Source organism: Bactrocera oleae, chromosome 6, assembly GCF_042242935.1.
Source record: "Bactrocera oleae isolate idBacOlea1 chromosome 6, idBacOlea1, whole genome shotgun sequence".
Lineage (NCBI taxonomy): Eukaryota > Metazoa > Arthropoda > Insecta > Diptera > Tephritidae > Bactrocera > Bactrocera oleae.
This window is the reverse complement of record NC_091540.1, coordinates 22,085,909-22,374,266: the sequence shown is the minus strand read 5'-3', so window position 1 is coordinate 22,374,266 and position 288,358 is coordinate 22,085,909. Positions and strand designations below refer to the sequence as shown.

General features: G+C 35.6%; 9 protein-coding genes, 7 long non-coding RNA genes and 3 pseudogenes across 28 annotated transcripts; 9 read left to right on the top strand and 10 right to left on the bottom strand.

Moving 5' to 3' along the window:
- The first annotated feature begins 5,468 nt into the window (after positions 1-5,468).
- LOC138857748 (uncharacterized) lies at positions 5,469-7,174 on the top strand (annotated as a pseudogene).
- A 15,756-nt stretch (positions 7,175-22,930) lies between these two features.
- LOC118680493 (uncharacterized) lies at positions 22,931-23,637 on the top strand. Its single transcript, XR_004976025.2, has 2 exons — positions 22,931-23,039; positions 23,138-23,637. It is a non-coding gene; the product is annotated as an uncharacterized lncRNA (long non-coding RNA).
- A 6,400-nt stretch (positions 23,638-30,037) lies between these two features.
- Positions 30,038-30,190, bottom strand: LOC138857966 (5.8S ribosomal RNA; annotated as a pseudogene).
- A 3,069-nt stretch (positions 30,191-33,259) lies between these two features.
- On the bottom strand, positions 33,260-33,412 carry LOC118680594 (5.8S ribosomal RNA; annotated as a pseudogene).
- A 7,767-nt stretch (positions 33,413-41,179) lies between these two features.
- Positions 41,180-52,708, top strand: eIF2A (eukaryotic translation initiation factor 2A). Its single transcript, XM_014240079.3, has 6 exons — positions 41,180-41,303; positions 41,382-42,182; positions 44,049-44,219; positions 44,963-45,137; positions 49,409-49,680; positions 51,567-52,708. Exons 1-6 carry the CDS (start codon positions 41,258-41,260, stop codon positions 51,995-51,997), a joined length of 1,896 nt encoding a protein of 631 aa, XP_014095554.2. The 5' UTR covers positions 41,180-41,257; the 3' UTR covers positions 51,998-52,708.
- Positions 52,709-54,413: 1,705 nt separating this feature from the next.
- Positions 54,414-55,769, top strand: LOC138857747 (uncharacterized). The gene has a single exon (XM_070111453.1). The coding sequence runs from the start codon at positions 54,414-54,416 to the stop codon at positions 55,767-55,769; it is 1,356 nt and encodes a 451-aa protein (XP_069967554.1).
- Positions 55,770-55,906: 137 nt separating this feature from the next.
- On the top strand, positions 55,907-56,878 carry LOC138857746 (uncharacterized). Its single transcript, XM_070111450.1, has one exon. The coding sequence runs from the start codon at positions 55,907-55,909 to the stop codon at positions 56,876-56,878; it is 972 nt and encodes a 323-aa protein (XP_069967551.1).
- A 1,843-nt stretch (positions 56,879-58,721) lies between these two features.
- Positions 58,722-59,561, top strand: LOC138857745 (uncharacterized). The gene has a single exon (XM_070111449.1). The coding sequence runs from the start codon at positions 58,722-58,724 to the stop codon at positions 59,559-59,561; it is 840 nt and encodes a 279-aa protein (XP_069967550.1).
- Positions 59,562-61,868: 2,307 nt separating this feature from the next.
- On the bottom strand, positions 61,869-62,627 carry RpS17 (ribosomal protein S17). The gene is made up of 3 exons (XM_014243785.3): positions 62,489-62,627; positions 62,207-62,358; positions 61,869-62,155 (listed from the first exon to the last, which is right to left on the bottom strand). Exons 1-3 carry the CDS (start codon positions 62,489-62,491, stop codon positions 61,915-61,917), a joined length of 396 nt encoding a protein of 131 aa, XP_014099260.1. The 5' UTR covers positions 62,492-62,627; the 3' UTR covers positions 61,869-61,914.
- Positions 62,628-75,560: 12,933 nt separating this feature from the next.
- On the bottom strand, positions 75,561-84,288 carry LOC118680489 (uncharacterized). The gene is made up of 3 exons (XR_004976021.2): positions 83,223-84,288; positions 83,075-83,143; positions 75,561-78,841 (listed from the first exon to the last, which is right to left on the bottom strand). It is a non-coding gene; the product is annotated as an uncharacterized lncRNA (long non-coding RNA).
- A 96-nt stretch (positions 84,289-84,384) lies between these two features.
- Atat (alpha-tubulin acetylase) lies at positions 84,385-175,442 on the top strand. Of its 13 annotated transcripts, none has more exons than XM_070111711.1 (9): positions 84,407-84,501; positions 107,735-107,846; positions 108,124-108,164; positions 108,235-108,289; positions 108,473-108,628; positions 110,260-110,415; positions 165,422-165,748; positions 168,898-168,942; positions 169,007-169,153. In XM_070111711.1, the coding sequence occupies exons 5-8, from the start codon at positions 108,522-108,524 to the stop codon at positions 168,902-168,904; spliced, it is 597 nt and encodes a 198-aa protein (XP_069967812.1). In that variant the 5' UTR covers positions 84,407-84,501; positions 107,735-107,846; positions 108,124-108,164; positions 108,235-108,289; positions 108,473-108,521; the 3' UTR covers positions 168,905-168,942; positions 169,007-169,153. The 13 variants fall into 13 exon arrangements, with proteins under 13 accessions (XP_069967813.1, XP_069967812.1, XP_069967814.1 ...); XM_070111708.1 differs by lacking the exon at positions 84,407-84,501 and adding an exon at positions 84,620-84,759; XM_070111713.1 differs by lacking the exons at positions 108,124-108,164; positions 108,235-108,289.
- LOC138857688 (zinc finger MYM-type protein 5-like) lies at positions 97,053-99,904 on the bottom strand. The gene is given in 4 exon segments (XM_070111296.1): positions 97,053-97,095; positions 98,719-99,692; positions 99,694-99,779; positions 99,901-99,904. Coding segments are annotated over 4 exon segments (1,107 nt in total).
- On the bottom strand, positions 175,401-198,233 carry Cpsf5 (cleavage and polyadenylation specificity factor subunit 5). Its single transcript, XM_014240884.3, has 5 exons — positions 197,972-198,233; positions 184,309-184,573; positions 180,018-180,183; positions 175,558-175,672; positions 175,401-175,488 (listed from the first exon to the last, which is right to left on the bottom strand). The coding sequence occupies exons 1-5, from the start codon at positions 198,106-198,108 to the stop codon at positions 175,467-175,469; spliced, it is 705 nt and encodes a 234-aa protein (XP_014096359.1). The 5' UTR covers positions 198,109-198,233; the 3' UTR covers positions 175,401-175,466.
- A 9,037-nt stretch (positions 198,234-207,270) lies between these two features.
- Positions 207,271-207,440, bottom strand: LOC138857868 (uncharacterized). The gene is made up of 2 exons (XR_011397083.1): positions 207,389-207,440; positions 207,271-207,312 (listed from the first exon to the last, which is right to left on the bottom strand). It is a non-coding gene; the product is annotated as an uncharacterized lncRNA (long non-coding RNA).
- Positions 207,441-214,628: 7,188 nt separating this feature from the next.
- Positions 214,629-215,080, bottom strand: LOC118680492 (uncharacterized). The gene is made up of 2 exons (XR_004976024.2): positions 214,880-215,080; positions 214,629-214,818 (listed from the first exon to the last, which is right to left on the bottom strand). It is a non-coding gene; the product is annotated as an uncharacterized lncRNA (long non-coding RNA).
- A 35-nt stretch (positions 215,081-215,115) lies between these two features.
- LOC106621867 (SANT and BTB domain regulator of class switch recombination) lies at positions 215,116-256,010 on the top strand. Its single transcript, XM_014240883.3, has 8 exons — positions 215,116-215,959; positions 216,031-216,340; positions 250,686-250,957; positions 251,011-251,254; positions 251,311-251,448; positions 254,787-254,997; positions 255,055-255,268; positions 255,325-256,010. Exons 1-8 carry the CDS (start codon positions 215,157-215,159, stop codon positions 255,599-255,601), a joined length of 2,469 nt encoding a protein of 822 aa, XP_014096358.2. The 5' UTR covers positions 215,116-215,156; the 3' UTR covers positions 255,602-256,010.
- Positions 216,735-219,757, bottom strand: LOC118680484 (uncharacterized). Its single transcript, XR_004976015.2, has 2 exons — positions 218,722-219,757; positions 216,735-218,653 (listed from the first exon to the last, which is right to left on the bottom strand). It is a non-coding gene; the product is annotated as an uncharacterized lncRNA (long non-coding RNA).
- Positions 256,011-267,152: 11,142 nt separating the features above from the next.
- Positions 267,153-267,764, bottom strand: LOC118681013 (uncharacterized). The gene is made up of 2 exons (XR_004976649.2): positions 267,474-267,764; positions 267,153-267,418 (listed from the first exon to the last, which is right to left on the bottom strand). It is a non-coding gene; the product is annotated as an uncharacterized lncRNA (long non-coding RNA).
- Positions 267,765-270,856: 3,092 nt separating this feature from the next.
- On the top strand, positions 270,857-271,468 carry LOC118681015 (uncharacterized). Its single transcript, XR_004976650.2, has 2 exons — positions 270,857-271,147; positions 271,203-271,468. It is a non-coding gene; the product is annotated as an uncharacterized lncRNA (long non-coding RNA).
- Positions 271,469-288,358: the final 16,890 nt, after the last annotated feature.

Below are 288,358 nucleotides of genomic sequence, written 5' to 3'. Positions count from 1 at the left end.
TATGAATTCACTAGATTACCTTTCGGACTTAAAAACGCTCCGTAGAATTTTCAGCGAGCTCCCGATGACATCCACCGTGAGCATATCAGAAAGAGATGTTACGTTTATATAGATGATATAATTATCTTCAGTAAAACGGAAGACGAGCACATAAATGATGTTAAAACTTTGGAACATGCCAATTTAAAAGTAAAACTGGATTAATGCAAATTCCTTCATGAACAAGTCGAATTCTTGGGATTCATTATTTCTGCAGAAGGAATTAGAACAAATCAGACCAAAGTGAAAGCAATAGCTAAATTACCGGAACCCAAAACACTAAAGGAACTTCGGTCATTTTAAGGATTGTCTGGGTATTACCGAAAATTTGTTAGGGACTATGCAAAATTGGTTAAGCCCTTGACATCACTCTTAAGAGGGGAAGAAGGTAGAATCTCAAAGAAAAAATCTTCCCTTGTTTCAGTAAATCTAAACCTAGAAGCTAAAGAAGCATTTAGTAAAATAAAAAACTCTTTGATATTTGAGGACATAATATTAGCATACCCTGACCTTACTAAAGATATGGAACTTACCACAGTCGCGTCCAACTTCGCGCTAGGTGCAGTTCTATTACAGAACAACAAAACTATTTCCTTTATTTCGAGAACTCTTAATAGGGCGGAAGAGCACTACGCCACCAATGAGAAAGAATTTCTTGCCATAATATGGGCACTAAATTAATTTCGAAACTAGCCGTACACCAACGTTTCATTTATTCTCTAAGCAACAAGAATAATAACAGTAAGATGAAACGGTAGAAGACCATTCTCGAAGAATACAATTATGAACTCTAATATAAGACAGGAAGAGCAAATCACGTTGCTGACGCCCTCTCCAGAATATCACGAAAAACGGATATATAAACACTATCCATAACAACAAATAGCGCTGAAAGTTCTGCTCATAATCTGAAATGTCACGTTGACGCTCCATAAACACGTTTAAGAACCAAATCTTTCTCAATATAGCCCCCACCCCAGATTATAAGTTCGAAATGGTTTTTCCTACCTTCCACAGGCATAAGATATCCAACCTCAATACAATTTTGATAATTTGATGCAAATTGTAAAGAATTTCCTTCCATCGATCATAAATTGTATAAAAGCCTACGAATAATACAGGAGATATAATATTTCTAGAACATTTCCGAAGCTATAAGATTAGATTTTCCAATAAACTAGTAAGAGATATTAAAAGTGAACAAGAACAAGAATAAATCATCTTAAAAGTACACAAGCGCGCTCACAGAAGCGCAACGGAAAGTAAATTATAATTTCTAGAAAATAACAACTTTCCAGCTATGACAAGGAAAATTAAAAATATTATAAAAAAATACGTTGCGTGCAAAGAGAATAATTATGATCGGCACCCAATGAAACCATAAATCCAAGCCACACCTATTCCTCAGTTTCCAGGACAGATAGTCCACATGGACATATTCTATTTAAACTTGAAAATTTATACCTAAAACTATTACAGCATGAGAAAAACATAAAAATATTAGTCGATAATAATAGAAATACACATGTAATTAGTCTAGGCACATATGTTATAATTCTTTCCATTTGTTCTAATTCTAAAAATAATCGGAAATGGTACATAGAATCAAAGCCACAAATAACTTCAAATAATGTCCCAAGTGAGAAAAACGGACCATTTCTATAAATTCCAACACCTCAATTAAATTAACTATAAAATCGATTGAGGACAAATCAATTCAGCAATTGTCAAGCTATGCAAACGTTTATGAAAAGACTTTGAAAACAATTTAGCTTTTGACAGTGCAACAACTTCAAAAATGCTACCACTTTTAGAACTAAGTAATGAAATTTAAAATAGAAAAAGAGACTAAGAAAAATTGTAAGTGACGGCAGTTTTATTTGGATAACAATAAAATGCGGTCACACTGACCAAGAAAGAAAAACCTGTGTGGTTTTTTGCTTACTTTCTTTTAATTACATTAATTTATATAACTCATAAAACCTTAATTAACTGCGTATTTAGGTAATAATATAAACTTAACTTTATTATACTAAAGATTTTATGGAATTCATCATGAAATAGGCTAATTTGTACATACACATAGCCAATAAAGTATGCGTTTACCCGACACATTTTTTTAAGAGAAGTAAAAACCCAACGTAAATAGGTAATTCAGCTAAATTTTTACATGTATTTCCCAAGTCCAAGGATTTAAGTCCAAAATGCAAAAACAAAAATGTTTATTCCTATTTTCATTTTTGTGATAACGGGATTATAGTGTAATAACAAGTAAATATAGGCACCAGAAAGTCTACGTTCAGCTTTAAAACTACATAGTTCAGCTTTAAAACTACAAAGTATTAAAAATGATAAAGAAAAATTATGATTAGTGCTTTGATACTAAATATATGCAGAATATCTATAAATAATATGCAAAGTCGTTTGCACATTATAAATAAGCGAATTTATAAGCGTACAGTTCCTAACACTGAAAGTAGCATAATTTTTCTCATTCAACAGTGAAAATGTTCCATCCTGCTATTTTCGAGTTCGCTGAGGTAAAACTCAGCCGTCACCTCCGAAAAGCGGAACATTTTATAAATCCGGCACACCAGGAACCTTCTCTACAAATTTAGGTTCTCTCCGTGTTCAAGGTATTGTTTCCCTCCATTGTATAATCCTACAAGTAACAAAAGAATCAGCTGTTTTTGTAGCACAGCTGAGATCACCTGATCAAAATCTGCCTTGTTTGACACAGAGATGTAAATGAAAAAATGAAGTTTAATAACTTTCTTGTGAACAGGTATTTGTAATGGAAAACATTAATGAAAACTTTCAAAGATATTTTCAAGCAAAAGTTTATTGCATATTTATTTTTTTTCCTCACCACCTCTGAAGATGCGATGTAGACGCGTTACCGATCTTTTTTGGGTGTTCGGTTCCGCAGGAGGACTATATGCCCCCATATAATATATGCAATTCTAAATCGATCTACTTTCCATAACAAATATAACTACAAATATATATATTAAATCAGGTACACTTCATGGATAGTAATTTTATTAGTAATTGTGTTTAATAACAAAAACATGACAGAACGATCTTCTTAATTTAATTAATACAAAAACTAAAATATATATAAAAACATTTCAATGATATCCAATTCATGAACGTCTTGATAATAATCCGAACATTGTACTAATTAGTAAATCCTATTTACAAAATATTCTAAATCGCTCTCAGCGTTATACTTATTAAATGTAAATTTAATCTTTAGGAATTTTAACAACATTCTAAAAGTTAAAAATTTAAAAACATAACACGGCAACACACTGTAGCAGATTTGAAGCATTTGGAAGTTTTAGTAGTAAAATATTAGTAGGCAACCCGTACCAAGTATGACTTTAGTAGTAGAATATTTATTAGTAGGGGCATTTTTGCGTGTGTATTAGTGAAAATCTTAGGATTGGTAACTTGTAGATTTATACCAGAGATAAAGAGATGCTTAACTCATCTCTCACTAGAAATGAGGGCGCGATTGCTAACCTCAAAACCTCCTGAACTCAGGCAACTGTCAAAGTTCAGGATTTCTGACGTTTAGCAATTGGAAAAAGAGGGACGGCCAGATTGAAATCCTACAGTAAGATATGTGAACAGAGAGATTTGTTGCTGCTGATGAAAATCACTAACGAAAATTGGAAAACAATAAAAATTAAAGAAAACGCAAAATTGAAATGTATGTGATGAAATCTTTTGTGATGCCATGCTTCGTAGTATTAATTTTCAATTGAAAATGATAGAAAAAAAACCCTTACTAATTGAGAGTTAATACATTTTTTCACTCTTCAGGTATTAAAAGTTCAAAAATCAATTGATTTAATATATCACAAAATCACAAAAATGGATTTAAATAGTTTTTCCATATGTTTAACGGATACATATATAATAATATTTAATCTTAATAAATGTTGGGTATTATAATTTAAATGCCCAAAAATTATTATTTTGTCCGATCTGGCTACAGTGGAAGATGTTATAAAAAACTAATTTTAACGCGCTCTCACACTGGAAAGGAATTGGGCATCCCATTATTCCTGATTTATACAATGCTTACGGAGGACACAGCATCACACTCAGGAATTCGTTGAAAGATGCCTAAGCCGTTGAGTGTGACGTCCAAATGTCAGGATGGACGACTGTATTTTAGAAACAAACCCGTCATCATAAGTGGGATCTTTACCAACTCCTACACTTTCAGAATAGCAGTGGTGTGTAATCCACGAGATGTAATATCGAAATTTGATTAAGTTAACAAAAACTATGCAGCCTTCGACACGTGCACAGCAACAAAACACTGCTGTTACGTTACCTAAATTTAATCCCGACGTTACGGGTGTTGACGCATCGCAGTGGTGTATAACCGCTGATATAATTTCAAGGATGATATGATGCGAGACTCTCTCATTTTCGCTGACTTTTCTGTTATTCTCTTTCCCTGATTATTAAAATCAGGGAAATTCGAAAAGCTGATGTCAAAAAAGGCGGGTTGCAAGAAATAATACCGCTATAAATAACCGACAGAATTCAGTGAGAAACAGAATTTCAGTGAACAAGTTGGTACGTATTGTTATAATGATAAAAGTAAATTCAAATAAATTATTTGCGTACAATAAATAGTGATATAGTGATATTTGTGATATATTCTAATTCAGTGTTGTGGGGTGCGAGGGGGGGCAGCATACGTTCAACTTTCCTTGTATGGAGAAGGATAAAGACAGGTTAGTCCAAAAGTTAAAACGTTAATGGTAAATTTAGATTTTGAAATTATTAATATTGTAAGGGTATGGTATCCACTAATCTAGAAAACATTGCATTAATGCATGATATTATTACATTTTTAAACGTATGTAAATTTTATTAAAATAATGATTGTATTACTTAGTGTAGAAATAATTTAAAAAATTTATAATATTTTTATTGTAAAAGTTTTACTATTGTACAATAGTAGAAATAAATTGCTGCAATAGATTTTTATTTTATCCGTTAATTAGAAAAGTGTAGAACTAGTAGTAGAAATTTGCTGAATTTTCATGAAATTTATTTTGGTTGTAAGACTTAGGACTTTTTTATTTATATTTTAATTAGATATTTGATTTGGCTGCAACGCTTGGGTGTAGGACATATTAAAAATAAATATTTGTTTGTGTGCGATCGACACTTCTCCATTCATATGAAGTTAGAAAAGAAATTTAAAAAAAATGCGGTTCCGGACATACATTTGCCAAATGTGTCCGAACCCAGTTTTGAGGAGGTTTTTAGTCCCAATTCAATAATCGAATTGGGTAATGAAGATATTTTGCCAGTTGTTGCGGAATCGCCCGATATCTCCAACAATTTAATGTTATTAGCTTCTGGAAGCCCAGGAAGAAATAGGGTTATTTGATAGAATGCATTGTAGAGATATAGGAATCCAAACAAATTTGAATTTAATATCAGGGGCGTTTAGGGGACAGAAATTGGTGGAGGAAAATTTTGAGTTAAAAAATAAACTAGAAGAAAAGGAAAGGCAAATTAGTTACTTCAAATTTCATTTACAAGATTTAGCTAGGAAATATAAAAGATTACAAAATGGTCACTTTTGTACTAATTTTCCTTCACAGAAAAGCGCTATTGTGCAAAATAATGTTAAAAATTTAAACCGAAACCCTAACGGTCGTAGATACGACAATTATTTTTAAACACTGGCTTTAGGTGTGTACTTCCTTTCACCTTTAGCTTATAGACACCTTAAGCCAATCCTTAGGTTTCCGGATGAGAGAACTCTGGACGAGTTTGTTTCGGAATGACCCCGTGATCCAGGATGTAATAGTAGCAGCATTAGGTGTTTAGAGTTAAGAAGCCGGGGCTTTAGTCAGGAACAAAAATTCGTGTCAATTTTGTGTGACGAAATGGCACTTAAGAGTCACATGCAATATTTACCTAAATTTGACAAAATTGTAGGAGTTGAGGATTATGGCGATGAAACTCGCACAAGTAGAATAGGTAATAGTGCAATGACTCTGATGGTCCAAGGTAATGGTGGAGCGCCGTGGTCTCACCCTCTATCATATTTTATCGTCCATGGTTCCTGTAAAGGGCATGTAGCCCTTATAATATGTTTTTGAGGCCATTACTCAGTTGCAAAACATAGGTCTTAATCCATGCCATTTTGTTTGTGATCAGGGATCTAATTTTCTCAATTTAGCTAGAGTCTTGGGTGTTTCAGAAGAACACCCATACTTTGAAGTAAATGGCAAGGATATATTTTTTTTCAATGACTGTCCCCACCTTTTAAAAAATACAAGAAAGTATCGTCCGATAAGTTGGTCCGATATAGTGCACTTTTATAAAAAAGATTCACAAAATCCTATTCGTTGTGCACCGAAACTTTCAGATGCACATATTTTTCCCAATAATTTTCAAAAAATGAGTGTCAAACTTACAGGACAAGTCTTCAGTGACACAGTCGCTTCCGGAATGTTATCCATTTATAGTTCCGGTCGTTTACCTTGTCCTTCGCCTAGTTTTTGCAATACGGCGGAATATGTTTTATTTATTAATAAATTGTTTGACATTTTTAATAGTAGCAATTTTGAAGCTATTTTGCCTAGCAAAAAAGCTTTTTCGGCAACGACCGAACAAATTCAGTTATTAGATGAAGCTATAAAACTTTTGAAGACCTTAAGCGTTGGATCCTTAATATAAATAGTTTAAAACGATTGTGGCGATTCTTGTCACGCTCAGGCTTCCAACATATACAGACGAGACGGTTATGTCAAGACAGTCTTGAAAATTATTTTGGACAAATTAGGAGAGGCGGTGGTAGAAGTGTAAGGATAACACCTTACATATTCTGCAATTTATAATATTTAGGAAATCGTGGGGATTGCGTTACGCTAATTTAGTAACGAACGGAAACTGCGAACCTATTAACAATAACGAAAGTTTTTCCCCTAATACTTCGTATCAATTAATAGAAAGTGTGTGCAATGACCGTGTAACGCAGGACTTATCGTGGCAAGAGTTTCAAGGACTTCCACGACCTGAACATTTGTTCAATAGGCTAGGGTTAGAAAGTAGTAATGAGGTAGATGATGCTGAGGTAGATTTTTAAAAGAAAATGCTTTTGCATATTTTAGCGGCTACTTATATTTGAAAATATATTAAACACAACTTGCTCCCAACCCTTACCCTACTTAGGAGACGAAATTTCTTTAGAATATCTTTTTACGCAGGAAAGGCAAGTGGACAGGTGCAATTTGATTAAGCCGCCACATGGAATCTAAGAATTTACCAAATTTATTCGGAATCAAATTAATTTGGTTCAGACCCAACTCGGACATTTTTTCGAAAAACTCATTAAAACATGACCGATTGCAAATCGGCACGATATAGTCATCGAAAGGTTTCCACGAAGCACACGGTAAATTGAAATCACCTAATACAATTATTGAATCTGCATTATTTGCCATCGAGGTAGCACTATTTATTAAAGAAGCATGCTGCATGTATACAGATAAGTCCGAATGGCGTGGTATAGAAGATAGGGTTAAATAAATAAAGCAACTATTAACGTATACTCTAATATATTTAAATTCAAATGAGTCGGTCCCTGGAACAAGAATATTTTCAGATGGGATAGAGGAATGCACGGCAAATAGAACACCTCCACCGATTCTGTTCAGTTTGATCACATCTAAAAATTTGAAATTCGCTGTTTAAAATCTCATTGTCAAAAATGTGAGGTTTTAACCAAGTTTCTGTAAATCCAATTACATGGAAATTAAAATTGGAACTGTTCAAATACAAGTCAGTTAATTTTGTATTAAGACCTCTAACATTTTGATAATAAATGCTTAGCGAATTTCTACCAATCAGTTTTTTATATCGGTGGTTGCTTTTGGTAATTTAACACTGTTTTCCTCAGTTTGACTTCTAAGCTTAGGTTTAAATTCGCGTACAAAAATCCCAGGTGGCCAGAATGAACTAGAGATACGTCTATTTAAAACGATGATATACTTCTATCATAATTGAAGTTAAATTTACGTATATTGATGTCATCGATTTTTAAACGTGACGAAATGTAAGATTTAATGTCCTCCACCAAGGTATCTTTGGCAAGTCTCGAAATAAATATAGACTTTTTAGGTGGAATAACTATCAAGTTATTAACTGATGCTACTAAGTTAATAGGGGGAGCCTCTGGAATTGTGAGACACTTATTACTATTAGATAGAGCTTTTGGGGAATTGAGCTCTTTGGAAGTTGACGGCTTATCACCTTGAGGGCAAGGAGAAGAGAGATTTATTAGGTCATTGGGAGGAGACGTTCTTTTCTGAACAGAAGAACTAAGTGTTACTTCATCGGAAAGACGTTTACGCTTAGGAGCAGGTTTAGAGGATTCGTGAGAATCATTCAGGCACTTAAAAGATTTTAACAATTTTTCATAGTGCCTAAATTTTTCAGTGAGGGTTACAAGATCACGACCGATTTCGTTAAAGCCATTGCGTGTCTCCCTATAAACTTTAAATAGATCGATTTCAATAGATCTACAATTTAAACAGGACCAACGCAATCCCTTACAGTCGATATGGGCAAGCCCATCACAAAGCCAGCATGAAACGTAGCGATCTGACTCGCCTTTAATGTTACAATTGGGGAAGTTACAAGACATAATAAACCACAAGAATGAAGATCAAATAAAAGAGTAGGTAGAACAAAATTTAATAGATAAATAATGAATTAGTGTGTTAATAAAATATTAATAATAATAAATTCAATTAAGAACAATTTTTTTTATCAAAGTTTAAAACCAAGACAATTTGAAGAATATAGCGAGCAATATAGCGAGCAAGTTCTGTAACAAATAAAAAGCTAAACGCAACACAGCTGTGAATAAAGAAGTAAATAAGATAAACAAAGTGAGAAAATAGAATAAAATAAAACAAAATGAAAGAAAGGCTGACTCGGCACCAAAAATTGGAAAGTTTAAACTTTTTAATACCGCACAAAACAGAACATTTAATACTTATCATGAAACTGAGAGTTTAATCACTAAAAATTTTTATTAACACGGTAATAAAAATCAGTTAAACTTCAAGAATTTTTAAAATAAAAACACAAATGTACACAGCTAAAAAATTACAGCTTAAGAGCTTGAAGTGTTGCCACCTAATAGCAACAGTAATGCTATTCTAGCGTTATATATTAGGATACGAATATTTTTTTTCACTTAAATTTTTAATATGGACCTAAGTACTCCTCACTTTAGGGCAAAAATATTATGTGTTTCGCATATGTAGGTTTTTGGGACAAAATAGCTTAGAAATTAATATATAGATATATAATTTTCGAGACCATTTCTTGTGTTCTATTTCTTCTTTGCCTTCTTTCTTTTTTTTTTACGAGTATATTCAAAACTGGGTTCTGACAAATTTTGCCATTTTATATATTACTATTGTCTATATATGTAAATATTATACTAAGCAATAGCTTTTAAGTATTTTAGTAATATTTAATTTTGTTTATTTATTTTTTTATATAAATTGGAAATGTTTGTATTTTATACGTTTCCCATACAAATGTGATATTGCTTGTGTTTTGTTTTGTTTTTTGTATATATATTTTACTTTTATTATTAATTTATGTATTTTTATTATTTATATATATATTTTTGTATTGTGTTATTTTTATACAAATGCGATATTGTTTATGAAATGTTTTCTTTCTTTGTGTATATATTTCATATAAGTTTATAATTTTTTGGTTTGTTGGTTTGTTAAACTTTATACAGATGTGATATTTTTTTTGAATTGTTTTGTTTTTGTTATAGTTTTTTATGTTTGCATAGAGTCCTACGACTTATTTTTCATAAGTAAATATATATATAGTATATGGGTGATATAGGCCTACTGGGGAACCGAGCACCCAAAAATAATATCGGTAACGCGCTAATTGCATACCTCAATGGTAGTGTGGAAATTGCAAAATATCCAAAACGTATTTTTAAACTACCCAATCGATTTTTTACGGTACTGGCAACATTGGCAAATGTTATAAAAAATTTGGGTTTTGACAGCTTCATTTGCCTTTGGTAGTTTCGTTGGTAGGCATAAGGTTTTGGTGAGCAATACTTTTTTCAGATGTATTTAGAATGAACGTCAATTTTAAGATTTATTCGTTTAAAATTGCATACTTTCTTGTTTGCGTTCATACATATTAACTAAAAAATAGTTATGAATGGGAACCGTCTGCTGTGTGTGGAAAATGAGAGATCTAACTATAAAAGAAACTGTAAAATAAAGATTAAGAGTGTCAAGAATTTGACACATTCGCGTATTTCTTTAATTTCATGCGTTGAATTAAAGAAAAAGGGTATCATGGGCAAATTTTGCTTTAAATAATTGTTAATATTATACTTTCAACTGGTTTTTTAGTTATAACAATAAAGTAACTAAAACCTACGCAGTAAGCGAACAAAATGTTATCGACGAAAAAAAAGCAGAAAGCTTAAACTTTTACGACATATCAATTAACAACTTGACCATGTTTTTGTTGTTTTATCGGTCATGTAATCCCCGCTTAGTTGGAGTTATCGTTAGAGCGCGTTCGAGATGGCCATTTGGTAAAGTATCACGTTCTGCGTGAGTTTTTGGCAACATTTGCAACAGCATCACGTTCTACTGTCTCTTTTTCACGCAATTTATGCAAATAATCGGCAACACTAAATTTTTGTCTGCAATTCAGCATAGTAGCAGCAAATATGCAACACAGAAGCTGTACTGTTGCAATTATTACGTAGCACCCTTACCTAACGGTGGGCCCAGGAAACGTGCGGTTTCGACGGGGTCGAACTTTAGGGAGAGGGAGATTCATTGGACGCAAGATATATTATATATTTGGTATGTTGAGTTATCCAGAATGGACGATAAGTAAAAGTTTATACTGTTACAGTATCCAAAACAAAGTTGCGCAAAGGTCACTCTAGATTGTCGGGGCAACTCGAGCTCTTCGCCTAGGAAATAGTCGCTGAAGCTGTTGAAGGGCCCACTGTGAATGGCGGTCAGTGTGTGTCTGAAGTTAGCTGCGTCTGTAGTCTAGTCGGCGTATTGTTCTGCGAAAATATCCCAGCAGAAACTGCTTGGAGTGGAGTTCATTGTGCTCCTTGACCGGAAGCATGCAGGCCGCACTATGTAGGTGTTCTTCAGTAGAAATTAAGAGGTATCCTTTAATAGCATGGAGAGCAGTATTCTGACATATCTGAATCGCAATCGCGCTAGTATGGGGAGTGAAGGACCAGAGATTATCAAATGTAATGGCTAAATTATTTGAGTTCTTGCCAGTCGGAATTTTAACGCCACCGACTTTGATATTAAGATCCAGTGTATACTGCATCTTACAGTCAGAGAATGTGGCACTGTGGATTTAGTAGGGGGAGTGTCAGACTCCTTGTAGAGAAGAAGCGAGAAATATCTGTAAGATAGTTGTTTAATTTCCTGACGTCAATATCGCACAACCATCTGCATATGAGATGATAGAAATTCCCGCTGGTGATTGAGGGGCTTTCGAAATATAGAAGTTAAGCAGTAGCGGGGAGAGGACACAACACTTCGGAACCCCCTGTTTAATTCTTCTTAACTTAGAAATTTTACCTCAGAACAGGACAGATGATTCCCGAAAGCTCAGATAGTTCTTTAAAACATGACTCAAAGCGAAAATTTGATTGACCTGTTTATTTGTGTGTACATATTTTCCAAACGTGTCTGAAAACCCAATATTTTGATAATAAGAAAGTTATATACCATGTTTTTAAATTTATTGCACAGCTGCTCTGAACTAGCAGGTATCGATATCGAATTGAATGGTGAATAATTGGGTGCCACTTTAATGGGAAGCACATATTTAAGGTTTTGTGAATCCCTTACACTCGCGGTTAATGTTACAAGGGAAAATGCATAATATTTATAATAAATATAAAATATGCGAACATTTATTTTTTACACAAGTTTATGTTACACGTAATGCAGTGTCGAATCGAAAGTTGAGTTGCGCGCAGGATCGCTATTACTGGTAACTTCTGTGGTGACATCGTGTGCAGTGTGGTCGTGTATGTTGTGAATGTGAGTTGTGTTTCAAGGTGTGGTGTGTTATATTAGGATGTGTCATTATTTACCCCGATGAAGCGGTGTAGTTGGAGGGGGAGTTTATAGTCATTTAAACATCCTGGGCTCCCTAGGCGAATATTTTGCCTAGTAGTACAGATATGCTGTAAATGTCCCAGGTATCACGGCGTACTGCAGTTGGAGTAGCCGAGGGCGCGGTATGCATGATAAGGCAGTAGTTGTATATCCATATTTATCTGTAGGTATAACATAGGCGAATTTGGTTTTATATCAAATATTGTATTTTTATGTTGGTACTAGTGCTCAGATAAGATAAGCAGCTTTATTGTGCGTAAGGGGGTCATATTGATATACCCTTAATATGAATTTTCTGGCTTGACGACTTATTATTATGTGATACTTGTAGACACATTATATTTATTGGCGGTTATTTATTATTTCTGTATTATCAACTTATAGGATAGCGACTCCACGCCTGGCTCAGATATGGCCAGAATGGGTGCTCCTTTCAAACTTTTGAAGAGGGATCTTGCGAGAGTACAGTGATTAGCCGTGAATGGATTATGGCTTTTTTCGAGTTAGTAATGTGGTAAATTCGATTATTTGCAGTATAGATCTACTTTTTTGAAGTAGGAGGATAGCTTTTTATAGCTGATTCCTATTAACCACCCATATGAGAAGCGCTTACATCGATGCGATAACTGCGACCTTTGCTTTTTGTAAGTCTAAGTGCGTCAATGTATCACATTGGGAGTATGGTGATCCCTTACCTTTATTTTATAATTGTTTCATAATTATGAAAATTTAGGCAACTATAAGCCACTATAGTAAGATAGGTGTCGATTTTTCGACTTTCTAGGACAACTATGCTGCCAACGATATTATGTATGGACGTGGACGATTGTGGTCAAGAATCGGGAGATTCGAATATCGTTTAGATTGTTTGAGAATTGTGACCAGCATTTTCGCTTTTATCATAATTGGCGAGAGCCATCCTGCGGGGTCAAACATGTTATTGCTGATATTGACTCACTAAGATATGAAAGCTGATCAGATATCGCATTCCATTTTATCCCTTGTATTTTTATGTTGTACTGCCCTTTTTAAATTTAAGGAAATTAGTGTACAACAAATTTTCTTTTCAAATATTCAGTTATATATCTCGATGATTTCGTTGAATTATATATATTTGTGTTTTTAACACTGGGGTTGTCAGAAGAAACTCTGACATGGTTTTTTGTGCCAATTTGTAGAGTGTTGGAAGATTGTGGCTTTGGTGGTCGTCGTACGACGTACCGGCCATTATTTGATCGAGTAGTTGTGGCTTTGTAGAAGTCTTCACAATACTGGTCTTCTGGGGTTGTTATGAGGGGGCGTTTTTCTAACTCCCGAAATTTCCTTAATTGTGAATTAAGGTATTCTTTGGAATTTTCGTCAACTTGAGTTGTTGTGGTGGTAACTGGTTCCATAACTAGTCCACTTAGTATCCAACCAAAAATAGTATTTTGTGTCAGAAGTTTATTTTAAATTTTCTCAATACCTTCGAGTATTATCTGTGGTATGAGATCGCTGCCTAATAGAAGATCTATTTGAGCGGGAGTGTTGCAGTTGGGATCTGCTAGCTTTACGTGTGAAACCTTTTGCCAATGCTTGTTATTTATGTTATAGCTTGGAAGCATATTTGTAAGTTGCGGTAAGACTATAGCTTCTGCTTTAATTCTCTTATCCGCTTGGGGGGAAATTAAGGTAATGGGGCAGATTTTATTAGAGTTTTGCACATATTTAAGGTTCTCTTCCGCCCATTCCTTTAATTTCAAAGTTGGCTTGTTTTGTTGGCAGTTGTAGCCTATTTTGTGCCTTGACGCTATAAATGATCGCTGTGATCCTTGATCTATTAAGGCCCTAAGTTTAAACAGTTCTCCTCGGTGTTCGATGGAGATGACTGCTGTGGGTAATAATACCCTATTTTGTATTTCGCTGCCTTTGAGTATTTTGTGACTTTGAGCAACATGGAGTCTTTCGGCAATTTTCGGGATTTTGGTTTTATAGGAGTTGTTGTTACAACTAAACCTGTGGTTCTTTTTGTATAAGCGCTTCTTTGGGGTGATATGGGAAATTTGCTGTAATGAAGCATTAAGTGGTGTCTTTTGTGACGATATAAGCAATTGAATTTGCTTTTGCGATTTTTATACTTATGCGCATGTAACAAGCAATTTGTACACAGTCTTTTTGATCTGACCTAATTATTTCGTTCGTTAACTTTTAAGTTTTTAAACTTCTTGCAAGATTGTAATTTATGCCCTCTTGTGCATAGTTCGCATGACGTATGTTTATTCTGTTTGGATGTGAACGATTGCGTTTTGTAAAAGCTTCTGCTTAAACTGTTGCTGCTACTGGCTTGGGTCTATTGAAGCTTCTATTGAGGTCGTTTTGAACGTTTTTAGTTCTAACTTGTTTTTTGTCTACCCTTTTGCTATTTCATATTAGGTAGTTAGAAATTCTTTCATTTGCTGCCATGTTGGGCATTTTTTCCAAGATGAGAGCGATTGCTCCCACAAAAGTAACGATTTTTCTGGTAATGCTGCGGTGCATATATTTACCAGAATAGGGTCCCAGCTGTCTGAGGGAAGGTTTTGTGTCGATAGAACCGACAAACAATTAGAAACAGTGGATTGTAGTCTAACAAATTCCTCACTTGTTTCTTTTTGAATTTTAGGCATGTTTATAAGTGTCGTTACTTGTTTATCGACCAATATTCTTTCATTTTTATATCTAGATGTTAGAGCTTCTCAAGCCAAATTAAAATTGTCATCATTTAGTGCGAACTGTTTTACTATTGCGCCTGCTTGACCTTTAATTTTGTATCGGAGGTGATACAATTTTTGCGCTTTTGATAATTTTGGATGGTTGATGTATACGGCAGTGGACATGTCACGGAAGGACGGCCATTCTTCATAACCTTCATAAAATATTTCTGTGTCACATGCGGGCACCTCGAGATGGATGCCTGAACTTGCCTCTTGATTTTGTACTTGTGGCAGCTCTACTCGCTGGTGTGGAGTAGGTGCAATTGCTTTTATTAGCTTTAGTTGATCGGAGATCATAGCTTTTGTAGCTTCGTACTGGTCTAAGCAGTTTTAGTAATTGGCGAAGGCCGAGGTTTTAAAATTTTGTGGTAGATCTGATAACTCAGTTTCTACTATGGCGTCGTAAGCCGCTTGAAGACGAGTAAAAAAATTGTTAAGATTTTGCTTTTTTATTTCTAATAACGATTCTGAGTTGTCTTGAATCGGTGAAGATGAAAACCTAGTGCAGTATCTAATTAACCTGTCACTTTCTGAAATAAACATACAACCTGTTTTGAGCGTAAAGCTCCGGGTGTATGTTGCTTATTATCAACATTTATCATTTTATTTATAAGTTTAAATAAGTGTCAAAAGGAATTAAAATTTTCTCAGTGTATACTGATTTGAATAAAGCAATAAAGTTTATTACTCTTTTCGGTAAATAAGTATTTGTTATTTATATTATATTGGTAAAACGTTTATTAATACAGTTTCGTATTTACTTGCAATATTAGTATTGTTATTATTAGATATACCTATATATATATTTTATGTATCCTTATGTTGAAGAATGTAGGTACACCCTAATATGGACTTGTTTGTACGCAGTTAGGTTCTTTTGCAATTGTATGCAATCCTGCTTGTTTTTGTTTGCCAAAGAACAAGGGGTATTGCCGGATAATTACCTATGAGGACTTTGAATATATGTAAAATTGTATGTATATATGTAACCAATTTTTTTTTTGTATTTTGTTTTTAATAATATTATTTTTTAATAAATTCGTTTATCATATATTTGTTTAATCGTTTGATAGTATTCGAAATTTATGATAATTGTTTCTTTTTTTGAAATGGATATTAAATAACTTTATTAGGTCCCAAAGTAGGGTATAAAGTTACAGATATATTAATTGCCGTTTGTGTATATAAATGTGTATATATACGTATGTATGTAGGTTCGTACAGCGAAGAGAGCGCGAAAGCAAAGTAAATAATGTGCAGGTATTTTACCGTATGCACTTTGTAAATATATTTTTGTATGTATATATGTTTATTAAAAATATATATATAACGATATATAGATATGTAATATATAAACGTTATTTCGATATGCATATATGTATGTTTGTTTGTTGTGTTTTTATTTGTTTCTCTGTCTTGTTTTAGGTTTGCTATTTTGCCTTTGCTTACTTATTATATGCTTATTGCTTTATTAAACACAAGGGGTATTGCTGGAGAAATCTGCAAGTATATACTTGAATTTGTTTTTGCTTTTTGTTTATTGATGGTGTATTTGAATACACGAAGCTAAGCATAAATAGGCATTGAATTATTGTTGTTGTTAATAATATATACATATATATATATTTTACCGAACTCTTGTAGTTTGGTGAACGTATTTGTTATTACAGGTTCTATATATATAAAACTGTAATTTTTACATACATATATGCATGATAAAATAAAAGAATAGGAAACGATACGACTCACTATGGGGTCCGCCAAGGGGTTTTGGAGCCAATATTGTATACCATATGTGTGTATGGTATACTTGTGTGTTGCTTTTTCCGCTTGTGGCTCTCTCCCAGTTTCTGCTTTGCTGTGCTGATTTAGGCTGGTGTGGTTGTTGTTGTGTCTTTTTAAGGTGATTATGTTTTTTTTTGTTAGTTTTGACTCGCGCCCGAGCTTTTTTAATTATGTATGTATTTTTGTTGTGGTTTTGTTGCTATTCGCGCTCGTATGAAATTTTGTGTTATTTCGCGCCCGTTTTTTTTGATAATTGTTGTTTTTTACCGCTTGTACATCTGTTTGTGTCACTCCACACTTTCTTCTTCTTTTTTTTTTAATTAACTTTTTACCAATTTGTTTTCCTTCTTCTATGTGTATATGTATGTCAGTTCACTCCACAGCACTTTTTAGTCATTTGTTATATATATATATATATTTTTTTTTTTCGTTTGCATGTATATATTAACGTTTGGCCACTTCACTTTTTTTTTCTTCTTTCGTTTTTATAGGTTTTTTTTTTTTGTTACTCCTTAGTACCGCTCATTATGGCTCGAAGGACCATGAATAATTGTGTGCCCACTTTAATGGGAAGCACATATTTAAGGTTTTGTGAGTCACTTACACTCGCGGTTAATGTTACAAGTGAAAATACATAATATTTATAATAAATATAATATAAAATATGCGAACATTTATTTTTTACACAAGTTTATGTTACACGTAATGCAGTGTCGAATCGAAAGTTGAGTTGCGCGCAGGATCGCTATTACTGGTAACTTCTGTGGTGACATCGTGTGCAGTGTGGTCGTGTATGTTGTGAATGTGAGTTGTGTTTCAAGGTGTGGTGTGTTGTATTAGGGTGTGTCATTATTTACCCCGATGAAGCGGTGTAGTTGGAGGCGGAGTTTAAAGTCATTTAAACAAATGGCAAAGACGTATTAATTAAATTCATTGAACAATACGCTACAGCGTTTATTAATGACATCCCTAGTTCTTCTCCCTTTGCTAGTCCTATACTACTTGTTAAGAAAAAAATTGATCAGATCGACTTTGTGTTGATTATAGGGAACTTAACTCAAACACAGTTTCTGACAAATACCCGTTGCCTCTTATCAGTGGTCAGATTTCTAGACTTTGTGGTGCTATTTATTTTACTTGTTTAGACATTGCTACCGGTTACCATCAGATCCGAATGCATCCGGACTCTGTTGAATATACAGCGTTTGTAACACATGTAGGGCAATAATGCGTTGAAAGATGAGTAAGGACGACATTATGGGGGAAGGTTATTGGACGTTCTTACTAAAGCTGAATTCTTTTCAATATTACCAAATGTAGTTTTCCGAAAACTGTTGTTCAGTATTTCGGATATGAGATACGAGCGGGTGAACTAAGGCTAAATCCGCGTAAAATAGTTGAACCAAGCTATTTGCCTCCGCCGCAATCCATTACTGCTGTGAGGCAATTCATTGTTTTGGCTTCGTATTTCCGCAAATTTGTACCTGGATTTTCTCAGATAATGAAACCTCTATATTCTCTTACTTCACTGAAGAACAATTTTATGTGGAATGCAGAGCTAAAAAAATTTTGAAAGAAAATTATTGTCGTTCTCACAAACGAGCCAGTTCTCGTAATTTTTGACTCCCAATACCCAAAAGATCGACAATAGCCCTTATGTAATAGAAAACTTTTGCAATACAACTTCCTCTGTTGAATTTACGTACCATTCTTATGAGTTGAAGACGTTGGCAGTTGTCAAGTCTGTTAAGCACTTTCGCCATTATTTGCTTGGTCATAGGTTCGTAGTATATACTGATTGCAATTCTCTAACGGCATCGCGTAATAAAATGGATCTGATAATACATCGCTGGTGGACGTATTTACAATCATTCTACTTTTTGTTAAGAAAGCCATTTCAAACAAATTATCATTCGTCAGTATGCAAAATTCCTGAAAAGCGAGTTAATCTAGCGGAAATCTAAGGCAAATGCGCTGAGCAGCGATTAGATTTGAACCGAGTTGCGAAAGGTTCAAATACATAATAGAATTCATTGTTTACCCGTTGTATCACGTGCATTCAAATGATCAGTAATAAACCAAGTTAGACAAAGCCTAACAGTATTTCTGGTTTGATAAAATGAATAAATATGTCCGTAAATTTGCCGACAATTATATGACGTGGAAAACTTTCAAAGGTTCCTCGAGAAAAGTTGAGGCCGAGCTCCATCCTATTCTTATGTACATATAATGTACCTAGACATACTATGCAAAATTGTACGATTAGTTGTGCCACTGACGCAAGTCGTCTAGAGCTGTTGATCGACAAAAAGACTCGTCGTCTAAAGTTGATACCACCATGCGAAACTGAGATCGAAATTAATATAGCAGACGTTAGAAATAGGGTGCAAAATCGGTGATTATGGGTTGTTGAAAAATAAAGAGAGAGATCAAACAAAGTTAGATGCGAAATTGAGAGGTCTGTGGTTGAGGTTTTGGACGGGTTATGTCCGTAAATGAATTTTCCGAGATGAGAGCGATTGCTCCCACAAAAGTAACGATTTTTCTGTGTGTCGATAGAACCGACAAACAATTAGAAACAGTGGATTGTAGTTTAACAAATTCTTCACTTGTTTCTTTTTGAATTTTAGGCAAGTTTATTAGTGTCGTTACTTGTTTATCAACCAATATTCTTTCATTTTCATATCCAGATGTTCCAGCTTCCCAAGTCAAATTAAAATTGTAGTCATTTAGTGCGAACTGTTTTACTATTGCGCCTGCTTGACTTTTAGTTTTGTATCGGAGGTGATACAATTTTTGCGCTTTTAATAATTTTGGATGGTTGATGTATACGGCAGTGTACATGTCCCGGAAGGACGGCCATTCTTCATAACCTTCATAAAATATTTCTGTGTCACATGCGGGCACCTCGAGATGGGTGCCTGAACTTGCCTCTTGATTTTGTACTTGTGGCAGCTCTACTCGCTGATGTGAAGTAGGTGCAATTGCTTTTATTAGCTTTAGTTGATCGGAGATCATAGCTTTTGTAGCTTCGTACTGGTCTAAGCAGTTTTCGTAATTGGCGAAGGCCATTTTAAAATTTTGTGGTAGATCTGATAACTCAGTTTCTACTATGGCGTGGTGAGCCGCTTGGAGACGAGTAAAAAAATTGTTACGATTTTGCTTTTTTATTTCTTTAATATTTATATAATATAATTTAATTTCAGACAGGAGAAAAGAACTGCAAGCTGTTCCATTCAAGATTTTCACTATAAATACTACATATGCCAACCATTTCCTTACGACTACCAAGTGTAGGTAGATTTATAAATTTCAAACGACTAGTGTATGGAGGTAGACTTACCCTAGAATCCCATCGGAAATGCCCTAAGGCGAAAAATAAAAATTGTTTTTAACAAATTCTAGCTTGTTAGAATGGATTTGGCAGCTAGGGTTCCATACAACATAGCCATATTCCAATATAAGTGTAACCAAAGTTGTAGAAAGTGTTTTATTAAAATCCGGATCTCTAAATTCTTTAGACCAACGTTTAAAAAAACTGAAAACACCTTTTGCTTTCAAAACCATGGTATCAATACGAAGACTAAAATTAAGCTTAGGGTCCATATTAACTCCTAAATCAACATTGTTAAAAACTTGCTCTAGACTATGGTTTTTTATTACATAAGGAGGGGCACAGACCTACGGGAAAAGCACATCGTCTTACATTTATTGAGCCTCAATAGTAGTTCATTTTTATCACACCAAGCAACCAGATTGTTTAAGTCTTGAGTTTAAAACAGACCCTTTTTCTCAGTTGAAGTGCATGATTTAAAAAGCTTTACGGCGTATAACAAAATTTTTGAGAATTTGTTAATAAACAACAATTACAGAATCGGGCCAAGATGACTACCTTGCGGATTATCTGAAGAGACACTAATTGTATCAAATATCACTCGTTTTGTTCTATTATAAAGAGAAGAAGCTACCCATTGAAGAAATCTTGGCTAAAAGATATGAGAATCGAGAAATTTTGTTTAACGAAAGCTTTGCTTAAGACCGTGTACATAACATCCGTATGCTTATGATCCCTAAAACCCAATGATACATGGTTTACAAATTCAAGCAAGTTCGTTAGAATCGATTTCCCTTTACGAAATCTATGCTGAGATGAGGAAATTAACGGAGGAATCAAAAAAGTTATATGGAATGCAAAAGGGGTTATAAATGATTGTCATATGACATATTGAATGAAATATACTGTGTCTAGGAGAGGGTATCATGTCTGGGCCATAATTAAAAAAAAGTTTTTACTTATTTTAACGTAGGACGTCTTCTTCAGAATTTTTTGGAGTGTTAATTAAAGTATTCGGACACAGAACATGCTGGTTAGAAAAAGTTTTTGGAGAATTATTACAGTAGTTTGACTTGAAAAGTTCTGCAAACATATTGGATATAATGTCATTGTCACTTGAACTGATGGATTTGTATTTCATTGCGGACAGAAATTTGGAAGTCCTGCGTGTGGAGTTAATGAAATCATAAAACTTTTTTTGGATTACGTACTATATTCTTTTTTACCTTACTTAAGTAATCGTTATAACATTTGCGGTATATTTTTAAGCGTTCTAATCAACTGGTTCATGGACAAACTTAAAATTCTATTTTACTATGAGTGGACCGGAAAAATTTACCACTGTAAAAAAATTTGGTATTACAAGTCATAATAGTTCTTTTGAAAAATAAAACAAAATTATTTGTTGAATTTGTAATATCTTTATGGTATAAAACACGGTATTTATATTGTTCTGTAGTTTAAAGTTAGCTTAAGCAACACTGTTATGTTATGCTCAATAGCAATAGAAACGGACGGACGGATTTTTACAAAGGTGAGTTGTTTTTGATTATTGTTTTTAATCTAATTATTATTTTTATATAAATTTTTGGTGGTGGTGAATATTTATTAATTTATCACAGTTAAAAAGAGACATATATATTAATCTTAATTGTTCTGGAATTTCTTTAAGAATATACCAAATATTAGTTTTACATATGACCAACATTTTTTGGACAACTTTTTCAAAAAATCTGCAACCATTTTCCGGTCAAAAGTCGGTACATTTTACAAGTATTTACTCGTAGGAGAGCTATTGAAGCTCGGATATATAATATCCGCAAAAAATAAGCATAGCAACTCCAAATTAATTACATTTGCTCCTCTTCTCTTATGTACGTATGGCAACATAATTTCTCTTCTCTTCCCTCATTTGTTTTTTCCAGCTAATGGTTCTATAAATATGTATTTTACAATCGAATCAGCCGATGCTGTAGGTGCAACAAAAAAGCTTAAGCGAGATTTTGTTTACCTCGAATGGACCCGAAATGTCTTTACGCAGTGAAATGTAGGTATCTAAACATATAATAGTTATACTAAAATCTTTAAAGTTTGCAACCCGGAAAACTTCTGCCGAAAAGTATGCTACGTTGTCAAAAATCATTCCAACTATTAATTGTGAATCAAGCCCGTACATTGTACAAGATCCACTGGCATATGCTAAAATTATTCAAAGGAAAGTAGAATCGACTACTTTCCATAGCATCGTACTATCTCGAATACTTTTACATGAGTACAAAACCAGTTTAAAAAAAATACTATCGATATTTATTTTTCGCTGGTTTAAATTAAGAGACCACGGAAAAACAAAAAATTAATAAATTTACATATACAATTTTTCATGGTACTATATAAACTGTTCTGAGAACTGACGAGTTATAAAAAGGTAAATTTTCTTACTACTTACTCAATGTAAAATGAGAGCAAGAATTTTATATATATAAAACTTTCAGCAAAGTACTTTATTATTAAGTTATTAATTCTTATTAAAATACAGGAAAACGGTGACGTCAAAAATTCAGAACATTAGAAATACCTTACCTAATTCTAAATATTTCCGTAACATTCCTTCTTATGCATCTAACACTTAACAAAAGAGTAAAAAATTATAATATTTAATAAAATGGTTTTAAATGCTACAACTCTTTTTTGGTATTACCAGACTATATTAGTGTGTAGTGTAGTTTAGGGTTAAACATTCGATAGTCAAAATAAACTAAAGAAAGTGGGACGAACACGGATGATAGAACAAAATCGAACCGACTATAAATTGCCAGAATCAACTAGACAGCAAATTCGTAGTTGACAGAATATTCTAGTGGCGTTGTATTGTTAAAGATCAGACACAGCTCTAGTTAGAATAATGCCGTGTGTAGAGCAATTGAGATATAAGTAAGAAGTTGTAAAGTCTTACAATGAGTAAATTATTGGAATTACAAATTAAGATAAGTGTATAGCCATTAAATTGAGACTTTTATTTAAAAATCCAGTGATCGAACTCCAGAGTAAGTTACAAAATAGACGATTTATTGAGAAATCCGTTACAATTTAATCAAGAAGATCCAGATTTGCAAGGTGTAATGCATGAAGTAGATGTGAACAAATATACAACGAGTGGAGAAATAGCTGCAGAAAGCCCAGTCGCGAAATCATATTGGGCAGAGCAGAGCAGTTTAAAGTTGGTGTGCGGCTGCCAGCATCGAGTTTGGAAAAGCCAAGACGGGCAAAGCTCCCGAGCACTTATGATTGTTCCGAAGCTTGGAAGTCCTGAAGTGCTCAACGAGCTACACAACGGTCCAAGTGGAGGGCACTTGAGAATCACGACAGCCTTGGAGAAGTTAAATCAAAGATTTTATTAGCTTGTTGTCGTCAATCAGTCAGAATTGCTAAATATGCTGAGTGTATTACAGCTAAAGGCTTGATGTGAATGTGTGATTTAGTGGAGATGATTTGTTAAACAGCTACTCTATAGGGGCTGCCAGATTGTGCAGCAGGCACAGTTCTAGTTAGAGTATTGCGGTGTAAAGCGTAATTGAGATATAAGTAAGAAGTTGTAAACTTGTATAATAAATAAGTTGAAATTAGAAATAAAGATAAGTTTAAACTCTACTAAACAATAATTATTATTAAAAATAATAATAAATTATTTTTATATAAGTTATATAATCAATTATAAAAATAGTTATTATTATAAATAATCAAATATTATTGAATTAATAATTAATTTAAAAAAATAACTAAATTATAACTTTATTCAATTTATTCATTCATTATTTTTTAAACCTGCTTGCAGATTTACTTAAAATATATAATATCATACTCATTTTGGTAATATACGTATATATAATATTAAATAAATTTAAAATACAAATAATCGTATTAAGAAATCTATTGAAGATTGATGACTAAAAGCTCAAAATTTAAATTTGTGCAAAAATCAAATTAGTTGCCAATACAAAATATGGTAAAATTATTACTGAACGTCTGTTATGCATTTGTACATACTATGTAGAATTAAATAACGGCTTTTATAATAAATCCACTTCTCCTTTTCGAGTTTGTCCACCTGTTGTAACCAGTTTAGATATTATTTATGTTTTAAATACATTCGCACTGCGAGTACTAGTTTGCCATTCTTGGTCATTTTTTCCATGCTGCTTCAACGTATAGCAGTAAATTCGTATGCTTCAGGCATGAATGAAAACATAATAGGATACAATTTATTGACATACTAATTGACCTGTATGGTAACGCAAATTTTTCAAATTGCAACGAAACTAAAAGACCAACAACAACAAATACCCATCAAATTTTGCGGCATATTCTCGAATGTACTTTTGTAAGCGGTTTTTTTATTGAGTTCGCATGTATCTAGTCAAATATGCACAAAACAGTTAAGTTATTTTAAAGTACTATTTTTTTTAAATTTATGTCGCTCCTAAATTTAGTATAATGCAAAAGTGAAATTAATTCATTGAAATGCATTGACCTCGAAAGGGTAACGAAAAATAAAACGGCTCATCGATAGCTACCATGTATAACTAAATACTAAATATATTTAATGTTATTTTTTACAGAGTAGATAAGTGCACTTTCATAATTTTGAATCTAAATATGGCAATTTTTGTTAAAGTTTGAATTGACTGATTTATGGGCTACTACTATGTTCGCACCGAATTGAAATTCTCTTGAAAACACAATTTGTGGATTGTGAAACCAAAGTCGTTCGACATTGTGTGTTTTCGATGAGTTTTCATTGACAGTTCACACATCTATTTGTTTACATTTGCTATGTACCCTACAAGAACAGTGACGGTCATCTGATGGGTAATATGACAGTCATAGCTGAAAAAATTTTGTCAGCGCGCAGAACAAAGTTTCTATCATTTTCTTAAGAGCCTTGTGCAAACACTGATGTAAACAAACGTATGTGTGTGAGTTTGCATCTCTCTTTAACACATGGATATTCGGAATTGTCTTTTTCTGAGTCATTGCTGACCATTCTTTTGCGCAGTAGATAATATAATTTTTATTTTTTTAATAAATTTCAAACTTTTAATCAAAATTAGTTATAATAATATACTTAAATATAAAAAGGAATGCAACAAAAAATATAACAAAATATGAAAATATAAAAATAAATTTTCACTTGATGCCATCTCCTCCTCTCAATAGCTCTGCGTACGTCTTTCTCCAATTAGTGGATAGTTCGGAATTTGAAAATGCAAATGTAAATTAACTGACATATCAAATGTGATTAAACTAGAGCAGGCACCGATTATAATGAGTGGAATGTAAGTTTTCAAGGGGTTTTCAGCGAAAACTGTTTGACAGATTTTGTATGGATGAAAACACAAGTTTTCGAGTGAAAACCTCTTTTGTCTATGAAAACACGAAAATACATATCTCGTAAAAATTTTTTTATATATTATATTTATATATTGTAGAATACATGTCAATTACTGAAACGAACGAAGTAAGAATATTTGAAATGAAAGAATCAGATGAATTTGCCCATTTTCATAGCGTATGATAGGAGTGTTTGGGGAACCATATCTTTTTTTGAGTATAATTGATTAAGTAGCTCCTGACAAATAGGATTTAATCTAAAGGTTGGCGGCACGCCCATTGTCCAATTTGTACATCTGCTCCTATAAGGAGCTTCCTTACGCAGTTTATTCAGAGAGTTATCGCACTTTAAGTAGTTTTGCACATAGCCGTTCTATAGGAAGTGCGCGTGGTTATTATCTGAATTTACTCATTTAACAGTGTATAAAAATAACCTTCAAAACAAGTTTGATTGAGCTAGGTTCAGCGGTTTTGAAAATATTCACATATAATCATTTAGGGGCCGAGGGCACGCTCACTTGGAAAAAATGTTTAACTCAATGGTGTCTCTTGCTACTGCGTTTCTTAATTTATTGCTGAGTTGTGGCACTTTAAAGGTTTTCGTTTAATAGCATTTTGTTGGCGAGGCAGTGGTCTACGCCCATCTGCAATACCAACCTCTCTTAGGTAGCAGATGCAGCAAGTTTCATCAAGATATTTAAATTTTTAATCAAGTTATCGCTTGCACGGGCAGACGAACGGACAGTTACCCGGATTTCAATTCATCACTTTTAAAGTTACGGGTTTCCTATAAGGTCACCATGAGGTACTTTACAATTGTATTTAGGAACTTACACATGTAGTTCAAGGGTCAATGTTTATAGACATATGTATATATAATATATTGTGAAATAACGAAAAATTATACACAAACTGGCGATTTATGGTCAACCGACATTGTATTTGACATTGAAAGTTTAAAATGGGAGTTGTAATGGCTCACGCATTAAATATCCAGAATTATATAAATAATACCCGTTAAACTTTAGGGCGAATTAAATCCGATTTCTCTTATTTTGTTTTCGGGTTTTAATATTTTTTCGATTAAAAGATTTTCTTTGGAATCAGTGAATGTAGTATTGGATGTCATATAGATAGTTTAATTAACACTTTGCAAAAGAGACAACTCTTGTAGAATTAGCCTTTGATGTAAAAATGTTTAATTTTATTTCTTAAATAGGTTGTCTCTGTTTCCATTTTCAATAAACTGCATAATGTTTGAGTTCAACTTGTGAAAACTAAGGCGTTCGAAATATTGCTAGGTCTCTGCATATTTTTATAATAAATAAAATACAAATTCTTAAAAACTCTCTAATAGTGATTGCTACAAAAATAAAAATACAGTTTTGGTAGCAATATGATTACGCTAAGGAAAATATACTCCCAAATTTTCTGTTAGTAATCTCTCATATAGACCAAGTATAAAATTAGGAAGAGAGGCGAAAATTCCTTAATTCGGTACATGTGATCTAAGGGAAAGCCTGATATATAGAAATTTCGCACAAATTAGCAAGTGAAAAAAATTGATCGGCTTCAATAAGATTTTCTGACGACTGACCAATTTATACGGTGTAGATACAGGTGCAACAATGGAAGTATTTATATTCAGCTATAAACTAATTCAAGTTTTGTAGCGTTAACTTTTTTAACTCCTAAGTTCTCAAATGCAAAGTTAAATAACTAATATTGTGATCCGATCTCAACAATTTTTGACCGGCACTAAAAGTACATCAGTCGAACAATCTGGGAGATATGAAATTTCCCTAAGGGAAAGAAAATTCAAAAGATTTAAATATTTAAAAAGTCTGCTTAGAATATTTGAATTTACACATAGATTTCTAATTAAAACTATTTTTGGAAAAAAGTTCTACGGAGCTCTGAAGCTATCGTTTCCCTTGTTTAGAATTTCTATGCTCTCGCAACCTGTTGCTACAGAGTATAATAGTTTTGTTCACCTAACGATTGTTTGTATCACCTAAAACTAATCGAGTTAGATATAGCGTTATATATACATATATAAATGATCAGGATGAAGGGACGAGTTGAAATCCGGGTGAATGTCTGTCCGTCCGTCCGTGCAAGCTGTAAATTGAGTAAAAATTGAGATATCTTTATGAAACTTGGTACACATGTTACTTGATACCGTAAGTCGGTTTGTATTGCTGATGGGCGTAATCGGACCACTTCCACGCCCACAAAACGCCATTAATCAAAAACAAATAAATTGTCATAACTAAGCTCCGCAATAAGATGTAAGACTGTTATTTGGAATACAGGATCAAATTAGGGAGGGGCATCTGCAGCTTAAAATTTTTTTTGGGCGTAGTCCCGCCCCTAATAGGTTTAATGTGCATATCTCCTAAACAGCTAAACCTGTAATAACAAAATTCACTGAGAACAAATGCTTTTAGCACCTCTATTGACAGTGTGAAAATGGGTGAAATCGGGTGACAACCCCGCCCACTTCCCATATAACGGTACTGTTAAGAACTACCAAAAGCGCGATAAATTAAGCACTAAACACGCAATCCCGTTCAAAATTAGACAGTGGGCGTGGCACCGCCTACTTTTAGGTGAAAACCCATATCTTGGGATCTGCTTAACCGATTTCAACCAAATTCGATACATAACATTCTTTTCATATTTCTATGTACGAAAATCGGCGAAATCGGATTACAACCGCGCCTATTTCCCATATAAAACCATTTTAAATACCATCTGATTCTTTCACTTTCAACTATGCAAATCAAGCAACAATGATTGTATCGGGGTAAAACTTTGCGTGAATAATGCGATTAAAATGTGCCACCTTGTGACCAAAAATTGTCTAAATCAAACTAAAACTGTTCAAGCCCCTAGGTATTGAATATGTGGACCCCAGTTGACTTTTTAACGAAAATATCGATTAATGTGCAAGATATATAATTGAAATTCATATAATAAAATAAATAAATGAAACTCTCGATAATAGTATGTTTTTGTGTCAAAAATTGGTTGAATCGGATCCTTTAATATAAAATTGTGCAAACATCTGAAAAAAATTCCCGGGCTTTGATCCTTGCAAGTTAAGAGAGTATAAAATGTTCGGTTACATCCGAACTTAGAACTTTCTTACTTGTTTATATTAACCTCTTACGGGTGGTCCCCACTACAATTTCCAAAAAAATAATACAAGATATAGAGAATGCGTGATTTCCAAAGTTTTTGAAGCGGAAACGATCAATCTTTTAGCTAGGATTTTGAAGAGCACTGCAAAAAATATTTGGCGTTAGTTAACAAATATTTAAACTTATAATTGGTTCAATAATGTGTTCTTAAAACTAGGATATCTCTTTCAATAGTATATTAATTAAAAAACTTTATTAAAAATCTATGAGATTGCTTTACTCGCAACTTAAGGGATTAGAGATAGTCAAAATTTTCTAAAAATAGATTTTTTTCAAATATAATATTTTAAAGTATATTCTAAAAATGTGAAGTAAATCCGACAAATACTGTTCGAGTTATTCGATAATTAGCGAAGTGTTCTCCGAGCTCTGGGACTTTCATGTAAAACTTCAAATTGTTTTCCTTCAAAACTATTTTTTTTTTTTTGAACGGTCACCAGATTGCAATTAACCGTCGTTTTTTTCCCAAAAATCTGAAAATAATGCTAGGTTTTTACTTCTATAAAACAAAATAATATACTGTCAAAAACAAACTATTTAAAATTGCAAATTTTTCATGTCTCAACCTTTTATAAGTTAGGATCAGATAATATTACATCCAGTTAATAAATTTAAACAAAAAGATTAGCAAGCTTTGCTTTCTCCTAGATATATATACTAAAGTTGAAACAATTAAGCTAACAACAAATCATAAAACAAAATTACATGATATGTTTTAATTTTCTTTCTCGAACTTCAAAAATTTGCAAAAATAAAAGCCTATACTAAAACACTATTTATTATATACATACATATGGTAGGGCCGAGCTCAGGCTACTACCGGGGTCACAGGTGGCGGATAGTGGACGGCCTACACTAAGTAAGTTAGCTGCGAATAGTAATGCTCAGCCCCCGACCAAGAGCTGCAGGAGAGGAGGGCTCAAAATGTCTCACGGGCCCAATGAACCCCCGACGAAGATACGAACAAATGCCGCCTTTAAATAAGCGTCCACAACCCCCCGGGGCTGCACCGAGGGAGAACCTACCCACGAGAGGGAGGCAACAAAGCGACAATACAATAGAGGGAATTAATTCTAGAATAAAAATTTATTTTATGCTAGACATTCCTCTTATGTATTATTTAATATAATTTAAATAATGTTGAAAATTTTTTCTTTTATGGGAATACTAAGATTCTCATTTATCATAAATTTTCGTTCAAATATGAGGTATTCAAGAATATATTTTCTATATTTCTTTTTATGCTATTAATATTATGTATTGAAAAATACAATCAAATAATATGCCATATGCTTAAATTACAGTCTTACAACCCTCAACCATATCTAGTCCAAGCAGCACTTTAAAATTAATTAAAGTAAATAACAGCATGGACCGCAATATGCGTTCAAAATGTCGATGTTCATGTGTCCTGCAGTTCACACAATGACGCACAGTTTGCTGCGTTCTTCATCGACCCATGAGTCGAGTGATCCACCGCTTAGAGTGATAATTTTTTTGTATTTTTTTAATTCAAAGTCAAAGAATTTTAATTTATTAAAATAATTAATAATTAATCAATAATAAATTTTTAATGCAAAAGTTTAATACATCTTTCAATAAATTGTAATTTTCAATCCAAACATTTGCAGCTGCGCATGTCTTAGGGCAACAAAAACCGTAACACCTTTTATATATTTCTCTATTTGTGCGTTTTTTTTTTAATTTTTCCAAAAAATCATATGTTTTTAATCACAAATAGAAAAACCCTGGCAAACGCCCATCAGAATCGAAGCCAGTAAGATTCTGATTATGGTATACTGGAAACCCGTAACGGATTAATCTGACAAAGGGCTGGTGAGAGCAGGATACTACCACCTCAGTAGGTAAGAGTGAAATCTCACCGAAATGGCTAATTAAAACTATTTTTGGAAAAAAGTTCTACGGAGCTCTGAAGCTATCGTTTCCCTTGTTTAGAATTTCTATGCTCTCGCAACCTGTTGCTACAGAGTATAATAGTTTTGTTCACCTAACGATTGTTTGTATCACCTAAAACTAATCGAGTTAGATATAGCGTTATATATACATATATAAATGATCAGGATGAAGGGACGAGTTGAAATCCGGGTGAATGTCTGTCCGTCCGTCCGTCCGTGCAAGCTGTAAATTGAGTAAAAATTGAGATATCTTTATGAAACTTGGTACACATGTTACTTGATACCGTAAGTCGGTTTGTATTGCTGATGGGCGTAATCGGACCACTTCCACGCCCACAAAACGCCATTAATCAAAAACAAATAAATTGTCAAAACTAAGCTCCGCAATAAGATGTAAGACTGTTATTTGGTATACAGGATCAAATTAGGGAGGGGCATCTGCAGCTTAAAATTTTTTTTGGGCGTAGTCCCGCCCCTAATAGGTTTAATGTGCATATCTCCTAAACAGCTAAACCTGTAATAACAAAATTCACTGAGAACAAATGTTTTTAGCACCTCTATTGACAGTGTGAAAATGGGTGAAATCGGGTGACAACCCCGCCCACTTCCCATATAACGGTACTGTTAAGAACTACCAAAAGCGCGATAAATTAAGCACTAAACACGCAATCCCGTTCAAAATTAGACAGTGGGCGTGGCACCGCCTACTTTTAGGTGAAAACCCATATCTTGGGATCTGCTTAACCGATTTCAACCAAATTCGATACATAACATTCTTTTCATATTTCTATGTACGAAAATCGGCGAAATCGGATTACAACCGCGCCTATTTCCCATATAAAACCATTTTAAATACCATCTGATTCTTTCACTTTCAACTATGCAAATCAAGCAACAATGATTGTATCGGGGTAAAACTTTGCGTGAATAATGCGATTAAAATGTGCCACCTTGTGACCAAAAATTGTCTAAATCAAACTAAAACTGTTCAAGCCCCTAGGTATTGAATATGTGGACCCCAGTTGACTTTTTAACGAAAATATCGATTAATGTGCAAGATATATAATTGAAATTCATATAATAAAATAAATAAATGAAACTCTCGATAATAGTATGTTTTTGTGTCAAAAATTGGTTGAATCGGATCCTTTAATATAAAATTGTGCAAACATCTGAAAAAAATTCCCGGGCTTTGATCCTTGCAAGTTAAGAGAGTATAAAATGTTCGGTTACATCCGAACTTAGAACTTTCTTACTTGTTTATATTAACCTCTTACGGGTGGTCCCCACTACAATTTTCCAAAAAATAATACAAGATATAGAGAATGCGTGATTTCCAAAGTTTTTGAAGCGGAAACGATCAATCTTTTAGCTAGGATTTTGAAGAGCACTGCAAAAAATATTTGGCGTTAGTTAACAAATATTTAAACTTATAATTGGTTCAATAATGTGTTCTTAAAACTAGGATATCTCTTTCAATAGTATATTAATTAAAAAACTTTATTAAAAATCTATGAGATTGCTTTACTCGCAACTTAAGGGATTAGAGATAGTCAAAATTTTCTAAAAATAGATTTTTTTCAAATATAATATTTTAAAGTATATTCTAAAAATGTGAAGTAAATCCGACAAATACTGTTTGAGTTATTCGATAATTAGCGAAGTGTTCTCGGAGCTCTGGGACTTTCATGTAAAACTTCAAATTGTTTTCCTTCAAAACTATTTTTTTTTTTGAACGGTCACCAGATTGCAATTAACCGTCGTTTTTTTTCCAAAAATCTGAAAATAATGCTAGGTTTTTACTTCTATAAAACAAAATAATATACTGTCAAAAACAAACTATTTAAAATTGCAAATTTTTCATGTCTCAACCTTTTATAAGTTAGGATCAGATAATATTACATCCAGTTAATAAATTTAAACAAAAAGATTAGCAAGCTTTGCTTTCTCCTAGATATATATACTAAAGTTGAAACAATTAAGCTAACAACAAATCATAAAACAAAATTACATGATATGTTTTAATTTTCTTTCTCGAACTTCAAAAATTTGCAAAAATAAAAGCCTATACTAAAACACTATTTATTATATACATACATATGGTAGGGCCGAGCTCAGGCTACTACCGGGGTCACAGGTGGCGGATAGTGGACGGCCTACACTAAGTAAGTTAGCTGCGAATAGTAATGCTCAGCCCCCGACCAAGAGCTGCAGGAGAGGAGGGCTCAAAATGTCTCACGGGCCCAATGAACCTCCGACGAAGATACGAACAAATGCCGCCTTTAAATAAGCGTCCACAACCCCCCGGGGCTGCACCGAGGGAGAACCTACCCACGAGAGGGAGGCAACAAAGCGACAATACAATAGAGGGAATTAATTCTAGAATAAAAATTTATTTTATGCTAGACATTCCTCTTATGTATTATTTAATATAATTTAAATAATGTTGAAAATTTTTTCTTTTATGGGAATACTAAGATTCTCATTTATCATAAATTTTCGTTCAAATATGAGGTATTCAAGAATATATTTTCTATATTTCTTTTTATGCTATTAATATTATGTATTGAAAAATACAATCAAATAATATGCCATATGCTTAAATTACAGTCTTACAACCCTCAACCATATCTAGTCCAAGCAGCACTTTAAAATTAATTAAAGTAAATAACAGCATGGACCGCAATATGCGTTCAAAATGTCGATGTTCATGTGTCCTGCAGTTCACACAATGACGCACAGTTTGCTGCGTTCTTCATCGACCCATGAGTCGAGTGATCCACCGCTTAGAGTGATAATTTTTTTGTATTTTTTTAATTCAAAGTCAAAGAATTTTAATTTATTAAAATAATTAATAATTAATCAATAATAAATTTTTAATGCAAAAGTTTAATACATCTTTCAATAAATTGTAATTTTCAATCCAAACATTTGCAGCTGCGCATGTCTTAGGGCAACAAAAACCGTAACACCTTTTATATATTTCTCTATTTGTGCGTTTTTTTTTTAATTTTTCCAAAAAATCATATGTTTTTAATCACAAATAGAAAAACCCTGGCAAACGCCCATCAGAATCGAAGCCAGTAAGATTCTGATTATGGTATACTGGAAACCCGTAACGGATTAATCTGACAAAGGGCTGGTGAGAGCAGGATACTACCACCTCAGTAGGTAAGAGTGAAATCTCACCGAAATGGCTGGTAGGCTAATGCTGTTCTCATTTCCGTCTCGTTAAAACCCCAGCAGTTCTTCAAGTACGTTCACTGCACGTTGTCATATTATCATGGCCGTACAGGTTCAGTTGAGACGAGCTCCTGATCCGTACTCGAACCTGGCTCTGAACATAAGCTCCCATAAGGACTTGTGTCAACCCTCGCGTGGCCTCCCTGCTTGCATAGATAACCACGGGATTCATATGAATTGAAGCGGGGACCCATTAAAACAAAATGAATTCACCACATCAACAATAAAAGTCCACACAACAAAATAAAGATGGCCAAAACGAGGAATACGGGACCTTATTCCGTAGGAGTAGTTGGATTCTTAGATCCCCTATACTTTCCACCACTCCAAAGCAAGCCGTCAAAACCGAAACAAGAGTATATGACCTAAATGAGACAGGCAGAAGAGGAATCCTTAGAGAAGTGCAAGAGCATCGTGCAAATAATGAAAACGGCGATGGCCAAACAGAAAAACGTGGACGTTAAGAACGGAACGGTACAACTAGACGAACTCTTTGAGGTAATCAAGAGTTATCGCAGAAACTGGCTTATCATTGAAACCGAGAAAAGACGGGGACATTTAAGCAGGCGCATCACGACCCCCGAGTCAATAACCTCGAAGCGGCGAGCGACAAGCCCTGTGGAGCCTCGAAAAATTGTGCGACCACGTAACGAAAAGGAGGGCCAGTGGCAAAAAGTTTTGTCTAAAAAGACGAAGAAGACCCATGCAGAAGGAGGCAAGGTAGTGGAAGCGCTCAAAACCACAGAGGAGAGGCAGCAAGAAAAAAAAATATAGCTTCAAGTCAGAGAACATATAATAGGCCCAAGCGACAATCAGAGGCTGTGATCATTAAGACAGCAGAAGGCAATAGTTACCCGCGTAGCGAGATCCTTAACAACATCCGTAGCAAGGTAAACCTAAAAGAAGCAGACGTTAAGATTAAAGGGATTCGCAAAACAAGAGCCGGGGCACTACTATTAGAGCTGGAGAAGGGACAGACTGCAAAAGCCAACTTCTGTGAGGCACTCAAGCACACCATACAAAAATCCGCAACTGTGGCCGACCTTAAACCAAAGGCTAATATAGAGATTAGAGACCTCGTTTCACTTACAACAAAAAATGAAGTCGCAGAGGCCGTAAAAGGAAGGAGAGCGGAACCTGGATAGAAGATAGCGGCTCAGCCGCAGCTATATGGCTACCACCAGGCAGTGATGTCGGCACTATAGGTAAAGGTAACGGCAACGGTTTCGTATGGGCCAAATACGACCTTTACACTGTAGTTAGCTGTACTTGATGCCAAGCGACAGCATACAAGAATTTCAAGGAAAGCTCGAAATATTGAGGATATACCAGGTCTATAGAATGTCAATTAATTATTGCCGGAGACCTAAATTCAAAAGCCATAGAGTGTGGTATGCCAAACACGGATTCTACAGGAAAATGCATTCTATAAATGGCTGCTCGGCTTCGTCTAATAGTGCTTAATACGGGAAATGCAACCACGTTTAGAAGACCGGGATGCAAGGAAACCACACCAGATATCACTCTATCATCAGAACGCATGGCTTAGTAAATAAATGGAGAGTCCTAGAAGATTACACTGGCAGCGATCATCAGTACATCTCTTTTACGGTGGACACCGGAACAAATGCCAACCAGTACAAGAAAAATACTGGAACCCGAAAATGGAACGTCTCGAAACTAAACACTTCGAAATTAATCTCCGCAATAGACAACCATAACCCATCTAGCAGCTCCCCCAAAATTGCAAGAAAAGTTGTCGAGCACACAATGCTTAATATAACAAGAGCATGTCACAAATCGATGCCCAAGGCTTCCTGCAGCAAACTTAAAGCAGCAGTTTACTGGTGGACAGAAAATATCGCCCAATTCAGACGCACATACCTTCGCCTTCGTAGATCGTAGACGAGATCCAGGCGAGGAGGAGCCGCATCCAGAGAAGCTGAGCAATATCAAACGGCGAAAAAGGAGCTGAAACATGTAATCGACGATAGCAAAAAGAGAAAATGGAAGAAACTACGCGAGGACGTCAACGAAAACCCCTGGGGACTCGGAGTTCGACCAAAGCCACCTGACTTAACCGCTGCCAAAATGGATCACATCGTAAGCGCACTCTTCCCAACACATCCCCCAGTTCACCCTCGAAGAGCTGCAACTGGCCACTGGCAAGCTCAAAACTAATAAATCACCCGCCCCGGACGAGTCCTTAAAAAATCGCTGCAGAGCGACCGGCAGTACTTTTGAACATGTACAACGCCTGCCTCGAAGCCGGAATATTCCCTGAACCTTGGAAAAAACAACGACAGTAAGGGGAAAGGTGATCCCAACCTACCATCGGCATACCGTCCACTATATATGCTCGACATAGCGGGAAAGCTTTATGAAAGGCTACTTAAACCCAGACTCGAATCGGCCATCAAGCCGGAGGACCCTTCCCTAAACAACACGGCTTTAGAACCAGCAGGTCAACTTTAGGAGCTATGAGATGTATAACTGAAAGCGTAGAAGCCGCACAGCGTAGATGTCATAAGTACAAAAGAGTAGTTTTGCTGGCGACTCTAGACGTCCGAAACGCCTTCAACAGCGCTAGATGGACGGACATAATCGACGCTCTCGAAAAAAGTTTTAGAATCCCCAACTACCTCAGCAATAGAAAACTGCTGTACCAAACCAGAGAGGGATCACGACAGATAGCGTTACGTCAGGAGCTGCAGAAGTATCTATTTTAAGCCCAGACTTGTGGAATATCAGCTACGACGCCATAGTAAAACTTGAAATGCCAGACGAATCGTACCTAATTGGCTACGCGGACGACATCGCAGCAGTAATTACAGCCCGAGACACAGAAGATACGCGAAGGAAGCTTAACCAGGTCATGATATGGACGCAAACATGGCTCGACTCACACAACCTCTAGCTCGCTACGTAAAAAACAGAGCTACTACTGCTAACAAATAAGCACATACCTCTCGAAATAAGTATGCAAACAACGGATACCCCAAGGACATAAAAAGCGGTGAACTACCTAGGCGTAAGACTGGACCCCAGATTAACTTTCTGGGCACGAATCCATCACGCCGCAAGAAAGGTAGCGAAAGAAGTTCTACAAGAAAAAAGTAATATTGTCATAGAGGGTATAACATAATACTTCAATTACAAAAGATGTCGATAAGGTAACACTGGTTATTTGAAATTTTGCAACCCTTTTGCTATTGTCAGAAATAATAGTATTTAACAATAATTTAATTATTGAATTAAACTATTTTTGCACTATATAATGTAAAATAAATGTGTACAAACGAATTAGTGAAGTGTTAGTGGATATAAAAGTGGAAAATATAAGTGTATAACTCATTCGAAATGGGAAAAATGCGTACTTTAAATAGTCGAAATTTTGAACTTTAAACCCAAATATCTCGAAAACTATAAGTTTCCCGCGGCTATATCTATATATATTCTTGATCTGGATCTCCTCTATCCGCCCATACCCATTTTATCCCCGAAAGCGTGGGACGTTATACTAAAGTTTTCCCTGAAATCCTCTTGAAAACACAATTTGTGGATTGTGGAACCAAAGTCGTTCTGACCGACATTGTGTGTTTTCGATGAGTTTTCATTGACAGCTCACACATCTATTTGTTTACATTTGTTATGTACTCTACAAGAACAGTGAGGGCAATATGACAGTCATAGCTGAAAAAATGTTGTCAGCGCGCAGAACAAAGTTTCTATCATTTTCTTAAGAGCCTTGTGCAAAAACTGATGCAAACAAACGTATGTGTGTGAGTTTGCATCTCTCTTTAACACATAGGTATTCGGAATTGATTCACTATATATCTATACTGCTCACTCTCATGTCTTTTTCTGAGTCATTGCTGACCATAAATCCGTCATAGCTGAAAATTGTCAGTTATGACAGAAACGCTATCAGAAGTGAAAAATTCTTTTGCGCAGTAGATAATATAATATTTATTTCTTTAATAAGTTTCAAACTTTTAATCAAAATTAGTTATAATAATATACCTAAATATAAAAAGGAATGCCACAAAAAATATAATAATATATGAAAATATATAAAAATAAATTTTCACTTGATGCCATCTCCTCCTCTCAATAGCTCTGGGTACGTCTTTCTCCAATTAGTGGATAGTTCTGAATTTAAAAATGCAAATGTAAATTAACAGTACTGGCATATTAAATGTGAGTGTATTGGTGAACCCATCAGCAGTTTCTTGTAGTGTACGTTTAGGCCAATTATGGAATGTAAGCAAATTGTCAACTGACATTTAGGGCTGGCAAAATATGTCTTCTAATAATATCGATTAAACTAGAGGAGGCACCGATTATAATGAGTGGAATGTAAGTTTTCAAGGGGTTTTCAGCGAAAACTGTGTTTTCGTTTGACAGATTTTGTATGGATGAAAACACAAGTTTTCGCGTGAAAACCTCTTTTGTCTATGAAAACACGAATTTTGTGTCGGTGCGAACATAGTATTACAGGTAGACGATTTATCTAGAAATCCGTTACAATTGGTGTCAGAAGTGGGATTGTCAAATAAATTCCCAAGGAGATAATTATTTGAAAGTGGCCAAGTTTAACGATAACGATTCCACAACTGAAAAAGGAGCTGGAGCAACGAGGTTTGGCGACAAATGGATTAAAAAATGAATTACAATCATGGTTGAGAGAGGCCATGGAGGCGGAAAACATTAATGTTGAGGATTATGTCTTTAACATAGAGGAGGAGAGGAATTAGAGGAAGAGACAACAAAGATAGGAGAAAAGGAAGAGGCTTAATGCTCGTCAAAGATGATGGACATAAACATGATTTTTGCTGCAATATCGCAGATGGGGAAAGAGCAGAATACACGTATGTCTCAAATATCAACAGAAATATCGACACAATTTAAAGAGCAGGATGCACGTATAACCCAACAAATAGCAGAGGTGTCATCACAAATGTTGACACAACAATCCCAATTGTCCTCGTTACCTCACAAATAGCAGAAGCGTCCTCACAGATTTCGGAAGAGCGGGATAAAATTAAAACTGAAATGGATGAATTAAAAGGTCGTATCCGCGAGCTACAATTAAATCGGTCAATTGTGTCAACAGCTTCTGCCAAGGTAAAACCTCCATCCATTGATGGCACTGTTCCGTTCCACGTTTTTAAGTTTAAATTCGAAAAGACGGCATCTTCAAATAATTGGAACGCTGAAGATAAAGTAGCTGCATTGTTGGTTGCATTAAAAGGATCTTCAGCGGAGATATTACAGACCACTCCAAACTGAGAGGCGAATAGTCATGAAACGTTGATGGGTGCATTAGAAAGACGGTATGGTAATGAGCACAGGAAGCAGATCTTTAAAATGGAGTTTCGAAATCGCCGCCAGAAAGCCAATGAGTCTCTGCAGGAGTTTTCTACAGAGATTGACAGGTTAACTCACTTAGCTTATGCACATAAATCCATGGAATACATCAAGGACACGAAAATTCAGACTTTCGTCAATGGAATACGAGATAACACTACACGCTTCGCTGCATTAGCATGTCCAAAATCGAAACGGTAACGTGCGAGATCGTAATTGGAAAGGCAATTTTATAGTGGCTGATATCGTTGACGAAGCCATAATTGGGTACAATTCAGGTGCGCCGTTTGAGCGAGTAACCATGGATGTAGGTGGTCCATTTCCAATCAGTAAATTAGGAAACAGATATGTTTTGGTAGTCATTGACTATTTCAGCAGATGGCCAGAGGTATACGCAATTCCTAACCAAGAGGCAGGAACAGTAGCGGATGTATTCATCAACAATTGGGTATCGAGATATGGTGTTCCAATTCTGACCAAGGGAGAAATTTTGAATCAGCTCTAATACAGGAGATATGCCAGAAGCTACCCGTACAACTGCACTACATCCGCAGTCCGATGGCATGGTAGAACGATTCAATCTTTGGAAGAACATTTGAGGAAAGTTGTGGACAAGTATCAAAAAGATTGGGATACCCATATATCCTTGTTCCTGATAGCTTATCGATCTGCTGTACATGAAACAACGGGGCAGACTCCAGCAAGGGACGCCAACGAAGGAAGAAATACTAAGGAATTCAATAGCATCCTAGAAGACGAGATGAGGGATAAAAATGCTATGGTGAGACAGCGCAAAAAAATTATGAGCGATAAGATGAAAGCAAAATACGACATGGCTATAAACTCTGAGGGTTTTATTGAAGGCGATTGGGTATTGTTATATAACCCACAACGCAAGAAAGTATTATCTCCCAAATTACAGTGCAATTGGGAAGGGCCATACCAGGTTATTAAACGACTCAATGATGTAGTGTATCGCATACAGACCATTGGAAGACCAAGGAATAAAATGAAGGTGGTTCATCTGGAACGGCTTGCAGCGTTTGGTACCGCAAATATGTCTAATCGGGACGACCAGACTTAGGTAGAGGGCAGTGTGGCGAACACGAATACCAGCGAATTCGTAGTTGTCAGAATGTTCTAGTACCGTACTTTTGTTAAAAATTTACTATATAAGGGCTGCCGGATTGTGCAGCAGGGACAGTTCATATTAGAGTGTTGAAGTGTAAAAAGCAATTAAGCTATAAACAATAAGTTGTAAACTCGAATATCGAGCAATAAGTGTTAAGTTGTTGGAAACAAAAGTAATGATAAGTGTATAGCCATTAAGTTGGGACTTTAATTTAACAATCTAGTGATCGAACTCAAGAGTGAGTTACAGGTAGACGATTTATCGAGAAATCCGTTACAATATAAACAAAAATATGTTGTTATGCGTTTTTCGGTATTAAATGAGGACGTGTAAATTTCAAAATAGCTGTATCGTGATATAAAATTGTTTTCAGTATAAGTTTTTGAAGGCTATAACTTTCCATCCCATATCTTCTAATTATATTGCGTAGCAATTTATGTAGCAAGAGCGTGTTCTACTATATATACTCACTAATGAATTAGCGAGAAGAAAATGATCTTTGGCTGAAACAAGTCTTCAGTGTTGCTGAGGTTGAGCAAGCACTGTTAGCCCTTGAAAATGTGTGTGAGCAAGGCACAGTGAGCAAGAAAAAGTCAGTATTTGTTAAATTACGGAGCTCATAGTACCACACTCAGGAATTCTTTGAAAGACACCTAAATGTCAGGATGGACCACTGTATACTAGAAGTGAACCCGTTATATATTCGCATAAGTATTGTTTAACATAAGCAATAAACAATCTCCGTTGTTGATATTGGGAGCAATAAAGATTTCTGGACATAATTTATTGCCTGCCGAGATGCATCGTTAAGGACATATGTGTCTAAATTTTCTTTATTTGATCAGAGTTGCTTGGCAACACTGTGTAAACATTTATTCAGGTTAGAATTTGGCAATGGCTTTGGATAGTGGTGCTTCTATTGTTTGCCCTACACTTGCAGGTGAGAAATTTTCGGATTTCAAAGAATTTCTTCAATATATATGATATCCACATATGAAACATAATATTTAAATTTTAGTTCGTTCCAATTCTGGTGTGGAAGTATGGTCGTGTGAAAATTTGAGTTTACAATATGCGTATAAACCAAATCTTCCAAAAGAAGACAGCAAAAATTGCCGATCTATTTCTTTTAGTGCAGATGGCAGATATTTTGCTTATTCAAATGGAACCGAAATTAAAGTTCTTAAAACCAACCATTGGGCGATTGAATGCACACTGCCACGTCCAAAAGCCTTCTACCTCAAATTTTCGCCGCTTGGAAATTACTTAGCAACATGGGAATTATATACTGTTACCAAAGACAAGCCGGAAGGTTCATCCAATATGTTCATATATGAACTTAGTTCTGGGTTGGAAGTGTTTGCTACTGTGCAGAAAAATCCTACTGACTGGGAGCCGTCATGGTCGTCTGACGAGTCACTTTTTGCCATAGTTGTAGGTGGTGAAGCACTGTTTTATGAGATATCAGGAGATATTACGAGTTTTCACCGCCATACACGGAAAATTGGTGGTAACAGAGGTGCGGTGGTATCATTGTCGCCAGGAGCTTGCCCTCCGTATGTTGCAGTATATACACCCGGTAGTAAGGGAGGTCCATCAATGTGCAAGCTTTATAAATATCCTTCACTTTTACCTAACCAAGCAATTGCATGTAAAAGTTTTTTCCAAGCTGATCGTGTTGATTTACTTTGGAACAAACGTGGTTCCGGGATTCTTCTATTGACATCTACAGAAGTTGATAAAAGTGGAGCATCATATTATGGAAATCAATCATTACATTTTATGGCGACGAAGGGAGATTCTTGCTCGGTACCTTTATGTGAGTACAATGGCGTTACCTGAAAATAATATATTTATGTATATTTTTCCCATATCGGATGTCACCACAGAAAAGCTGAAATGCACTTTGTAGAAGAGATTTTGCTTACATAAATATATAATATATAGGTTTATATGTAATATCGTTAACGCCGAAAATCATTTTTTACAGGAACACAATTTTTTTTATATTTTATCTCTATGTTTATCAAATCCTTTTTTTATTTTTTATTAACTTTTTACATATATAACGAGAATATATATTCTGTTTTGCCACAAAGGCCTTTAAATCATTAAATTTATTAAATAATATTTTAGGTAAATGTATAGTTTAGGTTCCCAACTAAGGAGGTCTCAAAAATGAAATTTTTTTAAATCGTCTTATTTTGACGCGAATATTACAAATCCGTGAATTTTTTCAATAATTTAGGTATATATTTACAAATATGTTTGACGCACCTTGCACATATTTTTCAAGTCACTTAGTTGTTCTTGTTGTAGCGGCGAAATTCTTCAGAATTCAGATCACTTAGCTGTAATTACTAGTTCAGCGAGTTAAACATTTTCTTGTGAAAAAAAAGAACCGACAGTTTACACAAGAGGCCAAGCTGTTGCTGCCAAGCCCCCGACATACTAAACACATGTCCTGCATGCAATGAGTCTCCGCATGACACTAACCACCTCTTTGCATGCCCTACAAACCCCACTCATCTAACACCCCTTTCCCTATGGTCCGACCCCGTCGAAACAGCTCGTTTCCTGGGCCTTCCGTTAGATGACCTCGACGACAACGAATCTAGAATTTATCACCCAAACGGGGATTAGATAATCGTTATAACAACAACAACAACAACAAGAGGCCAAGCCCATGTTGTGTAAGTGCTTCTTGAGTTTGCAATAGCCGCTGTAGAACGCGACAAGTAGCCGCAATTTATTTCTGGGGATATTGATTACGATTTTAAACCTGCTGAGGTTGTAACCATCCATTAGCAACCTGGCAATGCGCATGCCTACGCTTTCCTCATTACGGAACAGCTCCTTTATGGTATGGGTATCAACCGCGATGTACGGTTCTGATTCTACCATTCGTGTGGAAGCTGCAGAGCGGGCAAGCTGTTGACGAGCTTCATTCCTGGCTATACCCTTGTGACCAGACTCCCAAATAAGGAGTCCAGCCTTACTATACTTTCCTGCACCAGTATTGATTTAACTTCATAATCAGAGATCGCCACTTGACTATCGCTGAGTATGGCAATACTTTCGTTGCGATAGTGGCATTAGAGGTTTATCTTTACACACCGACTTATAGCATAGACTTCCCCTTGGAATATTCTTGAAAAACTTCCCTTGGGAATGGAAAGCTTGGTTTCGGTTTTGTCACTGCATTCTAGGTAATTAAGTCTCCAAATGTTTTCGGATGTAATTTTTTGATATTAAAATAGTTCGCCCATATATCTTTTTGAATTTTTTTTCACATTGGGACATCACCTTCATGATTTTTCTATTGTTTTTTGTTTTGTATTATCTGTATACTCAAGAACTTCAGTTTGTAGATTGTCTTTTTGCCAGTCAGTTAACGGACACATCGGGAACTGACGATCTTAGGCTTTACGAAAAGAAACCAATGCTTTCAAAATGGAATATATATTGGTATAGAAGCTACAGTAAAATTAAATTAAAAATTTAAGTAATTATGAGAAGTTGCCGACAGATTTTTGCACACGATGTTGTAAGGTGCGATTTAGTTACAAAATTTCTGCTATATGTTGGAAATTATTTCTCCACATTATTAATAACTTATAACATTTTGATAAAATTAATTAAAATAGGTATAACATATTATTTTTGTTTTGACTTTATATTACAGCAAAAGAAGGACCTGTTCATTGCGTTAAATGGAGCCCAAAGGCAACTGAGTTTGTTGTGGTTTATGGATTTATGCCTTCTAAGGCAGCACTTTACAACTTGAAATGTGATGTTATTTTTGATTTTGGAGAGGGTCCTCGGAATTGTGCTTTTTTTAATTCATTCGGAAATCATATCCTTTTCAAAAATTCTTTATTTATTTAACATGTGTTTGAATTATTAAAGGGGTCTTCTAGTCTAGAGGCATGAATTTCAGGTTATTTTTGAAGTGTCGTAAAAAAAGGCAATCTATATTTTTACTATCCATTTTTTTTTATTAGTTATTAATATTAATAAACAAGAATACAGGAAAAAATAAAAAATGTTAAAAATTGAAAAAAACTAGCAGCTGATGTGTAGTGAGGCTCTCAAAAAATTGCACGTGACCAACCATACTCACGATTTCACACCCTCTCTTATATATTTGAGACCACAAATCTAAATCTATAATAATGTCGCAATGTCTGAAACTACGGAAAAACTGAAAAAAAAACAATTTTTTGCCACTGTTTTTTGCTGTTTCGTATTTTTTTAAAAATAGTACAAATTGAAATATGGGGATATGGTTACGTCCGGACATAGACAAGTCTATAAGAAAATTTCAGGTGAATCGGTTCAATAGAAGCTGAGAAATCGTGGGTATAGTTTTGAAAAAGATAGTTTCGAGAAAAACGCGCTTAAAGTTTTAAGTTAAAACTAAACTGGTCAAATTGCAACGACACAAAAACGGCTGAAAATAATTTGAATTTTGTAAAATCCTTTTAGAGATATATTTTTGAATATCTAAACTGTTGAAATATGTAAGTAATAGTAGACTAGAATGCCTCCTTATACTTTAAATATATTATTCATAAGGTATTCTTAACTACTTTGCACTTCTAGCTTTAGCAGGTTTTGGTAATTTACCGGGAAACGTGGAAATATGGGACATTAAGAAAAAAGAAAACATGACAAATATAAAATGCCCTGATACAACATACTTTGAATGGAACCCTAACGGAATGTATTTTATTACAGCCACAACAGCTCCAAGACTTCGGATAGGAAACGGGTACGTAAACTAGATCACTTTAGTGCTTTTCTCAGTTTATATACATTTAATTATTTAGCAAATGTTTTAATAAGTCTATCCTTAACCCGCATAATATTTCAGATGTATATATTCACTCGATGTCTCAACAATAAATCTGGTTTTTAAGACATTAATTAAAACTAAAATAATTTTTTTTTTTTAGTTAACACTTACACTGATTTTGACAGTAAAAAATGTTATATAATATTGCGATTATTAAACGTTTAATATTAATTTCTTAACGCAAACGCGAAAAAATGTTAATTCTGGAATACAACTTTTCGACTCTTGCAACATGTTTAAACAGAGAGCATAATAGTTTTGTTCACCTAACGGTTGTTTGTAACATCTGAAACTAATCGATATAGTAGATATCAAATAATGTTGTTTTTGTTGTAACGGTTATCTAGTCCCCGCTTGGATGATAAGTGATAGTTTGGTTGTCGTCGAGGTCATCTAACGGGAGGCCCAAGAAACAGGCTGTTTTGCTGTTTTGACAGGGTCGGACCATACGGAAAAAGATGTTAGATGAGTTGGGTTTGATGGGCACGCAAAGAGGTGGTTCGTATCATGCGGAGCCTCATTGCAAGCAGGACATATGTTGGAATGTCGGAGTCTATTATAGATAAGGCGTTTAAGGCGTGGTTTGACTCTTAGTACGCCATTTACTGAGAGGGAGTCGATGAATGCTAATGGCTCCACTGTGAATGGCGGTCAGTGCTTATCTGTAGTTCGTTGCGTCCGATGTCAGGTCGGTCGTACTATCGTCGACGTAATCAAGGAATAACCTCTTGATGTTCCTAGGAGGCGGTTCCGCTTCAAGCAGACGACTGCAGAGGCGATTTTTACGAAAACACCCCAGTAAAAACCGCTTGGAGAGGAGCTCATTATGTTCCTTAATCGGAAACATAAGGGCCTCACTGTGCAGGTGTTTTATTGGAGTGCAGTGTTCTGATAAATCTGAAGCTTCCTCGTCTGCGTTGCACTACATCCAGGCGACCATATTGGTGATGCATAGTTTAGGACCGGTCGGCCGATTGCCTTGTATGTTGCCAATAACGTTTCTTTGGCTTTTCCCCAAGGCAAGCTATTTGAGGATTTTGTTGCGGCTCTGTACTTTGGCAGCTATCGCGGTCGTGTGAGGAATGAAGGAGCACAGACTGTCCAATGTTACGCCTAAAATTCGGCCTCAAGTGTCTTCACTACTGGGGAAAGGAGAGTTATCGGGCGATAGGACTTCCCTTTGTTGGCGGCTTTCTCAGGTTTCAGTAGTGGGACCACTCTACCGACTTTCCACACATCGGGTATTTGAAGAGTGGACATCGACAAGTTGAGGACCTTGGTGAGGTAGCTTACTCCCGTCGAGCCTCGATGTTTTAGCATCAGCATGCTAATTCCGTCAGGGCCAATGGATTTGGACGATTTGGTCTTTTTGATGCCACTCTGAACCTCCCCATCGCTGAAAGTAAGTGATGCGCAGTCTTTTGGCATTTTGCGCAGCCGTCGAGTAACACATCGTTTGGCCTTGTCGGTCGAAGGGTGCAGTGTAAACTGCCGGCTAAAATAGCTTACGCACTTTTTCGGGTCCGAGGAGGCATGGCCATCGAATTGAATTTCAACCCGGTCGTCATGTCCCTTCGGATTAAACAAGGCCTTGACAGTAGTACAAAACTTACTTACACCGGTGGAGAGATTGCAGGACTTCAGGTGATCTATCCATTGGTCAGACTGGGAGTCATGCTGCCTAGAGCTCCTTAGGGCCGTAGAGGTCCTTCCTTGGCCACTCGACTGGAGTGGCGGCGCAGTGCGCGAACATGGTGCAGATTGCACAGCCGTTGAGGCAGGTGTCGCAATAGTGCGTTGGCAGCAGGAAGCCACGTAACTTGTGGTCCACTCCCTATGTGCCTTAAGGACTGAACAGGTCTTAAGATGGCTCCATCCATTGCATGTATTGAACCTAACCGAGGTGTAGTTTGGATGGAGTCTTTTAGCGCATATGCAGCAAAAGAATTCCTCGGGGCTCGGGTTGGACTCGATGCCAGCACGGGTCAAGAGGGGACGGCAGAAAACATCCCTGCAGTAATTTCGAGGAATGGTGCCGATTTGACAGTCCTTGGCCGTTCCGATTACTTCAACCCGACTGCCATGGGAACGGGTGAATTTACATGTTGTTGTAATTTTAACGGTTACCTAGTCCCCGCTTGTATGGTAAGTTTCAATTTGGTTGTCGTCGAGGTCCCTTAACAAAACGAGCTGTTTCGACGGGGTCGGACCATAGGGAAATGCGTGTTAGATGAGTGGAGTTCGTTGGACATGCAAAGAGGTGGTTAGAGTCATGTGAAGACTCATTGTATGCGGAACATATATTTGGTATGTCGGTGCTATTTTGGATAAGTAGGAGTTTAACCTGCTACAGTATCCAGAACGAAGTTGCACAAGGTTCACTCTAGATTTGCACTCGAGCTCTACGTTTGCGATGGGTAGTGGTTTTACTCCTAGTACGCCATTCACTGAGAGGGAGTCGATGAAAGCCATCAGGCTGCACTGTGAATGGCGGTCAGTGCATGTCTAAAGTTCGTTGCGTCCTGCTCTGCGTACTGTCCAATGTCGTCGACGTAATTAAGGAAGGACCTCTTGATGGCGATTCCGCTTCAAGCAGACTACTACAGGGATGGTTTTTAAGAAAATATCCCAGCAGAAACTGCTTGGAGAGGAGCTCGTTATATTCCTTAACCGGGGGCATACGGGCCTCACTATGTAGGTGTTCTATTGGGGACATCAAGAGTCATCCCGTGATAGTCCGGAGTGTAGTGTTCTGACATGTCTGGAGCTTCTTCGACTGCGTTGCACTACATCCAGGCGACCATATCGGTGCAGCGTAATTTAAGACCGACCGGCCGACTGCTTTGAAAGTTGCCAGCTGCCGGCAAGCGATTTCAGGATTTTCTTGTGGCTCTGTATTTTGGCAGTTATCGCGGTCGTGTGAGGAGTCAAGGAACACAGGCTGTCAAATGTAACACCTAAAATTTTAGGGTTAATGGCCATCGGAAATTTACCGCCATTGACTTTAAAGTTTATATCCAGTATGTAGTCCTTCGTCCAGTTTGTGAAAATGTTCGCTGTGGATTTAGTGGAGGAGAGTGTTAGGATCCTTGCAGAGAAGAAGCGAGAAAGGTCAAAGATCGCTCAGGTAGTTAATAGTCTACCGCTTCAGTCCTGGATGTCCTCAAGTAGCGTTCGAATAATATTTTCGGAATTACAAAATAAATAAAAAATAATTCAAAAATGAATTCTATTATATTTTTCAATGCATTATTTGTAACCCCTATTGTATAATGAAAAGCACATATAAGAAGTCTGTAACCTCGATCACATTTTTTAAAATCTGTTTTTTTTTAATTGATGTCGTAATCATAACTTAAATCCATTTGCCATCTCAGCAATTTGTTTGAAAACGCCAATTGTAACCAATCAAAAATTATAATTAATATAAGCTATATATCTTAAATACTTCCTAATCCTAACCAGATTTAATATGCCAATAATAGCAACATCATGATTGATTAAAAATTGTATTTTAAAAATATGTGAGTTATCTTAATGATATTCAGAGAGCGTGTATTCCTAAGAACAATGTACCTGGACCCTAAAAGGTGTTTTTTTTATCGTTTTTATCAGTCACACCTTCAGTTTCAACACCTATTATTGAGCATAACATAATTGATCGATTTATTATAATTAGTAGAAAAACTGAATTCAAAAAAATTACTATCAAAAGCTAAAAATGGGCAACTCTCACCCTTAAGTTTTCAGACGGGCAGAAAATGTTGCAATTTTTTCAGATTAGAAGGCACCATTTTTAGAAGAGAACACGCAGCATTGACAGCCCAATACGATTGTAATACATTCATAGTTTCGTAAAATAGCGAATATTGAATTCTTTCGTAACGATTATTATTCCCTAAACAAGGTATATTAAGTTTGCCACAAAGTTTGTGATGGAATTTGAAATTGTTGCTTCGATGCAAGCATAATTCTACTCCGATTTTTTTCATTTTCACGCTTTTACATAAGAAAGTCAAGTGACTGTTATTATGTAATAAATATTATTCAAATCGATCGATTAATTGTTGACATGACAATTCACCTAACTGGAAATTTATTGTTTTATAAATTTTTGTACCAACTAATTATTTTAGAAAAACTGATTGATCATATCAAGATAAGATATATATTATTTTTACTTTCAGGTTTAAGGTCTATCACTATTCAGGATCATTAGTGCATGAAACTATATGGCCACATGGACAAGAGCTTTTGGGAATTGAATGGCAAAAATTTTCTGAAAATCAATTTGTGGAACCCGTGATAACTAAGGTAAAACCCGAAGGAATTAAATCAAGTTTACCAGAAGCAAGTAAAAAAGCATACACTCCCCCTCATCTTCGAATGATTAAAGAGGGAAAAGACCCAGAACAATTTATGCCACGTTCACAAGTTAAAGTTAATTCAACACAAACAGGTAATTTTCATAAAACTACGTACAGTATTTGACATATCATGTAAACATTTTTTCTAAATAAGCACTATATATTTTAGGGTAATAGTAAACTTTTTTGTGGGTAAGGTACCCACAGGTAAGGTGGGCGGTAAATATCTATTTTTTAGTAGTATCTACACAGTGATAAGAAAGGAAAACATATTAGTTAAACTTTATTTGTATTTGGGAGATTCTACAGGTCTTGCAAAACTGCACGAAAGCAAAAAATGCAAAACTGTCTTACCAAAATTTACAAGAGTATGAGAACACCCCATTGAGGATTGTAGTAACTTTAAATAATTCATTACAGATGAATCCGGACAAGAGTTTGGGAAGGCCTAGAAAAGCTCCCTGTTATCTTTAATAAATACAATATAAGATATCAAACTCCTCTATATATTAGAAATAATAGTAATATAAAAACATATAAGAAAGTTCTAAGTTCGGGTGTAACCGAACATTTTATACTCTCGCAACTTGCTAGGATCAAAGCCCGGGAAATAACTTCAGGTGTTGGCAAAATTTTATATTAAAGGAAGTATTGAACCGATTCAACCCATTTTTGACTGAAAAACATACTATTATCGAGAGTTTCATTTATTAATTTTATTATATGAATTTCAATTATATATCTTACACATTGACCGATATTTTCTGTAAAAAGTGAACTATAGGTACTGGGGCCCACATATTCAGTACCTAGGTGCTTGAACAGTTTTGGTTCGATAGATAACTTTTGGTCACAAAGTGGCATACTTTAAACGCATTATTCAGGCAAAGTTTTACCGCAATAAAATCATTGTTGCTTGATTTGCATAGTGGAAGAATGAGATGGAAAATAAAAAGGTGTTATGTGAAAAATAGGCTTGGTTTTAATCCGATTTCGCCCCTTAAACCAAGTACTAAACTCGCCAGAGACATTAAATTTTATCTCTGGGATGGTGTGAGATGACTTTATAGGAGACGCGATCAAAATTAGACAGTGGGCGTGGCCCCGCCCACTTTTAGGTGAAAATCCATATCTTGGGATCTGCTTAACAAATTTCAACCAAATTCGATACATAACATTCTTTTCACATTTCTATGTTATAGTACGAAAATGGGCGAAATCGCATTATAACCACGCCTATTTCCCATATAACATCATTTTAAATTTTATCTGATTTTTTTTCTTTCCACTATGCAATTCAAGCAACAATGATTGTATCGCGGTAAAACTTTGCGTGAATAATACGTTTAAAGTATGCCACCTTGTGACCAAAAATTGTCTAAATCGAACCAAAACTGTTCAAGCCCCTAGGTACTGAATATGTGGACCCCAGTGCCTATAGTTGACCTTCTACCGAAAATATCGGTCAATCCACAAAGAAATCTCAAACGAGTATACGAGAGTATAAAATTAACCGAACATCCGAACTTAGCCCTTCCTTACTTGTTAAATTCAATTTAATGGAATAAGGTCAAAAATTTTATGTTAAAAATTCACTAATTTTTTAGAGCCGAATATTTTTAAAATTCTTACCTTATTGTATTGACAGATTTTAAATTAGTAATGTATACAAGTTTGTTCTATCACACGAACACTTCTTTATAATCTTCTTTTATATCTATATAATAATATTCAATCAATAAATCATTGAAGATTAAAGCTTTTCTGCTGTAGTTAGCTGAAAACTAGCACCGATTGTATGGTATAATCACAATCGAAAGTTTATAAGAACAATTTACATTAAGCACCAGTAAATTTATCAAGTTTATAGGCTAAATCTTTGTTGAAAAAAATTATGAAAAATTTTAAGGGTTTATACAGATTTGTTATATTTTTATAAATAATGATAATGCGTTCTTCATATAATTTATGTTTAAAGGTTTCCCAGTTGGCAGAAAAGGCGGTTTGAAAGCAAACAGGGTAAAAAATAAAAAAGACATGGTTGATGGAAATTATGCGACGTCTACAACAAGTGCCGAAAAAGATTTCAAAAGCGAATCTAATTTAAATGATGAGCAGCTGAATAATCAAAATCGGAGAATCAAAACAAAACAAACATTAAACAAGGAAACAAATGCAAACAGTCCAGAAGGTCAAACACAAGCATCAAAAAAACCAAACTCGGAGAAAGAGAAAAAAATTCGTCACGTCGCAAAAAAATTGTCCGACATTAAAAAACTGAAGTTGCGTCAAGAGCAAGGTGAAACCCTTGAGTTAAATCAACTAAATAAAATTTCAATGGAGGCTAAGTTCTTGGAAGAATTAAAGGACTTAAAGCTAACCACATCTGAAACCGACCACATTTTTTAACTGCCACACAATATCCATGCCGTTTAAATTATTTCAAAATTAGTTAAGGTTTGCAAATATGTAAATGGAAAATTGGGATTAAGCATTAATCTTTATTTTGTATTAACTTTTTGTATGATACTGTACAAAACATATTGTATTTTTTCCAAAAACAATAGAAACTTCTATATTCATTGTAAACAGTTATTATTGACAATAAATTTATGTTCGGTATGCGACTTTATTCTTCAAAATAAGCTTTTGTACGTACAGTTGCACCGTGCAATTCATGCGCAACTACTTGTTTGACCGACTTCGAAAATGTACTATTGCAAACCACCACAATTCAGTTTGATTACAATATTTGTACAGTATCTATATGCAACGTTAAACATTGTAAACCGATAAGATAAAAATGGATAAAATTAAGCCAAAATTTCAACATATGGAGCATATCGTCACCTAAAATGCAAGACCACCTATCATCTCAAAATTCCAAATTGAGGTTTTTCATTGATTACGATTAACTACGTCATAATTTTTATATGTATAAAATATAAGTAGTTTCTATTTTATACCGTTTTTCCTACTCCTGTAAAAAGTGATCTTACGTTATTTTACATTTTAGACGACGATATGTAAATGATTAATGCGTTTCAAATTGCAATATCATAAAGATAATTCTATTTACTTGAAAAATTTTAAGAAAAAATAAATTAATACAATAAATAATTATGTTTTTAAATTGGCCAGTCTTTGAGTTTCAGGTTGAAATACAAAATGAAATTAACTGAAACAATAAAAAATAATAATTGACAAAAACAAAAGAGTAAATCGTTCGAATTACTTGTTAATAGAGTGCACAAAGAAACTTCTTTAATTTTTAATATTTAATAAAAAATCAATAGTATAAAGTAGCATATTGTTTTACTTTCATAGCAGTAGCTCACGACTTAACCGTTGCATATTCAGAATGCAACTGAAACCTACGTGTAGCGCCCTTTCTGAAGGTGAGTAGCAGCCATCATACTTTTAAAGGTACTAGGTGTAGTCAGAGATATGAGAAATGACAATTTTACAATTCTAGTTAATTTTTTTATTTTTATTGTAGGTATTTTCTCCTGCGAGCGCCTTAGAGCTTTCTTGTCCTAAGGGATTTACATTTTGTCTTAATAACCTCATTTGGTTTATTATTTTGCCATAAAAATGTTGGCCTAAATAGTATATGCTAACCATTGAAGCTACAACTACTTATCAGCAGTTGAAATTTTTGATTAGTCAACCCCACTGGCACAGAAGTTTGACAACATTTCAACCGAATTTTTTTGACGGTTTTGAGTTGAAAACCATAATACCGATATTCAAAACTTCAACCAATATACAGTTGAGTTGAAAACCGTAAAGGGGCATCTCGACAGGCAATTAAAGATTGCTAAAAATCTGAATTGCCTAGCAATATTGCCAATGGAGACTGCATATTGCCAAAGTTTTGGCAATTATTGTGTAATTACATTGCATGCCATACATTGCTAGCGATGTACTGTCATTTTGGAAGTTCGTCAGAGCTGTTTTCATTTGCGCACAAATCTTGAATAGGTAACATAGCTTCGGTCGATCATGATGCCAACTGCATTTTATCAAAGTTATATTCAAAACAAAAAATTTAAGAAGATATGGTAAATATAAATTATATACATGCATATGTATGGTTAATATTTTAATGATAATTGTAAGCATATGTAAATATCATTGCTCATATTTAATTATTGAATTGTCAAATAAACTTTATTTATGCAACATTTATTTAAATGTTAACATATAATTTAATTTTTCTAAAACAAATACATTTGTATAAAATAGTAGATTTCTACTCTTTTCATTCTCCACAAAAATTTTTGTTATCAGAAAATTTGCAAACGGTTCAAAAGCTCCAACGTACCTACCCGATGCTACTTCGAGAATGAATATTTCATGATAGCAAATACTCACATAAGAAAATTGCCAACCTCAATGGCAATTAATTTTACAGATGGTGTTTAGGATTATTTACATTAGTTTAAGATTATTTTCTGATAATGTCAACTCTAATCTGGCAATACTGTCTTATTTAAGCTTTATATTCGTCATCTCTTTTTTATCATTCATTTGTCTTTATAATTATCTTTGTTTACGCATACTTAAAGTTACGGTATTTTAAATTCCGTTGAACTCCTATAAATGTCAGAGGACTTGTGTGTACGACGCTCTTCTCTGATTGTAACTTGGTGCTGATTGTATTCGTCTCTGGTTTGATGTCAAGCCAACCGGTCACAATCGTTAAAATCCCAATAAAGCATTGAGAACTCTATCCGCTGGTAATTTAATTATTTAACATTTTGGTGCCTCCTGTGAGGACAAATATTTTAATTTCATTTTGTAATTGCGGTGGTCTGGTTTCATGGCGGAGCTCAATTGGCGTTCATCGGCGGTGAAAGCAATAAAGCGCATACATGCACGTGTCTCGGAAGGTGTCATGGAAGGTCGTGATGTGTTTCATTTTCAACAAGAGCTCAAGTCGATTGAATCACACTTTGAGCGCTTCATGGGGAGCCATAATCGTCTGGTAGGAGGAGCTACGTCCTCCGAGATTGGGTCACATGATGCACTTTTGGAATCAGTAGAGGAGCTGTATACTGCGGCATGCAGTAGACTGAATCGTCTCATCGCATCGTCAAGGGTTGAATCTAATGTCGCTGACGGAGCGCACAATTGTCCCACAACATCTCTGGATGGCCATTTGGTGGATCTCAAATTGGACCCGTTAGCTATCCCGTTATTTGATGGAGACATGTGTAAATGGTTAGCGTTCAGAGATGCCTTTGTAACACTGGTACATAATTCGGCATACCCAGAAGCGTTCAAATTGGGAAAACTTCGTCAGGCAGCCAATGCGGCTACGTTTCCGTTAAATGGTGGAATATACTCAGGTGGCTATCAAGAGGTGTGGAAAGCTCTCAAGGACCGCTATGACAATAAAAAGCAGCTAGCGGAAACACACGTATCCCGTTTTCTGAACCGTAAAACAACTACCCATGAGTCATCACTAGCCTTATTGGCTATTGTGGACACGGTTCATGAGCCGCTCCGTGCATTGCGAGTGATGGATATCCCCATATCTCAGTGGGATGCATTAGCTGTACCAATAGTGGTGGCAAAGCTTCCATCGGTAACTAAGAGAGATTGGTGTATGAGGTGCTCCACTACAGAAATTCCACAGTTAGAAGACCTATTGAAATTTCTGGAGAGACGTGCTCATAGCCTTGTTCCTGAACCACCGGTCTCATTAATGGTTTTCTGTCAGCAACGACCAGTGAGGGCGCATGTGGCTACCACGGAGGCAGCTCTGTGTGCTCATTGCGGGTTAGCGCATCGAATCGCCAGGTGTCCTGCATTATTGGCTCTTAGTATCGAGCAGCGATTTGAAGCCCTTAAAAAAATGCAGATGTGTTACAACTGTTTACGTACGGGTCATTCTAATCGACAGTGTCCATCTAGTAGCTGTCGAAATTGTGGACGTAAGCATAACACGATCCTATGCCGAAACAAGTCAACGTTTGCTTTTACGACTACGGCAGCCGCAGGCAATGAGGTACCTGCGGAGGTGCCGACAACCACAACACCTGTGAGGCCCCTCGCTGCCAATCCAAAGCCGATAACCCTTTTGCAACTGCGCGTGTATATGCCGTTGGAGAAGCATCGGTGCAGCAAGTGGCACAAGTTCTATGCGATCCCGGATCACAGGTTAGCTTTGTGACGGATCGTCTAGCGAATTGTTTGAAGCTATATCGACGGAAATGTGATGTGAGGGTAGAAGGCGTAGGTGCTACCATCAATACTGAAGTGAAAGGCAGCGTTACGTTCACTCTGAGATCAAAAACAACTAACTTTGAAATGCGAATTGATGTTTTGGTTTTATCGTCCATTACTTCTCCGACTCCAGCAGTGAAGATTGACATAAACCAATGGCCATATTTGAGAGACATAGATTTGGCGGACAACCGTTTCGGTACGCCTGGAACTATCGACGTTCTGATCGGCGCGGACGTGTGGGGGCGACTCATTGAAGGTGAAGTCATCGGTGGAGGACCAGACGAACCTTTTACCCAGCGTACCCGCTTTGGATGGGTGGTGTTTGGCCCAACAGCAGTGACCCTTCCTGCAAAGGAATCATTGCTCACTCTAACCACTTCGCTAGACAGGGAGGACCACCGGTTGGAGGAACTGGTGTCCAAATTTTGGCAAATGGAGGAAATAGCAGTGGTTGATAATCTGCCAGAGAATGAATGTGCGCAGATCTTCGAGACCACTCATAGCCGTACCTTAGACGGCCGCTATATCGTACACTTACCTTTGCGACGAAAGGCAACGGAACTAGGTGACTCTTACGCACTGGCATTACGGCAATTTCATAGACTGGAGCGTCGCATGGTTGCGGATCCAGTCCTTAGGGAAAACTACATTTCATTTATGAGGGAGTATGCAGCACTCGGACACATGGAACTAGTACAACCACCTTATGATCATACCAATTGCTACTACATACCTCATCATGCGGTCACAACGAAGTTCCGCGTGGTGTTCAACGCTTCGGCACCTACCAGCACTGGAATCTCCGTGAACGATGTTCAATTGGTAAGTCCGACCCTACAGGATTCGCTGAGTAGTATACTTTTACGTTTTCGGCGCTATCGAGTGGCGATAACTGCGGACATAGAGAAGATGTTCAGGCAAGTATTGGTTGCATCTGAACATCGCGACAATCAACGAACTATATGGCGAGAGACTCCTACAGACGAGATCCAGGTGTATCGCCTGAAGACCATCACATATGGCATGGCATGCAGTCCTTACAATGCAGTATGAACCCTACAACAATGTGCTTATGATAATTCAGCTGTGGTTCCCGAAAGACAACAAGGGACACGGGTTCGAGCTGCGATATTAACCTCGTTTTATGTTGACGACTAACGAGTTGTGAAAGCGTTACCGGAGCAGTGGAGCTGGCTAAGAACGTGGACGCCATCTTATCTGCGGGACAGTTCACTCTAAGAAAATGGAACTCGAACGATAGTCAGGTAATGATACGTTTATCTAATGAGCCGTCACTTTCTAATTATGTCTTCCATGCTGGTGAGGCTTCCGTTTTGGGCTTAAGATGGGACGCACTGGAGGATCAGTTATTCTTTTGCGTCGATTTATGTCAAAGAGTAGAAATTCCAAAGAAGCGCCGTGTAGTCAGCGAGGTGGCACGACTCTTCGATCCAACTGGATTCTTATCGCCTGTTATCGTAACAGGGAAAATATTCATTCAGCGACTATGGTATGCGGGTCTATCCTGGGACTCACCATTACCTGATGATCTTTGCCGCGAATGGCTGAAGTATCGGTTACAGCTTCCGGAGCTCAATCAAATTCGTATTGAACGGTAGATGGGAATGATTCCACGCATTCAGACATCATTTCATGGGTTTTGCGATGCTAGCTCACATGCTTATGCAGCAGTTATTTACGCGAAGACGTCGAACACAAACGGTTCGATGCGTTTCACACTTCTAACGGCACGTACCAAGGTGGCACCACTTAAAACCGCTACTATTCCACGCCTGGAACTTGCGGTAGCGCTGCTTCTTGCCGAGACATTCCAGAACGTGCGAGATTCTTTGGGATTAGTTGACGTTCCCTACTATCTGTGTTCGGACTCAGCAATCGTATTGTGTTGGCTCAGGAAGGATCCACCAACACTTAAACCATTTATATCAAATCGGTTTCGTAGAATACAGGAGCTGACATCCCCCGCCCGATGGCATCACATTCGTTCGGCTCATAACCCAGCTGATTGTGCCAGTAGAGACATCACACCCGTAGTAGAGTACATCCCCTTTGGTGGCATGGACCTAAGGAGGCAGAGATGAAGTATGGGGACAGTAGTGATGTTCCTCTCAGCAAGGAAGAGTCAAATGTCTTACTCGCCGAAAATCGAAATACAACCAAATTTATTGTACTCATTTCACATCCGTTGTATACTCGTCGTCCAAACGGACACGCTATTTTGTTAACTGAACGGTTCAGTAGTATCACTCGATTGTTGGGTACATCGGCCATTATCCTGCGCTGGTTAAGAAGGCGTCGACACTTTCGTCAACCGGTGATCGTTGCTCAGGAGTTGGACGACGCATTATACACTATAATCCGTTTATAGCAAGAGGAACATTTTGCAAATGAAATTCGACTATTGACGTCTAGTTCAGGCTTGTCATCTTCCAGTCGGATAATACCTTTAAGTCTATTTCTAGACAAGAACCAAATCCTCCGTGTGGGGGGACGCATCCACCGGGCCGAACTAGGGCATGATCAGCGATTCCCGATTATTTTGCCAAAGTCAACGCCGTTGGTCAAGCTTTTACTAAATCAGGCGCATGAGATTACACTGCATGGAGGCACGCAACTCATGCTGAACACTCTTCGTCAACGCTTCTGGATTCTGAGTGCCAGGCAAGCAGTCAAGAGTTTCATCCATAACTGCGCAATATACCGTCATAGAGGAGAAGTCCTGAAGCAAGAAATGGCTTCCTTACCCGGGCAGAGGATCAGAGCAACAAGGCCGTTCATATCATCTGGTGTCGATTACTGTTGGCCTTTTACACTACGCATCGGAACGAAACGCTCTCGAACGCTCATCAAGACATATATCGCAATATTCGTATGCATGGTTATCAAGGCCGTGCACATTGAGGTGGTTGATGACCTATCGGCACAGGTATTTTCAGATGCTTTTACTCGTTTCGTCAGCCGACGCGGTGCATGTCGGGATTTATATAGTGACGATGGTACAGCCTTTGTTGGTGCCAACCGACTTTTGAAGGAGGATCTTGCAGCATGGCAGGGTGAGAATAATAAGCGATCGTTAGCAGATTCGGGCACACGTTGGCATTTCATCACACCCAGTGCGTCACATCAAGGAGGCCTCTGGGAGGCTGCTGTGAAGTCCGCTAAGCATAATTTGACACGATGTGTGGGTACGCAGGTCATGTGGTATAGTCAACTGCAAACACTAGCCGTAAGAATAGAGGCCTGTCTCAATTCCCGTCCTATTACCCCACTTTACGACGATCCTGAAGTGAAACTTGCATTAACGCCAGGTGATTTCCTGATTGGGTCGCCACTCCTAGCGGTCCCTGAACCAGATATCAAACATATTCCTAGCAACCGGCTGAAACAATGGCAATGGATACGTCAAATTCAACAAGGATTTTGGAAGCGATGGAGTGAGGAGTATCTAACCATTCTGCAGAGACGCAACAAATGGTTTCGACGCACGAGGAATATAAGGGTGGACGATATCGTTCTAGTCAAACAAGAGAACCTGCCTCCCACTCACTGGTGCCGGGGTCGAGTGACAGCACTACATCCCGGAGCGGATGAAGTGGTCCGCAATGTCACGTTGAGAACCGCTAGAGGATACATGAAACGAGCCATCCAGAAACTATGTCTATTGATAGAGAAGGAAGATTTCGAGTCAATCGACTCGACCGGGCAGGATGTTTAGGATTATTTACATTAGTTTAAGATTATTTTCTGATAATGTCAACTCTAATCTGGCAATACTGTCTTATCTAAGCTTTATATTCGTCATCTCTCTTTTTTCATTCATTTGTCTTTATAATTATCTTTGTTTATGCATACTTAAAGTTACGGTATTTTAAATTCCGTTGAACTCCTATAAATGTCAGAGGACTTGTGTGTACGATGCTCTTCTCTGATTGTAACTTGGTGCTGATTGTATTCGTCTCTGGTTTGGTGTCAAGCCAACCGGTCACAATCGTTAAAATCCCAATAAAGCATTGAGAACTCTATCCGCTGGTAATTTAATTATTTAACAGATGGTTAGCAATGTAGGGTCAGTTGTTTATTGTGGTAAACAGAGATAGCGCAATTGCTAAACGGCAAAACCTCCTGAACTCAGGCAACTGTCAAAGTTCAGGATATCTAACGTTTAGCAATTGGAAAAAGAAGGACGGACAGATTGAAATTCTTCAAAAAAATATGTGAACAGAGATTTGCTGCTGCTGTCGAAGATCACTAACAAAAATTTAAAAACAATGAAAATGAAAGAAAACTCGAAATTGAAATTTATGTGATGAAATCTTTTGTGATACCATGCTTAGTAGTATTAATTTTCAATTGAAAATTATAAAAAAAACATTTATTAATTGAAAACTAATACATTTATTTTTTTATTAAATATTGAAAGTTCAAACATCAATTGTTTAATATATTACAAAATCACAAAAAAGGGTTTAAATATTTTATACATATGTTAAACGGATATCCCTATAATATTTAATCTTAATACATGTTGGGTATTTTAATTTAAATTTCTGAAGGCCGCCAGTACGGAAAGAAGTTTGACGGGATTGAATTATGGACACCCCAGGGTTATTTTTTTGAAGCGCGACCGAAGACCGCCAATGAGCTTCAAAAAAAAAAAAACTCATACCTATCCAGAATAGACCCTGACATACCAAACACATGTCCTGCATGCAATGAGTCTCCGCATGACACTAACCACCTCTTTGCATGCCCAACAAACCCCACTCATCTAACACCCCTCTCCCTATGGTCCGACAGCTCGTTTCCTGGGCCTTCCGTTAGATGACCTCGACGACAACGAATCTAGAATTTATCACCCAAACGGGGATTAGATAATCGTTACAGCAACAACAACAACAACCGCCAATGCGGAAAGGAGTTCGACGATAATTCACTTTCCGCTGACGGATTTGTAATATTCGCGTCAAAATAAGACGATTTACAAAAATAAATTCATTTTTAAGGCCTCCTTAGTTGGAGGACCTAAACTATACACTTACCCTCCTATTAGCACTGGCGACCTTCGGCTTATACTTCTTATATAAAAATATACATAAATGATTGAAATAACTCATTTTCCGCTTACGGATTTGTAATCTTCGCGTCAAAATAAGACGATTTAAAAATATTATAATTTTCGCAGACTCCTTCATTGGGGGACTTGAACTTTAAATTTACCCAAAAACGATTTAAAGGAAGCCGGTGATGGACCCATTTACATTTGAATTGGAAAAGTTAAGAACCAAATGACAAGATAATATATGCAAAAGTGATATAATTGTGCAATATTATTGTAGTTTCAAAACACTTCTAGGGTCGGCTTTAGAACATTGTCACAGGGTTTTAGTGATGGAATGGGCATGGGCGAATAGGGGAGATCCTCCAGATCTAGAACATATATATGTAGATATAGTGAAGTGATAGTGGATATAAAAGTGTAAGATGAATTTTAAAACATAAAATTACAAGCTTTATATAGCTAAAACTTTCAACTTATATATTCTAGATCTGGAAACCCTGGGACAATATTCTAAAGTTTTCTCCCACTTCTGAAATATGGGATAGGTTTAGAAAACTGTCCCTGGAATTAAGGGGCATAATCCTTTGCAAAACAGCGTCCAACTATGTAGTACCACACAATTTTGTGACTATTATTTAAAATGAAAAACCAAGCCAGAATATTGAACCAAATACCTGCAATTTTCAGGAAATGGTGATATTACCAGATTTTTGATGTTGTTTTGCATTTTAGATGGCCATACCAATCTAGTTTGTAAAATTCGAGTATTTTATAAAACTTTGAATGTGAACAAAATGGGTAAATTTGAAAAATATGTTACATGTATAAAATCATAATTCCATTCAGCAACGTGTGCTCCCAATTAATTGTTGATAGTTTACTTGATAGAAGTGGTTTAATATATTAATTTTTTTAATTAGAACAGAGCTGACGCTTTCCTATCCTATAATTTCAAACGAAATATTTTTGTTAAATTAGAAATGTATTTTGCTCTCACTAAAATACAAGTTTAGTTTCTTCTATTGAATCCACCAGTGGAAGGTTGAGTTAATTGTAAACCACGAATATTGTGGAAATCCAAAAGCTTCAACATTTCCTTTGTGTCAGAATCAACTTCAATTATGTCCTGTTCCAAAGCAGATACAGCTGGAACATAATTATCGCGACGTTCTCGCTCTTCTTCTTGCAGTTTTATAGAGATGCCTCTAACTTGAGAGTGACGCAAACGACCCATCAAATGTGTAACATATCTAAAATATTATATGTAGTAAGTTATTTTCATTTTACGAAATAGAACTTACCCAGCAATCTTATTCCGCAGTGGCTTTGTAGGAATAATAGCAACTTCTTCACAAATTCTTTTATTTGTATGGAAATCCAAAGTCAAGCGCGTGTAGTATTTCTCAATAATGACCTTTGCGGCCTTCTTAACTGTTTTAGTTCTAACACGACCCTACAAATTGTAAGAAAAAATGATAAGAATTTTATATTAAAGATGACATGTTGGTATCAGCCATATTTAATAAATATTATCACCGAAAAAGACTTTAACTTTGCAATATTAAAACACAAATTCTTCTTACCATGGCTAACGTTTAATCGGAAAAGAACGTAGCAGCCCACATGTAGGCTGTGCAATCATTGGATTAAACAATCTTATATTTCATATTGCTCAGCTTTTGTTAGACTTCCATCAGACAATGCAAGACTTTTGCCTGTATTACATATCCCAGTAGTCACAACTACCGAAATACCAATTCATTAATAGTACTTTCGTTACAAGCAACAAACACAATTACAGAACATATGGTGAATTGTTTACATATTAAACACATATTTAAAGAATAAAACAACCAAGTTTTATGTATGAATTTAAGCTCAAGTAGGTAGGTAGGTAGAGTGGCTGTCCAATGACGCACCTAGGCCTATAGGAGGCCCATTGTGATACCACCGGGACTAATGTTCCCTCACTCTATCTAAGTTCAAGTAAATGTTCAGAAAAGCGGATTTTCTAACAAATTGGTCCAATTTGTTAGAAAAAATCTCCAAATGTCTGTTTTTATATGTGCTTTAACTATGGGCGCATGCCGCATTTGTTTTAATGAAAAATTAAATTTTTGCGAAGTTAAAATATACTTTTAATCATTAATCTACACCGTTTTTAAATGTTTTTTTTATCGCACGGCGCAGTTGGTTTTTATGTTTTTTTTGTAATAAAAAACGTCACACTGAATGACGGTGTTCCTTTCCATGAGCGCAGGCAAGCCAAACGAGTTTGCTCTCGGTCTGATCAAAAACCAAAATGAGGGCCTTAGTACTTTGGCCTGGTGTGTAGTAAATAGCAAGGTCGAGAATTTTAGGTGGAGGCTCAACTTCTGTATAGACGACGAATCGTACAAATTCGTCCGGAGGGAGAGCTATACTATAGGTTCAGCTCGGTGGTCATGAGGCCTTATAAGCCCAAGCCAGCCGCCGAAAACCAAACGGGGGAGAAGATGCTGATGGATGAGGTTGCGACTCAAACCAGAACTAGCACGTCGAAGCAAGTGGCTACTGCCAAGGCCGAGGTGATCCCTACTTAGAGGACTGGCGAACAAAGGGGGTGCTACCCTTCACGCAAGAGCTTCTGGAGGGACTCATGGACCTAGCTGGTGGCAACGCAGAGGACGGCGAAGACGAGGACCAGTTCTTCATGAAACCGAACTTGTGGTGGTTCCACACACGGAAGTTGCCCAGGTGAACCTGCATCATGCGGCGTCGGGGTCGGCTGTCATCGCGAGCAAGTTCACAGCGGATGGCCTGGGCATCCTGTGGATCCAGGAGCCATGGATCTATAAAGGAGAGGTCAATAGCCTCAAAGCAGAGTCAAATAAGAGAATATGGGATCTCGTTATTGAGAGACCTAGAACTTGCGTAGTAATTAGGAACGATATTGATTTCTTTGTTATCTCAGAGATTTTAACACAAGACGTGGTCGCTGTAAAGGCAAAAAAAACGAAAGAGCGGTCTTCGTCTTGGTAGTGCCTTCCTTTCGGGGGAGAAATCGACGACCTCAGAGGCCGTCGGGAACCTGGTGGAGTACTGCAGGAGGAATAATCTGCCTCTCTTCCTAGGACGCGGCACCAAAGCCCATCATACGGAATGGGGCAGCACGAACTGCAACACACGGGGTGAATCTCTCCTTGAATTTATACGCACACATTCGGGTGCGAACCCACTAGTGTCAGAAGGCAGGTGCTTGTCATCACTCTTGGTAACGAACTTCTGACAGGGCAATGGAGAGTGTCATCAGAAGATGACATATATATATCATTAGATTCGCACTAGGGGTAGAGGTCAAGCAACTCCCTCCCACACGTACCCCTAGAAACACAGACTGGGCCGCCTTTAGGGATACGCTTGAAATAAATGTCAGTAGGAGGGGTAGCTGGACAACAGTGCAACTGCTTCTAGACTGGAGAGTAGATTGTCTGCGCAAAACCAGTCCATTATAGAGGTATATGACAGCAGCTGCCACCAAGAGCCGCAGTTGTTCTTGGTGGTCAAGTAGGCTCTCATGTACTAAGAAAACTGTACGCAAACTATTTAACAAAAAGAAGCGTACCGAGAACTGGGAAGACTACAAGTGCAGCGTAACTGCTCCCAACAAGGAGATGGACGGGACGTATACGACCAGCTCCACGGCCGCACAATTGAGAAAAGGAGTGTGGCAGCACCGGTACGCAAATGGATACAAGCCGTACTGCGCACCAGGATAGCTGAAACCACCGGAAGCGATACCAGAATTCGTCTAGGTACAACAAGAGGTTGCCCACAGGGTGAAGTGCTATCCCCCTACTTTGAAACCTTGTTGTGGACGAACTTCTTGAGCTGCTAACGAGCAATGGAATCCGCTGTCAGGAATATGCGGACGACATTGTTATCTTAGCCAGGGGGTAAATTTGCAGACACTTTCTGCGATATTGTACAAAAGGGGATTGGGTATGACAGAAAGGTGGTGTAGTGGGGTTTGTTTAAACCTCAACTCCTCTAAAACTACAATCATTCCGTTTACGAGACGAAGGTCACTGCCAGTCCTCACGCTGGATTCCACTCTACGGTAGCAGCAGCATGTGAACCTGACCTTAGTCAAGGCAACGAAAGCACTCATGGTGTGCAACCGACTTGCCGGTACTGGGGCTGCAACCAGAGGATTATCAAATGTACACCATGATTGTGAGACCGATCATAACATCTGGAGCGGTGGCTTGGTTTTCTAAAGCATCGCAGACTTCGGAAGGATTTCAACTATAGAAGCTGCAAAGACCGCGCGTCAGGCGTAATACGTAGTTATCCGACTGCGGATCCGCCCATGCGGATATTACAGCTGCAACAACCACCACCTACACGTACCTCCCTCACCCCCAGGATCACAACCGCACACCCGCGACAAACGCGAATTCAACAATTCAACTGCAACGGACTCCAGAGTAAGATCGAGGAGATAGTTGCATATACAAGTATGAGCCGGGAACGCGTGTCGATAGCTGCGGTCCAAGAAACCAAGTTAAACAGCCGCTTAGATCTTCTGAGTTGTGCAGGTTTCAACGTTTTGCGTAAGGATCGCGAGCGAGATAATGGTGGAGGCCTAGCCTTCATACTGCACAACAACGTGGCGATGGCAACATCGACCGCTGGGACACTGCCCTTGAATGTCAGGGTATAGCTGCAGGGTCAGGCGATGTCGAGCTCCAGATATTTAATATATACATCCCCCCAGTTACATGTTGCCCAACAGGATACCACCCGAACATAGGTGCGCTGCTTCGTGGTGAAAACCGTTTGGTGCTAGGTGACTTTAACGCGCACCACGATCTTTGGCATTCCTGCCTGTCAAATGATCGTAGGGGATGGAGCTGGCGGAACAGATTGACGATTCGACATTCTGCACAATGAGTGACGAATCCCAAACCAGAATTATGGGCACCTGTAATAGCTCGCCCGATATTACCATCGCTAGCGGTCAAATGTTATAAACTAAATGGTTATGACATATATTACAACAAAAGTATAATAAACAAATTGGATGGCGTTGTAATATACGTTAAAAAAAATATAAGTCAAACTACAAAAATTATAGAAGTAGAAAGATTAAAAATTTTGAACACAATAATAAACCTAAATAATAATAGTGTATTAGAAATATCATCTTTGTACAGATCTCACGATCTCAGCTATCTAGAATTTATAGTAAATCTGAAAAATTATTTAAAAATTAAAAAGAATGTTAAAAATCATTTTATAATTGGTGATTTTAACATTAATATATTGAAATGTGACAATATAAGCGAATAATTTTTAAATAATTTCATAGAACATGGACTCTTTCCAGGTTTCACAAGTACAACTAGACCTTCTGATATAAATAGCGAAAGAGGAACGTGTATTGACAATATTTTTATTAAAAACAATGAAAAGATTAGTGCAAAAACTTTTAAATTAAATATACCAATGCCAGACCACTTTCCACTTTTTGTTGATATCAGGATGTCATTAGAAAAAATGTGGAAAACGGTTGGCCTCAAGGGCCATCCCTGCAACTTCCCTCTAATTTCATACGCTAACGTTCAAATTTCGCTTTTTTCACTGCTTTTGAGCTCTTCGAAATTTTTCGTTTTCGATATCTAGCAAGTAAATCAACCGATTTCGACCCGGTTTGCGGCAAACGATGTGTTTCTTCAAGGTTTAGAACTGATTAGTTTTTGGTGTCGATCGGTCAAGTCGTTTGGAAAAAATTCGAAAAAAACGATTTCTCGAAATCTACTGGTCCGATTGGGTCCAAACTTACACGAAATTCAAGTGCAATGAAACCCTTTGGAATGCCGTTTAGTTTATTCAAATCGGTTGAGCAGTTTAATAGTTATAAGAGGGTCACATACATCCACACACACACACATACATACAGACATACGGACATCATCGTAGAAATGTTCGGGGAAGCTTCCTCGACCCTCAGAACGTCGAGATCTGTTGAGAACTCGATTTTTGCAAAATGGGGTGAAACCAATATCTTCCCGATTTTTAGAAAATTTTCCATTTTCTTAGCGGGAAGTTAAAAATAGATAAAGAAAAAAGTGAGAAAAAAATATATAATTATAAAAAACTAGCAAACATAGCAAGTACAATTAATTGGTCGCGGTATGCGAAATATGATCCAAATGAAGCTATAAACTTAGTGACACAAGAAATACAAAACTGTCTTAAAAAGTCGGAAATTGTAATGACCAATAAAGGTAAAAAAAGAAAAAATTTGCCACGAAAAACTTGGATTACGAAATCAATTGTAAAATCATGTGGAAAAAAGGAAGCATTATACAAACATCTAAAATTAGATCCATTTAATGTAAATTTAAGAAACAAATATAAAAATTACGTCAAAATATTGAATAGAATAATAAAAGACGCTAAAATTAATTACGAAAAAAAAAATATTGAACAAAATATTGAAAATTCTAGAAAATTATGGGAAATAATTAATGCTAAGATAGGTAAGAATATATATAATGATAACAGAATAAGTGAAATAAAAATGTCTAGCAATGAAATAATCAGGGATAAAAAGAAAATTGCAGACATGATGAATTCTTACTACTGCACTATGGGAAAAGAAATGAGTAAAAATATAATAATTCCTAAAAACAAAACAATAAATTTACCTCAAATGAGTGCGAACTCAATCTTTATAAAACCAACTACAAAATCGGAAGTTTTGAAGATAATTGATAATTTGAAAAACATAAATGGTGGTATTGATAAGATAAGTGCCAAATCTATTAAGATAATATCTAGTCTAATAAGTGATACGTTAGCAAGTATATTTAATAATTGCATAGATAAATCAATTTGGCCAAATGCACTAAAAATGGCAGAAGTGATTCCTATTTTTAAATCTGGTAGTAAACAAATAATTGAAAACTATAGACCGATATCATTAATATCCAATATTGCCAAAATTTTTGAAAAAATTATTTATAATAGAATATCAGATTTTATAACAAAAAATAAATTACTGAGCTCAAAACAATTTGGCTTTATCAAAAATAAAGGGACGAAAGATGCACTAAATTATATCACAAATAAAATATATGAGAATTTAGACAAAAGTACTCCGATAGCGATAACCTTCATTGATTTAGCAAAAGCTTTTGACACTGTCAATCATAGAATACTACTGGATAAGTTAGACGCATACGGTATAAGAGGAAAAGCCAATAATCTAATAAAAAGCTATCTTAATGGTAGAAAGCAAAAGGTCAGAATAGGTCAAAATAATAGTGATTTCAGAAACATGGACACAGGAGTACCACAAGAGACAATCCTGGGTCCATTGCTGTTCATATTATACGTAAATGATTTATTGTTAAGTATGCCTGAAAATATATAGTATCTTATGCCGATGATACCGCAATTTTTTCAATTGGTAAGGATTGGATAATTGTAGAATCATCAATGAATAAATACCTTGAAGAAGTAGCATTATGGCTTGCATTGAATAAATTAACATTAAATATAAAGAAAACGGTATATATTGCCTTTGGAAACTATAGTGATAGTGTTCCAAAGGATTTAAATATAATTATAAATAAAGAAAAGATAAAAAGAGTAGATAAATGTAAATATTTAGGTATCATTTTTGATTTTAAACTAAGATGGAATGAGCATATTGAGCATACAATCAATAGAACAAGATATCTACTTTTTATTTTTTATAAATTATCAAAAATTATGACAACAGATACACTGTTAATGATCTACTACGCATTCTTTCATAGTAAAATATGCTATGGCAATATGGCATGGGGAGGAGCATATAAAAGCATTTTACAACTGCTACAAAATCTTCAAAACAGAATACTTAAAATAATAAGTAAAAATTTTTTCACACAAAAAAAACCAAAATTTTTGCACTAGAATGTCTCAAGTATAATTATAACGTTTTAAAAAATATATACATAAACTCGAACAGTACTACGAGACGTAAATTAATACAGCTTCCAAAAACATACAGAACTGTAAGTAATAAAAAATAATAAAATTAAGGCAATAAAAATATTTAATATGTTGCCAAATGAACTGAAAGAACTTGATATAAGTACGAAAACTGGTTAAGAGAGTCTTGCCGGCCTTGTCTCACGTCTCCAGACTGACAAACAGGAAACTCGTTTTCCTCTGTCGGATTACTTTGTGATTTGTATTACCTTGTAATGTAATGTACTGTTACTCTGGTAAATAAATAAATAAAATAAATTTCTGTGGACAACCGCACCTTCATTAACTTTAACAAAGCTAACTGGGTCGGTTAGTGGAAAGTTTAAATAAAATAGCTGAAGAAGTTTCAATGGTTCGTCTAAGTACTTCTGTTAGCGATGTGAAGATTAAATTGAAAACACAATATTTACGTGAAAAGTCTAAATTGCAAAACTCAAAAAGAAAAAAGTGGATGTGACGCAGCTGACGTTTACGTCCCCATCAAAGAACTTCAGTATTGCGCTGATGTGGATGATGATATTGCAGGTTAATCAAATATTCCTTCTTTGGATGCCAGCTTTGGTGAAACGAGCATTTCGAAAGTGACGAATTTGGAGCCCTTTTAATAAATAATATGTTAAAAGTCATTTCGTACTGAGTAACTTTTTGTATGTCTTTTATGTAGGCAAAAAAGTCCGCACTTGAACTTAAGGCAGATGGTTTGATCCTTAAGGCAGATGGTTTGATCCTTAAGGCAGATGGTTTGATCCAATACAGTTGATAAATACAGTAAAGTAAAGTGATATCAAAAATTCATCCTTTTTGCTGAATGTCGAAAGTGAAATGTAAGAGCTTTCCGATGATATACTCCGCAATACAAAATGGAGAATTTTGGATATCATTCACGATGCCCAAACTCAAAGCAATTAAAAGAAAAACCAAACAAGCATTTACGACTAAGCTATGGCTCTTACGTTTAAGGCGAAGACCTTTAGACGGTTTAACGGTTACATTAACATAAATTAATTAAAAATGTAGTACCACACATAGGATTGAATTGTTTAAGTTTACACCTGTACACATACATAAACTCGGCAGAAAAAGTCTGCGTACACGCTCATGTCTCATTTTCTATTGTTAAAAAATATCTTTTATATACTAAATTTTAGAATAAAATGCCATTAAGTTCTTTATTACTAGTCTATTGCATAATTGCATGGAATTTAAAGTAGTGAAAATCTGATACCATAGTTTTATCAATAAATTTACACAAAATTGTCATTTCTCAGCGTAGAAAATGTCTGCGTAAAAACCAAGAGTATAGTTTTACTTGTTTTAGTAAAAGTAGCAATTTTAAACGATTGTTGTTTTATTCAGTTTGTTATTAAATTTAGAACATTGAATCTCGCCTAAAAGAAAACAAAGGGATCCTCTGAAAAGGAAATAATGATTAAACTTTTGGAAGAAAGAAAAACATACGGTGAAATCGATCGAGTTGTTGGAAGATCACATTACAAATATACCGGATTTTTTATATCTCAGCCCATCTTGGGCGGTCAAAAATACTAGCATAGCGTGAAACACGTAACCATGTGACAAAAAATATGAAGAAAAACCCCCGACTGAGCGCAACCAAAATCGCTCAAAATTTTAAGGTTCCTCTACAACGTTCCGAAGCAGCTTCAAACATCATCAGAATTACCAGATTTGGACTAGAACGTAAAATCCGCCAATGCACATTTACCTTAAAGGATCAAGGATGTGCTGAACGAGGAATGGGCTAGCGGAAGTTTTAATTTTAATACATTGGGGATAAGAATATCTTGGTTCGACTTATGTACCCTGAATGCACACTTTTTCTAATGGATTTTTTATTCGCCGGCATGTTTGGGTTTGTTTATATGTTTTTTATTTAATCACTTTTATTTTCATAAAACTACATTTTAGTTTCTTTTAATGAACATAAAATAATTTGGTTTTTATAAAATGTTAAATGAATAAATTTGCTCAAGACAATGAAGTAAAAATTATTACAAATAATTTAGACAGTTTTTATTTGAAGCATTTATTTTTATTTAAACGTAGGCTTTTTGTCTTCGTTATAAAAGTAATCAGCAAATTGAGTTCTTATTGCAGCAGCTGTTATTGTGCCATTTTGAAAGCTGCTGATTCGATCCGTAGGAACATATCTTGTTATTCCATTATTTTGAGCATCAAAGTATTGCTGTCATTTTGCGATAAGAAATTAAGCAATACACAGCAGGCTTGCACAATTTTTCGTACCTTTTTCGGTCGCAAGTGAATAGTGGTTTGCAAAACTCTAAACTTATTAGATAACATTCCAAATGCGTATTCGATAGTTTGGATTGCGTAACTTAGTCGAAAATAAAACACTTTTTCTACTGGTACTATTCTGTTGTTGAATATTTATATTATATGAGGAAATGCGCCATCCCCTATCACACAGTATGGCAGATTGCGGTTATTACCAATTGTCTCATTAGTTGGAAAGTATTGGTCAGGTTTATTAAGTACTTCGCGCAGTGCACTTCTATTAAGAACACCACCATCGCTGATGCGTCCATTGAATCCAAAATCAACAAATGTAAATTTATAGTTGGCATCGCACAGCGCTAATAATACATCACTGTCCTTTATGGGTATAGTACAAAGCTCCATCAACTTTTGATGCTCCAAAAGCAACATGCTTTCCATCAATAGCACCGAGCCATAAAGGTAATTGCAAACGGTTATTGAAACCAACTCCAATTTCTCACCAAGCTGTTTGATTTTCTGGAAACAAGCCATAATAAAGTAATTAATAAAATTATTCGTCTATACGTAGACACATATACTCGTATGTACCATATGTACATGTATGTATGTATGTTCATACAAATAGCATGTTTGAATATGCATACCTTCAAATAGTAGTATCTCATTTTTTTTTAAATAATGTCACAGAAAAATATAGCCGATGAGAGATAAGCATGTGAAAGCGTTGTTTGAATGTCCAAGTTGCAATACCTTTCCTCTGTAGCTAAAAATCTTAGCGTAACAGCAAGACATTGCTCCGGCCCTATTGCTGCCCTTATCGCTGTATCTTGCTTTCTCAAAGGATCCTCGACAAAACTAAAAAGCATTTTAAACTGATATTCATCCATACGCAAATAATATCGGTAACGGTTTTATTTTCCAGACGGAGCTCATTATTTACTAAAGTAAAAGAGCCTAGCTTATCTTTGTTAAAACGACAAGGATGTACCTACAATCGCGATTTTCACAAATTTTTATAAGAATTATAGCAGGTAAAAGCATTTCTGATGCAGCCAATATAATCAAAGTTCAGTCGCCGTTGTTCATGCCGGTAAAAAATGTATTCACTTTCAACTAAACGTCAAAAATACTTCATTCCGGTTACGTGTAATCTTGACTATCAACATGATGACAAGTAACTTTGCACCCGTATAAACATGCTTATAACTCATTCTTTAGTTTGATCACTGGATTGTTAAATAAAAGTTTAATGACTATACACTTATCTTCATTTCTAATTCCAACAACTTAACGCTTTACTACTCATTACCGAATTTACAACTTCTTACATATATCTCAATTTCTCTTTATGCGACAGCACTCTAACTAGTACTGTGTCTGCTGCACAATCCAGCAGCCCTTATATAGTAGTTTTTTTATAAAACTACAGCACTACAAGTAGAACATTCTGACAACTACGAATTCGCTGTCTAGTTGATTCTAGCAATTTATCGATTCGATTTTGTTCTATCATTTGTTTTCGTCATTGTAGAATCTGCAAGTTTCTGACAAACCAAGGGAAGTTCAGTGCTGATCTTAGCTGACGCATGTAGAACATATGCCTTGAAGCTTCGACAATTGTTGAGGCGAGGCAGAACTCCTAATTAGGCGCCATTGGCTTTGTTTTTGAACTGCGGAGATTTCTTCGTCCAGGTCAGCCGCTTGTCGAAGACAACTCTAAGGTATTTCGCAGAAGGACTCCATTTGAAAGGGAACATATTTACAAAGATATTTTGCGGCTTTCGCGTGCTTTGGGATAGGAAGATTTCTTCAGATTTAGTTGTGTTGGTATCAAATCTCTACAACAAGTACCAGTCGAAGGCAGATGTGCGCGGAACCGTGTTTCTTTTGGAAACCGTGTTGGAAATCAGTAAGAACTTTCTCTTCTGTGACGAACTTCTCTAATCGGGAGAAAATTAGGCTTTCAGCTACTTTACTGAGGGTGCTAAGCAAGCTGATAGGGTTTGAGACTCTTGTTCTTTTTGGCGATAAGTGCACGGATTCGTGGCGAGAGGTAGCTTCTTTGGAGGAGATGGCAGATCTGATCGAGATTTGGATTTGCTCAGTCAGACTCGCGACCGCCACATGAGTGGCAGCTACGGCATTTATTAAAGTGCAGGTGAAGGCGGAGGTTTCTAGAGGAGAAACTAGGGGGCATTTGCGAGCTCCAGGTAGACCAGAGAGTGATCTGAACTGAGCTCCGGGAGAGTCCAGGGGTCTCTGTTGAGGGTCGCGATTTGGTGAGGAATATGTCCAAGGTACTGGCTTGGAATCTGGGATTTGAGGAGTGCCAAGTTGGTTCGGAGGGTGCTTCGATGTTGAAGTTATGTTGGAGCGACATTCTCCAGAGTGTCCAGTGTTGGTGCAGATGGCGACACCGCATGTGAAAATTGGGATGTAGAGATTTTTTGGTTTAGATGAGTCTCAATATTTGTATTGCCGAAGCGAACGAAATTACAGTCCTTAAGAACTGCGATAACGAAACCTCGCTGTCGACGTCAACGTTACCGACCTACCCCAAACAATTGGTTAGCATAAGTAAAATCTAAACAAAAAATATTTTCTTCAATTCAATTTCTTCAATGTTTCAAAACACATTCTCTTTGCACATTTTATTTTCAAAAGAATATTGCGACAGTCAAAAAAATAAGACAATTAACGTAGCAATAAATAACTACTTAAAAGTATATAATTGCGGTAATGCAAGAAGTAGACCACTTGACTAATACTGCCTCAACTACAAGTGGTTGCGTCAATATTAGAATAAGAAAAAGAAAACAGAAAGAAAGCTAGTGATGTAATAGAAAATTAGAATTAGCTTAAGTAAAATTTTTAAATAAAGAATTAGAATCATTTTAACTGCTCAAAAGATCAGTCTTTTCTTCTATACGTTTAACCGAAGTTCGACTAATATTTGTATCTATTTCTGTAGAACCGAAGTTCAATACGTATACTCGTAGATATAAAAACCTTAGACAAAGAAAAGAACTTCACCGCTTAAGATCAACTCGGAAGTGAAAGTGTTAAAAAGAAAGAAAAAAATATATACAAAAAATTAAAATATCATCCCGAAACCGTTCCCTTTATACAATTCATAGTTATTTGTATACATAAACTTATTATCGAAAAAAATAATCTACAATGGCAAACAACCACCAACCACAAAATTTGATTTCGGCTTCAGACCTCCTCAAGGAAGGAATAGAAGAATTTCGGGGCGATGGGAGTTACGACATTTCATCCTTCATCCGGGAAGTGGAACTGATCCTGCCTTTATTTAATAAAAGCGAAGCAGCAAAAAATTACATATGGGAGCGGCACATTAAAACAAAAATATAAGGAAAAAAACTAGAGATAACAATGACTCTAAAAAGCGACTCATCGTGGGAAGATATCAAGCTTCTTTTCGGAGTAAGAGAAAGCTATCACCAACCCTTCCACCAGGCCATACAAACAAAATATTACAACGTACATAATGACTATTATTTTCAATTAAAAACAATTTTAGAAAAGCTAAATTCGAAATATAACTAAGATGTGAATAGGGGACAAATGAAATCCTAATACCGAAAACTTTGTTAAATAATATAAGTAGACCACATAGATCAAGAAGTAAACTTTCCCTTGGACTATACCAGAACTATCTTCAGCTAGTAGAATTAACAATTATAAATAAAAAAAGTATATGTCTAATCGACACAGGTTCTACAACGTTTTAATTGACAAAGAAAATAAATAAAATATAAAAGGATACAATTAAGTAACTCAATACAATAGCGAAGCATTAATCAAATGATAAATAATAATACGCTGACCGCTCGAATTTATCTTTGACGCAGATATGTCATCGAAATTAACCGACCTACAGAATAAATGATTTGATGCAATTCTTGGACAAAACATATTTAACCATTACAAGCAGTTATTGACAAGAAAAACGAAACCTTAACAATTAATATGAAGTTATAAAAATTATGAATTCTAGCTCATAAAATTTTAATGAAATTAGAGCGTATCTTAACTTAATTTCACCAGCCCAAAATTTAACGGTGCGTTTTAAAGGACAATTGTTATAAATTTCGTTTGGTTTTAAACCTTTCAAAGCAAAGAATCTAATCACTACGCTATATTAAATTTTTTTATATTAAAAAAGTATTCTGACACGTCAAGCTGATACTGGGGAAGAGGTACGGCGACTTTTGGGTTTTTCCTTGTTATGAACTTTTGAAGGCACAAGACCGATGTATTGATATATATGTATATATAGTGCGTTTAACTGAGCTGTGGTGTTGCCGGAGTGGCGTCACAACTCGGACTGTATGTGTTTCTCTGTCTACTGCACAATCCGGCAGCTGTAATTTTGCGTGAATTGCGTGCACCTCTGGCCATTTACTTGTTTAAAATGGACCTGCTACATCCATGGCAATTGGCTCAAACGGCGCATCTGAATTGTACTGCTTCATCTAGACACGACTCCTGGAACTCGGCCCATCAGCAGCAATACACTCGCCATGTCTGGCGATCCACTCCGTAACTGATTGACGACAACCAACTCATTACAATCTTTGTTTTAGTTTTTCCAAGGTTTTAGTGATTCCTATGTGTCCTGCACTTCGACCGTTGCACATTTCGATGAGAACTCCGAAAATTCATACTTTTAGAATAATCACTAAAGCTGGGGAGCTTATCCCATCTTCCCATACAAGATGCAGCAGCCAGACACCAACTTTAAACTAATCCATTGTGCCCAATAAGTCTTTGCGACTGGGCTTTCTTTCGTTGAATGTTAATTCATCTCCAATCCATGTATTACACAAATCTGGATTTTTTCGCTGACATTTTCGCAGTTCTCCGGATCCCAGTCTGACGTGATTGTCATTATTCGGACAATGTCGTTTTTGATCTCAGCTTTCAAATATGAATTTCCAATGACTACTACCTTTGCGATGTTCTATAGAGAAGTCGTAAATTCCAGTCTCAATCCACCATGTCAACTGTCTTTTTGGGTTCCTGAATTGTAGAAGCCATTTTAATGCTGAACAATCTGTCCTTAACCACTTTCTCATGCCCATTAATGACTTGTGGAAGAACGGCTCCTACTGCAAACCTAATAGCCCATCATTGCTGAGCTTTAGACCATCGCCAGCCATCCGTTGGGAAACCTCTTCCACGTTTCTAAGGTGTTCATCGAAGCTCTTTTCCAACACGATAATATTGTCGATTCATAGGTCATCTCCAACGCTGAAAGCCGTCGATTCTTTGCCTTCTTCGTTGTCTTCCAATTGCCAATTACCACTTTTCAATGTAAGTCTTGAGAACCATTTTGTGCCTGATAACGAGTCCAGCGTGTCATCGATTCTAGGTAGTGGATAACTGTCTTTCTTCGATACATTATTCAATCCTCTAGAGTCCACAAAGTACTACAGGGGAACTCCATGAACTCGCTGATGGTTCGATACCGCCGCTTTCACTCATTTCACATATGGTTTGGCTTACAACTTCTCGTTTTGCTAAAGGAACGCTTGTGTTTCACAACTTTGGTTCTGGTTTTAAATCGTCTTTATCAAATATGGATGAGTATCTAGGACGGATTTGTTGAACCTTATTTTGATAGTCTACTTCGATATGTCGTTTTCGCCGATGGAATCTTCCTCATGACGCATTTCACAATTTATCACGGCCTCAATCTCCTTACACTGCTCTAATATAGCTCCATTGGAAAGTTTGATTGATGACTTGCACTCATTAAGAACTCATACTGGAACACGTTTATCTTGCCTTGTCATAGCCAGGGTTTGGCGTCTCCATCTATTTGTGTCTAATTAACTAACGGGTGTTTTTTTTAGAGGTATAGAACTTTAAATTGCAATAAAACCACGATATATTATTCGATTGACATGAATTTTATTTATCCGAAAGATAATCTTATGGCATTACATTTTAAATATGATTTTTGACATATGACCGCCACGACTGGCTCGGATGTAGTCCAATCTTCTATATATCTATATATTTCTGGTTTTGGTGGAATCTGTTGGCTCTCTGCTATTATAACTCGTCTAATGTTGTACTCGTTATTTGTTACGTAAGTGGCACTTTCATATTTGTATAAGTCATAATCTTGTTCTCCATGCCAATTTTTATTCCTTGATTTGTTAGAAAGTACACCAATTATGACTTCGTCGACAATATCTCTCACTATAAAATAGTGTACCACGGCTGCTTTTCCAATTACGATCACGCACATTACTTTTCCGAGAATTTGAGTATTTTATCTAGTTGCAGTAAGCAATTTTGCCCCAGCTAATGCTCTTACTTCTTTATTAACTAGATCAGATCTGACTCGCCTTTGTTTAACGATTGGTTGGATTTAACACATGATAGATATTCCTCAGCTTTGCAATTACGTTCAACTAATATATTAGACTAGTTACTGTTGCGTGCAATATGAACCCGTTTTCGAAGGTGTAGCATTAAATTTTCGCTTGCTAAGCAGAGATGCCGTTTTCTGTATCACAGCATACGAAACGGTTTCTGCAAACGTGAATTTTAGACATGCAAACGCAGAAAAGCGTGTAGTATCATCTCGTATTCCATTAACGAAGGGTCCTCGATAAACTCCACGGATTTATGTGCATGAGCTAACTTTCTCAATCAATGTAGAAAACACCTGCACATACTCATTGGCTTTCTGGTTACGATTTTGCAACTCGATTTGGAAGATCTGCTTCCTGTGCTGACTACTATACCGTCTTTCTAATGAGCGCATGAACGTTTCATAACTACTGGACTCACAGTTTGGAATGGTTTGTAATATTTCCGTTGCATGTAATTTTAATGCAACGGACAATGCGGCTACTTTATCTTCAACGTTCCAATTATTTGCAGATGCCGTCTTTTCGAATTGAAGCTTTACAACCTGGAACGGAAATGTTTCATCAAAAGTTGGAGGTTTTACTTTGGCAGAGGCTGTCGACATAATTAGCCGATTTATTTGTAGCTCGCGGAGACGATCTTTAAATTCGTCTACTTTTGTTTTAATTTCATCCCACTCTTTCAACTGTAAAGAAACCTGTGCTCATATACGTGTACCTTGCGCTGCATTTGTAATGACACCTCTGCCATATGTGAGGTGACCTTCGTCGATATTACCATGATATCTGCGTTGACATCTCCGTTGCGACATTTGCGCTGGCACTTGCCACGATAGCGGTTCTAAGTAACCGGAACGGACCGAGACTTTTATCCGGCCAAGGACTGTCAATTTGGCATCATTCCTCGAAACTCCTTCAGGAATGTTTTCTGTCGCTACAACATTAGCAACCACCATCCCAACATACAAATGAAATATGCAACACGCTCTAAGTGTAGCCGAACTGCACTACCATTTAAGAAAATTTTGTGAAACGGAATGACAGAAAAACTCGATTCGAGTTGCTGGACTCGTGTCGCTCGTATGAAAGAACTGAGCGACATCAAAGGAATTCGCATTTCTTCGAGACTGCACATTGCAAATGTTTAGCAATTGATTGAATATATTTCATGCCATACAGTTTCGGTCGCATGATGACAGAAAAGATGAAATGCCAGTGTTTTATGTTTTGTTGCGTATACTGCAATTTAGAACAAAACATAAATATTAACCAAACATGCAAAATAGTAACTAAATACAAGCATACATATGATAATTGTTAGCATATCATTGCTCATATTTAATTATTGAATTGGTAAATAAACTTTATGAAACAATTATTTAAGTGTAAAAATATGTAATCTTATTTTTCTAAAAAATACATTGGGTCGGATTTAGAATACCATCCTAGGATTTCTAGAATAGAATGGCTATGGGCTGATAAAGGATGTTCTCCAGATCAAGAAAGTTTTCGCGATATTTGCGTTTAAAATTAAAAATTTACCTATTGAATGTGCGTATTTTTCCGACTTAAAATGAGTTTTGCTTTAATATTTTTCACTTTTATATTCACTAACACTTCACTTATTCGTGTTTACACATTTATTTCACATTAACTTATTGTTCAATTATGTTTATTCACAAAATAACAAAACGGTTGCATTCTGACAATGAACAAAAATAAAACAAAAAAGAAAGAATACAAGAACCATTATCGGTGATGTACAACTTTCGTTGTTGATTTACTTGAGTACCTGCCGGCGACGGCCTTACCTCACGGTGCTCCAAAGCACAACGTATCAATACAATGCGTTGATAAGCGCCCCAAACAATACGAGCTATTTGCAAGTATTTATTTGGATACCAGTGGCAGTGTGTCTGGGTCCACACTACCATCTTGGTATGATTCGAGGCCGACCTAAAACCTCTTCCGTTTTCGGGTACGGAACCCAGTTGCTTTTTGCAACTTTATTTTAGAACTGAAAAAACAATTAGGCTGAATTTTCAGTTATTCCTGCATTTAGGTTTCAACCACAGCCACCACGAATCTCCTTAAAGGGGCCATAACGCAATGAGCAGAGTGGACCGAAATCCAAGGGCTTTCTGCTCCCCGTGGTACCAGAAAGTCTCCGGTAAGACTGCGTAGCCGAAACTACTGCCAGTTGAGCAACCCATTACTCAAATGACTGGTGACATTTGTCGCTTGAACTTCATATGTCTTTTTATTCGCTTTTTCATTTAAAGTGTTTATAATATCAGTTCAAGCTGAGTATTATAGCACTATTCCTGACATACTATGCTGATATTACTGAGCAAGGTACATAATAACAGTCATAGTGCATATTGGCTTTTAGTCGCCTCTTACGACAGGCATGCCTTGCCGCGGGCATATTCTAACCCCTGCGAATAAAATTGTGATGTACAATAAAATGTCATTCAGTATTTCCCTTCTCTTGATAAACCCCGGCGTTGGACAGTCCAGGGTTATTTACTTGAAGTACGGCCGAAGACCGCCAACGCAAAAAGGATTTATAGGCGAAAAAAAATGAGTTCACCCCGGTGTTGGATCGACCAGTGTTTTTTTTTGAAGCGCGACCGAAGGCCGCCAACTTAGAAAGGAACTCTACGCGAATTTTGGGTATATTTTGTTTTCTTCAAACACTCGGTAACACTGGCTATTTGTAAGTATACAACCGTTTTGTTATTGTGTGAATAAATAGAATTGAACAAAATGTTAAATATTAAATATATGGTGAGTTATTTTTGCACTATATAATGTGAAATATATGTGTGCAAACGAATTAGTGAAGTGGTTGTGGATAGAATATAATAGAATAGAATAGAAAGGAAATGAGTAACGCACCGCGCTCTAGGGTCTATTATGCCCTCACCTCAGTCACAACGACTCACTTAGCCCCAGTATATTGTTGAATTTCATTATACTGCTAGGAGCTAATGAGGCGATGTGATCCCTATTCGGGAACTTGGATCCAAGGGTCTTGATTCTGTGTCTGCAAGCTGCTGTGCAATCTATAATCAGGTATTCAGGGGCTCCCGGCTCCATGTCGCAGAACCGGCAGTTTGCACAAGAGGCTAAGCCCATGTATAGATCCTTCTTGAGCTTGTAATGGCCATTGTAGAACGCGACCAGTAGCCGATATTTTTTCCTCGGGAGATTGATTACATTTTTAAACCTGCTGAGGTCGTAACCACCTATTAGCAACCTGGCATGGCGCATGCCTCAGAGTTGTTTCCAACGTCTCTCCGTGCCTCCTCTCATAACGGAGTAGCTCCTTTATATATGTGTAACAACCGCGATGCAGGATTCTGGTCCTACAAGTTTGGTGGAGGCTGCAGAGCGGGCCAGTTATTCTCGACTATACCCCTATGGCCAGGCACCCAAATAAGGTGTTCAGCCGTTTTATACATAATAGCGATTTAACCTCATAAGCAGAGACCACCTTTAGTGCCGCCTGACTATTGCTAAGTATAGTAAAAGTTTCATTTTTATAGTTGCGTTGGAGGTTTATCTCTACACAGCGACTTATAGCATAGACTTCCGCTTGGAATGTGCTTGGAAAACTTCCCATGGGAATGGAGAGTTTGGTGCGTGGTCCTGGGACTCCTGAACCAATCCCCTCCGACGTTTTCGAGCCGTCGGTGTACCACTTGATTGTGCTTTTTCTTAGCAGGAGCACCAGCGTGGAATCATTCCATTCCGCCTTACTACTAAGGGTAACTTTGAACTTCTAAGTGAAGCTTACAACTTTGGTAATGCTGTCCCTTGGAAGAAGAGCCAGTGGCATTTCGTCGGTCGCGAGCATTCATCTGTTGGGACGTTCCCTCTGCCAAACCCTTCTGCTGTCATTTGAAGCAGGGTCTGGTTGAACACTATATGTAACGGTGTGAGTTCTAACATTCCTTCCAGTGCTGCAGTCGGATAACTACGTATTACGCCTGACGCGCGGTCTTTGCAGCTTCTATAGTTGAAATCCTTCCGAAGTCTGCGATGCTTTAGAACACCAATCCACCGCTCCATATGTTATGATCGGTCTCACAATCATGGTGTACATTTGATAATCCTCTGGTTGCAGCCCCAGTACCGGCAAGTCGGTTGCACACCATGAGTGCTTTCGTTGCCTTGACTAAGGTCAGGTTCACATGCTGCTGCTACCGTAGAGTGGAATCCAGCGTGAGGCCTGGCAGTGACCTTCGTCTCGTAAACGGAATTATTGTAGTTTTAGAGGAGTTGATGTTTAAACAAACCCTACTACTCCACCTCTCTGCTATACCCAATCCCCTTTTGTACAATATCGCAGAAAGTGTCTGCAAATTTACCCCCTGGCTAAGATAACAATGTCGTCCGTATATCTCTGACAGCGGATTCCATTGCTCGTTAGCAGCTCAAGAAGCACCTTCGATGTCAAGAAAGGCGCATAATAATACCTCGCCCCCATCTAACGAACTAAGGATCTCTGAGGTTAACTGATACCGAGAAGTATTAGTTGATCTACCTACTCTGTAAGTATGCTGCTTCTCATATAGCGGTGCAGCCTTTAGCACCTTCGATCGTATTTCGTAGTCAATGATCTTTTCCCTACTCTTAAGGAAGTTAGACTGATTGGCCTGAAGGATTTCGCCAATGTATAGTTTTTCCTTACTCCACTTGATGGAGTCTGAGAGAGAAGATGGCTTGTCTTCGATCACAGGACGAAACTGGTCTTCTTGAATTGTCTCTGAGAAATGCGCAAATAGAAGAGCCGTAGCTCTTTTTTCTTCGCTGGACGCATTTGTCCCATCCGATCTTTTAATGGCTAGTACTGTATCCGACTTGCTTCTAGCCAGAGCCTTATGCAGCCTTGCTGCCTCTAGTGTTAAGGAGACGTTTTGCACAGAACTTCTTGAAACTCTTCTGCCTTGCTGTCTTAATCTCCTTGTGGTAAGCAGTTGGGCTTGTAGTCTTCTCAGATCCCGGTACGCTTGGCCTTGTTAAATAGTTTGCCTACCGTTTTCCTTGGTTCTAGGAGTCTACTTCACGTCGTTAGGGGACTGCTGTAATATGTCTCTATAATGGACTGATTTAGCGCAGACAATTTGCTCCCCAGTTCAGAAGCCGTTGAACTTCTGTCTAGCTGCCCCTCCACATGGATATTGATTTCAAGCTTATCGCTAAAAGCAGTCTAATCCGTGTTTCTGGAAATACGCCTGAGAGGTAGTTGCTTGACCTCTACCCCCCGTGCGAGTCTTATTATACGGTGATCTGACATGGAGGATTATGATGACACTCTCCATTGTGAGCTTAGTCCTGTCATGAGTTCGTTAGCAAGATTGATGTTCAGCACTTGCTTTCTGACACTTGCTATGAAGGCGGGTTCGCCCCCCAAATTTCCAATGCTTAAATTATTACTAGTTATAATTTCGAGGAGAGACTTACCCCGTCGCTGCTAGTCCGTTCCTTCGTTATCCTTTGCTTGCATAGTGACCTGGTCCTGTGTTAGGAACTCTGAAATACAAAAGGAATCAATATCGCTCCTAACTACTATACAGGTTCTAGGTGTCTTACTAGAGAGTTCCCAGATTACCTTGATTGTCTCCGTTTTGAGGCCTCTGACTTTGCCTTGTAGACCCATGGTTCCTGGATCAGCAGTATGCCCAGGTATTCCGATGTGAACCGTATCTGCCTTCTGCGTAGTCTCAGCAGTTGCAGCTTTGATGTACTTGCGCCGGAGTAAGAAGCATCCTCATTCACCAGCATTTTTCCACTGCTCCACTTCCGGTGGTCGTCTTAGGTTTATATGGCCTCTGGACTACCGAGCTGAACCTGTAGTGTCGGCAAGGCTCCGTTAGGGCAAATCATCCAATGGTCAAGGGGGTCGCATAGCACCCTGGATTAGGAGGTGGGAGCTCATGGTCGCACGCATGCGGCTTTTGACAACCCGTGTGAGAGTACTGGGCCGCACTTCCCACCCCAGTAGTGAGATGCCGAGAGTGGCGCCATCTATATGTCGACTAATGCGTTAGAATCTGCTATCAACCACTCCCCGTATTCACCTGATATGGCACGTGCGACTTCTACCTTTTCGGAAAAATGCATTTGCCGATGAAAGGAAAGCGTTATGTAGACGTGGAGGCCATTCAAAAGGTTTGCACCGGCATCCTGGCGGCCATACCGAGCAACGAGCTAAAACACTCGTTCGACATTCCGATGAAACCATTTGTTCTGTTTTTTTTTTTAAAGTCCTGTTTACTTTGGAACGCACCTTGTATATATGTAAATATATTTAACACACTTTGCATATATTTTTCAAGTAACTTAGTTGTGGTTGTTGTTGTATCTTCAGAATTCTGTAAAATTCAGATCACTTAGCTGTAATTACAAGTTCAACGAGTTAGACATTTTCTTGTGAAAAAAAATACTGAAGAAATGTAACAGTCACAATTTCTTTTACGTAGCGATCTGATGGTTTGGACGAATAGAGGAGATCGTCGAACTCCATTCCGCACTGCCGGCCTTTCTGTTCCCTTCGTTGGGGGACCTAAGCTACACATTTACCGAAAAAAATTTATTTCTACTTTTTTCATCCTCCAAAAATTTTTTTTTATCCTTATAAAAATTGTCAACAGTTCTAGAGCGCAAACATACGCTATATTAACTTGAACATACCTAACCAAAGCCATTTCATGCTAGCAAATGCCCACATAAGAACATTGCCAACCTCAATGGCAATGTATTTGACAGATGGTTAGCAATGTACAATACATTGCCTGTGAAGATACGGCGTTAAGGCAGAATTGACCAATCTAACCGAAACTCTTTGCATCATTTAACATACTTATACTAGAAATGGCACCAGCAAAATGGTAAAATTATTAAACTTTGTTGGGAATAAATATTACTTTATAGAATGTGTGTTGGCAACTTGGTTATTTCGAATGAATTTCAAGTTATCGAAACTTATTTTACATTCCAATTTGTTTACCTCACAGGTAAAATCAAATTGCAATTGTTTATATTTACAAAAAGTCGTGGTCGGTAATAATAATTACTTAAAAATGCTATATTATTTGTTTAGTATAAATTAAACTCAGAAGTGTTGTTCCAAAGTATAAATATAACGGGTACAGTGATTAATATTCTTATAGATGCATGTATCTAGAAATTAAAATGCATGTATTATTTAGTTATGTACATACATACTTATATAGCATATACTTATGTAGATGATAAATTATGAATAAGTTGAGGGTTAAATAAGTGGTACAAGTACTACGAGTAAACTGTATATTTTAGGTGGAAGAATTTTCTGTTTATTTATGGTCGTGTATGGAATAATTGTAGAATATCTTCCCCGAATTCATTGTTAAAATAAAGGAGTAGGCTATGTCTAGCAAGAATATAAATGTATATACATATGAACTTATGTATGTACATATATAGCCTCCGAAAACGTATATACATATAGATTTTAAGATATTTGAATTAAGTTGCAATATTCGAATTTTACAAAGTATATATACATAGCCAATAAAGTCTGCGTTCACCCGACACATTTTTTTTAAGTGAAATAAAAACACAATGTAAATAGGTAATTCAGTTCAAATTTTCTGCATGTATTTTTTCTTTAGGGTGGGCTTTAGTTTAGCATCCCACGATTTCAGGGTTAAGAGGGGTATGGTTGGATAGAGGAGATTCTCCAGATCACGAATATATGATGCATAATATACAATAAAAGAAAAAATAAATATAAATAGAGAAATTGTAAGATAAAATTTGTGAAATTTTCAACTTAAAATGCAAGTATCTCGAAACTATAAGTTTCCGGCTATAATAATATATATTCGTGATATGGAGAATCTCCTCTATCCAACCATACACCTCTAACCCTGAAATCGTGGGATGGTATACTAAAGCCGACCTAATCAAAGAAACTCGCACTTTAAATAGTTGAATTTTAAATGCAAATATCTCTAAAATCATAAGTCAGCGGCACTAAACGTATATATATTCTTCATCTGGAGAACCTCTTCTATACGCAAAAACCCATTTTAATACCGAATCCGGGAGATGCTATTCTAAAATTTGCCCATTCTAAATCTCAGGCGAAAATACAATAATACCCCTATTACGGTTTTGAACTCCACCCGGTTGAAATGAAGTTGAAGGAATTCAACTTCAGATCAACTCAACCCTATTTTGGTATTACTATTCTCAGTCGATGTGATTTGTGTTGCCACCCTAAAAAATTAAGATAATAAAAGAGCTGTAAATTTTTAAACGAAAAATCTAAACAATTTAAGGTAAATGTATAGTTTAGGTATCCCAACGAATGAAGCCCCGAAAAAAGATTTTTTTTTTTAAAAAAGTATACATAAATTATTGAAAAAATTCACTTTCCGCTCACGGATTTGTAATCTTCGCGTCAAAATAAGACAATTTAAAGAAATGATTATTTTCGCGGCCTACTTCATTGGGGGACCTAAACTATACATTTACCCATTTTAATTTAGTTATTCCTCACGAAAAAGTGAATAATTATTAAAATGGGCATTAGTTTTGATTTTTCTTACGATGACAAAAATGTTGGGCCAAATCTGATGTGCTGCACAGAAGAAAAAGGCTTAGTGATCACTCAAATCCATTCGACCTTCCTTATACCAAGTAACCCAAAGTTTTATTACCAATTAAATGGCGGTTAAATAATTTTTGTGGCAGATTCATAAGTTATTTTCGTTAAAATGGGGAATCATTTTGCTTATTTTTCTAAATGAGATTTTCTTCCCACCGATAGTTATCAAAAATGAATTTTTAATGTTTTTAACATTAGGCTGAAGCAACCTAAAATATCTATGCTGGCTACAAAACTTGCTTTTATGAACTGAAGAAGGGTCAAAACTTCATTTTTCTTAAAAAGTATATTCCTAGAGGTAGTACATTGTATTGACAATGATCGAAATTTTTTTCTCTCGTTGAGTTTTTATTTAAATTTGTCGGATGTACCATACAGTAACTAGAACTGAAACGAGGTGAGCTTAAATTTTTGACGCATGTATTTCCTTGGAGTGGCAACAAAAGTCCCGTTATCGATGGCGTCGCCTGTCTGTGTGGCATGGTTAGTACCGTTAGCATCTTAGCTTATCGAGAATAATCTATATATATAAATTACTCGTCACGTTTTCTCCGGCCTTAACTCTTAAGCTACTGAAACGATTTTAGTTAAATTTAGCTAACTGTGTTCACCTTAAAATATATATTTTATATCTTCATTATGTTAAAATTAAAACGTCATAAATATATAAAAAAATATATTTCTAAGCAGCGGTTGATAAATATTTGTATGAATCATTTTCAAAACTAAACCTTAAGTTCAATCGCTTGGATGCTTATACCGGCAATAACGTTTTCGCCCATGTTGCTACAGAGTATAATAGTGGATGACGAGACGAGCTGAAAGTTGTTAAGACATTTTTCAAAAGAGGGCCCGCCTCCTAATAACTTAAATGTAAATTTCTCTAAAATCATTCAAGGTAGATAACCCAAATTTGCACAATATAAATATTTCCACAGTGTAAAAAGGGATGAAATCGGAGATAACCCAGCCAACTCCCTATATAACGGTTTTTATTAAAACTACTAACAGTGCAATGAGTCAATAACTAAATGCGTCAGAAACATTAAATTATACATCCAGGATATCACAAGGGGGTTTTTAAAAAACCGCTGTCAAAATTGGACGATTTTGAGGTATACCATCTCAAGTCTAAAAATGGTCAAAATCGGACCATAACTATTCAAGCCCCCAGTTACGGAATATGGGGACCCCGGTGCCTGGTGCTAACTATTTAGCGGAAATAACAGTCAAGCTGTGAGTATATTATTGCAATTCGGCGAGAGTTTCTTTCTGATAATAGTATGCAAGTATGTCAAAAATGGATTGAATCGTGTCAATACTTTCCTTACCCCCATATACCTTATCGAAATATTTTCGAACTTCCGGTTTACTTATATCGGATAGGTATATTAAGTGGATGTATTTTCCTTTCAATGCTTCATCTTCGTGCCTGAACTGAGTAACTCGGGTGAAAACTTGCCCTAGCCCTGATATAACAAATCACAGAATTTTCAAACATCCGTTAGACTTTACTCCACATATGTTGGTGATAGTATGTTAGGTACCTTAATGAGACTCAGGGAGTATTTAATTCTATTACCAGTATGTTGTAATTATTACCCCAATCTCTCATATACCTAGTATAAGATTTTCAAACTTCCGGTTGGCCTTATGGCATTAGTCAATATGTAAAACATCTTAGCAAAATTATCCGAACGTATAATATTAGATATACTATAGTTTAATGTATAATATTTATAATATAAATATATATATAGTTTAATGCTAATAATAAATATATATATAGTTTTATAAATATAGTTTATTGCCAACTCCCAAATACTACCTGTATTGGTTTTCGTTATTCTAACAAAGGTTGTGCCGAATATGTCGGTCAATTTTTGTATTTTATATTTATAAAATTGCTAGATAAAATAGTGCAAATAGACGACAGTACAAAGAGGCAAGTACAATAAATGTAATAATACATATACACAGTTATACATATTTACTTCTTAGTTTAGGGTGAGGGGAGTCGAAAGGCTATGGGCGTTGGGGATGGTCGGAAAAAGTAAACCATAGTACACTAACCCACAATTCTTTTCAAAACGAACCTGCACTTGTGCCAATGGATATAGGCACGAACGAAAGAAATCAGAATTTTCAAATTGGCGCTCAAGAAAAATACCCTATATTGTCATAAATCCGAATTTGGAAAAACAAAAGTTTATTATAGATACTGGTGCTGAATTTAGCATAATAAACCCCAGGCTTGCAATTCGAAATGGGGAACAATGTTATCCACTTTCATTATTAAACTCCTAAACGGAAATGTTTAAAGAATTTCGGAAAGAAAATCAATTAATCGTTTATGAGCACATGGCTCCTCAAAATAGCACCAAACAAATCTGCGGCCCATAGCAACCCAGCCTTCACCGTGTGATCACCAAGCGTGCCCCGAAGCATTACCCTACTCTCCGAAGATGGGGCTCTGGCTAGACGCCTTCATCGCTTTAAAGCGACCGTCTCTCCTATCCAAGAAGAAAGAAGTACCCCACGCACGGCCCGGCGTACTATCATCCATTCAGCAAAACGCACATATAAACACGACTCCTGTGGATTATGCAAAAACCGATTGGTGACATTTTCAAAATTTACAAACATGAAATTTCACGAAAAGTTTGACGCAGTAACTAAGTATAACTATTGCGTCAACTGCTTGGCCTGATCGCTCTCAACCCAAAAGTGCACAAGCCCAAAACGATGTAGCATGTGTAACAGGGAGCATCATTCAGCCGTTCACGGTCACCCCAGGTTCTGCAACGAACCAACCAAAACAACTAAGAGCGACGAAAGACTGCACAAACACAAAAATATTCCAACGTTACTGGCCAAGCTGATCCTTATACCGCCTTAGGATCACTAACTAATTCCGACTCGTTAACCCAAATCAAAATAGATCTAACAACTTTTTTATTCGCAGACCATGCAAGGCGACCGGGATGTTCTAACCAAATGAACACATCCCTGCATTGTCCTCGAAACACGTCTAAATACGACTTAGAGGACAAAAGACTCAACAGCGCCAATTAAATCCAACAATAATCTGTTTCTAATAAGAACTGAATAAAATTGTACCCAATGTATTAGGGATCACCCCAAATTTTGTCCGCACTCCCAGCTTGCACAGTTATAAAAGGAACTGAAAATGCTTGTTTATTTGGTTGCACAAGTTATATTATTTTTCGAATAGAATTAATGTGATTTTACAGAATCATGTTCTAAAGATAAAAATTTTTATTAAAAAATATCGGAATAAGGGTCGCTGAATGTAGCGTCGACGCGTGCGGAACGGTGTTGTGACGAAGTAGTAGCGCGCGGGAGCGCAACGAATTGTTTTAGCGAAAAATGATCCAATTCCTTTTGTATAGTTGGTGAGGTCGGATGTCATCGTGCGTGGTGTTCTCAAATGTTAAGTGTGGCGGTGTCGTCGTTTGTGGTGAGATCCTGTGAGTGTTCTCAGGTTTGTTTCCTGGTGTGGTGTATACGGTGGTTTATACAAGGCGTGCCATTAGTTTTCCGGGTGGAGTGGCTTATTTGGAGAAGGGAGTTTATACTCATTTAAACATTCTGGGCCCCCTAAGCGAATGTTTTGCCTAGTAATGCACGAATATGCTGTTGCATGTATTTCGGCTACTCTTGATGGAGCAGCCGAGGGTGCGGCATACATGCTGTAAGTGTAAGAAACCTTTTTTTGTTTTGTTGTAAATGTTATGTATTTTATTTTACTTTTTATTGTATTTGCGTTTTTTTCTTTTATCGGTTTATCATGCGGATTTTTTATTATTTGATTTTTCTGTATTAGCGGCACTTCTTTGCAATTTCTTTATTTCGGCTTATATGATAGCGACTCCACGCCTGGCTCAGATATGGCCAGAATGGGTGCTCCTTTGAAATCTTTGAAGAGGGATTTTGCGAGAGTACAATGATTGGCCGATAATTGAGAACGGCTTTTTTTCGAAGTAGTAATGTGGTAAATTCGATATGTTTGTATATATAATATCCATCTACTTTTTTGAAGTTTGAAGCTTTTTATAGCTAAATCCAATGAACCACCCATATCAGGAGCGCTTAGATAGATGCGATAAGTTCCACTTTTGCTTTTTGTAAGTCTAGGTGTGTCACTGTATCACATTGGGAGTATGGTGATTCCTTAACTTGATTTTTTAATTATTTTATATTTATGAAAATTTAGACAACTACGAGGCACTATAGTAAGAGAGGTAACGATTTTTCGACTTTCTTCAGACAATTTTGTTATATGTTATTTTAAGTGCTAATGCACTTATTTGGCAAGTAGGATTATTAGGTAGATTTTTGAAGCAGGATTTTGTATCATTATTGGCAAGAGCCATCCTGTGGGATCGAAAAGTTACATATTTGCGTTTTTAAACCTGATCTTGTCAGAAGAGACTCTGACTTTGTTTTTTTTTGCCAATTCGTGGAGTGTTGGAAGATTGTGAATTTAGTGGTATCCGTATGACGTCCCGGCCATTATTTGATCAAGTAGTTGTGACTTTGTAGAAATCTTCACAATACTGATCTTATGGGGTTGTAATAGATATGAGGGGGCGTTTTTTTAAGTCCCGAAATTTCCTTAATTGTGAATTAACGTATTCTTTAGAGATTTCGTCAACTTGAGTTGTTGATGTGGAATCTGGTTCTGTAACTAGTCCACTTAGAATTCAACCAAATATAGTGTTTTGGTCTAGAAGAGTAGTTGAAATTTTTTCAACACTTTCAAGTATTATTTGCGGTATAAGGTCGCTGCCTACTATTATATCAATTTAAGCGGGGGTATTGCAATTGGGATCTGCCAGCTTTAGGTGTGAAACCTTTTGCTAATTCTTGCTATTTATGTGTTGGCTTGGAAGCATGTTAGTAAGTTGCGGTAGGACTATAGTTTCTGCTACAATTCGCTTATCCGCTTGGGGGGATATTAGAGTAATGGGGCAGATTTTGTGTGAGTTTTAGACTACTCTTCCGCCTATTCTCGTAATTTAAAAATTAGATTGCTTTGATGGCAGTTTTAGACTATTTTGTGCCCTAGACGCTATGAAGGATTTTTGTGATCCTTGGTCTATTAAGGCTCTAAGTTTATAAAGTTCTCCTCGATGTTCGATGGAGATGACTGCTGTGGGTAGTAATACTCTATTTTATATTTCGCTGTGTAGCGTTTGAGTGTTTTGTGCCTTTGAGCCTTTGAGCAACATGGGGCCTTTAGCAATTTTCGGGATTTTGTATTTCGGGATTTGCTGTTGCAACTAAACCCGTGGCTCTTTTCATAATTGCGCTGTTTGGGGGTGAACTGGAAAAATTATTTATGTGAAGCATAGAATGATGTCGTTTATGACAATAAACGCAATTGAACTTGCTTTCGCAATCTTTGAGTGAATGCGCATGTGACATACAGTTTGTACAAAGTCTTTTTGTTCTTACGAAATTGTTTCGATCGGTAATATTCACTTTTTTGAATTTCCGCAAGATTTGAGCTTATGCCCCCCTGTACATAGTTCGCATGACGTTTGTTTGTACTGTTCGGATGTGAACGTTTGATTTTTGGAGATGCTTCTATTTAAATTATTGTTGGTACTGGGTTGGGGTCTGTGGAAGCTTCTATTTAGGTCGTGTTGAACGCTTTTCGTTTTGACTATTTTTTTGTCTACCCTTTCTGCGATTTCGTACTGGGTAGTTAGGATATCTTTCATTTGTTGCCACTTTAGGTATTTGAGATGCGATGAGAGCGATTGCTCCCACAAAAGTAACGATTTCTCAAGTAAAGCGGCGGTGCATATATTATATTTACCAGTCTGTGGGAATATTTTGTGTCGATAGAACCGACAAACAATTTGAAACAGTGGATAGTAGTTTAACAAATTCTTCACTTGTTTCTTTTTTAATCTTAGGCAAGTGTCGTTACTTGTTTATCGACCAATATTCTTTTATTTTCATATCTTGCTTTTAGAGCTTCCCAAGCCGAATTGAAATTGTCGTCATTAAGTGCGAACTGTTTACTATTGCGCCTACTTGACGTTTTGTTTTGTATCGGAGGTGATACAATTTTTGCACTTTTGATAATTTTGGATGGTTGATGTGTACGGCTGTGAACATGTCCCGAAAGGACGGCCACTCTTCATAACCTCCATTGAATATTTCTGTGTCACATGCGGGCACCTCGAGACGATTTAGAGTTGTCTGCAGGTTCGTAATAATCTGTCACCCTCAGAAAAGAATTTGGCAACCTGTTTTGAGCGTGTAGCTCCTGTAGGTGTAATTTGATTTTTTGTCGTCATTAACTATTTTTGTTATGTTGTTTATTACTATATGTGTCAAAGTTGATTAAAATTTTCTCAGTATTAACTGAGTTTAACGCAGCGATAAATGATAATTAATATCGAATACTCTTTTACGTATATAAGAATTTTTTCGTTTTAGATGAATATTTACTTGCGAAATTTTTTAATTTGTACTTAATTTTAAATATTTTGTTGTGTGTGTAATTTTAATTTTCTTAATTTAATTATTAAGAATCGTACTTTTAATTTATCAATACTTTTTATGTCCTTATGTTGAGGTATTTAGGTACACCTTAACACACGGACTTATATGTATATATTTATGTGCTCGTAAAATTGAGAGTTCGTTGAAGAGATCAATACACTTTGTACATAAGTATGCACGGATTGTTGTGCGTATGTATGTTTATTTTCTAATGTAATTGAGAGCTCATTGAAGAGATCAATGTGCTTTTATTTTTTTGTACGCAATCCTGCTTGTTTGTTACAAGGGGTATTGCAGGATGTATGCCAATGTGAACTTTGAAAAGATGTGTATTTTTGTTTTTAATAAATTATTTATTATTATTTTCTTTTTTGTAGATTAACAGCTTTTTATATTGTAAATTTTCAATGTGTAATTGTCCCAATGTATGTAGGGTATATAAGCATAGGCACAGATTTTATGCCGTATGTATAAGTATCAATGTTCGCACTGCGAAGAGAACGCGAAAGCGAATTGAATAATGTGCAGGTATTTTCCCCTATGCACTTTGTAAGTATATTTTTGTATATATATATATGTTTATTAAAAATATATATTTAAAAATATATACAATAGATGTAATATGTGAGCGTTAATTCGATATGCATATATGTATGTTTGTTTGTTGTGTTTTAATTTGTTTCTGTCTTGTTTTAGGTTTGCTTTTTTGCTTTCGCTTATTACAAGTATATGCAATCCTGTTTATTGCTTTATTAAGCATAAGGGGTATTGCTGGAGAAATGTGCAAGTATATACTTGAATTTGTTTTTTGTTTCTTGATTGTGTGTTTGAATTCACGAAGGTAAGCTATTAAGTTAATATTATTTATTTTTATTTATGTATTTTGAAATATACGTTATACCAGACTGTATTCAGTTTTTCCCGAAAAATAAACTCGGAACTGTGACAGTTTGGTAACCGCTTTTTATGCTGTTAAAACGGATTTTCTGTTACAGGTTTTATATTAAAATATTTAAAACTGCAATTTTTACATACATATACGCATAAAATAAGATATGGAAATGAAATAAATACGCTCATTTTTTAGGGTATAAGCGGCGTACAGATATGTTGTGCTGTTGTTTTTTGTTTAAAAATTCGCACCCGTTTCTTTGTTTTTGGCTTTTGGTTTCGCGCTCGATGTTGTTGTTTTTGTTTGTTTAAAATGTTTTGTAATATTTTGCACTGTTTATGTATTATGTATTTGTTATTTTCACCGAACTTATTTTTCTCCTTACATATGTGTTTGCATATAATGGTAGGTTTGTGTGTTTTATTTTTTCTTTCTGTTTTTTCAATTGTAACTTATTGTCTCCTCTTTTTTGCTTTTTGCAAAGTAATTTATGTTTTATGCATACATATGTACGCATATATTTTTTCGTGTAACTGCACTTTTTGGTTTTTTAATCCCTCTTGGTTAGTAAATTTGTATGTGTATACATATATGTTATGTATTTTAGCGGACCTGCACAGAACTTTTGATTTTTGTCATCACAATTATTTTTCATAAAATTATATATTATGTTTCTTATGTATGTTATGTTATCTCATGTTAGGTAGATATATATATATATATTGTTTTTTTTTTTGTTAATAAAAATCCGAAGGTGCCTTTCGGTAAGGCTCGAAGGACCATGAACAAGATTGTACCCAATGTATTAGGGATCAGACCAAACTTTGTCCGCACTCACAGCTTGCACAATTATAAAAGAAACTGAAAAAGCTAGTTTATTTGGTTGCACAATTTATATTATTTTTCGTATTTGTGACGTAGTAACGCGCGGGAGCTGTCGCATCGAATATTGACGTGGCGCTCAGGCTTGTTGACGAAACGAATTGTTATAGCGAAAAATGATCCAATTCCTTTTGTATAGTTTAGTCCAGTCATTATAGTAAGTTCACCTCGGAATTCAGATACCCAGCTGTAAGTCTGTATATACTTGTATATTGGCACCCTAAAAGTTGTCTCAAAACCTACATATGGTAGGGTGTACGCAACTATTAAATTTCAAGGTCAAAGGTCACGAAAATCGGGTTTTTGCGCTTTTTTTGTAAATATCTCATTTCTTATGGGTTTTTTGCTATTGGTATTTATTATCAATATTGTAGAATACAAAATTCTCTACAAATTTTGTTTAAAAATTTTTTTCATACGGTGAACCGTTTTCGAGATAGAGGGCTTAGAGCGCGCGGTCACAGCATCACTTCAGGTCAACCGGTGCCTCCGATCAAAAACGCGCCATATATAGTTGATGAACTATCGATTAATCAATGATTATAAATATTTGTCACTTTTTATTAACTATTATATTATATTTTATCATTTTTTCCTAACCTATCCACTTTTTATTCAGTATTAATTTATTTAACAACACTTACCTGCCCATGAAATTGCAGAATTGTTAATGAAAATATAGGAATTATATTTGAATTTAAACCTTATTAATATTAATAACTTCTTACATGATAAAAAAAATATATAAAAAATATATTAAAAAATATCATTCAATACATTTATTTTTATTAAAAGTAAAAAAATGGAATAAAGGGTACAAAAACTACAATTTATAATTTTAATCATCTTCTTCCTCTTCATCGTCGTCTTCCGGCTGCTGGTAAATTTCAAACTGGTCTTCATTATCGTCTTCAACGACATTTGTTTCAAGTTCTTCCATGATTTCGGGGTCAAAAGTTCCATCTTCGTTAATGTCGCTCTGATATGGTAGAGCATTGAGACAAGCTTGCCCATTACATTGGCCACAAGCTAAAGAGCATTGCAAGCCCGCTTTCCTGCATCCGCATCGCGAATCACAACCACTGTTGCAGTTGCAGAAAATTGTATTTAGCAAATGTTCTGGAGCAGGTGGTAAAATTGTCATGATAGGCTCCAGAAAATCGTTTCGCATTGCCCAACCCCATACCTGGGGTTCCAAATCATGCCCTAACCAAGTTTGAATTTGATAATATACACGTTCGAAATGTTGATGAGCAGCTGCACTTGTTGGTGGAATATTTGAAAGCTGCACAGGTTTATTAAGTTTTGTAGACTTAACGTAATGCATATAACGAAGATGATCGAGACTTTTCACAGATTTCGGAGCATTATAGACTGCCAATAAGGTTTGAGTTCCACTCTCTAATAATCTCTGGGCCGAACAATTTTCTTCCTCAAATGCTGCAGCTAGTTCATCCAAATTGGTCAGTTTCTCAAAAACTTTTAAACATTTTTTTTTTCCCTTTTTAAAAAGCGCAGAAGTTGTGTCACATCCACTTAATGCGTGCAGAAATAAAATATGTGTTTTGAAATGAGGATAATTATCGAAACTTTTAGTCGACCATATCTCCGTTTTTACATTGCCTTTCCCAACTTTTTTAAAGAAAATTTCTTGTTCGTAAGACAGTGTACGCCCAATTAAAATGATGAGTAAATCAATATCTTGTCCTATTATTTACAAATTTACAGATTTTAAAGAAGATGCACTTAATTATTTTCTAATTAAAATGTCATTAGTGTTAATCGGAATATAATTATAGTAAGATTTAAGTTTTTCCCTTCATTATTTTTTAATTTTAGGAAATGGTGATCAGTATTATTGAATAGATAAAGATTTAAGGCATGAAGAAAATGATAAAATATAATATAATAGTTAATAAAAATTGACAAATATTTATAATCATTGATTTATCGATAGTTCATCAACTATATATGGCGCGTTTTTGATCGGAGGCACCGGTTGACCTGAAGTGATGCTGTGACCGCGCGCTCTAAGCCCTCTATTTCGAAAACGGTTCACCGTATGAAAAAAATTTTGAAAACAAAATTTGTAGAGAATTTTGTATTCTACAATATTGATATAATATAATATGATAATACCAATAGCAAAAAACCCATAAGAAATGAGATATTTACAAAAAAAGCGCAAAAAAACGATCTTTGTGACCTTTGACCTTGAAATTTAATAGTTGCGTAAACCCTACCATATGTAGGTTTTGAGACAACTTTTAGGGTGTCAATATACAAGTATTTACAGACTTACAGCTGGGTATCTGAATTCCGAGATTCTTACCTAATTTAAGCTTAAATGACTGGACTAGTTGGTGAGGTCGGATGTCATCGTGCGTGGTGTTCTCAAATGTTGAGTGTGCGGTGTCATCGTTTGTGGTGAGATCCTGTGAGTGTTCCCAGGTGTGGCCAGTGCCGTCTTAAACTAAGCTGGGGCCCTTGGGCACATCAGAATTGGAGGCCCTTTTGGGAAGTAAAAAACGCTAATTATACTAACATTTTAAAAATAAGTTTAATCATTTATTACATTATAGAAAATCAAATAAAGTATGAAGTTATAAATATTATGTCATTAATGATATTCGAATGCTGCTGTTTTTTGGTTCTGATTACGATAATGGTTTCTTTCGAGATTTCTGTTGAGCAAAATCTTCTATTATATCATTAAAGTCAATGTTGTGAAGGATATCACTTTCAATGGACATAATTGACAAATTACTTAGTCGTTCTTGTAACATTGTTGTTCGCAATTCATTTTTTATTCTTTTAAGCTGCGAAAATGACCGCTCTCTACTGCAATTAGTAACTATCAAGCAAAGGAATATTCTTGTAGCAATTTCTATGTTTGGAAAAGTTTCTTCCAATTTATCTGCTTTTATTAAGTTATGTAAATTTGACATATTTAAATCCGCCGATTGCTTTGCTATGTTTTTTAAATATTGACTTAAATGAAAACATTCTGTTTTGAACTCATCTGCATTTATGTCTTCATGATAATATTTTGAAAATTCTTTGCATTTTTTGGTCAACTCATCAGATTCTATTGTTGTTAACTGACAAAGAAAACTAAATCGACTATCAATTTCTTGGTATGCTGCAGAACGTTTTTTTAAATGAGTAATTAATGTGTCAATTATGGGAATGAAAGTATCTACACGAAACTTTTCTTTACCTCTCAACTGTGCCATCTCTGATGATCCTTCAAAAAAAGTAATGCGTGTGCTGCGCATTCTTTTTCTTTCAAATGTGTCTTTGTAGTCAGCATATGGATTTTTTTCTTTAGCAACCGTTTCGTACTGATCAAAATTATCGCGTGCGGTATTGGCATATCTGATCAGAGACTCGTAAAGTTTCGTTACAACGTCCATGGTCATAGTTCTATTCTGTAAACTTAGACTTGTTTTATTCATAATTCCCAAAAGATCATTCCATATTTCCGTTAGAAGAGCAGTCTCAAACTTTTCCATTTTTTTTTGCTAGGCTTTGGGCTTCCTTTCTAGTGTCTCCTGGTTGATTAATGTCACTTGCGATTGAACACAATGCTTCAGAAATATTTAAATAACCATTTTGCAAAGCATTAATAGCGTTGGCATGTGCAGACCATCTAGTTTCTGAAAGAGACTTCAAGACTGTATTTGCACCTAAATGCTCTGTCAAAATTTTCTATCGTTTTGTCGAAGCCGAAAAAAAAAATTAAACAATTTTTGTACAAATTGAAAGAATGTTACTGCTTCAGTAACACACTCAACAGCCTGAACACCCACTAAATTCAGCGAATGTGCCGCACATGGAACGTAAATCGCAAATTCGCAAACTTCTTTTATTCTTGACTGAACACCAGAGTACTTTCCAGACATATTTGACGCATTGTCGTAGCTCTGCCCTCGACAATCTTTTATAGAAATATCAAGGCTTTCAAAAAAGTTTAAAATGGTATCTGCTATATATTGCGCATTATGTTCATCCATAGGCAAAAATTGCAAAAATCTCTCAATAGGCTGTCCGTCTTTAACGTATCTAACTATGAAAGTCAGTTGGTCAACGTGGGACAGATCTGGTGTAGAATCTACGCTAATAGAGTAGTACTTTGCAGTTTTAAGTTCTTTGACCATGGTTTTCAAAACTTGCTGTCCCATTAAATTAATAAATTCATTACAAATATTTGCCGATAAATATGATGTACTTCCTTTTCCACGATTTCCGCAGTTTTGTATGTGATCAGCAAGAAAAGGATCAAACTCACTAATCAGTTCTAAGCATCCCAAATAATTCCCATTATTTTGCGATCCTTATGTCTCATTATCACCACGAAAAGCAAGACCTCTTGAAGCCAAAAATTTCACTACTGCAACAATCCTCTTAAGTACATTCTTCCAATAGTTAATTTCTTTATTATATTGGTACAGCAGCTCTGTATCAATTCGTCCAGTAGTTTTCATTCTTGCAACATAATTCATCATAAATTCCCTATGCTGTCAACTGTTCTCATGCTCTATAAATAAGTTACTTATATGCTTCCAATCTTTATATCCATGAGGAGAACTTAACCGGTGTCCAGCACCGGTAGTGGTATTAAATAGACGACAGCAATAACAGTATACAGATTTCTTTGCTGGTGAATAAAGAAGCCATTTTCTTTCTAAAGACTCACCATTCGTCAATTTACGAATAAAAATATTTTTTGTCAAGCATCTTGTTTTTGTTTTACCATTTGAATCTGGAAAACTAGTAGAAGTTTCGGAGAAGTCACTGTTTATATTTTGGAAAAACTCTGGCCCTTTTCGAATCCAAATATCGCGGACTTTTTCCGGTAAAATGTCGTCACAGTAAGTACCAGGATCAGGAGACACAGACACAGATACATTCTCTAAGCTTGCAGTTATTAATTCACAGTAGGTTGAAGTCGATGGTTTAGCATCTGATGTGTGATTGTCATTTCCGTGACACGTAACCTCTTTTTCCTGATAACTTTCAGAGGTACTACTTTTGTCTAGCGGTGATGGGAATGAATAATCTCTCGGCTTATTTGTTTCTTCCGCCGTAAAAAACGAAGTGAGCTTTGGAAGTTTTTCCGTTATTTCTTTTTGAGCTGTATTTTTTTTTCTTTTTTGTGAACCACTTAAATATGTTCTTTTCGACATAATGAACTAATGTTTTTACGAACCACAAACGAACTAATGTTTTAACGAACCACAAACGAACTAATCGAAACTTTTGTTTATCTTACTAAATTTTAAATATGAAATGATACAAAATAACTCCACTCACTCATAATAACAGACTGAAAGTTTAATACATCATTCGGGAATTCCCCGACCATAGACAATGTCGATATTTATGTTAGGCCTTGTTTAGACGGTGCAGCTTGACTTTTGAATCGGAGTGATTGCGTGAGTGATCGCTAGATGGTGTTCTTAGTAAATTAGGTAGGAAGCGTTCGGAAATATTATCAATTTGTACAGTAGGAATAGCCGCACTCATTGATATAATGGCGTAGTATATGCCCACAGTATCTGTGTATAGTGTATAAGCCTTCGTGCGTGTATAATACCTTCTTATAGGGTTACTAATTTGCGAAAAAAAGTAATGTGTCCGACAAAAATGTTTTGAGAATAAATGTGTGAGAAAAATTGTATGTCCTTCGGGGCCCCCCTGAGAAAAGAGGCCCTGGGCACGGGCCCCGTGTGCCCTTATGGTAAAGACGGTGTTGGGTGTGGTGTATATGGTGGTTTATATTAGGGCGTGCCATTAATTTCCCAGGTGGAGTGGTATATTTGGAGAAGGGAGTTTATACTCATTTAAACAAGAACAAAACACCGAAAGAACGGAAAAGTGCCAAAAAATCTACGCGGGAATATAAAACCACAAAGGTTACCCTTTTTACATTTTTATTTATAAATCACACATAAATTGAATTGCAGAATCTGATAGTTGTCAGAATCAGAATTGAAACCGATAAGAAAATGTAGTAGGTGTCATGAATTTAGATATTATTGGTTTGACGTTCGAAACAGGGTTACTAATTTGCGAAAAAAAGTAATGTGTCCGACAAAAATGTTTTGAGAATAAATGTGTGAGAAAAATTGTATGTCCTTCGGGGCCCCCCTGAGAAAAGAGGCCCTGGGCACGGGCCCCGTGTGCCCTTATGGTAAAGACGGTGTTGGGTGTGGTGTATATGGTGGTTTATATTAGGGCGTGCCATTAATTTCCCAGGTGGAGTGGTATATTTGGAGAAGGGAGTTTATACTCATTTAAACAAGAACAAAACACCGAAAGAACGGAAAAGTGCCAAAAAATCTACGCGGGAATATAAAACCACAAAGGTTACCCTTTTTACATTTTTATTTATAAATCACACATAAATTGAATTGCAGAATCTGATAGTTGTCAGAATCAGAATTGAAACCGATAAGAAAATGTAGTAGGTGTCATGAATTTAGATATTATTGGTTTGACGTTCGAAACAGGGTTACTAATTTGCGAAAAAAAGTAATGTGTCCGACAAAAATGTTTTGAGAATAAATGTGTGAGAAAAATTGTATGTCCTTCGGGGCCCCCCTGAGAAAAGAGGCCCTGGGCACGGGCCCCGTGTGCCCTTATGGTAAAGACGGTGTTGGGTGTGGTGTATATGGTGGTTTATATTAGGGCGTGCCATTAATTTCCCAGGTGGAGTGGTATATTTGGAGAAGGGAGTTTATACTCATTTAAACAAGAACAAAACACCGAAAGAACGGAAAAGTGCCAAAAAATCTACGCGGGAATATAAAACCACAAAGGTTACCCTTTTTACATTTTTATTTATAAATCACACATAAATTGAATTGCAGAATCTGATAGTTGTCAGAATCAGAATTGAAACCGATAAGAAAATGTAGTAGGTGTCATGAATTTAGATATTATTGGTTTGACGTTCGAAACAGGGTTACTAATTTGCGAAAAAAAGTAATGTGTCCGACAAAAATGTTTTGAGAAAAATTGTATGTCCTTCGGGGCCCCCCTGAGAAAAGAGGCCCTGGGCACGGGCCCCGTGTGCCCTTATGGTAAAGACGGTGTTGGGTGTGGTGTATATGGTGGTTTATATTAGGGCGTGCCATTAATTTCCCAGGTGGAGTGGTATATTTGGAGAAGGGAGTTTATACTCATTTAAACAAGAACAAAACACCGAAAGAACGGAAAAGTGCCAAAAAATCTACGCGGGAATATAAAACCACAAAGGTTACCCTTTTTACATTTTTATTTATAAATCACACATAAATTGAATTGCAGAATCTGATAGTTGTCAGAATCAGAATTGAAACCGATAAGAAAATGTAGTAGGTGTCATGAATTTAGATATTATTGGTTTGACGTTCGAAACAGAAATATTATCGGTTTTGTTATCAGAAACAAAGCAAGAGGATAATCGTTGACAGACTTGAAATGTATGTTAAGAAAATAATTTTTATTATTGTTACGATAAATTAACGTTATTTCTATAGGGAAAAACATAAGAATAGAACACAAAATGTCATAATTAATGAGTTTATGGGGCAAAATCCAGATATTTTAAGGGGATTTACAAAACGTAATTTAACACCCAAATGCGTCTTTATTCAGTCGATAATGTGATATAAATCTGTAAAGTAAACATGTATACAAACATACAAGTAAATGCAAGCCAAATTTCACATGCGAATCCCCTAGTGCATCAAGAGGATTACTTTAATCTTTTAAAATCTTCCTTTTAATTTTTTGATCGTTGATTTTTTCTTCCAATAAAATAAAAGTTAAAATAGCGGAACTCATTGTAAACTTTAGTAGACTTTATTCGGTATTTCAAATTTATCAAACACCTCCAAATTGACTCATTTGGAAGTTTTGTCACAATAGTAAACAGCTGATTCGAATATGGGTTGTGCATATGTTCGAAAAGACGAAATATAATCAGATTCTGTGACACCATTGAAAATTAGAATTGGCTACGCAAATCTGTCTTGGATTCCACAACACCCCTGATAAACTAACTCACACAAATTGTGAATTTCCATTTTATACCCTACACACCCAAACACACCAATATAAAATTCTTTTGAAATTTATTAATATTTATTTTATTTGTTAAATATTCTTAAAGGTTTTAGGTGCAGATATTTAAAAGTACACCACGCTACGCCAAATGTCTCCATAGAAATGCTGGTGTTATGTCTGGAAATGAAAAAAAAAATAAATAAATAAAATATAGTAAATAAATACAGTAAATTATTTTATTTTATGAAAGTAAAAACATAGCATCATTAAAAAAAGTTTCGACGTGACTTGACAGAAATAAAAAAAAAATAATATATTTAACAGTACTGGCTGTTTGTGTGGTTTCAGTTCCAACCGAGACTCCTTGCGGTGACCATCCCTAATCCTTGGAGATTCGTCTAAAATCAATCGGATCAAAAAAAGAATTAGTCTTATTAATAGATAATCTAGTGCCTGATCAAAGATTTTTTAAATTAAAAAAATGGTGACCTAAGAAAATGTTAACAGTTTTTCGCTAAAATCCCTAGAAAATAGATTCCTTCGATCAGTGACTAGTTTTTCATGTTTTCAAAAAAAACTATTTGAACACTAACGTTTTAGAGCGCCCGAAAACCATTTGATAATTATCGAATAACTCGAAAAATATTTGTCGTAACTACTTCAAATCAGAGAATATTTCTAAAATAGTATATTTTTGAGAAAATGCATAAATCGATTTTTGAAAATCCTGACTACCCTCTTGTAGTTTTAAAGATTTGCTTAACTGCCAGAATTGCAAACCAATTCTGTTTTTTTAATGGTGATACAGAATCTGATTGGAATTTCATAGATAAATTTAAAATGCTGAATAAAGTCAAATAAAATTTACAAGAAGTTCCGCAATTTTAGAGTTTATTTCATTGGAGGAAGAAAACAACGAAAAGATTTTAAGAGATCGCAGGAATCCACTTGATGGCTCAGGGGAATAGTAAGTGATATTTAGCTTGCTACTTATTGGCTTGTATGTATTTACATGCTTACTTTACAGATGTTTATCACATTATCGACTGAACAAAGGCGCATTTGCCATGGTGGTAAATTACATTTATTATGTTTTGTAAATCCTTTCAAAATGTCAGGTTCATGAACTAAATAGTTGTGGCATATTGTGCTCTATCTTATGTTTTCCCAATAGAAATAAAGATAAGATTAATATGTATTAATAAAATAAGTTAATATCATAACAATCTTCTTTCTTTGTTTCTGATAACAATACTAATAAAAATGGTTTCGATGACGCGCAAAAGCGATACAATTTCTTTTTCAAACAGCAAACCAATAAAAGCCCAATGTGATTTTTTTTGTTGTTCTTTTCACTTTAGATTTTTTTCAATTGTAAAATTACCAAAGTTATAGCCTTGGCAAGGATATACTTTTAATTGGAGCCACCAACACTGATGTATAGGGTTGCTGCATAAGCTTTTCCAGATGCATCAGAGAATCTGTGAAAATTTATGAGCGCTGATGTTGAAAAGGGGGTCCACCGAGAAATTTCAATAAGATTGAGGGCTTCGTAATCCTTTATGAAAGTTTATAATCGATAATACTTCTCTATTAGTAAACGAAATAGGGTTAATGAGAAAAAATAATACATTTTTTTGCATTAAGATTTTTGAAGACAAGACTTTTGGGTCGTTTGATGTCCATGAGGTCGTAAAGCAAATCCTGCGGACTCCAAAGATGAAGAGTTCATCTCGTGCAGTTGATACGTCATTCTCGAATGGAATGTTGGGTTCTACATAATTTACAATTCTCAATGTCTTGAGGTTTTTTTGAGATGCTGCTGCCTCTTACAGGTTTTCACTAGCGTGTGAACAACTCTAGGTAAAAGTTCCAGAGTCGTTCGCGTAAAAGGTATAAACTTTCCTGTCTTTTTCTTTTCTATGGGATCTACTGTCGGTTTGGGTAACTGGAACGGGGTCAGTTAGATTTCTTAGTGCTTTCAAAGATTTGTATCTGTGGGTGAGAAACACGTCGAAAGTTTTCCATGAAGGTATTTCAGAGTTGACTTCTAGGGTGTACTCAAGTTGATGAGGCAGGTTTTTGGGTAGTTTCAATCCATATAAGAAGATTAAGATTGGGTTCCAACTTCTGATGTCTATGTATACATTATTCAGATTTGTAAGACAATTGTTGACGGTCCTATGAAATCGTGAACCCTCTTGGGATATGTAGGGTTAGTTATTACATTTCTTTTTGGTTTTGTTGGTGTGTGCCTTATATGAACACAATATTTGATGTGCAAAGTTCTGACGAACGGAAAATTTCCTAATGCAATTTATATATTTGTATATGTACGTACATATGTATGAGTAGGTGACAAGAGCAAGACTACTTGGCTCTCCAAAAAATGGAGTATATACTCGTATTGTATGTACGTATGTATAATATACAATGTGCCGACGGAATATGGCAATAACTAATTCGCAAATACTTTGTACTTGATACCCGTTAAGCACTACATTTATTTTAATTATTATATATATTTTTTTGTTTGTTTTTTTCACTATGCCCATTTATTCCGACTTGCGCTGATAAAAACATTTTAGGTAAATTTGGGTCTATGCACTTCCAATATTTTTCACGTATGTATGCCTTACTGCCTTGATTTTTGTTGATCCAAAGGTCGTTGATTGGGTGGGTGAGTAATCCTGATGATCCAAACGGTGGTTAATTGGGTGGGTTCCATTTTATCCGGCACTGACCGGCTTGAATGACCAAAATGTCGGAGACTCGACATTAAACTTGCCTGTGTGCTAAATAAAATAAATATTATTAATATATTTCAAAAATATTTCATATTGGTGTGTAGGGTATAAAATGATAATGCACAGTTTGTGTGACTTAATTTATACTATTGATTATATGGTATGTATGGGTTTGTTAGTGTTTGAACAATTAAATTTATGTGTGATTTATAAATATAAATATAAGTAACAACAACAAGCTAAGGTCTATTACGGCCTTACCTCTGTAACACAGACTTACATAGGCAGATCACTCTGATAAATTCCAGCATCCTACTGGGCGAGATTGATGCAATGTGATCCCTATTCGGATATATAGATCCAAGAGCCCTTATCCTGCTTCTACAGACTGCTGTGCATTCAACAATTAGGTGTCCGCAGTTTCTGGCTCCATGTCGCAAAATATAAAATCAAAAATAAAAAACGTTAACTTCGGTTGCTACTAAGCTATAATACCCGTTACAAATACAAAGGTTCCTTACTGGTTAAATGAGTTAAGCCTCCCTCAACACGTACACATTACTCTACCCGGAAAAAACTGTGGTTCGATACGAATTCGTTGCGTCACCGATCCTGTAACCTTCAACTGCCCTCATTTCGTTTGACATCGATTCCACACGGCTATCTTTATCCCAGTATTTAAATAAGTGTTAAGTATAGTATGTTTTGTAATGAAAAATAAAATATATCAGAAAGAAATCTGCTTTTCATTTCTAATATTAACCACGAGTGTAAGTGCCACATCAAAACTTTACTGTGGTATGCGCTTACCTATTTGTTCACTTACAAAAACTTGATTCCGAGCTTTTAATTTGTAGGGCAGCTATATGCTATAGTGATCTGATTCAGAGACTACATTGTTGCCTTAGACAATAACTTATTCGAATTTTGCGAAGATACATCGTCAAATGGAAAAGTTTTCCATACAAGCACTTTACTCCGATCGTTCAGTTAATACGGGAGGTTCCGACAAATGAGCAGCTTCTTAGTGAAAGGACCGGTGCAAAATTTCATATCGATAGCTTAAAAACTGAGGGCCTAGTATATACAGACAGACGGACATGGCTAAATCAACTCAGCTCATCATGCAGATCATTTATATATATATATAATATATTTTATAGGGTTTCCGACGTTTTCTTCTGGGTATTACATACTTCGTGGCAAACTTAATATACCCTGTTCAGGGTTTAAGTTGAAAATACATGCATGTTTACATTGAAAACATTTTTAAAGCTAAAACTTATTCTGTGCTGGTTATGTTATGGCTGTGCTGATTTGTACGGTAAATGCAAATTTATTGTACATATAAACCAGGACAAAACATATTTGTGCTTTGTCAGATCAGCCAGAAAAGAGGAAGGATACACTGTGGTAAATACTACTCTATTATATTTATCTATTTGAATAAAAGAAGAAGAAACAACTTATGAAGATATTTTGTAAACAACCAACAAATAGAAATTTACACTGTGATAACGGCCGCAGCGTAGCTAGATAAACAGCTCTAGAAGCTTATTTTGTAGAGTCTTAGGAATATCAATAAAGCGCACGCATTTCGGCGTAAGCACAAAAATATATCTTATAAATTTGGATAAAAAAATGTCATCTTGTCGACTAAAAGTTGCAAACCACACGGTTTTCTGGTATTTTTCGAAATACCATCATTCGTTCTTTCAAGACTCCAGTTTTGTCAATATTAAAACCTGAGGCCTTCACTTCTGGCTGATCCTATACACATTTTGCGTAGTTAATAACTAAGCTGCCTTCCCCTGAATCTTGCGGTGTTGATCGGATTTCACCATATGTTGAGAGCTAGTCGATGGACCGAGGAACGGTCGACAAATGCCAGCGTCCAAAAGAAACTGTTTTTTGATTTTAAGTTTTTCGGGCGGTAAGCGTTTAGGTATGGGGAAATCTGGTGGGTTAGGTGGCTATGTGATGGGTGATAAAGTGACGATTTGATTTTGCGGTGGCGAAGTTCTTAAGGGTTATGGCTTTGTATTCACTCAACTGCTCCCGAAATGATTGATTTCGGTTAATACTGACGGCAGAAAACGATTAACTTGGATTATATTTGCGATGCTTATTTCACCACTGGCTAAGTTATGCATTTCGCGAAGGACTTTTGTTGCAAAGTTTCTTTAGTCAAATAATTCCTTCGCAAATTTTGTTTGGAGAGAAATGTTGATGCATGGTGGATTATGGGGTTGTGTTGGCTTCTTCGAACAAAAAACGGCCTATTTTCAATACATATTTAAAAAATAAAAATGTTAAATATTTTATTAGAGCTTTCTACTATTCCACAGATACATATTTTACAAAAATTTTGGAAAGTGTGGCCATTACGACGTCATTTCTGGCACTCCCTCGGAAAAAACGTGCTCCGCGTTGACAGCAGAACTTACAGGATCATCTAAAGTAAAAAGAAAAAAATACGTGTTTTAATTAAGACCTTAAACTTGGTATTGGACGAAGGAAAAAAATAAAAATAGTATTTTTGGCAGAGGTTTTTACAAAAAACGCAAGTTTTGTCGAAAGTTTTCTTTTTTAAATAGTTGTAATTGAACAAAAAAATCCTTCGGTCAAGACCTTGTAAATTATATTAGCAATCCAAAATTAGCAAAAAACAGCCTCTAACATCACAGTCGCAAAATGACTGTAAACTAGTGAAATTAATTACTTTATATCCGGTTAGTGTACCAACATCATACATACTTATTGAGGAATCCCCTTTTGGTAAGAGTAATGAGCCTACTTCCTATCAGTCAGTTATCGATAAGGGTGGTTTCTATTTATGTTATTTTAGCTTCTTCACAACAACAAGGTGCTTCACAGAACATAAATATTTCGTAAGATATTTGGTAAGCTATATTTATGTCGATTTTATTTTTTTAATTATAAATTTCATATAACATATTACATATGTTAAATTAAGGCTTTATAGGCAGTCAGTTGTCAGTCAGTTTGATAATCTAATGACATTACATTATGTAAGAAGTATATACATAAATATATATTTACCGTTTTGCTTTAAATTTTTACAGGTAAACATAAAAAAAGAGGCTTTCTAGAAAGAGAACTTTACTAATAAAAATGGCTAAATTCAAATTTGACATCAACTGTATTTTTAGTCAACCCGTTGTAAAAATATCATCCAATTTGTTACCTCACACATTTCTAGGTGATAGAAGAATGGCCATGTAAGTAGAATTATGTAAAACAAGATGTATACACAATCTTAATAAATTTAAATAATTTTATAACCATATTTATATTTATTGCAACAAGCGTGAGTATAGAAGTCGCTGAGAAACCACAATATACATTACGCATGGCTACTGAGTGTCGACTAATGAGTAGCGAAAGAAATTTTTTTTCGTTTGGTTTTGGAGTCTATGTACGTTAAAGATATCCAATTATATATATTTATTATCTTGCTTTTTTGTTTTATTTATTTGACAATTTAATTATTTAAAAAATTAACATTACAGATTCATTTATTGACAGCTTCTTTTACTTCTTGGAGTATTTCAACAATATATTTTTTCTAGTATTCAAGCCCCCTGCGTAACAATTAGTGTCGACAAGTTAAGTTCTGGTACTTTAAAAGCTTATTAAATTTTTAGAAAATCCACTGCTGAGAAATTGTTTTACTGCCTGTAATAATTTTTGCAAATTGGCATTCATTATATGATTCATATTATTCATCGGCCATTGAAACCCAGGATATTTTCTTTTTATAATATTATATTAGTCATTGTAAGTTCATACATACTTAAGTATTCGAGTTGTATACCCGAAACGAAAAGTAGAATTCAATTTATGAATAATAGAGAGAAAAAGATAAAAGAAATAGAAAAATTTGACAAGTGTTTGGTCGCCACTTCTCTTCAACATCTACTAATAACTTTCAAATATATCCTATATATATATTTGAGTCTATTACTAATTTGTTGAAGTCGCAAATTTCAATTTCAACTAATGCGTTCAAATAACGTTCCTTTATTATTTGTTAGGCATGCTAAGCTTTTAAAATGTTGTTCCTCGGTATACTGCTCCTTATGTACAGGTCCATGAGCATCTCCAACAATTTCAATATAAACGATGGAACTGAATCTTTTAGCAATGCCATGAGAGTTTTTTTCGGCCTTCGGGATAAACTTTCCGCGAACATAGTTGAAGCTACCCACATCCGTAATTCGTGGTCACCCACATCTCATTCATATATAAGTTTAGCGATTTCACAAAGCGTTGGTTCCGCTCCTGTACTTGGCTTCTTACGGAAGAAGTATACCTCCCTTATGCTATAAGGTAACTTATTAACTCATAATATATGGACTCACTTAGTTTTAATACAACGTTTTGTGTTTTATCCGAAATATTTAAACTTAAGTCAACATATTAGTGCCTTGGAAATCTACACACCGATCGCACTAAAACAAGTATTTACTACCCTTTAATGTTAAAGAAAGTAGGCATTTTTGATGAGAGATGCTACGCCAAGAATGTACGTTTTCTGCAAAGTTTTATTCTGATATCTATATTGGTGCTTGATTTATATATTGTTAAGTGAATGTATCTGATGTATGTAATATTGTGTGATGTGGGAGGTAGAATAGGAAGCCATCCTTGCTATGATCCTCTGTATCAGAGTTAAGTTTTGCAATTTCAATAGATTTTCCCATCTGGAATCTACCAACTTCCTCAAATTGGCATGAACTATATATATATTTCGATTAGTTGATGTTTTGCAAACAACCATAAGGTGAATTATATATACTCCGTGCAAGCAAATAATTTAACATATATTTTCACTTTCTTCTAATTATAGGGAGGTTAGTTCAAAGGTGTCTCAAATTATAGATCGGTTAGGTGAACTTTCAGCCGTAGCTCAGAAACTGTCGAAACCTATTACATCAGCCCAAAAGCTTCGAATGTCTGAAAATCAAAGAGTCTATCTTATGGCAGATATCAATGGATGTGACGGGTGAGTAAGTTTTAATTTTATTGAATATTCAATTGTGATTCACTGCAGTAATATTGTGGGACAGGTATGAATTATATAATATAATGCTACTGGTTCTGGCAGTACAGTCATAAATGAAATGCACGAAAAAATAAATGTGATATAAATATGCAAATGAAAAGGAAAATGGTTGAAAGAATCTGGCGGTAAAAAGTATTAATTTATTTATGGTAATTAAAAGCAGTAAATTAGTATAGTAGTAATGGATCAAAGCCAGGGAAATACTTTCAAGTGTACTTCGTAAAGAATTCAACATTCATTATTCGACGAAATCGTGAAAGGATAACAATCAAATTTGATATCTTATTAATTTATATTGAAGGGCATGTACACACTTAGTTTTATTAATATATCTTAATCGCTTCAACAAAAATTATATAAAAATCATCCTTAAATTAGAATTAGTTGATATAAACTCAAGACGCTAAATTTAATATATTGAGTTGGTGTGGAAAACGTCTACCAGAGGATCGCAATTCTTTATATTAGGAATGTAAGGTTCAGACCAATTCCATACATATTATGTGGTACACCATAAAGCTTTCAAGGAAACCTAACCAACCTAAACGGTTTATATTCAGTCGGAAATCATTATGCATATATGCTATGTTGGGGGCAGAGAAAGGGACGGGCTGATTGCAATAATGAATTTGCTCAGGTTTACTTGAGAACATATTTTCAAGCAATTGTATAAATATATAACTCACACACAGAACAACATATTCGTCAGAAGGCTTGTAAGGTATGTAGTATATGGCAGTAGGGGCAATTCGTATATATGAATAAGGCCAACCGGAAGTTTGAAAATTGTATATTATTGTATGTATTGACCCAGGTTTATCAATTTTTGGCAATACCACATACTATTAACATGCTACATATGCCCTGAATTTTATTAAGGTACCATCACAAATAAAGGGTTTTCCAATAAGAGTGATATGAATAAAAAAACACTAATTGTTAAGGAAATTCAAATGTTTTTTATTTACTGTGAAGTACAATCGAAGCAATTAAGTTCTGAATATAACATCATTCAAATGGCCTTCACGATCTTTTGCAGGAACGATTTCGATGAATTCAATTTCCGAGTACCTTTTCCACTAAATCTAGTCGTATGTCATGAATAGCTTGTTCAATATTGATTTCTGAAGCTTCAAGAGAGTCTGGTTTATTGCAAAAGACTAATGACTTCAAATAACCCCACAAGAAGTAGCCTAATGGTGTTAAATCGCAACTTTTTGGAGGCCATTCATTGTCAGAATTTTTTTGAAATTATCGACTTTCCAAACTTTTCTCGCAATATTTCGGTGGTTGCACGTGCTGTGTGGCACCTAGCCCCGTCTTGTTGGAACCAGATGTAGTCAAGATCAACTGCGGCCATAAAAAGTTGGTTATCATCAATCTATACCGCTCTCCATTGACAGTCACGGTGTCACCAGCTTCATTTCGAAAGAAGTACAGACCGATGATTCCACCAGACCAAAAACCACACCAATCTGTCAATTTGTGAATGTAGTGGTTGTTCATGAATAGTTTGTGGATTTTCTTCGCACCAGAACCGATAGTTTTGTTCATTTTCCGCATTACTCAGATGAAAGTGAGCCTCATCGAAGAAGACGATTTTTTTTTAAACTTCGGGTTTAAAATTTAATATCTCTGGGGGTATTTATTTATCGCGCTTTTAGTAGTATTCAACAGAACCGTTATATGGGGAGGCGAGGTTATAATACGATTTCATCCATCTATACAATGTCGGTAGGAGTTTTGCCAAGGAATCGTGCCTCGTCTCGTCATCGTGGTCATTTATATACCATATATATATAACTCCATATCTACCTCGATTAGTTTAAGGTGATACAAACAACCGTTAAGTGAACAAAACTATTATACTCTGTAGCAACATGTTGAAAGACATTTTGCGAATAATTCAACATTCATTATTCGACGAAATCGTGCATGAATTACAATACAATCCAATTTGGTACTTTATTAAGTTATATTATAGGTAGGTCATAGAGACTAAATTTAATATATTGAGTTGATATGCAAAACGTCAACCAGAAGATCGGAATTGATGATATTAGAGATATGAGATTAACACCAAGGTCTACATCAACTTTATATCATGTTCAGCACTAAAACATCAATATAATAAGGTTTGTTAGAATAACAGAAATTTTTATATATATGTATTATAATCCTATTTCTCATATTTTCGGAATTAAACTAAAGTATTTCGAATATTATGTTCAATTAATTTTGCCAAGATATCTAACACATTGACTGATATTTTGCAATAGTTCTACTTGAAAATTGAAGATAACGGTATTTTAGGAAATTATTTTTTTGTTTGTCAATAAGTTGTTATTTTACCGTTATAAATCACGCATTACTGAAAATTTTGTGGTCGGTTTCAAAGAAGTATGCTTTTATTTTATAAAGGCTTTTGATTCAGACTGGCATTTTAATTAGCACACCGTGCCATCAGAAAAGTTTTTCGTAATTCGTTTCCGCTTTAGGTTATAATTTTTCTCTGAGATTATTTGTAAATAAAATTTTAAGTAGACAGCTTGAAATATTAAAAATGGGATGGGAATCGTTCCAAGAGCTCCAGTGAAGACGAAAGGCGCCTAATATGGAACATGTTCCAGGACTGGAAAATATTATTGAAATTGCTCGTTGTATTAGAAGTTCACTCATTTTCGGCAGGCGCTTAAAGATCCTTTTGTAACTTCTTCGCAAATACGAGCTACAATGCAGGAGGAATATGGCGTAAATATTGCCAGCAGGACTGTTACACTGCGGCTTTTGTGAAACAACCTTCGGGGATGCGAAAGTTTAAAAAAGCAAAAAGTTTCACACAATAATCGAAAGGCGCGATTGGAACTAATGAGACTGCATAGGGATTCTCCTTTTTTCTTATGGAATTCTGTAGTTTGGAGCGACAAATCTAAATTCAACTTACACGGGCCTGATGGGAGAACTTATGCGCGACGCCCCCCAAATAAGAAATTGGTCCAGGAAGACCGTTAAGTTCGGTGGGGGAAGTGTTATGGTGTGAGGTTGCTTCATGAAGCATGGTATTGGTCCTATTGTGCAGATAATGAGAAAGCTAGATTCTGTAGCATACCAGAAGTTGCTTAAAAGTTGCAGGACTATGCGCCCTGCCATAAGTCGAGGTCTGTATTCAATGGCTTCAAAACCAAGCAATTCCATTGCTGAATTGGCCTGCCAGAGTCCAGAACTCAATCCAATTGAAAATCTGTGGGTAATAATAAAAAGGCGAGTCATGGCACTGAAACCGAAGATAGTGCACGATTTATGGGCAGTTATTCAACAAGATTGTCTGAAAATTCCCAATGACATCTGCGCGGATTTGGTGTCATCTATGCCGAGAATCATCCGTAATTTCCCAAAATGGACACTCAACTAAATATTGAGTAAATAAAAACTCATAAGTTTTTTTTCAAATTACTCACTCAATTTTCAAAAATCATCAAACCGCAGGTGCCCCTTATTATTGCAGTTACAATTTTGTATCTTCATTTGTGGCTTAGTAATGGCAATTTATATGATTTCGATTAATAGCGTTTTGTGGGCATGGCAGTTGTCCGATTACGCCCATCTCGTACTCCCGATTCGACCAAGGAACACGTTTACAAAGTTTCATGACGATATCTCAATTTTTATTCAAGTTAGAGCTTGCATAGACAGACAGACGGACCGACAGAGAGGCATTCTGAATACAACTCGTCTTGTCATCCTGATTATTTATATATATGTATGTACATATATAACCTCATATCCATCTCTATTAGTTTTGCGTGATACAAACAACCTTTAGATGAGCGAAAGTATTGCCTCCGCTCACCAATCCGTGGAATGTGTTTCAATAAAAATATCAATAAAATATATGCGTTTTTGAAGCTCTTTTCAGAATATCAGATGCGCAAGCTAATATCATTACAGTCGCCAAATTTCATGGAATTCTTATGTTCGTTTGCAAAATTAACGGCATTTTTTGAATTCTACTAATGGAGAATAAGCAGAAAAAGTATCCGCACACTGCATATTACATTAGTTTATTGTAGTTTCTACGCGTTTAAGACCTGATAATTTTTTGTGCATTATTGTCAATAATACAGATTTAGATAATTGAAGGCAAAATCTGCAATTTGTGAGTAAATTTTTCGAATTATTCAGCTTTAATCGAAATGAATGCAAAAGGCAAAGAAAAAAGTGTTGACGAGCGGAAAATAATACTAAAATTAAGTGATGACGGTAAAAGCTTTCGTGAAATTTTACGAGTTGTCAACAGAACGAAGTGCTCAGTGCCATATGTCATCCAGACTTTCAAAAAAACGGGAATTATTACTTCAAAGCCTCGATCTGGACGTCCGACTGATCGAAAAACACGCAAAGTTGTATCTCTTGTAAAGGTTAATCTGCGTTTAACCGCTTCCAAAATATTAAAAAGGGTTGGATATCATGGGCGAGTGGCATGCAAAAATGCGTTCATTCCCTTAAAAAACCGTTTAAAGCGCATTGTAAACGAAGATATAACCAAGCCTATATATTTCTGGGAATCAATTTTATGGTCGGATAAGTCCAAATATAGTATATTTGGAAAAAGGAAAGCAGATGGTGTGGCGAAAAACTGGTACGGCCTTTGAAGCGCGAAATCTTACTTCAACCGTAAAGCATGGTGGAGTTCAATTGAGGTAGTGTATGGCAGCAAGTGGAGTTGGTGGCATTGAGTTTATCGAAAATATAATGAATAAATTTAGTTATCTAAATATTTTAAAACGGCAAATGAAGCAAAGTGCTGACAAATTAGGATTGCCAAACGTGTTTTGTTTCCACAGGACAATGACCCTAAGCATATAGCGGAACTTGTTCGCCTTTGGTTTCTTTACAATGCTAAAAAACAGCTACATTCACCTCCACAATCACCTGACCTCAATCCAATTGAGCATTTTTGGGCTCTATTGGAGCGCAGAATTCGCACACATACGATTACCAGCAAAGAAATGCTCAATACCGTTATATTGGAAGAATGGAGTAAAATGTCAGCCCAAGATACGAGAAAATTAGTACATTCCATGCCTAAACGTCTAGCAGAAGCTCTAAAATTTCGAGGCTTCTCCACCAGCTATTAAACTTTTTCCAATTACTTGATATTATTGTGTTCTGGTTAATGAGCGGAGACTCTTTCTGTTTAAGTTAAAAATGTTTTTAAAGTGAAAATGAACTCTGTGGCTCTTGTTTATTGAATAATTTGAAAAAAGTAAATTTTTTCAAACGAAAAGATATGGTTTAATAACACAAAAAAAAATTTCTTAATTTTTCAAACTTTTGGTCAAACTTTTATTTTAGTTCAAAAAATTTTGTATCCAGTGAGCGGAGACTTTTTCTATCTAGTGTATATTGTGAGAATATAATGGTTGCAACATGCAACTAAAGCGAGAGAAATTTGGTATCGTAACTACCAGAATGTCTCTCGTAGTTTTATTGTAACTGCGTATGGAAGGGGTCAGGGCGGTTGAACCAGTAGAGTTCATCCGTCCTATCTGCTTAAAAGGGGATGGTCACTGTTTTCTGGAATTTACAAGGCTAATAAAGTTTCTGAAAAGCGATATAAATGCAAATAAGATCTGAAAACCAAAATATTTTCACGGTATAAACTTAAAAGTATCATGTCCAATTTCCAACTTAATTGTCATATTAGTGACATATGTAGACTAAGGTCTAGATATCATTTTTAAATAAACAGATCCACTTAATTAAATTAAAATATGTTCGATATATTCGATGTAAAGCCAACCGGAAGTTCGAAATTATAATAGATTATAATATTAGGTATATAGAGAAGGAAGTATTGATTGATATTATTAATTTTTGGCATTGAGACACATTATTATCAGACGTTTTCGAAATTTCATTAAGATATCTCACATATTTTTCGCTGTTTTCGATTTTAAGTTAACCGGAACTTTAAAAATCATTATACTGGATATTTTGGATATAGAAGAAGTAAACCTATCAGTGAAAAATACTTTCTATCCATACCTTTATCTCACATCTTGACTAATATGTTTGGTAAAAAGTCAGCCTTGGGCACTGAGATCTACATATTCGGTAACTGTGGGAATGAATAGTTATGATCCCATTTCGACATTTTTATTGACAAAAGATGGCATATCTTAAGGGCACTATGTTTCTGGCTAAATGCGTTAAGCTTCCGCCCTGATGCATTCAACAACACCGCACAATACACCACTCACAAGACAACACTGGCACACCACATCTGGAAACATCAGTACACCCAGACACCACACATCAAGGCAACCTTACTGGAAGCAGCAGCATACACCTACACACAACAGGATATCAACACACCAACATTAACAAAAGGAGGGACGGCGATCGCGCCGGTCTTTTTGTATTTCTCGACAGCGATAGCAGAGAAGACGTTAAAGTTCCGCTTTTTTACACGGTCGTCCGCCTATTTCGGTTTTATTTTAAAAAATTCTGTTATACAAGTGGAGTTTTTTTGCAAAACTTAAATAAATCGAATTATAACGTTTGCGGCAGAAAAAATTGCGTAATTTTTTTCTAATTTTCAATTTCATTTTGGAAATTTTACAAATGCGTGGGCGTTTAGAGGAAAACAAGGTGAGGTGAGAACAAAGTTAAAAAGTTAGTAGGTCCTTCGAGCCTAAAAGAAAGGCACTATTTAACAAAAAAAAACCAATCAATTACATATATATGACCAAAGTGTAGTGAAACAGGAAAAAAAAGAAGAAAGTACCGGAAAATAAAAAGCGGGGTGAAGTGCAACAGCCAAAGCAGTGCATTTACAAACAAGTAAGGAAGGGCTAAGTTCGGATGTAACCCAACATTTTATTCTCTGGCAAAGTCAAATGGTATACTCGTTTTAGATTTCTTTGTGGATCTTGCCGCCTTGTTCTATGTTGACCGATATTTTCGGTAAAAAGTCAGCTATAGGCACTGGGTTCCACATATTCAGTACCTAGGGGCTTGAACAGTTTTGATTCGATTTCGACAATGTTTGATCACAAAGTGGCATACTTTAAACGTATTATTCACGCAAAGTTTTACGCCGATATAATCATTGTTGCTTGATTTGCAAACGTCAGATGGAATTTAAAATGCTGTTATATGAGAAATAGGCGTGGTTGTAATCCGATTTCGCCCATTTTCACACCGTCGATAGAGATGCTAAAAACATTTGTTCCCACTTTTTTTTCTTATGGCTTCAGTGGTATAGGAGATATGCACATTAAACCTATTAGGGGGCGGGACCACGCCCACTTTAAAAAATTTTAACTGCAGATGTCCCTCCCTAATGTGATCCTGTATACCAAATAAGAGTCTTGTATCTTGTTGTGGAGCTTAGTTATGGCAATTTATTTTTTTTTAATTAACGGGTTTTGTGGGCGTGGCAGTGGTCTGATTACGCCCATCTGCAACACCAACCGTCTTACGGTATCAAGAAACATGTGTACCAAGTTTTATAAAGATATCTTAATTTTTACTCAAGTTAAAGCTTGCACAGACGGACGGACGGACAGACAGTCACCCGGATTTCAACTCGTTTCTGAATCCTTATGATATATATGTATATATAATATATAGTCCTATATCTAACTCGATTAGTTTTAGGTGATACAAACAACCATAAGGTGAACAAAACTACTATACTCTGTAGCAACAGGTTGCTTGAGTATAAGAAGTAAGGAAGTTCTAAGTTCGGATGCAACCGAACATTTTATACTCTCGCATAGTCAAATGGTATACTCGTTTGAGATTTCTTTATATATTTTATTAATTATAGCAATCTTTCTTGTGTTTTGTTGTATACGCTTATAATTTATTTTATATAGCACTGTATTGAATTACAACTGTATGAAAATAAATCGTTTTTTGACAATAAATAACATTTTTTATTTCTTTTATCGATGTAATTATACATGTTTAGCTTAAAAATAATAAATATAATATTAACAATTTTAAAAATTATATTATTATATTAATTTGTATTTTTTATATAGATTCTTATACATATATCCAAATTATATTTCTTTTCTCCTTATACTATTTAATTTCTATCGTACAAGGTGCGTTACAAAGTAAAAAGGACTTTTAAAAAAAAGACAGAACAAATGGTTTTATCGGCAAAATCAATTAATTTTATTCAAAATAGTCTCCTTCTGCTTTAATACAGCTTTTTGCACGGTCCAAAAGCATGTCGAACGAGTGTTTTAGCTCGTTGCCCGGTATGGCCGCCAGTATGCCGGTACAAACCTTTTGAATGGCCTCCACGTCTGCATAACGCTTTCCTTTCATGGGCAAATGTATTTTTCCGAAAAGGAAGAAGTCGCACCGTGCCATATCAGTTGAATACTGGGAGTGGTTGATTGTTAAAATGTGATTTTTGGTCAAATAATCGGCCTCAAGCGTCGATCGATGAGACGGCGCATTATCGTGCAACAAACGCCAACTTCCATCTTCGCGATATTCGGGCCGAACACGGCGCACCAAACGCTTCAAAACTCCAAGGTAGAATACCGCATTAACGTTTTGGCCGAGTGGAACAAATTCTTTGTGGATAATACCCTTGGAATCATAAAAACAACTCAGCATTGTCTTCATTTTTGACTTCTTCAGGCGAGATTTTTTGGGTTTCGGCTCATTTCTCATTTGTGTTCTCACGACCACTTTGAAAATGTTGAAACCACTCGTGCACTCTGCTACGGGATAGGCAATCATCGCCATAAACTTGTTTCATCAATTGAAACGTTTCGGTAAAAGTTTTACCAATTTTAAAACAAAATTTAATGTTGGCTCTTTGTTCGGAGCTCATTTTCGCACCGATGACAAAAACATACTGACACTTAAAATAAATGAAATGTCATGAAATTTTTACTGGAAGGCGATAAAGGATAGCAGATTCAAACGCACTAGTCGAGATATAGATGGCGCCACTAGAGTTTACTTTTTTACTGTTTACTTTGGAACGCACCTTGTGTATTTATACAATAATGTCTTATATAATAACAAATTATACATATAATTTAAATTTTCTTAATTAGATTATTTACAAATTTTTTTTAAAATGGTCTTAAAAACTACTGTCAAAATTGCTATACCATTTCTTAATATATATTTGAAAAAAAAAAATGAGAAACTTTAGTTGAAAATAGAGACACAAATACTATCATGATAGCTGTGCACTGTCTCAAAAGTAATTGCATTAACATGGGAAGGATCCATGTTTGAAAATGCGCAATCAATTTGTGTGCCGGCAGGTGTAGTTGAATATTCTACACCAAGCAGGGAACTAAAGTTTATTTCTTGGAGCAGATTTCCTATTGAATTCCCTGTAGACATTAAACAAATGTTGAAATCTCCAACAATTAGCACATTTTGATCGCATAACTCAGAAGTAAGAACTTCCTGAAGTTCTACAATTAAATGTCTGACAGTGAAAGATAAATTTCTGTATAGAACCAGAATATTAATACTGAAACATTTAAACACAACCGCTTCTAAAACTTTGCGGCCTGAATAAATTTTCTTTACATCCTTTGGTTCTATACAGCTAGCAATACTACATATGCTTTGCATATATTATAATGCCCCGTTTATTTCTGTTGCTTGTTTCCGTGCTATCTATCCTCAGCTCGTTAATTGGAGTAAATCCTGGTAAAGCAAACTTTTCGCACGAATAACTCCAAGTTTCTACAAAACATAAAATATCTGAAGATAGCATCAAACAGTCGCTTTTTATATCATTAATGTGAGCATGAAGGCTCTGAACATTATGGAATAAAATTTGATGTCCTGATGTTCGGGAATTCATAAAACTAACAAGTTTCAGTTTTATGAATTCCCGAACAGCTTTATTTGTGTTCAATTCCCTCAGGTCCTTAATTACAGGATCCGATTCAGAAAATTTGTTAGGAGGAATAAAATTTCCTATGATGAATAGACCTGCAGTAGTAGCTCGACTGCAAGCGACATATATTGAAGCTCTAGGCATTCTGGGTCGAGTATGAACTACAACTTTATTATATGTGGCACCCTGACTTTTATGAATAGGTATTCCCTCAGCCGGAACAACTGGAAACTGATTTCTTTCAATTGAAATTTGTTCATTTCTTTTATATTAAAAAGATTTTAAAACTTTTTCAATTTGTGACCAAGAACTTTCTAGAGGATGAGGCTTTTTTGATCGTGCTATCAAACCAACAGAAGATTCCAAAAATTTAATCCACAGAATTGTTGGAAAGGAACATTGGAAATCATTATACATAAGTTGTCCAGCTGCCCCATTAACCACACTTGTTTATATTCACTGTAATCATATATTTCTGAAAGTGTCAACACTCTGAACTCATTTTCCACTATAGTTAGTACATTTTGAGCACCTTCCTCTAAGTCTATTTCATTATAAAGACTTTCTAGAACATTTTCAAGTTCTCTTTGCTCAAAAACAAAATTAGAATACGATGTGCTATGCAAGTCTGCTCATTATCGTTTACAATGAGATTTTGCTGTTCATTCCGCCATGGATAGTAAAGCATTACCATTTCGCGGAAATACTCAATTTTGGCCAAATCTGGGTTAAACCTTCTATACTGAATAATACAAGGTTTGGTACGATTCTTAACAAAACCGCTACCGTCTTTAAGAGGCATGACAACCCCGCTTTCTGGTAATTATCATTTTCCCTCTCTTCTTCTTCATGATCACTGTCTTGTGCTCTTCTACTAGATTTAACATATTTATACATAGATGCAAAATCAGCTAAGCAAAGAGTTTCTAACTAATCGGATCTTTGAACATAACGGTCTAAAATACCTGCTACGAATATTGCAGTCGAACGTGAAGGAAGGTTCTGAAGTTCTGCTCTAGGTTTCACCATTCGAACACGTTCCTCAGGTCGAGAGGTATTTATAAATTTTTCTACATTACTTGCTTCCGAAAGATGGAGCCCAATGCAGCAATATACTGCTTCTTGTGCAGATATTTCTGTGCCTGATATAAATTTGTAACCTATATGTTTAAGTTTTTGCTTAACAGTATAATTTCCAGCATTTACCTCTTCATTTAAGAGCCTAGAAGCTCCCCCGTTAAACTTGTTAATATTATATAATTAATTATATATGAACAGCAAGCATATGCATCCAGTATATATTGGATATCCATATTTGCTCTATGGAGTTCCAAAATCAGAGGATTATAAGCGTTTATAAAACGATTTTGTAATTTTCTTTTTAGAAAAATTTTGGGTTTTGTTAAACTTGATTTAAGGGCTAACAAATAGTCATCAAAAGACATATTTATTCTACTATCAGACAGGAAATGTTCAAAATCTCTTAAATTAGAAATGTCTTCTGTAGTCATATTTGAATTTAAAAGTATTTGAATTTTGAAAAAGTTTTCCTTGTGTCTTTCTGAGTTTTGACTTGTTTCTGTAAGAGGTAACAGTATTTGCGTTGAAGGCATTGGTGGATATGATATACCAAAACGACAAAACTGTTGTCCTCTTATTTCCCTAGTACAAGACCGACTGTGGTTATGCTTTTGATAACCCAAATAATTTTCTAAGTGGCTAATCGAACCATCTGTAGAAATATAATTGTCAATAAAACTAATGGCATCAGGGAATGTCTGAGGATCTTGAAGGTTGATCTTGGGAGCGTTATTAAGCTAATACATGCCATGTACATGCGAGGAACCTCTCTGTTGAAACTCCACTCTCCAGTAGAAATTTGTGACAAAATGCTCTCCAAAAATGCCGGCATTATCTTTAAAAAGCTTAAGAATTTGTCGATAGCGGTAGTCAAAATATCGAGCACAAGTAACTCGTCTGACCGAATTAAGCGATATCTATCTTGGGTTGTTAAACTGTTGGCTTCTTCTTCCGAAATATCTTTAGAATCAACAGTTTAAGAGACACTGACCAAAAGCTCAACCCACTGAGATTCTGCAGCCGATAAAGTGATAAAGAAGGTTGGAAGCCCAAATTGACGAATCATAGCGATTGCCTTTTTCTTCTCAGCTTCCCAGTGTGCAGGAGACGATCTAACGCCTTTTAAAACCTTGTAACCATCATCGTGTTGAATCAAGTTTTAAACAAAGTTTTCGTTTAATAGATTTTGGGCTGTAACTTGGTTTCGGCCTGAAAACTTTCTAAGGCAAATAGATGTACTATTCTTAATTTGTAGCAGTTCTAATTTTTTGTAATTATAGAACAACTTTGGAATGGTACACGCTCTTCTGTCAAAACGGCGAATTTCAGAACGTATTATTTTGTTATATGTTTCAGAGCATGTACGTTTCTGCCCAGCGTATATTGTTCCAAATGACAACTCTTCTGAATTATTGTCTTGAATTATGTCAATTGGTCTTTGTTCAAGGTAAAAGACCCATGGGAATATTATTACCTGAGGGACTATCATGAGAAGTTTGTGCCGCACGAAAAGATTTAACCAATCGGGAATCCTCTTAAATTCTGAAATATATAAAATAATGCGTTCTCATTTATATGCATATAGTGCTCACGATACAGAGGGGTATTTACTAAGAATTGCAAAGCTTCCATAATCTTTGCGGGGCGTATGGTATCGATCATGTAATCAGGATTGTACTCCAAACGCCTTCTTAAGTAAATTTGTATCACATGAGCCTCATCAATGGACCTTGGTAGAGATGTCACAATATTGTTTACAGAAATTGGTATATTAACAACAGCACTTTTGAGAGAACTCTGACCTTGATATCCTAACGGACGGATTGTTATAAAAGGTAATATAGGCATTATGAGACGTTCTTCAATTGGGGTTAAATCTTTCAAACAATCCGGTATTTCAGGAAAATCTAGATCGTTAGCTAAACATATTTTCGGAACGTTCTTTTTAACAATCGCATTTTTGCAAGTAGCACAAAAATTGTAATTTCCATCTTCCGAAGGAAATTTTTGCATTAAATAGAAGGCGGATGCAGCATTCGGGTAATCTTGCGCAATAGTTTTGAAATTTAATTTGCGAACTTGGTGTGAAAACCATAATCCGCCACAGCAAATACATATTTCTATAGGGCCCTTATTTATATTTTGGAAATAAATGCTTTTGAAATCTGTTAAATTGCCACTACAATCATTTTCTGTAACATTATTTTCTCTCGTTAATCGGATTCGTTCGGACTGTCTTTCGTTTTCAGTTTGCCTATCGACCGGGTTATCTCTACAAAGGCGAACTTGACTTTGTCTAAGACGTCTCTGATTTAAAATTTCTTCCCTCATACCCCTCCTACTAAGCTGTCGACGTTGTGTTTCTCTATCACGCTCCTCTCTCCTTATTTTAGGATTTCTTCTTGCATGCTCTCTTTGCATTTAATCACGAATGCGCTCTAAATTCCTATACTCTGGATTTCTTGCGCGAAATTCTCTATGATCCCTAGTGTTCCTACTTTGCTCATCATAACGTACCTCGGGATTTTCTCGACGAGACCTACGACCTCGAGTATTTGAGTATGTGGATCTTGCCGCCTTGTTCTATGTTGAACAGTATTTACAACTTGCTCAACAGATCGAACCTTGGGGTCTTCGCGCCGAGATCTATGACCTCTAGTATTTCTCATTTGCTCAACAGATCAAACCTCGGGGTCTTCGCGCCGACATCTATGACCTCGAGTATCTCTTATTTGCTCTTCAGACCGAATTTGTGGATCTTGCCGCCTTGTTCTATGTTGAACAGTATTTACAACTTGCTCAACAGATCGAACCTTGGCGTCTTCGCGCCGAGATCTATGACCTCTAGTATTTCTCATTTGCTCAACAGATCAAACCTCGTTGTCTTCGCGCCGAGTATCTCTTATTTGCTCTTCAGACCGAATTTGTGGATCTTGCCGCCTTGTTCTATGTTGAACAGTATTTACAATTTGCTCAACAGCTCGAATCTCGGGGTCTTCGCGCCGAGATCTATGACCTCGAGTATTTCTTATTTGCTTTCAGAGCGAATTTGGGGACTTAGACGTTTTGCCCTATGTTGAACAGTATTTAAATTTTCTTCAAAAGACTGTACCTCGAGATTTTCCCGCCTGGTTCTATGTTGATTTGTATTGATAATTTGTTCGGACAGACGTACATCGGAATCTAATCTACGATTACCGTGACTTACAGTATCTTGTGACTGCTCACTATCTCTATATAAAGAGTTTGCACGAAGAACTCTCATACGTCTTCTATTCTGAAGACGACTTAGTAATACAGATTTTCTACTTAATCTAAGCATAATTAATATATAATAAATAGCTTTATATATAAAATACTTATATATAATACTTATATAATTCAGTCCGTCCGGGTCTGAAAAGTTGGATCCTAGGTGCTGCTGCTTTCTTTCACTGTAATTGAATCCTTGCTATGACTCCTTTCCTGTTCGGTGTATAGGTACTATGGTATACTGGTGCATATATGTATATGTGTTTGCCCACCACTGTATATAATACGGTGTTGCTTGCCACTGTATATAACAATAGTTTAAACACTATTTAACTAATACACGGAAATTAGTTTGAATACACCACTTTGCTGGTTAAGAAATCTAGTGTAACTGAAACTACAAACACAATGTACTGATAGGGATCTATGGTACCTATTTTGAAAGGTCTGCCCATGAAGGCTAAATTAACAATAACTTACATATAATTAAGTATAGTACACACATATGTAGAGCAGGTATGTAGATTTTCTTCTTTCTGTCTTAATATCTAAACCTTTCGGCGCTGGGTAAATCCCAAAAAGTACTTAAATGTAGTTTTCTTGAGTTTACAGTTCACCTCATGACCTTCATATTAAAATGTGTCGCAAAACTGAAATAATAGATAATAGCATTTTAACCGATGTGGTCGCAGTTTATCTATTACCACATAAAAAGGATCTTTAGCCCTTTTGATACTAGACTACTAATATTTATCTCACGCGATTTTTTCTAGAAAGATATTTTTGCTCTATACAAAGTCCAGCACTCTAAGAAACTTTTTTACATTGTTGTCTGGTATATTTTGTTATAAGTTCAACATGATGGCTGAGAAAATATACTTATCCACTGATTATCATTAAATATTAGAAGAAATATTTGTATATGGAAATCTATATCTATCTCGATTAGTTTTAGGTGATGCAAACAACCGTTTGGTGAACAAAACTATACTCTGTTGCAACATGTTGCGTAAGTATAAAAATGTTGCGAAAGAATTCAACATTTATTATTAGAATATTATTTAGTATCTTATTAACTTATGTTATTGATCATAGGTTTACTATTTTAGATAGATACTATTTTTTCTCCGAAATGTTAACTTTAACAAAAAGAAGCTATTTAACTCAAACATGGTATATGTGATATAAACTGAACCAAAGGGGCTAGATTTAATATGTGGGGTATATGAGGTTGCTGTTGTACGAAAGGAAATTCCTTCAGGTGTGGCAAAGTTGAGAAAGAATTAAACATCCATTATTAAATGAAAGAGTGATAAATTTACAATCAATTTTGGTATCTTCTTGACTTATATTAGAGGCCATAAACATAGTCTCAGTTTTATTGCTATATTTTAGTTTGCGTCAGCGAAAATTACATTAAGAAAAAACATCTTGAAGTGAGATATACATAAGTATGAATGTGATATTAACTCGACCAAAGTAGCTAAATTTTATATTATAAGCTTGTGTGGAAAACGTCAACCAGAGAATCGGAATTCATTATATGAAGGTGTGAGATTTAGATCAAGGTATATACTATTTTCATTCTAATTCAGCGTAAAACCACATAATTTTTAAGAAAACTTATCCACTTAATTACATTAAAATATTATATTTTGATCAACCGGAACGGTTTAAAGTCAAGAGGAAAGATGGAAATTATATATATATTGGGGATAGAGAAAGATATTCATTTTTACATTGCTCAGCTATACTTGAGCATAGAGAACATATTTTGAAGCAATTTTATATATAAAAAAAATGTTTAATACTCACTGACCGACATACGAGAAGTATTATAAGTAGTATATGGAAGAGGGTTGCATTAACCCGATTTTATCAATTTTTGCCAACACTACATACTACAAACATGCCACAGACTAATAAAATGCTCCCACTGTTTCATTAAGGTACCTCACATACCATCACCAGTCAGACGAATCTTCGAAAATCCTGATATTAGTTACATTATGGCCCCCATGTAAAATTTTAATTCGATTTCATCCATTTTAGGCACAAAAATACCTTGTTATGAGTAAAACACGCTCTCTCATTTTCATTGGGATAACTCACATATTAGCCGATATATGCGGTATAAAGTCACCCGGAAGTTCAAAGATTCGATTGAACCCATTTTTAGACACAAACATACTATTATCGAGAGTTTTATTTATTTATTTTATTATATGAATTTCAATTAAATGTTTTACACATTGACCCATATTTTCGGTAAAAAGGCAACTACATATAGGCACTGGGCTCAACAAATTCTGTACCACGGGACTTGAATATTTTTGGTTCGATTTAGACAATTTTTGGTCACAAGGTGGCATACTTCAAACGCATTATTCATGCAAAGTTTTACCCCGCTACAATCATTGTTGTTTGATTTGCATAGTGGAAAGTGAAAAAATTGGTGGAATTTAAAATGGTGTTATATGGGAAATAGGCGTGGTTGTAATCCGATTTCGCTCATTTTCGCACTATAGCATAGAAATATGAGAAGAATATTATGTACCGAATTTGGTTAAAATCGGTTAAGCAGATCCTAGGATAAGGGTTTTCGTCTAAATGTGGACGGTGCCACGCCCACTGACTAATTTCGAACGCGGCTCCTATAAAGTCAGCTCATACGATCCCTGTGTTAAAATTAAATGACTCTGGCGTGTTAAGTGCTTGATTTATCACGCTTGTAGTAGTTTTTAACATAACCGTTATATGGGGAGTGGGCGGGGTTGTTACCCGATTTTCACAACGTAGATAGAGGTGCTAAAAACATTTGTTCTCAGTGAATTTTATTATTATACCTTTAGCAGTTTAGGAGATATGCACATTAAACCTATTAGGGGCGGACACACGCCCACTTTAAAAAAAAATTTAAACCGCAGATGCCCCTCCCTAATGCGATCCTGTGTTCCAAATACCAGCCTTGTACCTTACTGTGGAGCTTAGTTATGATAATTTATTTCTTTTTGATTAATGGCGTTTTGTGGGCATGGCAGTGGTCCGATTACGCCCATCTCGAATATAACAACCGTCTTACGGTATCAAGAAACTACCAAGTTTCATAAATATATCTCAATTTTTTCTCAAGTTACAGCTTGCACAGACGGACGGACGGACAGACAGTCACCCGGATTTCAACTCGTCTCTTCATTTTGATCATTTATATATATATAACCCTATATCTAACTCAATTAGTTTTAGGTGTTATAAACAACCGTTAGGTGAACAAAACTATTATACTCTGTAGCAACATGATGCGAGAGTATAAAAATAAAAACATATATATATTGTACATATGTATATACATACATACATATAATGTATGTGCATATAACATTAGTGCAGTTATAGGGGAAAACTAATTAATTAAAAAAACATATGTACCGGTATACAGTTTCGTTCGTTTGGTCGGCAACAGCGTTTTTTACCATAGTGAAGTGAAAGCCAAAACGAAAACAAAAAATTGTTTTTTTTTTTTTTTGGCAAATATAATATATATATATTATATTCAAACGAGCATATGTAACAAAGGTGACGTAACTAGTGTAAAGGGAAACAAACAAAAGTAATAAAAACAACTAAATAATATATTAAGGGTACATAATAATAACAAACAAAACTAAAACCAAATAACTCATATAAACAGGCGCGAAAGTAAAAACAAAATTAACAATATAACTAACCGGGCGCGTACTAAAACAGAAGGTATAGCAAAAAAAAAATACATCCAAACAAACAGGCACGGAATTTACAACAAAATTCAAAGGCAACAGAATATGAGCCAGCGGAAAGGACTCTCCGACTCAGATACTTACATCTTACATAAATATATATTTCACCCCAAAACCACTGGAGGAATCCAAAGTGAGTTGCATCGTTTCCATTACTACTTAAATACGATTTTATATAGATCATATAAATCAGGAATATATCCGCTAACGGTCAAGATAAACGGGAACCAAACTGTTTCAATTTGCTCTTATTTTACGGGAAAGCTGGAAACACCGCTATCACGCAAAACAGTTTGGTACAATATGTATAATGTATATTAATATATATATAAAATAAAATACATAATAAATCAATACCTATAAGCTTACCATTGTGTTCTAAAAACACATCAATTTTCCAAATACAAAAAAAAATTTCAAGCATTTACTTCCGAAAAAATTCCGGCAGACCCCTTAGGCTTAATAAAGCCATAAGCATGTCTACAGAAAAAAAGTAAGCAAAGGCAAAATAAGTATTTAAATACAATAATCATCTTCGCCGATTCATGACATTTCTGGATCGGTATTAAAAATCAAAAAAGACAATCTTGACAACTTCTGGACACGTCTCCAAGCTGCATAGGATGCAAAAGTAGAATCTGACGACTCAGATCTACCGGAAAATTTTAAATCCTCGACTTACGCCAAATACGAAAACTGCTTAGACCAGTGTCAAGAAACTAAAGCAATGATTTCTGATCAACTAACGCTAATTGAAGCAATTGCACCTACTCCACATCAGCGAGTAGAGCTGCCACAAGTACAAAGTCAAGAGGCAAGTTCAGGCATCCATCTCAAGGTGCCCGCATGTGACCCAGAAATATTTCATGGTGGTTATGAACAATGGCCATCATTTCGGGACATGTTTACAGCCGTTTACATAAACCACCCAAAATTATCATATCATCATATAGAATATTGGTTAGTATACAAGTAACGATACTAATGAACTTGCCTAAGATTCAAAAGGAAACAAGTGAAGAATTTTAAAACTGCAATCCACTGTTTCTAATTGCTTGTCGGTTCTTTTACCAGTTACTTTTGTGGGAGCAATCGCTCATCTCGAAAAAAATGCCCAACGTGGCAACAAATGAAAGACTTTCTAATTACCCAATACGAAATCGCAGAAAGGGTAGATAAAAATATGGTCAGAACGAAACCGTTCAACATGACCTAAATAGGAGGTTCTTCAGAAATCAAACGTTCACATCCGAACAATACAAACAAACGTCATGCGAATTATGTACAGGGGGGCATAAGCTCAAATCTTGCGGGAGATTCAAAAAATTTAATATTATCGATCGAAACAATTTTGTAAAAACAAAAAGACTTTGTACAAACTGCTTGTCACATGCGCCTACACTGTGCGAAATCAAATTTAATTGCGTTTATTGCCATAAACGGCATCATTCAATGCTTCATATAAATAATTTTTCCAGTTCACTCCCAAACAGCGCAATTATGAAAAGAGCCACGGTTTATTTGCAACAGCATATCCCGAAGTGTGAAATCCCGAAAATTGCCAAGAAGCACCATGCTGCTCAAAGTCATTAAAAACTCAAACGCTACACAGCGAAAACCAAAGTAGGGTACTACTACCCACAGCAGTCATCTCCATCGAACACCGAGGAGAGCTGTTTAAACTTAGGGCCTTAATAGACCAAGGATCACAACGATCTTTCATAGCGTCTAGGGCACAAAATAGGCTACAACTGCCAACAAAACAAGCCAACTTTGAAATTACAAGAATAGGCGGAAGAGTAGTTCAAAACTCTAATAAAATCTGCCCCATTACCCTAATCTCCCATTAAGGAGATAGGAGAATTAAAGCAGAAGCTATATTCTTTCCGCTGCTCACAAATATACTTCCAAGCTATCATATTAATAGCAAGCATTGGGAAAAGGTTTCACACCTCAAATTAGCAGATTCCAACTGCAACACCCCTGCTCAAAAAGACATTATATTAGGCAGCGATCTCATACCTCAGTTAATATCTAATGGTGTTGAGAAAACTTCAATCACACTATTGGCACAAAATACTATTTTTGGTTGGATCTTATGTGGACTAGTTACGGAACCAGTTACCATCAATTACAACCCCCCATTTCAATTACAACCCTAGAAGATCAGTATTGTGCAGACTTTTACAAAGCCACACATACTAGATCAGATAATGGTCGGTACGTCGTACGACTACCACTAAAACAACAATTTCCTTAAACATTCGCTTTAGGTCACTCTCGCACCTCTGCAATACAGCGGTTTCAAAGTATGGAAAGAAACCTACCTAAAAAAGGTGAGCTCAAACCAGAATATGATGGTGTGTTGGAAGAATACCTCCATTTGGACCGCATCAACGGCAAATACTACTAATTTTACTTGCCGCATCAGCAGTAGTAAAGCCAGACAAAAAACAACTAAAGTAAGAGTTGTCTTTAATGCCTCAAGATCCACTAGCTCGGGGAATTCCCTAAACCTATTTACGGGACCCACACTCCTACCAGACTTAATGCTACTTATTAAAAATTGTCGTATATTCAAATATGTATTCAACGGAGACGTCGAAAAAGGATTAAGATTTTCAGCTAATTATTTTCCGAAAATCCCCCAATAGTCCCCTACTGTCAACTGGGCACCACATCTAGCCATTCGAACACTGCACGAATTGGCAGAAAACATCAAGTCAGAATTTCCTCTGACAACCCAGGTGTTAGAAACACAAAAGTATGTAGACGATATCTTGTCTGGAAGTCACAGTCTTCCACAAGCATATTATTATACACCCTAATATTATATTTTAAATAAAAAAAATATACCAAATCAAAATATTTTAGATATTAATTTCCTTAAATTCGAAAAGGAAAGTACAACAAAAATCTGGGTATCCAATGAAATGCGATGTCTGTCCAGTTTCCATACACTACAGAGTCAATATCTGCATTATTCGCCATAACAAAGCGACAAATTCTATCCTCTGTGGCAAAACTTTTCGACACCGCAGGATGGCTTTCGCCAATTATGATACAAGCCAAAATTCTAATACAAGAATTGCGAACAATCTAAATGATATCTGACAGATCCTCCCACGATGGGTAAACTATGCCCCAGTGCACAAAGTCGAACTACACGGCTTCTGTGACGCCTCTGAAAAGGCATATTGCGCCACTATATACGTTCACACACAAAGCGGCATTGCGACCACAAGCCACTTACTAGTAGCAAAGGCAAAAGTGGCTTCCTTAAAAACAATAAGTATACCACGACTTGAACTGTGTGGAGCGCTACTACTAGCCAAACTAGTATCCATGGTGCGATTGCATTTAAACTTGGCAAAACACAAATTGTATCTGCGGTCCGACTCTGAAATTGTACTAGCCTGGTTAGAAAATCCACCACATGCATGGAAGACGTATATTTCCAATCGAACATCTCAAATACTTGACCTAGTAGGATCAGCCACTTGGCGACATGTAGCCAGTGCTGAGAATCCTGCTGATCTAGGTACAAGATGGTGCAAACCCATGCACTTTGCCAGTACCACCCTCTGGTAGAATGATTGAATAGAATCTCCTGATTCTTCACCACAATCGCCCATGTGCAATATAATTGCTCCAGAAAGTCGAAAAATCGACATGTTCCACACAACATTGCAGAATAATGACATCCTCGGGCAATTTCCCTCGTACCCCTGAGCATACATCATATCATGTCTACTCAAAAGCGTTACTTCAGCCGCGAAATATCATTACTAAGAGATTCGAAGCCGATTGATAAAAGGAGCTCACTCTTAGTACTAAATCCATTCATAGACACGAAAGGTCTACTTCGTGTGAATGGTCGACTTGCCAATTAAGCCTGACTTATAACGAACGTCATCCCATAGTTATCCCAGAGAAATCGCAACTTGCCACCTTATACCTTAACTAGGCCCACGTGCTATTGCCACACGCAGAACATCGCCTGATGCAACAAATAGTCCGTCAAGAGTTTTATATTCTAAAACTCAAACCCAAAATAAAGAAATGCATTTTCATGTGAAAGATCTGCACCATGCATTAGCAGAAGATACGAACGCAGATTATTTCAGCACTTCCACCGGAGCGCTGCAACTTCGCTCTGTCTTTCACTATTACATGTGTCGACTTTGCTGGACCTTTTCATATAAAGGCATCCATGCTAAGGTCTCCCACCCTCAGAAAAGGCTATGTGGCTGTCTTTGTCTGTTTTGCGACAAAAGCAGTTCACCTCGAGCTATGTATGAATCTGGCAAAGGATTTTATCAAAAAAGTCTCACCTGAGATTGTACAAAAGTACGGTCCCCAATGTATTAACTTGCAATTTATCCCTCCAAGTGCTCCTCATATGGGTGGTTTATGGCGACCAGCTGTAAAAATCTTCAAATACCACTTTAAAAAAGTAGCTGGAAACTACAAATTTAATTATGAAGAATTCACAACATTATTAATTCTCATTGAAGGCGTTCTCAATTCACGCCCACTAACGACACTCGCAAGATCGCTCAGATTTCACAGCTCTAACTCCGGGACACTTTCTAAAACGATCACCCATTCTGGCCATACGTGAGCCAGGCGTGTCCCGAATGCTTCCTTACACGAAAAGGCCCCAAATCTTGGAGATTTTGCCTTAATTCATGACGATTGTCTTTCCCCTACAGAATGGCGTTTCGGTTGCATAGAGAAGCTACATCATGGTTCCGATGATCATATACGAGTGGTTGACCTCCGTAGTCGAAACGGTACGATAACCAGACCGTTCGTTAAACTATGCTTCCTACCAATCGCAGATAATAGCGAAAATGCAAGTAATAAAACATCCGTACAATAATATCTACAGCAGAAATCAAAACATCCGTCTAATAACCTAAAACCGAAAGAAACCGCAAACATTGTATGATAAATCACAATATATGTACTTATATATATTAATACAATAATAGGTGGACTAATACGACCCCAACAACTAAAATAAAATTGGTTAAATATAAAAGGATATCCATAATCTATATCATTAAGTCGTAACTAAACTCGTCCTTTTCTCTCCCCGTAACAGCGCCTCGAACAACCACACCCGCTTCCGATTCCCGCTTTATAGCCGTTCACAGTGGCTGCAGCACTGCCCCATTTTTAAGAATATGACACCCAATCAACGCTAGCAGGTAGCCCACGCACATGGGCATTGTTTGAATTGTTTGGCCCAGACGCATCACACGCAGGAATGCGTGTCCGATATCGTGCGCCAACACTGCGACAGGCCGCATCATAGCTTGCCGCACAGAAACCCAAGACGCCCTGTCGCACGGCCCTCCGTACCCCGATCCCGTCGACGACAAACACTCGCGCTCGTACTTAGCGTCAACTCAATGCCCAACCCTTAAGGCCGCAGATACGCTGCAGGACAGGCCTCAGCAACGTTGTGGCAACCTAGGGTAGCCGGGATGGCTAAATGAGTTAAGCTTCCCGCCCTTATGCATTCAACAACAACACACAACACACCACTCACAAGACAACACTGGCGCACTACATCAGGAAACATCGGTACACCCACACACCACACACCAAGGCAACCTTACTCTACACACCAACATTAACAAAAGGAGGGACGGCGATCGCGCCGGTCTTTTTGTATTTCTCGACAGCGATAGCAGAGAAGACGTTGAAGTTCCGCTTTTTTGCACGGTCGTCCGCCTATTTCGGTTTTATTTCAAAAAATTCTGTTATACAAGTGGAGTTATAATCTTTGCGAAATTTAAGTAAATTTAATTATAACGTTTGCGACAGAAAAAATAATTTCTTCTAGCTTTCATTTAATTTGGGAATTTTTACAAATACGTGAGCGTTTTGTAAAAAAAAAGGTGAGGTGAGAACAAAGTTAAAAAATTGAACAGTTTCCAAAGTTTTTTTTTCGATTTATATAATGTGAAGTGAAAGAATCAGATGGAATTAAAAATTGTGCTATATGAGCAATTACCGCGGTAGTTGGCCGATTTCGGCAATTTTCACTCCATAACAAAGAATATTAGAATAATGTTTAACAGCAAATGTGATTGAAGTTGATTTGTTAGATCATGATATATGAGATTTCACTTAAGAGAAAGCTTACGCCTATTTTTTTAAATTAAAATTTTTTTTTCCAGATTTACTGTCAAATTGAATGCTTCTGACGGGTTTTCATTGAATACAAAGTCTGCTCCTATGTTTCGGATCATTGTGTTATTGCAGTATTCAATCATGGTTATGTTTGCCGTATAGCAGTTCAGCTGATTTCAATAATCCCTTTTTATACATCATAATTCTACAGCGTTCAGATTTTCTGTAAAACACCTGGCCTAGGTGTTTTAGCATCAGCATGCTTATTCCGTCAGGGTCAATGGACCGTCGGGTAACACATTCTTCGGTCTTCCTACGATTCCTACGCAGAAGTCGAAAATTGGGTGTTTGAATGGTTTGCTTCAGGAGACGAACATTTCCACTGTCATGATATCCTTGTTTTTTACTTTCCCATTTAAAATTAGTATTTAATTTTTACAAAAAACATTTCAATTAATACCGGTAAACTTGGTGTATATAAATGACTATTTAGTACAGCGAATTGCATTAGGAAGCATCAATGGTTGAACAATTTTTTTAAAGTGAGCGTGGCCGATAGTTGTGGCACTGCCCACATTTAAGTGAAAGCCCACATATTTTGGGACTTACTTTACCAATTTTAACCAAATTCGGTAGATAATAATATCCTGACATTCCTACTTTACAGTGTAAAAATGGGAACAAAAACCACACCTGCAAGTACTTCCTATATAACACAATTTTAAATTCCATCTCTTTCATTTTCTAGTATACAAATCAAGAACCAATCAATATATCCGGGTAAATCTTTGTACGAATGGTGTCTTTGATGCGTGTCACCTTATGACTAAAATGTGTCCAAATTTGACCAAAACTATTCAAGCCGCCAGATACCGAATATGTGGACCCCAGTTCCAATTTTTTATCGAAAATATCGGTCAGTCTGTGATATATATATGTTGTAGAAAATGGGTTGAATCGGATCAATAATCCCTTAGCCCACATATACCTAATAGAAAGATTTTCGAATTTCGGGCTGACTTTATACCCCAATATCGGCAAATATTCGAGTTACCTTAATAAATTTGAGAAAGCGTGTTTTCAACACAGCGGTGCATTTTTGTGCCAAAAGTAGATAAACTCGGGTGAAAACTTGCTCTATCCGCTTTATAACTAATATCAGAATTTTGGATATCTAGTTGAATTTACTCCTTATATATTGGTGATGTTATGAGGGGTACCTTCTTTAAATAATATTATATGTAGTAATGCCAAAAATAGATAAAATCAGGTAAATCCTACTCCGAACTCCCATATTCCTTACATAAGATTTTCAAACTTCCGGCTGGCTTTATACCGTTATATTGGTCAGTATGTTAGATATCTTTTAATATAATATTAGGTGAACTATAGTTTAATGCCGAAAATATGTACAATTCTTTTAATAAAAAAAAATTAAAATGCCGCCTCTGTAAAAGCTCTTTATTTGTTCCTTGGTATTAATCTTGATCAAAATAAATTACTTCATATTCAAGACGCAATTCAATTCAAGCTCAAGATTCAATACCTTTAAATAACTTTTCGAGTAGTTCGATTCGGACATTCCGTTCGAAAGATAAAAAATTAAAGTATAAGAAAAAAATCAAGTGGTAAGCGGCGACTCGCTCGGCTAGTCTGCTACATAGTAAGCGATGTAGACGTTGTTGGGGCGCGGGAGAGGTGTCAATGTCAAGAAAAAAAGTGCAGCGCGGCTCACTCGCTCAGTGGACTCCCTACGACTCCGAATTGCCACCTGTCTTTAAACCATTTAGGTTGGACAAAATGTGTGATATTTTAGTGAAATTAAGTGGACAAGTTTTCTTAAAAAGTATGAACGTATTGACGTATTGACGTTTTCCACATCATCGAACAATGAATGTTGAATTCCTTCACAACATTTTTAAAATCAAGTTTCCAACACCTGAAAGTATTTCCCCGGCAGCGCGGCAAGTTGCAAGAGTATAAAATGTTCGGTTATACCCGAACTTAGCCCTTGCTTATATTTTTTTTGGTTTCAAAGTTGTCAGAGTGAGAACGAGCTCCAAAGCGACTTCTAGAGGCCGAAGCGAGAAAGCAGGTGGTACAGTGGTTTCTCGCTTGAACTCTCGTTCCTATTATTAGTAATTAGTGTTTTCTTATTTGCTGTTTCGCATTTTATTGTTTTTTGTATTATATGTATGTATATATTTATATAAATTTCATTTTTAGTGGAATATTTTGAAGCGCAAGCACATGTCTTGATTTTTTCTGGAAATAGTTAGTTGAAGTGAACGGTGGACATTGATGTAGAAACACTAATTAATGAAATTTGTTTGCGTCCAATATTGTGAGAAAAGCTTCATCACCAATCAGTCCGAATTCGGCCCAAGTCGATGTGGATGCGGTAAATGCTATTCAAACAATCAATTATTATGTATGCCCACTTGAAAAAAATTGTTTGAATAGTCACCTGAAGTTGAAAGTTATTATTAATTTCGCACACTGCGTAATGGTGCACTTAATAAAAATAGACCAATTCTCTTAAAGTCCTGGTGCAATTTTTATTAAGGATATAGTCGAATGTCGATAGTGACTTTTATGCGTAGTTATAAAATTTGTCCGGATATTGGCGCAGTTCTAAATATAAGGTGTTAAATTCACTTTTTATATTCCTGTGTTGGTTAATTGGATGTTTCCTTTTTTTTAATGTCAAACCCACGATTCGGAATAAAAAACTCTTCGGTTGAATCCATCGCTCGTATGAACTGTTATCGCTTCAACACTCATATCGCTTCTCGCTCCCACTCTGACATCAACCTTACGGCCCTGGCCCAATGTTGGTTGACTTTACTTGCTTCCTTTCACTTGATTTACTTTGAGTGTCAAAACAATCAGCTGTTTCGTAAGTTGAAGAAAAGAAACAAGAAATACGGTTGTCATTCATTTAATATTTGCTGGATCAAACAAAATGAAACAAAACATATGTAATAATTTAAGTGTTATATTATAATTCACAATTTGTAAATTTTCTGCATATATCAAATATTTAAAATATTATACATTTTAACTATTCTTACTAGTCATAAACATATGTATAAAATTTTGTATGCAAATGTAGTACATAAATTGGTACATTTGGCCCAAATGGCAACCATTGTTACAATATCAATTGTCAAAAGCGCTGGCAAATCTATATGTATATAATTACTCTAACAAAAAACCAAAAAAAAATATTGTTGTGTTCCTATAATGCGTGACACACATTCCTTCACTATGTGTTGTCATAAGGGTAAAGTCTATATTCTACTATTAACACACAATTATTAACAAATCCTCAGGAAAGACATTTGATAGAGTTGGAAATTGTTGAGGAGACCTGTTTTTTCGCATGGTCAACTTTACGTTGCAGCCAGTAGAGTTAAATCATTTGACGGGCTGAAATTTTATGTCAGTAATGATGGTGGGCAAGGTCATTTGGCTAATTATGAAAGGGTGTTTAAAAATATTGTTTACACTGAATTTTTGAGAACTTTTTAATATAAAATATAGAATTATTATTATACTTTTTTATCATTTAACATTTAATTCAGTTAAAATGTTTTTCAATTTTTTCATTCGTTCATTTCGATTGATTTGATTTTGTGATGGCAGAGGATAGGAATTTGTTCGATAATTTACGACGGCAGAAAGATGTTGTGCAAAGTCACATTGTCGAAATTGTGGCTTTATTAAGGAATGAACGCAATCAACTGAAAATTGAAGGCGATTCATTGAATAATAACTGCGATCAATTGAAGGATCAACGCGATAAATTGCGTCAGAATGTTGAATTTCTTCTGAACAAGATGTTGATCTAGGAAATTGCTGATTCCTATGCCGATAACTTTTCCGATATCACCTGAAGAACAAATGTACGCAGCAGAAGACAAAATAATTTCTTTGTTGAAAAGATTTCATTAAAAAAATTCATCAATATTATATACTAATTAGTTTGGCATCCTTTTGCAGGTGCATACGTGGCCACATATGACGACAAATTCAAATAGGGCGATTTGATTCGATTGTTCATTCAAGGAAGAATTAAGCCAAAACCAGAAACAAAAAATGATTTTGCATGAGAACAAATTATAAATTTTATTTTTTTTTTGTAAATTGTTTTCGACAACTTTCTTTAGTTTTGTTCAAATTCTTCAACAAAATTTAAATAGTAATAACATTGTTAATAAATTGTATTTTTTATTGGTCGACCCTAGTAGAAAATAGAGACATCAAGAACATACAGTGGTCGGATGCTTGTCAAAATTCAACGTAAGATGCTATAAAAAAGTAAATAATTATGTAATTTGCTTAAAATTTGTAATTTTAATTGTGTATTTATTTCTTTAAACGTAAAGTTCTAAACTAACTAAGATAAACCAATAATTTCATAAAAAACCAAACGAAACTCATGCGTTCAGTTATGCACGCCAACATTAGTACATTTACTGTTATTTTTCGGAAGAAGACAACAAGTTTTTAGTTTAGTTTGGCATTTTTAAGCACCGTTCTTAAAAATACAGTTCGTACTATGTCAATTTGACTGGTATTTTTGTAAGAATTGAATTTTTTAAAAATTGACTAAATTCACTGAGAACAAATGTTTTTAACACCTTTATCGACAGTGTTACAACCCCGACAGGGTTACAACCCCTCCCACTCTCCATATAACGGTACTGTTAAAAACTACTAAAATCGCAATAAATCAAACACTAAACACGCCAGAGACATTAAATTTGATCTCTGGGATGGTATGAGATTACTTTTAAAAAAAAAAAATTTAACTGCAGATTGCCCCTCCCTGTATACCAAATAACAGTCTTGTATCTTATTGTAGAGCTTAGTTATGGCAATTTATTTGTTTTTGATTAATCGCGTTTTATGGACGTGGCAGTTGTCCGATTACGCCCATCTGCAATACCAATCGTCTTACGGTACCAAGAAACATGTGTACCAAATTTCATAAAGATATCTCAATTTTTACTCAGGTTATAGCTTGCACAGTCGGACGGACAGACAGTCACCCGAATTTCAACTCGTCTCTTCATTTTCAGCATTTATAATAAGAGACGAGTTGAAATATATATTAGGTCAAGTAAAAAGTTTGTTCGTAATACTATGCGGCGCTGGAAACGTGTTTATTCGCGCCAAAAGTTTGTCTTTGACAGTTTTTCGATTGATTGACTGAGTTCGTTGTGAGCGCTCGTCAAAGATGGACACCAGCAAAGAGAAAACTCGCAATATTTTACAATTTTTATTCGATCAAGGCGAAAAAGCAGCCAAAGCGGCTGAAAAAAATTAATTTATTGTAGTTTATGGGCCCGATACTGTAAACGCATGTGTAGCACAAAAGTGGTTTGCTGGGTTCCGTTCCGGTAATTTCGATGTCCAAGATGCACCACGCGTCGGGAGGCCTGTCGTCGAAAATTGCGATAAAATCATGGAAATAGTGGAAACAGACCGTCATGTGAGCACTTACTTAATTGCTGAGGAACTAAAGATAAGCCAGAAAACCGTTTGAAACTATTTGCATAACCTTGGATTCAAAAGCTCGATATTTGGGTGCCACACGAACTAACGCAAAAAACATGATGGACCGAATTTCCATCTGCGAATCGCTGATGAATCGCAACAAAATCGACCCGTTTCTGAAGCGGATTTTGACTGGCGATGAAAAATTGGTCACTTACGACAACATCGAACGCAAACGGTCGTGGTGAAAGCTCGGGGAAGCGGCCCAGACGGTGGCCAAGACCGAGCTGCTCCCCTATGGCCAAACGCTCAATTCGGCCCTCTACTGCCAACAACTGGACCGCTTGAAGGAAGCACTCATCCAGAAGAGGCCATCTTTGATCAACAGAGGCCGAATTGTGTTCCATCAGGACAACGCCAGGCCACACACGTGTTTGGTGACGCGCCAGAAGCTCCGGGAGCTCGGATGGGAGGTCCTAATGCACCCACCTTATATTTGACTTAAATTGGACAAATGTACACAACGTTATCATCTTTTGAAAAATCAATAAAAAAAAACCGAATGAACTTTTTACTTGACCTAATATATTATATATCCTATATCTAACACACAAAAACAACACAACTGGGCACGAAATCTAGCCCTCAGGACACGAGAATGAAGAATTGGCGACTACAACGTCCATAAATGCATTAAATTTTCTCAAAAACCCCTTGTGGCGTTACAAAGTTAACGCAACGGCTTTAATTTACAGGAAAAGCCAGAAACTGTTATATATACTAATAAACTATAATATTAAACGAAAACTTTGTAATGTCATACTTTGTAATAAAAGTCGTATTGCTTCAAATATTTTCCATTTAATGGAAATAATGGACGCTTTTAGGAAGTCGTTTGCCAGTTCAATTTAGATGCATTGCTTTAAATAGTTTGTTTACATTTTTGCCTCTTTGTGTCAGCTGTTATAATGTGATCAATTTCCATACTGACAAACAGTTGGCGCTAAATCAGAGTAGCCCAAGGAGATTTCGAATAGATTAGCTTCAAATCTTCTCGGGGATGAGATTAGTAAGTGTAATTTTTGTATGGCGAAGTTTTGCTAAAACTAGTAGATTAGCGAGATAATAAATTACGAATAGAAAATATGGCATAAAACAAAAAACGAGGAAAATAGATAAAAACAAACAAACAGATGTACATTTATTTAGTTGGCGCATAAATATTACATTTGATGTATGTACAACAATTATTAGCTACATATAAAAGTTCAAATTTACATACATTTTCATTATTAATTCCTACTTTACAGAAATAAGCGAAATTGATACATACGATACATACATAGAATCTGCTTCCTCCCTCTTTTCCTATACTGGATGTTATTAAATTATTAAAATAATTATCCAAAAAAAAACAAAGATCGTAAAATTCACAAATTATAAACGCTAATAAATAATGTAGCGGTAAAGTATTTGTATTCAAAAAAAATTTAAGCACAAACCTTTCCTGCATATATATGTACAAAGTGCATTGATCTCTAACACAAGCACATAAATACAGGTCCATATAAACAGATCCGTTTATAAGTATACCCTTGCGGACACAAAATATATTTAAAAAACATTTGGGGTTTTTAATTATTATTATGAGATCTGAACCGGTATCAATAAATACGAAATACGCGTATTTTAGTCATTTAATTCTAATTTAAAATTCTTAGTAACTTATTATCCCCTTGGATGTTCAATGTCTTTCTCGCTCTATCCCATTACAATTATGGAAAGTTGTCTCTTTCTATGCTACCCGTACCAATAAGGTACGGTTTTGTTTTGCCTAGCAGTATGGCATATATTGGTTACTGAATCTATTCACTGTGCTATGTGTTAGTATGTTTACATGTGTTAGCTATTTGTTACTCATAACAACAGTATCAATAACAGTAAGGGCTATTGTTTTCGTTGGCAATTTGTTACCTCGTAACATATAAACATGTTCGCGCATTTGTTAGCAATAACAACCATATGTTATTATATCTTCATCAACGTGTTCCTGTTGGTTATCCATCTGCTACCTCTAACAAATGCATATGTTAGCATTTTGGTTACTTTTTTGTTACCATAGTTTTTTCAATTTCTTTTTAATAAAACACTATATTTTTTCTATTATTTTGTTTTATTTAATTATAGAAATGTTTTTACTTAAACTAAATATTAAAATTAATGAATACCATATATGTACATACATATATAATTAATTTATATACCATATATATATAGTTTAAATATAAGTATTAGCACTAAGTAAAGTACATCTAACAATACAATCTTATAAACAATTACTTAAATCTGTATGCATAAAAAATCACCAAATAGTTGCGCCCAACACGACGCTGCTCACCACACAACATATAAGGCCCAGTGTGATCATCATAATCATCTTCTTAGTCGTCATATTCATCAGCAGATTGATCATATCGATTCGATGTGTCAGTTGTGGTCCCAGTAGGCACTGTAACAGGGCTCCTAGCACTATTTTGGTGATTGTGTTTCTGCTTCGCCTTAGTGTTTTATCTATGAAGATATTTAAATTATTTTTCATTTAAATAATTATCAAAAAAGATATGACCTGTTGAAACGCGAAATTTTTCTCTTTTTTTTTTAAATTGTTTATTTCCCTTTCCTCTTTTAACTTGTTAATATTTCTATAAGCTTGAATATCGAGATTTTATTTTTTCTAACTTTAGAAGTCCCTATTCAATTAGAAATGACAGTGAATGTACATGTGTTGAGAATCAGCTGAAGTAGTGCGATTGTACTTGTGACATGTGTTTGCTACGTCTTGAATGGTTAAAAGAGTTTTATTTCAAACATACATGTACATACATATTGGGAAATATTATATTTTTGAATCATTATCAGTGCACACTCAGAAAATCTTTATTTAGTATAATAAGATACTGCACTAGATTCTCATCTTCACCGATTCAAGACAACTCTAAATCGGTATTCGAAATCAAAAAAGAAAATCTTAACAATTTTTGAACACGTGTCCAAGCTTCATATGACGCAATAATAGAATCTGACGATTCAGATCTACCCGAAAATTTCAAATTATCGGCTTACGCCAAAAAATTGGCATGAAGCACAATGCTGCTTAAAGGCATTAAAAACTCAAACGCTACACAACAATATTCAAAGTAGGGTACTACTACCCACATCAGTCGTTTCCATCGAACACAGAAAAGAACTGTTTAAACTTAGGGCCTTAATGGACCAAAGATCACAACAATCATTTATAGCGTCTAGGGTACAAAATAGGCTGCAACTGCCAACAAAACAAGCCAACTTTAAAGTTAAGAGAATAGGCGAAAAAGTAGTTCAAAACTGTAATAATATCTACCCCATAAGCCTAATTACTCCTCAAGCGGATATGAGAATCCTACCGCAACTAACAAATATGCTTCCAAGCTATCATATAAATAGCAAGCATTGCCGAAAGGTTTCACAGCTAGCAGAACCCAGCTGCAACACCCCCGCTGAAGTAGATATTCTATTAGGCAGCAATCTCATACCACTGATAATACTCGAATGTGTTGAGAAATTTCGGACACACTTCTGGCACAAAATACTATTTTTGGCTGGATCCTAAGTGGACAAATTACTGAAACGTATTGCTTCAAATATTTTCCATTTAATGGAAATAATGGACGCTTTTAGGAAGTCGTTTGCCAGTTCAATTTAGATGCATTGCTTTAAATAGTTTGTTTACATTTTTGCCTCTTTGTGTCAGCTGTTATAATGTGATCAATTTCCATACTGACAAACAGTTGGCGCTAAATCAGAGTAGCCCAAGGAGATTTCGAATAGATTAGCTTCAAATCTTCTCGGGGATGAGATTAATAAGTGTAATTTTTGTATGGCGAAGTTTTGCTAAAACTAGTAGATTAGCGAGATAATCTACTCAACAGCCTAAATCTCGTGATTAAGTGTCTTTTGGATCACCTTATAAATAATAAGCAGGATTGCTTAAAATAAGTAAATTACGAATAGAAAATATGGCATAAAACAAACACGAGGAAAATAGATAAAAACAAACAAACAGGTGTACATGTATTTAGTTGGCGCATAAATATTACATTTGATGTATGTACAACAATTATTAGCTACATATAAAAGTTCAAATTTACATACATTTCCATTATTAATTCCTACTTTACAGAAATAAGCGAAATTGATACATACGATACATACATAGAATCTCCTCCCCTCTTTTCCTATACTGGATGTTATTAAATTATTAAAATAATTATCCAAAAAAAAACAAAGATCGTAAAATTCACAAATTATAAACGCTAATAAATAATGTAGCGGTAAAGTATTTGTATTCAAAAAAAATTTAAGCACAAACCTTTCCTGCATATATATGTACAAAGTGCATTGATCTCTAACACAAGCACATAAATACAGGTCCATATAAACAGATCCGTTTATAAGTATACCCTTGCGGACACAAAATATATTTAAAAAACATTTGGGGTTTTTAATTATTATTATGAGATCTGAACCGGTATCAATAAATACGAAATACGCGTATTTTAGTCATTTAATTCTAATTTAAAATTCTTAGTAACTTATTATCCCCTTGGATGTTCAATGTCTTTCTCGCTCTATCCCATTACAATTATGGAAAGTTGTCTCTTTCTATGCTACCCGTACCAATAAGGTACGGTTTTGTTTTGCCTAGCAGTATGGCATATATTGGTTACTGAATCTATTCACTGTGCTATGTGTTAGTATGTTTACATGTGTTAGCTATTTGTTACTCATAACAACAGTATCAATAACAGTAAGGGCTATTGTTTTCGTTGGCAATTTGTTACCTCGTAACATATAAACATGTTCGCGCATTTGTTAGCAATAACAACCATATGTTATTATATCTTCATCGACGTGTTCCTGTTGGTTATCCATCTGCTACCTCTAACAAATGCATATGTTAGCATTTTGGTTACTTTTTTGTTACCATAGTTTTTTCAATTTCTTTTTAATAAAACACTATATTTTTTCTATTATTTTGTTTTATTTAATTATAGAAATGTTTTTACTTAAACTAAATATTAAAATTAATGAATACCATATATGTACATACATATATAATTAATTTATATACCATATATATATAGTTTAAATATAAGTATTAGCACTAAGTAAAGTACATCTAACAATACAATCTTATAAACAATTACTTAAATCTGTATGCATAAAAAATCACCAAATAGTTGCGCCCAACACGACGCTGCTCACCACACAACATATAAGGCCCAGTGTGATCATCATAATCATCTTCTTAGTCGTCATATTCATCAGCAGATTGATCATATCGATTCGATGTGTCAGTTGTGGTCCCAGTAGGCACTGTAACAGGGCTCCTAGCACTATTTTGGTGATTGTGTTTCTGCTTCGCCTTAGTGTTTTATCTATGAAGATATTTAAATTATTTTTCATTTAAATAATTATCAAAAAAGATATGACCTGTTGAAACGCGAAATTTTTCTCTTTTTTTTTTAAATTGTTTATTTCCCTTTCCTCTTTTAACTTGTTAATATTTCTATAAGCTTGAATATCGAGATTTTATTTTTTCTAACTTTAGAAGTCCCTATTCAATTAGAAATGACAGTGAATGTACATGTGTTGAGAATCAGCTGAAGTAGTGCGATTGTACTTGTGACATGTGTTTGCTACGTCTTGAATGGTTAAAAGAGTTTTATTTCAAACATACATGTACATACATATTGGGAAATATTATATTTTTGAATCATTATCAGTGCACACTCAGAAAATCTTTATTTAGTATAATAAGATACTGCACTAGATTCTCATCTTCACCGATTCAAGACAACTCTAAATCGGTATTCGAAATCAAAAAAGAAAATCTTAACAATTTTTGAACACGTGTCCAAGCTTCATATGACGCAATAATAGAATCTGACGATTCAGATCTACCCGAAAATTTCAAATTATCGGCTTACGCCAAAAAATTGGCATGAAGCACAATGCTGCTTAAAGGCATTAAAAACTCAAACGCTACACAACAATATTCAAAGTAGGGTACTACTACCCACATCAGTCGTTTCCATCGAACACAGAAAAGAACTGTTTAAACTTAGGGCCTTAATGGACCAAAGATCACAACAATCATTTATAGCGTCTAGGGTACAAAATAGGCTGCAACTGCCAACAAAACAAGCCAACTTTAAAGTTAAGAGAATAGGCGAAAAAGTAGTTCAAAACTGTAATAATATCTACCCCATAAGCCTAATTACTCCTCAAGCGGATATGAGAATCCTACCGCAACTAACAAATATGCTTCCAAGCTATCATATAAATAGCAAGCATTGCCGAAAGGTTTCACAGCTAGCAGAACCCAGCTGCAACACCCCCGCTGAAGTAGATATTCTATTAGGCAGCAATCTCATACCACTGATAATACTCGAATGTGTTGAGAAATTTCGGACACACTTCTGGCACAAAATACTATTTTTGGCTGGATCCTAAGTGGACAAATTACTGAAACGTATTGCTTCAAATATTTTCCATTTAATGGAAATAATGGACGCTTTTAGGAAGTCGTTTGCCAGTTCAATTTAGATGCATTGCTTTAAATAGTTTGTTTACATTTTTGCCTCTTTGTGTCAGCTGTTATAATGTGATCAATTTCCATACTGACAAACAGTTGGCGCTAAATCAGAGTAGCCCAAGGAGATTTCGAATAGATTAGCTTCAAATCTTCTCGGGGATGAGATTAATAAGTGTAATTTTTGTATGGCGAAGTTTTGCTAAAACTAGTAGATTAGCGAGATAATCTACTCAACAGCCTAAATCTCGTGATTAAGTGTCTTTTGGATCACCTTATAAATAATAAGCAGGATTGCTTAAAATAAGTAAATTACGAATAGAAAATATGGCATAAAACAAACACGAGGAAAATAGATAAAAACAAACAAACAGGTGTACATGTATTTAGTTGGCGCATAAATATTACATTTGATGTATGTACAACAATTATTAGCTACATATAAAAGTTCAAATTTACATACATTTCCATTATTAATTCCTACTTTACAGAAATAAGCGAAATTGATACATACGATACATACATAGAATCTCCTCCCCTCTTTTCCTATACTGGATGTTATTAAATTATTAAAATAATTATCCAAAAAAAAACAAAGATCGTAAAATTCACAAATTATAAACGCTAATAAATAATGTAGCGGTAAAGTATTTGTATTCAAAAAAAATTTAAGCACAAACCTTTCCTGCATATATATGTACAAAGTGCATTGATCTCTAACACAAGCACATAAATACAGGTCCATATAAACAGATCCGTTTATAAGTATACCCTTGCGGACACAAAATATATTTAAAAAACATTTGGGGTTTTTAATTATTATTATGAGATCTGAACCGGTATCAATAAATACGAAATACGCGTATTTTAGTCATTTAATTCTAATTTAAAATTCTTAGTAACTTATTATCCCCTTGGATGTTCAATGTCTTTCTCGCTCTATCCCATTACAATTATGGAAAGTTGTCTCTTTCTATGCTACCCGTACCAATAAGGTACGGTTTTGTTTTGCCTAGCAGTATGGCATATATTGGTTACTGAATCTATTCACTGTGCTATGTGTTAGTATGTTTACATGTGTTAGCTATTTGTTACTCATAACAACAGTATCAATAACAGTAAGGGCTATTGTTTTCGTTGGCAATTTGTTACCTCGTAACATATAAACATGTTCGCGCATTTGTTAGCAATAACAACCATATGTTATTATATCTTCATCGACGTGTTCCTGTTGGTTATCCATCTGCTACCTCTAACAAATGCATATGTTAGTAAATAATTCGATTACGCACTCACCTTTTTTTCACTTGTTGGCACTGTTCCGTAACAAAAAAAACCAAACGGACACGGTCACGGCTGATGTCGAAAATATACGGGCGCAAAAAAAAAGGCGTAAAAGTGGCACGTCTTGTTCGCTTGAAATGCTAACGAAAAAGGAAAGATTTTGTCCTCTGTTAGCCCCTTTTTAGTGTTGAGTTGTGTAGTGTTGTGGTGTGATGTGTATGTGTGGGTGGTCTGAGTGGTGTGATGTCTGTTGTGGATCGTGTTGATGTGGTGTGTTGGCGCGCAGTGGCGTGTATGGAGGGGGGAGGCGTAACTCATCTAGCCATCCCGGCCCCCCTAGGCGAATTCTAGCCTAGCAATCGCTGTAGTTGCTGCAGCGTAGCAACAACACTGCTGAGGCCAGTGGATCGGCGGTATGTTGGCCTGGGCTGCCGACGCCGCGTTGATGCCTCCTGTCGCCTCGATCTGGATGGAGGTGGAGCTGCCTGTCTTCGGTTGTGCTCCGGATGGCTGCTCTGCTGCGATCTGCGGCTTGGGGCGAGTTGTCGCCCGACGGCCCGCTTTGGGGTGCGATGCAGCATAGTATGGTGCTGTCTATGGCACAGTTGGCAGAGCGTAACCGACGTACACTCCGGAGTCGTGTGGACCGTAGACAAACAGTTGAGGCAGTGCCCGTGCGCTTGGGCAACCTGCTGACGTTGTGGTGGCTGCATGCTTCGGAAAATGCTGCAGTGTTGCAGCCGGTGTGTGCGTCGACACAGTGGGCATCGGCTGCGTTGCGGCACCGTTGCCGGTGCTGATGAAGGTGTCAGTGGTCCGCGCGCCATTACGGGGAGCGGTTGCAGGAACGATTGCCGCTGCGGTTCGTGGTGTTGGAGTTGCCCCAGGGCGTGGCACATTGATGGCGGACCTCACAGCTGGCGTTAGTGTTGCTGCCATATCTACTTCCATATTGATCTGTATGAAGAAGTTGGAATGATTATACATTTGTTGCATGTAAATTTATGGCGAATGTGCCACGGTATGTGGCAGGAATGGATCGTCACTTTGATCGATCATTGCGGTTAGAATGGTTGGTTTATAACGGTTTTGTCATTTGCGGGTTTATTGGTTATTTATACGACTAATTCATTTGCGTCGCGGTAATATCGGCGGATTGGTTGTTATTTGCGATTTTGTCATTAGATACGGTTGGCAGAAAACATAATTTCACGAGCGGTCTTGTCAGCGATCCGCTTTGAGTACGGAGATCAACTACTCGTATATTACCGTCGGAACCGTAATATAGTTTTTCTATGCGGCCAAGCCGCCATTCTGTGGGGGGTAGACAATCATCGTGTATGATAACACAGTCTCCAAGCTTTGGTGCCTTTTCTGGAGTTTTCCATCTGTACCTTTTATGAAGGTCCTTGATGTACTCTTCCTTCCATCGGCGGCTGAAATCATGATGGAGAATTTTGATTCTTTCCCATCGATTTAATAGGGATAGCGACCCCACGCCTGGCTCAGGTATGGCCAGAATGGGTGCTCCTTTGAGAAAATGCCCTGGAGTTAGGGCTGTGAAGTCGGAGGGATTTTGCGAGAGTGTTGTGAGTGGCCGTGAATTGAGAACGGCTTCAATTCGGGTTAATAAGGTAGTGAATTCTTCATAATTTAATTTATAATTTCCAGCTACTTTTTTGAAGTGGGATTTGAAGCTTTTTAGAGCTGATTCCCATAAACCACCCATATGAGGAGCGCTTGGGGGGATAAACTGCCAATTAATGCCTTGGGGAGCATACTTCTGAACAATATCAGGTGATACTTGTTTAATAAAATCCACAAACTGTTTTTCAGTGGCTCTTTGAGCTCCAACGAAGGTTTTGCGGTTATCGCTCATTAGTTTTGAGGGGAAGCCGCGTCGTCCGACAAAGCGAGCAAATGCCGCGAGAAAAGCCTCCTTAGTCAGATTTGTACATAGCTCGAGGTGCACTGCTTTTGTCGTGAAACAGACAAAGACAGCCACATAGCCTTTCATTATGGTGGGCGACCTTAGCATGGACGCCTTTATTTGAAAAGGCCCAGCAAAATCGACACCTGTGACTGTGAAAGGCAGAGCGAAGTTACAGCGTTCCGGAGGAAGTGCTGCCATAATCTGCGTTCGCAACTTCTGCTTATGCAGAGTGCAGATCTTGCACATGAAAATGCATTTTTTGATTTGGGGCTTAAGTCGGGGAATATAGAACTCTTGGTGGACTATATGTTGCATTAGGCGATGTTCTGCGTGGAGCATAAGTAAGTGGATATAATTGAGGAGTAAAGTGGCAAGTCGAGATTTCTCTGGTATGATTAGAGGATGGCGTTCATTATACGTGAGGCTTGAATTGGCAAGCCGACCATTCGCACGAAGCAGACCTTTCGTGTCTAGGAATGGGTTAAGAACTAAGAGTGAACTCCTTTTGTCAATGGGTTTTGATTCTCTTAATAGTGTTATATCGCGGCTGAAGTAGCGCGTTTGAGTTGATGCGATTAGAGCGACCTTTGCCTTTTGCAATTCCAGGTGCGTCAATGTATCGCATTGGGGGTACTCTGAGGGAACTCCCTTAACTTTAATTTTAAGTCGCTCTATGAACTTTAACATATAGGCGATTACTCTGAGGGCTCGGGAGAACGATGAAAATCGCTCAAGGATGTCAGTATCCTCCACTGCTGTGTGAAAGGAGTCGATCTTTCGACTTTCGGGGGCTATTATATTGCGCATGGGCGATTGTGGCCAAGAATCGGGAGATTCTGTTAACCATCGGGGGCCATTCCACCAGAGGGTGGTGGTGACGAGATGCAGGGGTTTGCATCCTCTTGTACCTAGGTCAGCAGGATTGTCAGCACTGGCTACATGTCGCCAAGTGGCTGATCCCACTAGGTCAAGTATTTGAGACGTTCGATTAGCAATGTACGTCTTCCATGCATGTGGTGGTTTTTCCAACCAGGCTAGAACAATTTCAGAATCGGACCAGAGATACAATCTATGTTTCTTCATGTTTAAATGGGTCTGCGCCATGAAAGCTAATTTTGCGAGTAGTAGCGCGCCACAGAGCTCAAGTCGAGGTAGACTTAGCGTTTTTAAAGGAGCCACCTTTGCTTTTGCTACTAATAAGTGGCTTGTGGTCGCGGTATCGCTTTGTGTGCGCACATAGATAGTGGCACAGTATGCCTTCTCCGAGGCGTCACAGAAGCCGTGTATTTCGACTTTGTGTTCGGGGAAATAGTTTACCCATCGAGGGATTTGTATCTGGAAAATGTCTTCCAGATTGTTTGCAAACTGGGACCATTTTTCTAAGCGAAGAGGTTTCACTTGTTCGTCCCAGTCGGTTCCGTCTAGCCATAATTCTTGTATCAAGATTTTCGATTGTATCATAATTGGCGAAAACCATCCTGCGGGGTCGAAAAGTTTTGCCACAGAGGATAAAATTTGGCGTTTTGTTATGGCGGATAATGCTGATATTGACTCTGTAGTGTATGAAAACTGGTCAGATATCGCGTTCCATTGGATCCCCAGAGTTTTTGTTGTACTTTCCTTTTCGAATTTAAGGAAATTAGTGTCCAAAAGATTTTCTTTAGGTATGTCCTTTAAGATATTAGGGTGGTTCGCCGTTATCTTTTTTAACGGAAACCCTGCGGTTTTGAGGGCTTGTGTCACTTGTGCTAGTGACTCGTATGCTTGTGGAAGACTGTGACTTCCAGACAGAATATCGTCTACATACGTTTGTGTTTTTAACACCTGGGTTGCCAGAGGAAACTCTGACTTGGTGTTTTCTGCCAATTCGTGCAGTGTTCGAATGGCTAAATATGGGGCACAGTTGACGCCAAAGGTAACTGTTTTCAATTTATAATCGCGGAGTGGACTATTGGGAGATTTTCGGAAAATAATTCGCTGAAAATCTTGATCGTCTTTATGTACGACTATTTGTCTATACATTTTTTCGACGTCTCCGTTAAATACGTATTTGAATATACGCCAATTTAAAATTAGTAGCATTAAATCTGGTTTGAGCGTGGGTCCCGTAAATAGAATATCATTTAGGGAATTCCCCGAGCTAGTAGATCTTGATGCATTAAAAACAACTCTTACTTTAGTTGTTTTTTTGTCTGGCTTTACTACTGCGTGATGAGGCAAGTAAAATGAGTAATATTTGCCATTTGTGAGTTTTTCGCATGGGCTTACTTCCTCCATTTGGTCTAAATGGAGATATTCTTCTAACACGCCATCGTATTCTGGCTTAAGCTCACCTTTTTTAAGTAAGTTTTTTTCCATACTTAAAAACTGCTGTATTGCAGAGGTGCGAGAGTGTCCTAGGGCGAGTGTGTTAGGAAATTGTTGTTTTAGTGGTAGTCGTACGACATACCGACCATTATCTGATCTAGTAGTTGTGGCTTTGTAAAAGTCTTCACAATACTGATCTTCAGGGGTTGTGATTGATATGGGAGGGAGTTTTTCTAACTCCCAAAATTTTTTCAATTGTGAATTAAGGTATTCGTTTGAGATTTCCTAAACCTGAGTGGTCATGGTGGTAACTGGTTCCGAAACTAGTCCACTTAGGATCCACCCAAAAATAGTATTTTGTGCCAGCAGTGTATTTGAAATTTTCTCAATACCTTCGAGTATAATCTGTGGTATGAGATCGCTTCCTAATAGAAGGTCTATTTGAGCGGGAGTGTTGCAGTTGGGATCTGCTAGCTTTAGGTGTGAAACCTTTTGCCAATGCTTGCTATTTATGTGATAGCTTGGAAGCATATTTGTAAGTTGCGGTAAGACTATAGCTTCTGCTTGTATGTGCTTATCCGCTTGGGGGGAAATTAAGGTAATGGGGCAGATTTTATTAGAGTTTTGGACGACTCTTCCGCCCATTCCTGTAATTTCAAAGTTGGCTTGTTTTGTTGGCAGTTGTAGCCTATTTTGTGCCCTAGACGCTATGAAAGATCGTTGTGATCCTTGGTCTATTAAGGCCCTAAGTTTAAACAGCTCTCCTCGGTGTTCGATGGAGATGACTGCTGTGGGTAGTAGTACCCTACTTTGGTTTTCGTAGTGTAGCGTTTGAGTTTTTAATGCCTTTGAGCAGCATGGTGCTTCTTGGCAATTATCGGGATTTCGCACTTCGGGATTTGCTGTTGCAACTAAACCCGTGGCTCTTTTTGTATTTGCGTTGTTTGGGGGTGAGCTGGAAAATGTGCTGTAATGCAGCATTGAATGATGGCGTTTATGACAATAAACGCAATTAAATTTGCTTTCGCACTCTTTAAGTGTATGTGCATGTGATAGGCAATTTGTACAAAGTCTTTTCGTTTTTATAAAATTGTTTCGATCGAAAATATTCATCTTTTTGAATCTCTCGCAAGATTTGAGCTTATGCCCCCCTGTACATAGTTCGCATGACGTTTGCTTGTACTGTTCGGATGTGAACGTTTGATTTCTTAAAAAACTTCTGTTTAAATTGTTGCTGCTACTGGCTTGGGGTCTGTGGAAGCTTCTATTTAGGTCGTGTTGAACGGTTTTCGTTCTGACCATTTTTTTATCTACCCTTTCTGCTATTTCGTATTGGGTTATTAAAAAGTCTTTCATCTGTTGCCACGTTGGGCATTTTTTTCGAGATGAGAGCGATTGCTCCCACAAAAGTAACGATCTTTCTGGTAAAGCGGCGGTGCATATATTTACCAGTATTGGGTCCCAGCTGTCTGTGGGAATATTTTGTGTCGAGAGAACCGACAAGCAATTAGAAACAGTGGATTGCAGGTTTATAAACTCTTCACTTGTTTCCTTTTGAATCTTAGGCAAGTTCATTAGTATCGTTACTTGCTTATCGACCAATATTCTCTCATTTTCATATCTAGATCTAAGAGCTTCCCAAGCCAAATTGAAATTATCGTCATTTAGTGCGAACTGTTTGACTATGACGCCTGCTTGACCTTTTGTTTTGTATCGGAGGTGATACAATTTTTGCGCATTTGTTAATTTTGGGTGGTTTATGTAAACGGCTGTAAACATGTCCCGGAAGGACGGCCATTGTTCATAACCACCATGAAATATTTTTGTATCACATGTGGGCACCTTGAGATGGATGCCTGAACTTGCCTCATGACTTTGTACTTGTGGCAGCTCTACTCGCTGATTTGGAGTAGGTGCAATTGCTTTTATTAGCTTAAGTTGACCGAAAATCATTGCTTTAGTTTCTTCGAATTGGTCTAAGCAGTTTTCGTATTTTGCGTAAGCCGAAGATTTGAAATTTTCCGGTAGATCTGAGTCGTCAGATTCTACAATTGCGTCATATGCAGCTTGGAGACGTGACCAAAAATTGTCAAGATTGTCTTTTTTGATTTCTAATACCGATTCAGAATTATCTTGAATCGGAGAAGAAGAAAATCGAGTGCAGTATCTTATTAAGCTGTCACTCTCAGCAATGAATTTACTGTATGTTATGTCTTTCCCCCTTTTTTGCTTTGTAGCACCTTGCTTTGAGCGTGTAGCTTCTGCAGGTGTACATGGACTTCTTTCGTCAGAAATCATTTTTGGAACTTTTAGCAACTGAGTTGTTTTAGAATCTTTCGAGTCTGAGCTCATTTAAGAGATGTGCCGAAATAAAATAAAATATTTTCACTGTAAGAAATATTTGTATTTGAAACCTATTTTAAGAAAATAAGGTTTATTGTTTTTTTTTTGAAAATATTAACAAATTAATAACTTTTTTTTTTTTCCTTTAATATTATTAAATTGATTTATATTAAACGCAAATGTTTTTTATTATTACTTTTATTTGTAAGTATTATGTGTCCGTAATTCCTATAGGGTATACCTATAAGCGGATCAGCTGATACATATGTACTTGACGTTATGCGCAATTGAGAGCTCGTCTTAGAGATCAATGCACTTTGTACATATGTATTTATGTAATATAATATATTATGTTTAAATATTTTTGCGCAATCCTGCTTGTTTTTGTTGGTCAAAGAACAAGGGGTATTGCGAATATGTGCCAATGTGGACTTAGAATATTATATGTATGTATATATGCAATCCTACTTGTTTTTGTTTAACAAGAACAAGGGGTATTGCGGAATATTTGCCAATGTGGACTTTGAAGCGAAGTATTAACGTATTTTTGTATACCTGAGCGTGTATATATGTACGCAGTGCGAAAGGACCGCGAAAAGGAAAAAATATACCGCAGGTATTCTTGTAAATGTATGTATATGTGTATGTATATCACGTAATATATTTGTGCGGAATATATGTACGCAGTGCGAAAAGACCGCGAAACGTAGAATAATTTACCGCAGTTATTCAAACAAAATTTATGTATATATGTATGTATATAAATTTTTAGTGATATATGTATGTATATATTTATATATGTTGAATATGATATCTATATGTATGTTAAAATTTATTTTGTACGTTTTCGCTTTTGTTGGTTGTTTTCTTGTTTTTTTTTTGCTTTTGATTTGCCTTTGCTTATTTTACGCAATCCTGCTTATACTTGATTAAGTATAAGGGGTATTGCTGAAAATTGGTGCAAGTAAATACTTGAATTGTTTAGTTTTAGAGATATTTTTGTGTATTTGAACACAACGGTAAGCAGTTAGGCAATCAAAAGTTCGTTGGATATATAGTTTTTACCAAACTGTTTTATCTGTTAGCGGTATTTCGGTTTTTACCGGAAAATAAACCGAAATATAGAAACAGTTTGGTAACCGCTCTTTTTTATACTCTCGCAACCTGTTGCTACAGAGTATAATAGTTTTGTTCACCTAACGGTTGTTTGTATCACCTAAAACTAATCGAGTTAGATATAGGGTTATATATATATAAATGATTAGGATGAAGAGACGAGTTGAAATCCGGGTGACTGTCTGTCCGTCCGTCCGTCCGTCCGTGCAAGCTCTAACTTGAGTAAAAATTGAGATATCTTTATGAAACTTGGTAGACATGTTTCATGGTACCGTGAGACGGTTGGTATTGCAGATGGGCGTAATCGGACCACTGCCACGCCCACAAAACGCCATTAATCAAAAACAAATAACTTGCCATAACTAAGCTCCGCAATAAGATACAAGACTGTTATTTGGTACACAGGATCACATTAGGGAGGGGCATCTGCAGTTAAAATTTTTTTTAAAAAGTGGGCGTGGTCCCGCCTCTAATAGGTTTAATGTGCATATCTCCTAAACCGCTAATGCTATAATAACAAAATTCACTGGAAGCAAATGTTTTTAGCACTTCTATTGACGGTGTGAAAATAGTTGAAATCGGGTGGCAACTCCGCCCACTCCCCATATAACGGTACTGTTAAAAACTACTAAAAGCGCGATAAATCAAGCACTAAACACGCCAGAGACATTAAATTTTATCTCTGAGATGGTATAAGATGACTTTATAGGAACCGCGTTCAAAATTAGACAGTAGGCGTGGCACAGCCCACTTTAAGGTGAAAACCCATATCTTGAGATCTGCTTAACCGATTTCAACCAAATTCGGTGCATAACGTTCTTTTCATGTTTCTATGTCATAGTGCGAAAATGGGCGAAATCGGACTACAACCACGCCTACTTCTCATATAACACCATTTCCAATTCCATCTGATTCTTTCACTTTCCACTATGCAAATCAGGTAACAATGATTATATCGGGGTAAAACTTTGCGTGAATAATGCAATTAAAGTATGCCACCTTGCGGCCAAAAATTGTCTTAATCGAACCAAAACTGTTCAAACCCCTAAGTACTAAATATGTGGACCCCAGTGAATATAGTTGACCTTCTACCGAAAATATCAGTCAATCCACAAAGAAATCTCAAACGAGTATACCATTTGACTTTGCGAGAGTATAAAATGTTCGGTTACATCCGAACTTAGCCCTTCCTTACTTGTTGTTATTGCCTTTATAAAGACGGATTTTTGTAAAAAATAAACCGCAAAGGCATAAATTTAAACATACATATAATTAGTGGATATATACATATACTAAATGGAATCGATACGACTCACTTTGGGTTTTCCGCCAAGGGTTTTGGGGACAATATTTTATATATATGCCTGTGTGTGTGCCTTTCGTTGTTTTTTCCCACTCCTTTGCTGCTTAGCTGCGGTGGGTGACTTTGGTGAGCTGGTGTGGTTGTTGTTGCTAGCTGGTATGGTTTTTTATTTATTTAGTTTGCGCCCGTTCTGTCTTATTATGAAAGTATTTTTGTTGTTTTTTGTTGAAACTCGCGCCCGTACCTAATTTGTTAATATTTCGCGCACGTTGTTGGTTTTACTGGTTTTTTTTTTATGTATATATGTATGTTTGTGTCCCTTCACTTCACCTCACTTCTCTCTTGTATATATATATATATATGGTTTTTTTTTTTTTGTCACTCTTTTGTTTTCTGTATATATATATATGTTTGTGTCACTGCACTGCACAGCACTATATGTGTTTGTTTCTTTTTTTTTTTATATCGTGTGTATAGAAACGTTTACCCACTTTTTTTTTTTTTTGTTTTTTTTTTTTTTTGTTTCTCACAGCACTTGTTTTTGTTTCTCACATAAATTATATAATATTTCTTTGTTTTTTTTCGATTTTCTATGTGTATATATGTTTTTTTTTTCCACTGCACTACACAGCACTTATGTCTTGTTTTTTATTTTTTTTTTCGAATTTATGATTTTTTTTTTTTTCACTCCATAGTGCCGCTCACTATGGCTCGAAGGACCAATAAATAATTCGATTACGCACTCACCTTTTTTTTCACTTGTTGGCACTGTTCCGTAACAAAAAAAACCAAACGGACACGGTCACGGCTGATGTCGAAAATATACGGGCACAAAAAAAAAGGCGGAAAAGTGGCACGTCTTGTTCGCTTGAAATGCTAACGAAAAAGGAAAGATTTTGTCCTCTGTTAGCCCCTTTTTAGTGTTGAGTTGTGTAGTGTTGTGGTGTGATGTGATGTGTATGTGTGGGTGGTCTAAGTGGTGTGATGTCTGTTGTGGATCGTGTTGATGTGGTGTGTTGGCGCGCAGTATGGAGGGGGGGAGGCGTAACTCATCTAGCCAGTTAGCATTTTGGTTACTTTTTTGTTACCATAGTTTTTTCAATTTCTTTTTAATAAAACACTATATTTTTTCTATTATTTTGTTTTATTTAATTATAGAAACGTTTTTACTTAAACTAAATATTAAAATTAATGAATACCATATATGTACATACATATATAATTAATTTATATACCATATATATATAGTTTAAATATAAGTAATTAGCACTAAGTAAAGTACATCTAACAATACAATCTTATAAACAATTACTTAAATCTGTATGCATAAAAAATCACCAAATAGTTGCGCCCAACACGACGCTGCTCACCACACAACATATAAGGCCCAGTGTGATCATCATAATCATCTTCTTAGTCGTCATATTCATCAGCAGATTGATCATATCGATTCGATGTGTCAGTTGTGGTCCCAGTAGGCACTGTAACAGGGCTCCTAGCACTATTTTGGTGATTGTGTTTCTGCTTCGCCTTAGTGTTTTATCTATGAAGATATTTAAATTATTTTTCATTTAAATAATTATCAAAAAAGATATGACCTGTTGAAACGCGAAATTTTTATCTTTTTTTTTTAAATTGTTTATTTCCCTTTCCTCTTTTAACTTGTTAATATTTCTATAAGCTTGAATATCGAGATTTTACTTTTTCTAACTTTAGAAGTCCCTATTCAATTAGAAATGACAGTGAATGTACATGTGTTGAGAATCAGCTGAAGTAGTGCGATTGTACTTGTGACATGTGTTTGCTACGTCTTGAATGGTTAAAAGAGTTTTATTTCAAACATACATGTACATACATATTGGGAAATATTATATTTTTGAATCATTATCAGTGCACACTCAGAAAATCTTTATTTAGTATAATAAGATACTGCACTAGATTCTCATCTTCACCGATTCAAGACAACTCTAAATCGGTATTCGAAATCAAAAAAGAAAATCTTAACAATTTTTGAACACGTCTCCAAGCTTCATATGACGCAATAATAGAATCTGACGATTCAGATCTACCCGAAAATTTCAAATTATCGGCTTACGCCAAAAAATTGGCATGAAGCACAATGCTGCTTAAAGGCATTAAAAACTCAAACGCTACACAACAATATTCAAAGTAGGGTACTACTACCCACATCAGTCGTTTCCATCGAACACAGAGGAGAACTGTTTAAACTTAGGGCCTTAATGGACCAAAGATCACAACAATCATTTATAGCGTCTAGGGTACAAAATAGGCTGCAACTGCCAACAAAACAAGCCAACTTTAAAGTTAAGAGAATAGGCGAAAAAGTAGTTCAAAACTGTAATAATATCTACCCCATAAGCCTAATTACTCCTCAAGCGGATATAAGAATCCTACCGCAACTAACAAATATGCTTCCAAGCTATCATATAAATAGCAAGCATTGCCGAAAGGTTTCACAGCTAGCAGAACCCAGCTGCAACACCCCCGCTGAAGTAGATATTCTATTAGGCAGCAATCTCATACCACTGATAATACTCGAATGTGTTGAGAAATTTCGGACACACTTCTGGCACAAAATACTATTTTTGGTTGGATCCTAAGTGGACAAATTACTGAAACGTATTGCTTCAAATATTTTCCATTTAATGGAAATAATGGACGCTTTGAGAAAGTCGTTTGCCAGTTCAATTTAGATGCATTGCTTTAAATAGTTTGTTTACATTTTTGCCTCTTTGTGTCAGCTGTTATAATGTGATCAATTTCCATACTGACAAACAGTTGGCGCTAAATCAGAGTAGCCCAAGGAGATTTCGAATAGATTAGCTTCAAATCTTCTCGGGGATGAGATTAATAAGTGTAATTTTTGTATGGCGAAGTTTTGCTAAAACTAGTAGATTAGCGAGATAATCTACTCAACAGCCTAAATCTCGTGATTAAGTGTCTTTTGGATCACCTTATAAATAATAAGCAGGATTGCTTAAAATAAGTAAATTACGAATAGAAAATATGGCATAAAACAAACACGAGGAAAATAGATAAAAACAAACAAACAGGTGTACATGTATTTAGTTGGCGCATAAATATTACATTTGATGTATGTACAACAACTATTAGCTACATATAAAAGTTCAAATTTACATACATTTCCATTATTAATTCCTACTTTACAGAAATAAGCGAAATTGATACATACGATACATACATAGAATCTCCTCCCCTCTTTTCCTATACTGGATGTTATTAAATTATTAAAATAATTATCCAAAAAAAAAACAAAGATCATAAAATTCACAAATTATAAACGCTAATAAATAATGTAGCGGTAAAGTATTTGTATTCAAAAAAAATTTAAGCACAAACCTTTCCTGCATATATATGTACAAAGTGCATTGATCTCTAACACAAGCACATAAATACAGGTCCATATAAACAGATCCGTTTATAAGTATACCCTTGCGGACACAAAATATATTTAAAAAACATTTGGGGTTTTTAATTATTATTATGAGATCTGAACCGGTATCAATAAATACGAAATACGCGTATTTTAGTCATTTAATTCTAATTTAAAATTCTTAGTAACTTATTATCCCCTTGGATGTTCAATGTCTTTCTCGCTCTATCCCATTACAATTATGGAAAGTTGTCTCTTTCTATGCTACCCGTACCAATAAGGTACGGTTTTGTTTTGCCTAGCAGTATGGCATATATTGGTTACTGAATCTATTCACTGTGCTATGTGTTAGTATGTTTACATGTGTTAGCTATTTGTTACTCATAACAACAGTATCAATAACAGTAAGGGCTATTGTTTTCGTTGGCAATTTGTTACCTCGTAACATATAAACATGTTCGCGCATTTGTTAGCAATAACAACCATATGTTATTATATCTTCATCGACGTGTTCCTGTTGGTTATCCATCTGCTACCTCTAACAAATGCATATGTTAGCATTTTGGTTACTTTTTTGTTACCATAGTTTTTTCAATTTCTTTTTAATAAAACACTATATTTTTTCTATTATTTTGTTTTATTTAATTATAGAAATGTTTTTACTTAAACTAAATATTAAAATTAATGAATACCATATATGTACATACATATATAATTAATTTATATACCATATATATATAGTTTAAATATAAGTATTAGCACTAAGTAAAGTACATCTAACAATACAATCTTATAAACAATTACTTAAATCTGTATGCATAAAAAATCACCAAATAGTTGCGCCCAACACGACGCTGCTCACCACACAACATATAAGGCCCAGTGTGATCATCATAATCATCTTCTTAGTCGTCATATTCATCAGCAGATTGATCATATCGATTCGATGTGTCAGTTGTGGTCCCAGTAGGCACTGTAACAGGGCTCCTAGCACTATTTTGGTGATTGTGTTTCTGCTTCGCCTTAGTGTTTTATCTATGAAGATATTTAAATTATTTTTCATTTAAATAATTATCAAAAAAGATATTACCTGTTGAAACGCGAAATTTTTATCTTTTTTTTTAAATTGTTTATTTCTCTTTCCTCTTTTAACTTGTTAATATTTCTATAAGCTTGAATATCGAGATTTTACTTTTTCTAACTTTAGGAGTCCCTATTCAATTAGAAATGACAGTGAATGTACATGTGTTGAGAATCAGCTGAAGTAGTGCGATTGTACTTGTGACATGTGTTTGCTACGTCTTGAATGGTTAAAAGAGTTTTATTTCAAACATACATGTACATACATATTGGGAAATATTATATTTTTGAATCATTATCAGTGCACACTCAGAAAATCTTTATTTAGTATAATAAGATACTGCACTAGATTCTCATCTTCACCGATTCAAGACAACTCTAAATCGGTATTCGAAATCAAAAAAGAAAATCTTAACAATTTTTGAACACGTGTCCAAGCTTCATATGACGCAATAATAGAATCTGACGATTCAGATCTACCCGAAAATTTCAAATTATCGGCTTACGCCAAAAAATTGGCATGAAGCACAATGCTGCTTAAAGGCATTAAAAACTCAAACGCTACACAACAATATTCAAAGTAGGGTACTACTACCCACATCAGTCGTTTCCATCGAACACAGAGGAGAACTGTTTAAACTTAGGGCCTTAATGGACCAAAGATCACAACAATCATTTATAGCGTCTAGGGTACAAAATAGGCTGCAACTGCCAACAAAACAAGCCAACTTTAAAGTTAAGAGAATAGGCGAAAAAGTAGTTCAAAACTGTAATAATATCTACCCCATAAGCCTAATTACTCCTCAAGCGGATATGAGAATCCTACCGCAACTAACAAATATGCTTCCAAGCTATCATATAAATAGCAAGCATTGCCGAAAGGTTTCACAGCTAGCAGAACCTAGCTGCAACACCCCCGCTGAAGTAAATATTCTATTAGGCAGCAATCTCATACCACTGATAATACTCGAATGTGTTGAGAAATTTCGGACACACTTCTGGCACAAAATACTATTTTTGGTTGGATCCTTAGTGGACAAATTACTGAAACAATTTTCACATTAACAAAACAAGTTGAGGAGATTTTCAACGAATATGATAGAGTATAAGAAGAATACCTCCATTTAGACCATAAGGACGAAGTCTGCCTTGGCAAAAAAATTATACAAGGTAAATACTACTCGTTTTATCTGTCACATCATGCAGTAGTAAAGTCAGAACAAAAAAAAACATATGTAAGAGTTATCTTCAATGCGTCAAATCCATAAGTTCGGAGAATTTCCTAAATGACATTTTATTTACGAGACCCACGCTCCAGCCAGATTTAATCCTGCTAATTTTAAATTAGCGTATATTCAAATACGTATTCAACGGGGCCGTGGCAAAAATGTATTTACAAATAGTCGTCCATAAAGACGATCAAGATTTTCAGCGAATTATTTTTCGAAAATCCTCCAGAAGTCCATTTGTGACAAATTAAAAACAGCGACATTCGGCGTTAACTGTGCTCCATATCTAGCCATTCGAACAGTCCTTGAATTGGAAGAAAACACCAATCCAGAATTTCCTCTGTCAACACAGGTGTTAAAAACAGAAACGTACGTAGACGATATGCTGTCTGGAAGTCGCAGTCTTCCACAAGCTACCGCAAATCACCCAAATATAATGAAAAATATACCAAAAAAAAATTTGGTTAACACTTATTTCCTTAAATTCGAAAAGGAAAGTACAACAAAGCTCTGGATTCAATGGAATCTGATAATACACTACAGAGTCAATATCTGCATTATTCGCTATAACAAACCGATTAATTCTATCCTCTGTGGCAAACCGTACCTATACTACTTACACCTTAAAATACTTAATCACGCTATGGCTGCCGCGGTCGGCCATAAAGTTAGAAATATCTCTATCTCAAAAATCATCTTGGTGGTCGGCAACCTTGTTTTTATTGTAGGAATAATGAAAAGAATGTACTACTCGGCAATATTTAAAAAATATGGCTCTTTATAAGCTAAACTGAATTTAAATGGTTGTTCAGGATAAAGACCCGAATTATTCTGCTTTAGTGGTTAAAGAACGGTTGTTGTACAACGTGTAAAAAGTGCTTCTGCTTCCTCCCTAGAGTCGAGACCTCAATTTCAATGAACACCTGTGGGCCTATATGGAGACGAACTTCGGGAACGCAAAGTTAATAGCAACAAGTAAAGAAGCGCTAAGTTCGAATGTAACCGAACATTTCATATACATAAAATGACAAAAAATCAACCGAAACACTAAATTTAATATATTGAGTTGATGTGCAAATAGTCAACATATAGGATTTAAAGAGAGGGGGAAAGTCGGAAATTAATATAGGGTAAATTTGGGATTAGTAAAGATATGTGCTGATTTCACTAACTTTTGACTAACTTTGGTTTTGTCATCGGTGCGAAAATGAGCTTCGAACAAAGAGCCAACATTAAATTTTGGTTTAAAATTGGTAAAACTTTTACCGAATCGTTTCAATTGAAGAAACAAGTTTATGACGATTATTGCCTATCCCTTAGCAGAGTGCACTAGTGGTTTCAACGTTTTCAAAGTGGTCGTGAGGACATAAATGAGAAATGAGCCGAAACCCAAAAAATCGCGCCTGGAGAAGTCAAAAGTGAAGATAATGCTGATCTGTTTTTATGATTCCAAGTGTATTGTCCATAAAGAGTTTGTTCCACCCGGCCAAAACCTTAATGCGGTATTTTACCTTGGAGTTTTGAAGCGAATATCGCGAAGATGGAAGTTGGCGTTTGTTGTACGATAATGCGCCGTCTCATCGATCGACGCTTGTGGCTGATTATTTGACCAAAAATCACATTTTAACAATCAACAACTCCCCGTATTCACCTGATATGGCACGGTGCGACTTCTACCTTTTCGAAAAAATACATTTGCCCATGAAAGGAAAGCGTTATGCAGACGTGGAGGCCATTCAAAAGACTTGCACCGGAATACTGGCGGCCATACCGGGCAACGAGCTAAAATACTCGTTCGACATGCTTTTGGACCGTGCAAAAAGCTGTATTAAAGCAGGAGACTATTTTGAATAAAATTAATTGATTTTGCCGATAAAACCATTTGTTCTGTCTTATTTTTAAAAGTCCTGTTTACTTTGGAAAGCACCTTATATAACTCATGCACTGATATACACCATAGGGTTTGTTAGAATAACGAAAATCATTATATGTAGTATATGGGGGTTTGGGTTATTCGTAGTCCAATAGTACACATACCGCGTTAAACTATAGTATTTCCAATATTATTCGTCTAGTTAATACTACCTTACACATTGACCGATATATGATCCTTCATCATGTTTTAGAAAGTTTCATGTTTTCAAAAAGCTGTATAAATTTTATTGAAGTCTACCGAACGGTTTTCGAGCTACAATGGACACCAGTTAAAAACATAGTTTTGAGAAAACCGCATTTGCAGTTTTAGAGGTTTTTAACGATTCAGAGCGCCAGAAACCTTTGCTAACCTAACTTAACTCGAAAAGCATTTGTTGGATTTACTTTAAGAGAATATATCTAAGATATTATACTTCAAGTAAATGAAAAAAAAATCGTTTTGTTTCAATTTCCCACTACCCCTTTTACGTTTAATTCAGCGACTTTGGTTCCGAAATAATCCGTTGACCAAACTAATTTTTACATATTATATAATTTAAAATTTTTTGGATATACATTAAAAAAATATGCCGTGCTTTTAAAATTAATTTCTAATTGAATGGTAATGATAAAATGATACAGAAAGTACTAGTACTATTTACTTTTCCTTCGCCTATACGTATTAAGATAAATATTTTTTAAAATTAATTTCTTAAATTATTTTCAGAGATGTCGTTATAGGACTTTTGAAAATTGGTACTAAAAATTTATATCTTTTCGATAGTTCGGGCCAGACGATGAAGATTGATAACGCACGTTGTATATTAGATTTTTACATTCACGATTCGAGACAGCGTATGGGAGTAGGCAAAATATTGTTTGATATAATGCTTAATGAGGAACGCTGGATTCCAGTTAAATGCTCTGTTGACAGACCATCGGAAAAGTTATTACAATTCTTAAAGAAATACTATGGCTTGGAAAAAATTATACCACAAGCAAATAAATTTGTTCTGTATGAGGGATTTTTCGACGAAGATGAAGATGCTAACAGGTACGTTTTTACATTACACAATTTATGAAAATAAGTTATTCTAATTTCTTTATACTCTCGCAATATGTTGCTACAGAGTATAATAGCTTTGCTTACCTAGCGGTTTTTTTTTATCACACAATACTTTATATACACATACTTATATAATATAAATGATCAGGATGACGAAACGAGTTGAAAGCAGGGACTGTCTGTTCACGCTGTGATAACTTCAGTAAAAACTAAGCACTTAATTAAGATACATAACTGTAATTTGGTACAGGGGATCACAGTAACAAGGGACTCCTCCTAAAATTAGTTTAATGGTGGGCGCAGCCCCGCTCTTAAATGGTTTGATGTACATATCTATCTTCCAAACTGCTTCAGTTAACTTACTGAAAGGTAGTTATTTAGCTTCTCTTTATATAATATATCTACTAAAAGTGCCATATCTGAATAAATGCGTCACAATCAATATTTTTGTGATGACAGCGTGCTCTTGTGCCAAAAGAGGGTAAAACCAGGTGAATACTCACATACCTTATATAAATATTTAGAAATTTATCCATTTCTCAATGAAATTCAGAAAGAATCTCTTCCTGATAACAGTGTATCTACTTGCCTGGGATTGAAATAATGGATGCAATACTACACCGACTTTTTTTCCAAAAACCAAACCATTTTTTTTCTAGAAAAATCGAAATATTCGAATTTTTAAATTGAGTTTATTACTAATTATAGAATGCCTTAATAAAAGTAAAAATAAGACAGTAAATATACCATTGCAGTAAGGAAACGTGGATGGTCTCCATATATATTTATTTATTTACTTTTGTACCATAGGTTACCCAGATGAGTTTTGTATAGTGTTTTAGGTGTTAATTGTATATAAATTTGTATCCTACCGATCGCAATTTTCGGCCGATGCTGTGTCATTAAAAACATTAGCATTACATTGTAGTCGCGGTATCGATTTGTATGCGTTCATATATATTGTCGCAATATGCGTTTTCAGAGACGTCGCATAGGTCTAGTTCGACTTTGTTTTTTTGTGAAATAATTTTTCCATCGCGGTAATTGTATCTGCGAAATATCATTTAAATTTGTTTGCGAACTGATATAATTTTTCTAAACGAAGTGGTTTCTGGTTTCATATGTTTGTCCCTGTTGAATCAGGCTGTTCGCTTGTATTATAATTGGCAAAAGCTATCCTGCGGGTCGAAAAGTTAGGTATGTTTTTTAATAATAATAAATCAGTAACTAAATGCTTCAGAGACATAATATGGTACGAAAGGGCTTTATAGGAGCCGGTGTCAAAATCGGACGATGGGCGTAGCATCGCCCCCGTCCATATCTCGGAACTTACTTGACTGATTTCAACCATATTCGGTATGTAATATTACCCTGACATTCCTACATTACAGTGTGAAAATAGTCGAAATCAGACAAAATCCACGCCCACTTCTCATGTGATCTTACTTACCTCACATGCACATATCATGTGCTTTCCTTTCTCTGGCTCTTTACAGCAGAACAGCTAATATCTCAGTTATTTGACAACTTTGAAATACTTAAAAGTGAATCTGTCATGCGTTATTACTTTCTTTCGTTTACTGAATGTTTATTCTACATAATACATGAGTTCGTCACGAAGATAGTGTTAATAGAGTACTGATCTATTTAGTTATATTTTTGGTGCTAAATATTTCACATGCCCTTAGAAACAATGATGTAGGCGAATTCACAGAAATCTGTGCAGTCTATTAGAAGAATTGAATGGGAGAGTGAAACACTACACCATATTTTCTTAAAACTCAGTAATTTAATACGTGATCTCAATTTATCAAAAAATTATCGAACAGTTTTGGTCCCATATTGAAAGAGAGAAATTTGTTATGGAGAGATTACGGTAAGTCGTGTAAAACAAGGCCTTTTTTATGAAACAGTTTAAATATATTTTTTACATTTGAAGAATATTCGTTTAAATTTTATGGAGAAATATATTATATATATAGCATGATGCAATGAACGGAATAGTTTCAATTTCATTTGTAAAAAGTTTCTGCATGGAACCATACTGGTCAAGGTCGGTATGATCGCTGGTCCATGAAAAGAAATTGTCAACTGGGATTTAATAAAAGAAAAGCTCATAAAAGGCGTTTTATTGAAATATTATATATCATACATACATATGTTTTGAACATTTTTCCCTCTATTTACTTCGATGTATCCTTGTTTTTCAAAATAAAACTGACGTCAATAATATATCTGTTTTGTCTCAAGTTTTCCGATTTTTGTAAGGTAAAGTTTTAATAAAAATAAATTAGAGCCAATCTTACAAAAACCATTGATAATTTCATGAATTGTGAGCACAAATATATCCTTATATCGAATTTAGTTTTACTTTAGAACCACCAATTTTGAAAAAACCGTACGTATAAAATTAATATAATACAATTTGAAAAACACTTGGACAAATGTAGAATATATTAGAAAACATATTCTTAATTGTCAAATAGAAAGAATTCAATAATTGATTCCTGGAAAGTATACACATGTATATTTTTCTTCAAACAAAAATTTTCACAATACTCGCGTATCGAAATATATAAATATATAAGCATTTTTAAATGGAAGCCAGAAGAGGCAATCTTCAGGCTCTACCCAAACAGCAATCATCGAAAATGCAGGTCGTAGTAAGTTTATTGAGAAATGTACATATGTATAGATTTGGCAAACATTTCCATTTGTTTTCTTTTGCAAGAAAACGACCAGCGAGGTGAGTCTCACACCCAGTCAGGCTGCAGAGCAGGCCAAGATAAATGTAAGTTGTTATAACTTCCCTCTGAATTTATTAATCTATTAGTGATGACTTAGGAGAGAAAAAATCCGTTGGATGCATTAAGTCGCTTATCTTTACGACCACAAGGTGTAGAAAAACGATCGGTAAATTTATTTATGCTTTAATTCCGAAAATAAAATCCTTTCTAATTAACACTAACGTGCTTTAATAAGGGTCTGCAAGATGTTGATGACGAATACTTTAAAAAAAATATGTTTTCCCGTACACATTTAAATAGACATGCGGTAAAATTATCGAATTTTTAAATGATTTAACATTAATATTATATATTAAATAAGTTGTTTATTTATATTTAAAATCTATACAGGGGCTAAATGACTCTTATGAGCTTCAAGGTCACACAATTTCGATGGTAAACCTTATTATATATATTCACTCGTAAATTTCACCAATAAAGTTTTTCTCTTGAAACGCAGGCGCAAGGTGATGTTTCCCATACACAATCGCAGCAGTATCAAGGCAAACAGCCGTACAATCTAAATTCCACTCACGCTCATCCAACATCTTTGTCAGCACAACCAATTCAACAAACAACAGAAATTTTATCACAGCAACAAGCTCCCAACCATCAACCCCAAACAACTTCAGCACCAATGCAGTTTAAAAATCAGTTCAAAGAACCACATGTAAATTATTCTTCCTACTTCTTTTTGAATATTTATAAATAAATTATCAGTACGTACGTTTTTAATCTCACTCAATTCAAATCTTTTATCTTCATTTGATCATATTTGCAGTTATCACAGCCACGAATTGAGGTCCGAAATCAACAAACTCAACAACAACAACCTATACAATCTCCTGTACCTGCTCCAGAACCGGAATTGTGCACAACTTGCCCTAATTGTCAAACAACGATTTACCTTGTTCGAGGACACGATACCAGCAGTGAGCCCGCACACGGTTATACCTCAAACCAACATGATACCACTGGTAGCACAACTGCTAATTAGCACATTTCTTGGATTGCGATCGTTACTGTGCGCTCTTTCAAAATATGCAATTTATTTTTATGTCAAGCCAAATTTTTTTTGTTATATAAATTTTTATTGTAAAATGTTTAATAAAAATTGTAGCTATCTTTAAAATGCACTTTTCAACCTTAAGTAAACTTCGACTTAGTATGGTATACTATAGTAGTTTTTTTTTATTCAGATAGATTCTGGAAACCGAGTTAAAGCGGAAATTAAAATATTGCAAAAACGAGTGAATTTGGTTTTGGTATTCGGAAAAACGTTAAATTTATTAATTTTCGGTCTCGTTTTTGTTCCTTCAAACAAATGAATCAAAATAATAATAAAAAATTGTGCATTAAGTATATTTGCAAAATTCAGAAGAGATTATTGATTGTGGTTAGAGTGAATTTATCAAATGTGTCATACCAGTTTCTCAAGCTTCAGAATTGCCATCCGATCCGTTCAAACCTGATTAGCTTAAGAAAACTTTTTTAGAAAAGCAAATTTACTGGTTTTTTACCTTTTCCCAGCCATAAATATATTTTTCTGGAGGACCATGTAACAGGTGCTTTTTACGCTTTTATTAGTTTGGGTTGTATGTATGCAATGGAATCTTAGAGCTCAATTTTGACCGGTTTCCAGAAGTCTGGTCAACTTGAAACTTTGCATACTTGTCAAGGACCGATAATAATGCAATAATTTGATAACAGTTTCCCATTATTTTAAAGGTGGGCGTAACCCCGCCCCTAAATGGTTTAATATATATATCTTCCAAACCGCTAAAGCTAACTCAACCAAATTTGCTGAGAGGAAGTCCCTTTTTTATACGTTGTGAAAATGGGCAAAATCAGATAATAACCACGACCCCTCCCCATACAACAGTTATGTTAAAATATACCAAAAGTGCGATAACTGGTGAAATAAATGCGCCATAAGCATTAAATTTCACAAACAAGATGGTAGGGAAGAGCTTTATAGGAGTAGGTGTAAAAATTGTAAAGTTGGCTCCACCAACCTTAAGGTGAAATTTTATATCTCAGAAACTATCGAATATTAAAAAAACTGAAGGTCCTCCGAATATATCATTCGTAGGAGCTAAAGTGATGTTAAGGTCAAATATTGACGTGTCAAAAGGTTTAGTGAATGGTAATATGGGTTTTATCACGAAAATCGGCCAAATTTCTGCAGAGTCCAAGTATACGCGGACGACGTCCTGTCAGTCCGTATTGATTTCGGTTCAGATGGGGTGCACATGATTAAATCGATATCGATAAAGTTCCCAGCGAAATACAGCTATGGAACTGCGGAGAGACGAATGTTACCATTAAGTTGGGCTGAATTGGGTTTCAACCGTCCACAAGAAGCAAGGTTGTACAGTTGATCAAGCAGTTGTTTATCTAGGCTAGCGACTGTTTGCTGCTGGACAAGCTTATGTATAAGATCTTTAGACGGTATTCGGATTATAGAACTTGTTTACTCTAAGTTAACAGGAAAAAACCCCATGCAACAGTGTAGCTTTAGATGAAGTTACTAGATTACAAAATAGTTCGTAAGACATTTCCATACTACCGCATGTCCGCGAATAATTAATTGATAAATCGAACTAAAAAATTAAAAACAAATAAGAGTTTATATTATAGTAGTAGCAGATCAAACAATCAATCATGATTAATTACTTTAAAATAAAATTAAAGTTATTAAGACAATAATTCAATTCAGAGTATTAAGCGTTAGGTGCTTGATATATTTAATGTGACAATCATTCTATCTGCAACTATTTATAAGAGGAGAGTTATAAAAATCTAGTAAAAAGTTATGAAAATATATTATATTATCGGTAATCACAACGATTACATAATATTCACCTATCAAAAGCATTCCAATTTTTAACTCTTCACTTAATTTCTTGGAAAATACGGGCCTCTTCGAGTACTCAGGGGTCGTTATGAAACAATTTTTAAAGCGATTGAGAAGTTGACTTTAATTTAATTTGCTTAGGAAAATTTTTGGAATTTTTTACAAACATTGTTTTTGGTAAAAATTAAACAGAGGACATTTTCACTCACAATCGTACTGAATATATTCAAAATCGATTAGGTCTGTTAAGAGAAAATAAATATTTTCCAAGAGCACTCAAAAAAATTTTCAAAAATTTCAAAAAATCATCAAGGTTGTGATTTTTATTCAGAACCTCAGAACCAAAAAACGTTTATTGTACGAGAAAACCGCGACCATCGAAAAAATGCAGGTACACTTGGAAGATTTTCTCTCTAATGCCTTGTTACAATCCTGTAATGAATCCCGCTTAAAAAAAATGTATGTATCAGCTTACTAAGTAACGTATTGTCTAAAAGGCTTAACCATAGCCTTCTGTTAAATAGATTTAAGATTTTACGCCAAATTTAAAAAATCCAAGTTATGCCTAAATGGGTGATCCTCAAAAAAATAAAATTGGTGTCCTTAATGACTACAAACCAGTATTGGTAACAACGAAGTTATTTTTTTATTAATAGAACTACTAGATGTATAATTTTATAAAATACGGTACTATATGTACTAATTTATGAAACACACTTATTTTTTTTTTACTAGTTTTTCCCGCGGTTTTTCTCGTATTAAATAAAAAAAAAAGATTATTAACAAAACCAAATATCTAAATACACAGTATGTACACAAATACTCTACTGCGATGATCATCTTCTTGTTTGTGCTGGTAACCAGAAAATTCCATTTTGTCTAATTAACGCTTTTGATACATTTTTGTTTTTTGTTGTTTTCAAATTTCAAATTTACAAGCAGATTTTGCTTTTACTAATACTATTAGACACATGTGTACAAAGTGAAAACGTAACAAACAAATTTACATTCACATTTATAATATTAGTATGAAAATGAATATGATCAACAAAAATATACTACATACATACATAAGTATGTATATCCAAGGAAGTACCTTGAAGATCATTGCTTCAGTCTGTCCCAAATGCTAAATCCGAAGAATATCATCATTAATTAATTCGACCGGAAATATTTTTAAACATAATTCAAAATTTATCCATGCAAAATCGACCATTTCCTTAACGGTTTGAAACAGTGTGAACAAAATTTAAAGGGCTACCAACTTTAGAGACAGATATAGCGTTTTATATATAATATATAAATGATAGAGATGAAGAGACGAGATGAAATCCGGGTGACTGTCTGTCCGTCCGTACGTTTGTGCAAGTTGTAGCTTGAGTAAAATTTTTAATATCGTAATGGTACGCATGTTCCACGCCCATAAAGTGGCGTTAAACGAAAACCTACTCACAACTAAGCACTAAATAAAGATATAGAACTGTAAAAATAATGTATTAAGGTTCGAGAAATATTTTCTAAGTTACAGACATAATTAGCAAGTCGGCGCCGTGCGGTCTAGTATGTTTGTGGAACTTTAAACTCGTTTTTCTCAAAACTACGCTTTTAAAGTCGGTGACCACAATATCTGAAAAACCGCTGAACTGATTGGCTCAAATTTCCGCACAAGTCGTTTGTCGAAGGGTTTTTAAATACAATTGAAATTATTAATTTTATCAACAATTTAAAACGATTTTTTTTTTTATGAAAATTAATTTTTTTTCTTAAGCTGCAATTTTGTAAAAAAGTGATATCTTTCTAATTCCTTCGATTAACGGCAACACCTTTTCATAAACTAACAGAATCTATTTTCGTTTTTGATTTCAGATGATTCTTCAAGGAGTTATGTAGGTCACGGCGAGATACATTTTTTTCGAGGATCCTTGGGAGATTGCATACAAAAGACAGAAAAATTAATATTTTTGTTAAAAAAAAATTAGTTAACACATTAAAAGATGTATAATAATATAGAAAACCTTTATTAAAAAAAATAACACTTTAAAAAAAAAATTCCAAAAAAACTGCTTTTTTCTGACGGCCAGACTAAGTATAACCCCTTAAGAACTCCTACTGACACTGTAAGAATGGATGAAATCGGATAATGACCCCGCCCACTTCCTAGATTAAGGGTCTGTTAAAAACTATTAAATGCTCGATAAATCAATAAATAAATACGCCAGACATTAAATTTTAAACCCTAGCTGGTACAAGACTTTATGGGATCAGGGGTCAACATAAGTCCATTGTTGTCCGTTGTGGCCCACATTTAGGTGAAAACCCATACTACATGACCACTTTCAACCAAATTTGGTGTGTGGGGTAACATATGTGAATGATATAGAATGAATACGACGCCTACTTCCCATATAACAAATATTTAAATTTCATATTAATATTTAACTTTACAGTATACAAATCAAACATCAATAAATTTATCAAAGGTTCTTTGAACAAATTGTGTCCTCAAGGTGTTACATCTTACGCCCAAAAATTTTCGAAAACGGACTATACTTTTATAGGAACCCAGACACCAAATATGTGAACCCCAGTGCATGTGGCTAATTTTTTACCGAACATACCGGTCAATCTGTGAGGTCTAGTATTAAAATTCGGGGAGAATATTTTTTTTTATGACAGAATGCCCTTGTGCCAGCAATGGGTAAAATCGGGTACCTTCCTAGCCCCCATACACCTAATATAAATATTTTCGAACTTCCGGTTGACTTTGTACCAGGGACCGTAAATAACGATTATTGTTGCGATTTTTAAATAATAAAATCAAGCACTTAGAATCGGCATACAAAAAAAGCAGATAACGTCGGGTGCGTTCGAGCGACGTAATAATTGCAGCAGTACAGCTACTGTGTTGCATATTTGCTGATACTCTGCTGATGTGCAGAGAAAAATTTAGTGTTGCCGATTATTTGCATAAATTGCGTGCAAAAATTCACGCAGAACGTAATACTTTGATAAATTTGCAACACTGCTGTCGTGATTGCCATCTCGAACGCACCCGTCATGTTAATCATTTTACGACGATCTAAGCATTTCCTTGAAGATTTTTTTAAACTCGGAATTTTATGATTTTCTTCACCGATAATGATTCATTTCACAAAAAATCAAATAATAATTATTATGTTTTAGCGTAAAAAAAGCAGTAAGTTAAATATTTCATTTTTCTAAATAAAATTTAGTGAAAAATTAATAATTCGAAAACAACAAGGCTAATCTTTTATAATAAAAATGCTGATAAAATGCATGAAACACATAAAAACCATTTTGAAAGTGTTATTATTTTTTTTTTTTTTATGATTAAAAAAGATGAATGTCACGTTCTCGATTCTGGAATTACCCAAATTATTATACTAAGCTAATTGTGTGCGAAGTTCGCGAATGGCTGCTGTACAATATCGCCAAACAACTTAAAACGCAAGTGAGTTTTGAGACCTTAGAAAATTATCCGATCGGCAAGGAGCTTTAGAAATAAATAAGGCAGTAAATGTCGCAACGCATGTAAGATGTATTTGGTGTAAAAAGTGAGCCACAACACAATAAATTAAATTAAAATAAAAAATAGGTATATTGTATAATATTTTTCAATAAATATAAAATGTTCGTTCAACACTCAATTTTGATATATAAGTATAAAGGTTAAAAACAATTGCTTTCTCTTTTTTAATTAGTTTTTTGTGTATTAATATAAACAATTTTGAACGCCTCAGTATATGTGCTAAAATAAAGTATTTTTTACAACAATTATTAGAGTGCGTTCACATATTTTATTGTTCTAATATCTTTTGATCACCTTTAGAATACATTCATATGCATTATAGACGACAAACGAATATATCAATAAAATAATTAATCCAGTTATTTAGGTTTCCACCATTATCTTTGTATTTAATGCAGTTTAAGTTCATCTAAATATAAATGTATTAAATAAAGACATTCAAATAAGTAAAATGCCAATGTGAATTTATTTAGATTAACTATTATAATATGTCACGAAAAACTCGCCGTTCCTTCACATATAAATAAAATTAAACCTGTAATTTAAAATGAATTAAATGTTTATAGACTATAATAATTTAAAAATAAATGAGCAATATTCATACCTGCATAAGGCCTGAGGAAGCGATGATATAATTGGACCATATCCTTGAGAATTGTCATAGAGCTCAAATAAGGGTGCTGCTACAAGCTTGTAATTTTTGGGAACAGCAAATAAAGCTAAATTATGATAGTAAAAAATAAACAGAGTTATAATTTGAGTTTTATATTATTTGGAATATGTTATCCTAATATCTTATTATACCAAGCGTTCTTTTAGTAAAAAAAGTACGACAATAAAGAGTTTTTTATGAGTATCTAATACTAAATAAACTTTCCTTTATATTTAATGGTTCAGTTTTTAAAGGTTTGTAAGGGAGTAATGTTTCCTATCTTTTATCTAATAGATCTTATGATATGTGGGCTTTATAGTTTATTGTATAAGAAAATAAACTTAAAAAATACTAATTCTATTCTATATAATATTCATCCCATCCTGTTTAAAATACTTGTAACCGAAGAAAATAGTAAAGATACTCGTATAAGATGAACAAAAATGAAAACAGTAAATAATAGAGAATATGACGATGATATACGGAACATATTAACATAACATAAGTTACGAAGTTAGTGAAATCGTACTTTTTACTACAACTATCCAAGTAACTATTAGAAATAAAAATACTATTTGGACTAAACGAAATCCAGAAATGCCCACACAATATAGTACCGGATACGTTGACATTGGCTGTACCATGTGAACCGGTGTAACAATTAGACGATAGGCGTAGCACCCCACTCCTCCCCTTTAGGTTAAATCACATACTTCAAGAACGGTTTGATCAATTTCAAATAAATTTGGTGTATAACATTATCCTGACACCCATATACCAGACCAATCGGTCTACAACCACGCCTTTTGCACATATAACACAGTTTTAAATTTCTTTACAATATATGTATATACATATATCAAACACCAATGAAGATATCGGAATAAAACTTTCCACATATATGTTCGAAATCCGACAATAACTTACCAAGACCCCTATACAGAATATGTGGACCTCAGTAACTGCGACTGATTTTTCATCGAAAATATCAGCAAATCTGTGACAAATTTGGAGGGCATTTTTCCAGATAATAGTATGTCATGGTGTCGAATATTAATAAAAGCGGGTCAATGCTTCGCCAATCCGTAATACCGTACTATGAGTGAATATGCCAAATATTTTAGCAAAATTAAGTTAAGATACAATGTTGAATATACGAGTACCATAGATTGATTGCCCCCCATTTACTCCTGCCATAATTTCTTTTAAAAGTTCAGACCGTTATAAAAATGAAACTATAATACAGTTTTTATAAAGGTTAATTTTAATTAATGAATTAATGGAAGTGTTTGCGTAGGTTTTTACGTTTTGCTAATTAAAAACTTCAACGGTGAAACATTTTTCATCGTTAAAAGGATAACTTTCCAGGCCGTACACAGTGTGCCACTTCTTCAGTGCTTGCATCTGTTGATAATTTGCTCCAAGCGCTCGTCTTAAGAAGACCAGTTTAACGACGATAAGCATTCATGTGGAGAACATATCGAATAAGTGTTAAAAAATTCACTTGGGCTTTTTCCACACTTATGTGAAGCAATCGTCGCTATACGTTTTTCTTTAGCTTCGCTCTTAATTGTTAATAAGAGAAAGTAAACACAGAACTGATTACTATATATGGGTAGACACCGCATAGAAATTATAATAAAAAGTAACGGCTTTTTTCTGCGAATTTGTTCCCGTTGTATGCATTGTTAACTTTGTAACAAAATGTATGGCAAGACTAAACAGACTGTCGTTATTTTAGTGGACTCTATATCGAATACATCGGTCAATTTTGAGTTATCTTAATAAAATTTGCGAGGAAGCATGGTCGCAAGTATACTTAGTTTAACACAGGAATACAATCTATCAGCTCAGCTCTCTATTATACACACCACAGACAAGCCAACATAATTTCATATACCTAATATACTAAATATCTTCCCATTAGTTAAGTTTATATAGAATTTATCGGTATTAACGCAAGATATTTAAATGTTTTTCGGTTGTAAAAATTATGGATATCTTAAGTATCTTACCATATCACTAAAAGATGAATATAGTGATTTGAGTTAGTTATATAAATTACTCTGACAAAAAGCAAAATGTCATTACATTCAGAGCAGAGAGACTTTTTTCATTAAATTTTATTCAAATATGGCAACACTTCAAGAAATATTTTATGCTGTTATATGGAATGGTCTCTCTAGTTTTCAATGCCCACTTCGGTTGAGTTCCATGATTATTTAAATTTGAATAAATACTGTTCAAATCCAAAGCGCTCGTCAGCACTTTCTGAGCTGATGTGAGGTAGTATGTAAATAATTATGTTGTTGAAAATAATTGTCAGCATTTTTAATATTTTTATTGTCCGAAGGATTTTACATTTACTTAGGTTTGTAACAAAAATTAAACATTGAAAAATTGGTAAATCATCATACCTGCTCAATTTTCAAACACTAAGAAACTAAAGAACTGAACCTCATTTTGCGAAAAGCTGGATGTTCGGACTTGCAGGAGGGGCTTTCAGTTATAATATAAAATTTCAATTGGTGTCATCAGCAAAATATAAAAAACAAGACGATATTAACGCAAAGTTGGGCAGGCCTAAAAGGCTCACTCTTGAAACAGAAAGGACTTTACGGCGTCTTATCATGGTGGAACATGAACGACGCATCTAAAAATGCTGTGAAGGATTACAAAGTGTTATTGTCGTCTTTAGGCACTAGAGTATGCAACAATACCATTCGAAATTCGCTGTAAAGTTCCAATATGCGTGCCAGACCATTGGTTTCTTAATCGTATTGTACATAGCGGCTCGAATAAAATTTGGAAAAGAACACAAAAACTGGACGAGCGAACAGTTCAAACTAGTGGTTTTGTCTGACGAAACGAAAATTAATCGTATTAATTCAGATGGACTCATTTGGACATGGTATGACAAGCGACGCGGTCCCATGGATAGAAATATGCTGTTCATACTTAAATTCGGAGGTGGCTCACTTATGGTGTGGGGTTGTTTCTGTTAGCATTGTGGAGGATTCACTTATTCCTAGCTTCGAGATGTTTGTATCCGAACCCGTGACTTGTTATACATCCAATACAATGATCCTAATACCGCCCGCATAACAAAATCTTTGTTCAAAAATAACGGAAGTTGGCTGATGGAATGGCCAGCTCAGTCACCCGATAAGAACCCCAACGAAAATTTACGGGCGATTGTAAAAAAATAAACGGTTAATTGCTCAAAGAAAGACACCAAAACCCATAAATGAACTCTGGACTCAATTTGATCGAGTTTGGAATAGTTTTTCTCCGCATACTTTAGATAATCTAATTATCTCTATGCCTGACCGTATTAAAGCAGTCATAAAAGCTAAAGAAGGGACCACAAGTTATGAGTTACTTAACTTCAATCGTCACTTTACCTCTAAGTTCAAATATTTTTCTTCCACTTCCACTTCCAGTTGACTACTCAGATTATTAAATGAACTACTCGATTATGTTAAAAAGTGTTTAATTAAATATAATTTACTTTTCGTAAAAAAAAATTTCATTTGAATGTTTATTTTTCTGGATAAGTAGGTGTTGAACAGTATCACAAACAAAGTTGCGCGAAGGCCACTCTAGATTCGCGTGGCAACTCTAGCACTTCTTTTGCGATGGGTGGTGGTTTAATTCCAAAGAAGCCTTTTACTGAAAGGGAGTTAGTGAAGATACTAATAGCTACATTGCGAAGACGTTAAGCGCATGTCTAAAATTCGTCCAAAAGGAGTCTTATGTTCTGATCAACCTCTTTCTAAAATTGTTATCTTGTCAAATAAATAATTTTATCTGTTTGTAGACTTTTATTGTAAAATATATGTATATACTTATATTAATAGTGGTGTTGCTACATTTATGTGAAATTAAATTTGTTAAAAATTACAAAAACAATTTATTTCGCCTACAAACTTACTTATTTCTGGAAAGGTTGTATATCGGATTGACGAGTTTAAAGCTCTTCTTAAACTTTTTAGGCATTCTATACTTAATTTTTGAAAACCAATACCTATTTGGTTAACTTATAATGTTAAATAAACACTACCGCCCATATCGAGTGTTTCACTTCGTTTCATTGTTTGTTCGGACTTTCTTCCCCATTTATGACATCACCTCTGTCACGGGCGAACCTAACGGTAAACAGTTGTCGTAATCTCTAACTCTATCATAGTTGATCAACCTGAGTGCACGCCCATTGATCAGACTACAGATACAACAAATTCTATACAGACGCAGTACTGTCCCAAAACAGAAACCTATCGCTTTTGTATCACGAAAGCTAGTAAAATTAAGTACTAATGGAAGTGAAGTGCTAGCCTATGTATGGGCTCTGCTGAGACTGCTAATCGACTCTTGTGTGTCGAGCGGTCAGTAACATACTTTCTGTGACTTACCCTTTTCATGTAACTGTACCAAAAATAGCCTTTTGTGTTCTTTTGGTTTCGTAATATGTGGCGGAATGTATGGATATTGGGGTGGTTCAAAATTCGGTCGCCACCAGTTTCCAATTGTGTCTTCAACAATCCAATCTTGTTTCACGCCATCTTGTCGCCCCAATGTCTATTAAAATAAAGATTTTAGTATTTTCATGAAAAGATTTATTTTTCAAGCACAAATATGTAGAAGTCAGGTGAAATTTGTTGGCATTTTGATTGATATCCAATTTTGTACCTTTAAACAACCACAATACAATTTATACAACCCTATTTTCAGAGAAATTAACCAATAATATTTGTATCGTAGTTTAGCGATATTTATTGAAAACGAAAAGTCACTGACAATTTGGCAAAATTACTGTACATTTACTCCTATTACATTTAGTGAAGTTAAAAAAATTCAACTTGACAACATGGGTGTTGCCAATCTAAACACTTACGAAATTTTGAAAACCATTACTATCGATATCAACTCATTCAAAAAACTACAAGTGATACCAAATCTGCTATAGCCGAGCCCAAGAAAGTGTTGTAAAAAGAGAAGGATGGATGGAGATGGGACGGAGAATTCCGGTTGGAGACTGGGGAAGTATATTCCACTCAGAAACGGACAAAAAAGTTCGTCAAACACTTCAGGATACTGTGGAAACCGGCGTTGAACGATGGCCTATTGGCTCGGTCTTCAAAATTCATAAGTTTCGGATATATTTTACGCCAACAGCAGAGCGCGAACAAGTTTTTTAATCATGGTTTCACTGCTAATCCGGAGAAAACCAAAATCTTGTATTTTCACAAGAAATACAAAAATGTCGCAATGATTCATCTTTAAGAAGTAAGACAATCGCACTTTTGCGCTTCTCCTGCAAAAAAGCATCTGCCCCAAAATGGAACAAGGCTATCCACAAGTCTCATCCGTCCCAGATATGGTGGAAGGCACTAATGAAAAAGTCCCGCATCAAACCTCTGGAATAGGTGTAGTTAGAATGTCTCCTGGGCAAAAACGTTTCAAGTGAAATAAGATGTAAGCTGTGCTTACGGCTAGCCGGATTAAGGTTCTAGGGCATTGGAGCCAAGCTCAGCGTCACGCAGGCATGGTATTATACTGGATATTGTTACAGAACTCGTGTAAGATTGGCAACGTGAAAGTAAAATAGAATCAATAGAATGCAGAGCATGAAAGAAGGATGATGGGACAATCGATAATTACCTCTGTGAATATCCAGTCTTCATTCGGTTAAAACGGGATATCTTCCACGACTGATAAGGTTCCAACTCAAAAGATATTGAGCAGTAAGGGTGGAAAAACATTAGATATTTTGTCAGGTTGCTGAACATAGCTTAATTGGTTACGACTTGGGATCACAGTGGACCACAGTAGACCGCTCCTAGTTTTCAACCAATACAACGCAAGTGCAGATGAATTCGCATGCCACAATTTGGAAAGAAAATGAAGGGATTTTGTAGAATATTGTCCCTCTTCCGGTTTAATCTACTTTTCACAAATGTCTTTTTAACAACAATAGACATCGTACTTTAAACTAATTTTCACTGCATTTTTGATAACTACCGTCAGCAAGGATATGAAGAGTTGCGCGTAATTTTAATATAGAAGTTAGAACCGTTCCTCACATACGTTTATTCAAAGTTTCATTCTTCTCGCTTAATGAAAAACAACATGCGTTTATATTTTAATAGAAATAATATTCAACAACGATTTTTAAAAAGGCCTTCAACTTTTCTTTATTTTATTATTGCAAGATTTGAAAGGTTCGAGTATTCACGAAGAGCCGAAAATTAATTTTGGCTACAATATTTTCATAGTTATAATATACAATAAATAAAAACGAATGTCCAATTTATAACTTATTTGCTTTATCGTGAACAATAACTGAATTTAATTGTCTTAATTTTTCGTATAAAAATTAGCAGCTGTTTGATTATCCGTCGAATTTTCACTTTGTTAGCTTAGCAACATCAATGAAATTTGACTAATTTTAGTTGTAGTTCGTAATACCAATACGAGATTGGTTAATCTGAAGTAATGTAACAACGAAATTGTTGGGCCGAAAGTGAAGTGAAATGCATAAGAAAAAAGCCTTTATGACCTTGTAGTAATTAGGACCTCAAGGCCCCACATTCATAATGTTAATTCTAACTTATAGCCCTATTTTGACCAGTACTGAAAGGCAATATTTATTCTAATATATTGGTACCTGATCTACATATGTATCACTGTTATCACTGGACCGCAAAATTGAAACTACCTTTAACATAGTTTTGCATAGGTAGAATGATCCAATATAGAACAAATATGCTTCGCTTTGTTCGATGACTTGTGGGCATTTTCAAGATAATTTCATAAATCCTCATTCCTATTTAAAAAAAAAAAACGGTGACAGTCGATTTCAACAAGTTTCTCTTGAGGCGAACTTTTGACGATATTCATATTCATATTCCATAGGAACAGAAATAAGTAATAATCACTTGGTTTCAGGTTCGGTCTATAAGGTGGATGTATAAGAACGTCCCAGCAAGTTCCCGGAGCTATCCAATGTAGGTTGCCTGGCGTTGCCCTTATGGAACGCAATTCCTCTCCTATCGGCCAAAGCTGGCGGTTTCTGAGCGATTTCTTTCTTCAGATGGTCCAATTGTTGACAGTAAAATTCCGAATTGAGATTAGTCTCCAAGTAGATGATTCCTTCCTGACCAAGCCGCTTTTTGTATTTAGCCTTATTTAAATATTATATTAATAGTCCAATCGGGTTTTTTGCAAAGGGGCATTCGAAACTATACCTATATGACGGACGGACCCAAGGATTTTCATTATACTATCGATATTTTCCACAATTGACCTTTCAGAGCGTGGTCAAAATTACCGGAAATGAATGGGTCTATATTAACATTTTCAGCTATCTGGCTTGCATGGGCGCTTTTATCGAAGTAAAACTGTAAAATATTGTATATTTTCTCTTTGCTGGTGTCTATCTTTGACGAGTATTCAAACAATACTGAGGGAAGCAACCAAAAAAAGGAAAAAAGCCATTCGCATGACAGCCGAGTCTAAGTAACCGGAATAGACCCGAATTTTTATTCGGCCAAGGACTATTTATTGAAAGTTAAATATATTTCGCGCAGAGTAAAGAAAAATAATGTTGGCAAAACTTTATATTGAACATTCATTTATTTATTTTATTATATGAAATTCAATTATATATCTTACACATTGACCGATATTTTTGGTAAAAAATCAAAAGCATTGCGGTCCACATATTCATAGGGACTTGAACAGTTTTGGTTTGATTTTGACAATTTTTGGTCACAAGGTGGCATACTTTAAACGCATTATTCACGCAAAGTTTTACTCCGACACAAACATTGTTGCTTGATTTGCATAGTGGAAAGTGAAAAAATCAGATGCAATTTAAAATGGTGTTATATCGGAAATAGGCATGGTTAAAATCCGATTTTTGCACTATAACATAGAAATATGAGAATAATGTTATGCGCCGAATTTGGTTGAAATCGGTTAAGCAGATCCCAAGATATGGGTTTTCACCTAAAAGTGGGCGGTAAAACGCCCACTATCTAATTTTGAACGTGGTTCCTATAAAATCATCTTATACCATCCCAAAAATAAAATTTAATGTATCTGGCTTTTTTAGTGCTTGATTTATCGCGCTTTTAGTTTTAACAGTAACGATATTAGGGAGTGGGCGGAGTTATCTTCCGATTTCACCCATTTTCACGTCGAAAGAGATGCTAAAAACATTTGTTCCCAGTGAATTTTGTTATTATAGCTTTAGTGGTATAGGAGATATGCACATTAAACTTATTAGGGAGCGGGACCACGCCCACGTTTTAAAAGTGTCTCGAAAAGCTGATTGTTCGATTCCGCCCATCTACATTACCAACCTTCTTATGGTATCAAGGTTCAACAAGATATCTTCATTTTTACTCAAGTTACAGTTGCAGAGAAGGACTAACATAGACATCCGGATATCAACGTGTCTCGTCGTTCTGATTATTTATATATACATAATCCTATATCTAACTCGATTAGTTTAAGGTGATACAAACAACCGTTAGGTGAACAAAATTATTATACTCTGAAGCAACATGTGTCAAGAGTATAAGACTAGTATATGACCATTTTTTATGTCAGTTTGAAAAAAAATGTCTGCTGTGTGAGTGGAGACTTTGGCTGTCAAATTTTCTTGATTAAATCGACCGATCAAATATTTTAACTTACTTCGGTAAGAAGCCGTTTGAGGCCTTCTACCTCATCTTCTCCTGCATTAAGTTCACCTCCGGGAAGCTTGAAAAATGTTGTACCCAACTGAAGGAGTAATACGTGAGGTAATCCATGTTCGTGGACAAGTAGAACTCCTTCAACTGAGCGCCGCATACCAATACGATCAAATTCTTCTCGCATCCTTTGAAAGCGTGATGGAACTGACGGATCCTTTTCAAATAAGGGTTCCTTTGTTCCAAATGTGTAATTAGTTAAAGGATATCTGAAAAAGAAAAAATGTAAATGTGTATAATTAATTTCAACAAAAAACAGGATATAATAAAAACATATTGTAATCATGCTATCAAATAAAAAAGAGCCTTTAAATTAGAAATTTGTTTCTTATATATTTTATATTATTAAGAAGTTAGCAGAGATCTTAGGTATTAATACTCTTGTGCTTTACATAGATGAACGCTGCAAAATATTTTCAGGTGCTGGCAAAACTAAATTAAATAAAAATATATAAAAAAAATTTTAAAAAGAATTCAACATCCAACCAATAAAATGTGTGCTTTCCCCTTTTGTTTTTACTAACGGATGTCATAATCCTAACCGATATACATATAATATATAGAGATGCTTTGTGGTATATGCGATATTAACTTAACCAATGCAACGAAATGTAGTATATTAAGTATATGCAAGAAAAGTCAGCAGAGGGCCGGATATCATTATATTGGGGTTATGAAGTTTAGACATTGATCTGGATTGATTTCATTTATATTCAACGCTAATCGACATTATGGTTAAGAAAACATGTCCACTTAATCTAATTAAAATATCGAAAATACTCACCAATAACAAAATGTAAACCATAGTCGGAAACCACTTTATTGGACGTATTGGGTATATATGTGCTGATTTCGTTTATTAAGATAACGAATTTTTTAAACTTAGACAAGACTCTCTGGTAAATCTCAGCTCTGGGAGATCCAAACTAAATATTGTATAAAGAGTATTCCACTAGTTCACGTTCAACATTTTATTGAAACGATATATTGTATAATATTTTCTACTGAAAACAGTAGCCATTTACATAGTTCGTATAATTATTACATGTAAGTTAACTGTACTTTACATTTTGAATACATTTATTTTTATTTTTGGTAATAAAATATTTGATCTGAATCTAATCGCGAACCATATGGATCAAAACAGATGAAATTAATCGTTTTATTTTCGTTTTTTAAGAAAAAAAAACCAAAAAATTGCCTTGATAAAAATATTCAGAGGTGTTGTAGAACCTGATAGTTGTCGGAATCAGAACTGAAACCGATAGAAAAATGTAGTAGGAGCCATGATTCAGATATTAATGATTGAGAAATTGTGTAACGTTTTTGGATGCCACGGAAACCAATTTTATAGTTTTTGGTATCAGAAACAAAGCAAGAAGATAGTCCCTGACAGATTTTAAATGTAAGTTACGAAATTAAATGATTTTATTGTTACGTATTATCGTATTTCTATTTTTATCATTCAAAATGGAAAAAATTCAGATATCTTAAGAGGATTTACAAAAGGTTATTTAACACCATAACAATTGCGTCTTTATTGATCGATAATGTGATATATTGTAAATGATATAAAGTAAGCATGTAAATTCGTACAAGTAAATTCTAGCTAAATTTCACTTACAATTCTCCTCAGACATCAAGTGGATTACTGTGATCTCTTTTAATCTTTTCGTTCCTTTTTTCTTCCAATAAAATATGAGATAAAATTTTGGAACTCATTTGCAAGTTTTGTCACAATAGCAAACAACTGATTTGAATATTGGTTTTGCGTATGTTTGAAAAGGCGAAAATGCAATCAGATTCTGTGACACCATTGAAAATCAGAATTAGTATGAAATTCGAACTATGCAAATTTGTATTGGATTCCACGCACGGAACGAACTATAGACATGGACGCCATTCACAGTGGAGCTTTTAACATCTTCACTCACTCCCTCCCAGTGAATGACGTCCTTGGAGTCAAACCATCAATCAATGGAGAAGAAAAGTTACCTTGCGAATCCAGAGTAACTAATGTAACTTCATATTGGTTAAACTCCTGCTTATCCATATTGACATACCTAATCGTTATCCAGCACGGACCGAGTCTTTACATGATTCTAACAGCCTATTTGGAAGCATTATGACACCAACTCATCTAACGACCCCGTCGAAACAAGCCGTGCCTTCCGTTATATAATTTTGATGACAATTAACTTACGCCTTATCACCCACACAGGATCTAGCTAACCGTTACAACAACAGTCGTCAAAAAGTGTGATAAAAACCCGGGACCGTTTCAGTTACGTAGGCGCGACCGACTTTGGAACGAACTCTTAAGGACTATGTTGAAATTTTATCAAGGGGCACATCAACAATTACACCATTTATTAATATTTTGCGGAAAAAGGCAAATGGTAATCATGAACAAACAGTTGTACAACGCCGATTAGTCTTGACTCTTTTTCTGATTTCTTTCTGATTGGCGCCCTTCGGCCGCTCTTCAAATATGAATTTTGTATTGACAGTATAGTTTTTTTTTATACTCTCGCAACCACTTTGTTCACCTAACGGTTGTTTGTATCACCTAAAACTAATCGAGTTAGATATAGGGTTATATATATATAAATGATCAGGATGAAGAGACGAGTTGAAATCCGGGTGACTGTCTGTCCGTCCGTCCGTCTGTCCGTCCGTGCAAGCTGTAACTTGAGTAAAAATTGAGATATCTTTATGAAACTTGGTAGACATGTATCTTGGTACTGTGACACGGTTGGTATTGCAGATGGGCGTAATCGGACCTCTGCCACGCCCACAAAACGCCATTAATCAAAAATAAATAAATTGCCATAAGTAAGCTCCGGAATAAGATACAAGACTGTTATTTGGTACACAGTGGGCGTGGTCCCGCCTCTAATAAGTTTAATGTGCATATATCCTAAACCGCTAATGCTATAATAACAAAATTCACTGGAAGCAAATGTTTTTAGCACTTCTATTGACGGTGTGAAAATAGTTGAAATCGGGTGGCAACTCCGCCCACTCCCCATAGAACGGTACTGTTAAAAACTACTAAAAGCGCGATAAATCAAACACTAAACGCGCCAGAGACATTAAATTTTATCTCTGGGATGGTATGAGATGACTTTGTAGGAACCGCGTTCAATATTAGACAGTGGGCGTGGCACAGCCCACTTTTAGGTGAAAACCCATATCTTGGGATCTGCTTAACTGATTTCAACCAAATTCGGTGCATAACGTTATTTTCATATTTCTATGTCATAGTGCGAAAATGGGCGAAATCGGACTAATATGTGGACCCCAGTGCCTATAGTTGACCTTCTACCGAAAATATCAGTCAATCCACAAAGAAATCTCAAACGAGTATACCATTTGACTTTGCGAGAGCATAAATTGTTCGGTTACATCCGAACTTAACCCTTCCTTACTTGTTTTAATACGCTTTATTAGTTTGGGTTGTATGTATGTAATGGAATCTTAGAGCTCAATTTTCACCGGTTTCCAGAAGTCTGATAAACTTGAAACTTTGCAGACGTGTCAAGCACCGATGACAATGCAATAATTTGATAACAGTTTTCCATTACTTTAAAGGTGGGCGTAACCCCGCCCCTAAATGGTTTAATATATTTATATATCTTCCAAACCGCTAAAGCTAACTCAACCAAATTTTCTGAGAGGAAGTCCATTTAGCCCTTTTTCATATGCTGTGGCTTATGGGCAAAATCAGATAATAACCACGCCCACTCCCCATATAACAGTTATGTTAAAATATACTAAAAGTGCGATAACTGACGAAATAAATGCGCCATAAGCATTCATTTTAACAAACACGATGGTAGGGAAGCTTTATAGGAGGAGGTTTAAAAATTCCTTTAGACGTTTTTTTTTAGTTTTTTAAACTATAATTTATTTATTTATATTCGTTTGCAAAATATGGTAACCCTTATTCTTTGTTTGCATGCAACCATTTTGTTATTGTATGAATAAATGGATTTGAACCAAAGTTAAATATTTAATTAAAATTAGCTTTTCACTATTTAATACGAAACAAATGTGTAGAAACGAATTAGTGAAGTGTGAGTGCATATAACAGTTATAAATATAAGTTTAAAATTCATTATAAATGAAAGAAATACACACTTTAAATAGTTGAATATTTGAACTTTAAAGGCAAATATCTTAAAAATCCATAAGTAAGCAACTACAAGTATATATGTATATTTTATTAATCTGGAGAACCTCCTCCATCAGTACATACACATTTTAACCCCGAATTCGGGAGATGCTTTCTAAATCTCAGCCGTTTCAGAAGCTCTTCTAAAAGGCTTCATCAGAATAATATTACTACTTACTTAGCCGTAACGAACAAACAAGCCACGACTATACACATCATTCTTTATCAAGTTTTCCGAAGCTAGTATTTGAAATGTGGAATGATGTAAATGGAAAGGAAGAAGCGGTTACTACTTATCTACAATCCTGCCCCTAATAATTAGATCCCGGAACAGACCCGGAGTTATATCCCAGATGACTGTCAATGCGGAAGTATTCTTTAAAATTATTTTGTGAATGTTTCCTACAGTCTGAACAACCTAGTCGCAAGGGTTTTAAATGCAATAACAAAATAAATAACATTGTATACTGTGACCAAACCTATTTTAAGAACATTAATTTGGTTTAGAGTGCGAGACTTTAATGTGCTTAGGATATTCCACGAGATTCCTTTACGGACTTCTTTACATATAACGTAAATAAACCGATAAATCAACTGACGTACAGTTTTTTAATATTAAGGTTCTACTTTACTGAAATCCCACTTTACACGAAACATATGCAAAACAATAATCAAGCATGACGGCGTCTCAGTTCTTAAAAGTGGCAGCCAAATGTAAAGATTTGGTAGAACAGATTATCTAATATTACTATCGTATATGTATGTATCTAAAATGGTTACAAGGATAGGATAATATTCGGGAAAACTTTAGTATACCGTCCCAGGCTTAGGGGGAAAAAGGGGTAGAATATATATAGATATAGCCGCGGGAAACTTAGTTTTCGAGATATTTACGTTTGAAGTTGAAAATTTCAACTATTGTATTTAAAGTATGCATTTTATCAATTTAAAATGAATTATACACTTATATTTTTCACTTTTATTTCCACTAACACTTCACTAATTCGTTTGTACACATTTATTTAACATTATATAGTGCAAGACTAGTTTAATTCAATATTTATATTATTGTTAAATTCTTTTAATTCTGACAATAACAAAAGGGTTGCAAAATGTCAAATAACCATGGTCACCTTTCGACATCTTTTGTAAATAAAATGATAGAAATGAAAACAAATAATACCCCAAATACAGGAATCCAAAACCCTGGAATTTTTTTATTTATTTATTTATTAGGAGCAATAAACAAAGTATTATTAAACCTAATTTAAAAAAAATATAAGAGTACGAGCTGTTAAAGCCATCGACTCTAATAAAAAAAATCTAAGATTACAAACTAAATATACAGTTATATTTTATTTTGTACGTTACAATCGATGATAAAGTTATAAATACTCATTATATTTACAAACGAAGGAGTTTTTAACATTTCTTGATAATTTGGAAAACAGTTGTGCTTTTGCCTAATACTCGCTAAAGCCGAGCATAGGTTGAAGATGTGGTGAAGAGATAACGTACTTGTGCAGAAAGGGTATGGGGATGGTTTTGCTTTGCCAGTAAGGAGGTGCTGATGTGTGAGTTGTGTGTGGCCAATCCTTAGGCGTGTGAAGATGGTAGCTTGTGCGCGAGATATTTCCCTAGGATATACAACTTTTGTCCTTGTAGGGTTGAAGTTTGAGTACCGATCCAGCATATTACAGAAGTCGTATGTGGCTCATTCAGAAAGGTAGGTGCTGATTCAAAAAACCGAGCTGCGTGGTCTTTATGTTCATTTCCCATAATATCAACATGTCCTGGTACCCAGAGTAGTGCGACTTTATGGCTGTATTTAATGCACAGGTCACGGATATTGTGTAGTGTAGCAGTGTTGCGGATGTTACAAACAGCAAATAAGCAAGAAAAGCTGTCCGAACAAATAACAAACTTGCCTTTGTTATGTATCGCATATTCTAGTGCTTTTGAAACGGTTAAAGCCTCAGCTGTAAATACCGAAGAGTAACACGGAAGAATCCCGCCTGTTATAAATTGCAGTCCAATCGTTTTCTTCATAGGTTTTCATTAACTCTAAAAAACGTTTCTGAAATACTACAGTACTGGTAAACTGGTAGTTTAAATGTCTGAAGAGTCATATTGATAATTTCTTTTTTTAACAACCGGCTGTTTGTTGACTTCTTTACACTTTTGGGGCGGATGTATGTTTAAGTCTTTTCCGTATTTGATACAGCGGCGTAAAGTGGACTTTAGCCTGAAATTCCGTTTATGTCGTGACGCATAAATTACCGTTTTATGTATGTTGGCATTTGGAGAGCATATTAGTTGCATCGTTGTTTCGTATACCCTTTCCTTTATTGTTGGTAGGCCACATTCCGCCAAGATACACTTAATAGGCGACGTAGGAAAAGCGTTTATACTCCGACGGCTCGCTGCATTATAAGGAGGTTCTAACAGCTTCAGGTTCGAATCTGCACACCATCCAAAAATGGGTAAACCGTAGTCGATTTTAGCGAGTATTATGGCTCTTGTAGCTTTTATTAGGGAGTTGGGATGAATAAAAGATAATTTACTAGTTAAATATTTAATTATGTGTAATCTTTTTGTTAACTTATTTCTTAGGTTAAGACATTGATACCGAAAATTAAACCTTTTATCAAAATATACTCCTAAATTTTTTTTAATTGCTTACTGATTCTATTGCAATATTTTCAAAAATTAATTGTGGATATTCACATTTCGTCTTTTTGCAAATATGTAGTAATTTGGAATGGAAATTGTTGCACCAAATTTCATGCCTAATTTCTTAAATTCAGTTAGTATTTTCTTAAAAATATTGTTAGCAGTATGGGGATCTTTTATATTACAATAAATAATATCATCGTCTGCGTACATTGTGAATTTAATGCCTTTAGTATTAAGGCATATTTCAGTTAGCTTATCAAAAGCGATAATAAATAGCACCACCGCTAGCAGTGAGCCCTGCGGTATACCATTTTTAAGAGGATGCAAACTAGATAAAACATTGTTTATGCGAACCTAAAATTTTCTTATGGTCATGAAAGCTTTTATTATTCTAAAAACTTTTGGACCAGTCTTCCAAGCTGCTTATTGGCTTAGCACTGCATGGATTCCTACGCGATCAAAAGCTCTCTCAAAATCAGTGACCAGGATAGTGGCATGATTTTTAGTGGAGAGAGCTTCAGATACATAGTGTTGGAGTTGAATAAGTGAATCCATTGTACTGTGCTGATGTTTGAAAGCCGTTTGGTTGTGATTTATAAAATTATTTTTTGTAGCGAACCATGAAAATCGTCTAGCAATAATTTTTTCGAAAGTTTCACTTAAGCAGGATAGCAAGGAAATGGGTCTATAAGAACTGTTCAAATTTATTGGTTTATTTGGTTTAATAATTGGGACAATGGTAGCTATTCGCCAGTTATGTGGGTATGATCCTTGGTGGAAAATTGTGTTGTACAGGCTGAGTAGTCTTTTTTTTGGCAGCTGTAGCAAGGTTTGCAAGCAGCGGGTAAGATATCTTATCGATGCCTGGTGTTTCGCCTTCAGCATTTTGTAAAGCAGACTCTAATTCGCAGAAAGTAATTTCGCACTCTAAACATAAACAGATAACCAATGTTGTTTTTCTGCGATGTATTCTGCAGAGAAACTACTATCTTGCGAATATGTAGACCAAAGATTAGCGAAAGTTGCCGCGATGTCTGCGGAGTTGGTCAGAAGAATTTGGTTTGTTTCAATAATTTTAATAGGACTGTGAGGGATTCTAGTCAAAAGTTTAATGTCTGACCATATCTTTTTGGTAGTCGAAGCAGGGGAAATTTTTGAAGTGAATATCTCAAAAATTTTCCTTTTAGCAATCTTTACAGCTCTTTTAGAAAGGTAGTTTGCTTTTTTATAATTATTAAGGTTACATTCAGACATCGATCTCTTGAAAGTATTCCATTATTCATTTTTTTTATCACGCATATATTGAATATCCTTGTTCCACCAGATAGGAAAGTCTTTTGAAAAGCTGCGTTTGGTTTGAGAAATCGACTTATTTGCAGCAGAGCGAACAAGTTTTGTGAACGCAGATGTGGCTTGATTAATGTTGTCGATTGGAGTGATGGGTAAGCTTTTTAGGATTTCACTTTGAAACACGTTCCAGTTTGTTTTTATAAATTTTGGGAGGTGTTTATATTTGTCAAAGTTGAAGTTTGTTTGAAGAGAAATTGATATGGGGAAGTGGTCACTACCTCTGAGAATAGAGGAAGTTTCCCAACTGATTCCGGGGGAAAGCTGGGGAGAGGAAAGAGAAATGTCGACGTTCGTTAGGGATTCGTTAGGGACGAATGGGTAGAAGAATGTGTAGGGGCGCCATTGTTAAGTAGGATTAGATTGCTGTTTAAAATGAAATTCTCAATAATTAAACTCCTGGTATTTGATTTACGGGAACCCCAAAGTGGGTTCCACGCATTGAAGTCACCTGTCCACAAAACCGGTGGGGATAATTGGCAAAATAAATCTTTTAGGTAAGTTTCGTTAAAAACTTGCTGGGGTGGTATATATGTATTACTGATAGTAAAGCTAAAATTTAAGTTGATTTTAAAAGCTATTGTTGATAGAATGGAATTTAAATCTATAATTTCATGTGGTATGATTTTTTTGTATTAAAATACAAACGCCTTGCTTATTCTTTTGGATGGTATGTAAATTCGAAAAATAACCACTGTATTGTTTAGGAAAGTAAATGTTGTTGCTGGGAGTAGCTGAAATATGTGTTTCTTGAATGCAAATAACATCTGGATTCTGATCTTTTATGAGTAATAGGAGTTCATCGCAATTATTGTTGTACCCGTTTATGTTCCACTGGACAATTTTTAGCGTCAACAATAAGGCAGACAAAAAATATTTGTTATTTGTGTGTATGTTTAGTTGTCGTGCATATTAAATTTCATCTTCGGATGTTGTTGGTTCTTGAGTGTTGGAAAGTACTTTTGAAAGGGATGGGAGGGGTTCGAAAGGTGGAGATTGAAATTTGGAAGACGGAGAGAAAGGTGAGTTCGTTTGGGAGTATGGTGAGACTATTTGAGACAAAAGTGAGCTAATATAAGACGTGAGGTTAGAGGTGATTTCATTGCAGGAAGAGAGTCCAAGTGAGATATCTGAGTCTCTGGAGTGGAGAGAGAGATGAGTTACGTTTTTTTTTGGTGTCGTTGCAATGTTTCTACGTAATGCTTGAGCGAATTCCACTATGGGCGATTCGGATATAATGGCAGCTCTAAAGTTGGAGAGTTTGTAAATTGAGTGATATTTTTGATGTATTTTGCTGAATTTGTTTTTTGAGTGTTGCTAGGGGGTTTAATTTTGTTGGTGTTAACAATGGTGAGAGAGTCAACGTTTGGGTTTGTTGTTTCTATATTTTCGCTAGAACTAATAATGCATGAATTGGATGCTATTGAAGCATATGAGTTACTGGATGAAACAGCTGGTGTTGTTTGTTGCTTTTGCATTTTTATTGCTTCGCGCATTGAACATTTGTTTATTGTTTTAACTTTTATAATTTCTTTCGCTTGCAAGAATTTGGGACAGTCTTTAGAGGATGATGCATGTTGTTGGTAACAGTTGATGCAAAAAATGCGTTCGCAATCGGCTGGGGGGCATGAGGAAGGAGGGAACAATTTTCGCAAAGAGGGGAACGGTTACAACGCTTTGCCCTGTGACCAAGAATTTGGCAGTTTTTGCATCGTATTGGCAAAGGTATATATTGACGTACCAAAGGTGGAGCCATCAACACCTTCACAGACTCCCTCTCAGTGAATGGCGTAATAGAAGTCAAACCACCACCCATAGCAGACATAGAGCTCGAGTTGCCTCGCGCAACCAGAGTGACCCTCGCGCAACTTCGTTCCGGATACTGTAGCAGGTTAAACTCCTACTTATCCAGAATTGACCCCGACATACTAAATACATGTCCTGCGTGCAATGAGTCTCCGCATGACACTAACCACCTCTTTGCATGCCCAACAAACCCCACCCATCTAACACCCTTCTCCCTATGGTCCGACCCCGTCGAAACAGCTCGTTTCCTGGGCCTCCCGTTAGATGACCTCGACGACAACGAATCTGGAACTTATCACCCAAACGGGGACTAGGTAACCGTTACAACAACAACAACAACGTACCAAAAGTTTACACCAGGCAACGTCGATTTTATTCGGTAACTTGTAAAGGTTATAAGTTAGTAACCAAACCCTCGACGGGTGCGGTTTATCTTCAATAAACTTAATAAATTTAAACACTGACACAACACCTTGGGAGCTGAGCTCATTTACTATTTCCTCCTCTGATACGTTGTTTAGATAGTTAGTTTGTGGCTGATATGGAACATATGTTTACCAGTTTTTACTTTCATGAATTCGCAACCTCGTTATTCTTAACAAGCAGAAGAAATTTACCATAACAAAGGGTAGATATAGAGTGGATTTGACTGCTAATTTGCTTAATAGCACGATAAATGGCAAAGCAAGAAAAGGAAGAAAGGGGTTAGGCCGTGTCAGTAGCTTCAATCACTACGAATTTTGGGTCGTCACCTTTTAACTCAGGAAGTTCCGGAAAATCCATAATCGAGACACTTTCACCAGTTTTCCGTTTCTTTTTACCAGGTCTCGTATCGAGTATGGCGAAACGATTCGCAGGAAAAGGAAAGGATTAAACGTATAGGAAAAGTCCGAAAAAGTGGAAAACAAATGTGCACGTAACAACAAAACGTAAATAACCTCGAAAAAACACTCGGAATTCGAAAGAGACGTCTTATCGGCGCGAGAGCTAGACGATGACTGACGCTGAGAAATAAACTACTAGACAATGTTACTTTACCCTCTACGACAATGTTACTTTTTCTTGTAGAACTTTTTTTTACCACGCTTCAGAAAAATAACCCTGGCCGGTCCAACACCGGGGTGTACCAAGGTATTTTCGGGTATAACTCTTTTTTGCGATGGGGGCCTTCGGCCGAGGAAACTAAAAGATTTATTAGTGTCCATCAACGATTATGATTCCTGTATTTAAGTTATAATCTCTCTTTTTATTTTATTTTTCTTCGGTTACAATATATATTATAATGGCAACACTGGTAATTTGACATTTACGACCCTTTTGTTATTGTCAAAATTAATAAAATTGCAGAATGATTTAAATATTGAAATAGAGCTATTTGTGCATCATATACTATAAAAAAAATGTCTAAAAACGAATTAGAGAAGTGTTAGTGGATATAAAAGTGAAAATATAAGTGTATAATTCATTTTAAATCGAAAAAATACGTACTTTAAATAGTTGAAATTTTCAACTTATCTCGAAAACCATAAATTTCCCTTTGGCTATATATTTACATATATTCTTGATCTGGAGGATCTCCTCTATCCGTCCATACCCATTTTATCCCCGAAAGCCGGGGACGGTACACTAAAGCCGTCCCTAATATTCGTTGTCAAAAGGTCAAAATGATGTGAGACTTGTTGATCTGCTAAGTTTGACCTCAAAAGCAGAGAACAACTGTAGGCTGACGTTAAAAAATGGGGAAAACTTTAGTATAACGTCCCACGCTTTCGGGGATAAAATGGGTATGGGCGGATAGAGGAGATCCTCCAGATCAAGAACATATATAGATATAGCCGCGGGAAACTTATAGTTTTCGAGATATTTGGGTTTAAAGTTCAAAATTTCGACTATTTAAAGTACGCATTTTTCCCATTTCGAATAAGGTATACACTTATATTTTCCACTTTTATATCCACTAACACTTCACTAATTCGATTGTACACATTTATTTTACATTATATAGTGCAAAAATAGTTTAATTCAATAAGTAAATTATTGTTAAATTCTATTAATTCTGACAATAACAAAAGGGTTGCAAAATTTCAAATAACCAGTGTTACCTTATCGACATCTTTTGTAATTGAACTGAAAGAAATTAAAACAGATAATACCCCAAATCCAGGAATCCAAAACCTAGAGAAATAAACTATTACAAAGCATTGATGTTAAGTATTATGTTATACCCTCTATGACAATATTACTTTTTTCTTGTAGAACTTCTTTTTGCATTGGCGGCCTTCGGCCGCGCTTCAAAAAAATAACCCTGGCCGGTCCAATACCGGGATGTATCAAAATATTTTTCGCGCAGAATTTCTTTTTGCGTTGGGGGCCTTCAGCCGCACTTTAAAAAAATAACCCTGGTCGGTCCAACACCGAGGTGTATCAAGGTTTTTTTGCGCAGAACTCGTTTTTGGGTTGGCGGCCTTCGGCCGCGCTTCAAAAAAATAACCCTGGTCGGTCCAACACCGGGATGTATCAAAATATTTTTCGCGCAGAATTTCTTTTTGCGTTGGCGGCCTTCGGCCGCACTTTAAAAAAATAACCCTGGTCGGTCCAACACCGAGGTGTATCAAGGTTTTTTTGCGCAGAACTCGTTTTTGGGTTGGCGGCCTTCGGCCGCGCTTCAAAAAAATAACCCTGGTCGGTCCAACACCGGAGTGTATCAAGGTTTTTTTGCGCAGAACTCCTTTTTGCGTTGGCGGCCTTCGGCCGCGCTTCAAAAAAAATAACCCTGGTCGATCCAACACCGGGGTGTTCCAAAGTTTTAACGCGCAGAAATTCTTTTTGCGTTGTTTCCTGTATCTAGGGTACAATCTCTGTTTATTTTATTTTTCTTTGGTTACAAAATATATTAGTATGGCAACACTGATGTTTTGACATTCACAACCATTTTGTTATTGTCAAAATTAATAAAATTGAAGAATGATTTAAATATTGAAATATAGCTATTTTTGCAGCATCTAATATAAAAAAAATTTCTAAAAACGAATTAGTCAAGTGTTAGTGGATATAAAAGTGAAAAATATAAGTGTATAATTCATTTTAAATCGCAAAAATACGTACTTTAAATAGTTGAAATTTTCAACTTTAAACGTAAATATCTCGAAAACTATAAGTTTCCCGCAACTATATCTATATATATTCTTGATGTGGAGGATCTCCTCTATCCGCCCATACCCATTTTATCCACGAAAGCGTGGGACGTTATTCTAAAGCCGACCCAAAAAATGGATTGCAAAACAAAAATAATATAAAACAATTGTAGAAATTTTTAGAAAACAATGGAAGGAGCCTTTCTAAAACTATTCGGCGATTAAACAAAAAAAAAAATTAATTATCATTAACAGTGGCAAAATTAAGATAACTACTGTGCAACAACTTTGTGTTTACACATATCTTATAACATCAAGCTCACAATCATTTCCTAGCAGCAGCTTTCAGATTAACAAAAATAGTTTTACATTTATTGAAATGTAATTAATTAATGGATTCCTACGTTTACTAAATGCCTAGGAGCCGGCTTTAGTATTTAGTCAAATTCATAGTTTTTTTTACTCACAAGTTTATCGTTCTGTTTATAGCCAAGCACTGTCCAGACGTGTACTTCTGCAATCCATTATTAACATTTCCATCTACTTGGCCCTGACTGCTGCGCCTTGGCCAACCTGTACCAGATTTATTTGATACCTGGGCCATTGAAAATTGTAATCCGATAATATATTGTTTAAATTATAAGATATTTAACATATGCAAAAGCATGCACTATGTAATAAATGAGCCAACTTTAGCGTCGAAACAAAATGAATGATGCTGCCGTACTATTTTCATAAAATATAAGATTGCCCAAAGAAGTATCGAATTTACGATTAACGATTACTATTTAGCCTGTGTGCCAATCGGTAATGTGTTTCTTTGTGTTGAAAAAGGGTGAAAATTTTTACTATGGTGTTAACAAATTTACATTTTTCTGTGCTCAATGGCATTTAAAATTTTTAACACTAAAATTTCAAATCAAGATAAAGCAATAACAGGTCGGCTTTAGAATAACGTCCCAGGCTTTCGGCGAAAAAATGGGTATGGGCGAATTGAGGAGATCCTCCAGATCAAGAATATATATAGATATAGCTGCGGGAAACTTATAGTTTTCGAGATATTTACGTTTAAAGTTGAAAATTTCAACTATTTAAAATACGTATTTTTTAGATTTAAAATGAATTATACACTTATATTTTTCACTTTTATATCCACTAGATAGATAGATAGATAAAGATTGAGGTATGCACCGCGACCTATGGTCTATTGTGCCCTCCCCTAAGTCACAACGACTCATCTAGCCCCAGCATATTGATGAACTCCAATATACTGCTAGGTGCTAGTGAAGCGATGCGATCCCTGTTTGGAAACATGGATCCCAGGGCCTTAATTCTGCGTCTGCAGACTGCTGTGCAGTCCACAAGCAGGTGTTCTGGGGTTTCCGACTCCATGGCACAGAACCGGCAGTTTGCAGAGGAGACCAAGCCGATGTTAAATAAATGCTTGTTGAGTCTGCAATGTCCGGTGTAGAACGCGACCAGTAGCCGGAATTTATTCCTCGGGAGATTGATTACGGTTTTAAACCGTCTGAGGTTATAACCCCCCATTAGCAACCTGGCATGGCGCATGCCTTGGAGATGTTGCCAATGTCTCTCCCTGCCTGCCCTTTCCTCTTTACGGAGCAGCTCTTTAATCGTGGACCAACCGCTACGCACGGTTCTGGTCCTACCATTTTTGTAGAGGCTGCAGAGCGGCCAGCCAGTTCATTTCCGGCTATACCCCTGTGTCCAGGCACCCAGATGAGGTGCACTCTATTGTGACTTGATAGGCTGCCGTTTTATACACTCCTGCACTAGTAGCGATGTGACCTCAAAAGCCGAGATCGCTTTAAGTGCTGCCTGACTATCGCTGAGTATGGCGATACTCTTATTGCGATAGTCGCGTTGGAGGTTTATCTCTACACACCGACTTATAGCATATACCTCCGCCTGGAATATGCTAGTAAAACATCCCATGGGAATGGAGAGCCCCTCCGCCGTTTTCGAGCCGTCGGTGTACCACTTGATAGTGCTGTGCCTTAGCAGTAGGTCCAGCGTGGAATCATTCCATTCCGCCTTACTGCCAAGGGTAACTTTGAACTTCCTAGTGAAGCTTACTATTTTGGTAATGCTGTCCCTTGGAAGAAGGGCCAGTGGCATTGCGTCACTTAGGGCCTTCATCTGCTGGGACGAGATTACCTTCCCTTTGCCAAACCCTTCTGCTGACATTTGAAACAGGGTCTGTTTGGCCGTCTGTTCGATCACTATATGTAACGGTGTGAGCTCCAGCATTACTTCCACGTACGCATCGCGCCCGACGCGCAGATGCAGGCAAGTCGTTGCAGCTTCGATAGTCGAAATCCAACCGAGGTCTGCGATGCTTTTATATCCACTAACACTTGACTAATTCGTTTTTAGAAATTTTTTTTATATTAGATGCTGCAAAAATAGCTTTATTTGAATATTTCAATCATTTTTCAATTTTATTAATTTTGACAATAACAATATGGTTGTGAATGTCAAAACACCAGTGTTGCCATACTAATATATTTTATAAACGAAGAAAAATAAATTGAACAGAGAGATTGTACCCTAGATACAGGAAACAACGCAAAAAGAATTTCTGTGCGTAAAGACTTTGGTACACCCTAGTGTAGTGATCGACCAGGGTTATTTTTTTGAAGCGCGGCCGAAGGCCGCCAACGCACAAAGAAGTTCTGAGCGAAAAATACTTTTATACACCCCGGTGTTGGACCGACCAGGGTTATTTTTTTTGCAGCGCGCCCGAAGGCCGCCAACGCAAAAAGAAGTTCTGCGCAAAAAAACCTTGATACACCCCGGTGTTGGACTGACCAGGGTTATTTTTTTAAAGCGCGGCCGAAGGCCGCCATTGCAAAAAGAAGTTCTGCGCGAAAAATATTTTGATACACCCCGGTGTTGGACTGACCAGGGTTATCTTTTTTGAAGCGTGGCCGAAGGCCGCCAACGCAAAAAGAAATTCTACAAGAAAAAGTAATATTGTCATAGAGGGTACAACATAATACTTAACATCAATGCCTTGTAATAGTTTATTTCTCTAGGTTTGGGATTCCTGTATTTGGGGTATTATCTGTTTTAATATCTTTCAGTTCAATTACAAAAGATGTCGATAAGGTAACACTGGTTATTTGAAATTTTGCAACCCTTTTGTTATTGTCAGAATTGATAAAATTTAACAATAATTTAATTATTGAATTAAACTATTTTTGCACTATATAATGTAAAATAAATGTGTACAAACGAATTAGTGCAGTGTTAGTAAATATAAAAGGGGAAAATATAAGTGTATAATCCATTTAAAATCGAAAAATGCGTACTTTAAATAGTCGAAATTTTGAACTTTAAACCCAAATATCTCGAAAACTATAGATTTCCCGCGGCTATATCTATACATATTCTTGATCTGGAGGATCTCCTCTATCCGCGCATACCCATTTTATCCCCGAAAGCCTGGGACGTTATACTAAAGTTTTCCCGCAATAACAACTAATGCCTCAAATACATGAGTAGATATTCTAGAGAAGATCTGCACAATTATCTGAAGCTAAAATACATGTACAGTAATTTTTGACAACCAGATGATTACTGAAGGGAAACAATTCAAAAATACGTAAAAATAAATAATTCATTTCAACTTCCAATGTTAAGAGTTTCGGAGAGCTCCTGAAAATTTTGGTCACCTAAAGAACTATTTTGTTTGCTAGCTCGCCGAAATATTATTTTTGTGTTGTCAGCATTGATTATACACAGAAAAATTTACACTTCGTATGCCATCCAGATCTGCATTGTGGTGCAGAACAATAACTATCAAAACAGTACAAATTTGTCTTATACATGCAGAAATCTGCACATGTATTTTCGGCATAAGCTGGGTAAAATTCGGAAGCTCATAATTACCACGAAAAAAGTCAACTTTCTCTTTCGAAGTATATAATATTTTTGATATATTACTGTTTGACACACAGTTTAATAAATTAACCAACGTAACTGGAACGCATCGGGATTTTAATCCAGCCAAGGACTGTCAACTCGGTAAAGCTCTGCCGCTACAACAACAACAGTTAAGTTACTCTTATGCTATAGCCAGATATATGATTTCCGTACAACAATGTGTACTACAATAATAGCTCAGAAAACCGTGTACCAGCATAGTGCCACTCATATGGTTTTCTATGAGTTTGACACTCATCAGCTGATGCAGAAAAATTTAAATAAACTTGTTAAATAATTAAATTATTAGCGGGTAGAGTTCTCAATGCTTTATTGGGATTTGAACGATTGTGAACGGTTGGATACACCAAACCAGAGACGAGTACAATCTGCACCGAGTTACAATCAGAGAAGAGGATCGTACACACATGTCCTCCGACATTTATAGGAGTTCAACAGAATTTTAAAATAAGGCAAATTTAAATATGCGTAAACAAAGATAGTTATAAAAAGAAATGAATGATAAAAGAGAGATGAAAAATATAAAGTTTAGATAAGACAGTTTTGCCAGATCAGTCTTGACATTATAAGAAAATAATCTTAAACTAATAGCCTCTTCTGCAAACTGCCGGTTCTGCGACATAGAGCCGAAAACCCCTGAACATCTGCTGATGAACTGCACAGCAGTCTGCAGACGCAGAATCAAGGCCCTGGGATCCATGTTTCCACACAGGGATTGTATCGCCTCACTAGCACCCAGCAGAATTTTGGAATTTATCAACATGCTGGGCCTAGATGATACGATATGACTTAGGGGAGGGCACAATAGACCATAGGTCGCGGTGTATACCTCAAAATTAATCTATTCTATTCTAATAATCCCAAACATCCTGCCCGGTCGAGTCGGTTGACTCAAAATCTACCTTCTGCTCCGGTATGTACTGTTGTCACTCGACCCGGGCACCAGTGAGTGAGAGGCAGGCTCTCTTGTTTCACTAGAACGATATTGTTCAACCTTATAGAACTTGTGCGTCGAAACCATTTGTTGCGTCTCTGCAGAATGGTTAGATACTCCTAACTCCATCGCTTCCTTGTTGAATTTGACATATCCATTGCCATTGTTTCAGCCGGTTGCTAGGAATATGTTTGATATCTGGTTCAGGGACCGCTAGGAGTGGCGACCCAATCATGAAATCACCTGGCGTTAATGCAAGTTTCTCTTCAGGATCCTTGTAGAGTGGTGTAATAGGACGGCAATTGAGACAGGCCTCTATTCTTATGGCCAGTGTCTGCAGTTGACTATACCACATGGCCTGCGCACCCAACTTCGTGTTAAATGATGCTTAACGGACTTCACAGCAGCCTCCCAGAGGCATCCTTGATGTGGCGCACTGGGTGTGATGAAATGCCAATGTGTGCCCGAATCTGCTAACGATCGCTGATTATTCTCACTCTGCCATGCTGCAAGATCTTCTTTCAAAAGTCGGTTGGCACCAACAGAGGCTGTACCATTGTCACTATATAAATCCCGACATGCACCGCGTCGGCTGACGAAACGAGTAAAAGCATCTGAAAATACCTGTGCCGATAGGTCATCAACCACCTCAATGTGCACGGCCTTGATAACCATGCATACGAATATTGCGATATATGTCTTGATGAGCGTTCGAGAGCGTTTCGTTCCGATACGTAGTGTAAAAGGCCAACAGTAATCGACACCAGATGATATGAACGGCCTTGTTGCTCTGATCCTCTGCGCGGGTAAGGAAGCCATTTCTTGCTTCAGGACTTCTCCTCTATGACGGTATATTGCGCAGTTATGGATGAAACTCTTGACTGCTTGCCTGGCACTCAGAATCCAGAAGCGTTGACAGTGTAATCTCATGCGCCTGATTTAGTAAAAGCTAGACCAACGGCGTTGACTTTGGCAAAATAATTGGGAATCGCTGGTCATGCCCTAGTTCGGCCTGGTGGATGCGTCCCTCGACACGGAGGACCGACTGGAAGATGACAAACCTGAACTAGACGTCAATTGTCGAATTTCATCTGCAAAATGTTCCTCTTGCTCTAAACGAATTATAGTGTATAATGCGTCGTCCAACTCCTGAGCAACGATCACCGGTTGACGAAAGGGCTGACGCCTTCTTAACCAGCGCAGGATAATGGCCAATGTACCCAACAATCGAATGATACTACTGAACCGTTCAGTTAACAAAATAGCGTGTCCGGTTGGACGACGAGTATATAGCTGAGTTGAAATGAGTACAATAAATTTGGTTGTATTTCGGGTTTCGGCGAGTAAGACATTTGACTCATCCTTGCTAAGAGGAACATCACTACCGTCCAAATACATCATCTCTGCCTCCTTAGATCCATGCCACCAAAGGGGATGTACTAATAGCTCGGCGGGTGTGATGCCTATACTGGCACAATCAGCTGGGTTCTGGGGGATGTCAGCTCCTGTATTCTACGAACCCGATTTGATATGAATGGTTTAAGTGTTGCTGGATTTTTCCTCAGCCAACACAATACGATCGCTGAGTCCGACCACAGATAGTAGGGAACGTCAACTAATCCCAAAAAATCTCGCACGTTCTGAGATGTATCGGCAAGAAGCAGCGCTGCCACAAGTTCAAGGCGTGGAATGGTAGCAGTTTTAAGTGGTACCACCTTGGTACGTGCCGTCAGAAGTGTGAAACGCACCGAACCGTTTGTGTTCGACGTCTTCGCGTAAATAACTGCTGCATAAGCATGTGAGCTAGCATCGCAAAACCCGTGAAATGATGTCTGAACGCGTGAAATCATTCCCATCTACCGTTCTATACGAATTTGATTGAACTCCGGAAGCTGTGACTTCAGCCATTCGCGGCAAAGATCATCAGGTAATGGTGAGTCCCAGGATGCGGGTCTATCACTGGACCATAGTCGCTGGATGAATATTTTCCCTGTTATGATAACAGGCGATAACAATCCTGTAGGATCGAAGAGTCGTGCCACCTCGCTGAGTACAGGAATTTCTACTCTTTGACATAGACCGACGCGAAAGAGTAACTGATCTTTCAGTGCGTTCCATCTTAAGCCCAAAACGGAAGCTTCACTATCGTTCGAGTTCCATTTTCTTAGAGTGAACTGTTACGCAGATAAGATGGCGTCCACGTTCTTAGCCAGCTCCACTGCTTCGGTAACACGTTCACAACTTGTTAAGAAGTCGTCAACATAAAACGAGGTTATTATCGCAGTTCGAGCATGAGTCGTTTGTTGCATGTCGGGAACCACAGCGGAATTATCACAAGCACATTGTTGCTTGAATATCTTCTCTATGTCCGCTTTATCGCCTCTCGACAGCGACGAAAACGTAAAAGTATACTACTTAGTGAATCCTAAATTGTTGGACCTACCAGTTGAACATCGTTGCCGAAGCGTTGAACACCACGCGGAACTTCGTTGTGACCGCATGATGAGGAATGTAGTAGCAATTAGTATGATCGTAAGGTGGTTGTACTAGTGCCATATGTCCGAGTGTTGCATACTCCCTCATAAATGAAATGTAGTTTTCTTTAAGGTCTGGATCCGCAACCACGCGATGCTCTAGTCTATGGAATTGCCGTAATGCTAGTGCGTAAGAGTCACCTAATTCCGTTTCTCTTCGTCGCAAGGGTAAGTGTACGATATAACGGCCGTCTGAGGTGCGGCTATGAGTGGTCTCGAAGATCTGCCCACATTCATTCTCTGGCAGATCGTCAACCACTGCGATTTCCTCTATTTGCCAAAAGTTGGACACCAATTCCAGGAAGGGTCACTGCTGCTGGACCAAACACCACCCATCCAAAGCGGGTACGCTGGGCAAAAGACCATCTTCAGTCTCTTTAGGGCTTCAAATCGTTGCTCGATACTAAGAGCCAATAATGTAGGACACCTGGCGATTCGATGCGCCAACCCGCAATGACCACACAGAGCTGCATCCGTGATAGCCACATGCGTCCTCACTGGTCGTTGCTGGCGGCAAACCATTAATGAGACCGATGGTTCAGGAGCAAGGCTATGAGCACGTCTCTCCAGAAATTTCAAAAGGTCTTCCAACTGTGGTATTTCTGTACTAAAGCACCTCATACACCAATTTCGCTTAGTTATCGCTGGAAGCTTTGCCACCACTATTGGTACAGCTAACGCATCCCACTGATTTATGGGGATATCCATAACACGCAATGCACGCAGCGACTCATAAACCGTATCCACAATAGCCAGTAACGATTGTGATGACTCCTAGCTAGCTGTTTTAAGGTTAAGAAAACGGGATATGTGTATTTCCGCAAGCTGCTTTTTATTGTCATAGCGGTCCTTGAGAGCTTTCCATACCTCTTGATAGCCACCCGAGTATATTCCACCAATTAAAGGAACAGTAGCCGCAATGACTGCCTGACGAAGTTTTCCCAATTTGAAAGCTTCTGGGTATGCCGAATTATGTACCAGTATTTCAAAGGCGTCTTTGAACGTTAACCATTTACACATGTCTCCATCAAATAACGGGATAGCTAACGGGTCCAATTTGAGATCCACCAAATGGCCGTCCAGAGCTGTTGTGGGACAATTGTGCGCTCCGTCAGCGACATTAGATTCAACCCTTGACGATGCGATGAGACGATTAAGTCTGCTGCATGCCGCAGTATACAACACCAAACCAGAGACGAGTACAATCTGCACCGAGTTACAATCAGAGAAGAGGATCGTACACACATGTCCTCCGACATTTATAGGAGTTCAACGGAATTTTAAAATACCGCAACTTTAAATATGCGTAAACAAAGATAATTATAAAAAGAAATGAATGATAAAAGAGAGATGACAAAAATAAAGCTAAGATAGGACAGTATTGCCAGATCAGATTTGACTTTATAAGAAAATAATCTTTCACTAATGTAAATATTCCTAAACGCAACTAAAATAATATAAGTATAACCATTAAAATGGAGCCAAATTACTTATGACAGCAAAGAATCTTACAATATTTTATTACCTGAGGGGGAAAAGGAAATATTTTACACTATCTCTATAGACATTAAAAAGTACTAAGCAATATAAAATGTTCATTTTAAGAAAAGGCACAACAACACTTTTTTCATTTTGTGTTTTTTTTATATTTTTGGTTAATTTGATTTTGAATTTTTTACAAGTCAAAATGGCAGAACACATATGATTGTGACAGAAGATATATGTACATACTTACATATGTACGTATGACATTGCCACACAAATAATGCATACACTAACCTACATACATATATAAGTATATGCATACACATGTAAATAAAAACTACAAACATTGTTCTACAAAAACCACAATCGTCTCAAATTTCATAAGCAGCATCAGACGTCAATATGGAAGCCAAATAGCCGAAGCCCATATTTATAGTAAATTACACAACAGCGTCATTCATAAACGCAAGCACCCTTTCAACAGGCAACTTCGCTTCATTCATTAAAACAGGCACCATCACATTTCCCCGAACATGTCTTTGCCTAAAAGCGTCTTTTCGCGACGATTGCAAAGCTAAAAATCATAAATTGAACAACTTTCTGATGTTCCGTCTAGATGTAAAAGTGACAACCCCGCAAACCCGCCAAACACAGAAAAAAAGTGACAAAAGTGGCAACAAAGCTTATATCATGAAATAGGTCAATTTGCACATACTTATGTCCTTTGATATCAAATATATACAGCATGGTATAAGGGAGTAGCGAAAGTCTCATTCACAATAGTTTCGCCACCTCTGAGGTGTACGTTCACAATAAAATCAACATGGTGGCCATGGTGAGTTAGGGTGGCGAGGGGCTAAAACGGGTTGCGCATAGCAGAAAACGCCTAAATAATTATTTATAAATATTTTAAATTTTGGTTATTAATTGATGTTTAATGCTAACAATATATAATATCATACCATGTTGATATAGGTAAATATGCGGCATATTTTTAAGCATTTTAAATAACTTATTATTGGGCAAACTGAAAATTCAATTTAACTATGAGTGGACGGGAAGAAATAACTATTGTAACAAAATTTGATACTATAAGTAATAATAATTTATATAATAAAAAAGGAAAACTAATGATTGCCATACAAGTGATAATAATTCATTTAAACAATAAAGCAAAATTTATCATTGTAATTATATCAAGAAATTTTACTAGTGCTCTAATTTAAGTATAGATTTATTTAATCACAAATTTTATTTACGTTTTATATATCACCAATTAATGATGGATATATGTACAATAGTTTATTACAACTTTTGACATACAAAATTACCATATTATTATATAGTTCTTAGTTCAGTTTTTAAATATATAGACTTCTAAAATAAATTATTTTTTGAAGTTGCAATATCTTTATAGTATAAAATACGGTAGGCATATCAGGTAGTTGTCTCTGTATATCAGCATGTAGCCATTATAATATGTACAATATTTTACATATAACTCTTAACATAAATCAATTACCATATTGTTATATAGTTCTAAATTTAGTTTTCAAATATATAGACTCCTAAAATAAATAATTTGTTGAAGTTGCAATATCTTTATAGTATAAAACATTTTATAAGGGTATAAAATACGGTAGATATATTTCTTTTTTAAAAAGTATTATAAAATTAACTTGCGCAACACTGTTATGCAATGCTGAATAGCAATACTGGCATTTGAATTTATTAACAACTTTTAGTTAAACGCACTAATACACACCTGCTTATTGATAAAAATTCTTGTTTGAGCAGTTTTATCAGGAGCAATATGAAATATTCACTATTTTACGAAGATTGTATTGCAAATTTATAAACATTGCCCTCAGTTTCGTTGAATAAGCATTTTCGGCATGACGTTATTTGACATGGTTGCTTAATTGCATCTTACATTTTCCTGTCGTGAATATTTCTTAAGTTACCACAGTAAAAAAAAGGCATAAATATATATTATTCTGAAATTTGCCAATAATAGCCGCTTTTTTAAGAACATATATTAAAATAAACTTATTTAATTTTGAAAACTTATTAAAGTTTTACATATAATCAATATTTTTTGGACAACTTTTTCATAAATTAAGAGAAAATAGCAAAATGCAACGATTTTCCGGTTAAAAGTCGGCCATCTTGGCTATCAATAGAAACTCAACCCCTAGGCGGACTTGACGTTTCTCCATGACCCCTCTCAGCTGTAGCATTGTTTACATCCATCAGCTGATTCTTTCTCTACTCCCCCTTTACGATGATATACAGATTGTCTATAAATTACATACATATATGTACATATGCAAAGACCTTTGCGCATTGTAAATAAACGAATCTGAAAGTGTACATATCTCAATTAACAATGAAAATTCTCTATTCTGCTATTTTCGACTCCTCTGATGTTAATTGTGGCGAAACAGGCAAATAATTTTCTGTGGTGAAACACGTTTCAGTTCCCCTGCGAAAAGGGAAATATTTTGAAAATGGTCGCACTGTGAACCTTCCCTATAATCTACATTCTCTGCTAGTACAAGAATTAAACGCTGAATGAAAGAAATATGCAAGAATGTAATATACAAGATTACGCCGACTGCCATCTTCTGACTTAATTCTTTCGAGATAAGAAAAAGAAGAATGAACAGCATGTAAATTGTAAACAAAAACATAAACAGTTCTGTTAATACGTGAAATATACTTAATTTATTAGTTTATAGTAAACAAATTTCAAAGAAATTACTAAAATAATGTTGTATCAAAATATTTGGGAGGACAGCATCAGAAAAACGCCGCATCAAATTAGAAAAGGAAAAATGATAAAGTAGAAACAACGGTGAATTTCGTCAGGCAATTAAAGATTGCTGAAAATCTTTTGATAATGTTTAATTGATGTCTAAGTAGTGTGCTTTAACATTGGGACTCTTTTGACCCGCATTTTTGGCAAATTCTCTTTTGGTGTCGCTCTGTGCATTCACACGAGCAAAAATAGTCCAGCAACTTAAATCGAGTTTTTCTGTCAACACTTAGAGCGTGTTGCATAATTCATTTGTATGTTGGGATGATGATCTCACATTTTGCATACATATTTGCATATTACATACAAAAATTAGGTAACAGAATTCAAATTTGTGAACGAATTCATTTGAAACCGAGCGTTCTTGCAACCGTTCAAAGAATTTGAAAGTGAAAAGGGTAGCAGCGAGCTGTTACAAACAAGAACACAAAGCGTGCCACCCGAACACGAGTTTTTTCATTTGCACACAAATTTTGAAGAAGCAACACGTACATACAAAGTTTCGGTTGCATGATGCCAACAAAGATGAAATGAGAATGTTTTATGTTTTGTTATGTGAACTGCATTTTAGCAAAGTAACATTCAAAACATAAATTTAAACAAAACGTGGAAAATAGTAATTAAATACAAACATATTTATGTATATATACGGTTAACATTTTAATAATAATTGTAAGAAAATCTAAATATCAATCATCATATGTAATTATTGAATTGGTAAATAAACTTTACGCAACAATTATTTAAGTTTTAAAACATGAAATCTTATTTTTTCAAAATATACAAAATTTTTAAACGGTTCAATAGCTTAAACATGTGCTTTATCAGCTCGATCATTCCAACCGAACCAAAGACAATTTGGTAAAATAGCTTATGCACAATACGGGCGTCGGCGTCCTAACATACATATGAAAACGGTCTCGATCAGTACGAAACCACGAAAGCAATGATATAAGGCCAAATAAATTTATTAAGGCCATGCAGAGCCACTACTCCTTCTCCGACAATATTTATAACTCCAAACGAAAATAGATACAGGTATATTTTTAAAAGTATCAGCTTATGATACTGAAGTTTTTCATGGAAGGTATGATCAATGGCAGTCCTTCCAGGACATGTTCACAGCCGTATATATAAACCATACTAAATTTTCACGACAACAAAAGTTGTACCATCTCAGGTATTTACAAAACAAAAGGAAAGCAAACAGCATCGTCAAGCGTTTCACTTTGATGAAAATTTTAATCTGGCTTTGCATGCAGTGGTCGAAAGATACGAAAATGAAAGAGTAATGAAGGAGAACCATTTTAATGAATTTACCGAAAATACAACAAGAAACCAGAAATAATTTGAAAAAATATACACGACAATGACTAATTGCTTATCTGTGTTAGAAACACAATATATATCCACAGAATCATGGGATCCTATTCAAGTAAATGTTTGTGCAGCGACACTACCTGATACTGCTTTGCTACAATGAGAGCAATGCCTGGTATCACGAAAAAAAACGCCGAAATGGTATCAAATTTAAGAATTCCTCACTGCTCAATATGATATAATAGAGCGAGTAGACAAAAAGGTTACTAAGCCAAAAAGTTATCAAAATGGCTTAAATAAAAACTTTTTTAAACATAAACTTTGCATCAACTGTCTGCCCAATTCTCACGGCAATGTAGAAAGTCAGCCATAGGCTCTGGGGTCCACATTTCGGGTTTCTGGGAGCTTGAATAGCAATGGTCGGATTTAAAAAATGTTTAGACCTGAGATGGCATTCCCTAAGGTTGTAAAGTTTTATCCTTATATATTAATTGCTGCTTGATTTGTGTACTGGGTAGTGAAAAAATCAGATGGTATTTAAAGTTGTGTTCCATGGGAAGTAGGCTTGAAAATAGCAAACTTGAGAATTTTCAGTGTTAAATGAGAAAAATAATGTCAATAACAATGTAAAGAGATGTACGCTTACAGATTCGTTAATTTACAATGCGCAGACGACTCTGCATATAACTTATAGCTATATTGACATTATATTTGGTATGAAAGCACATAGGTATATATACATATGTTGTATGTATAAATTGACTTATTTCATGATTAATTGCACAGAATATTTTGAAATATAAAATAAAGGTTTGTATTATTACCTAAATATGTAGTTAATATAGGTTTGATGAGCTATATTGTTTACCCAATATATTGGGGAGAACACAATATTTTATTTGAACACCAATACGATTCCTTGAAATGGAAATACCTGCGGATTTAAGATCTATGATTTATTTGATTTTTATTGTTAATTGATACAATGTACATATATGTATATATATATTATATATGTATGACGATTGGCGGTGTCGGTAGCGAATGGAAATTCGCCGACAGAACGGGGTAGATGGAAGTCACTGTTGCACGAAAAAGATTGACGTCGCGATGTCGAAAAAATATAATCGCAGCACGCAGGATCGCTGCTGTCCAATGTGTCATGGAATCAAAAATTGAAAGTTGTATACGTAGCGCGCTGGATCACTTTCTAATCGAATGAGGTGGAATAGCTGCAGGGACCATCCCATTAGTTAGCTGGCGATGTACACGCGCGTGGTTGTGGTGTGTTATATTAGGGCGCGCCAGTTTTTACCGCGCAGAGTCGTGTGTATGTAGGGGGAGGCTAAGCTCATTTAAACAATATATTTGTGGTCGCACATATGAACTTACATATATATATGTAACTGTGTGTTCAGGTAAATATTGTAGCGGATTTCTCGATAAATCATCTACCGTGTAACTCACTCTTAAGTTCAATCACTGGATTGTTAAATAAAAGTCCCAATTTAATGGCTATACACTTATCTTAATTTCTCATTCTAACAACTTAGCACGGTTGGTAAGCTCGAATAACGAGCAATAAGTGTTAAGTTGTTGGAATTAGAAATAAAGATACCCAGTACAAGGGTCCTCACAGTCGAAAGAGCTGGAACTGCGTATGTCAGGGCAGGTGTTGAAAGAGGAGGAAGCGTGTGAACCAGTAAAAGGTTCCTCACATTTAGAAGAGCAAGAAGCTTGGATACCAGCACAAGTGTCCTTACAGTTGGAAGAGCAGGAAGCGTGTATGCCATTACAGGTGGAAGATCAGCATAAAATTGAACCTGAAACGGATGACTCTGTGCAGGAAGATCCAGAATTGGAAGGTGCATTACATAAGGTGGAGTTGAAATAACTACAGGAAGGCCAGTCACAAAATCATATTGGGCAGAGCGGAGCAGTTTAAAGTTAGTGTATGGCTGCTTGCATCGAGTATGGAAAAGCGAAAATAAGCAACCCTTCCGAGTACTTATGGTTGTTCCAAGGGTTGGAATTCCTGATGTTCTTAACGTGCAGTACAAATGTCCAAGAGGAGGGCACTTGAGAGACATGAAATCCTTGGAGCATTTGAAGCAAAGGTTTTATTGGACTGGTTGTCAATCAGCTATAAAAAGGATTGCGAAATATGCTGAGAACATTGTAGCTAAAGGATCAAGGAGTCCAGGAGTCATGGGCAGATGAAACAGCACAATTCGCGTGCGCCAGTTGAGAAAATAGGTGTGTATGAAGATGGTCCATTCTCCACCAATAAATTAGGAAATAGTCATGTTTTGGTAGTCAAGGACCATTTCAATGAATGGCCACAAGTATACACAATTCCTAACCAAGAGACTGAACCAGTGACGGAGGCATTCATCAACAAGTGGGTAACGAGATTCGGTGTTCCAATGGAGTTACGTTCTGATCAAGAATGGAATCTCGAATCAGCTTTAAGTCAAGGGATGTACCAGAAACTGAGTATCCGGAAAACGGATGGAATTAACTCCAAGAAGAGAAGGACGGCTAACGATGTCAGCACCAGCCTAGAAGACGAGATGGGGGACATAAAAGCTTTGTGTTTGGTATCGCAAATATGTCTAATCGGGACGATCAGACTTAGGTGGAGGGCAATGTGACGAACACGGATGATAGAACAAAATCGAATCAACAATAAACTGCCAGAAGCAACTAGTTAGCGAATTCGTAGTTGCCAGAATGTTCTAGAAGCAATGTTTTGTTACAGATTTACTATATAAGGGCTGCCGGATTGTGCAGCAAACACAGTTCTAGTTAGAGTGTTGTCGTGATAAGAGCAATTAAGCTATAAGCAAGAAGTTGTAAGCTCGAATAACGAGCAATAAGTGTTAAGTTGTTGGAATTAGAAATAAAGATAAGTGTGTAGCCATTAAATTGGGACTTTTATTTAACAATCCAGTGATCGAACTCAAGAGTGAGTTACAGGTAGACGATTTATCGAGAAATCCGTTACAATATAATAAATAAATGATATTCTACATATATATATGTGAAGTTATATAATTTGATGATTTATGTGGTACATTTATTATATTTATTTTCTTTTATCATTAAAAGTTTCTTTTACAAGCGTTCGCACATATTTGGACTCACGAATCAATGTGAAATCTCCGTTGACGCGTCAACCATTTGGCCAAAGCTCATGATTTTTGTTTTCATGTCAAAGAGTTGTAATTAATGTAGTGTGTTTGCAGGCGAAGAAATCCAGAGGTCTATACATATTTATTTAATTCTATCGTACATTTTTTTTTACATGAATCAATTGTATTAAATGCAAATATTGTGCAGTATGTTTGTACAATATTTATATGCATGTAATAAAGTAGATCTACCATAAATAAATTTTAGTCAGTAAATATTACTCGAAATTATTACAACGCGTCACTTGAATTTAGTTAATCAGTTAAAGTATGTAGTTTTTTATAAACCGAAGGTTTATTCAATAGATGTCATGAGTGCAAAATAACAGCCCTACTCACATAGGTTTATGAGTTTTGTGAGGTGTACCTTATGCTGTTGTAAATTCAAAAGCTAAAATACTCACAATTTCCTTACAAATCTGTGTCGTCTGAAAGCAACCCCCAAAATACTAAACAGTTGAGTATGTTTTGTTTAATTTAATATTTTTAAACAAATTTGTAAATATTTGAATGAAATAGAATTGAATTTTTTTTATTTATTTTTGTTTTATATATAACTTTTTTCTAAGTATTAATAAAAAGGCATCTATGTTTAAGAAATCCGGTAAAGATTTTATTTGTAAATAAGTATGTATGTATGTATTTAATATGTGTACGAATATGAAAATATTTTTACTTAAATAATTTAGTTATTTTATTACATACATAACATATGTAATATGTAATAATAGCACTCTCAAAGATCTGGTGAATTCTTCACACGAAAATATAATTATATATAACTGCAATTATATAAGAACAAATATAATACGAGACAATACAAAACAAACTCAAAAGAAACATATGCATGCAATACACATGCATTCAACATTTAACAATACAAACATATTTATTTAGCTAGTTTAAGAACTTGCATCTTAACAAACATGCACATGCATTGATTTTTACATTTAAAAATAACCGATATCGCATGACACATACACATTTATTTAGATAAGATAGATTTCTAAGATAGTATAGAAGCAATGAAAATAGTGAAATAAAACTACATGTTGTAAGCCTAAAAATAAATGAAATGATTATATTTAAATCAGAATTATTAAATTTGCAAAATTACTTACTCTTCTTGGCAATCGATTTCTTTATTTTGCTTCGTTTAATTTTACAGCAAAATGCTTTTCACCTCATGTGGTGAATTTTTTCTTATGAAGTTCAAACAAGATTAATTTCCGAAATAAGTTGTGCGGATGTAAATTGCTTGATGTATAAACATATATATGTATTTATTATAAACTAAGTAGTCAGCAGTCTCCAAGGGAAACAAATTTGTTTATTTTGTCATAAATGTTTACCATACCGAATTGATTTTTATTATAACAAGCCATATAAAGTTAAGTTATGAATTCAGAAAAAGTAGAAAGCGAGCCTTATAAAGAAAAGTTTAAAGAGAAATATGAATTTTTCAATTATTTACTTCATCCGAAAACTGAAATTAGTTCACTTGTAGAAGACACCGAAAAAGAAATACAAATTAATAAGTTTTTAGATTTCATAAAAGTTTCTTGTAAAGTAAATAATGTTGTATCAATGCAAACTAATCAACCAAGGCATTTGACGTGTAATACATCAGAAAATTATCACTCAGATCTCCCGAAAGATGAATTGAATTTTGAAAAAATGGTGGATAGAGAGATCTTTGAAGGCATTTTGGGGCAAAGATTTGAAAATAAAATAATGAAACCAAATATTGTACAAGATAGCGAAATAAACGGAATCGATGATAACTTTCAACTTTCCCAAAGGCGGAGTACCGTGGGGTTGGCCATTGGATCATTTTCTCGTCGTAGTTTCAAGAAATTAGAAAACGGATTAAAAAAGGAAGAATATGTGCAAACAAAACTATATAAGAAACTAGACTATGTTATTAATGAAGGAATGGCTGACTCTGTTCTATCCTTTATTTGCCCAATTCCTGTACCAACTTCTTTTCCTAATCAATTAAAACTTAAACAAACAACTAAAAAAGAATCGATTAATGCTAAACAAATTCTTTTGGAGAACACAGATTCTGAAAAAGTGAATAATAACGGAAAACTTAATGAAATTGAAAATGTTAACGACAGAAAGGGATTAAATTGTGAAACTTATCCGAACGATGCAAAGTCAATGAGAAAGTTAAGAAATATGGCAGATACAAAAGAGTACGCTAGTCAGATACCCATAAATACGTTTCAAATTTTAATATGATATATTTTATTTCATTAAAATACAGACCTGAAATAGTTATCCATGTATGCGATGAGGTAAAAAATACTACAAGAGATTTTAGCTGCTCACAACGGTTATTGGTGAATAAAATGGGATACTTCGCGGAGGTAACAGCTGGACAAAAGCTCGACGAAATGGACATTTCGGTGCATTGCGATATACAAATATTCGATTGGTTGATAAAATGGATGAAATTAACGGATTTTGTTGAATCATCAGGTTGTAAGAAACCCACAATTGAAGTTTCAGAAGATATGCCACGATTTGATGCTAACAACGTAATTCCTATATTGGTGTCTGCCGGATTTTTGCAAGTAAGGTTGATTTGTGTTTAAAAAATTTATAGCTTTGAAGTTAATATTACACATATGATAACATAACTTCCATGTTATAAAAGATCTTCTTGATTAAAAAAAAGTACAAAAAAGGTTTAGTTACTTAGATTGGGGAAATATGCATTGATGGGCTAAATTTAGACACGAGGATACTTAAATATATGATAATTGTAAGAAAGCTACAAGTAACATATAATTGTTTTTTTTTCGTTTGATTTTGACATACTTTTTGCAGCGTATTTCCATACTTGGCTTTTTGTTACGTATGCAACTGCGTTATGGAACACTTTTACTGCAAAGTTTATTTTAGCGATAAACTGTTTTGTTTTTGCGAGTCCATAAAGATAAGAAAGGATAAAATCGAAACCAATAGTTAATTATAAATAATTTATTCACTTTTATCGCAAATGGAAGACATACATAATTCAAATATATGGGATATTACAAATATTTATTATATTCTTGGCATAATAAGAGCATTTTTTGCTATACTCACTAAATTTAATGGAAATTTAGTATAAATGAATAAGAAAGCTTATCAATCTGACTCCGGCATCGTCATATTTTTGATGTCTTGCTGAATGTAAAAGTAATGATATTATTTTGTTTTAATTACATTTAAGAAATTATAGTAAATAATAGTTAAAAAAAAACTAAATAAAACAAGCTTTAAAGGAATTTTTACACCTCCTCTTATAAAGCTCTACCCTACCATCTTGTTTGTGAAATCTAATGCTTATGGCGCATTTATTTCGTCAGTTATCGCACCTTTAGTATATTTTAACATAATTGTTATATGGGGAGTGGGCGTGGTCATTATCTGATTTTGCCCATTTTCACAGCGTATAAAAAGGGGTTAAATGACTTCCTCTCAGCAAATTTGGTTGAATTAGCTTCAGCGGTTTGGAAGATATATAAACTATTTAGGGGGCGGGGTTACGCCCACCTTCAAAATAATAGGAAACTGTTATCAAATTATTGCTTTGTCATCTGTCATTGGCGTATTTAATTAACGTGAAGCACAATAAAGCAGTCACCTCTTTAAAATGTGGGATGTGTGCTTTGGTTCTTTATCCTGTTGGTATATACACTCCTACCAAGGTCTAGTTTATCCACGGATGCTCTTAAATTTTGTTCCATGATCCATGTTCCCGTTCACACAACCTAAGTTTCCACTCCAAACGTTGCCACAGCTAGGACCGCCGAGACCCTCGGGTAAAAGGGTGGGTTCCCAACAGGAACGTTTCTAATATTTTATAAATTTTAACAACTATCTTTCCACTTACTACTTTTAATGTAAAAAATAAGTCAAATACGACGTAGAGTTTTATGCTCTCATCAAATCTGTATTAAATTTGCTGTCTTGTTGATGTTGGGTGGAACGAATTTTTGTTTCATACATAGACTTTCAGCCAAATATATTTTTTCAGATTATGCCGAAATATATGAATATACGGATGGCAAGACTTGATAGTTAAAAAGAAGACAGAAACATCTCATTCAAACATTTATTTACCAATCTGGCTACTGAAAAAACGGTTATTTTTAAATCTGTTGACTATTATGATTAAATCCTGCAATCTTCAATTATTTGGAACTTAGAAGTGAGCTCTCCGCGTTTTAGCAACTAACTAAACGAACGTTTACCACTTGATGCAGAAACGGATAAAGTTCAAAATATTATCGAAGCGATGCAAATATTTGGAAAATTTCTTCCTAATTTGATTAATCTTAAAAATTGATGGCATTTAATAAGTTGTATGAAGTTTCAAAATTTGCATAGTTTACGTGTCTGAATGAATAGCTTCATTTGACAATTTATCAGATACAACAACGAAATACTTTTTTGCAAAATTTTTTGCGCCGCTTTGAATTCATCTTCTTTCATATCATGGAACTGCCATAGATGATGACTTCTTTTGAATTCAATTTCCATCTACTTCTTCATCCATGTTTTTTTTCTTATTCATTGTAAAATCGTCTCAACATGCTCTAAATTATCTTCACCAATTTGCGTTCATTAAAAACTGTCACTGGTCGCGCAGAAATTGCAAATCCACAAGAAGATATTCTATATTTCTAACTTCAGCGTTGATGGTGTCATTGACCTCTTGAAGAACCAAGTTTCTCAAAACGCACTCAAACTTGCTCATATATTTCAAAATTCCATCAACGTCTTGACGAGTTTCTGCGGTAAGGTTGAGTTTTTTAACTTCTTTCAAGAATTTATCCCTAAAAGATTTTTCGCAAATAACTTGTCGGCATCGATTCTGTCAGTTTTTTCGTGCCAATCTACAAAAGCGAGAAAACGTTCATTTATCGATAATCATAATTTTTAAATTAATGTTCATATTAATCACCTATTAAAAGCTTTGAGAACTCCAGGCCCGGGAGAATAATTTTCCTTAAAACCTTTTCTTTATTGTTTGATAATTTTATTGACAAACAATTTTCTTCTTTACGAATCAGCTTTAAATTGATGGTTTACAATATTCTAAATAGCATGAAATGCAAAAATCCTTTATTAACATATGCAAGTATTTTTCTATGAAAATTAATAAAAGTTTTGGGGTAGCAGATTTTGCAGCCATTTCATTTTATGTGCATGTGTTTTGTTGTTGTGCCAATGCACAAATTTTTGATGCGATCAGGTTTAAAAGCAGCAGTTGGATTGTTTTTGGTCCTGGCATGCGAGTGAAGGTTGACATTCCTAACATCCTTAGCATATGTATTGTCAAACTTTAACAGCGTTGGTAGCGACTGCAAGTAAAGCAGCGGGAGCGAGATAATCCATACTCACATTATCAGCAAACAGACACAGCAGCATTGGACGGAGAAGTATCTGTACCAGCAACATCGGCAGTGGTGAGATTGGAGCTGGCGGCAGATGGAGCAGCAGAGAATGCATTCAATACTGATGCAGAGGATTTGCCGCTGTCGGTATGGTTTGCTTTCTAGTTTTTTTTTTAAAAAATGCTTGTATTTAAGTATTTACATATACTTATAAATAATATATGTAAGAAAAAATAAATTTTCCACACTAAAAAACGTTGTTTGTCTCTTACTTTCCGATTATATTTTTTTAAGCATTTCATGAATACCGCAAAATTGAATTTTATCTCGTTCTGTAATACTGGTTGGTTCGTATTGCTTTCGTGATTTACTAAAAAGTTCAGCAATGAACTGGATGCACAGCTATTTTCTTTATTAAGTTCATCAGGGGAACTTGTCATATATGTAGATATAATCTACTCCGAACAAAACAGCAAATGGAAACACATTTTCCTTACAGTTGAGCCAAAACAGCGTGCATTCGTAATTATCTTATCTGTAATAAAAAAAAAACAAGTAAGGAATGGCTAAGTTCGGGTGTAACCGAACATTTTATACTCTCGCAAAGTAAAGTAGTATATGAGAATTCCGTATATATTTTAATTAGAAGTAAGAAGTGTTGCTTCAGCTATTTACATTCACATTGAAATTAATACGAGCAGTTTGTATACTAAGTTTACTCAAAATATGACAGATCGTACTAGGGGTTTACATAAAAATGCATTACAACTGTATTGAAGAATATGAAATGAAATTGTTTTTTGACAAAGGCAAAAAATCTTATTTTTTATGTCAATATTATTATATATACATGGGTAACTTAAGATTAATAAATATTAGCAATTTTACAAAATATATCTTATATTTATTTAAATTATATGTAATCTTTACAATTTTAATCACACATTTTTAGAGAGATTCCTATACAGATATTTGAACAATTCTTGAACATCTTTCGCAATGCCGAGACAATACAAAACATAATATAAACAAACACAAAAAACATTCATGCATTCAACACTTATAGCTCAAACAGTCACCGACATTCTTCCCTTCCGTACTTACCGCCAAAATCAGTTGTTCTCTTTTGTTTTAATTTCACCAATGTTGCCATTGTTCTATTTTTATACACGATTTTTCACACATTTAGTTTTTCCTAATGTAAAAGCTCAAAACTAAAATCCAACTATTAAAATTAGTTTACCTATTTATAAATAAATGTATTCGACGTGATTTTGAGTTATTTTAAGAATATTTCAAATATATTCAAGTTTATTTTTTAATTACTACAAAATATCGAGACTGGTTGCAAAAAATTGCGCTCTCATAATATAGGTCGTATCAGCTGATTCAGTCCACGGTTTTGCGGCGGTGACTATTTGAACTATTAACAATACAAAACATATTTACCTAGTTTAAGAACTTGCACATAAATATACCTAATATTATATATTCAATACACATGCACATGCATGACAATACAATATCCATGTACACATGCAGATTTAGGAAGATAAAATATATCTTAAAAATATTTGGTCTTAAAAGCTCAAATCAAAAATAAATGTATTGAAAAGCATACAGGCATACAGCATTTGATACTAAGAGTATACAGATTTCAAGCGCAAGTAGTATACCTAAACTTCTAAATAATAAAAGAGTAGAAAAGCCAAGAAAACTCAAGCCAAATTAAAAGCCCTGTTATTATTCAAAATACAGGCAGGACAAAGTTAGAAAGTATTTCAGCAATTTGAACAAAAAATATAAAATATATATAGAACACGGAAATGTCGAACACCAACTTTGACGTGATATGGAATGAAATCCACAGCAACCATACAAGGTCGGAAGAGATGGATAGAACGGATAGCCTAGTGGATGCAATTAAAGCAAGGAAACGGAACTGAATACGGTCGACGAAAATATGCTTGAAATATACGAAGCAGGTATTATGGAATTGTGGGGCAGAAAATAAACAGTTATGAATGAAGAGATAGGAGATCTTTGTGCTAAGGTCATCATTAGCACACTCAAACTAAGAGGGCACAAAAAAAACAAAAACCAAATTAAAAAAGGAGAGAAAAAGCTCAGAAAAATGGAGAGGAAAGGCAAGAGTGAATTAGAGCTGCAAAACTATCGATAATCAGACCCTTCGATAGTATCGATAGTTTTTCCCCTTGAAATTAATCTACTTTTTCTTATATCTCATTTTTATGAAATAATCTTCGGATTTATTTATAAAACAAAACATGAACAATAGCGGTAATCACAAAAAAATTACAAAAGTTAAATATACAAATTTTCATGATACTATTAAACTGCCCTGGGAGCTGAGGAGTTACAATAGGTATATTTTATATAAAATATGTTTCGATAGAGTACTTTATTCCTCAGAAATCCTTTTATTTTTGTTTAAAAGAAGTGATTTGTTGACGTCGTTAGCCTCCAATTCTGTTCTCTTATCTGATATTAGCAATCCAACCTGGCTAAGCATTCTCTCCGACTCTATAAAATTAAAATTAATTAACGTGATTTCGTTTATATGCACAGTTGGCAGACTAACTACCCTCCCTAAATAAAAGAGCGGCGGGTTTTTTACAGCTCAGCGTTAACGCCGACGCGGCATCCCTAAATTAAGCGGCAACTTTACGTAAAACTCTCACTTAAATTTTTAAATTAGTACAAAAGAAATCAAATGTAAAACGAATTAATTTATTTATAATACTTACAATTGTACATTTGTACAAGCATTTAACATCGCGCTTCAAGAAATGTTTCAGAAAAGTTACAATTTTTTTGTTTTCTGCAGGCAACTTTACTTCTTAACTTGCTGTCAAAATCGAGTTTCTTGGTTTTTTGTAGCCCTCACTTCTTAACGCAATGTCAAAATCGAATTTTTCAACGCTCAGGGATGTCGCCGCATTTATTTAGGTATGCGCCATGCAAAATTTATGGGCATAAGGAATTTTTGACAGTATATGAATAATTAAGGGACCTTACAGACGTAGATGTTGTAGATGATGACACAACAGAATAGCATCCAATAGTAGCTGACAACATGTCGATAAGACCAACTAAATGTGACCACAAACCAAGCAGGTTGGCAGCAGTAGTAGAAGAGGATAATGTTGAAATGAGGATGTAGCTGAAGTAATTGAACAAAGTTTAAAAGAGGGAGATGAAACATACATATGAGGTAGTTCAAAAGCCAATACAATAGCCGAAAAAGGGCGAAGATATCTTAGGTAGGTTGAGTTAGGCTGGCTGACTGTCACGTCATACATAGACCAACTGGTCCTTTTTTAATGTCATTTTGAAGTTTATTAATACGAGCTGACGTTTACGTTGTTCAGGACGTCAAATCTTTTTGCGAACTGTAATAGAGACTTGATATCTATGTAAGAACTGCTGAAGCTTCTAGATATATAAGTCAAATTTAGATAAGGCCGACATACGCCGAGGAGGTGTTCCAGCGTCTCTGTCATGCGTACTACACTGCTCGCATGTGATGACAGTAAGTGGTTACCTCTGACTAAGCCAACAACCGTTCTGCAGTCTTTTCGAGACCGTGTGAGTAGAAACTTGCGTGTTTTCCTTCTGCTCCTTTGCATATGATATTGACGTTCCTGTGGGCACCTAAACCATTCCATTTCACTCTGATCGGTCTGTCAGCTATTTCAGAATTTTTTTTGTGGGTCGTTTTTAACGATTTGCGTATTTCTTGAACTGGTTCGGTAGTCAAGCGAATGGCACCTTTGGCAATCTTATCAGCTATTTCGTTTCCCGGAACCCTTGTGGCCTGGAGCCCAGTATATATGTAATCGCTTTCCAGCAGCACCTATATCCACTGCCTTTATAGTATATCTACTGCCTCCCTGTTTTTAGGAACGTCCTATGACGCAATGTAATATGAAATTATTGCTTTTATTGCCGCTTGGCTATCGACGTATATATTGATATTCTTTATGTCATTTCCTGTGCTATTAGCTATCCCAGGAGCTTTCCTGACTGCAAAGATTTCACCTAGAAGATACTGCAGTATTCTGGAAAATTGAACTGCCTAAGATCTAACTCCGCGCAATAGATCCCGGCAGCCACTTCATCAGCCATTTTTGATCCGACCTCAAAACGCTCTCTCCCAGATAAAGCTGGAGGGTATGTGGTCTACATTATCCACCGACTCACTGCCTATTGAGCTATGTCCAAAGATTCTGGTGGAAAATTCACCTAATGCCGCCAATCTTGCCGTCGATTTCGCTGCCGAGCTTTCCACTGCAATGTCAATTGGTGGCAGGTTGAGTAACCTTTCAAGTGCAGTCGTAGGGGAGGTTCTTAGTGCTCTGGTTATGCAGAGAGCAGCGAGCCGTTTTACTCGCTCTAACGGTTTCCTGTATGGCAGCGGTCCACCACACCAAATCACCGTAAAGTAAGATAGGCTAGACTACCGCTGTGTAACACCAATGCATAAGGACAGGTGAAAGGCCCAATGTTGACCATATCATCTTCTTACATAGAGCACCACTGGCCTTTTTCACTCTCTCTTCACATTGAGTGTCCACGTCAGTTTGATGTCCAAAATTACTCCCAGGTACTTGGTGGTAGTTAACTCTTCCCCGTTGAACCTCGGGGATTTCCATGACGGAATCTTGTGCCTCCTTGTAAAGAGTACCAGCAGTTATCAACATTTATAGCGCTATTTATCACACTACTGATTATATCTAGGAACTTGCCCGTTACTAATATAGCTATGTCGTCTGCATAGGCCATCAGTTTGGATGCTCTTCCTTCGAATACTCCCCAAAAGCTCATTTGCTACGAGTGACTACAGGAGAGGCGACAGTACACTCCCTGAGAAGTTTCAGTTCATTCTAGTCTGAGCAATCTGACTTCATTATGTTCTGCGCTAATCTTCCTACTACTTAATAGAGTTTTTATTCATGTAGTAATGGCGGGCACTATCCTGGTTGTATCCAGACTACTAACGATAGCACTATTGGAGACATTATTAAATGCCCCGCTTGTGTCAAGAAAGACGCCAAGGGTATTTTTATGTTCTAGAGCTCTCATTATTTTTGTGATTAACTAGGGAAGTGCAGTCTCAGTGGATATACCCGTCGTATGGTGAAGAGCTTTCGACACGTTAGCCAATGGGATCTTGCCCCTGATGTAGGCATCTAGAACCTTTTCGCGTGTCTTCAGAAGGAATGATGTTAGACTTATTGGTCTATATTCTTTTGAATAAAGGGGACTGTTTTGGCAGCCTTTGGTATGAATATGGCCTTCGCCCCCCTCCAAAGGATAAGCACATAGCTAAGTCTTAAACATCCCTCATATATTGTCATCAGGTATGGTATCAGCACAGTTGATACATTCTACATCATGGCTGGGAAAATACCGTTCATACCAGGGTATTTAAAGGGTTTGGAGCCGTTGATTGCCAAAAGTAGTTTGTCTTTCGTTATAATTTGCGAGGGCGCGCACTCTTCTCCTTCAAGTTAGTAGAGTCCGCTAGGTCTCTTAGTGATTTCTTACTGGGACAAGTACACTCTTCACATTTTTTCCGTATTAACCCAGGAGTAGTCGGGTGCTGTTATTGTAGTTGCCTAAGCATAGCTACCTTATTTGTCTTTTCTAACTTACTGCAAAAGCTCTTCCACGACTCCTTTTGCATTGCGAATCTCTTTTTTATATTCCCTCCAACAGGGCTCTTCATCGGCTATCTTGGGCAGTTTGAAGAAGGCGTCTCTTAGTCATCGTGAGACATGTATCAGGATAAAAGAAGTAGTGTCTCATTCTTACCATTCTTTACAGTCACCACCGTCAGGTCACCTGTACAGCACGCAAAAATGCTAAAATGGGTAATCATGTTGATGGATGTCACGTCTGTACCAGCAAGGAAGAACTGAAGAGCCTTTTCAAAGTTATCTATAAACAAGCAGTCACTTTTGTTCATTGTATAAATCTGCAAGTAACCATTCCTAAGATTTTCACTAATACACACGCAAAAATGTCCCACTTGGTATGGGTTGCCTACTATACATGCAAATGCCTCAAAACTGCTACAGTGTGTTGCCGTGTTATGTTTTAAAATTTATAACTTTACGAATGTTTTTATTACATATTCAAATAATAAACAATTATAGTTCCTAAAGATTAAATTTGTATCTAATAGGTATATCGCTGTGAGTGATTTGAATATTTTGTTAATATTATTTACTAAATAGTACATTGTTTGGATTATTATTATTGTTGTTCATGAATTGTCCCCGATTTTTATACTCTCCCAACTTGTTGCTACAGAGTTTAATAGTTTTGTTCACCTAACGGTTGTTTGTATCACCTAAAACTAACCGACCTAGATATAGGGTTATATATATTATATAAATGATCAGGATGAAGAGACGAGTTGAAATCCGGGTTACTATCTGTCCGTCCGACTATGCAGGCTGTAACTTGAGTTTGAGATATCTTTATGAAACTTGGTACACATTATTTTTGGTACCGTAAGACGGTTGGTATTGCAGATGGACGTAACAGAATACTGCCACGCCCACAAAACGCCATTAATCAAAAACAAATAAATTGCCATAACTAAGCTCCACAATAAGATATAAGACTGTAATTTTATACACAGGATCACATTAGGGAGGGGTATCTGCAGTTAAATTTTTTTTTAAATGGGCGTGGTCCCGCACCTTAATAGGTTTAATGTGCATATATCTTAAACCGCTAAAGCTATAATAGCAAAATTCACTGGAAGCAAATGTTTTTAGCACCTCTACCTACAGTGTGAAAATGGGTGAAATCGAGTGACAACTCCGCCCACTGTTAAAAAATACTAAAAGCTCGATAAACCAAGCACTAAACATGCCAGAGACATAAAATTTTATCTCTAGGATGGTACGAGATGACTTTATAGAAACCAGGTTCAAAATTAGTCAGTGGGAGTGGCCCCGCCCACTTTTAGGTGAAAACCCATATCTTAGGATCTGCATAACCGATTTCAACCAAATTCGGTACATAACATTCTTTTCATATTTCTATGTTATAGTGCGAAATCGGATTACAACCACCCCTATTTCACATATAACACCATTTTAAATTTCATCTGATTTTTTCACTTTCCAGTATGCAAATCAAGCAACAGTGACTGTATCGGGGTAAAACTTTGCGTGAATAATACGTTTAAAGTATGCCACCTTGTGACCAAAAATCGAACCAAAACTGTTCAAGCCCCTAGGTACTGAATATGTGAACCCCAGTGCCTATAGTTGACCTTCTACCGAAAATATCGGCCAATCCACAAAGAAATCTCAAACGAGTATACCATTTGACTTTACAAGAGTGCACAAGGCTCTCAAGAAAATACAAAATTTTTTCAGCTATCACTGTCATATTACCGGTCAGATGACTGTCACTATTCTTGTAGAGAATGCAATATACACAAACACATGCAAATTTAGGTAGATAAAATAGATATTAAAAATAGTATACGTTTGAGCGATAAACATACTGAAATAAATGTCAATTTTAGTCACCCACCAGAGGTAAGATATTATTGTACAGCTCGTTCATCTTATACTTATATATTTACTAGAGGGCCCCGCCCACGCGTTGCTGTGGCCAAAGTATACACACATTAATTATAAATTATTCAATACAGTGAAATTGTATTTGTGAATAAAAATTAACGTTTGGCCACTAATATAGCCCGACCACTGAGCCAGTTATGATCCAGACAATTAATTTTTACTTTCAGGAATATGTAAAAAATAAAATGTCCCAAACCCATTTCTCAAAAGGACAATAAAACAAATGGTAAATTAATTTTTGGGGTATACCGGTCGTACGTTCTACGAATTAAGAGAGAAAGGAAACTATAAAACCAAGCAGAATGTGCAGTGATCGGAGCTTTAAATTTGGCCTTGTTAAGAAAATAAAATTTTAATATTTTAATTGAGTTAAATTACAATGAATATTAAACATAAAGGTATATAATATATAACTAAGTGATCTTTATGTAATAATATGTGTACCAATCGTTTTAAAATCATTGTTTTACCAGTGACCTGTCGAGTGATGTATTTTAGGTGTTGATTTGAGTTAGAGAAAATGTTGTCTTGCCCTAAAATGAAACATTGTTTATAATATTAGCTAATGTTTTCTCAGTCTATATAATTAAATTCAGCTGCCACCTTTCGTCCCTCTCTATGTTATTCTTGTGTTTGTACCAAGCAGTTTTGTGATCTTTCTTATATTTATGTGCGTGAGTATGTATGTAGATGTACGGTCTGGCTTACGTGTTTATTTTGTTTTTGTGTTTTCAATGTTTACGTTTTGTTCGTCATGTTTATTTGTACTTTGGTTTTAATATTATCATCAAACGTTTGTTTTATTGTTACCAATGTACATTTCTACAGGTACATCCTATCAATGTGAACTTTCATGAATATATATCTTTTGATATGTGGTGTTTAGAACAAGGTTCATTTGCTAATAAAGTAAAATATATATGACGACCTAAAACATAGATTTGAATCTGTTGTTTACGAATATATTGAAAATACTGTAATATTGAAATTACTAGATTATATATTTAAAAAGTGTTGGAAAAAAATGGAAGAACTAAATCCAAAGTTCTTGAAAAATCTCGGATTGAATTAAGTCGAAAATCAACTGCTCCTCTGATAACTGGCCAAAGAAAATTACCATGCAAAAAAAAGTCGATTGAATTAAAATCAGTTCTTGAGTTAACTGAATAATATTCAAACTTTCTTTTTACTTATTTATCAACTGAAACTATTGTAATTAAATTTAAATTCATTATCTTTGCAATAATAAATTAAAAATGTCAATACGATTTTCTGTTGTGACATTAAAAATGTCTTACCGGTTCCACAACAAAAACCAGCTTAGTTCAGTAGGAACAATCAGTATAATCCATATATTTTAGAAAAAGTACTCTACTTAAGCAGTTATTTTTAATATTTATATTTTTTTAATTAATAAAATATTCAAATGCTTCTTACATGAATTTTGAACACATGCTTATGATTTGAAATATATTTTTTTTTATGAACTGTATTGACTTTCAACATAAAGAAATAAAAAGTATCCTAACCTGGTGACGGGGTTCTAAGTTACTTCCGTACTAATTTTTAGCCAAATCGGTTCAGTCGTTCTTGGGTTATAAATAGTGTAACTACCACGACTTTCTTTGAAATATACAAGTATAGATTTAACAAGATTTATCCAAATTACATTTCACTTTTTCTTAGACTATAATTTCTATCTTATATTTACACAAATTCTAATATAATAACATACAAGTATAACACATATAATTTATATATATAGAACTTCCTGAAGTTCTACAGTAAAATGTCTGACAGAAAAAGCTGAATTTCTGTATAGAACTAGAATATTAATATTATATTAAAACGTTTAAACAAAACAGTTACTAAAACTTGCGGCCTGAATAAATTGTCTTTACAACCTTTGGTTCTATAGAGCTTGCAATATTATGCTTTGCATATATTATTATGTCCCTTTATTTTAGTTGCATGTCTCCGTACTATCTATCCTCAGCACGTTTATTGGAGTAAATCCTGGTATATAATCTGGCATCAACAGAGCTAAACATATGAGCACATACCATCGATATTTCATCAGTTATGATTAGTTTTAAATCGATAAGCCTCAACTCTCTATTCAACTGGTTAACGGTAATATAGTATTGAGTGAAGTGTCATTCCACCTATTCCGAATGCTGCTTTACCTGTAGGTGCACAAAAAATAACTTACACTTTGGCTTTGTATAGAGCATATATAGGTATAGAGTTGAAACGATTTTTAAGAGCTTGATATAATGCGGGTAGTAAGCGACTCTTTCCCCCACCAATGAAATCATAAAACAAGCGATTTTGTTTTTAGTTTTTGTTTGTACAAATGAGTTATTTGCTTAATATTTAAACTTTGAACTAAAGAAAATAGTTCCTCAACTGGAATTAAAGTGGGTAGTTTAATTGGTGCAAAATTGCAATCAGAATTAGTGCCATTATTTGTTGAACCACCATGCAAGTCCAGCAAATTAATATTTGTGTTTATTTCTGGAAGTTCCAATACCCTGAACTCATTTTCCACAAGAGATATTTTATTTTGTAGACCTTTGTCCAAGTCAATGTCATTATAAACGCTCTCTACGACATTTTCAGTTCTCTTTGCTCAAAAACATCATATTTTCTTAGATTTTCCTCAATTAGAATATGGTGTGTTATGCAAGTCTGCTGAACATAACGGTCTAAAATCCCAGTTGCGAATATTTCAATCAAACCTCAAGGAAGGTTCAGAAGTTACGCTCTAGGTTTTACTATCCGAACACGTTCCTAAGTTCCAGAGATATTATAAATATTTCTACATTACTTGCTTTCTATGGATAAGTATATATAATATTTAATATCCATATTTGCCCTATGGAGTTCCAAAGTAATGGAACGATCCACTAATTTTCTTTTTAAAAAAGTCATTAAAAGACATTTTTATTCTGCTATCAGACAGGAAATATTCTAAATCATTTAATTTCGAAATCTCCCCTGCAGTAAGAGTTGAATTTATGGTAAAACACTTTGAATTTTATAAAAATGTTCCTTATGCCTTTCCAAATTTTGAATTGTTTCTGAAATCGGTATATTTGATTAGATATATATATAAAAACTGTATAACTATGTATACTAAACGACCAGTCCCCTTATTTCTCTTGTGCAACACTGTGCTTTTGGTAACTCAAATAATTTTCTAAGTGGCTCGACGAATCATCTGTAGAAATGTAATTGTCAATGCAATTAATGTCATCAGGGAATATCTAAGGATCTTGAAGGTTAATCCTGGGATTATCTTTAAAAAGCCTAAGGATCTGTCTATAGCGGTAGTCAAAATATCTTGCATAAATAACCGCATCAGATCTAATTGGGCGATGCCTATCTAGGTTTCTTAAATTGTTGGCTTCCTTTTCCCAAATATCTATGAAATCAACAGTTTAAGATAAAATTTCCAAAATTTCAAACCTCTGAAATTCGGCAGCCGATAGAGTTATGAAGAAGGTAGGAATTCTTAATTGGCGTTTCTGCCCAAAGTATATTGTTTAAATGACAACTCTTCTGAATTGTTATCGTAAATTACTTCAATTGGTCTTTGCCCTTCACCTGGCGCTATAATTAAACGGTTATAGTCCTAGTTTTCTACAGTAATATGGTCCTAAAATGTCTCTTGATCGCCTGGATTTAGCTCAGCAGGTACGGGTGCTATGGGAATACGATTTCCTGAAAGATTAGGCAGGTAGGGAGATGTCTAACGACCCCTTTAGAAGGCCCATTATGCTACCACCGGGGCTAATATTCCCTTACTGTATTATCTCCTCTCTGAAACATGCCGTGCTTCTGATGAAGTTCATCAGTACAATAAGTCTTCTGAAACGTCGTCAACAACCCTCGACCGATAATTGCGATTATTTTCTTGTATAGAGGCTTGTATTCGCATAGCAGATGTTTTATGGTCCCCTATTCTTCTACCTCCTGACAGTTTCTACAATAGTCATTGTATGGTGCACCTAGTCTGGTGGCATGTCTGATAATTAGACAGTGACCAGGTACCATCGCTACAAGTTATGATGTCATTTATTTTGAATTTTAATAGTCGGCATGTATGGTCCTTGCAAGTCAAAGTTTGACTCCACCGAGACTCGGCTAAATTTATAACATTTTCGTCGATTAAGTATCTAAAAATGGACGGAGACATATAAATTCCCTCTTTTTCGGAGTCTAATTGTAGGGTGGTGCCTGGTAGCAAATTACCAGGAATATCACTATTTCCTGGAACTCATTGCAGGTTTATCGTTAACTAGGATGTTAGCTCCACTAAGAGATTATTACTTCACTATCTTTGACGAAACCCTAAGAGAAGAAAAGTCACTTGGCTAATCGTTAACATAAACATGTTCTTTGTTGTGAGCACACTCCTCGTTAGAGAAATAAGACTTTCTTTGACTGATGTAAGCTCCGCTTGGAAGACACTGGAGGGGCCTGGTAAACGAGAGGCGATTTTGGTATCTAGTTTTGCTAAGTATCATAAAATTCCCCTTATTACAGGCGACTAATTGAGAGGATTCCCTCAGTCTAAGAGCTGACTTCGCTACCATGGAGGATTACACTTGGACTGCTTAAACGCCGGTCCGTTGTGGTATAAAAAACTTCTAAAAAACTCGACAAAGGGCTTTGTGCATTTAACCAACTTGTTTAGACGGCAAATGTCCGTTTCGGTTAAGTCTTCTGGTCAGCCGAAAGTGTGATTATCGAGATGTTCGCGAGGCGTCCAATCTGAAACCAATATATTTATGATCGGAGAAGGAATGGCCATCTAGAACTCTCCATTCCGAGATCAAGAAAGCGATTTCTCTATAGGCTAGCATAACGTAAAATACTTCTGCCCTGCTAGCTGCCACAGGGGTAGGGCAGTTTGCCTATAGCAAATTGAAAGGTCTACACCACAAATATAATCAAAAAGTTATTCACCTCTTGCATTAATGCCCGAGCTCCCCCACACGGTGTGCCTTGAATTGGCATCCGAGCCTATAAAAACTTTGACTCCTTTACGCCTGGCCTCTGCCAGAGCCCTTCTCAGCAGGTTTGGAGATGGCGTCTCTTCCAAGACGAAGCAATAGATCGGCGGAGGCCGCTTTTGAGTGCTGGAGGTTAATTTGGAGGATCTTCATCCTCTAAACTCCTCTCCAGCAATGCGAATTCCGCACCATCGACCACAGCTTCCACGAACAGGCGCTCGAGACTGAAGACGGATTCATCATCATCTGACAATCCGCCCCCCGTGCGCAGCGCGTCCGAGAGGACGGTATCTTTCCCACTCTCTTCCGCCCCAGCTGGATGCAGCGGGCCATCCGCCCTTCTGTTGGGAGTATTTTAAGAGCCCCTCTCGAAGGCATACTTTATGGCCCCATTTGCACTACTAAGAAGAGCGAGGGAGTCCTTGTTTAGGAGTATCAGCGCTTGCCGATATGGCACGGTTTAATTTGTGTCTTATGTGTATTTCTATTAGTCTTTCCAACGCTTTTAAGAGAAATGACGAGAGACTAATTGGTCTGAAATCCTTTGGACATGTATGTGGTATATATATTACTTTGACTCCATAACGAAGGAATATTAAACCTCTTTAAGGATGGTTACTAATCAGGCTATTATGTAATTCTGGGACTATTGTAATTGAGCTGGGAATAAACCGTCTGGTCCCGGTAGAACCTAGACCAAGCTTTGCTCCTGTCTTTGTGCTCGCTGTTTTTGAGCTCGAAGCAAACGCTGCCCTTTTTTCGGAACTTGTTCCCTCCGGTTTTTCTGTGGAAGATCCGGACTCCTTTAATTCTTTTTTGTTATTGTTAATCTGGTTCATGTTTTATACCCGTGAGTGTATAGGAAAGTATATCCGCTTGCGCATAGCCCCCGATATCAGGTATATGAAAGCTCCGTTCGAGACTGATCTATTCTCAATGCTGTCTTATTGAAGAGCAACGAAAACCCAGATTAAAAGTCAGTTTCGTCGGAAAACTGTGGCATCTATTACCAAACGGGGAGGGTTCAGTAGGGGATTTTTGCCAACCTAGGCCTGAAAGGTTAATATCCGCATGAAAATATTGAATCCCGCCAGATGCAACAAAAGGAACTTCTTCTTGGTTATTAAATTCTGATAGTCATAAAAGGCAATAGACGCCTTATAAAACGTTCTTCAATTGGGGTTAAATCTTTTAAACAATCTGGTATTTCAGGAAAGTTTAGCCCATTCGATAAACATATTTTGGACAATTGCATTTATGCAAGTAGCACAAAAATTGTAATTTCCATCTTCAGAAGGAAATTTTTGCATTAAAAAGAAAGCGGATGCAGAATTCAGGTGACCTTGAACAATACTTTCGAAATTTAACTTCCGCACTTGGTGGGAAACACATAATGCCCCGTTGAAATGCCTTTCGATTTCAACATGCCGAACCTGATTAAAAATTTTTTCCCTCGTACTTCTCCTGATAAGCTGTTGACATTGTGTTTTTCTATGACGCTTCTCTCTCCTCATTTCAGGATTTCTTCTTGCATGTTCTCTTTGTATATGACCACGCATGCGTTCTAAATTCCTATAATAAGAACTTTTTGCGCGAAGTTCTCTATGTTCCCTAGTGTTGCTACTTTGCTCTTCGGAACGAATTTTTGGATTTTGTTTCCTAATCCTACGTTGAATAGTTTTAACAGTTTGTTTACGCCAAGACCTATGTCCCCGAGTATTTCTAATTTTCTATTCAGAGCGAATTTGGGGATCTCGCCACCTTCTCCTATGTTGAACAGTATTTATAAATTGTTTAACAGAACACATCTCTGGATTTTTCCTCCTAGTCCTACGTTAAACAGGATTTACACTTTGCTCAACAGACCTTACATCGGAATCTTCGCGCCAAGATCTATGGGCTTGAGTATTTCTAATTTGCTCTTCAGAGCGCATATGAGGATTTCCTCGCCTAGTCCTATATTGAACAGTATCAGCACCTCGGGATTTTCGCACCTTGTGTTATGTCAACAGGCGTACTTCGAGATCTTATTTGCGATTAGCGTGGCTTTCATTATTTTCTGATTGCTCACTAATTTTATATAATGAGTTTGCTCGAAAAACCCGCATGCGTCTTTGATTTTCAAGACGACTTACTGCAATATATCATTTACTTAACCTAAGCACAAACACAGAAAATACATATAGTTTTTTGTTAATCAAGATCATGAACGTTTTTTTATTTTTATAAACAGATTACAACTGTATTAGACAAAAACTGTACTTAAAAGAACGAGCAACGTATAGAATGCTGCAGTATTTATAGTATACTTGTGAGAGAATTGCGGACAACATGATTCGGACAGACCTACTGAATGCCACCCTGAAGACTGAAAACTGACGCGACGTTTTGGACGGGAACAACGGGACGTTTACTGACGAACAAGAACGTACAGTTGCAAGTCGTAGTCGCAGACGTGCCATCATACAAGGTTAAGAGCGGGTTTTCTTTAAAATAAAGAAATCCTACAAATGGGGGGGCTCGCCCAGGATTGAACTTTGAAATATGAAGAATTGCTATAAATAGAAAGTCGAAATTTATGTGAAAAACTTGTGTTTGGGTGAGTGTGAGTAAAGAAATCAACGAGGTAATTTAAAATTTAAAATTGAAGTGTAATTCGCCGCAGAGCAATATACTGAGTAGAGTGAAGATGAGACAGCAGAAATCAACGAGTTAATGGAAAATTTGAAATCGTAGTAGTATTTGCAGCACAGCAATTTACGGATAAGAAAACAAGACAGATGGCAATATTCAAAGAGTAACGGTAAAATTGAAAATGGGAGCAGAAATTGTCGCACAACAAATTACTGAAAAAAATGCAAACGTGACAGCAGGAGTCAGTGGATAAGTTTGAATTTAGAAATCGATTCAGAATTCGCAGCACAGCGACTTATTGAAGGAAAAAAAGAGCAGTAGTAACTGGTATACATATTATGTTTAAGTAAGATAGAATAGCGGATAGAAAAGTGAAGAATAGAATGCAGGGAAAAAATAAATTAAAGCGGAGAAACGAGTCAAAATCATATAAGAAAAATAAAAAACAGGAAGAAGAAAATACTATTGTTCGAGATTTAGTATAGCTTGTCATATTTGTAAGAAAGATGCAGTCAGAATAAAACAAAAAGTAAATAAGTTACGAAGTACATTTGCAAAGATAAATTTTTATAAAAGCAACCGCAGTAGCAGTTGCTATTACATTCCTATTACCTAATATTACTACTTTAACCAAACATTAATATATATAATTAGGAAATATGTATGTAATTTTTGAATTGCAGTACTGATGTAATTTTTTCTCATGAATACATAACAAATGTTTATACCTTATATTTTCATAATATTATATAATACGAAAGAACAATATCTGATTTATATTAATATTTATATTTAAGTACACATATGTTATCACTTGAATAATTTGCAAAACATTGTATTTTACTATACCTATTATTTGTTAAATATTGTAAGTCATGGACAGTCAGACGATTTCAGCTATGACGGTAACGGCTTTGAGAAAAGAATTAAGACTTGTTGAACTAAACCAGACAGGACGAAAAAGTCAGCTGAGAGTAAGGCTTTTGCGACATTACGAACTCATACAAAGTGACGATGAGGAGAGTGAAAATGAAAGGTATTATGAAGATATAGTTAATCCTTCAATGGACACCGTATTAGTCAAATCCAACTTTACCTTAAAGGATATCGAAGACAGTTTACTTTCATTCACTGAAATTGATTCCCTTGAAATTATTGAATGGTTACAAGAGTTCGAAGATAATGCTGTTACCATGGGTTGGAATGAGCTTCAAAGGTATGTGCATGCGAAACAACTGCTTTAAGGAGCTGCTAAGTTGTTTTTGCGTAGTCAGATAGGCATAAAAAATTGGTATCCGTTAAAAGCTGCTATTCTTGATGAGTTTGGCACCAAATTATCTGCATTAGAGATTCAAAGGATATTACAAAATCGCCGTTAAAAGAGTAGCGAATATTGTAGAGAATATTTGTACGTTTTGGTTATAGCCAAGCCAATAAATCTATACGAGATGAGTTTGATAGGGTATTTTGTGGAAGATATTCCCGACTCTAAGCCTAATACTGTACCAGGCACAAACGATTAAAGATTTAAAAGAAAATTTGAAAGTCTATGAAAGAGTTCATGATGCACGACAGCACTCAAACAGAACTCAATATGAACAAAATACGCGTAAGGTATCTGCTGGGCAATAAAGAAATGTTACAAGTGTGGAAGTATCTCCCATCTACCGAAACATTGTGATGTAAATAACAAACAATGTAAATGTTTTAAGTGGGGTCAAATGGGACATCGCAGTTTCGAGTGAGGCAGTAACGTAGATAGGCAGATAAAAAAGAGGTACAGTTAATGCGATGTTTGACTGTCCATATAGTAAATATAGTGGACTATATATGTTGATCCCATGGTTGACACTGGGTCTGATTTAAACTTACTTAGAAACGACATTAAAAAAAAACGAATTTTCCTCTATCAAGTTTCGAGAAACGACGATTAGTCTGTATTACAGAAAATATTGAATTAGACAGGCGTACAGCACTAGCCACTTTCCATGTTACCACAAGTAACGACTTGAGATATAAAGCATTCCTCGGAAATGATATTTTAAAGTTAGCAGACGTTATACTTTCAGAAGGTACTGTAGAGTTTAAAGAAAATATTTAAAACAAAACCAGGGCAAATGCATCATCCTCTTATCATTTATATTTACTTCTCCTTGTCTAGAGAATGATTTAGAAAAGTTTGAGGACTATCCACTTTTGAACTTAACTCTCTGTCTGTAGGCAATCGCTCGCCTATAATTGATATGGTCACTCAATACACTCCGGTAAAACAATTCCAATTACCAGTTGAAATGAAAATCATTTTGTGTGATAACCCACCTGTCTACCAAACTCCACGAAGAATGTCATATGCAGATCAGCGCTTGATCGATACCCAGGTGACTGAGTGATTGAAGGATAGCATCATTCAGCCAAGCAACTCAACTCACCATTGGTACTGGTATCGAAGAAAGATGACACAAAACGGTTGTGCTGTGACTTCAAAAAGAGAAATGAAAAGATAGCGCGGTGCATACCTAGTGGTGGATAATTTTTAATGTCAGTAATCGATGATGCTTTGGAAATATGGGAGCCAAAACGTTACACCTCATTCGTAACCTATAGTGGGCAGTATGATTCCTTTCGGAATTTGTAATTCTCCTGCCGTATTTTGCTGTTATATATCAGCTATTTTCAGAGATCTTGTGCAGCAAGGAGTCATCGTCATTTATATGGACGATATAATTATCCCAGCATTAAGCAGTGATGAAGGGTTAAATAAACTAAAAGACGCTTTAAAAAGACTGAAGACTAAGAGGCAAAAGTGCCAATTTTTTGATAAAGATAATTCAATTTTTAGGATACATTATTGAAGTGGTATAAAACTATTGGACGATAAGATAAAAACAGTACACAATTTTCCGTCCCGCGGGATAAAAAATCTCTTCAAATATTCTTACGACTTCTTATTTTAGAAGATTCGTGGAAGGTTATGCGTTACGAGCGATTACATTGCGTTCGCACTAGCCATTAAGAAAACAGATGATGTACATCTTAGAGTCGCTCGTTGTTCTATGTTTCTCCAAGGTTTCGAATATTTTATTGAGCACAGATCGGCTACTAAAATGAAACATGTCGATGCTCTTAGTCGAATGACATCCATGTCGCTTGACGTTTCGTTTAATTTTCGGTTGAGAGAAGCACAAAAAAGTGATGATTGGGTAAAAGCAATATGCAAAGCTTTAGAGGAAAATATTTACGAAGAATTTTATTTGAAAAACGGTATACTGTATAAAGATTCCGTAAAAGAGTTGGTGGTAGTACCGCAAAAAAAGGAAGAGGAAATAATTCGGATCGCACACCGTGTAGATCACTGATCGACATAGAAGCCCCAAGATTAATTGGAAAAATCGTTTTACTTTTCACAAATAGGACCAAGGCCGGGAAACGTTATTAGAAATTGTGTAGAATGCATTATTAGGGAAGTATAGGCAGGGAAAGAGAAGGGCTTACTCTGTCCAATAGGATAAGGAAGACAAACCTATCATCTTGATCTCTTAGAGCCTATGGAGTTGACCCATAAAAAGTAAAATCATTCGTTAGTGATAGATGCGTTTAGTAACTAGGAGTTCGGATTCGGCTTCGGTAATAGACCGTCTACAAAAACAGGCTTCTGTGTTCGGAAATCCGCGAAGAATAATCACCGATAGGGGAACAACATTTACTGCTAGGAGTTTTGAAGAATATGGCGCTAGGGAGGTCATTCAGCATCTTCTTTTTGCAACTGGCGTGCCATGTGGAAACGTTCAAGTCGAGCGTATCAATCGTATTATACTATATATCGCGGGCAGTGTTCGTTCGATTATCGATATTTTGTTTTTGTTATAATCGGACACATATGTTTATCATGTGCTTCCATTAGGAGCCAATTTCGATTAGTAGTTTGTTTTTGACAACAGAAAAGGTTAGTCAGTTGTGGCATTCGGTGAGCCCACTTTGTGCCAAAAAAGGGTTTATAACTGGTACAAGCGCTTTACAGAAGGCCGAGAAGATGTTGAAGCATCTTGGAGTTGCGACCACGTCAACAAGCGAAGAAAACATCGAAACAGTGAAAAAATGTGTTCTTGAAAATCATCATAAATTGCCATTTAATTTTCTCGATTGTTTTGGGCATGAAACGTGTGGCAGCGAAGTTTGTTCCGAAACTGCTAAATTTTGAGGAAATCTATAACCATTCTTTGCTTTGGTTGTCCATCTTCCTTATTGGATACTGTCCATATGTGTAAATTTTAGGTGTTATGCTGTATTATTTTATTTTTTAACAGTTTGTCTATTTCTTTCTTTAGGAATTCCTAAACAGAGTAAGGATAAGGATATTGCCTTACCCAAACTGAATCTTTGGTTTCCATTCTAATTTCTGATTCAATAGCCGTTGTTTAGAGTAGTATTTCGTTTTTATGATTTCTTCTCATTAATTCCTGTATTTTGTGCCTATAAGTTACTTCTCCTACTGCATAGTTAAGTATTTCAGCGTCAAATTATCTGAAACCAAAAACTAATGAAATTTAGTATTATAATAGATGAATACAGGTTATGATCGAAAGAATAGTGAAAATTTGGATTTTTGAGAAAATGGGGGATTCCCGGTTCAGCCGTTTCAGAGGAATTTTCCTCACCGACTCTAAAAAAAGCGTTTCGAGACTTAAAATTTACGGAAAATATTCTCAAATACATGTTTTGAGAATTTTTTTAAGTTTAATTCTGTTTGCAAATGTATAATCTTTTCTGATATAACTATTTGTAGCGCTAGAGTCTATTAATATATACACGGGCATGCCATTTGATGCAGTTCGTTTAAGTGTAGGTAAACCGCGATATCTTATAAACAATTTTCTTCTTCTTCATACTCACTACTGACAGTATTATAACATAAATTATATTATATATTGAATCGGCTTCATTTCTGCTTTCGGTTAATTGATTAATTCATGCTTCTTTCTGTCGGGCGTTTGTAGTTGAATCAGGCATTAAGCACTGAATGAAGCATCCCGCTTTGTAATATTATTGAAGTTGCCAGCTATTCTACGGAATGGATTGAACGCATGATTAGGTCGTTGCTGTTGTTGAGTGCCTGGTGTACTTTAGTTATTGTATTGGTCGTCTAAGGCAGTAGTCGGCATTTCAAAGCTAACTTCAAGATTTAAACAAAAAGACGACATACATAAAATTTAAATATAATATTATATTTTGTTCAAATTAAACATTTTTTTTTCAAAAAATAAGTAAATTGGTCGTCACATTTGTTTTATGTTATTTTATGCTTTTGTTGGTAAAATAAAGTTAGATTTGTTAGAGCCTTGAATAACTTTTGTGGCATCACTACAACTGCTCATTGTCGTCGACAAAATTGCCTACTGCCGTGAAGTCTTGCTAATGTCTAAGTAACTGTGTCCATAAGAACGTGTGTATTTCAATATTTGACAGATGCTGACTGTCGCTAGTCGTCGCCATATTTTCAGCGTTTAACTTTACATGTAAGCTTACGTCCCATTTACATAGAACTTTTGCTTTGCGTCAGAGATTTGTTTTGACAGAAAAGTTCCATGTGTATTTTGTATGAGCACGTTCACATTAAAGGTTTTCGACGCGAAGCCAAGAAAAATGTTGGGCAACTCTCATCTTTTTACGCTTTGCCAAGTAAGCGTCGCCATTTTTATTAGAAAGAAACACTGAAAGAAAACTTAAATAATATGCATTCGGAACAAAACGCTTATCGGTTTCTCTTTTCAAAAAGCGAAGTTAGAAAAAAAACATGCTTTGCTCGGTCGATCAAGAAAACTGAGCCGAACTCTGACATCTCTTACTTTCACTTGCTCCCTTTCCTCCTATCTTTCTCACACTCTTTCAATGGTTATGTATACACGATGTTGCTGAATTCGACGTTTGATTAACAGAAATTTGCAACGTGCAAAATTGAAAAGCGTTAGCTCAAATAATTTTGAAAATCAATCAACAATTAAGAAGCAGTAAGTATCTTAATGTTTTATGCTAAGTTTATATTATATTAAAAGAAGATTATGCCGACAAAACCGATGGGAAGTTTATAATTTAGAATTTGACCAAACGACAAAACACTGGGATACAGGAGTTTTGTTTTATGATTTCAAATCTGCAGTCAGTTTTTCTATAGCAGCTAATTTCTAATTAAAAAATATATTGCTATTTCTTAATAATTAGTAATTAACCATCATATTTTAATTCCAACGACCCTGATATCGCTCTTCCATAGTGCGAATATCCTGATGAAAGTGTTTAAATTTTCTGGATGCGGTCTAAATGGCTGAAGAGGAAGTGCAACTTGATGCTCATGTTTCATCCTAGTCTCTGGAAGTGCAACATGAGCTGCTCAATGTGTTGAATATAGTCTGGAGGCCTTTTATTTCCTAAGAAATTTTGCACAACCCAAATAAATTCAATTCATGCAGATTTCTCCTTATCTGACATACAATCAGTAAAATTTGGTCCTTTTTTAACATAGTTCCCAGATTTGAGGACCGTCAAAAATACAACCTTTAATTTTTTCTGTGCTCAATTTCGGAAATATTTTACTGATATATTTAAAACAGTCACTCTTCTTGTTTAGAGCTTTTACAAACTGTTTTATCAGACCTAACTTTATATAAAGGGGGGTTGAAAAGTTTCTGCGCTCGAATTGAAAAAATACTGGTTTTGGTACGAAATAAATTTTTTTATTCAATATAATCTCCCTTAACTTCAATAAACTTATTCCAATGATCCTTTAATAATTTTATGCCATCCCTTTAATAACTTTCCGGACGTCATTCGACGAAAACTGCTTTCCACGAAGAAATTGTTTCAAGTTTCTGAAGAGGTGGTAGTCGCTGGGAGCCAAATCTGGTGAATACGTTGGATGCTCAAGCAATTTGTACTATAATTCGTTGAGTTTTGTCATTGTTAAAACACCTTTGAAAGCACGTGCATTGTCTTGATAAAAAATTATTTTTCTGTGCTACTAACCAGATAATTTCACTAATTTTTCCATCCAGCTGATCTAAAAGGCTGCAATCATGTTCAGAGTTAATTGTTTTACCTTTATGTAGATAATCAATGAACAAAATTCCTTTGGAATCCCAAAAAACTGATGTCATAACCTTCTTTGCTGATCGTTGCGACTTCACCTGCTTTGGAGCTGAACAACCAGCTTCAGTTCACTTCTTTTGTTGAATGCGTGTTTGATAACGTGTGCGGCATTAACTTTCCAAACAGCTTTTTCATATGTAATTCTCCATGTAAAATATGAAGTACTCGTTCGTCTGAGATGCCTATGGCATTAGCCCAAAATTCAACTGTGCGTTCTGAAGGTTAGGACTCCATATATACTTCAAAAAATGAATTGTAACATTGCATGTGTTCTTACGATAGATGTACCAACGTGAAATTTCGAGCTAGTACTGCTATTTCTTGGTAAGACCAACTACTAACTTCACATTTTAAGATCGACCCATATCAGCTAACTAAACATTTGTATTGGCTTCCCAAAGTAGTCCAAATAGGGTTTTTATAGAATCAGACGCATTTAAACGACATTTTCTAAACATATAGTCACCAAAAACAGCACAAAAACGGATCATTAAAACAAGTTCTTCTCAATGTAGACACAGTGGTTTATTTATGAAATTTATTAATTTTTTGCCCTAAAAATTAATTCAAGTAAACCGAGTAACGATATTTTAAGAAGTATGTACTTGTAGCGCTAAAACTATATCAGCTAGAAAGAAGATAGAACAAAAAAAGTATAATTTTGTTTACCACTGTTTACCTTGGCGATATGGGATGTTGGTTCAAAAGTTAATGTTAGTAATTGAACCGCCTTGTAACAGATCCCCATTTCATGTGACAAATCAAGAGATCGATTCCTTCCGTGAAAAATGTAGACAATATTACATAAGTTTGGATACAGAACTCATCAAGCAATTCCCTTTTGCTGAAAAAGATATTCAGTTGTGGGAAGCCCTTGCTTTTTTAGATCCAACTTATTAACAAATACAATTTCAGCCATTCTTCACAGTAAACCTGTGTAAAGAATATGAATCGATTTTCGATGTGGATTATACAGAGTTCCTTAAAGTCATGAACAAAGACATCTAAAAATAATTTCTACAATTGTAGAGCTAATTATTTTTAAAGAATGTAATAGAGCTAAATTTGATTAAATGATGTTTTCAAAATTTTTTTTTGAAAATTCTAATTCGAGTACTTCCAATTTCTTCCGCTAATTGCGAGAGGATTTCATACCAAATCAATTTGATTAAAAATAAAAAGCGCAATGACTTATTAACAACATCTAAAAATAATTTCTACAATTGTAGACCTCATTATTTTTAAAGAATGTTATGATCCGAAACTTCTCTCTTTGCTTTCTGAGAGAGCTTCTGATCTTGTGGTTTTTTTTTTTGGTAGCACTGAAAGTTCATAAGCTACTAAACAGATGACAAGCAAAACAATGACCTACCACTAAGAATCCCACAGAAATAAATTGCGAAATCAGTGGGTTATTTGTGAGATCAAATTTTTAGTTTTGTTTTTAAGAATGAGCGGGTATTTTGTCGCAGAGTATTGTTTTGCTTAGCAGTACCAATTGCCAACGTATATACCTACATATCTTGGTTAGAATTCCCCGCATTTGGGATTAAAATATACATGTACATATATTTAGACCGCATATACGATATCTAGCTTGTTCAACTAATATTAATTATGTATAATTTTCTGTTAAATGGAAACCGAAAAATACTCAAGAAATACATTAAAAAGTCTTAAAACTTATTTCTTTCCTAAGTAGCACCACTGTCAAATGTTATAAAAAATGTGAACTTTAACAGCGCTCTCCCGATTCAAAGAGTTTCGTATCATGTTATGCATGGAGACAGCGACGAAATAACATGCGGTGGTTATGCCGCTAAAGGAAATGTTCCCTGCACGTAGTTTTCTGTCATTATAAATGCTTTATGGTGTTATGAATTACATTTTATATTTTACTTTACTTAAAGACAAAAAAATAAAAGTTTTTAGGGTATAATATATTTATTTTAATTGTACAACATACAAAATAAATCCCGATGCAAGAAAGTACTCTTGTTTAAATGAAGAACGAAAAAGATTCACAAAATTTATGGTAACAGAGTTCTCACTGGGTATCTTTAATTTCATGCCGACCACTGGTATAGAGCTTTCTTTGTAGCTGCGATCAGTGTTGTCACTCGAGAAAATCTGTCGTTTCCAAAATGCCCACCAAATCTGTTGCAAAACTACCAAATTTTGTATCATCAAAACATTGGGCTTTATTTCAATTCACACTTGGACAAATATGTATATACAAATATATATATATACAAATAAACCGTAGAGGTCAACTAAATGTACCTACATTTAATGCACGTTCTTCGTCTTCTTCAAGCCAATCGTATATGTTTAAAAAATGTTCGCTTCCAGGAGAGCTTTAATCGCTACAAAAACTTGTCATTTCATCATTCTGTTCGCTTACTGGTTTTTTATTATAACGAAGCAAGTCTTAAGATTAACTTTTATTGTAAATACTGATAAAAAATATCTCAATGCCTTTGATTGAGTTTCTTTATTTACTCGGCCTTCAGACTGGGACTCTTTTGTCGTTCATTATTGGCAAATTGTCTTTAGGTTTCACTCAGTGCTTTCACACGAGCGACAGGAGTCCAGTAACTCGAGTCGAGTTTTTCTGTCTTATTTTTCACAAAATTTTCGCCAATGTTTGTGCGTTTCGGCTACATGACACTTAGAGTGTGTTGCATAATTCATTTGTATGTTGGTATGGTGGTCTCACATTTTGCTTACAAGGAATCACCAGGAATGTGGTAGAACAATATTTTTATTAATATTGATTAATTAATTATTTTGAAGAAAAAATTATGACGGGAATTCGCTAACCCATTAGAATGTATGAAATACCCGCTATTAAAATTTTCAACGGCAAATTTATGACGGGAATTTCCTAATCTATCGGGATATATTAAATACCCGTAATTTTTTACGTCATATTTTTTTCTATTTCCGCGTCTGTGTGCGAACTGGCACGTTTTCGTTTTTATGTGACATTTCTATTTTGAACAACATCACATTTAGGTTTAGTTGGTCGAAGTAGACATGAATTGGATTGTTGTTTTGTATTCGTATTTTCATTATTTCTCTCTCCAATACATTCAAAGGTCTCTGGTCGGCGTATATTCATATTCAGTAAAGTTATGTCTAGTGTTGTTGCTTATTATTATTTGGGCAGCAATGCCAAAAATCGAATTTTAAATGCCAAAAACGACTTTTTTTAAAACGCCGCCATTTTGTCAATTTTTGATTGTTTTAAACGTAGGTCTTTGTACGGAGAATATCATCTAGTTTTAAGAGAATTTTTTTATTTTTAGGCTTTATCCACGTAGGATGCCGGAAACACTGCAGGAATGGAGAACCCTTTTTAGCGCCGTCGGAGATCTCGTATAACTAAAAAATATTCAATATTTTTATTCAAAATTATTTTTATTCCAATCTTGGGACTATATAGTCTGATCTATTTATATATATTTCGAGCTGGTTTAGTATATCGCTATATCCACAACTTTTCATGTTGCAGCTTCCTACTTGATTCTTATAGCAGAGAATGTTGTTATTTTTTGTATGAAAACATCTATGGGCAGTTAATGCTGGAGCATATTAAGCGCATCAACTTTCGTTGTGATTTACGTGAGTACCTGCCGGCGACGACCTAATCTCACGGTGCTCAAAAGCACGGCGTATCAATAGAAAACGTTGATCAGCGCCCCAAACTATATGAGCTATTTGCAAGTATTTATTTGGTTACCAGCGGGCAGTATGTCTGGGCACACTGACCATCTTGGTAGGATTTAGGCCGACCTAAAACCTCTTCCGTTTTCGGGTACGGAACTCAGTTTCTTGTGCAACTTTTTTTTTTGAACTGAATTTTCAATTCTCCCAGCATTTAGGTTTAAACCACAGATCCACGAATCTCCACAAAGGGACGAACCAATAAGCAGATTGGAGCCGAAGCTACTGCCAGTTGAGCTACCCATCAACTTAATGACTGGTGACATTTGTCACTTGAACTTCAAATGTTTTTTATTTGGAATCTCATTTAAAGTCTATAATATCAGTTTAAGCTGAGTATTTTATCACTATTTCTGGCATAACTATGCTGATATTTCTTAGCAAGGTTTAATAACAGTCATAGTGCATTTGGATTTTAGTCGTCTCTTACGACAGGCATACCTTACCGCTGGCAAATTCTTACCCCTACCCGCAGGGGGGGAATAAGCGCATCAGTCGGACATGATTTAAAAGCCTCGGTAATATCTGCCTTCTGTATTTCATTTAATTTTCTGACCAGTGCTCCCTATGTAAGAATTGGTCTAAGAATAGCCGTGTACATCCACTTTATTCGGGTTTAAAGTTCCCAGTTCCTGCTAAGTATTCTTTTACACTTGAAATATGACATATAAGCTTTTTTAGTACGTTTTTCTATATTCATTTTGCAACTCAGTTTGGTATCAATTTCGACCCCTAGGCACTGTGCCATGTTGGGTAAAGAAATTGTGGTACCATCGAGTCTGAAGATGAAATTGAGGGATTTTGGTTTTCTTAGTGAATAGCATCAATTTCATCTTACTAGGGTTAACCCCTAGTCCGTTTTTTGCGGCCAACAGGTGCAAACTTCGTAAATCTCTTTCCAATATCTCACTGATTGTAGATGAAAACAATCCTGATACCATTAACACTATACCGTCTGCTTACGCTACTACTTTTACTCCTCCTCCGTTTAATTGGTTTAGTATTTTGTTCAGTGCCACTACCTATAGACGCGCAGAAAGGACACCTCGCTGCGGAGTTTATATAGCTAGTTCGTGTCACTGAGACTTTTTTTGCTTGAATAGTTTTGTTCTTAAGCATCGATTGTACTCATTTGCACACCATGTCACCTATGCCGCCATGTTGCAGAGGCTCAATGATAGTGCTTAGTTCTTTATTGTTAAAACCTCCCTCTATATCAAGAAAAGCAGCCATTGTATACTTTTTGAGATCTAATGACTTTCCTATTACATTTATCAGCTCATGTAGGGCAGTGTCCACGAAGGAGGGAACTGTCTCTTCCTCATAATAGTTAATGGTGCGGATTGATTGAAAGAGACAGTAACATTTTTTCAATCTGTACCTAATTCTAGAGTATTCCTGATTATATTATTGTTACTACTTATTTCTAGACCATTTGTAGGTATTTCAGTAAATTTATCCTATCTTGTTCTTCTGCGGTTTCGATATTTGAAAGAAGTACTGGATTTCTCGCGAATGCTGAAAAATATCCAGGAGTGATCCGACATAGACGGTTCCTCGGAGACTCTCGTATACGACTATCCATCTCTGTAGATAGTGTGAGATCCAAGATTTTCTCCCACCTCGAAAATCTTTCCGAACTTGGGAATATGAAGGTTGGCTTATCGCGTTTATGCTTACATTTTTATATGGAATGTAATGTAAGAGTTGCTCACCTCTGATGTTTGTGCAGGTGCTTCCCCATAGAGTATGTTTTTCATTCGCGTCACACCCTATTAGTATAACCTTTCCTTTGTTGCCATCAGGGGACTGAGTGATTCTAGTGGCACTTCTCTGTCATGTGCCATATAGCCCGAAACCAAAACGAAACGACCTTCCCTTTGTTCCACCCTTACCACAGTGGTATCTCCTTTAGTGTAATTTGCCTTTGGTCTACTTTCTTTTTGTTTGTAGAAAATGTTGTAGTTGGTGCTGCTCAGCCCTTTCACTGTGTCATCTCTGACCCAGGTCTCTTGTATTAAGCAAATGTCCATACCCCTCTCATTTATGAGGATAGTCAGACTGTCTGTAACACTTTTTGAATGCTGTAGATTTATCTGCACGCATCGTAGAATGAGTATTTTATTATTAAAGCTCCGCCACCTATCATAAAGGGAAATAATAACTTCACACAGAACCCCTGCGAGAAATATTGTTCATACAGTTTCATGATCAAAAGGAGGAGGTAAAAATATTATAAAACCGTTAGAGCGTTTTCAACAATTTTTCACATCAAACATAATTGATGAAATACTTCTTCGCACTAACGAGAACATTAAAAACAAGAGGAGCAAGTACAAAAAAAAAAACTACCACAACCTCTTGGCCTCCTAATTTTAAGTGGTACGTTGAAAAATAACCATTTGTCATGTAAGAAGCTCGTTGGTCCTTTTGCTCTGTGGGATAGAAGCACTAAAAAAAGTAAGAAAACACCAGATAAATTTGTTCCGATGAGTAATACTTGGAAAATTCTCATGAAACAATGTAAAGATCTCTTTTAAATCTAGATCATATGTGACGGTAGATGAGCAACTACTAGATTTTAGAGGAAGGCACCAATTTAACACATACATATATACAAAGTAAGCCAGCAAGGTATGCAAGATCGTATTAGTGTACGACAACAGAACTTAATATATTTTCGATGCTATATTTGGGAAAAAGTAAAATATTCCTTCAGGCAAGCCATAAGGGTCTTACATTTGTAAACTTCTAACCAAAACTATAAACGGGTCTAAAGAAAATGTAACAGTAGATAATTGGTTTACATCCTACCAATGATGCTGTATCGAAGAAACCAACAATCCTTGAATCTTACAACTCAACAAAGGGAGCCGTGGATACTTAAATAGGATCAAATGTTTGATCATGCTAGTTCCAGCCGCAAAAACAAACCCTAACCGGTTTGGGTGTTTTATGGAATGACCAATATCGCCATACTAAACAGTTACAATACATTCTCTCCGCTTCCAATTGTGAAGATCTTAAAATAAAGCCAATGACTAGAGGATATTACATGGAAGCCCGAAGCAAGGATTTATGCACTATCAGCCTAGAATAAAGACTCTCGCTACGAAAAGGAGTTCGTGAGACAATAAATCGCCCCATCCACACTTTTGACTATGGAAATGATAGCGAATCAGAAATAAGAAAGGGAAAAGGTCCATGTGCAATTATTGTCGAACAAGCAAAAGTCCCATGACTGCTTATTATTACGCTAAATGCAATAAATCCTACTGCTTAGAAACAAATGCTCAAAACAAGTAATTAAAAATAATTAAGTTCTAACTTCGGGTGTAATCGAACATTTTATACTCTCGCAACTTGCAAGGATCAAAGCCGATCAAAGCAACTTGCAAGTTGATCCGATTCAACCCATTTTTAACGCAAAAACATATTGTTATCGAGAGTTTTATTTATTTATTTTATTATATGAATTTCAATTACAATCTTACACATTGACCGATATTTTCGGTACACCACATATTCAGTACCTAGGGGCTTGAACAGTTTTGGTTCGATTTAGACAATTCTTAGTCACAAGGGGGCATACTTTAAACGCATTTTTCACACAAAGTTACAATCATTGTTGCTTGATTTGCATAGTGGAAAGTGAAAGAATCAGATGGAATTTGAATAGGTGTTATATGGGAAAAAGGCGTGATTGTAATCCGTTTTCGACCATTTTCACACTATAACATAGAAATATGAAAAGAATCTTATATACCGAATATGGTTGAAATCGGTTAAGCAGATCTCAAGATATGGGTTTTCACCTAAAAGTGGGCGGTGCCACTCCCATAGACTAATTTTGAACGTGGTTCCTAAAACTCATCTCATACCACCCAAGAAATACAATTTATTGTCTCTGGCGTGTTTAGTTCTTAATATAATATAACGCGCTTTTAGTTTTAGGGCGGGGTTGTCACCCGATTTCACCCGATTTCACTCGTTTTCACACTGCCGATAGAACATTCGTTCTCAGTGAACTTAGTTATTATAGCTTTATGGCAATTTACTTGTTTTTAATTAATGGCGTTATGTGGGCGTGGCAGTGGTCCGATTATGCCCATCTGCAATACCAACCGTCTTACGGTACTAAGTTTCATAAAGATATCCAAATTTTTACTCAAGTTACAGCTTGCACAGACATATATATGCATAACCCTAAATTATATAATATACTTAACAATGGAAAAATGTTATTTTTAAAAAATTAGCCTCGAAGGCGGGATTTAGTATCATCGTGTCCAAAAAGGTTTAGTATTCTAGATTTAAATCTAGCGCAACTAAATTTTTAAAAACAACTCATAACTATGGCTTATTTTTGTACATACAACATACGTTCCCTTTTATACTTATAGTAATATTATATGTACATTAGCATTATAATATATATGTATATTTAGTTTTATATATTTCTTAGAAATTATTCATTTATTTCATTGTATTGAAATCAAGTGCTCGGCAAATCCTTTCGTAAATTGCTTCTGTTTACTTTCCTATTCAGAAAGGTATGCTCAGGGTTTTCATTAAAACCACCAAAAATCTTATAGATCTATCTGCTTTCTTATACTTGTATTTACATGTAAGTATGTATTTAAAATGTAATTTTATTGAGGATACAGTTCAATTCATGATCATATTAAAATGTGTTGCAAAACTGCAATAATTGACTGTATCATTTAAGCAGACAGAGTCGCAATTTATTTACAAGGTCAATTTTGGAATTTCGAAAAACCATATAATATACCATATAGCTAATATGGAAGCTAGAGGAAGTATTGACCCGATTTGACCTCTTTATGGCGACAGCTTTATAAAAGAACAAAAAGATTCTCCATGAATTTCAATATTATATTTCACAAATTGATATTTTCAGTATAAAGTCAGACCTAGACACTGAGGTGCATATTTTGGGGCTTAAAATACTATTGTGCGATTTTGCCCATTTATAGACATTAAATGGCATTCCTTGAAGGGGATATTGGTGCAAAGTTGTATTCCAATAAATTTATTTGTTTTTGTTTATATATTGTTTTATATATTTAGTTAAAAATCAAATAAAATTTAAAATTGTTATGTAAAAAGTAAACGTGGTTGTGGTCCGATTTTGCCCATTCTCACACGATAATACAAGTATGAAAATATAATTTCCGAAGAAACATGACAATCGTTTTGGACAGTATTTTCACATATGTATGTATGTATGTATTGTACATATTTTTGGTATTGACAATAAATGAAGAGTAGAGTGGACTTTTAAACATTTTAGCATAATTTATAATATATTAAACTATTTAATTGTAATTTTACGCATTTATTATTTATTTAAAGATGGAGCCATTAATGGTTGAATGCCTATCATTTTGTCATGCCAGGTTATGTGATGTAGTACGTTCTTCATTAAATCTCTCCTGTTTGAATGATTCCATAATTACACGGTTAGCTGCTATGTTTACTAATTTGGAATTGGAAATGGTGCGAGACAAAAAAGAACGTTTAGTACCGCGTTTGTGGATAAAATTAATTCAAAGCCTTTGTGAACCCGAACCAGAGGCACTGCGAGGGCACTCCTATAGTTTAGCTGGGTTGTTTCGATGTTCAAGGTGGTATTAAATTGGTAATTAGTTAATTTAATTTTAACTTTTTATTTCAAAAGATGTGGTGAACATCTTACAAACACAATCAAATCTTACATTCCCTGTCAACCTAACAACACTCGATTAACCCGATGGGGCCAACTTACGAGTTGTCATGTGCGCGACAACCTGTGGAACATGAATAACTTTATTGCGCAAATATATAAAGAGCATCGGTCATGGCGTAAGGTATACTGGAAACTTTGGGGTCATTGTCATTTTTTATATTGTTGCATCTGCGAATCACATTTCCCAGTATACAAGGTATGTAGGTATACACAAATATATTTATTTATTTTGAGACATGCATGGTTTTGTAGATGGCGTGGTGTCGTTTTCACCCTCTGAGTCCAAATTATATGGAATCAATTACTGATGATTTTTTAGCTGGACCAGTCGGTCGTTATCCGTGTTGTGGACAAAAAGCATTTCGTTTTGAGACGTTTCCTGAGACGAATGTAAGTGTTATCAGGTATTATACATGTATGTATATTGTCTTGACTTGATATTGAAAATTTTCCATATAAATTTTTATTTGTAAAACTTTTTGGTATGGTATTTGTGGAGATTATAATAGTATTTTGGAATCAAAGGGTTGAGGGAAATCAATTAGTCATGGCAGGAAATTTATGAAGATAGAGTAAGCTCTTCTGTATACTTATAACCTGAACAAGGTATACGAGGTCAGTGTTTATTTATTTATGAATATCTATTTTGTCCGATCTGAAACTTTGTACACGTCCATTTCTCACTAAGAAGCTGCTCATTTGTCGGAAACGCCGATATCTACAACTATAGCATATAGCCGCCAACTGACCGTTCAAACTCAAGTCCTTGTGTGCATAACAATTTTTTTGTCAAGAGATCTTCACAAAATTTGGGAAAGATTTTTATCGAAAGCATCGCTACAAAGTCTGCAGAAATTTTTCAGATCGGTTCACATCGGATTCATATCTTCATACATAGCTACAATCTCTGAACATATTATTGCGATCAGACTGCTATACCTTATAGCCCAAACTGATCTATCGAAATCAGACCGTTCCCACGACAGTCGGATCTATGTAACCGGAACGCACCCGGATTTATTCCGGCCAAGGACTGTCAACTCGGTAGAATTCTGCCGCTACAACAACAACAACATCGAAATCAGAATAAAGATCTTTTTATACCCTTTTATGCTAAAACAATGTACCTGTGAACAGTATTATATCTTCGGTGTAGCCGAAGCTAATGTTTTTTCTCGTTTATACTAAATTTATTTTAGAGAATATCAGTGTAATACAATTTTTGTTGGAAGTTTTCAGAAACCAACGGTTTGGGAAAGGCACTTTGAGTAGAACTATTTAATTACGATGACTTTCCAAATACCTACGATTTCGAAAGTACGAAAAATTGGTTGCATGTCGCAAATTGCACCTAAGTTTATTCAAAATATATATAACCTATATTTCCTAATAATTTACAGTGATAAATGAAATTTGTATACTCTAGTAACATGTTGCAACAGATTATAACAGAGTTGCTGTTTTTTGCACTAGAAAGTAATAGAGATAGAAATACAGATATGTATAAATTATGTTTTATTTCACTTACTAACTGCGAGTGGTAGCGACGGTGTTGTCGACCACGGAATTATTTTATTTTAAATGATAACGATTTGAGTTCCTTTCTAAAACTGATTTATTAAAATTATATTTTCCTTATTTATTTTCCCCCTGCGGGTAGGGGTAAGAATTTACCCGCGGTAAGGCATGCCTGTCGTAAAAGGCGACTAAAAGCCAAATGCACTATGACTGTTAATTTATTTTGCCCAGAATTATCAGCATAGTAAATGATATCAGAAATAGTGCTATAATACTCAGCTTGAACTGATATTATAGACTTTAAATGAAATCCCAAATAAAAAGACATTTGAAGTTCAAGGGACAAATGTCACCAGTCATTGAGTAATGGGTTGCTCAACTGGCAGTAGTTTCGGCTACACAGTCTTACCGGAGACTTTCTGGTACCACGGGGAGCAGAAAGCCCTTGGACTTCGGTCCAATCTGCTCATTGGGTTATGGCCCCTTTGGGGAGATTCTTGGTGGCTGTGGTTGAAACCTAAATGCAGGAAGAACTGAAAATTCAGCCTAACTGTTTTTTCTAAAAAGAAGTTGCAAAAAGCAAGTGGGTTCCGTACCCGAAAACGGAAGAGGTTTTAGGTCGACCTCGAATTTTACCAAGATGGTAGTGTGGGCCCAGACACACTGCCACTGGTAACCAAATTAATACTTGCAAATAGCTCGTATTATTTGGGGCGCTTATCAACGCATTGTTTTGATACGTTGTGCTTTGGAGCACCGTGAGGTAAGGCCGTCGCCGGCAGGTACTCACGTAAATCAACAACGAAAGTTCCCTTATTTATAACCTAGTATTACAACTAGAACTACCGCTGCTGCCGTTTACGCTGCTAATATTTCTGCTGAGTTCAATACCTGTGCGAGGTATTGAGTTACACCTACCGGTCACTCGGTTGACGGCTACTGTAATGTATTGAATTGCAGTTGCCGGTCATACAGAAATCCAACTGCACAGGTTGCAATTTTGGCAATTCAAGAAACTGATTTAATTAACTACTGTTAACTTGTATTGAATTGCAGTTGCCGGTCATACAATTCATTTGAATCATGCGCGGTCAAACTGCATGGATTGCAGTTTTGGCTGCTCAAAAGACTAGCTTAGTTAACTATTGTTAACTTATATACATATAACCGAATGACGAGTTGAATTTTGGCTGACTGTCTGTTCGTCCGTGCAAGCGTTAATTTAAGTAAAAATTAATGTATATTGATGAATTTTTGACCAATTGTTCCTTGGTAGAGTAGATTTATATTGCAATTGGTCGGAATATGACCATTTTCACACAAATAAAATGCCGTTAATCGAAAAATATTTAGTACTTTAACTTTAAGGCATCGCATGCGGTTTGAAATTAAAACAAAAAAATTGGTTTAATCTACAAATATCACAAACCACTATATAAACCAAAACCAGCCAATACAGTGAAAAATTGTTGAAATCGGATGACAACCACGCCCACTCATTATTTAACCGGTTTGTTAAAAACTACTGAAAGTGCGATAACTCCTTAAATAAATATGCATTAAAAAAGCACTTAATTTCACATCCTAAATTATAGAGAAGGACTTCCTAGAAGCCTTTGTCAAAATTGGACAATGGGCGTAGCACCACCCACCTTTATGTGAAATCCTATATGTATATCAGGAACTACCCCAGCAATTTTAATTAGATTATCCAGACATTCTTATGATATATTGAGAAAATGAAAGAAATATATCACAATATTAAATTCCATCACTTTAGAGTATATAAATCAAGCACCAATTGAGTTATCGGAATAAGACTTCGCACAAATAGTATGCCATTTCACTTCTAAAAATTGCCGAAATGTGATAACAATGTTACCTCCAGATGTCGAATATCGATGAATCTATGAGATATAATATTGAACTTGAGAAAAAATATTTTTCTGATAATCATGTGCCCTTTTGGCAAAAATGGATAAAGTCGGGTCAATACTTCACTTAGCCGCCATATACTTAATATAAATATTTTAAACAATAAGCGAACGTATAATATCAGATATATTTTTTTTATTAATAAGTTTCGCAAAAATTTTAAAATATTTCCCCGCCTTTGATCCTTCCCGTTTGCGAGAGTATATAATGTTCTGCTGCCCTCGAACTAAGCCCCTTCTTGATTGTTATATAATACAATATTTATTACTTTTAAGGGATGCCATTTTCGTGAGCATAGCGTACTTGCAGAGACCGATCGAGAGCGCCAGATTTTACAAATCATCCAAGTTATATCTGACAATTGCATACTTTGTGATCCCCCAGGCGAAAGCTTAAGAAATTCAGAAAAAATACCTCCATGGGGGGGAGTACCACTTACTCCTCAACAATGCCGACAAGGATTATTACCTGCTATGGAAGTAGGAGGTAAAACTAACTATATAGATCGATTTTGAAGTTTTTTCATGATATAATTTTTAAAAGAACTATCAACAAAATCTATTCGATATATGGACCAAGATGTTTCAATCAACTACGATTCTTGCAGTGACAGCAGTGGCAGCGAAACAACTTGTAATATAGATTGTCGAAACAAGAAAAATAACACAAAAAATTCTGAAATCGATTTCAGCAGTGATGGCTGCGAGTCAGAAAAGGCAGGTTCAGAAGCCTTGGCCACAAAAAAGTTAAAAAAAAAGTAAGCCTCAATATGTATCACTTTTGTAATTTTTGTACATTCGTAAATTTTACCAGACTTAGTTTAAATTCCGGTCGTAATTGGTTTGGAGAACTATCTGCTCGTAGTAATCAAGACCACCAGCGGGAATATGAAGAAAAGGCTTTGAAAAACATTGTAATTCAAATAAATAAAAATTATGGATTGGATAAGAGCATTCTTCCAAGTGGATCGTTTGGGGGCTTTTATGTGCGTCTAGAAGCCGAATGGAAGGATCAGCTAAAACATAGAACTTCCTCGAACCCTATGAATAGTTCATCAGCGTCTGCTATTGGAAAACACAAATATAAATAACCAACTTTATCTTTAATTTAGATTAAATATATTGTCAATATGTTAAGAAATTTGTAAGCAATTATCAAACGCCTGTATCACTTTAATTTTTTAACTAAGAGCAAGCAAAACTATAACATTATATATGTTTTAACCTATTTTTATACTAAGTCTGCACAAACATGATTTATTATATTATTCTGCACTAGGTTTTTAAGGAGAAATCCTAAAATATTTGATATGACATACTTGTTAAAGAAAATTACTGCAGCTCAAAGCATGTGATTCACAGCGCAAATTTAACACCAGTTCAAGAACGATATATCACCATCCTATTCAATAAAAAGTTCCAATAGTTAAGACTTCACTTGGAAAGCATTTTACTTCCAAACGCACACAAAATAAAACAAACATTATATTTTTTCAATTATTTATATTTGTGCAATATTTACTTTCTTATGTTTCTATTTGTTGGGTCGTCCAAGTAGGATTTCGTGCTCAAAATGGCTGGTAATGGTCCCGTAGGCCATAGAAATATATGATTTTATTAATAAATTATTTGAAAATGGAAAGTGTCTTATAAAATTTATATATTTTTAAAAAATGCCCGTCTTGAAATGTTATAGCTAGATTTCAACAATATTAAGACATATGATTAAATACCTTGAGGGCACAATTTGTGCAAAGTTTTACTCTGATAACTTTGTTGATGTTTGATATGTATACTTTAAAGTGAAAGAGTCAGATAGAATTCAGAAGTTTGTTAAATAGGAAGTAGGCGTGGTTGTCATCCGATTTCTATCATTTTCACAGTATGATAAAAATGTTTGGATAACCTCGCACAACGTATTTGGTTGAAACTGGTTAAGTAGTTCCTGACATATGGGATTTCACGTAAAAGTGGGGGATGTCATGCCCATTTTATATCTGATCCTATAAAACCCTTTCCTAACATTTTGGTTGTAAATTTAAGGCTTGTGGCGCATTTATTCAGTCAGTTATCGTACTTTTAGTAGTTTTCAGCATAATCGTTATATGGGGAGTGGGTGTGGTTATTATCTTATTTTACCCTTTTTCTCATTATATAAAGAGATGCTAAAACAACTTCCTTTAAGCAAGCTTGGTTAATTTAGCTTAAGCGGTTTGGGAGATATGAACATTAAACTTAAACAATTTGGACAAAAATTCTCTATTGAGTTAAAGCAATTTTAGTAGTTTCGGTGGGAATATAAGCCAATTTCACCCGTTTTTACACTTTCAGTAGAGGTGCTGAAAAGATTTGTTCCGAGTAAGTTTGGTTGACTTAACTTAAGTGGTTGGGATATATGTATTGTACATTAAATCTATTAGAGATATTCTTGTATCTTATTTTGTTACAGCTAGCATTAGTTTTAGATGATACAAACCACCGTAAGGTAAACAAAACAAAACTACTCTGTAGCAACATGTTGCAAGAGTATAAAAAGTATTTTCATATAAAATGTAAAATCATTAATGGTTTTATAAATTTAAGGCAAATAATATTGATTTCTTTTAAAAAGTAACCTTAAAGTTCGACCTAATATCGAAAAAGGTTTTCACTTTAGTGTAAGCTAAGGTTATCATAATTTTAGTCATTCAGACGTTTGTAATCTATTACTTATTGTTAAATACGAATTTATGAGCTAGGTTACATTATATAGTAAGTAATTTATAAAATTACTTTAAATATTCAATATCTCACATCTAAAATTTATATATAATTATAATAACTATCACAATAAAATCGTGAAGTCATGCTTAATAATTGAAATTAAACGCTATAAACCTTCCAATAATATGAATTATTCAGTTTTTCTGGCTTGTTTGTTGGCAGAAATCGCCCGCTGAACCCTGCCCGAGGGTGGCGACTCGGAATAGATTCCACACTATCACGAGGATGGCAAGGACGGGCTGGTAACAGTTCGCCCCTATTGCATTTGAAAGGTATCTAGCTAGGGTCTGACTTTTTATTTGGTTGTTCGTTGATCCTCAATAGCACAGCATTCAACCTGGCTGCGGGCCCTTAAATAGCCCAGTCTCGAACGGAGCTTTCGGATACCTGGCGCTCTCCGTAATAAATTCGACTTTCTTGCGGCGAGCTATGCGCAAGCGGACTTACTTTTCCCTACACTCGTGGGTCCAAAATATGAACCAAAACATTAAAAACATCAATAAAGAATTAAAGACCTCGAATCTCCTGGAAAAAAAGCCGGAGCGAATTAGTTGTTCTAAGAAAAGAGTTTGTAACGAGCTCGAAAACAGCCAGCACAAAAACAGGAGTGAAACTTGGTCTCCGTCTTTCTAAAATTCATACTGAGCGAGAGACTGAGGACATTGAGTTACAAACTATATATGGCAAGGTAAAGGTAAGGTTAGGGCATTTATAATGGCTAAGAAATCTTAGTGTTTTTATTTACATAGCTATAGCAACCAGAACACCAGATCAGTAAGCTGGGAGATAAACAGCTGGTAAAATTTCTTTAACTATTAACTAGGTACTAAGGTTGAACAGAGACCGTATGACAACATTTATAGCAAGAAACCGACTGGAATTATTAGATAAACACCTATTACGGAAGCAAGGATGACAAGATACGAGACTTTCATTTTCCCTAATTTGTTTCTTATTATTTTTCCCTGATTAAGAAGATTAGGGAATTTTAAACAGCTGATTTCAAAAAAGGCGGGATGCCTGAAATAAACCCCCTAAAAGGATTTGACAAAAGCAGTGCAAAACAAAGTTTCAAGGAATGACACAAATACTTTTAAATAACGTGCAACTAAAGTTTGTTTGCTACATTTTTTATAAATTCAAAATATTTGCACTTAAAATGTTACTCATAAAATCATGACATCTTCATATGAGTTGTATTGTTTATTTGATATAGTTTTTTTTATTTATATATTTGTTTAAATGAGTATAAACTTCATCTTACAAATACCGCTCCACCTGGGAAACTAATGGCACGCCCTAATATAAACCACCAAATACACCACACCTGGGAACAAACCTGAGAACACTCACAGGATCTCACCACAAACGACGACACCGCCACACTCAACATTTAAGAACACCACGTACGATTACATCTGACCTCACCAACTATACAAAAGGAGCTGGATTATCATGCGCTAAAACAATTCGTTTCGTCAACAGGCCTAAGCGCAACGTCAACATTCGTTCTGCGATCCTGCGCGCTATTTTGATTGATTGATTTTAAATTTTTTATACGACACCGATCCTGACGATAACTTCTTTCGTGTTTTGTGCTTATTTTTTCATCGGCTACGGAACATATTTTTAAAATTTAACGTGCACACATTAATTGTATCTGCAACATTTAGTTAAATAAATTGCTTACGCCCCATTTTATTCAAAATAATTGCGACATTTTCTTTGAAATAGTGTTACCAGTGTTACTTTTATATAAATAGTGTGTGCTCCCCAATATTTTAATTACATTTTTAATCATTGGTCTTCGATCTTTACGGAAAGGCACTATTCGGAAAAAATAAATAAATAACTAAATGAAATAAAGAACAAAAGTGCGGGGATCAGATACTAACATATACCTAAAAGAAAAAAAATCAAAAGTGTACAGTGAAACAAACACGTGTGCTACAAATGAATATACGAAAAACGGAAAAAAGTGTTGAAAATAGAAATATACATATACAGTGCCGTAATAATAAATACATATACACAAAAAGTGCGGTAAAAAGTATCAAATATAAAGTAAACAAGTAAGGAAGGGCTAAGTTCGGATGTAACCGAACATTTTATACTCTCGCAAAGTCAAATGGTATACTCGTTTGAGATTTCTTTGGGGATTGACTGATATTTTCGGTAGAAGGTCAACTATAGGCACTGGGGTCCACATATTAGTCCGATTTCGCCCATTTTCGCACTATGACATAGAAATATGAAAATAACGTTATGCACCGAATTTGGTTGAAATCAGTTAAGCAGATCCCAAGATATGGGTTTTCACCTAAAAGTGGGCGGTGCCACGCCCACTGTCTAATTTTGAACGCGGTTCCTATAAAGCCATCTCATACCATCCTAGAGATAAAATGTAATGTCTCTGGCGTGTTTAGTGCTTGATTTATCGCGCTTTTAGTAGTTTTTAACAGTACCGTTATATGGGGACTGGGCGGAGTTGCCACCCGATTTCAACTATTTTCACACTGTATATAGAGGTTCTAAAAACATTTGCTTTCAGTGAATTTTGTAATTATAGCTTTAGCGGTTTAGGAGATATGCACATTAAACCTATTAAGGGCGGGACCACGCCCATTTAAAAAAATTTTAACTGCAGATGCCCCTCTCTAATGTGATCCTGTATACCAAATAACTGTCTTGTATCTTATTGCGGGGCTTAGTTATGGCAATTTATTTGTTTTTGATTAATGGCATTTTGTGGGCGTGGCAGTGGTACGATTACGCCCATCTGCCAACCGTCTCACGGTACCAAGAAACATGTCTACAAAGCTTCATAAAGATATCTCAATTTTTACTCAAGTTAGAGCTTTCACGGTCACCCGGATTTCAACTCGTCTCTTCATCCTGATCATTTATATATGTATAACCCTATATCTAGCTCGATTAGTTTTAGGTGATACAAACAACTGGTAGATGAACAAAACTATTATACTCTGTAGCAACAGGTTGCGAGAGTATTAAAAGTGCTACAAACATTTTACATACTGTCAACATACATAAAACATTTCAAAACCCGGGGGCGATTACTAAACACAAAAAACATACCAACATAATTAAATAGTAACCGGGCGCGAAATTAAATATAAAACAGAAAACTCTAATACAACAAAGTAAGGAACATAAATACGGGACAAAGAACAACAAAAGCAAGCTCGGACAATAGAGAGAAAGAAGCGGATTTTTCTGCATTGGTACACCCACACGTATACACACATCTAAAAACCCCAAATACCCTTGAGGCGGTACAAAATGAGTCGTATCGATTCCTTTTACTTACTTATAATTTGTATTTATTTATTGGCATATATGTATGTTGATAGTAATAAAATCGGTTTATATTTAAATATAGCGGTTACGACCATACTGTTTTAACGTACGGTTAATTTCGGGAAAACCAAATACAGTTTGGTGCATTATACACACCCCTTGACGAATCTCCATCCCTCCGTTGGCAGATTTGGGTTGCAGGCTCTTATGAGCTGCATTATTTGGTCCGGCTGCGATGGTGTAGCCGGGATCCATACCCTTGCTCTCGGTCGGGATGGGATATCTTTCCTGTCTACCGCCACCAATTTGGCTCCGGGGTAGACCTCTCCCACCTTAGCTATTGCTGCTTTATATAGCTGGACCGATCTCTCGTCGTCACACGCTATCATCTTTATTTGCCCTTGATACCATCCGGCATCCGCACATGACGGGGGTGGACCTGGATTGCTAAGTAGCACTTCCAAAGCCACATTCGTCAGTGCGGCTTGCACCCATTTCCATTAGGCTCTGGGGATTTTTCCTTCGGGATCACCCTTATCCAGTACACCAATGACAATGCGGTTTCGGGCCACATCAGCAAAAGATCTTACGGGCGTCACGCCCTTAGTTTTCGGTCTCTTAGCTGACGGCTTAGCCTCTTCAGCGGACCTTTGTCTTTTTGTTGCCACTACCGGCGCTTCTAGTTTGAAGTTAGGTAGGACAGCTCTCGCGCAATCAATGGATTCTCGGAGCTCCTTTGTGAGCTCCTCATTGTTTGGCGGTTGCAGCTCCACCTTCTTCAACAGGTATGCAGCGCGTCGCCTCTCTGCATACTTTGCTTTTGCCGGGTCATCAATCCTGAAGGAAGGCCACTCTCTGGCTGACCCACTACTGGCAGCTTCGCTTTTAGCATCTCCCACCTTCTCCTGCTTAGCTGCCAAGCCTTGGCTACAGGGGTTGGTATGGGCTGCCTCCAGCGTTGCTGTTTTTGTGGCGCCAGCCTTGGCTACTGCCCCCTTAGTATTCGCCTTTGCTCCAGGACCAAGCTTCGCTCCTGTCCTCGCTTTGGCTGTTGTCGAGCTCGTGCCAAACGCTGCTCTTCTCTGGGAGCAACCCGCTCCCTCCGGTCTTTTTGAAGGAGGTCCAGACTCCTTTTTGTTTTTATTTATAATGTTATTGTTTTGGCTCATATTTTGGACCCACGAGTGTAGGGGAAAGTATGTCCGCTTGCGCATAGCCCCCGCTACGCAAGTAAGGCTATCTTATTACGGAAGGCGCCAGGTATCCGTAAGCTCCGTGCGAGACTGGGCTATTTAAGGGCCCCCAGCCAGGTTGATCTTCGGCACGGGTCGCATGACACCTTGATCCAGCCCTTTACCTCCTACCATGGTAAGACCTCCTATCTGGATGCTGCACTATCGAAGAGTACCGAACACCCAGATAGGAAGCCTGACCTTAGCTAGACACCTCACTACTAACGACGTGAACCTGTGGTATCTATTTCCAGTCGGCACCCTCGTGGAGGGTTCAGCGGAGGATTTTTGCCAACCATATATATAAGTAGGAATTATTAAATTTTTAGATTAAAATAAAATGTATTCAAAAAATAAAACAAAAAAAAGGGCACAAGAACAATCGGGTTAACAAACGAAAAAACAAAAACAAAGTTATACTTGGTGGGAATAGCGCATAACTAGTGGTACATACACAGTTGTACATATATTCAAAGTCCATATCGGCACTTTTTTGGCAATACCCCTTGTTCTTGTTAAAACACAAGCAAGCAGGATTGCAAACAAAACATTCAAGCATATTACATATGCACATAAATACGCACATAACGTGCACGCTTATGTTCAAAGGTTAATAACCTCATTTTAAAAGCGGTAATATACACAATTAAGATACATACAAACGAGTACAAACAATAAATTATAAAACACAAAGAGAAAAAAAAGAGAACTAAATAAAACCCGAGAATACAAAAACCAACAAAATACGCGTTTGTTAGTGACGAAGTCCAGATACAATAAAACAATAAAATCCTATTTATCTAAAAGGTAATCTCTTTATTTATCTAATATTATCAGTATACACTGTTGGCTGCATATGACGCAATTGTAGAATCTGACGACTCAGATCTACCGGAAAATTTCAAATCTTCTTCTTACGCCAAATACGAAAACTGCTTAGACCAGTTTGAAGAAACTAAAGCAATGATTTCTGATCAACTAAAGCTAATTAAAGAAATTGCACTAGTAAAGTTCAGGCATGCATCTCAAGGTGCCCGCATGTGACACAGAAATATTTCATGGTGGTTATGAACAATAACCGTACTTCCAAGACATGTTTACTGCCGTTTACATAAACCATCCAAAATTATCAAATGCTCAAAAATTGTATCACCTCCGACACAAAACAAAAGGTCAAGCAGGCGTAATAGTAAAACAGATCGCACTAAATTACGATAATTTCAATTTGGCTTGAGAAGCTCTTTAATCAAGATACGAAAACGAAAGACTATTGGTCGATAAACAAATATCGATATTAGTGAACAAAAATTCAAAAGGAAACAAGTGAAGAATTTTTCAAACTTCAATACACTGTTTAAAATTGTTTGTCGGTTTTATCGACACAGAATATTCCCACAGGGAAGCATGGGAGCAATCGCTCTCATCACGAAGAAAATGCACGAGGTGGCAACAAATGAAAGATTTCCTAACTACACAGTACGAAATCGCAGAAAGGGTAGACAAAAAAATAGTCAGAACGAAAAGCGTTCAACACGACCTTAATAGCAGCTTCCACAGACCCCAACTCAGTAGAAACAACAATTTAAATAGAAGCTTCTCCAAAACTCAAACGTTCACATCCGAACAGTACAAACAAACGTCATGCGAACTATGTACAGGGGGGCTATCTCAAATCTTGCGAGAAATTCAAAAAAATGAATATCACCGATCGAAACAATTTCGTAAGAACAAAAAGACTTTGTACAAAATGTATGTCACATGCGCATTCACTCAAAGATTGCGACAACAAGTTCAATTGCGTATATTGTCATAAACGACATCATTATATGCTTCATATAAATAATTTTTCCAGTTTACTCCCAAGCAGCGCAATTATGAAAAGAGCCACGGGTTTAGTTGCAACAGCAAATCCCGAAAATTGCCAAAAGACACCATGTTGCTCAAAGGCACAAAACACTCAAACGCTACACAGCGAAATACAAAATAGGATATTACTACCCCCAGCAATCATCTACATCGAACATCGAGGAGAACTCTATAAGGTTAGAGCCTTAATAGATCAAGGATCACAAAAATCCTTCATAGCGTCTAGGGCACAAAATAGGCTAAAACTGCCACCCAACCAATCTAATTTTGAAATTACGGGAATAGGCGGAAGAGTAGTCCAAAACTCACACAAAATCTAAACAACACTCCACGAAAGTCAGAGTCCCTTCTGACAAGATCAGGTTTAAAAACACAAATATGTAACTTTCGACCCCGCAGGATGGCTCTTGCCAATAATGATACAAAAATCCTGCTTCAAAATCTTGAGTTCTACTTGCCAAAGGTGGCACTTATCGCATCTATCTAAGCGCTTCTAATATGGGTGGTTTATGGAAATCAGCTATAAAAAGCTTCAAATCCTAAAGTAGATAGATATTACAAATGTAAATATATCGAATTTACCACAATACTTCCTCTAGAAAAAACCATTATCAATTCACGGCTAATCACTGTACTCTCGCAAGATTCCTCTTCAAAGGTTTGAAAGGAGCACCCACTCTGGCCATATCTGAGCCAGGCGTGTCGCTATCCTATAAGCCGATAATAAAACAAATAATGAATAACCGCCAATAAAAATATCATATATACAAGTATCACATAATAATAAGTCGTCAAGCCAGAAAATTCATATTAAGGGTATATCAATATGACCCCCTCACGCACAATAAAGTTGCTTATCTTATCTAAGTACCAGTACCAACATAAAAATACAAATTTTGATATAAAACCAAAATCGTCTCTTATGTTATATCTACAGATAAATATGGCTATACCACTACAGCATTAACATGCATACCGCGGCTTCGGCTACTCCAACAGCAGTACCCCGTGATACCTGGGAAATTTACAGCATATATGTACTAGTAGGCAAAATATTCGCCTAGGGGGCCCAGGATGTTTAAATGAGTATAAACTTCCTCCTACAAATACCGCTCCACCTGTGAAACTAATGGCACGCCCTATTATATACCACCAAATACACCACACCTGGGAACAAACCTGAGAACACTCACAGGATCTCACCACAAACGACGACACCGCCACACTCAACATTTAAGAACACCACGTACGATGACATCTGACCTCACCAACTATACAAAAGGAACTGGATTATCATGCGCTAAAACAATTCGTTTCGTCAACAGGCCTAAGCGCAACGTCAACATTCGTTCTGCGATCGTGCGCGCTATTTTGATTGATTGATTTTACATTTTTCGAGTGCAATTTGTTAAAAATAATTGCGACATTTTCTCTGAAACAGTGTTACAAGTGTTACTTTTATATAAATAGTGTGTGCTCCCCAATATCTTAACTACATTTTTAATCAATATTATATAATATATTGTAATATGAATACACATTTTTAGGGCTGTATTTACGTGATATAGGTCTACTCGGGAACCGATAACTTTAAAATAATATCGAAATGCAAAATGCCCAACAGCTATTTTTAAAATACCCTATCGATTTTCTCTCGACAGCGGCATGATTCACAAATTTTATAAAAATATGGGTTTTGACAGCTCTCTCTCGAATCAAAGAGTTTTGTATCATGTCATCCATGACGGAAGAACTGTTTAATATGACTAATTAATAAGATGAAACAATTTTTTCGTTGGTTTTTTTATCTCTGTTTTTCTCACGTTTGTTCTTTGACACAAATGGTAGAATTGCTATCGCTTACATTCGGCTTTCCTGACCCATCGAAGCCGTCGTTTTCCTAGTTTGCGCCTACTGGTTCGCCTGGTGGTAACTGATACCAAGTATTTAACTAATCTGATGCAAATACGGTCCTGTACGATTACCAATACATGTTCGTTGCGTTTGTGAATTGTCCTAAACGGTGTCGACTTAACGTCGTTGTAGTGATACCGATTCTCTCGTTCACAGCGAAGGGTTTTATCAACGCTCATATGACCTGCTTTATCATCGCGTTTGTGGTGTAACAATAGAAGTTTTATTATTTCGGAACAACACTTTACAGTTTGTTGTCGTATTTTCGATATAAACGTCCCAGTTCCATGACATAGTCGGCGTATTCTGGTTTCCCATCATTCTGAATTTGGGGATACTTTCGTATACCATCCCACGCTTTCAGGTATAAGAGGGGTATGGTTGGATAGAGGAGATTCTCCAGATCATTATTGCCGCCGGAAACGTATAGTTTACGAGATATATATACAAATGGGTTACAATAACAATTGGGTTCCATGTACTGAATATGAGGACCCTAGTGCATATGGCTGAATTTTTGCCGAAAATGTCGATCAATCTGTGACAAATATTATTGAAATTCGGAGAAAATGTTTCTTTGATATTAATATATTCTTGTGTCAAAAATTACTTGAGTCGTGTCAATATTTCCTTTAGCCCCCATATACCTAATATAAAGATTGTCGAGTTTCCAGTTGACTTTATACCACATATATCGGCTAATAGTTATTTTAATGAAATCGAGAAAGCGTATTTTTCTAATAACAGTGCATCTTTGTGCTTAAAATCGGGCGAAAACTTAGCCCCCATATAACTGATATTCAGAATATTGAAACGTCCGGAAAACTTTAATCCATTTATGTATATCTTTATACTTATATATTTATTGAATTGCTTGAAAATAACTTCTTAAATATACTTGGGCAATGTCAAAAATTAATTCGATCAGCCCTTCCACTTTTCTGCCCCTAATATATCCTATTTAATGATTTTCGACTTTCCACCTGACTTTAAACCGTTAAGTTAAAAGTTTTCTTAAAAGTTATACAATTATATTAATGTTTAATTAGCGTTTTCGGTTGAGTTGATATCACATATATCTCATTTGAGAATGATTTTAGTAGAGTTTTCGATGGCGGGAAGTAAAATATAGTAATAAAACTAATTGAGTTTATGACTTTCAAAATAAGTCAATTTGATACCAAATTTGATTGTAATTCATTCACGATTTCATCGAAAAATGAATGTTGAATTCTTTCGCTACATTTTATAATGTCAACATGTTCGGTTACAGCCGAAATTAGCTCTTCTTTACTTTTTTTTTCAAATTATCTACTATGCCTCGATTAAGAGAACTATCTTAAAAATAAAATAGGGTTTAATTTTGTCATTGCATTATAGGCAATTAACAATTTCGAATGTAAGTTTTTGATATTCTCATGGATTGCGCATTTATGTTTTTGAATATTTTTTCACATTGTAACATCACCCCCATTACTTTTTCATGTTCAACCCGAACTGGTTCACCATATAAAGAAACAATGGTGTGAAATGAAAAATTGTTTCATACTTATGATATAATTCATTATTTTATTATTTAATAAATAGAGATATTTTACTCGATTCGAACTCCTTTCTGTATTGCGTCAAAAGACATGTACGCGTAGTATTGTAACGCAAATAGTGCTGCATTGTTAGAAGACTTGGCATAGTTTTTACCGATTCACTAATCTGATTCATTTATTTAATCAATAGGTTTCTGATCCTGACGTCAGCTGCATTAGCGCGTACTCCGTCTACATAACAATTTTGGATTGGAGGGTAGTCATCTATAGCCTATAATTCACAACCTGAGTTTAACCATTTACATTGTGAAAGAACTTCTTTAAACCTTTCCACAGCCTTATATTACGAAAACATGCAAGTTAGATTCATTAAGGATTCATTATCGACATTTCCCATTTTGGATGACGGACGGAGTCCTTGATTGAAACATACGAAGAAGTAATTTACATTAATATCCAAAAAAGTTAAAAGAAATCAGTTAACTGAAACGTTAAGCAAACTAATTAGCACATTAGAAAACATGAATTTGAACTAATATCAGCAGGTACTGCCTTAATATTTTATATAGAACTAGTTCATTATTGAATTACTTTGGCAAAAATAAGTTAGTATTACAAGTAGTGATGAAGGAAAATAATTAATTTTAAAAGCGCTAGGGCTTTTCAAATTATTCAAATAACCTGAAAATCGATTATTCGAATAACCGTTAGTGTGAATATTAACCCAATAACACTCTAACGGATTTCTCGATACCTTATAACTCACTCTTTAGTTCGATCACTATATTGTTAAATAAAAGTTCCAATTTAATGGCTATACACCTGTCTTTATTTTTAATTCAAACAACTTAACATTTTACTATTCATTATCTAAAATTCACAAGTTCTTACTTATATCTTAATTGCTCTTAACATGGCACTCTAACTAGAACTGTCCCTCCAGCACAATCTAGCAGCCCTATATATAAGATCTTTAACAAACCTTCGCTAGCATTCTGTCAACTGTGAATTTGCTGTCTAGTTGATTCTGTCAATTTATCGTCGAATCGATTTTGTTCAATCATGCGTCACAATAGTCGACTATTACGACTATTCGATTACTTGCTCTGTTGCGAGTATTTAAAAAAGTAAAAAAAATTTTGAAATCCAAGCAGCCTTTGATTTGTGCACAAAATTTTATTATTGAATGTTTCACTTTTTTCAATAAAAATAAGAAAATAAATTACCGCTTATTATTCGAATAGTCGACAAAGAAATGTTAACCGGATAGTCGAGAATGAGCGGTTAATCGAATAGTCGACGATTTACGACTATCCCGATACTGCAAGCCGAATATTATTTTTCGAATGATAACCTATCCGGTTAATCTGATTAAGGGAATACCAAGAGCTCTAAAAATCGTCCTCTAGAACATCGTTAACGAAATTCAGAATGATGGAAACCAATTCTATTATTCAAATAATACCCTATGCGGTTAATCCGATAAGTGGAATACCAAGAGCTCTAAAAAGCGCCCCATAGAACTTCGTTAACAAAATTCAGGGGTCGGCTTTAGTATACCATTCCCCGATTTCAGGGTTAAGAGGGGTATGGTTGGATAGAGGAAATTATTATAACCGCCGGAAACTTATAGTTTTCGAGATATTTGCATTTTAAGTTGAAAATTTGACAAATTTTATCTAACAATTTCTCTATTTATAGTTAATTTTTTTTTTATATTATATTATGCACTTACTTGATTATACACTACACTTCACTACAATGTTTCTACATATTTATTTTATATTAATTATTTTAATATAATATTTGCTTTAAATAAACATTTTATTTTTACACAATTTTTGTTATATGCACAATAACAAATGGGTTCCATATTGACAGATAATAAGTGTTGCTATATCTATTATATATATATATATATTTATAGTTTGCAAACGAATTAAAATGAATAATAGATCAACCGTGGTATTGGATTGATCATTACTTTTTTGAAGCGCCGCCGAAGGCCGCCAATTCAGAAAGAAATAGGACGCGAAAGGGATAACGACCACCACGGTGTTGGATCGCCCAGGGTTATTTTTTTGAAGAGCGGCCGAAGGCCGCCAATGCAGAAAAAAATTGGACGCGAAAGGATTAACGATCACCCCGGCGTTGGATCGGCCAGGGTCATTTTTTTGAAACGCGTCCAAAGACCGCTAATGCAAATAAAAAATCTAACCAAAAAAAGGAGTGTTAAAGAGGATATATCACTCTCTTTAAATTTCATTTTCTATAACGAATTATAACAGATATTGTTACAACTAAACAAGGTACCGTTTGTTTTTTTGTCCGTTTTGTCATTGAATTGGTAAATTTTGTGCATATAAGTTAATTTTGTAGAGGGTAATTGAGTATTTTATTTATTTTGATTGCTTTCATTCGTTTGGATATGGCAACACTTATTATCTGTCAATATGGAACCCATTTGTTATTGTGCATATAACGAAAATTGTGTAAAAATAAAATGTTTATTTAAAGCAAATATTATATTAAAATAATTAATATAAAATAAATATGTAGAAACATTGTAGTGAAGTGTAGTGTATAATCAAGTAAGTGCATAATATTATATAAAAGAAAAATTAACTATAAATAGAGAAATTGTAAAATAAAATTTGTCAAATTTTCAACTAAAAATGCAAATATCTCGAAAACTATAAGTTTCCGGCGGTTATAATAATTTCCTCTATCCAACCATACCCCTCTTAACCCTGAAATCGGGGAATGGTATACTAAAGCCGACCCCTGAATTTTGTTAACGAAGTTCTATGGGGCGCTTTTTAGAGCTCTTGGTATTCCACTTATCGGATTAACCGCATAGGGTATTATTTGAATAATAGAATTGGTTTCCATCATTCTGAATTTCGTTAACGATGTTCTAGAGGACGATTTTTAGAGCTCTTGGTATTCCCTTAATCAGATTAACCGGATAGGTTATCATTCGAAAAATAATATTCGGCTTGCAGTATCGGGATAGTCGTAAATCGTCGACTATTCGATTAACCGCTCATTCTCGACTATCCGGTTAACATTTCTTTGTCGACTATTCGAATAATAAGCGGTAATTTATTTTCTTATTTTTATTGAAAAAAGTGAAACATTCAATAATAAAATTTTGTGCACAAATCAAAGGCTGCTTGGATTTCAAAATTTTTTTTACTTTTTTAAATACTGGCAACAGAGCAAGTAATCGAATAGTCGTAATAGTCGACTATTGTGACGCATGATTGAACAAAATCGATTCGACGATAAATTGACAGAATCAACTAGACAGCAAATTCACAGTTGACAGAATGCTAGCGAAGGTTTGTTAAAGATCTTATATATAGGGCTGCTAGATTGTGCTGGAGGGACAGTTCTAGTTAGAGTGCCATGTTAAGAGCAATTAAGATATAAGTAAGAACTTGTGAATTTTAGATAATGAATAGTAAAATGTTAAGTTGTTTGAATTAAAAATAAAGACAGGTGTATAGCCATTAAATTGGAACTTTTATTTAACAATATAGTGATCGAACTAAAGAGTGAGTTATAAGGTATCGAGAAATCCGTTAGAGTGTTATTGGGTTAATATTCACACTAACGGTTATTCGAATAATCGATTTTCAGGTTATTTGAATAATTTGAAAAGCCCTAGCGCTTTTAAAATTAATTATTTTCCTTCATCACTACTTGTAATACTAACTTATTTTTGCCAAAGTAATTCAATAATGAACTAGTTCTATATAAAATATTAAGGCAGTACCTGCTGATATTAGTTCAAATTCATGTTTTCTAATGTGCTAATTAGTTTGCTTAACGTTTCAGTTAACTGATTTCTTTTAACTTTTTTGGATATTAATGTAAATTACTTCTTCGTATGTTTCAATCAAGGACTCCGTCCGTCATCCAAAATGGGAAATGTCGATAATGAATCCTTAATGAATCTAACTTGCATGTTTTCGTAATATAAGGCTGTGGAAAGGTTTAAAGAAGTTCTTTCACAATGTAAATGGTTAAACTCAGGTTGTGAATTATAGGCTATAGATGACTACCCTCCAATCCAAAATTGTTATGTAGACGGAGTACGCGCTAATGCAGCTGACGTCAGGATCAGAAACCTATTGATTAAATAAATGAATCAGATTAGTGAATCGGTAAAAACTATGCCAAGTCTTCTAACAATGCAGCACTATTTGCGTTACAATACTACGCGTACATGTCTTTTGACGCAATACAGAAAGGAGTTCGAATCGAGTAAAATATCTCTATTTATTAAATAATAAAATAATGAATTATATCATAAGTATGAAACAATTTTTCATTTCACACCATTGTTTCTTTATATGGTGAACCAGTTCGGGTTGAACATGAAAAAGTAATGGGGGTGATGTTACAATGTGAAAAATATTCAAAAACATAAATGAGCAATCCATGAGAATATCAAAAACTTACATTCGAAATTGTTAATTGCATATAATGCAATGACAAAATTAAACCCTATTTTATTTTTAAGATAGTTCTCTTAATCGAGGCATAGTAGATAATTTGAAAAAAAAAAGTAAAGAAGAGCTAATTTCGGCTGTAACCGAACATGTTGACATTATAAAATGTAGCGAAAGAATTCAACATTCATTTTTCGATGAAATCATGAATGAATTACAATCAAATTTGGTATCAAATTGACTTATTTTGAAAGTCATAAACTCAATTAGTTTTATTACTATATTTTACTTCCCGCCATCGAAAACTCTACTAAAATCATTCTCAAATGAGATATATGTGATATCAACTCAACCGAAAACGCTAATTAAACATTAATATAATTTTATAACTTTTAAGAAATCTTTCAACTTAACGGTTTAAAGTTAGGTGGAAGTCGAAAATCATTAAATAGGATATATTGGGGGCAGAAAAGTGGAAGGGCTGATCGAATTAATTTTTGACATTGCCCAAGTATATTTAAGAAGTTATTTTCAAGCAATTCAATAAATATATAAGTATAAAGATATACATAAATGGATTAAAGTTTTCCGGACGTTTCAATATTCTGAATATAAGGCAAAGTTTTCGCCCGATTTTAAGCACAAAGATGCACTGTTATTAGAAAAATACGCTTTCTCGATTTCATTAAAATAACTATTAGCCGATATATGTGGTATAAAGTCAACTGGAAGCTCGACAATCTTTATATTAGGTATATGGGGGCTAAAGGAAATATTGACACGACTCAAGTAATTTTTGACACAAGAATATATTAATATTAAAGAAACATTTTCTCCGAATTTCAATAATATTTGTCACAGATTGATCGACATTTTCGGCAAAAATTCAGCCATATGCACTAGGGTCCACATATTCAGTACAACCAATATAGGATCATTCGGATAATGATATGTACTGAATTTGAATTTTTGAAATCGGTTCAGTGAGTCCAGAGATATGGGATTTCGCTTAAATGTGGGTGGTGTCACGCACATCGTCCGGCTTCTATAAAACTTTTTTATATCATCCTGGGTGTAGAATTTAATGTAACTGGCGCATTATGTTCTTGATTTATCGCGCTTTTAGTAGTTTTTAACATAATTGTTATATGGGAAGAGGGCGATAATCCGATTACATATATTTTCACACTGTCGGTAGGGGTTCTTAAAAAATGTGTCCCAAGCGAATTTGGTTATTGTAGCTTTAGTGGTTTAGGAAATATATACATTAAACCTTTCGGATGGCGGGGTACCGCCATTTTTTTTTGCACAGACGAATGGACAGACAGACCTCCGGATTTCAACTCGTCTCGTCATCGTGATCATTTATATCTAACTCCATTATTTCTAGGTTAATAGCAAAATGTTGCAAGGTATAAAAATAAAAAGCTAGTAACATAATTAATGATTTTTTTTCAAAGTGCTTAATCAACTGGTATTTTAGAGTCATCAACAAAAATTTTGAAGTCCAGTCTGTATTCCTTCATTCAGTGGGATAATATGGTTGCTATGGATTTTGCAGAGGAGAGTGTTGGCTCCTTGCAGTTAAGAAACGAGAAAGGTCAAGGAAATAGGCGTTCACCTTCGAACGAAGATCATCATCGATTCCAATGGCCGATGTATGAGATTATGGAAATTCCCTCTGATGAAGCAATGACAGATATCGAAATTAAATAGTAACGGATACCACCTTACAAAATCCCTATTTAATTCCTCGAAATAGTTGGACGACCGACATATTTTTCACATACTGGATATGCGAAGAGTTGTTAGACAGAGAGAAACAAGTTTAGGACCTTGGTTAGGAACTTTACTCCCGTCGAGCCCTGGTACTTGAGCCTAAACATATATATATGTCGTCTGGGCTAATGAATTTAGACAATTCGGTCGTATTATTGATACTTTCAACCTCTTCGTCGATGAAAGCAAGTGATGCGTAGATTTTTATCGTTTTGTGCAACACGGCTAAAGTAGTTAGCTAATCTCTTCGGGTCAGAGGAGACATGAAAATAGAATTGGATTTGAACCCGATCGTCATGTCGCATCGGATTTTAGAGGAGCTTGATCAGGGATAGTGGGGGACTGATATCAGCGATTTTTTGATAGAGATAACTACATGCGCATAGACCGCGAGGTTTGATGAGGGCAAAGCACCATGTACTAAATAGGTGCGCATGTTGGAACAAGTCGAAAAATGGCACCAGCCGGAGCATGTTGCACTTAACTGCGAGCAACCATGATTTTCCGGTTCTACTGTGTGCTTTAAAGCTTGAACAGGTCTTAGGAAGGTTCTATCCATTGGATCAAGAGGACAAAGAGCAGTCCAATCCCTGACTTTCTTAAGCTATGGTGTGATGGTAGCAAAGATTTTATCGTAAGGAAACTTAACGATTTTTGAAAAAAGTACTTTTAAATCGATTATTGGCCTAAATAGAATAGATTGAACTGATGCAAGCTCTGGAAATTTGGCAACGGAAAAATAACCACATGTAGAATTTCTCCGGGTTTGTTAGGAATTTGCGACTTTTCCATTTCAGGGTTCGGGAAATGGCGCTTTCTGACATATGGCACACATCAAGAGAGAATATTCCTAATTCTTTAAAAAACTGCATATTAGATTTAATTTTCATATTTTTGGAAGCGTTTGTTCTAATTGTTTCACTTTCACCACGAAGATATTTTGTGTAAATGATAAACCATGCGAAGTTTTTTCTTTCCGTTGTCGTCTGTTCTTTTATTGGAATTTGAAGTTGGGTAGGAGCATTATATGGTGAGCGCGATGGAGCGTATTTCGCTATAAACAGCTGCATATTTCTATTTTCAATTATGCAACCTATATTAACATCGTTATATTAAAAATGCATTAACTTTTCTGCATCATCCGTACAAAATAAAATTTCCTTATTTATATCAAATTTAGCATATATTTTAGGAAATAGGTCGTAACTAATTATACTGTCAAAGTTCTTGGGCGTACGTAATTGTACCGTCAAATGTCTTAACGTTACCTTAGCAATGACAGGCACCTTGTCGGAGACTTAGCAGTTCGAATTCTCTTAATAAGGCTTAATCCTAATTCATGGGCGTACCGCACTTAACAAATGTTTTGCTATTTTCTAATTATATGTATATATACATATGTGTATATTTGTATATATCGTTACACGACATAGGGTTGTTTTTAATTGAACAACTCAAATCAGTTTTTGCACATTTTTATTAAAAATAATATAAAATTTGGCTTAAACGACCGCGGAAGGAGGCAGATATGTCATCCGTTGGTTAACAGGTAAGTAATACTAATTAGAAAATCGGTCGTAGCCTGTAAGACTACATGTCCCTAGTTGTCATACAAATATTTTTTCGAATTTCTTTTTTTTCATTTTAGTGCAAAATGGCTGAAAACACCACGAAACGTCAACTGCAGCCCACGAGTTCATCAAAGAGAAAAATATTACGAGGACAGTCTCATCATTAGTAAAGGAATTCAACGACTTGTTGGTTTCCGATCGTGATCTATTACAGTTTTGTGACCAAGATGAAGATTTAGAGGAGAATATTCCAGAAGTGGATAGCAGTAATGAGAGGAGCGCTGATTGTTCTTATGAAGCTAGCATCGATAGTTCTGATGATACCAGGCTTCTTTCGGAATTACGAAGGTATACTTTTTATTACGGGAAAAATCGTTATAAATAGTCAAATACTCCATCTAATGGTCCTAAATGGTCCTAGGGTTCGCACACTTCAACATAATATCATAACTCATGCTTGTGCCTCGAAATTGACAGACGCGGATGCTAAAGACCCTATCAGCATAAATTATTTGACGAAGGAAAGCTTCTGCAAATATTGACTTGGACAAACAAAAAAATCTCCAGTTATACAATAAAGTTTGCTCGTCAGAATAAACCTGAATTAAAAGACATAAACATTACTGAGCTGAAGGCTTTTGTGGGTATTTTACTATATTCAGCTCTTTTGTCTAACCACGAACGCACAAGTTACTTATTTGCTAGGGATGGCACTGAATGTGAAATATTTTGATACGGCATGTCAAAAAATAGATTTGTTATTTTGTTTCGATAATCCAGACGATCGCGCTGAAAGGCAAAACGATGATAAGTTGCCAGCTATATCCTTTATTTTCAACAAGTTTGTCAACAATTCTCAACAGCTATACGAACTGAGTGAATGCGTCACCATAGATGAGATGTTAGTGAAGTTTCGAGGAAGAAGTCACATGATTTCTTATATGCCGAAAAAACCTGGTAAATATGGACTGATCATACGAGCCTTATGTGATACAAAAGATGCTTATTTTTATAATGGATATATTGGTCTGATGGTATTGGTTTGACCACACAAGAGCAAAAACTTATCGTGGCTACTCAGTGTGTCCTCCGATTGATACAACCAATTGAAGGAAGCAATCGAAATGTGACTACTGATAACTGGTTTTCTTCTATAGAACTAATTGATGAGCTGGAAAAACGTAAGCTTACTTATGTGGGCACTATGAAAAAAAAACGCGAAATACCAAGCGAATTTCAGCCGCAAAAAAATAGAGATGTCCAGTCAACCTTGCTTAGATTTACAAATCAAAAAACTATTTGCTCATACGTGCCTAAGAAGAATAGAGCTGTGATACTTGTGTCCTCAATGCATCATGGAAAAGTAGTTGATGAGGATAATAAAAAGCCTGAAATTATTCTGTGTTATAACACAACAAAAGGAGGCGTTGATGAAGCAGATAAAAAATGCTCCATTTTTTCCAGCAGCCGCCGAACGAGAAGGTGGCCAATGGTGGTATTCTACCGCATTATGGATTTGAGCGGCACAAATGCATATATATTATACAATATGCATCAATGCCTATATATTATACAAATAATAATAATATTTGAACGCATTTAATAAGCTAAAACCAGAGAACGTATATCATAGAGAAGGTTCAATTGCGGACCAGCGTGTGAATTGTCAAAACCTAACAAGATTTTATTAGTGAATTTTACCAAATCTGGCTCGGAAGGAGAAATTTTAACAGTGGAGAGTGAACAGAGCTGAGAATTCAATGAAAATTATGCTCAGAGACTTGCTTTGATATTACAGCTGCATGTTAGCCTTTTGGCTTATATATTTATACGTTTATATGCAATCATATTTATTTATATGAATATCATTTTGCGAATTTTTATGAATGCATGCAAAACTGATAAGATCTATGAAATTATGGAATTTCGAAATAATATTTATAGTCAATTTGGGCTTTTAATAATTTTATTTAGTTTTTACCTAATATACATTCATACTAAATAGTTTATATTATAATAATAGAGATTAAATTTATTACAATATATGTATGTATATACACCTTTTATCATATTAATCTTATATAGTCATATGTATGTACGTATGTATTTGAATGTACGCATTCAGAAATTCAAATCATGATTTTATCACTTATCAATACACTATATGTGCGCATTGATTTATATGTACACGCATATATCTACATAAAATTGCCGAACAAATAATGCATACACAAACCAACCTACATATGTGTGTGCGTACACATGTAAATATGTCACCCGCAAAAACTACAAACATTGTTCTACAAAAACAACAATCGTCACAAGTCAATATGTCAGCCAAATAGGCGAAGCCCAAATTTATAGTAAATCACACAACAACAACATTTTCATTCATGAACGCAGGCGTACTTTTAACAAGCAACCTCGCTTCATTCATAAAAACAGATACCCTTACATCCCCCCGAGCATGCTTTTGCCTACAAGCGTCTTTTCACGACGATGGCAAAAGCTTAAAATCATAAATTGAACAAATTTCTGATATTCCCTCTAGAAGGGAAAAGTGACAACCCCTCAAATATGAGTATTAAAATATTTTAGAATAAAAGTGACAACATAGTATATTTGTCGATTTACAATTCAAGAAACTTTTTAAAGAAAATATTCAATATTCCTTTGATTTATGTATACAGTGAACCCCGGGTAAGTATCGCTCCTCCAATCCCTCTTATCTGCCTGTGTCTTGCTGCATCTAACGTTTTTTTTTCTTAATATTTTAAGGAAAACAGTAATTTTTTTTAAATACATAGAAATTATTTTTTTGGTAGCACTCGCTTAAGTACCACAATCGCTTATGTACTACAAAGCACAAAAAATCTGCAACTTTGGTTTTGGCACTTAACCGGGATTGACTGTATTTGTGAAAGAATGTAAATATTCGAATTTTTTGTACAAACATCTGCCCGTATATATGCACCTGACTTGTTGACTTTGTTTCCATTTACGCATGCCACGTTGTATATGAATAAGGGTTGATTTTGCACTTGCCATATGCGATGTATGTTTGTAAGAGTGTGTATGGTTCTTATTTCCCATGAAATAATGAGTGTACATATTTACATACATACGTTGCATATAGACAAATTAACAATTATAATGGGTACTTTCATATTTGTTTACATGCACACATAATTATACATATACTTACATATATATGTATAAGAATATTTGCGACCGCTTGGTCTTTTCTTATGGGGTTATGTCAAGCTGACTGTATGACTGAACTGAATTGAAGCAGTCCATTAAATAGATATTTGAGGCAATCCCGACGAACCCTCCAGCCCGCATTAATTTTCTAATTAGGTGTCGCATATGCGTGGCTGAGCATGGAGGAATAATTAATTGTATAAAATAAAATAAGATTTTCTATACAATACAAAAAAAATTAATGTAATGCATTGATTAAAAAGCAACTTTTTACGGTTTATTTTTGTAGCACGATTCGTGAGCCGCCCTGTATAGGCAGAATATCTTAAAATTATATGTAAATTCGTTTGCGCATTGTAAATATACGAATCTGTAAGCGTACATTTCTTAAGATTGAATTTAGCATTATTTTTCTCTTTTAACATTCAGGGGTAAAATTCTGGTGAAATCAGCTTATAATTTGTTTGTGGTGAAATGCACAAATGTTGGCGAGTAACTCTCTGTCAAGAGGAACATTTTGACAATCGGTACACCATGAACCTTCACTATGATATACGTTCTCTGGAGAAGGTCCAACTACGGACCAGCGTGTGAATTGTCAAAACCTAAGAAAATACGATGAGCGTGTTTCACCACAGCTAGCTCAGAAGGAAAACTTTTAACAGTGGCGCGTGAACAGAGCTGAGCATTCAATGAAAATTAATTCAATATCATTATGCCAATTTTTATGAATGCATGCACAATTTATAACACTCCATTAAATTATGTAATTTTCAAAATAATATTTATAGTCAGCTCGGGCATTTAATAATATTATATAGTTTTTACATAATATGCATTCCCAATAAATATTTTGTATGATAATTGTGAAAGTTAAGAGGCTATGAATTTTGACTTTCTTGATTGAGATATATTTTTTATATATATGTAAAGAACAAAAATAAGTGGTGCTTGTTAAAGAAACGTTTTTACCAGGATGTCGATGATTGCTGAATGTTGACTGCTGACCAACTTGAGTGACCTAGCTCAATTCGTTATTGTCGATATCTTCTTCTTTCTCATCGTCGTCTTCTGGTAACTGACACCAGCGTTTTAACTTGTCGATTGAATAAATAGAAGAATGATGCTTTCTAGTTCGTCTAGTTTGGGGAAGATCTTCGACCACATAACGGCCGTAATCAAGAACTTTGGTAACTACAAACGGTGCTTTGAATCGTGGCTCGAGTTTTCTTGACGTGCCTGTGCTCGGTGGTTCATTTTCAATTTCACCTTCTTGGAAAATACTCCTAGATCGATGCTTTGCGTCAAAACGAAATTTCGTCACGTGGCTTATAGCCATATAAGGAGTGCAACCCGTGGTGCTGTTCTTCATCGTATTTATGCACCACTGTACACAGCGTATGTTTTCGTCCCATTTTTTATCGGTAAAGTTCGTCGGTAATAGCATTGACATAGTATTGTACGATTTGTTCTTTCTGCATGACCGTTTGCTCTCGGTGTCCGTACTGCCGTAAGAATATGTTTTATGTCATTTTCGAAACAGTACTTTTCGAACTCGCGGGACGTAAAAGCGGAACCTTTGTCCGTCACGATACGTAATGGCATACCAACATAACTACTTGCTTTTTTTAATGCTTCGATTACGTACCTCGTTGATATATTTTTATCAGGATATAACATTGTAAATTTTGTGAACGAATCGACGATAACCAGAAGATGTTCCTTCACTTTTGAGCTTTTTGGAAACGGGTCCAAATGATCCATATGAATAGTTCTGAACGGAATCGGTTCTATTTCGTCGTAATGATACTGCATTTCGGTTTTCCCACTGTTACGTTTATTATAGGCACAATCCATACACGATAAAATGAATTGGTTGACGAAGTTGCACATTCGTGGAAACCACTTGTAAGATTTCAATCGTTCTAACGTTTTTTCGACACCCATGTGCCCTGCTTTTGTATGACAATCTTGAACCACTTTATAGCGTAATGCTCGCGGTACAACCCATAGAAGTGCGTCGTCAACTTTTCGCAAAAGTCTTCCGTTAATTTTACATATGCGCTCATCTTGTAACTGCATACCAAAAAGCCAGTCATCCTCATCGATAACTACTTTATCAGTACGCAAATCTGCTACTTCGATTGTTTGTGATTCTTCATACGGAGTTCGGCTCAGAGCATCCACATGTTCCATGCGACCCGGTCGATGCTCTATTTCGATTTCAAAATCCTGGATTCGTAGCCAAAATCTGGCAATCCGTGGTATAAGCTCTTTCTTTTGCATAGTCGTTCTTAATGCGCTACAGTCTGTCTTGACTGTAATCTTTTTATCGTAGATATAATATCGGAAACGTTCTAGAGACTTTACAACAGCCAGAGTCTCGATTTCATAACTGTGAAACTTTTGTTCGTCAACGCTAGTGGCTCTACTATAATACGCTACCGGTTTAAAATCACCTTTTTCGCGCTGTAATAATACGCCTGCCAAACCCACTGCACTTGCATCTGTGTGTACTTCATGTCCTGTGTTGATATGATATGCTGCTAGTACTGGTCGTGACACTAATTAAGATTTTAATTGTTCAAAAGCGGCTTCTTGTGTTTTTGTCCACTCAAACTTTTCATCTTTGCGTAGTGGTGCCAAAATTATAGCGTATCCGGGGACAAATTTTCTAAAATGACCACTTAAACCTAAAAATCATCGTATATCAGCCACATTAGCTGGTGTAGGCATATTCGATATGGCCTGCGTTTTGATTTTACCAGGTAAATACCGTCTGCCGTCAACTCATGACCCAGAAATGTAATCGTACTTTTCATAAATTCACATTTTCTGATATTTAGGGTTAAGCCCGCATTTCGTAAAGCTGTTAAAACTCTGCTTAACTTTTCTAACATTTTCTCGAACGTTTGGCTACCTATTAAAATGTCATCCATGTAAATTATAAGGTCATCTTCGTGTATTTTGTTCTTTAATTTTTAGCATTAAGCGTTGAAAAACATTAGGCGCGTTTTTTAACCCAAAAGGGATGCGCTTGAATTCATACAAGCCATCCAGAGCTTACATGTGTATTTTCGACTACCAGGTGCAATTGTTCCTCTATATTTGGAATAGGAAAATTTTATTTTTCAGTTACTGAATTCAACCGACGGTAATCTATGCAAAGTCTATCGCTTCCATTTTTTTTTTTAACTAATACAATAGGGCTTGCGAATTCGGATGAGAATTTTGTTATAATATCGTTATTTTCGAGGTCTTTGATCATTTGCGTTACTATTATTCGCTTTGGAGCTGGCACTCGATGAGGCGCTTGCGCAATAACCTTTTTCGATTGTACGATAATTTGCAATTCAATTAAGAGTGACTTACCGATGCTATTCAATCCGTCTGAGAATACACCATTGTAATCTTTTAGTGAGTTTTGAAGTTTTAGTCGCTGATCTTCATACTTCAGTTCCAATATATCAGCTTTTGACTTTCGAACTAAACTGCACTTACTACCGGTATCGAATAATGCTTCAAACATTATGCCATTTACGTTAATTCTCTTAACAAAACATTTTTCATTTTGCTTCCCCTCGTTTGTGTACTTTACCACAATCAGGGCAACTCGAACGCTTCTGCTCTTTTGTGCACTTACTTGATATGTAGCCTAACTAACCACAATTATAGCATATAATTTGCTTGTTTTCATTAATCGTTACTCTCTGAGGCGATACGCACCCACTACGTTAGCTTGATTTTCAAAACTGCGTTTAGGGGTGGTATTTTAATACGATTTGTTAGCCATTCTTCAACTATTTCGCGACTTTCGATTTTAGAGTCGACTTGGAATTTTATGACTCTTAAAGTCGATTAATCATTGCTAAAAGTCGACTCTCAAGTCGACTTTTTTATATATTGTGACGAACACGGATGATAGAACAAAATCGAATCAACGATAAACTGCCAGAAGCAGCTAGTTAGCGAATTCGTAGTTGCCAGAATGTTCTAGAAGCAATGTTTTTTTATAGATTTACTATATAAGGGCTGCCGGATTGTGCAGCAAACACAGTTCTAGTTAGAGTGTTGTCGTGATAAGAGCAATTAAGCTATAAGCAAGCAGTTGTAAGCTCGAATAACGAGCAATAAGTGTTAAGTTGTTGGAATTAGAAATAAAGATAAGTGTGTAGCCATTAAATTGGGACTTTTATTTAACAATCCAGTGATCGAACTCAAGAGTGAGTTACAGGTAGACGATTTATCGAGAAATCCGTTACAATTGGTGTCAGAAGTGGGATTGTCAAATAAATTCCCAAGGAGATAATTATTTGAAAATGGCCAAGTTTAACGATCTGAAGATTCCACAACTGAAAAATGAGCTGGAGCAACGTGGTTTGGCGACAAATGGATTAAAAACTGAATTACAATCACGGTTGAGAGAGGCTATGGAGGCGGAAAACATTAATGTTGAGGAATATGTCTTTCACATGGAATTAGAAGAAGAGACAACAAAAATAGAAGAAAAGGAAGAGACTCAAAGCTCGTCAAAGATTGTGGACATAAATATGGTTTTTGCGGAATATCACAAATATCGACACAAATTAAAGAGCAGAAATTACAAATGTCGACAGTATTTAAAGAACAGGGTACACGTATGTCTCAAATGGAAACGCGATTGTCAACGCATTTGGAAGAGCTGTTCGCAGCGCAACATGCACGTTTTTCAGCACAGTTGTCAGCACCGAAAGAGCTCGACGTGCATATGTCAGCGCAGGTATCCTTACAGTTGGAAGAGGAGGAAGCATGTGAAGCAGGATCTTCACAGTAGGAAGAGCAAGAAGCTTGTATACCAGCAAAAGTGTCTTCGCAGTCGGAAGAACTGAACGGGCGCATGCCAGCGCAGGTGTCCTCACAGTCGGAAGAGGAGGAAGCGTGTGTACCAGTACAAGGGTCCTCACAGTCGAAAGAGCTGGAACTGCGTATGTCAGGGCAGGTGTTCTCAGAGTTGAAAGAGGAGAAAGCGTGTGAACCAGTAAAAGGTTCCTCACAGTTAGAAGAGCAAGAAGCTTGGATACCAGCACAAGTGGCCTTACAGTTGGAAGAGCAGGAAGCGTGTATACCATCACAGGTGGAAGATCAGCATAAAATTGAACCTGAAACGGATGCCTCTGTGCAAGAAGATCCAGAATTGGAAGGTGCATTACATAAGGTGGAGTTGAACCAATTTACAACGATTGGAGAAATAACTACAGGAAGGCCAGTCACAAAATCATACTGGGCAGAGCGGAGCAGTTTAAAGTTAGTGTATGGCTGCTTGCATCGAGTATGGAAAAGCGAAAATAAGCAACCCTTCCGAGTACTTATGGTTGTTCCAAGGGTTGGAATTCCTGATGTTCTTAACGTGCAGTACAAATGTCTAAGAGGAGGGCACTTGAGAGACATGAAATCCTTGGAGCATTTGAAGCAAAGGTTTTATTGGACTGGTTGTCAATCAGCTATAGAAAGGATTGCGAAATATGCTGAGAACATTGTAGCTAAAGGATCAAGGAGTCCAGGAGTCATGGGCAGATGAAACAGCACAATTCGCGTGCGCCAGTTGAGAAAATAGGTGTGTATAAAGATGGTCCATGCTCCACCAATAAATTAGGAAATAGTCATGTTTTGGTAGTCAAGGATCATTTCAATGAATGGCCACAAGTATACACAATTCCTAACCAAGAGACTGAACCAGTGGCGGAGGCATTCATCAACAAGTGGGCAACGAGATTCGGTGTTCCAATGGAGTTACGTTCTGATCAAGAATGGAATCTCGAGTCAGCTTTAAGTCAAGGGATGTACCAGAAACTGAGTATCCGGAAAACGGATGGAATTAACTCCAAGAAGAGAAGGACGGCTAACGATGTCAGCACCAGCCTAGAAGACGAGATGGGGGACATAAAAGCTTTGTGTTTGGTATCGCAAATATGTCTAATCGGGACGATCAGACTTTGGTGGAGGGCAATGTGACGTCACGGATGATAGAACAAAATCGAATCAACGATAAACTGCCAGGAGCAGCTAGTTAGCGAATTCGTAGTTGCCAGAATGTTCTAGAAGCAAAGTTTTGTTACAGATTTACTATATAAGGGCTGCCGCATTGTGCAGCAAACACAGTTCTAGTTAGAGTGTTGTCGTGATAAGAGCAATTAAGCTATAAGCAAGAAGTTGTAAGCTCGAATAACGAGCAATAAGTGTTAAGTTGTTGGAATTAGAAATAAAGATAAGTGTGTAGCCATTAAATTGGGACTTTTATTTAACAATCCAGTGATCGAACTCAAGAGTGAGTTACAGGTAGACGATTTATCGAGAAATCCTTTACAATATTAAACAATTATATTACCGTCAGTTATGTTATACTATGCTTATTTAAAACGGTTACCAAGGATACCAACGATGATGTTTATTTTTGTCCAATCAGAAAGAGGTTAGTTTAACGATAAAGTATAAAAAAATATAAAAGAGGGTGTACATGAAAACGATACAAACTATACTACCATCGAATGTTATAAATGTTGACAGAAACGTCGAAGTCATCGAGTGAGAATCGATTTTAATCGACTTGAAGCATTCAAACTCGATTCTAAAAAGTCGATTATTTTAAGTTAAAGGTCGATTCTTGACCAAAGTCAGAGTCGGCTTTCCTATCCCTAATTTTTCGTCTAACTGGTAAGCGCTCATAACGCTACTGACTCGATCAATAAACTGTTGTACTGTTAGCGACTGTGTATTTGTTGGATCAAACTCCGGAATCATGTCTGATATTTCTTTAATCGACTGAAAACCCCTAACATACTTATTTGTAGGACTTGACGGCGTTACAACTTGTCTAACATTTTTGTTTTGGTATTGAGTATTTACGTTCGGCTGTATTACAATTGGGTCACTTATTTGCTGCCTGTTTTGCTGTAACATGCCATTTCCATCATACCGCGTAAATCATTGATCTGCTCCTGCAACCCAGAATTCATAACAATTGGCGCTTCTATTTCATCATTCCTATATAATTCCATTAAACGTAGTTCCAATTCCGCTCTGGTACCAGACGTATAGATAACCCTTTTTCCCACAGTATAACTTTTAATTGATTAGTTTTTAATTCACTTTTTTTCGGCATCGTTGATTTTTTTTGATATTACTTATACATGTATCGTAGATTTATATCAGTTTCGTTTTTGATGTCCGTTCGCTCGTTCTTATGTTTAAGTTTTGTTTTGACTACGAATCACAACTCGTTGATTTTCGTTTCGTTTCTTTTCGTTTTTGTAATTTCGTTGTTACTTGTTTATTTTAAAATTCATTCGTTATTTAACGTTGCTCGTTCGCTATTATCGTTTAACATTGCTTCCTCTCTTCGTTGTCGCTGTAGATCGTAGATACATATTTACATAAATCTGATAGCTTTCCGTTTCACACCGATGATTCGTTTTAGTTGACGTTGATTGGTTTTGCCTAATAACACGACTAATTGTTTCGCACTCATTGTCAAATTAGCCTTTTAAATGTAACTGTGGAATCGCCGCTTGCTTGCACGAAATCGAATGTCGGAGCGCTACGGCTCCTGCAATTTTATGGTTATACTTTTTCTATTTGAACAACTTTACATGCGTTTATGCGTTGACGTACACCTTAAGCGCTCAGATTCATCCCACTTCTGAAGTGAAAGTTAAAAGTTATGAATTTTGACTTTCTTGATTGAGATATATTTATTTAAACAAAAATAAGTGGTGCTTGTTAAAGAAACGTTTTTATCAGGATGTCGATGTTTTTATGATGATTGCTGAATGCTGACTGCTGGATGGATCATCGATTTGCCACAGGGTGGTCATTCATTTACAATTGTTACTAATAGTGATTAAATTTATTAAAACATATACATCCATACATCTTTTATCATATTAATCTTAAATAATCATATGTATGTATGTATATCTGCACAAGCGCATTTGAATGTACGGATTCAGAAATTCAAATCATAATTTTATCTCTCATCAATACACTACAGCTACTGTGTTGCATATTTGCTGATACTCTGCTGATGTGCAGACAAAAATTTAGCAGAACGTGATACTTTAACAAATTTGTATCGAAATATCAATATCTCAGCCAAATAGTAAATCACACAACAACAACATTTTCATTCCTGACCGAAGGCGTACTTTCAACAAGCAACCTCGCTTCATTCATAAAAACAGACACCCTCTCATCTCCCCGAGCATGCTTTTGCCTACAAGCGTCTTTTCGCGACGATGGCAAAAGCTAAAAATCATAAATTGAACCCACAAAACACAGAAAAAATTGACAAAACTGGCAACAAAGTTTTTGTCGATTTAAAATATTTTACAATTTTAAAATATTTTTCGATTTTAAAATATTTTTCCGTGGCTCACAAAAATCTGCGTCAATATGTATGCATGCTCATATATATACATACATATTTACGATGATTTGTGTGCAAAGCTGTTAGAGCGGCAAGGGAAGCGGTGACAATCAATATTTTTCCGTGGCTCACAAAAATCTGCGTCAATATGTATGCATGCTCATATATATACATACATATTTACGATGATTTGTGTGCAAAGCTGTTAGAGCGGCAAGGGAAGCGGTGACAATCAATATTTTTCCGTGGCTCACAAAAATCTGCGTCAATATGTATGCATGCTCATATATTGTATATATTTACATATTTACGATGATTTGTGAGCAAAGCTGTTAGAGCGGCAAGGGAAGCGGTGACAATCGGCGGCCGTTCGTTATTTTTTTCGGTATAGCTCGGATTTTCTACCAACAACACAATATTGTGACGCTTTGTCGTCGCGTCAGTCCTTCGATACAGTGACTCTTTGACAAGAAAACAAAAAACGTGAGCTTCCGCCATAGGTTGTCCGTGGCAACGGAGATTTCGCAAGAAAAAATTAGTGTAAATATAATATTTACATACATACGTTGCATATAGACATATTAACAATTATAATGGGTACTTTTAAGTTTGTTCACATAATCATACATATATATATGTATAAAAATATTTGCGACCGCTTGCTCTTTTCTTATCGGGGTATGTCAAGCAAGAGGTGTACAAAATCAAATCCAGAAATCTGACTGAACTGAAGCAGTTCATTGAATAGATAATTGAGGCAAACCCGACTTCAATCCTTCAGCCCACAATGATAAATTTTCTAATTTGGTGTCGCATATGCGTGGCTGAGCATGGAGGTTCATAATTTTTAAGAATAATGATTTATATAAAATAAAATAAAATTTTACGGTTTAGTTTTGTAGCATGATTCGTGAGCCACCCTGTATATGCAGAATATCTTAAAATTATATGCAAAGTCGTTTGCGCATTTTAAATATACGAATCGTAATCGTAACGAATCTTAACATTGAAATTAGCATTACTCTTCTCAATTAACATTGAAAATGCTCAATTCTGCTTTTTTTCAGTCTCCTGATGTTAATTGGGGCCAATAATTTTCTGTGGTGAAAGACGCTCATCGTTTTCAGTACCCCTCCCAAAAGTGGTGAAACACACTCATCGTTTTCAGTTCCCCTGGAAAAAGTGAAATATTTTAATAAAGACCGCGCTGTGAACCTTCTCTGTAATCTACATTCTCTGGATAAACATTTGGCGTAATCTCTATCTCTATCATTATTGATGAGAAGTTTATTGTTTAAATCGCAAACCATTGTAATGGTTTCATAATATCAAGGAGCAAAACATTAGGCGATAAATTTTGCAGATACATTTAAATGAGTATGACTATGATATTAATGGAACTAAAAACTAAGATGTTTTTAATTGCTAATAATAAAAACGATATTATACTTGGCCTACAAATGCACCTATTTACAGAGTGGTCGAAGATTTTGTAAGCTATATTTTTATTACAGATAGAACTATAAACACTTACATATATCTATAAAATTTGTTCAGAATACGGTAAGCACAAGTTTTACTAAAAAGAGGAATGGTTATTTGAAAGTGGAATCTGAAGAGTAAATGACGTGTAATAACGCCTAAAATGTTACTTAGTACTGCCTCACCTAAAAGTAGAAACCTTTTGGTCTACCCATTATCAACACTACCCCAATGTACTTTTGTAGAAGGCTCTATCCTGATGGTGTTCCTCTACCGTCCAAGCAACCTTTAAAAGAGCTGAAGGATCTAGGACA

Bases quoted from the DNA above. Each gene is read 5' to 3' on its own strand.
- eIF2A (XM_014240079.3), top strand. From the start codon at position 41,258: ATGGCTTTGGATAGTGGTGCTTCTATTGTTTGCCCTACACTTGCAG. The intron at 42,183-44,048 runs GTGAGTACAATG...TTTATATTACAG, and splicing joins TTCTTGCTCGGTACCTTTAT to CAAAAGAAGGACCTGTTCAT. The intron at 49,681-51,566 runs GTAATTTTCATA...TTATGTTTAAAG, and splicing joins AGTTAATTCAACACAAACAG to GTTTCCCAGTTGGCAGAAAA.
- LOC138857747 (XM_070111453.1), top strand. From the start codon at position 54,414: ATGGCGGAGCTCAATTGGCGTTCATCGGCGGTGAAAGCAATAAAGCGC.
- LOC138857746 (XM_070111450.1), top strand. From the start codon at position 55,907: ATGCGAATTGATGTTTTGGTTTTATCGTCCATTACTTCTCCGACTCCA.
- LOC138857745 (XM_070111449.1), top strand. From the start codon at position 58,722: ATGGTTATCAAGGCCGTGCACATTGAGGTGGTTGATGACCTATCGGCA.
- RpS17 (XM_014243785.3), bottom strand. The intron at 62,156-62,206 runs GTAAGTTCTATT...ATAATATTTTAG, and splicing joins CTGCGGAATAAGATTGCTGG to ATATGTTACACATTTGATGG.
- Atat (XM_014240885.3), top strand. From the start codon at position 168,358: ATGGAAGCCAGAAGAGGCAATCTTCAGGCTCTACCCAAACAGCAATCA. The intron at 168,424-168,491 runs GTAAGTTTATTG...TTCTTTTGCAAG, and splicing joins CATCGAAAATGCAGGTCGTA to AAAACGACCAGCGAGGTGAG. The intron at 168,943-169,006 runs GTAAACCTTATT...CTTGAAACGCAG, and splicing joins AAGGTCACACAATTTCGATG to GCGCAAGGTGATGTTTCCCA.
- Cpsf5 (XM_014240884.3), bottom strand. From the start codon at position 198,108: ATGGCCCAGGTATCAAATAAATCTGGTACAGGTTGGCCAAGGCGCAGC. The intron at 184,574-197,971 runs GTGAGTAAAAAA...TTTCTTTTTCAG, and splicing joins ATAAACAGAACGATAAACTT to ATATCCTTTAACTAATTACA. The intron at 175,673-180,017 runs GTAAGTCACAGA...ATCATAATTTAG, and splicing joins GGTACAGTTACATGAAAAGG to CTTTATTTGCTGTTCCCAAA.
- LOC106621867 (XM_014240883.3), top strand. From the start codon at position 215,157: ATGAATTCAGAAAAAGTAGAAAGCGAGCCTTATAAAGAAAAGTTTAAA. The intron at 251,255-251,310 runs GTATGTAGGTAT...ATGGTTTTGTAG, and splicing joins CACATTTCCCAGTATACAAG to ATGGCGTGGTGTCGTTTTCA. The intron at 255,269-255,324 runs GTAAGCCTCAAT...AAATTTTACCAG, and splicing joins ACAAAAAAGTTAAAAAAAAA to ACTTAGTTTAAATTCCGGTC.